Source organism: Oreochromis aureus, linkage group 19 (assembly GCF_013358895.1).
Source record: "Oreochromis aureus strain Israel breed Guangdong linkage group 19, ZZ_aureus, whole genome shotgun sequence".
Taxonomy (NCBI): Eukaryota; Metazoa; Chordata; class Actinopteri; order Cichliformes; family Cichlidae; genus Oreochromis; species Oreochromis aureus.
In genome coordinates this window covers 20136292-20414772 of record NC_052960.1, presented here as the reverse complement: position 1 = coordinate 20414772, position 278481 = coordinate 20136292, and the positions used below count along the sequence as shown (strand labels likewise).

The following is a 278481-nucleotide window of genomic DNA, read 5'->3' as shown; positions in this document are numbered from 1 at the left end:
AGGGTGGCTGTGGCTACAATGTAGCTTGCCATCACCAGTGTGTGAATAGATCTTTTATAAATAATGAATAATCAGAAACCTGAGTATTAAAGTACATTAACCTTTTAATACCTTGGTTCCTGATAGACAAAACGTAAGGAGGATGATCTTCATCATGCAGATCTTCTTTACATGTGACTGTCTCAATTCCACTATGGAAATCACTATGTTGTTCTCTCCCTGCATCCATTCTCAGTGTTCGGTCGAAATCTGCCATGTGCTGGTGGTTTGAGCAGGAACGTGACAGACTGCTACCCTATTTCAACACAGCCTGGCACTGCTGGCCTGTTCACTTCCAGTTAAGGTGTGAAAAAGAGAAGTGACTCAAAGGGAGACAAATTTTTCATACATCTAGATTTAACCATTGGTTTCCTAATAAGGAGGATATGAATATGCTGATCGCTCTAAAAAATGTTGAAACATGAACACAGGCTATGCTGAGTAACAATGCAGTGATTCATAATATATCATTTTGATTTGTTTATTATTATAAAAGATTTGCAAACAATTTTAATGGTGCAAAATCTGAACACATAACGAGCGCTGTGAAGTTTCAGTTTCATCAATGAAATATTTGTTTAGGATATATTTTTGAAAATTGCTTCTTTCCACCCATTTTTACCTCAGAGGAAAAGTTTGAGTAAAACCAATAACCAGATGAGGCAATGACTTATTATGAATATCCCAAAAACCATGACAGATAAAGACCTGAAAATACCAGTAGTAGTGGCTAATTAAAATAATACTCAAGGTCCCCCATATTTGAGCACACACTAATAAAAAACTTCATATTGCAAAATTGGTGATGCAAAACGCAAAATAAATCGTAGAATATTTTTCAAAAATATAGTAAATGTTAATATTATTCATTTTTCTTGTTGGATTAAGCAAATATTACAAGTTCTATATTAAAAACAAAATTATCTGTAGTTAGTGTAATTTGAGTTTCCGGGTGGCACTCTAATTATCAACAAGAACTTAATAATAATGAAATATGTGTACATTTTTGTTTTCGATACTATTCTGCTTACCATTTTGAGATTTACTGTCTTTTAGTAGTCTGATAACTCAAGTAAAAAAGATATTAAGAGGAACCAGCAGGTGATGGAGAAGGTCATGATGCTTTCCAGGAAGGCATAGTAAAAAGTCATCATGATGGGTGTGCTGACTCCAAAGAAGTTGAGTTTCCTAAGGAGGTATAGCCGTTGGTGGCACCTCCTGAGAATCTCCTCTGTGTTGGCAGAGAATTTCAGGAGGTTGTCAAAGGTATTTGTACTCCTCCACTACCTCCACTGGATATTAAGAGGCAACAATTACTGACATAAAAAATTTTTAAGAGTTAACCTCCTAAGACCCGAACTCTTCCACCGCATGCATTTTTAATTTCTCTTTGATATTTGGGCTGATTGGGTCTTGATGAATGTAAAAACAAAGAATTACCAGATTATTTTTTTTTACCTAATTTTTGTTTCTAAGAAAAATAAGAGCCACATATGAGGATATTTGTTTAAAATTGCGATAGAACAGTAGCAGTATAATGTCCTCATAAGTAGATATCAGGCCCTTGTAGAGCAAAATTGAGTATTTTGGTCTAAATAACCCACATATGTGGACACCAGGTCCTAGGAGGTTAAGAGCAGTGTTGGGTAAGTTACTTTAAATTAGTAACTTAGTTACATTACTAGTTACTTCTCTAAAAAAGTAACTCAGTTACTTCAAGTTACTCGTTACTTTCAGAGTAACTAGTTACTAGGGAAAGTAACTTTGGTTTTACTCAGAATTCTCTTGTTAATGTGTTGCTTCTGTAACTGGATACCCAGCCAGACTGCCAGTCTTCTAGCTTGCTTACTTGCCACAAGTGCACTGTGCCACCTACCAATAGAAAGGAAAAAATAATGTGCACATTTCCACGAGAGAAATCCCACGCCTGGACCGTCGTTGACCGCCGCCATGATTCTAGCCTGCTTTTTACATCCAACACAAAAACTGCAGTCGTGGTGCTTTTGATTGTACTCAGAACTTGGAAATTCTGCCTTCTGAATAGGAAGATGTAGGTAACACCAGACTGCAGATGAGCTGCATACAGGGCTGGACTGGGACAAAAAATCGTCGTCCGGGCATTTTGACTAGAGACCGGCCCACCATTATAGGAAAAATCATAAAGCCTTTGAATGAAAATAAACACTGTTGTGACAGTGATGTACACTGTTCTGATGGTATATATGTATCAATCTATCAATTGTTTGTTGTAAGACTCAGATAATTATTTTTTTAAAAGCTAGACATTTTAAATGAGAATAATAAAGAAAAGTATTTCCTTGTCACCCCCTTTCCCTGTTAATGCCCTACCTGGCCCCCTGGCAACACTTTGCTAGACCCGCCCCTGCACAGTTACCAGCTGTCAGCTACGTAGAAAAGGATCCTGGTGTTATTTGTCTCTCAGAAACAGTTCATAACTTCCCTTCAACTCATTCATGTCACCTAAAAGGTAAACCTGTTTCTCCATCACCTGTTCAACTCTGATGATTCAGTAAGGACATATCCTGGTTTCATCTGCATGTTTCCCTCTCACCAGATAACCAAACCGATATCATGACCAGCAGCTTTACAGCTGTGGCTCCAACAAACATCAGCTGATACTAGAAATTAATATTAAATAAATTCTAACAACAGCTGATCAAGCTTAAACGTGCTGCTGTTGTTTAACGCGACATCCGCTGGTTTCCTCTTTCTGGTGCAAAGTGGGCAATAAATAAACAAGAGAGAAAAGCCGATCAGCTGATCATTGATCAGTTTCATGATTGAAGTAGAAACAGGAGAGGAGAGAATGAGAGAAGAAGAGGCAGCTGTGCAGCTTCAGCTTTGTGTCTTTTTCATTGTAGCTGAAGTCCGGGACAAACTGTGTTCCTTTTCACCTCAGTACGAAACGCTTAATATTTTCTCTGAATACCAGACGATTCTGTTTTTTACGGGACGGTTGGCAACTCTAATAATTAACCGTATGAACAAAATAAAGTTCAACATCAGTAGCACCCACCCAGCTGTATAGAAACTCCGTCATGCTAGCTAGCACGCAGTACGAAAATGTCAGCATACCGAAAATAAACTCCACCTAAACTTGGTTTATATCTGACCCAGATAGACTGCAGGTCATAACTTCTTACCTGAAGTTCAGTTCACCTGACACGCGGACCGGCGGCCGCTTCGGGTCTCTCCTTTTGCCTCCCTTTTCCTTCATCCACCTGCTGGCCTCCACCACTTGCTAATGTTACTGAATCTGTGGAAGCGCCGCGATATCCACCACACGAAGTAACGAGTAACGAGCCTATCTAAATCCTAGTAACGAGTAACGCGTTCCTGGTTTTGGCATAATAACTAGTTACCGTGCTCGTTACCACAATAATAACGTAGTTACTGTAACGCGTTACTTAATAACGCGTTAGTCCCAACACTGGTTAAGAGCAGTGTTGGGACTAACGCGTTATTAAGTAACGCGTTAGTCCCAACTCCAGTTGATGCATCGCAGAGCAATTCGGGGTTAGTATGTTGCCCAAGGATATTTGGCATGCAGACTGGGGCAGTTAGGGATCAAACCACCAACCTTGTGATCAATAGATGACTTGCGGTACCTCCAGAGCTACAGCCAGTCAGCAGACTTGATTGCGTGGGTTGTGCCCAATAAAAACACCCGATTTGTCAATGCCAAACAACATATTTTGCTATTGACCCTTGCTTTAAGCTTTTGGTACCCCATGTGCTGACAATCAGATGCTTGATTGGTGCCTGATTAGAAGTACCTCTGAGCATAGACCCTACTACAGCAGTCAGTCGGTAACTTCTCCTAGCATGCCCGGCCTGACTGAGCTGATAGGGCCTGTGACCTATGGCAATTTTAGGTTGGTGTCCCACAAAAACAAGTTGTAGTTCCATATAACAAGAGACAGCTCGTGAAGTTTCTGTCCACATATTAGTTTTTTCACAGCCTAACAAACGTTAACATTAATCCTCTATCACATCACCAATATCACCATATTCAGGCTTTTTTTTTATCTTAACAAAGGCAACATCATAAATGCCACAAAAGTGCACCTCAAATTCCAAAAAGCAGAATTTCACAATGTTTCTTGCACTTCATTTGATTAAAAATCCAAATTGGTGCTTGTGGGTGTGTTCTAGTCAATATCACCATTCATTTACAATTTAACGTCTCGTGACGTCTTGTGCTGAACTGGCCATGGACCTACCTAGAGATGGAAAGCTTAGCTTCTTAACTACAAGAATATTCAAATGAGCGACTACTGGTGCTGAAAATTTGCCAAAAGCATCCGTGTGATGAGAGTTAATGACTGAAATGCAGACTTCATTCAAGGAAATGAAGAAGTTTAAATAAAGATTAGTTTGAACTTTCAAAGATTCACATATATTTTAGTGACAAGAGCATTTCATACATTGGTTCATACTTTTCAAATATTTTCTACAGCTAGAAATGAGCGCTGTCAGCATTAATCTCCTTAACAAGGTAACCTTAGCGCGGTTAGCTCGTTAACGCATTGACGCTGTCCAGCCCCACACACAGGGTATCCACTATACTCGTTAACGGAGATTTGCTGCGTTAATCAATGACTTTGCATCTGTATTTACCATCTTTTCCTTTGCACACAGGCTGCTAACAGAAACATGATATTAAAGCTGTAGATTTAATTGTTACCAGCTGTAAGTGTTTATTAACATGTTCATCAACAGACAATATGGTATAACATTGTGTTAATAATGTAAAACACTGTAAGTCTGTGTATAATATAAATGAACATTTTAGTGTAGCATTGCTGTAGATAAATACAGCGTACTCACAAGGAAAAAACAGCGGTTTACTTTCTAGTTTATTAAATGCTTACAGAGATTTGTGTGATAGCAACATGTGCTTATGTAGGATTGTGATGCATTATTTCATTCATTTTAGCTCAGTGATTTTGGTGCTTTTTCACAAATCCATTTCATTTGGGCATCACATTTAACGTCGTTCCAGCTCTTGTAGAAGTTTGCTTTGGGATACAACGCTGCACAGTCCTCATTGTTGTGATCATTCGGCTCTCCATCGTTCCAGTACCTGAAGCAAACGACAAGTTACACTGCATTTCCTTTCACACAGTCATTATCGTCATTATTCACCTTTTATCTTATTCATGTAATTTATCCTTCAGGAGTAACTGTTAAGTGACCATTTTCTACAAACACAACTGCTGATTTACACACGTTTCACAGTGTGCATTCGTTTAATCAGGATTCCTGCTGACATTTTTTGTTATTTATGTTTTAAATAACATGGTTCTCTTAAAATAAATTGTGTTTTAACTTTTGTACAGTCTTTGTGGCTTTAATGTCTTTGAAAAGGACTATATACATTTGTATGTATGTATTTACGTTACACACTACATTAAATGCACAGTGTTCAAAGAGAGAGAAGTTTTTGTATGACTGTATGTGGAGTATAGACTAAGCGAAAACATAAAAAACTTAAAATACAAATGTTTATGTATCAATCCAATGTATTCTATCTAACCAATTCAGGGTTGCAGGGAGGATTAGAGCCTATCTCAGCCACCGTAGAGGTTACACCCTGTTAGCTGTACTACTTGTTGTTTTGCTTTGTGCATTGCATAATGCATTACATATGTATGTGTATATAGAGATGTGTATGTCTATGTATGCATATCTGTGCATGTATGTCTATGCTGTACATATACATGATACTGAGCTGATAATTATTTAATCCAACCCCTTTTAATGCAATTTGATAAGTTTATAACTCATCCTACTGCTTTCTAGTACATAAATTAAGCAGATTATTGTTGTTGGAGACAACTCAATGTACAGTACCCTTTTATTGCTTATATTCTTATTTCTTCATATGAATGAAATGAAAGCAGTCATTTTAAATGACACTAAACTCTTACCCTTCAGCAAGCAATGTTCCATCCCACCATTTCCAAGTCCCTTCCTCATGGACGTCTGTCAGTCCAATCCAGAAGCGCATCACAGTATGAGCTTCATAATTTTTCAAGTAATTGACTGTTGCGTTCTAACAAAAAAAGAGAAACAAAACCAAAAATTAATTTTCAGAAAACTGCATGAACACCGCTCCACAGAAATACTAACAAACCTCTTCGTCTCGGCTGTCTATGATTATAAGATCTCCTCCCTGCAGCTGACAGAAATCTCTGGATTCCTTCCATGTTTTGACTTCATTTGATTTCAAGGGGAAGTAGTAACATACAGAGTTCATTAAAATCCATCCTGCAGGACAGTGTTTGCAGCCATCACCTGTTTCCAAAAGAAAATACCATCATTATAGAAAATTATGAAACAAATCATTATGCTTTTACAATTTTATCATATACAGAAATAATGAAACAGGGCTCACTAAGCATTGATAAGTATGATCTCACGGTTTCGATTTCCTTTGTGACTTTTTCCATCTGACTTTTATAGTCATTGCTTCTTTTTGTCTGGTGTTCAAGCTCCCAGTTGGTTTGTGTCTGACGGCTCATCTCACTGTCCAGCTCCTTCCTGGCATCCTTCATGGTTTCCACTGCAGTCTTGTAAGTATCCTGGAGGTCGACCAGCTCTTTGCTGATGTGTTCGGTATCATCGAGGGTGAGGTGAGAATCTGTGAGTTTGTAATCTGCAAGTGTTGAAGACTGTTACTTTTCTTATTCTTAAGTAACAATATTATAAAACAGTTGGTTTGACACATTGTGCATCATCAGTTTTATTTAGAAATGTTATTGTTTGTACAAATCATTTTATCAGCAGTACAATGAATCAATAAGCAGGCTGACAGTACATTACTCACCTCCGTACATTTAATTATTATGTCCATGTTGTAGCACATAGAAATGTTTAGTCAACATTTACAGACATGCTCATTTTCCCTGTAACTGTGGCTTCGCTCTAACTTTTGTTGAAAATGTGATTTATGTAATGCTGAGTATGTCATTTCTTTTTTTTTCTTTTTTTTTTTTTTGCCTGTCCTGTTTGGCTCTTTTGCCATCAGAATTATTGTCTAAAGGCGAAGAAAGATGCCCAACGGATTTACTTTACCAAATGGACCATCCCAGCCTTGCCGTATTGGTCTATTTGATTCGCCTTTTATTGTTTATTTTATTTTAACCTGCTAAATACGGGACAGACTTGACTGGGGAAAAGAAAGGGGAGAAAGAAAGAGGGAAAGAAAAACAGCGGGGAAGAGGAATTATGATAAAGGGCTAAAAAACAAAAACCAACAAAATAAGCACACAAAAAATACATATATCGATCACCTGGATCACCTGTTGAGAAAGAAAAAAGAGAAAACAAGCAGAAAAAAAAGAGCAATATAATAAACAACATCACGATGATCTATGGGAATATAACAGTAAATACTAAATATTAAATATTATTGTGCAGCACGTAAGATCGACAGTGCCCAGTGTGCTTTGAGGTAGGAGCCAAAAAGGGTGTAGTTTGTGTGTGTGATCACCTGTGTGTATACCTGTGAGCATGGACGCGCTTGTTTTTAAAAGGTTCCTTCATGTAATGATCTGCTAGAGTTTTTCATCAGAAGAAACACTTCTAATTGTACTTTGCTCCTCACTGTCTTTGAAAGGCAAGCGTAGACAAAACAAATCCAGTAGATGCAGTCTATCTGGAAGTTTGGGATAGTAATCTGTCTTTTTTGTTTTAATGTTTTATTCTGTGTTTTATTTATTTATTATATGGGGGAAAGTCCTGTCAGCCTTGTGCTGAGAGGGCTGCAGTCATCGATCTTTCTTATTCTAATAAACCCAAATTACAGGATCACTGATCTGTTCAGTTTTATTCATTGAGCACCGCTTAGCTGTCAACAACTCTGATCTCAAGTCACTTCATATTGTAAGGTAGAGATCCTACAGTGTTAATCTAGGATAAACTAGTCTCGGCTTCATTGATGAAGTAAATGCAATGATTCAACAGACAAGAATAGAAACCACAGCTTAACAATTTGGCTGATGCAAAGAAACACGAGGCAGTGATTCTAGCTTAAATGTACTCTGGATATTGTTAAATATTCTTACATTTTTTGTTAATGTTTGCCAGGTATCCTGTTTAAAGACAACACTTTGAAGTCACTTCCATGTCTTTACATGAGGACAAACTCATTTCAAGGAAAATAAAAATGCTCAAATTTTAAAGATTGTAAATTATTTTCTTCATCAATTGTTTAGTCATTTTATGACAAGATGGATGCTGGCATATTTTAGTATAGTTTTGGAATTGACGAGAATAAAAAGAAAAGAATAAAAACTAATTTTGTTGTGTACTAAAAAATACAAACAAACAAAAAAAAAACAGAAGGTGTTCTGGCAGAAAAATTATCAGGACTTTTTTCAGTTTTTCTTAAGTTTTTGGTTGTTGTTTTTTACAATTTAGAGATTTTTTGTTTGTTTGTTTGTTTTTGTATTTGGACTATTGGTAAAGTTTGATAACCATTTGCTAAATTGCAAAAAAGAAATGATTTAACAATGAAAACATTTCTGTGCACTCCTGTAACTCATAATGACTTACAGTGGATCCTCAGGCCAATATTCAGTATCAGAAGAACAGCAGCAAGAAGCGCCAGGCACACTGCAGCCAGTCTGTGGCGTCTCCCAGGACTCATAGTGAACATGGACACTAAACAGGCAGAAAATGATCAATTTTCAACTTAGAGGCAGGTAACACACATATAACTTGGTTGAAGCTTTAAAAGAATAAAATGTGATCATTTTATGACTTAATATTACTGTTTACTAGTAATTTATTTAACATCTGCTCTGTACTCTTTATTTATGATTAGAAAAATCCTGTTAGAGCATGTAAACCTTACACGTAGTTGTCTCAGATCATCAAGTCCTGTCATTATATCTTAACTCTGTAAAACCTACTTCAATCAAAAGAATCAGAAACCTGACTATGGGAGTGTAATGAATAAAAATTTGAATTATTATACCTTGTACCCTGTTAGACTGATGGTAAGGAGGATGCTCTTCCTCATGCAAATCGTCTTCATAGACAAGTGTCTGAAAACCACCATTTGTCTCCTCCATCCTCACTGTTCAGTCTAAATCAGTCATATGTCAGTGCATTTAAGCAACAATCTGTCACAGATCGTGACGCCTACTGCTGAGGTCATCAACAATCAGTTCCAGTGAAATCTGCTGTCTGTAAAAACAAAGAGGGAAGTCCATCCATCCATCTATTTTCTTCTGCTTATCAGGGGCCGGGTCATGGGGGCAGCAGCCCATGCAGAGAAGCCCAGACCTCCCTCTGCCCAGCTACCTCCTCCAGCTTGTCCGGGGGAACACCAAGGCGTTCCCAGGCCAGCCGAGAGATATAATCTCTCCAGCGTGTCCTGGGTCTGCCCCGAGGCCTCTTCCAGATGACACATGCCCGGAAAATCTCACCCAGGAGGCATCCTTGTCAGATGCCCGAACCACCTCAACTGGCTCCTTTCGATGTGGAGGAGCAGTGGCTCTACTCTGAGCCCCTCCCGAAAGGCTGAACTATTCTCACCCTAAAGAGCTGATCCAGTGTTCCACGACCAGGACGAAAACTGCATTGTTCCTCCTGCATCCGAGGTTCGACTAACGGACGGACTCTCCTCTCCAGCACACTGGCATAGACTTTCCCAGGGAGGCTGAGGAGGGTGATTCCCCTGTAGTTGGAACACACCCTCCGATGCCCTTTCTTGAAGATGGGGGCCACCACCCCGGTCTGCCAGTCCAGGGGTACTGCCCCTGATCTCCACGCAACATTGTAGAGGCGTGTCAACCAAGACAGCCCTACAACATCCAGAGCCTTCAGGAACTCGGGGCAGACCTCATTCACCCCAGGGGCCCTGCCACCAAGGAGTTGTTTAACTGCCTCAGTGACTTCACCCCCAGAGATTGGCGGATCATCCCCTTCACCCCCAGACTCTGCTTCCGCCACGGAAGACATGCCAGTGGGATTGAGGAGATCCTCGAAGTATTCCTCCGCCACCCAACAATTTTCCCAGTCGAAGTCAGCAGCACTCCACCCACACTATACACAGTGCAGGTAAAACACCACTTTCCCCTCCTGAGTCACCTGACGGTTTGCCAGAATCTCTTCGAGGCAGTCTGAAAGTCTTTTTACATGGCCTCTCTGAACTCCTCCCACACCGAGTTTTTGCTTCAGCCATTCCACTTGGCATGTCAGTACCTATCAGCTTCCTCCAGAGTCCCACAGGCTAACCAAGCCCGGTAGAACTCTTTGTCCAGCTTCCCTCTTCAAAGAGGGAAGTGATAGATGTTATTAATGTGTAGGCGCCACAATTACTTTCCAGATACATGGGAGCTGCACCTGCTGATCTCTTTGAGAGATTTCAAAGAATTTGTCCAAATCACAGCTGAACGAACCCTCGTCAGTGTTAGGTTCACTTTTATTTATATAATAAAATGTCACAACAACAGTTGCTTCAAGGCACTTTATATTGTAAGGTAAAGACCACCACGATAATAAGAGAAACTCCAACAATCATATGACCCCCCTAAGACAACAATGCTTTGCATAAACTACATGAATTAAATATACCGTTAGCATTAGAGAATGCTGAAAACTTGCTAAACATTATACACTTAGCATAAGAGAAACAAAAATGCAACCCTGGCTGATACCCACAAATCCTACCAGTGGCTGGACAAAGCTGGACTGAAAGACAGCACAGAGGCACTAATCATGGCAGCACAGGAACAAGCACTGAGCACAAGATCCATAGAGGCTGGGGTCTATCACACCAGGCAAGACCCCAGGTACAGGCTCTGTAAAGATGCCCCAGAGACAATCCAGCACATAACAGCAAGGTGCAAGATGCTAGCAGGCAAGGCATACATGGAACGCCATAACCAAGTGGCCGGCATAGTGTACAGGGACATCTGTGCCGAGTATAACCTGGAAGTCCCGAGGTCAAAATGGGAGATGCCCCCAAGGGTGATGGAGAATGACCGAGCTAAGATCCTGTGGGACTTCCAGAAACAGACGGACAAAATGGTGGTGGCTAACCAACCGGAGATAGTGGTGGTAGACAAACAGAAGAAGACGGCTGTAGTGATCGATGTAGCAGTTCCTAATTACAGCAACATCAGGAAGAAGGAACACGAAAAGCTCGAGAAATACCAAGGACTCAGAGAAGAGCTCGAGAAGATGTGGAGGGTGAAGGTGACGGTGGTCCCAGTGGTAATCGGAGCACTAGGTGCAGTGACTCCCAAGCTAGGCGAGTTCTCTCCAGCAGATCCCGGGAACAACATCGGAGATCTCTGTCCAGAAGAGCGCAGTCCTAGGAACAGCTAAGATACTGCGCAAGACCCTCAAGCTCCCAGGCCTCTGGTAGAGGACCCGAGCTTGAAGGATTGACAGCCCACAGAGGCGAGTGGGGATTTATACATAGATATATATATATATTTTATAGCGCATGAGTCTTTGGATGGGCTAGTGAAGCTCTGAGGTGTGTCAATAGAAACAAGTCATCTGACTGGCAGAGAGAATGTTGAGACCTCAGGAGGACAGTTCATCCTCAAAATTTAATCTTATTCAGCTCGTTTTAGAACTGAAAAAGCTTCTCGGATGAGAGGTGAAATGTCTTCATGAAATAAGTCCACTCGCTTTTTTTCCAAGCTCTTTGGAACAGACAGCTTATTGTAAGTAGCTTCCAAACAGCTTTGCACTGATAAATGTTTCTGTAGATTAATGTAGAAATACATTAAAGCATCATAGTCAAGGGAACAGAGGAAAGAGGCACATAAACTCTGACTGTCTTGCACTGCCCTCTGCTGGGAGTAAGGGAAAACACTTTTACTGATGGTTGGATCAACATCCTGAGTTTGGTGCCAAACGCATCATTAAAAAAGGGAACAAGATTATTGAGTGAGGGCACACTGACAACAACAACCTAGCATTACATTTTCAGCTTGCAATCGGTTGCACACCACAGCTGTCTTAATGATGCTAATATGTTAACGAAATTTTAACATTTTATTGAGCAGAATAAAGTATAGGGAGAAGAAAAGTCAGAGTGTAATATCTCCATATGAGGCTCTCAGTAAGCTAATATGCCTTGTAGACATATTCATATACATGAATGCATTTTAAGGATTTACATGAATAAAGAATAAACCATACAGTGAAACAGTGAGCCTCTTTAGAAATGTTTAATTTAAAACAGGACAGAACGATTATATTAAAAATTAAAAATAACAGCTGCTCTTGTGAAGCAGAGGCTCCTCTGGTGGGCTTTGGAGGTGACAAGGACATTCGACTTGTTCCTGACCAGGAGTGAGCATTCCACCCTTTCCTGCTGAGGACCACTCCGGGTTACACCTCAGACCCTCAAATATATGAATGTTATTAGATGGATTTTAATTGTGTTCTTATGTAACTGCCATAAATTTTCAACAATGGCTTTAAAAAGAGTTAAGGAGGATGGCACACACATCTTCTTGATAAAAGAGTGAATCAAATCCACCATTAAAATTACAACCAGTAGTCGATATCAGTCACATGCATATCTGGCAAGACACTTTGCTGTGTCGACACAACTCACTGCTGATTCATTCTTAATCACTGAATTCCAGTTCAAACTTTTATCAGTGACAGAAGTGAATCGAAAATAAAAGTAAAGTAATCTCTGGTGTAACCTTTAATTTGATGATACACAAGATCCTAATATGCTGACTTTCTATAAGAAATCAAGGAATGTGCCCAAGTCTAGTCAATTCTATAGTGCTGCATAATCAATGATCAGTCATTTAAAATAATTATCATACATGATTAGATTTAAAGGCTATTTGTGTGCCTTGAAACTTCTTCTGTAAACTCAGTGCTCTGCGCTTTTTAAGATTTAACAGTCAGCTGCACTTGAAAGATTTTAAGTGTGACATACAGAAAATGGGATCAATCTTCATGGAAACAGGAAGTTTATGGTGACATAGTGCAAGAGTTCTAGCCCGTGACCTTGACAAAGTTCCCTGAGTTAAAATAAGGCACTACTGCTGAGCTGAATGATAAATTCCTTTTAGTTAAATTTTAGTTCGAAATTTTTAAAAAGAAGAAGTGAAAATATCTTTGCATATACGACATGTACTTTCTACAGATAAGATGTAGTAAATATCCTCAGTTTTCCAAAAGAAATGAAGCCCAAGTTTAGCGCTGGTTAGTACATTATGTTCATGTAAAAATGAATTGTTGGCTCAGGTTACCCTGAATCCCCCTTTGGATACGCTGCAATAGGTCTAGGCTACTGGGGGATTCCGAGGATGCATTGAGCGTTCCTTCTTCAGTCACCCTTTTTACTCATTATGTGTTTACACACCACTCTGCATTTAATTATTTGTTATTATTAATCCGTGGCTTTATTCTACAGCATGTCTTTGTCCAGTTTTCATCCAATCACCCCCGATCAGATGGGGCAGATGGCCGCTCCTCCCTGAGCCTGGTTCTGCTGGAGGTTTCTTCCTTCTTCCTAAACGGGAGTTTTTCCTTCCAACTGTCGAAAAAGTGCTTGAAGTCATAGGTCTGTTGGGGTTGAAGGGTCTTTACCTCCACCTAAGTATAAAGCAACTTGAGGTAACTATTTTTGTGATTTGACAGTATATAAAGAAAATAAAATTGAATTGAATGACTCCATGACTGAAGCTAAGAGAACTGTAGAAATCCACTTGATTTGATTGTGAAAGCTAAAACTTACAGGCAAGTCACCTCACAGAATTTTACTTGAGTGAAAACACATTTATTTATTTTCTTATTCAGTGTACACATAAATCATTTCTGTTTTAGTTTGTTAAACTTTTCTGTTTTCACTTCTTAAGTTTGCTCAAAATGCAGTACGCAGAAGGTTTGATCAGTGACTGGGAGCAGGATAAACGAGTTAAGACTTAGAGCTGTTTTCATTTTGTTTGTTCACAGGCTGCATACAGCAGTATAGTCTCAAGTCATTTTAAACATGTGCTAGCTTGTAACATTAAAAAAATTAAAAACAAAGTAAAAGTAAAACTACGCCCCACTACTCTAGAACAATATCTTTTCCCCCCTCCCGAGTAGTTAGTGACTTGCTAATCTGTATAAAGCCACACATCCACATTAAGTAATATTTTCAGTCTTTGCTCTTTATCATCATGATTGCCTCTGTTTCCCCCTGAATGCAGATGCTGAAGTGCCCATGCGCATATATGTGCATAAGTGACAATAATTAAACCTCACAGGTGCACATGTCACACTGTTAAAAAAAAAAAATCCTAGAAAAACAGTAATATTCCGGCAGCTGAGGCGCCAAAATAATAACAGAAAATAACAGAAAATAACTTTATTATAAAAATACGGTTATTTTCAGTAATGACAATACAGTTTGTTGCCCTAATTTTACATGGGATTTTGCCTTTTTCAAGTGCTTTTAAACATTAAATTAGGAACATGTTAATGTGATTAAACAATGAAATTACCTATAAACAAGGTCAATGAATGTGGCAATATGAATAATAATATGTAAATGTACAGAAATATACAGTTAACAGTTGGTTTAAATAATAATGGATTGCATGTCCTGGGACAGAGGCGAGGCTGCCATATCGCACCATCGGCCATCACCAGTAGGTGGTAGGGTAGGTGAAGAGTCTTGACCAAGGACACAACGACCGAGAGTGTCCAAGCCAGGGATCGAACCGGCAACCTTCTGATTACAAGGCGAACTGCCAACTCTTGATGATGTAACACAGGACAGAAGCAGCTGAATGAATTATGTGACGTTCAGAGACATGCTGTCTGCTTAAATCCAGCTAAATGCAATCAAACTGATTGGGTGGAGTTTCATAATACAGATGGACAGTGACCAAAAATATCTAATCAAAGCAACTCAGGAGTTTATTAACGCAATGAAGTGAATATTCTTGAATGGTCAAGTCAGTCACCTGATCTGAACCCAACTGAGGGTGCGATTTCACTTGTTGAAGACTAAACTTCTGACAGAAAGGCCCACAAACAACCCACCGATTAACCCACTGAATTAAAGCTGAAAGTCTGCACTTCAACTGCATCTGAGTTGTGTCATTTAAAATTCATTGTGGTCGTGTACATTTTACGGAACCAAAATTAGAAAAAGTTGTCTCTGTACAACTATTTATGGATCAACGGTATGCACACTGGTGGACTGAAATTCTCTAACAGGCTGTTGGCAGCATTTGCACGCAGTTTGAAATATTGGAAGTTTTACAAGAAAGTGTGCTCAGTGGAGAAACGGCAGGGGCTCCCTGAGAAAAAGCAGTGACAACATCAGCACCCTTTTACAGTCTGTACCTTATGGTTTAAGAGACTTTCCAGAACTGGTACACACTACAGGTACTCTGCTAGGCAAGTAAACAATCAAAAAAGATCATATTGCAAAAGAAGTTGTGCATCAATTTTGCAAACAGCCTGAAGCACTGACAGACAAAATTGTGCAGAAACTACATGAAATGAAAAGAAATGGGCAAATTGCTAACGTTGAACAACCCACGGAACGGGTCCGCTCTATGGTGGCAGTCACTCTAGGAGGGAAAGTGAGGATTTATATTAAATAAAGTCATCAAAAGAGAGCATTACCCCATGCACAGTTCTGGAGAGGTTTGGGAGGTTGTACGTGCCATGCCAGGTGCTAAAATATTTTCAGTCCTGGGTACAAAATGAGGATTCCTGCATGTGGCAGCCGAGGTGGTGGAGAATGGATACGGAAAAGAGCAAAGAACCAATGATGTCACACGCACCAAAATGACAGCGTGGCAAATGGAAGCTTAAAGCTTTTACAATTTAATAGAAACATTACAACACCACCCTGGGAATTTTCACCCAAGCTATCAGCTGCCCACTTAGGCCCACACTTCCTGCAGTGCATCATACAATTAGCATTTACAGCAAAAAACAATAGAAGGATCGTAAAAAAAAAAAAAAAAAAAAAGGTCTTATTCATAAGACTTAACCTTCTGGGGTTTGTCACACATCTGTCCAAGTTTATTCCAAACCTCAGTGAGGAAGATATGTCCCTGCGACAATTACCGGTACTCAGAAGCAACATGAAGTTTGCTTCACAACCAGCTCATCAAAAAGCCTTTTACAAGCACTTGAGCACTTGAAGACATTTTCATAAAGTCACTGCTTGCAACCCCCATGTGCAAAAAAAGGATGTGTCTGCAGTGGTATGATCTAAGTGTCCAGTACAGAAGAGGAAAGGACTTGACACATGACACACTGTCGAGGCCTCAGCTCACATGCAACACCCCACAGTTACAAGGCTTGGACTGCGTGTCAGTGCTAGAGCATGTTGCAGTGAGTGAAGGAAAGTACAGTGGAAACCCGACTTACGAATACCCCGTTTCGCGAAAAATTTAAGTTACGAAGGCACTGAAACGGCAATATTTCTGCCCGTGTTACGGCAAAATGCCCGAGTAACGAAATCCGCTGGCTCTGATTGGCTGAGCCCACAATTCCCACAATACCTTCCGAATCATGTGACAACCCCTTGACTTTCGTACTTACGCTTCGCTGTTCCACTTGAACGACGTATTGTTGTTGCAGTTAGCAATTAGCCTATAGCCTATCGTTCACTCAAAAGGCGTGATGGGTGCTTCGACTTATGAAACTTTTCGCCTTACGAAACGAATTAATTTCGTAAGTTGGGTTCCACTGTATTTGTGCCACTCCAAAATATAATTTCTGTCCACTATGAGACAAAGGAGTGTAGTGTTTGTGTATAAATACAAACACATGTTTGGGAGTTTGTATTTGCTTCAGAGTTTATACGTGTTTTGGAGTTTGTACGTGCTTTGTCTCTAGGGGCCACCCTAAGTATACTTTGATTTATTCACTCCACATGAAATGTTATAACTAAATTATAAAATACAAAACCCCACTATTTACATGTCAACTTTGAACTATTTAAATTTTCAGCTTTTTCCTTTTAAACAAATTTAAAGTGAAACAACACAAAACACTGCAAGAGAGAGAGAGGGTGAGAGAAAGAAAAAAATAACCACGGCTCCCAGTCAGTGTTGCCAACTTAGCGACTTTGTCGCTATATTTAGCGAGTTTTCAGACCCCCTAGCGACTTTTTTTCTATAAAAAGTCGCTAAAAAAAGACGTGAAAGCGCGTATCGCTTTTACTCTCAACAAGCAGCGGGTGCTGTAACGCAGTCAGTTCTTCTTTTAATCTTTTACTCTTATGCTGTTTTGTGGATCACAAGGTTTAAAACTACTTATAAACACACACAAACACAAAGTAACTCCACCAGAGTGCCTATTTCGGGTCACTTTTGCCGGTCCAAGCCGGGTAAAGGAGCAGGGTTGGAATTGTGACATTAAAAAACAATAATTGCTAAAAGAAATTTAATTTGTAGTTCTAAATAAACTCTAAATGCATTTAGGACGTTTTTTACTCACTTTATGTCTCTTCCACGATGTTATTTCTCTCTCCAACAACATAGGTTACAATTATATTAGCGTGACCAATTATGCAAATTAGGTGATGACGTCATTTAGCGACTTCTAGCGACTTTTAGGACAGCCAATAGCGATTTTCCTTACTGAGGAGTTGGCAACACTGCTCCCAGTAAGGGGTTCGTGTCGTTCACTTCAAAGATCCGGCTCTGAGAGTCGTTTCGTTCGGGACCGACACATCACTAGTGACGTGACGGTCGACGTCACCATCTCTGCCACATGAGTTTATAAATAGGGGTGCTTTAACACAGTTTACCTTGGTGCGTCTTCAGAAACAGCCTTCTGTTTTTGCAAAGCGAAGCTGTCTTTGACAAAGCTAATACTTTTACATTTAAATAATTCACACAACGTTTTTCAACTTTTTAAAAAATGTCACAGGAAACATTCAATAATTCACCTTCTAACAGCGATACTCGAGAGGAAACACACAGACTGCTTGAGTCATTGAAGACTAAAATTCAGGCAGGGTTTAAAACGACGCAGATGGAGCTTCATGAGCTTGAGAAAAGGCAAGATCTTCTCCTTAAACCTTGTTGAGAAGAGGCAGGTAGTTTCTTACAAAACCCATTTTTTTCAAAGCTTCTCTGAGATCCCGGGACTTGTCTGGTGAGATGTTCCTGATGTAGATTGTTCGTGCTCCATTGTCAGTCACTTGCTGCTTCGAGAAAACCGGGTTAACATGAAAAAAAAAACACCCCAGAAACAGTATGACATTCCAAACATTCTTATACTACAGTTCCAAGTTCACACTTATATTCACACAGAAGGTACGAACACTGGCAGCTATCTTCATTATCCAAACAATTTATAATTGCAGCTCTTGCTGTTTTTGATAACACTGGTTGAAAAAATATTTAAACTAATATACACACATGTGCCGTGAAAAAAGCATGTGGTTCCTTCCCAATTTCGTAATTTTTTGCACAGGTTCCAAATCATTAAACAAATGTTTAAAAAAATACAAAATGCAGTTTTAAATGAGGATTTAATTTATTCCCCCAAAAAAACTTCTCCAAACCTTTCCTAGCCCTGTGTGAATATCTGAAAAAAAAGGGCATGTCTCCATTTTTCAAGGTGTTTTGACTTGGATGTGAGTGCTTCCAGTTATGACTTTAAACTCTGACCAATAAATCTAAAGGTATTCTAGTGTAGTCTTTGTTTCTGAGATATGTGCGTTACTTACATAGCATAGCCGTTTCATCAGAGACTTATAAAACTCAAGCTGAAAGAAAAAAAACAGTTAAAAATTATTACATCACTTTGGATTCGGTTTGATTTATTTCAGCTTAAAGATATTTTTTTTCTACTGAAAGAAATATTTTTTTAAATTTTTAATCACACTTTAAATAAACAAGCAGAAACAGATATTTTTAAATAATTTTAATAACGTCTGTCACAACAGTAGATTGCATTATCTGGTGGTATAACGTAGATTGTGTCGTCGTAATATTCAAGTCTGTGTAGAGTGAGCAGACCGGAGATGTCCTCCTCTGCGTAACAGCCATCGTGATACCCTGGCAGGTTGCTTATTAACAGCACCTTGTAATCAAGCGGAACAAGCTGTGCAAAAGAAAAGAATTTCAGGATCAGTTTACAATTGCAATTGTCACGGTTGTTATAGAGTGGACTCAGGCGCGGAGCTCAGAATAAAGACAGTGCGTTTATTTACAGTGCAGCAAGGTGACAACAGTTCGAATGTGCAAGAATGATTGTTAGTGTGTCCTTCCTCCCGTGCTAGCCCGTGTGTGGTAGTGAGTGCCCGTCTCTCCTTCAAGTGCTTCCTTGTGTCCGTGAATCCTCCGTCCCAATTCCTAGGTGAACACAAACGACAGCAAAGATGAATACGTTGAGCAAACAATACTTAAGAACGCTAGCGGCTCGTAACACTACCAGGCTTAGTGCAATACTCCAGCGCTGTGGGTTTTTTTTTACATAGTACAGCTCTACCTTGACTCACTGATAAAAAAAAGGCAGCAAGAGTCAGCTATGAAAGTACTTTTCATTTAAGTTGGATCCATAAAGAGTGATAACTGATTCACAAAAGGCAATGTGTAAACAGCACTATTGTGCATTTCAAACTTGGGAAGGAAAGCACTCGAAACCACCATGTCCTGGATGACTGTGCATATAATTTGAACATTTTAAACTAGCTTTTTAATAAAGGAGTTTTAGTATGTGTTAGTACATGATATAATTGTTTTATTAAAATACTAAATTGGTAACCAAGAATCGTGCAATTCTATTGGTGTCTATACTGACTACAAAATCTCTGGTATTGCGACATCCCTAGTGAATTTTTAACATTTTTCTACATTTACACCTACTTGAGTGTCACCTGACAATGAGATATAACCCAACTATAGGCTTTTAAAACAACAGGTATAATTTAAGTGTTTTTTTAATGTTACCTTTGAATTGGGAAGTTGGAAAAACAAAAAAATAATTATAAAATAGAAAATATCTTCACATTGAGAAATCTTTCATACAGACCTTTGGGGATTTCTTACGGATTCTTTCTGGATGCAATTGCTCTTGTATCCGCTCCCAAAATGTTGGGTGGGTAACAGCGACCGGCTGATCCTTTGAGATCTTCTCTGCAGTCACAGAGTCTTAGAATAAAGTTAATGTAGTTAAGTTAAATAGTGGTAGTTTAGATAGGATGCAAATTACCCAGCTGATCTAAATAAAAATCTGAAAACTGTTCTCGTCAAGAAGCACAGTCTTTAGCTTATGATTCCATCCAACATCCTGCTGTCAATGATACACCACACATGAAGGTGTTTTCTCTGTCCACCTACCTTTGTCCTTTGTGACCGTTTCTACACTTTCAACTGTCTGCTTTGCCTCCCCAGAAATCTCAGGTGATTTTCCTGCAGTCTGCTGTTGTTTCTTCTTGTACAGCAGAATCTGAACTCTGCTCGGTCTCTTCTGAAGCTTTGAGTGAATCTTCTGGACGTTTGATGAAAGTTTGTGGTATCTGAGGTGGATCAGTAGGTTTTGGTGGCGATATATTTGGCTTGGTCTCAGCTGCATTAGTTGGTAGTTGATTCTCACTAGATATAGCTGGTAACGCCTGATTATCTTTGCCTTCAGCAGAAGCTTCAACTTCCATAGGCTCTGTTTGGTCCTACCTTTCAGAAGCTGATGCTTTTCGTGCTTCACCTTTAGGCCCCATCACAGATTCCTGAATCTTTCTTTCAGGTTTCTTGTGTTTTGTCTCTACATCAGGCTTATTCTCTGACGTTGTTGATTTAGGTGGATCCACTTTTTCTTTTTTCACGGTTCCTGCTGTTTTAGATTTCTGCGTTGTTGAGGCCGTTTCTGCTTTGGAAGCCAAGACTTTTGCTGTAGTTTCCAGTTTGCTTTTTGTGGTTTTCTTGGATGCAATTTCCTGTAAACAAAGATTCATTTTGGATTAATCAGATTACTGATAATTTGGCCACAGAAAAGCAGCAATGTTAATATTTGTATTTCTCAAGGGAAAACAAAGTTACCTTTTCACTAACAACACTGACAGTTACTTCTTTTATGTCAAAGTTCTTTAAGCTCTTCAGTTTCTCAGCATCTTCCTGTTTCTCGAACCACACAATTGCCTGCATGTGCACACACACACACACACACATACATGTTTTCATGATATATCAGTACTTGTGACAAAAATGTGACAAATGGGTACATGCCTTTCCAAAGGTCCTACGGGCATGGGAATCACAAAAAGTTTAACCCATGCTTCCAGGAACACGCCCATCTGTTGAGATTTTGGCTAGGGCTACATTTTGGTCAAACCTGAATTTACTGCTACTTGTGAGGACACTGTCAGGTTTATGTGACTTATGAGTACCATAAGGTCACGCACTGATATTTCATGTTTAGGTGAATTGTGAAGCCCATGGATACACACACAATTTTCAAGTATGCATGACTTATAAGGACCAGGTAAGGCTAGCGTCTGCATTTCCAGCTTGGCTCTTGTTACAGGTTTTTGAAGTTACAATGTAATACGCATAGATGTACAATAGTAATGCTGACCAGTCGGGTAACTTCTGACAGAAATATCAGACATTCATGTGTTAATACAACACAGTAAATCTGAGCTGTATAGAGACTGAAAAAGAGACATAGCTCAAAAATGTGGTCAGTCTACTTTTTAAGTCTTAAAATTGTATTGCATTAACTAATTTTGCTGTGAATGTTTATGTGAATAAAAACATGGAACATTATCTGCCTTTCTTATTTTTTAATTGCAAAATGCACCCATAATAAACAACAGATTTATGGGTAAGAACAATGCAATGCAGAAAACTGTAATACTGACATAACTGTGGAAGTAACAAACTGTGTCTCTTGCTTGTTTAAACTAAAAACAGAGTATGAACCTATGATGGCAAAAACCAGGGGGAAGGACTGAGTAACTTCGTCATTACTAACCCAACAGACATAAAGACAAAAATTTAAAAAAAAATAAAATGAAAATAAAGTTAATTTTAACTGATACAGCATTCCTGAACCTGCATTTTATAGTTCTATCTATTCATCTTTCTTTTTAATGATCCTGTTGTGGATGCAGTACTTTACGGCAACCCAATCTCTGCCTTTCAGAGCTGCCAGCTCTCCTTGGATGCAGGAGTCACATTCCTTTTTACCTGGTACTTTGCAGCTTGTTATGAAATGAAACGTGCCGCTCAACAGCCTTCACTTCATCATGCCTGTGTATGTAATTTTTAATTTTTCCACTTTTGATTATTCAACCAGTACAGGCCATGTTTTTCGATAATACGTTGCCCTGTTATTTCCACTGTCAGTGCTCATTACCCTATTTGTTATTCTGGCATCTACAATACAGTGGCTTGCAACAGTATTCGGCCCCCTTGAACTTTTCCACATTTTGTCACCCCACTTTTCAGTTATTTATTTGTAAAAAATGTTTGGAATCATGTATGATTTTCGTTCCACTTCTCACGTGTACGCCACTTTGTATTGGTCTTTCACGTGGAATTCCAATAAAATTAATTCATGTTTGTGGCTGTAATGTGACAAAATGTGGAAAAGTTCAAGGGGGCCGAATACATTTGCAAGCCACTGTATATATTTTGCAAGACTTCAATATATCCAGATCTTTTAGTACCATATTAATGAATGGTGTCTACCATTCTAATTTATATACTGTTGTCCCTTAAGCCCATGTAACATGACTATCAGGAACCTATTAATCGTCTCCAGTCTCATAACAAAGATATTATCACACACTGGGCAAGTCAAGATACCTTTGTGTTGATGAGGGTCAGTGATGGTTTCTCCACTGGAATCATCATCACTTGTAACTACTTCATCTTGTTGGGGAAAAATAGTCAGGACCAAATATTTATATTAGAATCTGCTGAACATTCACAAATGTTATATTCAAATCTTTATAACTATGTTTCAAAGTAAAAAAAAATTCCCCAGCAGGATGGATCCTGATGTCATCCAGCCCTTTCCCCTGCAGGTCAGACAGTTTTCCTTTCTCCATTGCAATCAACAGTTTGCTGACTTTTGCGAGCTGCAGTGTACTCTCTGGAAGCCGGTAGAATTCTCGATGGACACGGATGTCGTGTCCGAGAAAGGTGGCAAGTTGATCCATTTCATTTTCTTTTAGATTTAGTACTGTGGACAAAGTGGCAACTTGTTTTCGCAATCTTGTTGAGGTAAGGGCCTCTGGGTACTTTGCACCACATTTATTTGCATACTGGACTTGCCTGCTTCTTCGCTGTGTGTTGTTGTTGTTTTGGTGACGCAACTTCCGTCGACCAGACGATTGGTCGTCTACAGTGGGTTTCAGCGCTCCTATTGGCCCGAGTCTACAGTGTCTACGCTCACCGTAGACTCCGGGCCAATGAAAAGACGTAACGGTCTACAGACAGCGTAGACGTTGCACTACCGTAGACTCGACTTCTGCGAACGCAGTCAGAGCCTCTGTAATGGGAAAGGACACCTGGGCGTGCAAACAAGTACACATTCTCTGTGTGGACTTGACACTCACTTCTGGTTTTTGCGAGGAGGTCCATTGCAGCGATCATGTCAGGTGTGAGAAGCACAGGTACCATTCTTGACCTTTTACCACGAATCTCAACTCTGTCAAAGTGCTTTGCAAGTTTCCTTTCAAACTCAGTTAGGCCGATCATAATGTCGGGATTCAACTCTGTGCGATTCCGGGATGTGAAAACCTGGAGCTCCATTTTTGAAACTTCTCCTTGCCTTTTTCTGTTAAATAGCACTACCTGCGTCAAAGTCACTTGAGCAAGATTTTCGAAGGTTGTGCTGTTGGGTTTTTCCTCAAGGTCCTTCATGTACACTGCAGACTTAGTAGCAAGAAACTTGTGCAGCAGTGACACATCCTGTGTAAATGGCAAAATCTGTGGTTTATTTCATTTGGCTTGTTGAAGTGTACCCAATGCAGCAGCTGAAATGGACTCTGACCACTTTTTCTCATACAGAGTGGCAAACTGCTTGGCTGACTCTGCAACATCATAGCGATTTGCAATGATGGCTTTACACTGCACAATTCTTGCAACTTTAGCCAAACTGTGTCCCAATTTCAAAGCCAAGGATGGGGTTTTATATGAGTTGCTCTCCAGCTCATAACCAGCAACAGCTCTGACTGTTTGTTTGAAATGGGGAAAGTTACTAGGCATAACAAGGTCTTCTGTGCTCTTCAAAGGTGTTATAGCTCTGGCGGTTATCAATAACCTTGCGATCTCTCTCATTTTTTGGCATATGTAATCATTCCTTCTCTCATTTGGTTTCCTGCCATTGTACAGTGACTCACCAAGGCTAAGAATGTCTCTTTCACTTGTTACTACCAAGGAAATGTCATCCTGATTAATTTCACAAGCAATCTTCCATACAGCTTCATGAACTTGATCAGGTTTCGGTAATTGCAGATGCATCCGTTTTTGCCCAGAGGGAGCTTCCTCATTAAACCTCTGAGGGCACCTTCTCACATGCCTTCAAAGGCAACTTCTTGCATATAGTCCTTGACAAAATTTGCAATGACGGTAGTCCTCAGATCCTTTTGCAGTAGTGGGTCTTCGACAAGCAGCCATTTCTCCAGCACCAGAGTTTGCCACAGTAGCATTATGGTTAAAATTTCCCCTCTTCTTAATAGAGCGCAACAAATCTCTTCTTTCGCGGGATCTTTTATCATAACTGAAGGCGCTTGCAACTTCAGGCACATTACCGTGGGCAGATTCAAGGTGTCTTGCCAATTTAGCAATGGCCTTTTTACAATATAGACAGTATTGCTTCTTGTTGTACTTGCTTTGTTTTTCCGTGTTTGGCAAAGGTGCGACTTTTATGGAGCTGTCTTTAGGTGATGTGACCCCTGATGAATCAAAACAGTGGCTTGTTACGGAAGTACTTTGACTGCTACTTCTCAGTGACGAACCAGATGTTGTAGGTTTCTCTGAACTGGTGACCTTCCCACTGTGTCCTGAAGCCGTCTCCAATGCCATGTCATTTAACATGTTTTGGGGAACCACAGATTCTGTGATTTTCATGTCCACACTATGGAGACTTGTGTTGGAGGAACTGCCACATGAATCTGGGACATAGTCTTTATCTTCATAATCCGTACAATCTGAGAATTCATCAGTAGAGATCTGAACGAAAATGGAGAAAAAAGCATCTTTGTATTTATAAATAGTTAGGATGTCATTCCCCCTCCAGTAGCAGAACACTGTGCATTCCATGACTTGATGAAAATTTGTTCATGTAGTAAATATGCTCAGTCACATAGCATAAACAATTTGAATGAAGAAGAAAAAGGCAGCTGGCTTACCTGCTCTGAGGTAGCTGTCTGGTGAAAGGTGAGAACTCGAGATTTTTGTCTGGCCTTAAATGAAACGTAACAGATTCAATGTTTGTAATTATAATTCATTTGAATACTGTAACTCAAAATTATTATGCAATTCAGTATACTGTAAATCAAAATAATAGTGGTTAAGAAATGAAAAGCACTGCATTGTAACATAATAGTGAGAATGATTTAACATACATATCACACACTTTGTGTCATGTCAGTTTGACATTTGACATTTGTGAACCCTGTCCATCATTAATTATATTTGCTGAGATGAAAGGCTGCATTGAGTTCATGTCACACATACTTTAGTGAACATTATTGACAGGAGGATCTGAGTTTCTTATACCAGACTCTATAGAAACTGTTAACACTGTACAGCTCTGCTACCCAACAATATGAGGACAATGTAACACACACTACAGTTGTTGGTCCTACCATATGAGGACGTATACTGAAACACACTCATCTCCTTCACACCTTAAAACAATATGAGGACATGACGACTGAACACATGTAGAGTTCACGTTCCTGACAAGTTGATGCTTTAAAGGTTTGGACTAAGTTTGGACTAACAAATGGTATAGCCAATGTCTTTCTCCCAATGCTAATGTTGATTTTGGGAAACTTTCACTCAAACTGATTGTTTTAATACTATCAAAGGGCATTTCATTTATGCACTAGGCCCAATTGACACTGAATCAGAAGCACCAAAACAACACAGCCTGTTTCCAATCCGGGATCGTGTCCCAGATCACAGCTGCTGAAGAGTAAGCGTCACAGTGAGTGTGCTGCAGCTGGTGTTGACCTGAAGAATCAAGCCTCGTGGGTAAATGTGTCTGCAGTTTGTAAGGTGGGGCTCCTGCTGCTCAGGTGTTGTCATTGAAGTCCATTTCACATGATGAGAGGTAACTGTGTTAGTGCAGGATTTGTGTGTTCTATTGAAGTGTGTGTTTTATTAGGTACACATGTCCAGTCTCAACGAGTTAAATACAACATGAAGAGACTGTCTGAATCTGAGGACAGCTCCTGTAATCACAAAGAGAACAGAATCATCACAAACTGAAATAAAGTTTATTTCTCAAATCTGAAATAAAGCCGATACTTCTCTGTCCTCACACACCCAGGATCTGAAATTCTTCTTTTACATTTTTTCAGTTTTGCAGTTTAATCCATAGTTACTGATGAGGAGTTACTGAAGTACATGCTTTTTGGTGTTACTGTCTTTACAGATGTGGCAATATACTGTTGTTTGAAGATATTTAATAATCAGCTCTGCACAGGAGCTGAAGTGGAGTGCAGCCTGTTGCTTTTACAGTATAATACTTGTAATCAAAGTACAGTAATGGTAATTAGTGACTGAGCAAGGCGTTTCTCTTGATTTCTTTAGTCAGGGTAAATTCATTCAAATGCACAAATTAGCTAAACAAAACAAGTTTCTCCGAAAGCCGAGTGCTCATCTTAGCTAGCTTAGGCCCCAGGACCTAGCTAAGGACAGTAGTTACGGATTAGCTTACGAACATGTTTAATTTACCGAAAAAGTGCAGCAGGACCTCAGGTCTTTCTGTCGGGTAGTCCAGTTTACTAAAGAACACCTCAGGCTGTCAGGTTAAAACACTCGGTCGTGTTTTCGTAACGTAAATGCTGGCCCTCCTCTCAGAGCCTACGCTCTATCTGCTATTCCCAAACAGAGATACGCAAGTTTCTCCGTGACTGCAGCTGTCAGTCAAAGCTGTTATGATGACGTTTCACCCCAATTTAACATCGCCGCGGTAGGAATTAGAATCAAACTTATGGGAAAGGAGACCCCTTGGACATAAATCAGCATAATGACAACTATTGATAACAAAAGAAAGAATCTTTAGAAAAAAATTATCTCAGAATAAATTTATTTTAGTCTGACCCCAGTCCCATCCGCTAACATGGAGGAGGTGGGGTTTATGACCTATACTGCAGCCAGACACCAGGGGGCGATAGAGACGTTTTGGCTTCATTTTTTGGGACCTGTCGCGTCGTCCATGTTTTCTACAGTCATTGGTCCACCCTTTATGTCATGAGCACAGTTGCTGTCTGGCTGTAGTTGCAGCTGTTATAACTGGTAATATAACTAGTCTTTACTGCGCCTAGTATTCCTATTATCAGATTCGACTCTGGTAGAAAGAAAACCAAGATGAAATTGCAACAGAAATATGGAGAAGGAGAGAAATAACTCATGATCCGAACCTGGTGGAGGCAATGTTATAACATGGGCATGTATGACAGTGTAACTGTGTCCCATCACTGACTGTGAAAGGAAACTTGGCTGCCTGTAATAACATGTAATAACCATAGAAGACGCATCCTTCTATGTGTTTTGTATTGGGATGCTGGCCTTTAACTCTCTGCAATTTCAATCAGTTACAAACCCTAGTAAACCATGTTTGTGTGACTTCTTTAGTCTCCTCCCAAAAGATAAACTCTTACAAACAGGGTCATGTGCAAACATACCCATATCCATGCTTTACAGTGGAACAAGTGACACATGACCTCTTTAAGTAACTGTTAAATGCCAAAAGAATGATTTTTATGATGGGCCTGAGAGGTCAAATGCATTGCAACTTAAAAAAAATAAACACCATAAGTGATTTTGGGAGACACTACAAAAGAGCTGCAGAAGTGACAGAAATGGAAACGCCAAAGATTGCACTGAGACATGCTTAAAAGGGTTCATCCGTGTTGTGAGTCTGTTACTTCTTGCTGCTGTTCTCCTGATACTTAATATTGGCCTGGGAGTTCACTGTAAGTTGGATTGAATATGTGTAGTGCACAAAATCATTTTCACTGTGAAATAATGAGTTCTTTTTGGAGTTTACCAGCCATTGTCTTCATGTGGAAGAAAAGTGAAGCTAAAGCTCTCCCTGTAAAAGCTGCTAGTCTAACTTTTCCATAATTCTCTTTTACTGCACTAATTAAGTCATTTAGAACTTACATATTGTGTTATGTTATTTCCTTAGAAAATCATGATTTACTAAGGTTTGCTGCATGGTTTTTAAAAACAAATGCCTAAATATTGCTTAAAAAGCATGCGTTCTTTGTGGTTGTGGGATTTATGTTGAGTGGAGTGTTTGTTCATGTGGGTGTGGTAGTTCTGGGTGCATGAATCAAAGCTCTGTTTCTGCTAGGACTACTCTTTATTTACCTACACCTACACCAATCCAGAGTCCAGTTGCTGACACTACAACACATATATGTATATGCTGGAAGCGTCCGTCAATCCGTCCAATCCGTCCAATCACAGCATATTTAATAAAGACAAAACCAATCATTAAAGCTGTCGTCGTCATTTAGGGGATAGATTTAGTAACAGCATAAACCCCTCTTCAAATCTGAAAAAATCTTTTTGCCATTTCCATGCTTTACCACAATTTTCCCCAAGGTACTGTAGGACCACATGAATGAACAGTTGTGACAGGAAAAGCATAAACTTGTGAAGAAACATGAATCATTTTATCAAGACAGTACCAGCAATTTGTACAAAGTCTCATTTTCCAAAGCCTCAGCCCCTTTGCTGTAACCCGGATGTGAACCAAGGTTGCTGTGGCCACAACACAGAGTACTAACCAGTATATGATCACGGCTGTTTAATGTAGACAGGACAAACGTAAAGCAAGGTGGAGGCGAGCATTAAGTGATGCTGAGGAAGACTGCATAATAATAATTGTAGGGTGAGGAGTGTGAACAGTTTCCAGGGTGTATCCAGGGAATACCCACTATAATTCACACTCAACAAACTAACATAAAGAGCCAGGTTACTCTGTCAGTTTTGCACTTCTGATCTCTTAAACTTGCGTTCATCTTTTCAATGAAAACTAAACCCACTCATATATGTCCACAGGTGTGTTTGTCACTGTAGTTGTTGCCTTGTTTATTGTGTTTCCCGTTCATTTGTTCATTACACCTGAGAATACATTCGTATATTCATATTTGTATAGCACTGAAGCCTGAGCTTGACCAGTGTCCTTAAGTTGTTTTTCTGACATGGATGACTGTCCTGTGGAGACCTGCAAAGGCATGTCCTGACCTAGTGAAACATCAGCTGTGTTGGTGTGTTGTTGCTCTCTTCTTGTCATAGTTGAACTTTTACTAGACTTATCCAGCAGCTGGTTGACCTTGGCAGTGTAGTATGCTTTTGGGACAAGAAGCTTTTTAGCTGTAGGCAACTTGTTCCAGGTGACAAAGCAACTGACTCTAGGTACAATAATCCAGCAATGCTAAATGTTTGTCTGCTGCTTTGTTCCACAGTTTCTTCACTGTCTGCACAGTCCGTTCAGCTTCTCCATTAGAGTGAGGAGTGTGGAAGGAACATCTCTCCTCTTCTCAGGCCATCCCTGATGTATTGTGCTCTGCAAAAACTTCCTTTTCTCTATATGCTTCCAGTTCACTATACTTTCCTTCACTCACTGCAACTAGTTCTAGCATTGACACGCAGTCCAAGCCTTCTAACTCTGGGGTGTTGCATGTGAGCTGAGGCCTCGACATTGTGTCATGTGTCATGTCCTTTCCTCTTCTGTACTGGACACTTAGATCATACCACTGCAGACACATCCTTTTGTTGCACATGGGGGTTACAGGCAGTGACTTTCTGAAAATGTTTTCAAGTGGTTTGTGGTCACTGAAAACTGCAACCTGTACAAATATGTAATGATGAAATATGTATGGACAATGAACAGCATTTCCTTTTTTGTTCAAGCATAGCGCATGTCGGCATCTGTCAGAGACCTAGAAGAAAATGCTACAGGGTGGCTGTGCCGCAGAAGCACGGCATCAAGTCCACTGCCACTAGCATCATCAGAACTTTAGGACTGGAAGGTGTGAACACAAGTCTTTAAGTAAAAGGTAAAAGGCTTTCTGATGAGCTGGTTGTGAAGCAAACTCCATGTTGCTTTTGAGTAATTGTCTAAGGGGCATATCTTCCTCACTGAGGTTTGGAATAAACTTGGACAGATGTGTGACAAACCCAGAAGGTGCAGTGACTAAGTGTCTAACATATGCCACTTGAGCCTTATGAATAAGACAAGTTGAGTTCTACGATCTCAGCCTTCTATTGTCTTTTGCTGTAAATGCTAATTTTGGTTTCTCATTCTTTCTTTGCTTTGTTTGCCAACAAATCTCGCAGTTTTTTTTCTTGGGGATCACTGTTATGACCGCTTCTTTCCATGAAGGGGGCATTTCACCATGTTCGAGTCTATAATTGAATGATTTTTCGAGTAGTGGTATAAGCTGTTCTTTAAAGGTTTTATACCACTCGGATGGTAAACCATCGCTGCCAAGAGATTTGTTTGATTTTAATTTATTTATTGCTTTATCTATCTCTGTTTCTGTGATAGGAGAGGTCAGATGGTCATTATGATTTTTCCCAATTCAGGGTAAATCCAGTTTCTCAAGAAAAGCTTTTATCTGGTTGATGTCGGCGGAGAGAGGTTGACTGTATAAGTTTCTATAGTAGTTCATAAACTGAGTTCCTATCTCTTTAGGGTCATAGATTATTTGATTCGTTTCTATGTCCCTTATCTTGTGAATTGTCCGATATGTTTGCTGTTTTTTCAGTTGTTTTGCCAATAATTTGTTTGCCCTTGGTCCCACTTCATAGTAGGATTGTTTTAAAAATCTATTCTTCTTTTCTATTTCTGTGGCTAATATTTTATCTATTTTATCCCTAATTTCTTTAAATTTTGGAAGCAATGAAGGGTAGTGTGTGGTCTTGTGTTGTTGTTCGGTTAAAAAAAGGTTCTCCTTCTCTTTTTTTGTATACCTCCTCTCTGTTTTTTTTTTTAATCGCGGCAGTGTTAGCAACCGATTTTCCCCTTATAACTGCTTTAAAAGCATCCCATAGAATGACTGGGGTAACCTCTCCATTATCGTTTTCATTTTGATAAGTTATAAAGTCCTTCTTTAGTTCCTCCACATTAGACTTATTATTTAATATTCTCACATTTAGCCCCCATAATTTTTCTCCTGTACTTTCAAATTAACTATAAGGTAGATTGCACAGTGGTCAGATACATCTGCTTGTTGAATTTCATACTCTTTTACCCTATTTAAATCATTATTATTCATGAAGAAGTAATCGACTCTAGCATAACTGTTGTGGGGGGGAGAATAGTGTGTATAGTCTTTTTCAGAGGGGTGAAACTCCCTCCATATATCAACTATCCCGTATTCTTTAAGTATTCTCTTGACCGTTCTCATTCCTGGTTGGTATGCTTATTCTTATTAGTTGTATCTAGGTTACTGTTCATCACAATATTAAAGTCACCCCCACATATTAGTATTCCATCCGTTTCTAAAATAATGGTATCGAATAATGTTTTAAAGAATTGTTTTGTACTGTTAGGTGGAGCGTACACATTAAGTAGTGGGACCATTTCGTTTTCCAGTTTTCCTCTCACAATAATAAATCTCCCTTCTTTATCACTAATTTTTTTAATACATTCAAATTTCACTGAAACAGGGATGAGTATAATCACACCTCTTCTACGTCCATGATGACATGAACTGTAAAATGAGTTAGCATATCCGGAACATTCTACTTTTAAATACTCTAAGAGTAAGTCTAAGAGCAAAGACATTAACTATTTCTGAACTCAAGTTCATTTGGGGAAAAAACTTAATAATGTTAAGACATACCACACAAAATAAAACCTACTCTTTCTGCTTGTTGTTTTCACACGGACCTCCTTGACTTAAAGACTAGGGTATAGCACCATCTGCAGGCGGATAAAGACATTGCAGAGATTGTGGGATTCAGTCTGTGGGTGTAACAGGTGGTGGAGAGGTGCTTCTCTCTCTTTTTCTTTTGGAGACAGAGGAGAAAAAGGAACAAAATTAAAAACAAAAATTGTCTCTGCCTGCTTGTCTGACAGGATCTTTGGATGCTCCTCAGTGAGAGGCAGCAACATCTTGGGATCGAAACAAAACAAATGGGTTTTCCGTTACACTTAAAACTGACATATGAATTTATACAGATTCAGTTATTCACTTATCATTTCAGCTTTTCACTGGCTATCCAGTTTTTCCACCTCTTCTGTTTTGAGTGGACAGGAGACTATCTGCCAATGATGACAAGATACACAGGGCCAGAATTTGAGGTGTGTTGCATCAAGAAAAGAGTAATACTGACAACGAGTAACACTCACACAAAAAATTTATCCTCTGTGGGGGGATAAAAGCTAAGAAGGGACAAACAAATAAAACATGAAGAGGTAAGCCAGCGGAGAAAAAGGCAGACGGTGAGGGGACAGCAGAGCAGACTGTTGTTAGCCGTTCTAATGTAGGTAACGCAAAATACCTGAGTAAAAATTTCCCTGTGACTGTACCCGAGATGAATTGTGAGTAATCCTTAGGCTGCCATCAGCTTAATGTCTATAGTGACACCATCTGAAATCATGTTTCAACAATAGTTTTGTTTGATTTGAGTTCACATTGACATAAATGTGTGGAAAGTGCTGAGCACAGGTATAACACTTTTTGATCACAACTGAGTAACGGTTTGTTATAGAACAAACATTCAAACACATTTTGAATGTAAATCCCCTTATTCCTATCTATTCAAATATCACCGTGCCTTACTGGCAGACACAAGACTGTATCTGGTAAACATCTGTGTCTTTCCTTTAGTGACCTTAACATTTCCATATGCAGATAACAGAAGGCAAACTCTGCACAGCAACACATGGGTGAATGCTTTTGGTGTGATTTCCAGATTTCCAGTTTTGGTTGGATGGATGTCCATAAAGTTGAGACTGTACTTCTTAAAGAAAACAACAACAAAACGCCCCATCGGTTTTTTGTACAAGCATGTTATTATGACCAAATTGTGAATGAGCTTAAAAAAAAAATAAAGTCCTGCTTTTTTTTTTTTTTTTTAAGAAATAAACACTTTTATTTAAAGTCAAATGAAACTAACTAGAAAGGCTGGGATACATCGCTTTGCAGATTTCTTAATCCCCAGTAAACTAGAGTCCTGGAATATCTTAAATCAGTGGAACATCTACTTAAACCATAGTTTACATTCTGGTTCTTGTATTATAAACTATTACTTATAAACTATTATAAACATCGTTTCACCTTCTTGACCACATTTCATATTTTGAGCAATAGCGTATTTTCATGTACATAAGTGCAATTTAAATAAAAATGCTTCAAGTTTATACTGAAGTACAGTACTTAAGTAAGTGTAGCCTTGAGTGCATTTAGGGCTTCTTGTAGCAGAAGAAGTTCCTTCTCAGCTGGCAGTTTCTCATGCTGAAGGATGCAGTACCGTTCTTCTCAAGGACGCCACAAAAGCTGTAAGATGGGCAGCTTGGAATATTTTTATATTCCATCTGCTCTCCACTCACCCACAACCACTCACCAGCCAGGTTACACAGGCCTGTCCACACCTGCCAACATTAAATAGAGAGGTCCACATACAAAAACTTGTAACAAATAAAGAGTTTCTCAATACAAATACAGTGTAGCAAACTGGCCAACCTCATCAGTGGTAGCCTCTTGTGCTCTCTCTCGTGCATAAGTATGGTCAAATGGAGAGATCAGCGTGACCAGGTCGTAGCGGTGGTTCCAGTATGAAAAGGTTGGATTATTTGTGTTGACTCTATCCAGAGACCTGCAGTGATCCAATGCCTCCTCCCACGTCTTATTCTCCTTCACCAGAACCAAAGGGTCAGTACAACATGTGAAATATCGCTCCTTATCACAATCGCTGGCTATCCATTTTCCATTATTCTTAAAAACACAGTTTCCCTGTGCATTTGGTTCTGCAAGAACAAGGAGAAGTAAAGTAGTGAGAATGCACTGAGAAGTTTTCAGAGAAGGCTTGAAGACCAAATTGCATCTGAGATGTAAATCTGACCATTGGCAAGCGCCACTGTGTGCGCTCAAATCTTCAGCTTTTATTGTTTGCATCAAAAAGGCCTCAGCATGTTTCATAAACGTACTGTAGATAATAGTATAGGCAAGACATCAATAAGATATAATAGATATAATAGATTTGAACTTTAAAACAAATAAATGTTAGCCTAACAGAAATACTGTAATACAGTTATACAAATATAACTCAGTTACATGTTCCTTACCATTAGTGTCCCACATGGTGAAGGTGGCTATCTCATCACCTTGGGACCATTTCCATGGACTTGCTGCATCTTCTCGGTATAATCCGATCCAGCCGTAGTCAATAAAATGTTCATTTTCTTGTTTGTTTCTGACAGTGGCCAGGTCAGTGTAGTTGTGCCTGCAGTATGCCTGTGCATCTCTGCATGTCATTATGACAGAAGGGGAGTCATATGCAACTTTCAATTGCCCACAAACAGGAGAAAGGAAGAGGAGCAGTTGAATGAAAATGCACATCTTGGTCATCGTGTTTTCCACAGGAGGATGACACTAGAACAAGAAAAGCATCCACAGACAGGAAAGAAATTGAAAGAAATCTGTAGTGAAGCTCTGCTTTATTCACTATGTAGTTTTACTCATATATACATATGATGAGAAAAGCTGATTATAAACCTGCATTCATGCAGTTTCTTAGTTCAGAAATTGTATTTTCATTTAAATAAAGCAGTAAAATATTTTTTTTAATTTGAGGAATTCTTTGATGTGATTCTTTCTATCTTTAATATGTATGATGTAAATCATTTAAACTCTATTCACTCTGAGTAAAAGAAAACAATGCCAGCAAATAACTAAACAGCCATTCTTGGGGAATGATACTGTCTCAGCAGGTTAAAATGTTCTTAATGTACTGTTTTAGCATTGTTAAATCCCCTCAGTGTTTCTGTTAAACAGCAACAATCTTAGTAAGTGAAGTGACCCTTTCCTGTCATTCATACGCTTTACTTAACTCTACCTAACTTACAGCAGCAGAACTTACCTTGCATGCGTTAGGAGGGAAGCTCTGAAACTTAGTCTGATGATGACATTTCTTTGTCAAGTCTGGGAATTACTGATTTTACTAAGACATTTTACTAGTAAATTGTCCCTGTTGAAAAGTCGAATTACTTTTCAACAGGATGCAAAGCAGGAACATTCAAATGCTTTATGATAAGTCAAAGGTGTTGTTTACTCCATTTCTTTTATTGCCTTCAGTTCCCACTTTCTGCAAGTTCTCACCACTTGCAAGCAGCAAACTATCAAAGTGGATGTATTATGTGTTTGATGTGGGAATGGAGAGGGGTTTTTGAAATTTATATTATTAACCTCCTAAGATGCGAACTCTTTGTCTTTGATTTTTTGTTTTTCTACATATGAGGACATTCGTTTTAAATTTCGATAGAACAGTGGCAGTATAATGTCCTCGTGAGTGGATATCAGGCCCTTGTAGAGCAAAATTTAGTATTTTTCTCTAGAATGAGGCATGCTGTTTAAAGCACTTTGAGTGCTCAGGTAGAGTAGAAAGCACTAGATAAGAACCAGTCCATTTACCATTATAAATACAGGCTTTTTTTGTTGTTATTTGTCTTGTAATATTCGAAACTACCAGACTGCTGCTGCACACAGCAGACAAGAAGAAACGGTTAACTGTTCCACACAGCTGAGACACCATTACGCACAACATTTTAACGCAGCAATACAAACAGGCCTAACTGGGCACAGCTAACTACAGTCTATTACATTTTGCATATTTCACCTGACTCAAAAGGCAGATTTGCAAAACATACAATTGCCCTTCTGCAGCAAGGGCAGTAGTGTAATTACTGCCTTATTCAATGGCAACCCTACAAGGACAATTCTAAGAGTTTCCAGGGGGATAAAACCTTTTAATGTGCTGGTTGTCTGTTGTGCTCCTTTTTTAAGCTGGTAGTTAAATAAATATTTAAATAGAAAATAATGTTTTCATATTACTGCCATGGCTTATGATAGGTAATAGGGGTTAGGTAACTTTGAAAAAACTGACTGGGTGCTGTGATGCCTTGCACTGCCTTGTACAATACTGCAGTAGAAAACGTGAAGGATGCTGTTAGACACAAAAAACTGGAAGTATTAACTTTTTGTTATCGTTTTTTGGCCATAAAAACTGAAAAAGTATTAAATATGTAGTCTTTAAAAACTGGTATTAGAAGAAATGTAAATGTGTTACACCATAATTTGGAGGGGTTTTGTATTCATATATCAAATAAACAATTTTTATTCTATGAATAAAACCTGTGTGAACTTCATCTCACATAAAATGATATTACTTAGTGGAGAATAATATTGTCTATAGTATCGGGTGTTATTTTGGGGTTTAATGAATATTATGAGTTCTATTTGTCTTTGTGGATCGTTTATGGTTGTTTGCTGATGTGATATGCCCCTGGTCCCTCGTCTTCCTGTGTACGCATTTGAGTGTGTGTGCTGTGGTGTGTTAGTTTTGCTGCCATACCAGGCCTGGAGAGTCTCCCGTCTTTGAGCCAGTCGCACCTGGGATTAATCTCTCACCTGTTGCCGATCTGAATAATCAAGGAGCCCTGCATAAGAGAGCAGTGGAGCGGTATTTGGCGTGGGATTGTTAAACTAGGACCACGGTTAGTGCTCATTCTTGTGTTACTGCGTTCTCAGTTATTCTCCTGTTTGAATGGTGAAGGCGTATTTGTTGGCCGGTGGATGGGAATGCACTCACTGTTGCGTCTCTTGTTTCCAGGAGGTTTGCGGAAACACGTGGAGGACACCGAGGAGGACAAACACTCACCACAGACTATAGAGGAGAATCACCGCACAGGCGCACAAAGAACACACACACTGTGGCACTGCTTTCTGCTCTCTTCACTGTAAATAAACGCACCATCTTCATTCAGAAGTCCTGCATTTGGGTTCTCTTTCAACCAACCCTGACAGATATTGTATTACACAGTTAAACCCAGTTCATCTACAGGACAAAGTGTTTGACATTAACATAATTTTTTACTGTGTTTTTTTATACCCCAGCTCCAGTAATATATTTTGACAAATACTTTGTATTACTAGCTGTAGAAGACATCTTGGAATGATTGATAATAAGCTGGACTTCACATTTTGTAACTCACAAAAATACAAAAGTGTAACAAAATGTCATAATGTTATTGGGATTATATGGACTTCATCTGGACTGGATTAATGGATCATTTATAAATGAGATATGATTGAGTTAATTAGTTGCACTGGTAAGTAGACTTTATTACCATCACAGAACACTATGGTGTCTATTTCCCTTATTTACTGTTAAAGCATCCTGAGCCACCAGGAAAATAGAAAGCTAAATAAAATGAGAGTTTGGTTCACAAGAAACATGCTCTTATTATCTGCCCAACTTTAATTTTAATGCAGTTAACATAATTATGTGTGTAAAGTGTAATCAGTGTGTTAGCAGTGTTGAGTGGACTATTTCTACTTTCTGTGCTGTGAGGCACTGCTGAAGCTCCACAGCCGAGAGTTACGTCTTTGTTTTAAGATTTAATTGGCTGTGGTTTGATCTTAATGCCCCTGGGCAAAGGTGAAGATGGGGATTTACAGAACAAGAGGAAAACATTTTTCATATTTCACTCAGTATTTCGAGCTGTAGAAAATATCTTGGAATGATTCATTATCCAGATGTTCCTCACATTTTGTAACTCACATATCCAAAGTACAAAACAGCATCTCACAGTTATACAGACTTCGACTGGACTGTGTTATATATGAGAGTGAGGATTTTTTATTTTTTAAATGGTTTATGGCTAATTTACAGTCAGTCTGTTCATTGTTTCACTCTATTGCTGCTAAAATGATCAGTGCCATGGGCATTCCTTGTGTCAGGGTATAATTAAGGGGTGAATAATGTTCTTTAAGAAAAAAATGAACAAAGAAAAGAGGACTAAAACTACACTCTACACACATAAACACACTGTTTTACCATATCGTCTGCTTGTACTCCAGCTCCAGTTATGCATCCTACATACATAATACAACATAACGCTTATATCTGCTTACAATTAAATCTCCAGTGTTTTAAACAGTTTGTCTATTGTTAAAATGATTTATGAGTGCTTTATAAAATCTGCACTTTGAAACAAATTGCTTTGTTTCTAAGTTTTATTATCTGAATGCTTAGCAGCGTCTGTCTAGAGGGAAATGAGAGGATTTACAGAGCAAGATAAAAAACCCAAGGACATTACAGCAAAGCCATTCATTATATGTTAGTCATTATTTCTAGCTGTAGAAAGTATGTAGGAATCATGTAGTATTTTGGATTGACTGATAACCAGATGTTCCTCCCAAATGTTCCTCACAGCATTATTGGGATTGTAAGAAACTGACTGGTTAATGAATCATTTATGAATGAGATAGAGCATGTTAATGCTGAGCATTAAGTGGATTTTGTTCAGTCACTGAAAGCTAGGCTGGGTGTTTCCTGTTTTCGTGATAAGCTAGGCTAACTAGCTGATGTCCATAAATGCGACATATAATATTATAAATGTGCTTCCTCAAAAGAACAAAAGAATATTAGCAAAATTTTAATTAATTGTATATTTAATAATCTAGGAAGATTTTGAACAAAAATGTAATTACCCAGCAGTCTGAAAACAAGTTTACATGTGCAGCATCAGCCACAGTATTATTACACAGTATGCTAATGTTTTTCAAATGTTAGAGCGATATTATCTCATTCTTGTAAAATCCACACACAAAGGTATTACATCAACATGCAGACCAGGGTTCAAACGCACACACACCTTATCGCTGGTACAACCAGGCGAGACAAACAGATCAATAAGCACTACCTGCACCAGTCAAGAACTCACAATTACCGTCAGTGCCCGAGGAGAAGATGCCATTTGAAAAGATTTCTCAAGATTTCAGCACAGATGGGCATTCAGTCTCTCACCGTCAAAGATTTCGACAAGGTACAGCTCACTTTACAATCAAGTTCAGAGCAGTTTCTTTTCTGCTTTTTTTATACCACCACTTTACTCCCTCCTTGTGAAATCTGACCTTGTGGAACTTTCACTCGTTTACTCATTTTGGTTTCAGATACATGTAAAACATTTGTAATAAGTGTATGTTACATTGTTTAAAACTAAACCACATAGCAGATTGCTCTGTCACCTATTAGGAAAGTCCCCATTATAAATATATTTTATTTATTTTATTTACTGAAGACAAAATATTTCATTAGGATTTTTAACTGAGAGGAACATTTTCAAGGTCTGTTTGCAGATGGAAGCAGACCTGCGTTTCCACACCACCGACTGGTTATACTGAGTCTGAGCCTGCTGAATGCTGTTCTGCTGATAGCTGCTGTTGTCATTGGGATCTACTGTAAGTATGAGAGTCAACAGGAAACTCCTTAATCTGAAGTATAATTTTTACTATCATGAAACAAGTATGTGTTGCTTTGCAGTTGCTTTAGATGGTTGCAGGTTTTGCTAGCAGTTTGCATGGAAAATGCTAACTTGTCTGCAAACTCTCACTAACTACTTACCGAGCAGTAGTAAACTGTGAAAATCAAAACTTCTGCCTGGAGAAATGTGTTAGTTGCCACACAACTTTTACTTTGAAAGCAAATGTCATCTGTTTCTGCATTTTGGCACACTGCACCTAGAAGAGTAAATGGTTACTGTTTGTGCGTACAATAGTGTCTTCAAAGCAACCTGCTGACAAGGTTTTTCACTCAGCAATAGTCAACAACCTGAGCTCAATTCCAGTCACTGGACCTTTCAGTGAATGTAGCTCTTTGTATAGTTATTCGTATATATTAGCTGGTATCTGTATCTGTGACATGCACTCATACTGTCCATAGATGCAATACGCTAACAAATCTACTTTAAAACAAACATGTGGAGCCAACATGGCATCTGGAAAACTGAAGACCACAAACCAATGGCTGACATCACTGTGATTAGAGCAATCTTTTATATTTACCCTCTTTTGCTTTCTCATTTCTTATCTTTCAGGTGTCAAAGCCAAAGACTTTCAGGTTTCAGATTCAGCTGTTTCACCCTTGTTGATTGAAATGAACCATCTCCGCAACCACAGTGGTATCATCAAAGAGAGGCTGGAGGCCCAGGCAAAACTGGTGAAAGAGCGCGCCAACCACGTGCAACTGAAGCTCCAGGTGAAGCAGATGAAGGTCGAAAATGATTTGCTTCAGCGACAAATTGAGACACTAAATGCAGCGAAATCAAATCTCCAGACAAATAAAACTCTGTTAGGTAAGTTCAACGTCCAACCTGTCTTTGTGAACATGCAGCATGCTGTGAATCTGCACAGCTTACTATAAGATAGTAAATGGTTGTTCGATCTCTCTTGGAACAGAGGAAACCTGCGGCAGATGCCCAACAGGATGGCTCCTTCTTAAAACATCCTGTTATTATTTTTCTCACCATGAAATAAACTCCAGAAAGAACTGGACGGAGAGCAGACAATACTGCATTAATCAGGGCGGTGACTTGCTTGTGATCAATAACTTGGAAGAGCAGGTTGGTCAAAAACAAAGTCTCTTCTTCTTAAATAGTTTATTTTGTAGGCCTCTGTGTCTGGTTTTAAAATGCCAAAAGATTTGAGCACACCGTGTGTAAGAGAGTTATCTTCTGTTAATGATTAAGATTCATTTAAATTTCATAATTTTGATGCATTAAAAAAGTAAAGACACAATAATACAAGCTTAAGTTTAGCAATTACTCATTAAGTTGTACTTTATTAAGAGCTTTACACTCAAAAACTTTACCACTGCTACATCTCTGCTCATGTGTGGGTCTGTGTGGGTGTGATTTAATTAGACTGAACTTACTTTAAACTGGCAAAGTAAGAAAAATAGTACTCCTCCAACGTCTTAGAGCACATATGTGACATCTTGATAAAGGCTAACCACGGGGAGAAAATGTTTAATATTAATGACGGATAGCATTGCTCAGCTACGCCTAAACGAAAGGGCTTTTAAATTCTGTTTGATCAAACCATACTTGTATTTCATAATTTAAATGTCAAATCGAATGTCTGCTTTCTCATAGCTCCTCATAACCGACAACTTTCAAAAAGTGAGCAGCTCTGGCATATGGTGGCAGAATGGATACTGGATCGGCCTCACTGATGTGGTGACAGAGGGAACGTGGGTCTGGGTTAACAATGTGACCGAGGTGGATTCAATGTAAGCGTCTCATGAAGTGCTATGATTGATTACTGACAAATGTACTGAAAACAAGTTCCTCTCTAAGTGACTGTGCTTTACTCAAGGTACTGGAGAAGTGGGCAGCCCGACAGCTCTGGTGAGGAGAAGAAGAACTGTGCTGCTTTTCTTTTCTTTACCGATAATGTGAAGACGTTTTACAATGTAGAATGTAGCAGCAAACAGCTGAACTGGATCTGCGAGATGGAGCCAAAGCAAACCACAAGGGGATCTCAATGATGATGTTATTACATAATAATAGCAATAATGTCATAAAATCTCTCAAATAAATTAGCTGTAACTTGACATGTGAAAAATCGTGTTATACACTACTGTGAGTGACATGTTTTCTGTTTTTTGTTTTTAAAGTATTTTGACAACACTCAGCATATTCAGTTGTATATGGGGAAAAATGTCTGCAGCATCTGGTCTGTCATGATTTTAAGATGCTTCATGCTTAACTTGATGAAATAAAAATTCATCCTTAAAGAATATTTCTGATCCTAGTCTTGTTTAGATGATCTGAAAACTCTGCTGTTCCTTTACCTCCTGTAAATGGTTAACAAGTGAACTTGATTTTCTGTTTGCATTGTTACACACACACATGCCCAAACACCCGCAGGGCAATGTCCTAACAAATACTCTCTCTTTCTCGGGTGATCTTGCTGCACTCTTCTCATCTCGTCAATTAAAATGGAGGACAACGGAAATAATGCTGGCTTTTTTGAGAGTACTTATAACAAACTGACTTATCCCGAGGACATTAGTGAAGATGACCACTCTTTCAACTTAAACCAAGAGAGGCAACAAGGTAAATGACAAGAAGATGAATGATGATTAAGGAAATATGTTTAATGTTTATTTTCTGCCAGATTATTAAATGTTTTTGGAAACACAAAGCACTTTTTATAACTTATGATTACACATCCACATTGCCGTGGACCGCGTGGGTGTTATTTTGATGTTGCTTTATTGTGCATGGCTCTGATATTTATCCACCACTTCTCTGTGTAGTGTCCCTGTCCACAATGTGGCCTGGATCCCGTTTAAATCGTTACAAAGTGCTTGCAGTGAGCCTGGCAGTGCTCGCTGCCTTTCTGCTGGCAGTTGATATTGGCCTGGGAGTCTACTGTAAGTGATTACTGCAAGTTGCAGTTTTTGTAATATTGAGAACATTTTTAAATCTTAAAAAAAAAGGTTCAGCAGGAGGGAAAACAATCATCTCTTGTGGGAAAATCGAGGTCAACAAAAAGGGATTTGATTTATTCTCACCTGACTCTTTTTATCCAGTTTGAACTCCCTGGTTTGGTTTTCCACCCTGTAGCTTCACTGCTTATTCACCTGTGTTTCTGTCCTCAATAGGCAGCTAATTTTACTGAAAAGTCTCCAGTAAATACTGTTTCACTACCTGCCTAGTAGCTAAAGTTAGCAGGTAAATATAGAAGAAACGTTAGCATCTATGAAACTGGATATTTTCCCCTCAAATTTATGGAAACCAAAATAATAAATCCCAGTCTTGTTTTCATAAACTGTACAAGGTTGTTCTGTGTCAGCTTTCTAAAACGTTTGTTTCTGCTGCCCTCAAGTGATTGAAAAAGAAAAAAACAGAAAATGCAGGTTTAATTACTAACATTACAAATGTACCTTAAATAACGGTCACTAAAGTAGCATCAGGGAAATTCAGAGTTTGTATTCCCTTAGAAAAACATATTAGTTGACGCATTTTTTCCACCTGGTTGCAAACACAGAAAACTTTCTATATATGATTTAAGCTACAAAATATGAGGTGAGCTTGATTATTTGATTAATAAATATGTTTATTTATAAAAATGGTGTATATGCTTTTTGCACCAATAACTATTATATCAGGTTTTGCCCACTTTATTGGCTAATATTAGATTATTACAGATCACTCATGCCAAATGCCAGATTAATTTGAGTTTTAATTTAATTACAGTATTTCTGTTACATAATTTATCCATATAAGAGGACCAACAAGCTGATAACTCAGTTGTAAATACCTGTTGCTTCTTTATTTAGAAAGGGTCACCAGAGCAGGTGGATCAGCAAATGTGGCATATTTAACCAGGATTTTTGTTGCCACTCTTGAACTGGGGATCTTTCAGTTGTTAGGCAAATGTATTAACAACTGTACTAAAGAGCTATTCACTATGTTCCTTAATTACAGGACAATTAAAAAAAGAGTAAAAAAAATGAGTAAACTCTCTTAGCTGTGACCTAAAAACTGCCTGGGTTCTAGATAATAAATAGATATTTTTAAGTGAGGTTTCACTGCTACTGCTCTTTTTGTTATTTCCAATAGAGTTCCTGCTTCAGCTTTACCAGCACCGTAAAAATTGTACTGTTTTTAAGGTCTTCCTTTTCTCTACTTACAGACCTCAGACTTTCTTATGGGAACCATTTAGTAACAGACATCAGCACTGAGATTGCCAAATTGCAGGCTACTTACAACACTGCACTCCAAAGCAAGACTGAAGCCAAACAGGAGGTGGCGAAAGAGATCAAGTCGCAGCAAATTACCAAGTGGGAGCTTGACCATCTGAACAGAAGGAAAAAAGATAACGAAAAACTAATAGACAGAACTGAAATGGAAATAGCGATGTTGGAATCCCACATGCCAATGCTCAGTGAGAGGCTTTTTCTTTATTTATCATGTTAATAAATGCACTATAACTGTCATGTCATTCCTTTTTTTTTGGTTTTTGTCAACAGAAGAGGGCTGCAGACAGTGTTTGCCAGGCTGGACTGTCATTAACTCCATGTGTTACTTCTTCGCTTTATCTGAGGAACTTTCACGGAGATCATGGATGGATGCCAGACATTTCTGCAAGAGGCAAGGAAGCGACTTATTGGTGATCAACAGCAGAGAGGAACACGTAAGACTCAACATTTAAACAACACAATGAAACTTACTGACAAAATCACGAGTTCCACTTCTCATGAACAGCACTAGCATACATAAATGTTTGTGTGTGTTTTCTTGTACATGGGTATTTCCTATATTGTCAGATGGCCCTTGCTGAAATGATAAAAATGTCTCGAGACCCCTCGAGATCGATGAGCCAGAGTGGATTCTGGATTGGACTGAGAGATGCAGATGTGGAAGGAAGTTGGACGTGGTTGGATGGGACAAGGGTGGAGGAGGGGTATAAATTCTCCTAAAAATCTTAATCCATAATGACAAAGTGAAAGAAGTTTCCTTGCTTTTTTTTTTTTTAAATCAACAATTGCATAAGTACTCACAGCCTTTGCCATGGCACTCAAAATTGAGCTCAGGTGCATCGTGTTTCCACTGATCACTTGTCAGTGGTTTCTATTAGTTTTTGATTGGAGTCCATTGTGGTAAGGATTGTATCAATGCACAGATCTGGGAAAGGGTACAGAAACATTTCTGCACCCCTGAAAGTCCCGATAATGGCTCCATCATCAGTAGATGTAAGAAGTTTGGAACCACCGGGAATCTTCCTGGAGCTGGCCGCCCAGCCAGTCTGAGCAATCAGGGTGTAAGGGCCTTAGTCAGCGAGGTGACCAAGAACTCGATGGTCACTCTAATAGAACTGCACTGTTGCTTTGTAGAGAGTATAATCTTCCAAAAGGACAAGTATTTCTGCAGTTCTGCGCTAATCAGACCTGCATGGTAAAGTGGCCAGATGGAAGCCACTTGTCAGTAAAAGGCACATGACCTGAACAACTCTCAATGAGAAACAAAATGCTCTGGTCTGATGAAACAAAGATTGAACTCTTTAGGCTGAATGCCAAGCGTCATGTCTGAAGGAAACAAGGCTCAGCACCTAGCTAATTCTATTACTACAGTGAAGCATGGTGGTAGCAGCATCATGCTGTGGGGATGTTTTTCAGCAGCAGGAACTACTCAAGACTACTCATGGTCGAGTTGATGATAACTTGCTCCAGAGCACTAATGACCTGGGACTGGGGTGAAGGTTCATTTTCCAACAGGACAGCAACCCTAAAGGTGGCAAAAAGTGCTTCAACAAAGTATTGAGTACTGAGCAGGGGCTCTGAATACTTATGCACATGTTGTATTTTTGTTTTTTGCTTTTAATGCGTTTGCAAGAATTTTGAGCAAATCTTTCTTTGTAATTATAGGCTATTGTGTAAAACTTTGAAGTGAAAAATGAATCAAATCCATTTTGGAATAAAGGCTGTAATGTGACAAAATGTGGAACAAGAGAAGCGCTATAAATTCTTTCTGAATGCACCGTAACCATTATCCATTTGTGATAACATAATTTAAGTATATGTCAGTTTATTGATTTAAGTATATGTGGTAATTTCCAATATATATCTCGTGTCAGAGCACACATAAAAAACTAAGTTACCCATCTTTGTGTTTCAGGTACTGGAATATTGGAGAGCCTAACAACCAAAACAATGAAGACTGTGCAGCTATGTATCCCAGAGACAACCCCTTTAATTCATGGAACGATGCTCCATGCAACTGGAACCTGAAATGGATTTGTGAGAGGACACCAAGACCTTTTAGCTCTAGCTTAAATGTTTAAACAGAGAGTCAAGTCTGGCTTTAAGGCATGGACGCGTCTTCTGAATTTTTTTTTTCTTTATTGTCATGTCTTTTGCAAGAGACTACAAAATGGCAAAGAAGATTAAAATATGAAAAATACACCTGAGTTATAAAGGCATCTACAAAATGTATGTAAATTCTGTAACTGTTACAAATAAAACCTTCACCTTTACTATGTACACAAATTTTACTACTGTACAGATTTGTACACTAACATGCCAGTGTTTCAGGAAAACCTTTACATGCCCTCTAACAGTCATATGTTAGTTATAGCCCAAACATTTACCATTTAATGGGCTATAACTGAAACACTTGACCTAGACATTTTAGATCTAGCATTTCATCATCTACAGCCTTTTGAAACTCTACTGAAATAGAGTTTTACAGAGAACAAAGAAACAACCAATGAGCTTATTCTGTACACAACAATAAGTCTACAACAGCTCAAGCTGGAATCAAATGAGGACAATCACATCACTTTTCAACACTGAAGTGTAGAATTACACTTAACAATTAACACTTCAAAGAGTTACCACTCACTCTGCTAAAGAGCTTCAATTGTAGATATACCTAATAAACTGGCAGTTAATAAATAAACACAAATCAAAACTAATCCCACTTTGTCCATTTCAAGACTAACCTACCAAATTATGACTTTTTTTAATGACTGGGTTAAAAAAAACCCCGGTCGCTTGCAGTGCTGTGGTCCCTCACAGCACTGCAAAGTGCTGTCGAAGTTGCTTGAGAAGCTGCTGAGTGTCGACGTGTTCTGGGAAAGCGTCCTCAGATTTTTGGGCTGCACTGTAGCTGCTCTGAAGGTCCCCAAGCTGGACACAGACAAGAAGATGTAAAGATCACACTTTGTCACTTTTAATCGCATTGCATGATTTGGTTAGACCCTGATAGCGATAAATTACCTTTTCAGAGAGAATGGAGAGATTGAAGTGTGGCTCGTACATATGAGGGGCCAGTGATGCAGCAGTCTGAAGGAAGGCTTTAGACTGGATTAAAGACAGGGAAACAATTAACACCTGACATGAAAATGTATATGGAAATGCAGTGTTTACAGATTTAAAGTTGTATTTTCTTTAATTGGAGCAATCCTTACATCACTTTGCCATCATCATTATCACTATGAAAAAAGCTGGAAAACCCTGAAAATTTAACCTTTTAATTCAAGTTGGCAGCAGAAGTGTTAAGCAGATGGATTGCTCATGCTCCTTTTGCTACTGGAAAAATAAAATCCCATATATCTCATGACGCTTTGTCTCATATCAAGCTATTACTGCTAAATTGCTTTATTGCCTAACTCTTTGTTGGAGTAACAGAGGCTTATTGCATATTGGATTTATATTACGTAAGTATAATTTGAGAGATATCTTTTGATAATATGAGCTAGATTACAGTTTATATGACACTAATAACTACATTTTAGTGATTTTCTTATAATGGGCTGTGTTACATCACATTAGAGGTCGGAAAGAACACCATTATGATTTCATAACTCATATTTTAGCAGCTTAACAAAGGCGATGATTCAAAACTATGTCTTTACCTGTTCAATGTGACCTTTTCGCAGCTCCAGCACAGCCAGGTTGTTATAGGCTTCAGCATGGTCATTATTAAATGCCAAAGTCAGTTTAAAGCACTGATAGGCCAGTGTCAAGTCCCCTATTCCCTGTAAACACAGAGCATACTCTAAATTATACGATGTAAGGTTGTCATTTCAATTAACTAAGTGTCAAATTATGTTAACTGCAAACCATATATGGAAGTGAAACATATTAAATCATTTTCTGTTAACTCACTACAGCCACGTGTCCTATGTTGTACCAGACATCAGCCTGCTCTTCATCATTGGCCACCAGGGCCAGAGCCCTCTCAAAGGAGGACAGAGTCATATCGTACTGCTGGGCATAGAAACAGCACAGGCCCAGGTTGTTGTACAGTTGGCAATTATACACTCCCATCTGGAGCAGCCGTCTAGCAAAGGGTGAAACATATTAAATCACAGATGGTATATAAAATCTCATCACATAAATTGCAACAACACATTACACAAATTGTACAGAAAGTTTGTCTGACCTATAGAACCGCAGGGCAATCTCAGGCTGATCTGTGTAGAAGTGATTGCTGCCTATGCAGGCTATGGCCTCCACGTGAGTGTTGTCCTGCTTCAGGACGTCTTTATAGTACTCTGTCGCTGATGAAATGTTGTTCATCTCCTGTCAAAATACCATTTAAGAGACAATTAATGAATGGACGGATGGATGGATATCTTTAATGATTCATGCAGCTGTTAAGGTTATACTCCATGCAGCTATGGTGGAAAGTTTACATTAGTCCAGTGGTTCCCAAATAGCTTGGAGGCAAGTCGTTAAGATTTTGTGTCAACCAAACACCATTACTGTAACTGAAAGCCCTTTTGTCTTTAACCTCAGCAATTTAAGTACTAAGGTTAATACTGCAAAGAAGCTGGGAGTGAAGCTGTTGTTAAAGCTGGCTTCCTTTAACTATGACTGCTTGCAAAGGCCATTTCGCCACTTCAGAGACTTTGAAAATCTTATTCATGCCTTAATTTAGTCCAGACTTGACTATTAACAGTCTGCTTTCAGGTGTCAGCCTGTCACTGCTTGGCCAACTGAAGCTGGCCGGCTCTTAACTGGCAAGTGTAACCAAGACCACACATCACTCATATTAGCTTCCTTTATTGGTTGTCAGTAAGTTGTTTTTTTTTTCTTTGATTTTAAGTGATTGCAGGGGTTGGCACCTCCTTAGCTCTCTCGTTGAGCAGCCAAGGTCCAGATTAAAACAAAGAGGAAATCAGAAACTTAAAGTACCTTCTCCTACATTGTAGAACAAACTGCCTATTTACATCAGGGGCATTAGACATTTTTGAAAACGGTCTTTGGTTCTTACACCAGACTAAGTTCTGATTACTTTGAATTGTGCTTTTACGGTTTTTGTTTTTTCATTTTTTTTTCTTTATTTAGGCAGTTTTATTGTCTTATTATTTTATGACATTTATTCTTTTAGCTGTTAAGCACTTTGGTATACATCATAAAAACATTCCACTGGACTTAACGGCACAAAAAACAACAAATTCAATTTAATTTTAATATACTAGAACACATCAGCTTCCCTGACTGAGGAGGATAAAACTTGTGATGATGTAAAACTGAACAATTTCTTCTGAAAGGAAAACCACACAAAACCATCTAAAAGGGAAAGAAATGTGAAGAAACTACATCTTTTGGATCCAGCTGAGATTGCCAAACAAGCTAAAGAGCCACTCTGAAACCCGAAAACACTTCTAAGAGACACTCTGCCTACTGGAAAAGAGCTTTGGATGTGAACATGAGGCAGCTAGAACTTGGCTGAATTGTGTTAAAGTGCCTGATAAGGAGTGGTTATAGTGGTTATGTGATATCCGACAATGCAATTAAATAGAAAAACTGACTATATTCGAGATGATGATGGCATACTGTACCTCATGGATACGAGCTATTCCTGTTAGAAGGGTAACCTCTCCAGGGAAGTGGTCCAGGCCTTGCTTGAAAAGACTGAGAGCCGTTATTGGCTGATCCATACGCTGATAAACCTAAAGGAAAATGAAAACAAGGATAGTGACTTCAAGAAAAACATTGCTTTACAGAGAGAACCTTAAAATGTACAAACCCTTGGCAATAATCACTACCTTTGCGAGATAGAGATACGTATCAACCATCTCTTGGTGGTTGAGAGCTGATCTAAACTGTTTTTCTGCTTCTCTATATAAACCAAGCCTAAGAGGAGAGAAACAGACATTACATAATTTCATATACATAAATGTTAATTTAATCAAACATTGCAGTTGAATAATATGAAGGATGGTGTGTTACTTGCCTGTAGTAACATTTTCCCAGCTGAACTTTCCACCACCAGTCTTTAAACTGTGCATGTTCAGTAGCTTGAGCAGCTAAATCCAAAGCCTGTACAAGGAATATAATATTTCTTTACATACAGTCCTGTCATCTAATGCTTGGCAGTTTTCTTTACACTGCAGATTTGTGTATCACTTACATTTTTCACATCATTTTCATGATGGAAGATGTACTCAAATAATGTCTGTGGAGAAAGAAGATTGCTTCACATGCAGGAGAAACACAATAGAAAACAACTGATAAATGTGTGGAAGTCACAGTTTGAGTCTTACCCTGGATAAATTGGGTTTTTGGGAATACTTAGCCAGATTTAGTCTAGACAAGTTTATAAACGGTCCTTCGGGATTTGTTAACATTGAAGCCTAGAAAAACAATAAAAAAAATAGGTCATGCTAAGAATTTCAGGCTTTCAGTGTAACACAATAAATAATAAATTGACTGTTGCTATCAGTCTTAATATATTGTCTGCTGCATAAATTAACTTGAGAAAATGCAATAGAAACAGGCATGTGTCAAACGTAGCCTATAGTTGGAAGACTCACTGTCCCCAGACGAATGAATCTACCAGAAGAAGCGGTGACAGGACGAGCTGTGCTTGCAGTACGTGGGGTTTTGATGGCCTGCTCCATTGTCCCAGGGCGCCCGGACTGTGTGCTCGGTCTCACAAATCCCGTTATAGGGCGTCCTGATTGTGTCATGGGCCTGGATTTCAGGAAATAAAATACATCTGATGAGAAATTAATTACAAAAGCTTCATCAGTTTGGTTTTTTGTTTTCGTTGTCTTGAAAAACCTACCTGACAGCTGGTGTGGGACCTCCACCATGACATGTTCCAGGAAGTCTTAGTGATGTTCCAGGCCCTTGCAGAGATCAAGTGTTATACAAAAAAAAAGACTAATTAAGAAAATGTTCAAATTATTAATTTAATGAATTGTGGAATTCGGAGCAAATGTTTAAACTTACGTGCAACTTGAGCAATAGAGCTTTCATCCAGCATCATCTCAGCAATCCCCTCCTGGTCAACCTCGATTTCATCTATGTAAACCATCTCTGTAAGAGCACGGGTTTTCAAGCTCCATGCAGCCTATGACACACACACACACACACACACACACACACACACACACACACACACAGGCAAGTTTAGTCATGTAAAATATTTCACATTTGTTTCACATCTATGTTGAAGAAGGCATAAAACAGTCAGGAGCTACAACACAAATTATCCATAAAAAAGATCAAACTGAGATGGAAAACAGAGACATGTGCAGTTATGGTTACCTCTGAGATTAGCAAAGATGAGTCCTTAAGATAGAGTGCAGACAGTTAGCGAGAGAGTAAAGAGATTTAAGAAAAATGTGAATAAATGGGAAGCAGAACGAACATAAGACAGGATTGAAAGGAGACTTGAAAAGCAAAGTAGCGTATAGCAACAGCTACTAAGCTTATAATAAACTGAATAAGTATGTTGAAATGCTACGTTAGTGAGATATTATAAACTACACAGGCTCGACTAATCGGGATTATGCAGCAGGTTGTCCAGCTGTCCATCGTTAGCAAGCTAGGCTAACCCTGCTAACTTCACCACAGTACCTGGTCGTATGGGTTGTCTTGTAATATTTTCGTACAAATATCAGAACATTGTTGGAGTTTCCGCCTCCTGAAATAGCTCCACGCCAGAAACAAGGGGTCCATCGTCACTTCCATTGCTTTTGCTAATCAGGGAGAAATAGCGTAGATCTAAAAGTCACTTAGCAAGCTGCTAAGAGAAGCTGAGATGAAGGCGAGACCGAGGCTTCCTCTGTCGCTCGGCAACAGCCTAGGAGGGCGGTCCTTCACTGCCGCAATTTCCTCTAAAGAGCTGAATAAAATAAAATAAAGTTAAATTAAATTAAATTCATGGGACATCACTGTTCTTTTTAAAATGCATTAATTCAAATTTGATTTACAAGAAATATAGATCAAATAAAATAAATCAAAATAAAAATATAAATCTGTGGAAGCAGTTAATTTAGGGGAGTAAAGAACTTTCCTACTCATAACTCTTTATATAAGTCATGAAACACGCCACACTTAAATAAACACTTTGAATACTTGAATGGACTAAGTAATACATAATTTTTAAACAATTAAAATTTCAATAACCTGTTTTGGGTATTTTTGTAATTATAGTGTTGAAAATAACACATTAAAAGCATAAATGCTGACATTAAATAAAAATATTCAGAAATAGGGTCTAGCACCCGGACTGCTTGCTTCTTGGTCGTGACGGAGTTGTCCTCTCCTGCTTTTTCCTCCTGAGTAAGTCATAGCATCTGATTGGATAACGGACTCCTCCGTCATCTTTGTAGGCGGTGCTTGTGGAATAACAGTACAGCTCCATCTTTGTAGGATTTGACAGGAGCTTTGACCCGACTCGAAGAGGACCGCGAGCCCGGGGCTGAAGTACAAGTAGACTAAATGAAAACACAAGCGTAGAAATCAGTTTCTTAAACAGAGGCAGAAGGCTTTCATTTTACCAGGCAGCGAGTCTTTAATTCACATGACCCGCAGAGATGCCCGATTTCAACGCTTGCTCTTAAATCCTGGTTGTTTCCAGTGGAACTAGCCTAATGGGACACGCGGGCTTAAAATAAATCCTTTTTGGTGAATGACACTATATCAGAAAGCCTACGTGATAGCGACAGAGAGACACACACGGAAGTGCGGACATGGCTGACAGGACTGCTCCCAACTGCCACCTGAGACTGGAGTGGGTGTACGGATACCGGGGACATCAGTGCCGCAACAACCTGTACTACACCGCCGCCAAGGAAATTGTCTATTTCGTCGCCGGTGTGGGAGTTGTGTATAACACCCGGGAACACAAGCAGAAATTTTACCTGGGGCACAACGATGACATAATCAGGTAGTAATGACATGTTTATATAAACATATAAATGCATTTCAGCACCGTGGACAGCACCAGACTTTAAGCAGAAATGTGCACTGATAGTGTAGAGTTGTCATTATTGGAGCTGGTGTCACCTTGTGAAGTGTAATGTGATATTTTTCAGCTCCACGGGGAGTGCACCCCTACTTAGCAGCATCCCTATAGTTTGCTGTGGGTTCAATATTTTGCTCAAGGGCACTCCAGCAAAGCAAGGGGTCCTTTGAAGACTGCTCTTGCGCCCATGTTGGAAGGAACCCCTACACTAACATTAATCACTAAACAGAAACTAATATTTTAAAAATCATGTTGTTGAGTTCATGCTTATGCTTTAAAATTATTTGTCACTGAACAATCTACTTTTAAACAATGTCATCCTGGGAAAAGCAGCAAGCCATTCGTCCAAAAAGGATGAATGGTGTGCTGCTTTATATAAAATGTGGTTTAATATAAAATATTTGACATTGATGCTCAACATTTGGTCGTTTTTTTTGTTTTGTTTTTGTTTTTGTTTTTAAAAAAAAGGTTGACAATGTAGTCGGTAAAGTGGGCATCTTTTCCTCGCTGCAGTCCAATACTCATGTGCAGTATCTGAAAAATGCACTTGAACAAAGCTGTCCTTGAAGGAATCCTTGAATTGGAAAATTGAGCTAATAAGGGATTTAATGGCTCACCTCTGCATCCCAGGAAAAACCTTGAAACCTCTTTTAAAAGGTTAAAAACACAGCAAAATAGCAATTATTATATCACTCTTCCTCAGCATGCTGCACAACAATGACCTGCGTCCAGTGGTTTAGCGCTTGTGTTGACATATGTGTGTGTGCGTCTGTGTGTGGGTTGGCCTGGAGATGACTAGCTTTATACTGTGTCGGTAGTCAGCTGGAGTCCTGCTCCATTATTAATCGGACAGTAGAGATACTAACCCTCCGCTGCCCTGTGAGTGAAGTGCCTGAGTTCAAATAGTGAGCAGGAGGAGTCACAGACTAAACAATAATCTGATATATGATCTGCAAAACTGTTGAAAATACAAAAGTGGTAAATTGGTGTAAAATCTGCAAATTTGATCAAAGTATTTCAGTGTGAAATGCAGAAACCTCTCATAGCGTGGCCATGTGCTTTTTGTGCAGCCAGGTAGTTTGAACTAGCACTATGTACTTACAGTGCAAGCTAAATAGGTCCCTTAAGCTGTCTTTTATTAAATGCCAAGTAATAGCCATTTTAAAGGCCTCGAAGGAGTGCTTATGAAGCTCTTTTAAATATTGCCTTTGAATATGACTTCTGCAGCACAACCAGGAGCAGTGCTCACCACATTCAGATCTGAATTATCACGTTGCACAAACTCATGTGGAAGAGAAGTGGCTTCTTTAGAGGGCCTTAAAATTCAAATACCCCTTCTCTTCGTTTTCTTGATGCACTGTTGCTGTAGATTCGTAAGCAATTTTTACATTAATTTTTACTTCACAGGGTAATTGCAGCACTCGTTTTGGGTAATCCTGTAAAAAGTCAATGAATGCCTCTCACCTGACCCACTCATCATCACCTGATTTTTTTGTACAATAACTTTAGTGTGTTTGACGGCGCTATGGGAAATTTTAATGGCATTATTATTATCAAAACTGGGCGTAATGCTCATATCAAGGTAAAAAAAATACATGAAGTTAAATAAAATCCTGTAGTAGCTTTGTATACATGTTGTATACATGTGCTCACCCACTCAGCTTCATCATGGTTTTAATTTCATGATTTTAAATAGAATCTCTAATTTAATATTTCTCAACTGTTTAAAAAAAATACTGTATTAGAATCATATTTTGGCACAGCAGGAATCAGACATTGAAAGATTATACAAGAAGTTTTATCCACAGAAAAATGTGGCTATATCATGGATTCATGAAGTTATGTTGTCTCAAAATGCTAAAATATAATAACTCGAATAAAAAAGTGCAAAATTTAAACCCATCCATATATACCTAGGATATTTATAAGTCTGAGTATCTTCACATGTTAAATTTTTCACAGCTCACTTTGAGGGGGTCACATGGGAACTGATTTTGTATGGAATTACCCATTTTTCCCACTTGGTTTTATTCACCCTGAAGCCTGTTTTAACAGGTCTCCGAGTAATGTGGAAGAGCTAATAGGCAGGTTTACACATGAGTGATAGACTGAGCGGACAGTGATGCAGTAGTCTTGCCTTCTTTTGGTTGGCCTTTTAGGCAGTTTAGTAATGCTTTGTTAGAAATGTAAATAAACATGTTACTGGGCGATAACAGAATAGACCTGGGAGACTGTTAACAACCTCCAGTTAGAGCAGAGTACTGTGAGGTGCATCATTAGAGTGGGTAGCCTTGTTAAAACTGTTTTTTGCTATTCTTTCCTCATATCTGCTGTTGTTCCAAACTGCTTTTATTCAAGTCAGAAACTCTGAGAGCCCGAGGCTCCTGCTAAACCTCAGCAGAGTTTTTCCTGCATATAAAACGTCTTGGCTTCCACCCAAGAAAAATCATTAGGACTGTGATTAAAAATACTCTTCACAAGTATTTTTATAACCTGGGTTAAAGTTACACATAATTTTTTTTTGGGGGGGGGTTATCAAATGCCCAGAAACATGAGGAAAATGAACAGAATTCTATCAGGAACCTTGATACAGGCTCTTTTGGCTTAACTGTATACAGACCAATCATGCTTATGTGTGTAGTAGGCATGATTGGTTGGATTGGTAAGCAAACCCTGAAGCCAGGAAACACCCTGGGAAAGTTAGCTATACTGCTGGCATGCACCACTTTAGAAACCCCTTATTTTTTTTCCTACCAATCATTAACATGTTTAACACATTCACCTTACATGTGAAAGATCCCTGGGAGATCACAAACCCTGCGTCAGGGTCGCAAGCTAATGCACTCCAAGTGTCGGTGCCAAGCCCTGATAAAAAGGAGAGTTGCATCAGGAAGAGCCAGTCGGCATAAAATCTGTGCCAAATCAAATATGCTGACCCATCCACCGTGGCGAACCTTAGGGAAATAAAGCAGCAGCTGAAAGCACCATTAACGAAAAAATAAAGGTCGTGGAAACTTTTTTTGACTTTAGTCTCATCTCATATTTTTCACCTGGTTGTCTGAGCCACAGTTTGAGACCCACTGGTCTATACTACAAAGCTTAATCCCCGACACTCAGAACACATACTGTCCACGCAAAGGCCGATTCACACGAATACATTCAAAGCAAAAGGAAAAAAACTAAACAACCAAAAAAATACAATGGCACTGAAACAGGCGAAATTTGTAGTTTTAAAGCACATCTACTGGTATTATCCTAGAATTTTTCCAATTGAGTTACCCATGTCCCAAACCTAACTGCACACTCAATGCAGGGATAAAGAGATTGTTAAGAAAGCACGTATTTGCCGGGTTTTTCCTGTACTTAAAAACCTCGGCCTCCACCAAAGAGGTTTTAGCCTCCTCTACAAAGGAAATTTACAAGGGTTTTAATAAAATAATTTTAAATCAAGTATTTTTAAGTGGGGTTGGCCAGAAATAAGAGAGATCTACGCAGACTCTTGCAGAGCAATCGTGCTTGCAAAGTCAACTCCAAAGGCCAATTTGAGGCAGAAAAACCCTTACATTTTATTTCATTTGTGGGTGTAAATTCACAAAAGCGTGGGAGGATAGAGGCATGGCGGCCTTCTCCGTGTAGTCATTATTTGATGGTCTAGCCTTGAGTTTCATCATCACTGTGACATGAACAGTAAACGCAATAAACAGAATAAAGAAGCTGCCTTAAATGCAAGCAATAAAATATGCCTGTAGCTTACACAAGCTCTGTATTCGTACTGAACATATGTACATGTGACCTCATGTTTAAAACTAAATGTAAATCGAGCAATGAGAGAAACCACAATTACTCTCTGGCTGGAAAATAACAGGCTGATAAGTTGTCTATTGTTTCTGCACTGTGATCTTTTCTGCATGTTTTTTTGTTTTGATAGTGAGAGTTAATGAGTTAACGAGAGGGTTTCATGAACACAGAAATAAAAGGCCATCTCCTGTTACTCAGAATATCATGTTACCTCTATGATGGATCACGGCCAGAATTATGGATTATAGATGCCAGAGTGAGGCTGGTCTTGTTTCGGTGAGCTTGGAGAGATGCTGTGAATACATTTCCATTAATACTGCTGCAGGGTTTGTACAATAACCATGCGCCTGGCTTGCAGAGAAGAGTCTGTCTGTCCATAAACTAATGATATGAACAAAAAAAAGCATTTTTAATAATAATAAATACAGTATTTTGACTACTATTGAACAAGTTAGAGCTGTGCATGTGAAACAAATCACTGTGATATACTAGCGCAGTGTGTGAGAATGTGCTTTCAGTTTTACTGCTGACAGCAGCTATGAGAGCTGATATGATTTACATATTCCATCTTTGCTTCCATCTTCCATTGTTTTAGTGTTGATTAATATGGATGGTTTGTGATGATCGACTTCCTAAGACGTTATCTTTAGCTTATTTTATATGCAGGCGCCAGCCTCAGTATAATATCATTCTCTATGGTAATCGTTCATTTTGCTTTTTCTAGATCGCATGCTGGAAATCAGCCACCATATCCACAAGGAAAAAACCTTATTGGAAGACTGTAGACTAATCTGTTACCAATAAGACAATAAGAAAGAAATGCCTGCTTCATATCTTTACATGCATTTTAATATTGCCAATGAGTGTACTTGCATGCTTAAGTATTATTATTCTTCCCAGGTTTTGGTTTAATTGTTAATTTATATTTTTCACTATCACAGCAAGCACCTTGTATTTACATAGCTATTATCATGGGGTGGTAATAATAACAAGGTTTTAAATACATGTGTCTTTTCAGTCCTTGTTTGAATTTTAATCCATTTTTCTTTTTGTGCTTGTATTTCCTGTGATTCCCAGTGTCTTTGTCTCCCTCACACATATATATAAAATCATATATCAGTTCATCCCATTGAGTCATAAAGCAGGTGAAAGTTTCTGCATTTAGTAATAAAAATATTTCTTTGGTTTCAGCGTATCAATAATTGTTGCCACAGGAAGCACTAATTCTATTGAAGTATTCCAGGTAGGATATCTAGGTTTCTTAAAACCAGGAAAAGACTTTATCCAAATGGGTGCATGTGCAACACATAGCCAGGATACTCTTAAAAAGTCCCAGCACAATCACAAATGCACTCACTGTTAGTAGCTGCCAGGCTACTCTGTAAAAGGAAGCTTGTTCTCTAAAGAGCACATCTGTCTTACCCAATTAAGATCCTCCAGAGTTTCGTACAGTTACTTAGCACAATGGTATGATTCAGCAGTGTTGTCACTGGGGTTAAAAATATATATAACTGACTGTTTTAAGTCTTATATTATACTTCACCCTTACCATAAACAGCCTAGATGTCAGTGATGCCTTTTTGACTATTATACTACTTTAAGTAGGTTTTAATTGATATATAATGTATATACTGCTTCTGTGAATCCTCACATTAAAAAAAAAAATCCTTTACAAATGATTAGTGGTTTCTTGACAATTAAACCAATTAATTTCTGTTCCGTTACTAATCATTTAAGGAAAAAATAAAATGACAATTTTGGTTCAATTTTTGTAACGTCAGTAAATTTCTGTAAGAGAATCTTTGCCCCAATCGTCATCCTTTTCTTCATCCTTTTCGCTGTTTTTTAGACTATCTAATCAAGAAGAGCACCACTCTACATACCTGCTGCTTACTTTATCTTTTCTATTTTTAGTTTTTGGAGCAAGCTGATGGATTAAAAACACTTTGCAGTATCCTGGGAAATATCCTCTACTATATAGACCTTCTGAAATGTCCTAATCCGCTGCTTCTTTTTAATCCAGTGTAGGGAAAATCAGACAAAGAAAACTACTGCTGCATGTGTCTCAGGAGCTTACGTTAAAACAAGGATCAGTTGTGGCCTCCTGTACTTTAATGGGCTCTGTTCATGGGGTTTCCTATCTTTCTTGTAAACCAAGCGTGTCGTTCCTGTGCTCTATTTTTGCATCTTCACCGTCAGAAATCAGCTATATCTATAAAAAAACAGGCAGTTAAATCGCTGCTCTGTTTGCCGTATAGCTCGTTTTGTAGTACAGCATTATGCAGATGGAGGACAGATGCATCAAACAGCCGTAGCCTATATCAAACAGGAGAACCGTGGAAATGCACTGCAGGCAAAGTCATTAGTGATGGCATTTAACAAGCTCTTCAGCTGACAGGAATGTAAGGGAAACAGTCTGGTTGTAGCTGGCTCGAAGACTGCATTTGATTTTCACGCTGTAAAGGGGACCTACCACATTTTAACTGCAGGATAGGAGTTATAAGTATCAGCACTTCCTTTTTTTGGTGACTCCAAAGATGTTGGAAGTTTTAATCTTCATTAATCATGTTTTATGTCATCACACCAGACAGATTTACCGCAAAGTACCTGGTCATGCCAAAGCAGTTTTCTCTGCTCTGTCTGCATCTCAGTATTTCTCTCTTCCTCTGAATGCTATTTTTAGCTGCTTTGCTCAGATTATATAATTCATAAAAAGTAAGATGAGAAATTGTGCCAAGTTGGAGAGAGGTTCAACAAAGACGGTGGCGTAGCCGGGGTAAAGGGAGAGAAAAAGCAGAGGGCTGAAGGATGACAAAGATCAGGCTTGTCACATCAGACCCACCTCAGCTTTCAAAGACGTTACACCACCAAGCTTTATCTGCTCTGTGATGACAGCGCATTACGGATGCAGATAAAGTGTCAGCAGTCAGACAGAAAGATCCGCACTGAAAACTTTGAAGGAGAAAGATGAGACAAAGTAGTTTAGAGAGTCAAAGTGAGCTATTTGTTGGGAGCCGCTTTCACTCAGCAGGTTGATGCTGCTCGGTTCGTGAAGCCTCTCTTGCCCTGCTGTCTGAATACACGCCAGGATTACAAATGCTGGAGAGCAGTTGGCAAAACAGGCAGTCTGATTATAATGGAGGGAGCTCCATCGCAGCGTGAACTATATAGGCCAGGACAAGGTGAGAGGAAGCCTTGCCCAGTAAATCACTCAGGCCTGCCTGGAACGTGACTGGGGTCTGGTGAAAGGATGGGTGGAACGGGAGAAGAGAGTGACAGCTTTATACAGCAGGCTGTTGCTCAGCTGTAGAGTGGGATAGCTTGTAGGTGGGGGAGGTACGAGTGGAGCAGAGGGGGTGGGGGTGGGGGGATTATGTAACAGTGTTACAAACATATGCCCAGTGATGCGAGGAAACCCCAGATGAATTAAAAAAGGTGAAAAGGGCAAAAAATAATTCAAGGGAGGTTATGAATAAAAGCTGAGAAAGATGAAATTCACAGATTTGCCAGTGTTGCTTTTTATCCTTTGAATGCACCACGCATGAAGCCAGGCTAAGTGTGTGTGTGTGTGTGTGTGCACTGAGCATGACTGAGTTAACTGAACCATGTCACTTCATCAAGCTGCCACTCTGTTTCCATTGGAGGCTTAATGTGTTCATTTGCTGGGAGGGTGAATCCCTTGTCTGCACACACAGCTACACTCTCACACACGTATATACAATCACGCAAAATAGCTATGCTAACCAGGTGTTTTCTCTGCCCGTTTTCTCTCTGCGCAGCTTAGCTCTCCATCCAGAGCGAGTGTTGGTGGCCACGGGACAGGTGGGCAAGGAGCCTTACATCTGTGTGTGGGACTCCTACACTGTGCAGACTGTGTCCATCCTCAAGGATGTGCACACACATGGCATTGCTTGCCTGGCCTTTGACCTCGAGGGACAGGTACTGTTCTTGCAGAATAATGCAAATTTTAAAAGACAGTGAGAATCTGTCACATTAAAAGATGAACAGCACTGCTGTAGTTTTAATCTTTGCAGTCTTTGTTCAGTGCCATAAAATCTGGGGATGTTTCTAGGGAGGCAAAGAGAGCTGGAAGTGTCACCAGATAGCAGATCTGCAGAACTGTGAGCATTTTGCAGCTGTGAATGCCATATTTCCGATTACTCCAACAGAGATTAGTGAGCTGCAGTCGTATTGCATCACAGAAATTGTCAGTTTGCAGTGTTAAAGTGAGATAAACTTGCCGTACGTAACAGGCTTGCATCCAGACAGTTTAGTTCTTATTCTCTGACACAACCAACTTTCCAGCAATCTCCTTTTTATCCTTTTTTTTGTCATCATTTCAATCTTTCTCAGACTTGTCACCAGTTAACTTTACACACTGCAACCTTCAGATATCATATTGATGTGAACTGTAAAAATCAATACAGAACAGGTCTTGTATTTACACGCCGCTTCATCCAATTAAAGCTTTACCATCCTATATTTTGCACGGAAGGAATATGACCCTGTGCTACTTTCTTGCTCGGGTCATGAGCTGGGGACTTAGATGAAAGGTGACAGTGTTTAAACCCAGAGAAAACTCCATCGCTTATTAGTTTAGCAGCTCTATTTACCCTCCATCGCTCCCCCTTCCTGGATCAGAGGAAGTGAGAGCTGAACTCAGAGCAATCTAGAATAAATCCCTGGTGCCATTACCCTGTCCATCTATTATAGCAATATAAAAAAAGTACACTGATATTTGACACTTCCTTCTCTCCAAGATATTACAGCATCAGCTGCAGCTGTAATTCTATTGTACAAAAAAATACTGACTCTTCTATTCTGTTTTAGACACTTTCTGCATGCCAGATTATGCTGTGATCAAGGATTTTTGCAAACAACTATTATGTGGTTTCATCTGTGATTTGAGTCCATTGTTAGGTGGTTGCTAGGTGATGTGATGATTTCATAATATATAACACATCATTTTGTGGATATATATATATATATATATATATATATATATATATATATATATATAGTCCGTGTCTCTTTATGCAATCTACGTGTGATCACAGCATTCTTGCAGCAACCATAAAGTTGTTTGACACAGCGCTGTATGCCTCCTTGCTACCAGTTTTACCTAGCAACAGCCAGCAATCTTTGTATGCTGACATCCTTCCAGTATTAATATGGGGAAATATAGCTGTTATAATGTTAACCATCTTAGCCGTCTTACTTTAGCATGCTAGCATGCTATAACATTTATGAACTTATGGATTCTTTAAAATATCCTCAATACCAGATATTTGGGCATAATCAAAGGATTTTGAACTGTGTCCCAAGAAAAAGGGATTGAGTTACGGTATTTAAAAAGAACTAATTTAATTACCGTCCGTGCATTCAAAAGTGCATCAATACCAATAAGAACTACTTTAAAATAATAAAATGTTTGCCTCAGTCCATGTTGTTAAGTCTCATTAACCCCAAACCAGCAAAATCTGTGTTAGGTTTGTGAAGGGATCCTTCCCAAAAAGGCTCCAATAGCACCAAAACTTTTGCTTTGCTTTGATGATAAAAAAAAAAAACCCAAATCATTCTAGGTTTTTATTGTTATGAATGAATATCTGTACAACTATTCACAGAGATTCATCTAATAACTGCTGAGTGAGACCCGTTGACAGAACATCCCTAGAGCTACGCCACTACCGCTGCTAAAACATTACTTGAGTTTGAATGCACATTTCAGCCGCCCTCATCTGCACGGTTCCACTGGGTTTCAACACTCGGGGCCTCTTTGCTCATCATTAAAACACTGGCTTTTCAAATTCAGTTAAAACTGTGCAAATGCCTCACCAGAGACTTCTGTCCATAGCCAAACACTGATTCAGCACTGCATCGAAGATGTAAACCAAGCGGCGGAGTAGTGAAGGATTTCCATGAGAGTTGCTCTCTTCTCTTCTGCTCCACTGCTGCCGCTGCCTACTCACTCAGTCGGCTATAGGTGGCTCCTCCAGCAAAAGCACTCAAATGTGCTCACTGGAAGCGCCAGAGGCTGGACAACTGTTCTCTTCTGCTCTGTAGCCATTATTAGCCCTTTCACTGTGACCTACCATGCTGCAGTTGAGCTAGCTAAGTTTGTTTTGCAGTGATTAGTGAGAGTCTGTGATGTCTCTGTTTTTCTTTGCTCTCTTTACAGTGTTTGGTGTCTGTGGGTTTGGACTCGAAAAACACAATCTGTGTGTGGGACTGGAGGAGAGGGAAGGTTCTGGCAGCCGCTCCCGGTCATACAGACAGGGTAAACACTTTCCTCCTCCCCTTGCTCCTCCGTCACAAGCTCTGTATTGACCGCCTCAATTAGCTATAAATGCAGGATGGAGCACCTGCCCAACAGGGACATAAACAAGTTAGGCCTGATTGATTGTAAGCCTTCCAGAGCCCATCGGAGAGGGTGTACGTCTAATGAAAAGGAATTTAAAAAAGATGAAATACAGGCAGCTGTTGTTTTCTAATTCAGCCCACACACGTTATAACACAGGCAGGGTAAACACACACAGACACACCACACACTTTTTTTTCCTTTTAATTTCCTCCTCCTGCAGCGAATGTGATTATTAAAAGTCCAGACTTGAAGGTGGATGTTGTGGTATTTAATGCATTGTATGTTTTCTCCCTGCAGATATTTGACATATCGTGGGATTTGTACCAGCCGAGCAAGCTCGTAAGCTGCGGTGTCAAACATATCAAGGTACAGCCATTTCCTGGTGGTTTTATGCGGTGTACTATAGATGGCTCAGGCTTGCACAATATATGAAAACAGATTATGATTTTTAGAAGTTTTCATGGCGCCTCGGTTCTTCCCGCTTTATCGTCATGGCCACATCAAAGCCTTAAAATAGATCTATGCAAATTTGTTTTATTTCATGGCTATAAGGCACTTAACATAAGTAAGACAGGCAAAGACTCTCTCTCTCTTCTCAAATTTGTAGTAATCTGCACTGCAGAGAGTAAAATGTTTCTTTTTCTTTTTTTTTGTTGAAGACCATGACTCTGCTACTCAGCTCCCCCTTTCAAAATCCCCATTCAACTCTATAAAAGCCCTCCGCTGTACAAACTGCAGCTGTGCTCACTTCTCTTTCCAGGCCTATCTCTATCACTCTTTTCAAGAGTGGCGCTCATAAATCTTCAATGCGTTGATGCAGGGTGTCTGTCTTCGCCAAGCCTTCCCTTGGGATGTGTAGTTGTAGTGTTCAGAGGAGGCTCATTTCCAAAACATTGGGAAAAGAATGAATCACGCTCAGATAGGAAATGTACCCTCTGGCTCTGCAAGGCTAAGTATTCGGGCACGCTTAAGTGGGCAATGCAGTCGAGAGGGGGTGTGAGGTCGGGGGTTAACCTACTGTACGTTTTTCTCGGTGTGTAACGTTCTCTCCTAGTAATTACCCCCTGAACTCTTCCTCAACTGCCTCGATGCGGAAACCTCCGCCTGCTGCTACACCCAACCCCGCCAGTCTTTGCAGAATTCTTTGGTCCTTCCCCATCCTCCTCATCTCCTTTCCCCCCTTCGGGTTGTCTGATGCCAAGGCAATCCAGCAATTGTCCCACATAATTCCCCAGCCCTTCACCCTGCAGACCATGTGACATCTGCTCCCCTGGCCTGTTTTCGCTCCGTGATTATAGCACTCAGAGCATACAGGAGATTTAGCCCCAGTAATCCACTCACTAGCAGAGAGGAGGAAAACACCACCTCTGTGGTGGGGACGCTTTCCTCCACATGCAGCTACTCATCACTTTGTGTTTTGAATTCACACACATATACCCCACTTATCCAGCTTTTTCGAAGACTGTTATACATTTATGTTTTGTGTGTTGTCACCCAGTTTCTCCCAGCTGTGTGAATTCTCACAACAAAGCATTAACTTCCTGTGACACCAAATGACTGGGTCATTTATGAGGAAAAACTCAGAAACAGTTACCTAATTTTTCCAGATCATTTCCAGCAAATCATATAACAAAAGCCCCTGATTGGGAATCAGAACCATAGGTTGGCCACTAACCTTAAATCCTGTGTACATGATAATTTCATTATTTCAAAGTTTTTATTTGTCTGGAGTCAACTACCAACTCACTTGTGTGGTTTAAACCCACATGGTGGTCTCACTCACATGGTGTTCATAGTATATAATAATCTCAACACGTTATCACACCACTCGGATATAAATAGACGCAGACTCACGTGCCTAGAACTGCGTAAAATATATCCACAACTCACGGTTAGTAAAATGTCAAGGGTACATGATGAAAGCAGCTAGTGAGAGAGGTGTTGTCTTTGTGTTTTGGTCATCTGAAAGCCACAAAGCCACAGAGGTCGGCTTGAGTTCAGCACAGTGAATGAATGTCACCAGCTTCGAGGAAATGTGCTCCATACAAAGCCTGAGGGAGGTCAGTTAGCTGTCCTTACAACAGGCTGCCAAATAGTTGACCTCTGTTAGCGCAGCAGCAACATTTAGGGTCACTGTAGTTGGGCAAGAGGGGAAATTGTGAGTGGGATGCAGGGCGTCCAGGGGCGTGCAGTGCAGTAGATAATGAATGACTGACCTTTCTATGTTAATTACACTTAAAAGCTTTCCCTTGGGGTGATGGTGGAGGTAACCGAGCTAATGACATACCACTAATTCTGTGCTAAGAGGAGGAGCTCGCTCAGAAGTGTCATTGCCAAGACTTGATTTTGACTCAGAGGAGTCTTATTTTCAGGGACCTTTCCTCTGTGTTGTCCCTGCCCCTGCGTGCCTTTCTCTGCTGCTCATGACCTCATCATAAACCTCTCCAGCATCCAGTTCTCTCTCAGTAATTCTGCAGCGAAGGGATTAGCCAGCGCCTGTGTCTCGCTGCCTTATCAGTTGCGGGCAGGGAGGGCTGTGCAGTCACGCCGCATCCATCCCCACTGCTTCGGCAACAGGCTGTGCGACAAAGCCCCCTCCCACGAACCCTTACCAAACCCAGCACTTGACACACTTTCACCTGTGTATCCCAGTATTCCTGACACATTTATGATTTCCACTGTTTAACCTTCAATGACAAGACAAAAGCTCCCTAACTTGCAAATGCTCTCTGAAATCTCAGTGAAGAGCTCAAGACTAGAAAAGTCCTGTTCTGGTAAGGTGTGTGCAAGCCTTAAATGACTGATGGCATCTGCGATGCTTGTCTCTGATAATCAGTCCCTCCTCTTAGAGCGCAACAGCTCTATCAGTCAGGGCAATGGGTGTTAGTGAGGGTGTGACAAGCTGTCACTTTCAAAGAGCTCATTTGTTTATCCTGTTAGTCCCTATCAAGCTGCTGTGCAATCATTCGTGCATTGTCCGAAACACAAATATCCATTTTGATTCAAGCTATAGGTTTGAATACGAAGAGGCTGTCAAACACATGATCAGGTGAAGCAGAAAATAGGCTGTCAGCGTGTCATTTTTCTGCCGGTGATAAGTGTCTCGGTTTCACGTGAGGATGGCTGTGTCTCAGCATTCGAGACGCCTTTCCTGAGCTTTGTCCCTGTGATCTCATCTCCATGCAGACAGAGCGTCTCATTTTCACTCTCTCCCCCTCCGTATGATGGATTTCGCCCTCAGACGAGGCCATGCCTGTGCATCCCAATGACCTTGTTCATAAATCATGAGCATGCGTGTATGTGTGTGTGTCTGTGGATGCTGATCAGGTGATTACAACACAGACATCCCACCCCCCCAGCGAGAGTACCCAGTATCGCATACAGAGACTTGGGGTGAGGTGTGGGATTAGGTATTTTGAGTTTGACTTACCTTTCAAGGTCTGTGTGTGCGTGTGTGTGTGTTTTTTAATGGTGGTTATACGTGTGTGCCAAAACATAACATGACTTTGGTCCCAAATACTGCGTAATTGTGCCTTTGCCGTTTCAGGACAGGATTACACAGAGGATTATTAGCCACCATACTCTTCCACTCTTTCTGTTTGTGTTTGCAGTTCTGGAGCTTATGCGGTAATGCTCTCACGCCCAAACGTGGTGTTTTTGGCAAAACGGGGGATCTCCAAACAATCCTCTGCCTTGCTTGCGCCAAGGACGAAGTCACGTATTCAGGTGCCTTGAACGGTGACATCTACGTGTGGAAAGGGATTAACCTGATGAGGACGGTGCAGGGTGCTCATGGGGTAAGTGTCTAATCAGGGTGCATTGTGGTCTTTCGCTCAGGCTGGTTTTGCTTGCACACCTGCAGGTACACACAGAGCAGAACTAAAGTAAAAGCATCTAGTAAACTTAACGGGGTTCATAGCTATGCTCGCTGGATTTATTAGATTCTGCTCTGTAGAAAAGGATCAGCCTTTTCCTCCACAGGATTAAATGATATCTACGGGATCAACAGCTGGGTGAGGGGGATAGGCGAATGGGGGAGGGGATAATAACTACAGTACATGTCCATTCCTGCTTTTTGGATGACCAAATATCTTACTAGGGGTTGGACAGGAGCCGACCAGAAAAACAAGGGCAGAGCTTTCCAGTTAAGCTATAATAAAAGCAAATATGACAACTTCCTTTTCTCAGTTTGGTTTTATCTCGAGGCCGCTGTAGCCAATTTGTAATTGCAAAAGCCTTGTTAAACAAATGCCTGGCTGAGGAGCAGCACTGTGGAGTTTGTAGCTGAGGCTGGTTCTGTCGTTGCTCATTTACTGTGCAGATCCTCACTGACAGCCTGTCATTTCCTCCAGTCAGGGATTTTCAGCATGAATGCCTGTGAAGAGGGCTTTGCCACCGGGGGCCGAGACGGTTGCGTCCGGCTGTGGGATCTCAACTTCAAACCAATTACTGTCATTGATCTCAGGGAAACAGACCAAGGATATAAAGGTGATGTCAAATTTGCTCTTTTTTCCCATTAATTTGGGTACAGAAATGTTGCAGGTTAAAATTTAAACCACTGTGTAAATGAACAAATACAGCTGGATTTTTTTTAAAGGCATTCTTTATATTATATTTTTTTAATTAATTTTCTAACATTTTCTTCTTGCTCTCTATTTTTCCCCATTTCCTTTACTTTTAATCTTGGACCTAACAGTAGCTAGAGGTGAAAATAGCCGAGGTGGGTAATGTCATTGAGGGCGGAGTTAACAACCATGTCAGTCTGTTTGTAGCAGTCTCCACATTGTTCTGCTGTTCCTCTTGTTGTTAGTAAGTTCAAGCACTGTTGCAATTTCTGCGCTGTATACAGACGTCTTCTACAGTTCTGTGCAAACGTTTTAAGCTCATACAGTAAATTGGTGATGCTACCAATAATAGCCTAGTGAGTGTTTTTATTCAGTTTAGTTTCCAAAGTGTCCAAAAACAACTGAATAACATTCAGAAGTCAGCATGTGGAGAGCTCAACACCCACACTCAACCTGCTGATTTTGCAGTTTATAAATATGTGTTTTACAAACTCAGACACCATGATCAATTAAACTTTCTCACTCAACTGAATTTATTTCAAAATTTAGGCTGAAATGCCCTTTAAAGGAATGTGTTATAATTTATAATTCATGTTTTTGTCCTGCTTAATGATACAGAAACACAATCACCAGCTAATAATGCAGCAGTACATCAGCTGTTCTGTCATAAAGAAAACAGAACTGAGAAGAAAGCACAAGATTTAATTAACGTGTTTAACAAAGCACAGAAAGTTTATTTGAAAAAAAGTAATTAATTCATGCAAAATGAAGCAAACAAATAAAAGACTAAATAGGATCAACCTTTATCTTAAAGTCATGTCAGGTGAGCTGTTCCGAGCATCGTGGAGAAGTCGTCACATTTTTTCCATTCATTCATGTCTCAGTGTCTTCTGTCTAGTTATGTAATCCCAGACTGACTTCAGTATGTTAAGGTCAGGGCTCTGTGTGGGCCTCACCTTTGTGTTGCTGAAGATAGTTCTTGAATATTCTGCCTGTTTGTTTGAGGCCATTGTGATGCTGCAAAATGACTCAAGGGCTGCCTCTCCAATGACTAAGAAACCAAACATCAAAAGTGCCTGAAACTTTTGTACAGTACTGTATGTAAAGAGCATTTGCATCCTCCATCCTATACTTGCTGTATTACCAAAAGTCAGTTGCAAATCGGCTTGAAAACATGTGCCATCCTTGTATTTCTTGTTAAAATCTCCGTCCTAGCCTGCAGATGGCTATTATCACCTCCTGTTGTGTCTTTAATAACGGCTGCCTTTTATAAGTGGCAAATGTCTGTCTGCTTTCATGTTTGCGTGTTAATTCGTTTCATTTTTGGTTATGTTTACCATTTGTGTATGTGTGTTTCTGACAGGGCTGTCAGTGCGTAGCGTATGCTGGCGAGGAGATCACATCCTAGTGGGCACACAGGACAGTGAGATCTTTGAGATTGTGGTCCATGATCGCAACAAGCCCTTCCTCATAATGCAGGGTCACTGTGAGGGAGAGCTTTGGGCGCTGGCTGTGCACCCGACTAAGCCTCTAGCTATGACTGGAAGTGATGACCGCTCAGTCAGGTAAAGCTTCAGCTTCCGTTCGTGCAGTATTAACTCGTGCATGCAACTTGTGTGTAAAAAGTTAGTCACCTCCAGTCTAATACAAGTTAGATTTGTAATGCTGTTGATCTTTTGGAGTAATTGGAACTGCCTGGGTCCGGTTGTAAAGCTGATGTATAACAGGAAAAAGGCCACAAATATAATTGACTCTTCAATTTGCTCTCTTTCATTCTTCTCCAGTTGTTTTTGCGCCTTCAATTTTCCTGCTGTTATGTCTGTACAGGATATGGAGCCTTATAGATCATGCGCTGATAGCTCGCTGTAACATGGAGGAGCCTATCCGCTGTGCGGCTGTAAGTACTGATGGTATTCACCTGGCACTGGGGATGAAGGATGGCTCATTCACTGTCCTAAGAGTCAGGTGGGTATACAATTCGAAAGTTGGATGGAAAATTTAGATCTAGCTATAAATCTCCCCTAAATGAAGAGGTTGCATTATTTGGTGTCCATTTAGCTGATACATTCCCCTGCTTCACTCCAGAGACATGACTGAGGTGGTGCACATCAAGGACAGGAAGGAGGCCATCCATGAGCTGAAGTACTCCCCCGATGGGGCCCACTTGGCTGTAGGCTCAAATGATAACTCGGTGGATATCTATGGCGTGGTGCAGAGGTACAAGAAAGTGGGTGAGTGCATCGGGTCCACCAGCTTCATCACCCATATGGACTGGTCCACAGATAGCAAGTATCTGCAGACAAATGATGGCAGCGGCAGGAGGCTCTTCTACAGGATGCCAAGTAAGTACAGGAATATAGACTCTAGAGTACACATTGTGGCTTAGGATTAGCTCATCTGCTTATTGGCAGGTTAGTCTCCAATGTGCATTTTGAAGCATCCTTGAACAAAATTTCAAATTGAGAGTGTGTGATCAGTAAAACACAAAGTGCATTAAATAAATTTCTATATGATGATATATGATCGGTCAAACAAAATATAGAAAAATCCTACAGAACTACCAGGTTATTTACTAAAGATGCTGCTTTGTGAGATAAAATGTTGCTCTCTTTTGTTGAGGTGGGAAGGAGGTCACCAATAGGGAAGAGCTGAAGTTGGTACAGTGGGCTACATGGACATGTGTTTTGGGCCCCGAAGTTAATGGAATATGGCCCAAATACTCGGACATCAACGACATCAACTCTGTGGACGCCAACTTTAACAACCAAGTCTTAGTAACTGCTGATGACTATGGATTAGTCAAACTTTTGCGATATCCATGTGTAAAAAAAGGTAAAGACGATCTCATTTTATTACAAAAATGCAGCCAAGTGATGACATTTAGGTAAAATTTTATACTCTTCGTCTGATGCATTGTCTCTTGATTTCAGGTGCAAAATTTAAAAAGTACTTAGGCCACTCGGCTCACATAACCAATGCTAGATGGTCACATGACTACCAGTGGGTAATAACTATCGGGGGTGCTGATCACTCAGTGTTCCAGTGGAAGTTTGTTCCCGAAAGAAAGTCTAAAGAAGCTCTGCATATAGCACCTCAAGGTACGGTATTGCCCTCACCCTGGCTTTATTTGCATAACTGTACTTACTGTAATGTGGTGATTTATGTCCTTCAGAATTGTAGGTTTTACTTCTGATCAATCCATTAAGGAATATTGCAGCGTTACATTTTAATGTAGGTGATGACTTGCATTACGGCTATTACTTATTTCATAAAATCAGTGGCTCCTGCCAACAAGACATCAAATTAGTCTGAGTGTGGAAGCCGGATGTCTACTCAATCTCCTCTTCAAACTAGAGGAATACTGTGTACAGCAAATTCTGTCTTATGTACTGTTCATTTTCATTTTACTGGGAGTTACACAAAAGCCCTCAGTGTCATGGCAGACATTTTTAAAAGTTATCGAAGGGAAAGCACAGATATATTATTGATGGCTGAATTCCACTTATGGGAGTTCCTACTCTTGTACATGCTGGTTTACAGTAATGGCTTACTAGGATACTTAATGGACCTGTGCCATCATTAATTCTGCCTGTGCTTTTCCTACTCCAAATGTCTGCTGTGATAACGGTCTGTGATACCACTTTCTTGTCTTTGTGGTATAAATAAAATAAATGGAGCCAGGAGGTTATTACTTTGCTTTCAAAAAAATGCTAGAAAAAGAGAGCTTATTTGGCTTGGCTCTGTCAAAAAATACTGCTGCAACACTCCTCCCACTGTCTTTCTGTGGTCCTAGCCTGTCTTGGAGGGCAACTGGTTAACTTCCCAAGGTGTTCAGCTAATGCAGCTCACCTGAGTGTTTCAGCCCATTACAACTGGCCAATGTATTAATTTGATTCCATTTGCGTTTATGCCTAACAACTCCATGACGCATGTCCTGATATTACTATCTTAAACTACATTTGTTTAATTTTGTGATATTCCATCTTATTTAAGTGAATGTATTGCATTAGACTACTTGTCATTTGCTTTTCGCCAGTTTGTGAAAAATTGGGGGCTTATCCAGGATCTTTTTTTGCTCACAAACAGCAAAAGGAACCAGCTTAGTTGGGGAGTTTTTTTTCTCACAATGTGGTCATGCTACGCTTAATTGTAACACAATTGCCTTCACTCTCTGGCTAGCCTCACTCACACTGGATGTAATAATCAGGGCTAAGCACACTTCGTTTTGACCTAGCATGTTCACTTCTCTCTCTCTCTTTCATGCACACAAGCTTTTGAAAAACACTCTTGACAAGCACCATGGTCCACGATTTTATGCATTTTGTGGCTTAATTGGGAAGTTTTTAAAAGCATTATTATTTTGTTCTCTCAAATGCCTTATAGAGCCATTAATTACTTGATTATAGGGATATTTAGGGATCCAGCTGTTGTTGACTGTGCTGATAGTGCGCAAGTCTAACTGAACCATGCTTGGGGCCATCTTTGTAAGCAGACTGGGCTTAACTCACTTAATCATGCTAGGATACAGTACCTTGTGCTCACACTAGTCAACTGAACTAGATTTTGGAGTTGTTGTGGACATTGTTGGGCACGTAGTTTGTCTAGTGCTTAGGCAAGAGCCAGGTTAACTTTCTTCGATCTTCCAGTCTTTATGTGGTCTTTATGTGAACTATTGACCCTCTTGGCTGTAGCTACATACGCACATACATGGAAGTGGTATCCATTTTCTCATCTGATTTTCCTAAATGCTTCTGAAAAAAGTGTGAAGCTATGACTGTTTGTCTGACTTAAACATTGACTTTGCTAAATTCAGACCATTAAAAAAGATTTATCACCATATATGTAATCCCTACCAATAATGGGTTTTATGAATGTAGTTTTCTGTCACACAATTAGCATACTCCTCACTCTAACCTCATGAACTTGATGTGCTAACCCACGAGAGACCAATGTACTAAATTTCTTCCTTCTTGAACTTTTTTTTTTTAGCAAACCGTCATTTCTATAAAGCTCTACAAAGGAACGGCCATCACATTAATTAAGACAAATCCAATAAAAGTGAATGAACCTTGGAAAGTATAATTGCATTGTCGTTCCCAAGTCATATTTTTTCCAGAGACAGACTGCCTTGTGCTCTCTGAAATTAAACCACATACTAACTGCCTTTCCTTTTAATTTTCCTAATGGATCTTGTGAGTAGCCGCCCTTAGCTGCCAGTTCTGCTCATTGCCTTGTCTTGGCACGGCTTTACTGTGCTGCATCAGCATTATTGTACATTTTTCTTCACTGTTGTCACTGTGAAGCAGGACAGTCTAATAAATAGGAGATGTCGTAGTGTTATTACATGACTGACCCTGACTCCCACTGAAACAGGATGAAGGTTTTTTTCTTAACTTTGTATGTAGTAGGATATTTTTCTGATTTAGAAGCGGGGGGAATTTTCTGGCAAGCTGTAATGTAACCTTGTTTCTACCTACAGAGATACTGGCAGACTCTAACAGCGAAGAGTCAGACTCTGATCAGTCAGATGTACCTGAGATGGACTCGGAAATTGAGCAGGAGACGCAGCTCACATATAGACGACAGGTTTGGGTTAAAATCAAAAGCATCTCCTGGGAAAATATTACAGTGAATCAAGCAGTATGTGAACACTTTTCCACATGCATTCAGGTTTATAAAGAAGATCTACCTCAACTCAAAGAGCAGTGCAAGGAGAAACATCGAGCAACAGCTATGAAGAAGAGAGAAAGAGCACCAGGGAGTGGAGTAAAGCTGCACTTCATTCATGGGTAGGCTCAGAAATTGCATAATCCCACACCATCCCAGCATTAGAAGAATTTCAGCTAGAGAAGTCTCTTCATGCATGGTGATTAAATAAAGCCCCCTCACCCCCCCTACCCCTTTTTTTGTTCGCAGCTACAGGGGGTATGATTGCAGGAGCAACCTGTTCTATACCCAGACTGGGGAAATAGTGTACCACGTCGCTGCTGTAGGGGTTGTGTACAACAGACAACAGAATACGCAGCGTTTCTACATGGGCCATGATGATGACATCCTCTGTCTGGCTCTGCACCCCCTAAAGGATTTTGTAGCTACAGGCCAGGTAGCCGTTAGACTCCTAACATAAAATATTCAATGTTTGGGGGGTTTATGGATCCTTTGAAAGCCTTTAAAAACCTTTCAGCTGAGCTATATCTGATCCAAAGGGGTTCACTTAGAAGATTTGTGATATTTGTATGTTTTTTGTTTACCCAGGTTGGCAGAGATTCCTCCATCCACATATGGGACACAGAAATGTTAAAACCCATGTCTGTTTTGAAGGGGTTCCACCAGCTCGGAGTGTGTGCTTTGGACTTTTCAGGTAACACACAGTCTTGCTTTTTCAAACTACACTTAGCTAACCTAGACAGCTTTTAATACTAACAAATGATTTTAGACATCCTGTTTTAACAGGGAAACGAAAAAGTTATTTCACACATAAAAGAAATAGGTAAATTCGCAAGTCACCAGTTTTTCAGGCAGCAGTGAAGAACCTTATTCTGCTGTCTTTTAGTCGCAGCAGTCTGACAGCATCAAGGGGGAACTGTGCATCTGACTATCCCTAATTGGCCGCAGATAGAGGCATGGTGGTGATCTGTATGTCATAGTCAGTGAATCACCTGCTGTAGATCAAACCCGCCATGGTGCTTTCATGTTGCTAATAAGAGCCAAACTTCACTCACAGACTGACTTTTCCATCCACAGCGGATGGCAAACGGCTGGCCTCTGTGGGCCTGGATGACAATCACACCATTGTGCTATGGGACTGGAGAAAAGGGGAGAAGCTCTCTGCCATGCGGTTAGTACAGTTTTATTACAGCATTTGCAGATCTGCAGGGTGGCCTTTCAGGAGAGCTTTGACAAACCTCCCTGTTAATTCTTCAGATTGTTTGAGCACTTTTGCTTTAAATATGGACATTTATAGATGAGCGCTAAATTGAAGCCACTTTGCTTTGCAAGGCTGACAATGTGATTGATAGAGCAGAGGAAAAAAGGGGAATTACCTTTTAGATTACATGGCTGCTCCTCTGTAGACGTAAAGCCTGCCTGACTCTGAATGGCTAGAGCATGAGTATGCCCCAGGGCCTTGGCTGTAGATCCATAATCAAAGAGAATTACTTTTAACTCGTATACCAGGAGCTGCGTAGATGAGATCCTGGTGAGTTTGAGCTGCTTGATATGTCAGACGCTATTTGCACAAGGAAACGTGTTTGGAAAATGAATTAGAAGGCAGTCTTTTGAGATGTACCCTGTTTCCCAAGGTGCAAAACGTACATAAAAGCAAATGGATTGCTGAAACAATCAAGCAATGAAAAGGAAAAGTGGTAACAAGCAAGTAGCGAAAACAATCATATGTCTTACGATGCCTGAAACAAACTGAACAATAAAGACTACAGTCGACAGACTGAAGTCTGCATTTTAAAAATGCATCAGATAACTGAAGACTTGAGTATCCAAGACATGCATGACACTCTGGTTTCCATCATTACCGTGGTACAAATAATCCCTATATATGATGTATATGAACAACACATAATTATACATTCACCAGGCTTGATACAAATGGATTAGATTACCAGACCTGAATTATGAATTTATTTAGAGCATTAAAGGTGTCACTTTCTCCAAAAAGATATGGCAAGATTTTCAGTTCTAAAAAGCCGAAGGCACCAGAAATAACTAACAGGAAAGCATCCGCATCCCGAAATATCTCTGCTTTTGTTTTGTTGCTCATCCTACTTGATGTTCGTATTTAGTATTTACTCCAGTGAAATACCCTGTGGCTACTTGGGAGCGGTGCATTGCGGGTTGCTCTCCTGCGTGCTGCTTGCCAGGCTCTCACTGGAGCTTAGGGACAGCTAGAGCAGCCTAATCTCCTTTATAGACACTGGTGGGAAATACAGTGAGGTGGACAAAGAGAAATGGGGCTTGACAGAGCCTGGCTTGTACAGCACCGCTGCCTCAGCCTCAGCTGGCAGAGGAGGAGTGGGTATGGGATGGAGAGCCTGAAGAGGGTGCTTTTATTAGTTTCAGTGTTGGATTTAGCTTTTCTTTATTACAGTGTAATTGTATGGGCGATGTTTGTCAGCAGCAAGATTTAAGAAGTTCAGAGCAGCACAATAATAAGATGCAACAATAGAAACAGTTGGCACACCCTTATGTAATCATCTCAGTCAAAAAACATGCATCACAGCTTCCTCAGGATGGCTGTTTGACTAAATTTGATCAAGACTATAATTAAATACATTTCCTGTGTGTTTTTGCTTTAGTGAGATTTGTAAGTACACAACACTTTTCAGTTAGTTTTTCTTTTTTCTAAATTATCTCTGTTAAACAATATTTTGTCACTCTTGGTTTTCATTTTTACTTTTAATTAAGGATAAAGAGAGCTTTGTTTCTTAGATCAGTAACATTATGGTGTCACATTTTGCTCATATTTTTAAAGTAGTTGATGTTTCCTCTTAAAAATCATAACATCTTTTTCAGAACATATTTTTTAATGGATCCAATAGAGGAACAATGCATCCATCTAATTTTTTAACCACTTATCCAAACTTAGGATCATAGGGGGGCTACAGCGTCCTTCAGCTGTCACAAGACAAAAGGTGGGATACACCTTGGATAGGTCCCCAGTCTCCTGCAGAGCCTCTTGAATTACACTAGACAAAACTACAGGGCCACACTTTTTAATCTTTGAATTCAAGTGAATAAAATAAACCACCTAGCCATGCAGTCTGCCTTTGCTTGTGAGAGAATGGATCGCTCTAAAGAAGTGAATCCATGCCTGACATTTTATTAGTCCTTTATTTATTCAGGTAAAATCTCATTGAGATTTAAAATCTCATTTCCAAGAGATACATCCATTGATGTATGTCACTGCGACGAGTCAGTTTGTGAATGTTTTTCGTTTCTTCCACTGTAAGTGGTATCATTGAGAAGTGGAAGCGTTTATGAGCCACAGCATCTCATCCACTAACTGGCAGACCTTGTAAAGTTACAGAGCGGGTTCACCGAGTGCTGAGGGGCATACTGCATAAAAGTAGCCGACGCTACTGCTGAGTCAGTAACTGCAAAGCTCCAAACCTCCTGTTGAATTAACATCAGCACAGAAACTGTGTGTTAGGAGCTTCATGGCATGTTTTCAATGACTGAGCAGCTCCTGTAAGTAGAATATGTATGCAGCCTAAAATGTTTGTCCACATAGTGCATAATGACATAACACACATTACATGTAACTACAAAAATTAAATGTTATTTATCTTGTGATCTAGATATAAGCATTTTAATTTTGCAGCACTGTAAAAAAACGTGCAAATTAAAAGTTTGTGTTGACATTTTAAAATGTTGTTTTTCAGGGGAAGCAAGGACAAGATATTTGTTGTCAAAATAAATCCCTACCTTCCTGACAAGCTCATCACAGCTGGTGTGAAACATATGAAGTTTTGGCATAAAGCTGGTAAGACCTGTATTTCACTGTTGACTAGCAGAACAGCCTCTAAAAAGCAGAACTCTGGCTCAGCCGTGACACATCTCATCGTGACTGTCTGGGTCTCTTTCAGGTGGTGGTCTAATTGGACGCAAGGGAAACATGGGGAAGACGGAGACTATGATGTGTGCTGTGTATGGCTGGTCAGAGGAGATGGTGTTTTCAGGCACATGCACAGGGGACATTTGTATCTGGAGGGACATGTTCCTGATGAAGACTGTCAAAGCCCACGACGGCCCCGTTTTCAGTATGCACGCTCTAGAAAAGGTATAACACAAATCCAGGAGGAAAGGCTCTTTCCCTTATCAGGCGAAGTTTTTTCTTTAACTTGCAGATCATTAGATATTGTTATTCTGTCATCATTTTAAAGGGATCCTGTTGTGCTTTTTCTTATTTTTCTGGTGAATGTCCATTTTAAACTTCAGCATTATGTGAAAGTAATCCCTCAGCTCAAACCTCAAGCTTCAGTCTGCTGATATTTGTTGAGATATACTCATCTCAGGCACACAGCTCTGGCTCTGAGCATGCGCTGTAGATTAGAAGAAAGTTGCCTTCAATGGTGAGGGAGGGTGTTAAAAGATGTGCTTTCATACAGTTGAATGGAATTAAGGCCTGGGCCAAGACACCAAGGTAAATAAGGAGTTACTCAGTGTCCAAGAATAAAATCGTGGAGTTGGAAGCAAGCACAATATGCCCTCTTTGAAATATGATATTAGATTTCCCAGTTACATCTGTTTACATCTTTTAAAAGCAGATATTATTTGTCATAAGACTTCTGACAGTGACATACTCAGCCAGCAGGAGATCACTGCAGCTTTACATGTTACAATATTTTGGCCCTGTAGGGATTTGTGACTGGTGGAAAGGATGGTATAGTAGCGCTGTGGGATGACACTTTCGAGAGATGCCTCAAAACCTATGCCATCAAGAGAGCAGTCCTAGCTCCAGGCTCCAAAGGTAAAAAAGGTCACCCTGTTCTCAGCTGTCTGCTGCTGCCCTTGGATCATGTTTGTCTAGCCATTATGTAATGCAAATCCATTTAAAACATTCAATGCGTTTAACTGAAATGAAGATTGCATCCTGTAGCCTGGTCCCTGCTAAGGTCTTTGTGACTTCATTCTTTATTTCACTGACTCTGCAGGGTTGCTCTTGGAGGACAATCCCTCCATACGTGCCATATCTCTTGGCCATGGCCACATCCTAGTGGGAACCAAGAACGGCGAGATCTTGGAGGTGGACAAGAGCGGTCCCATCACTCTGCTCGTCCAGGTAAGACAAAAAATCACATAGCGAATAACATACGCAGTCATCAGCTTCAACCTGCACCAGCCCAGTCAAGATATTCAGGAGGATGCTAGTTTCTCTGCAATATGATGAGCTGGAAGTCTTTGACTTGACACAAGTAGTGGAGCTGAACTTCTTCTGAGTCAGTAAAGATTTCAAAAGATGAATATGTGCTTTATTTCACAGGTAAAAAGCTGATGCATGATGAGGATTGTAATGTAATACATTTTCCTTATTGTTGAAGCGTCCCTAACAACATAATACTGGTGCCATAGATTACTCATCTGTGCAAGTTAATTTTCAGTATGGTGCCTAAATTGAATTACTGAACCAAAAATGAATGGTCTTTTAGGAAGGTGGTGGAAGGATTAGTCTAAGGTAATGTGTGTGAGAACTGATGGCATGTTTCACTCTATCTTAACAGCCATTAAGGTTAATGTGAAAGTGCCTCTTTATGGGTGCAAAAATCTAAATAAAGAACATCACAATATGTTACACTTTGTAAACTAGTCTGCAGTAATAGATGCATATTATAGTATGGGTAATTGTCTAAAACATGCAAACGTACCAATGCCGATTCACAGAGGAAATAGTTGTAAATGCTGATGAATTACTGGCACTCAGTGGGAGATTGTTAATTTGGTTAAGTGCTCCTGCAATTTCGCCTCATCTGCCTTGATTTTAGGCAGATGGAGCAAAATGCTATTGATTGCCCTTTAGATCGCACAAGAAGCGATCAATTGACGAGAACGAAAGGGGACGGTTTATTCTACAAGCTAATGAGGTTAACTGTGTTAGATGAGCAGAAACTCCATGAATACTGGTATGTATAGGCAGTAAAGAAAGAATACAACGATTTATGTGTGTGCAAATGGTATGCTTGTTTATTGCTGACATCAAATTAACACTGCTCAAAAAAATTAGGGGAACACTTCAAAAACACAACAGATCTCTGGAAAAAAATCATCCTGGATGTCTGTACTGATATGGACTGGATGTTGGGATTGAAAGGAAGGCACATCAATTTATTGCAATGACGATTTTAAACCTACAGAGGGCTGAATAGAAAGATACCCCGAAAATCCAAGTGAAAAAATGTTGCCGCAGGCTAGTCCATTTAACCAAAATTTAATTGCAGCAACTCAAAATAATCATTTGTTTGAATGGCCGCCGCATGCTTTAATGCATGCCTGACAATTTTGGGGCAGTTCATCACGGAGCCCCTGGACAGTCTGAGGTGCAGAGGAGAGATTTGTGCCTCCCCAGACCATTCCAGACTGACCCACCACCAAACCGGATGTGTTGAAAGATGTTACAGCAGCATAACATTCTCCATGGCTCCTCCAGGCTCTTTCACACCTGTCAAATGTGTTCAGGGTGAACCTGCTCTCTTCTGTGAAAAGCATACTGTATCAGTGGTGGACCTGCCTATTCTGGTATTGTATGGTAAATACCAGTCGGGCTCCATGGTGCTGGGCAGTGGACATAAGCCCCACTGTGGATAGCGGGCCCTTAGGCCACCCTGATGAAGTCTGTTTCTGATTATTCGGTCAGAGACATTCACACCCGTTGCCTGCTGGTGGTCAGCGGGGCTCTGGCAGTTTTCATCATGTACCTTCAAAGGAGCAGATACTGGTCCTGCTAATATGTCAAATACTTTCTACGGCCCTGCCCGGCTCTCCTAGAGTAACTGCCTGTCTCCTGAAGTCTACTCCATACACTTGAGACTCTGCTGGGAGACACAGCAAACCTTTGGGCAAGGGCACGAATTGATGTGCCATCCTGGAGGAGCTGGATTACTCGTGCGACCTCTGTAGGGTCCAGGTATCGTCTCATGCTACCAGTAGTGACACTGACCTTGGCCAAATGCAAAACTAGTAAGAAAAAAAACAGACAGAAAAGATGAGAAGGGGGAAAATATCCGTGGCCTCCACCTGTAAAACCATTCCTGTTTGGAGGGTTGTTAATTTCATTAACACCAAAGCAGCTGATGGTGAATAATAACCCACTCTGTTACTTAACTGACCAGATCAATATCCCAGCAGTTTAACTGACTCGATGCTCTAAATAAAAAGTGTCCCTTTTTTTTTTCTATGTTTAAGTGTCTCTTTTAACATCACAGGCTTTGATTTCTCACTTCTAATCACTGCATTGTAGTGTTTTGTAGTGAAGCATGGTGCAGGCTTAGGATATCAACATCCCACAGGGATATGATGAATTATAATAGAATATTTATCGGACATAATGGAAACTGTAAAGCCATTATAAAAAGGGTTTTTTGTATATAATATTTAGTCATAAATGACTAAAATAGTTCTGAGTTAATGAGGACCCCTTGTTTAATTTTATAGCCAGTGTAACCATAAGCAGACACAAAATGAGACAGAGTGGACCAATATTACGTGAAATTATATTTACTGATTCACAGAATATGATAAAGAAAAAGTGCTCCATTAAGAAAAATCAAGTTTGATCAAATCAGTGCTAAAGAGCTCAGAAGGAATACGCAGGAGGGAGGTAAGGCCAAAAAGATGTATGAGGTGAGCCTTCAGAATTAAGAAAGAGAGAAATAAATTCAAAGTCAACAGAGAAATAGGAAATAAAAAACACAAAATCAGACAAAAAATATGTATATATATTCATGTTGAATCATTTTTCAACTTTTTTTCCTCCATCACCTGTTGTAAAAGTGTGTTGATCACTTAAATCAAATATTTCTGCTTTTGTGTATCGGCAGGGTCACATGGAGGGTGAAGTGTGGGGCCTGGCTACTCATCCCCATCTCCCTCTCTGTGCTACCGTCAGTGATGACAAAACCCTGCGCATATGGGACCTGTCCCCGAGCCACTGCATGTTGGCTGTACGCAAACTCAGGAAAGGTGAGTCACTGTGAAACACTAACTGATAACAGGAAGTGGACCGGTCCCAGGCATTTAACAGACACCTTGTCCTCCGCAGGCGGCCGTTGCTGCTGCTTCTCCCCTGATGGCAAAGCTTTAGCGGTGGGCCTGAACGACGGCAGTTTCATTATTGTGAACGCAGACACCCTGGAGGACCTGGTGTCCTTCCACCACCGCAAGGACATCATCTCAGATATCAGATTCTCTCCAGGTCTGTCTGCTCACCTCCGCATTTCCTCACCGGTACAAAACTCTGAGAAGAAAATAGACCTCTAAAAGCCATGTGCCCTCCAAAGCATCTGAGTTTACAGTACGTAGGATGCTGTGCAGAATTTCAGCTGGTGTATATATTTTCCTCCCGCTGTGAGTCGGAGAGATATTGCTGCAGGCATGACCCAAATTAATGGCTTTCTGTAATAAGGCCAGACAGAGAAACAGCAAGAGAGGAATGAGAAACAGTGGGGGTGGACAAAGTGAGAGCAAGAAACTAAACTCTCTTTCTCTTGGACACTTAACCTTAATCTACAACGCAAGGGATCCTGTTTCTCTACCCAACACCCATTCTTTACTGAGAGTGCCTTCCTTAGATTAGAAGGCATTATACAAAGTTGTGTAGTAATAGTTTTTAGTCCTTAATTATGCTATTATTTTTTCAAGTATGGAGGCCTATCAGAGACTCCAAAATGCCAGTCTAAACAGCATACTGTCAGTGTAGGGGATGGAAATCAGCCAAGATGAATAATGAAACATCTGCTTACTTCTTGTTAAATTCAGTTTTGTAAATCCACAAAGAGCAGTAAACCTCACAGTAGCAGCTGCTGCAGCAGGTCAGCTGATTACAGCCTGTGCACAAAGAAAATCTGCTGGAGCTCTCAATAGAAATTATTGTGAGTGATTTTAATTCCCCACGCTGAGCCACTTCAACCAATCTTAGGGTTCCCCCACCTGCCGAATCTGACTTTAACCCCTGACTGTACTCAGAAAATTTTTAAAATTCTCATTCTTTATCTCAGCTTATGTTATGCATAACTGTGCATTTATTAGGATTTAGAAATGCACAAAAATAACTGGTAGAAATGTTCTCCAAAGAGCTACGTCTTACTTTCTTACTTCTATCACAGGGCCTGTGCTTTTTCACTTTTACTTGAGTTAAAGAAGTTGAATCACTACTTCTTTTAGATATTATTTTTTAACATAAGTATCTGTACTTCTGTTCAAGTAAAGAAGAATTATGGAAATCTAGACTTTGAGGTAATCCAATATTTTCTTTGTGGGACTAGAAGCGAAGACAAGGTAGGGAGACTAAGGGGCCATGTTAGTGTTTATTTATATGCCATATGTACATTATTCACCTGCTTGTGATGCTACATGAAAAGTCAGGTGATCACCTAAGTTAGAGCGATTTGATCACAAGGGGACAACTTTTGCGATAATTCAGTCTGGACTGAAACTAACTTGCACTTTTATCCTCCTTTCTTATTGGCTCAGGAGCTGGGAAGTACCTTGCAGTGGCATCAGGAGACAGCTTTGTGGATATTTACAATGTAATGAGCAGCAAAAGGGTAGGAGTGTGCAAAGGATGCCTCAACTACATTACCCATCTGGATTGGGACCGGAGAGGTAAGCAGGTTCTTAAAATGCTCACTAAATCTCTGCAAATGACTGTTTAGGAACCAGTTATGGATTCAAAATCTCGCTGTTAAAAAAATATTAACCACAATACCCACTGGGCTCTTTAATTAACAGGAAAACTACTTCAAGTCAACACGAGTGCTAAGGAGCAGTTTTTTTTCGAGGCTCCTCGAGGCAAAAGGCAGACCATCCCAGCTACAGAGGTAAGCAGTGAAGAAAAGGCACAGCTATGGTTATGGTGCTGTTGGCACACATTTTCCCCTCGGGATCACAGGAGGCTTGGGGAAGGGCAGTGAAGCATTAAGACGGCCCAGTTTTCACCAGTATCATTCTAATTTTGGCAGTGGAAGTGGGATAGTGTTTAGGGTCACTTTAAAACATTGTGACATTCACACTCCTTGTGAGGCACACAGAAAGAGGGAGCGTTAAGAAAATAAGGGTCAGAGATGAGAGATGTCACTAGGTCACGTCTCAGTGGAGCATTAGACGTCCTCTCTTCTCATTTTACCTCATTGTGACCCATTCGTCTGTCATTCCCTAACATTCCTAGTGTTAGTCCGCAGTAGTTATAGGATTGTAATTGAAATGTTAGGTCTGCTCTTGCCTCACTTGTGGGGTTTTTTTTTTGCCTATTTCTTTGTTTCTATTGATGAGATAGTTTGTGCTGTGGAGAGCCTCAAGGCTCTGTTCATGGTCCTATTTTATTTCCTGTTTATTCACTAAATATTTAAATTCGTCACTTTAATATAGCATGTCATCTTTATGCCAAAATCTGACGTTATGATCACATTAATTTGTGTAAAATCAGATCAGAGAAACTTAATTAATCCCACAGGGAAATACATACAACAGGCAACTATAACTATGAATATAAATATAAAAGAATACAAATATTAAATGTGTCTGGGATATTATAGGTAAATATACATCGTGGCTTATAATAAGTAATGGAGTGCAGTGAGGGGTGTTTAGTCCTGTTCAGTATGGGTAGGTGTGACCCAGTTAGAAGAATTAAAGAGTCTGATAGCAGCAGGAAGGAACAACCTCGTGTGTTGTTCCTTCACAAAGCGAGGTTGAAGGAATGTGTTGCTGAAACTGCTCTTTCGGATTGTCCAGTGTGTTATGAAGGGGGTGGGAGTCATTGTCCGTGATTGCCAGGAGTCTTGCCAGCATTCTGTCACCAACCACCTCCTCCATACTGGAGCCAGCAGAAGTTAGCATAGCTTAGCAAATATACTGGGAGCAGGTGTAAGCAGCTAACTAGTTGAGCCAGGTCTGTTAAACTGTTTTCCGCTTTTCCTGTTCTTCCTTTAAGGCAAGCTAACCATCTTACAGTTGTAGCTTGAGATTTAACAGACATCCAGTGTTATTTACATAGTGCCAGTTCACTACAGCAGTTATCTCAAGACACTATGTTGTAAGATGGAGCATAAAATATTAGGGAGTGAATTCCAACAATCATATGATACTCAATGATGATGGTAGGAAAACCCATCTTCTGATAGAACATTTAGCAAAAAAAGGAGAACGTCAACGTGAAGTTTAAAGGCAACACGATGATCCTTTGACGATCCTACAGTGATTGATGCTCATATTAAATAGGGTCTTAGTTTATTATAAAATACACACAGAGCTTCTCTGCTAGAGTCCTGGAATAAAAATATTCAGCTATAAATGACCATAATAGGTCCACTTTAAGCTGTGCACTAAAAGTCTGTCACATCTGACTCTTGATTTCTTTTTATATTAAGAAATTTGTGCAAAAGCTTTTCCAAGCAGCACATAATTATTCCTCCAAAAAATATATTCTATCCTTTAAATCATTTCCCGTGGCAGCTGGTGTATTATAAATTATTTTCCTCAAGCCACTGAAGATTACAGATGGTTCCAAGTGTTGAATCTTCTAATAAAGGCATGGTGTGGGGTTCTGTAGGGTTTAGAATTCAATATAATAGTTTAGTTTTACCTGTGAGGCTTCTTGGAGTAAAACCCTCAGACTGTATTTCTAACTTATGTTAATGTCCTTCAGGTTTGACATTTGTTTTCTTATTTCCTGGCTTTATTCAGGTGGAGAAGATCGATTGGAGTACATGGACGTGTGTCCTGGGAACATCTGTTGAGGGCATCTGGCCTGTGATAAGCGAGGTCGCTGAGGTGACCGCTGCCTGCCTTAGTAATGACAGGAAGGTGCTAGCAACAGGAGATGATCTAGGATACATCAAGCTCTTCAAATATCCTGTCAAGGTTCGACACAGTGCATAATTCTCCGTATTATCTTGTTTGAAGCTCGCGTGACTCGAGTTACAAGTTTAAGTTGTGCAAATTTTATGTTAATTATGTGTTAATATCACAAATGTTAAATAGCGTCCTTCTCCCCCAGGGGAAGTATGGAAAGTTCAAACGCTACGTGGCCCACAGCACACATGTTACTAATGTGCGATGGACCCACGATGACAGCCTCTTGGTGACAGTCGGTGGGGGTGACACGTGCCTCATGATTTGGGCCCACGAGCCCGAGGGCCACCGGGAAATCAGACAGTGTGACAGCGAGGAGTCGGATATTGAGAGCGAGGACGATGGAGGCAAGAAATTAAGTTCTTCTAAGATTTTTATTTGTCAGACATGATCCTCTTGTCGAATGAAAAATCTAGTTTCCTTTTGCCCACCAGGTTATGACAGCGATGTGACGAGGGAGAACGAGATCAACTACACCATCAAGGCCTTATCCACCAACATGCGACCAATGACGGGCGTGAAACCCCACTTGCAGCTGAAAGAGCCCTCTGTGGATGAAAGGTATTTCTCACTGAAGCAGTGACACGATAATAATAACGAGGCTTTTGTGTCAAGCTAAAGCCAAACCTGACTTCTTCACACAGCCCTGTCCTGTCCCTTTCCTTTTGAAATAACTCTGCCTTTTCTGCTCTTCTTTCCTTTAATGGCTGTCCATCTGTCACTATCCTGCTCCATTATTTTATTCCACTTGAAGACAAGGGGTAGTCAGGTAAGTTCTTGTAATTATATAGAGAGATTTTGCTATAGCAATAAGCATACACACATAGGCAAACTGTATGTAACAAGAATTTAAAAAAAGAAAGCGTGGCCTTGATCCCATTACATGTTTTCACACATTCACCATAATCCTTAGTTTTTGTAGACATTACCCATCTGAGATGACCAATATTAACTTTACTCATATAGCAGCTCTGAAATAAAGATTATAAACTCTTTGACAGACAAGCAAAAAGCAGAACACCACATTCAAACAGGAAGTTGATCTTTAAGGCCACAAAAGGATCAAATTAAAAGGTTAATATAAGGAAAAGGGGATGGCAAAATGCACAAATCAAATTTTCATTCCAAAAAGGAGCAACAGTTAAAACACAAGAAAAGATAGGATTACATAAAAGCTGTGCTACAAAAATATGCTTTAAGAAGTGATTCGAGGGAAATCTGCAAGCCTTATCTTTCAAGTCAGGTCATGCTATATCCAAGCAAAGCATTATCACCTTTAGAGTTAAGCTTTGAATCTAGAGTGGCTCCTCTTGCGAATCTGAGAATCTTAACATTTCTGCCGTGCAGCCTGGGGCACGACACAGACATGTGTTAAATGTTATCAATAAAAATGTTAAAAATGGAAAGAAGCCAGAGTTGGGGTAATGTCCTAAAACCAGTGAGACGTTTGACTTGATGCTGATTCTGAACTGGTTGTAGGCGGGAGAGTGAGGAGCGAGTCGCTATAGTGAAGCCTTAAGAAAATGTGAAAAAGTGCAAAATGAATAACTTTTCCCAAGTCAGAATTAATGTAAGAAAACAAATGGCTAAATCAGTAGGAAAGGATGTGATTGAGTGCGACGCTTTCATGTGAAAAAAGTGCAGATACACCTGGCAAATTCACAGCAAGCCATATTTGTCTTGTCTTCGACGTAATCTATATCTAAAATCGTAAAATGTTGAAGGTGATAAAAACAAGAAACAGGCTTCATATGGCAATATGCATAGGGATACAAGCAGGGATCAAAACGCAAACATCAGAAGCACAAAGAAACAAACATGACAAAGATGGATGAAGTAGGACTATATGCAGAGGTGATTGACAGACACAGGTAGGAAACAAGAAACAGGTAAAGACAATGAGGGTGTGGCACACAGTCATTAAAGAAAAAATTGGAAATAAAAGCAAAAATGATAAATGGACTTGGACTTATAAAGTTCTCTTTTACTTTAATTGAACACTTGAGAACTTTTAAGTACAAGCCACATTCACCCATTCATGCACACATTCATGCACACATTCATACAGCGCTTTCTTCTATGGACTTATGCACTCTAACACACACACACGCACTCATACAGATGAAGTGAGGCCAAGTTGGGTTGGTATCTTGCCCAAGTACACTGAAGCGGGACATCTGAGAAAACCAGCTATCAAAGACAACCATAAATAACCAAAAGACAAATAAGTATTGCTGAGACATGAGCATGTACGGAGCCCTGCAAGGGACATTGGAGAAAAAAACTGTAAAGCACTGAGTTAATGTCTTTGTTGTTGATGCCAAGCTCACAGTAAAAATCTCTGAATCTCTCTGGCAGGTGTGTGACTTCCATCTCTGTGGTTATTTCCCAGGTTTCAGTACTGATTTGAAAGTGCATGAACTTAAATGAAAAACTTTTGCGCGATCTTGCAAAAATATATCTTCAATTTTTCCTTCTCCTGTGTCCCTTGTAGGGCTCCTTAAACAGGAACACCAAACATGGTAAAAAAAAAAAAAAAATGATGAGAGAATACAGAAGAGTGCGAGAGAAGGAACATAAGCAAGACAGAGAAACACAAGAAAATTAGAAAGAATCACAATAAAAACAACACATCGACTGATGATCATGTTCATTTTCTTTCTTGTCTGGAGTTCATGTTTGAAAAAACCTGGACAAATTATATCCCTGTTTTGGGCGTTCTCACTACCAGGAAAACTGGGGCTCAAAGTTAAATAAGACATTGAATTATTTTGCTGCAGTGTCCTGTCCTCGTTCGTAGTCATCGCAACAGAATCTGAACAAGTAATACTAAATCTTTTTAACAGTCAGAGACTTGGGGAGAAATGGGAGGATTATAGTGATATCAAGCAATAAGAAATATTAACATTATACATCATCATCCCTTTAAAAGTCTTTTTAAAGATCGGTTTCTTATTGTTCCAGATCATGGATTATGAACTTTCCCACAATTATAAAACATCTCGAATGCATCACCGACTGTTGGTGCTTCAGATTTGTTCTTTCACAGATTGATTGATTTATTTATTTTTTTGACATCGATGCAACCAACCACGCAGCATCTTCTGGGCAGCGGTTGTCATAGAAATGGACTTTGGTTGTCATGGTTACACGGCGGCACTGACTCTTGTATTATATATCCTCAGTGGCTGAGGTGTTGCTTTGCACGTGTCCGCCTGGCAGCAGTGAGCGCTGTGGGAAACCTTTTTTTCTAACTCATGTTTTTTCTTTGTCATTGCTGCCATGAAGAGGATCGAGGTAAGCTCCTCATTGTGTTTTTCTACTCTTCATTTTCTCCTCGCTATCGCTTTTCTGGTCTTTTTCAGAAATTTTAAAAGAAAATAAATATTATCAGTCTTTTTCAAGTGCGTTCACAGCCCTCTTTTGCACAACTAATCTGACCTGTATTAACTACCGTTTGTTCATATAAAGTTACAGGAGTTGGCTTGTAGAAATCTGCTGTTTTTGGATTGTTGGCGGTCCTGCTCTGACCTCTTGCCTCTTACCCTTGACCTCAAACTTGCACAGAATTTCAAGCGAAGCCTAACTTTTAATACACAGCAGGAGTTTCAAATATTTCAATATTGGCTCACCAACAAGTCTAATTCAGCCTATTGGATGGCTCTGCAAAGTGTGGAAACTGCAGTAATGTCATTAATTACACCACTGCTCCCTGTGTGGGGATGCTAGCTTTACTTTTCCATAGTTTGAACCGTGAATAAATACTGCTATTGTTCAGTCACTAAATCTCAAAAAGTGCACTATACTAAGATATATTTTTAAAATTGCTTTTATTTTACTTGCCATATTTCAGACATTCATCTAGTTTATAAAGGGATTTTTAAAGTTTGCGAAAAAGAATAATACATTTTGTCTGAGTGGGGTAAATTGTGTCTTTCATTTGGGTTTGTGTTTCAGCTTTTTTAAACTCTTTGCTGTGATTCAGGTGAACATTATTAGAATTCTGTTACTTACTAAAAACAGAAAATTTGGTGTGATATTGTGATTGAGACTGAACTGAGTTTGACAGCCCTGATTTAAAGAAACACAAGAGCTGAATTTCCAGCGCTTCCAGCTCTACATGAGTAGTTTTCTATTGGAGTTTTGTTTAGTTGTTTTCATCACCCACAGGGTTGTGCAACATGAATTTGTCTGCCAGGGTGAGGCTATCGTTGCAGTGACATCCTGGGACATTTGAGGGGTGACCATTCAGTGGAAATGACCTGAACCGTGCTTTGGTCACGCCAACACAACTTTTCGCATCATCAGCCCCATTTCCCAGATTCCCAAGCAACTTTTGTGCTCACTGGAGGAGATCCAGCACACTTCGCATGGGAACAAAAGAGGGACAGAACAGGACCTCAGAGAGATCTAAAAATAGCAGCCAAGCTGAAAGCTGTCAAGAGAAGCCTGAAGAGATGATCCTGAAGGGGAAATCATCCAAATTTAAACCAGGAAACGATTTCTGTTTTGTCAAACCCTTGCATTAAAAAACGAGTCTGTCTGTCACCTAAGTGTGCTCGAGGCAAACGAGGCACGGTTTAACAAAGTCCTTAGGATAAGATTCTTCATTGTGCAAACTTTTGTATGCACAAAATAATGAAGAATGAACAGGTCTAACTGTTGGTTTAGTCCCACATTATGGAAGCATAGTGATGGCATTCCTATGACTATTAAAGTAACATCAGTAATATGATCAATGCACTGAATTGATGTCATGCCACTGTGTTCATATATATTCATGGTTTTTATGGCAGTAGTTACTACTGACCACACATGTTTATTACTCCTGAACTCCAGTGCTTTCATTTGGTGGTGTTCAAGACGTTCATTTGTCCTGGATACTAAACCTGTCGTGAGCCTCTTTAACTTAATTTATAGCATTCATTCTGTTCTTCACACACTACAATAACTTTTGAACTGTGATGGATCGTGAGCCAGTTGAGCTACCACGTCATTGATATTCCAGTTTATTTTGTGTTTCAGCTCTAAAACAGTAGAGAGGCAGCTTGCTTTTGATATTAACCACTAATTACTAAAATATACTATAAGAAGTGTAGTGAAGTTCTTAGGTGGAACCAGTTGCTGACACAAGTTAATAATTTTTAAAAAATGCTTGAGGAAGATGACTCGTCGATCTGAAGCTAGACTGAGTACGCACCAGGGAGAAGGCTAATAAGACAGCAGTAAATTAAATCAGACAATAATGAAGGCACGATTGGAAACATAAGCAGGAAACTTACCCTGAAAATTAAACAGGAAGTAAGTAAAAGTGATAAAGAAGAGCTCACACAGCCAAATACAGGAGACACAGAGTGCTGTGAAGAGTAAGCAGTGTTATATTCGTGTAACAACCATAGTGCAATGATCCTTATTATGTTCGTCATCATCATTATTACTGTCAGCATGAAAAGCAGCTCTACGGCAACTCTCTTATCGCAGCTGTCTGTTTCAGGCCTCCTGTCAGCAGAGCGCTGCCACAGCCAGAGAAGCTGCAGACCAACAATGTCGGCAAAAAGAAGAGACCCATCGAGGTAAGGACCTGATGTCAAGGGTGCTGGTTTCATTTGATCCCTGGCAGGGGTGTGGTGATCGTCACATGGAAGATTTTGAGTGTCAATCACTAATTTTCTCGCATTGCAGTTCTTTTCCTGCATGGATTCATTGTGAAAATGAATTTATTAAATAAAAAATTGGGCACCAGCTAACAGGCATTCCAGCCGTCTGGACTTTCATACAATTAATCTCATGTAATGTAACACACGTGTAGGTGTGATGCACTTTGTGTTTTATTTTTGCCTGGTTTCAGATTGGAGGGTAAAAGATTAATGAGTTTCCAGTTGTGCCAGATATTTTCCTTTTGCTTGGGGATATTGATAAGTACGTTTATTTTGATTTATTACCCCACTGAAATGTCACAGCCGTTATGTGTTTCTGTGAGATTTCGGCTCGTGCCCTCTGTTCTGGGATGTTTTTTAGGAAATGTGTGCACCTCAACTAGGATGCAGGCTGAAAACAAGGTCAGGGAACAATATGTTAAGATTTGCATCAAACTAGCAGCAACACTTTAAAGCTTGGAAAACGCTTTAAAACAAACAGTACAACTTAATTCAGATGTTGTTAACAGGCTGTGTGCCCACAGGTTCAGAGAGGTGCCACAACCCCTCTTAACTGTTTTATCAGAGGAGACAAATGCATCCATTCTAAATATTGAAGGACACATGTCCCCTGCATCCACTGAAATCTACACTCATGCCTCATATTCTCACCTGAACACATTAATACAGATACACAGATGATGTATTTATGTAGACCCAAGAAGGCTTGTCTGTCTTAGATTAGTAGATGATTGAGAATGCTGTTTTCTAATGTGATTATTTCAGCCAAAGACATTGCATGCTCATCCTCAGTCCGCATAGCCTCTCTGTGGATGAAGATGATGATGATGCTCTAATCGAATGATGGCGATCTTCAGCGAGCAAGCTGGCCCTGAAGATCTTGGTTGTCATGGCGTTAACCTTTCTGACTTTCAGATCGCCTTTTTTTTTTTCCCCGACTCTCCCACAGGAACTGGTGTTAGAGCTGGTGTTTGGTTACCGTGGCAACGACTGCCGCAACAACGTGCACTACCTGAATGAGGGGACTGACATAATCTACCACACGGCCTCCGTCGGTATTGTCCTCAACTTGACGACCTGTAAGTCGGCAGAAGATCGACTAAACCATCACAGCAAAAATTTCACGTATTTAATGTAATGTGTGTATGTGTGTATTCACACAGCCTGCCAAAGTTTCTATGTGGAACACAGTGACGACATTTTGTGCCTGACCATCAATCAACACCCCAAATTCCCCAACGTGGTGGCAACTGGCCAAGTAGGTATGTTTGTGAAAAGTCGCCCTCCTGTGTCAGCAGCTGCTTCTTTCTCTAGTCTCTGTCCTGTGTTGGATTACCATACATCCCCCTCTTATAAGCTCATCAGCACAATCAACCAAATCTCCAGATCACCATTTTTAAAACATGACTACAGATGAGGACAACATTATTAGCGCTACTATGAAATTTTACATTTTTGTTGAAGTTTTTCCAATGCCACTTGAAAAAGCATAATGCCAAAATATAAAAGAAATCAGTTTAGACTTGAGAAAACATGTCAAGAAGTGGAGTGAGAAGCGTCATCAAGAAATTCACAGGAAGCTACGTTGTACAGAACAAGCCTGGCAGAGTAAGGAAGAGACAGATTTCAAAGACTCGTGGGAGATGTGCCTAAAGACTCCAGAACAACTGCCAAGACTTGACTTAGCCGAGTCATTCTCCAGAAGACAATCACTAGAGCTCTGCAGAGGAATGGACTGCGAGGTTGGAGAGCAAGAAAACTCCAGTTCTGCAGAAGAGACACCTTCAAGTCAAACTGAAGTATCCTAAGGACAACCTGCAGAAAGATTATGGATACTGGAAGTGTGTCCTTTGATCATATGAGATGAAACTAGAGCTCTTTGGACCCAGAAGCTGCTTATGTTTGGAGAAAGAAGGGAGAGGCCTGCAACACAAAGAACGCCATCCCCACCGAAGCTGTGCGGATGCTTCAGTGTGTCAGGAACTGGGAATGGGGTCAAGGTGGAAGAAAATCATGACGGAAGATTTGGGAAGAAAACAGCAAAAGCAGCAAAAGTGTATCTGGGTCGTTGCATTGTCTTCCAATACGACAACAACCCAACACATACATCACTCCTGGTGATGAACTACCTCCGGGAGGACAAGGTGTTAATTACTGACCTGCACAAAGCCCTGACTTGAATCCCACTGAAAATCTGTGGGGTGAACCGGAAACTACTGTTCACGTCAGAAGATCATTAAAGCGAGATAAGCTGATTTCCAGAAGAAGAATGCGCTCCGATTTCAGGAGACGTGTGAGACTTGATGAAAACTACAGCAAACGACTGCAGGCAGCAAAATCCAGCAAAAATGATACACAAATAGCATCAGAGGGGTAATAATTCTGACCCTTGTAGTTGTTAGCTTTTGTAAAAGTTTGAAAAAGCTGTGTTAAAAAGCACTTAGGGAAGTACTTCAAAAAAATGACACTTTCAAAGTAAGGCTACTAATTCTGTCCTCATCTGTACCTGTAGGAATTTATTAAAAGTATATTTTTCTATCACATTTTCTCACATCGTAAAAGAGAAGTGACAAAGAGTTGTGACAGGATAACTGGTCTCATTTTAATTTGGAGATCACTTTTGTTAGCTAGTTTAAAGGCTAATGGTTTTGTTGAAGTTTTGGTTACCACTGCTGCTCAAAAGCCATGTTTTTGTCAATAAAAGTGTTTTTTTATTTTGGTTTACAGGTGATATCGGTGACATGTCAGGTAAGAGTTTAAACATTCAACAACTGTTAAGGATCTGACCGCTAAGTATGTGAAGTCACTGCCATCTAGTGGCAATATTTACCTTCACAAAGTTGCCAAATAAGAATATGAAATTTGTAGAGAGCAGTGTATAAAAAAAAGAACTTTCAGGAATAGAAAATCGTATCTAAAGGTGTAATTAAGAATTAAGAATAACTGCGATAAAGTGTCTGTTTGCTTTCCCTTAGCCACGTCTCCGTCTATCCATGTGTGGGATGCCATGACCAAGCAGACGCTGTCGGTGCTACGCTGTTTCCACGCCGGTGGGGTTTGTTCTGTTAGTTTCAGTGCCACAGGAAAACTTCTGCTGTCTGTGGGCCTGGATCCCGAACACACTGTCACCATCTGGAAGTGGCAAGAAGGTACGAAAACAAAAAAGCACTTCCCTGATTTTGCTCCTGGGATTTTCACTGACAGAACAAACACGCTTGCTTTCAGGTGCCAAAGTGGCCAGCCGGATAGGTCACACCCAGAGGATCTTTGTGGCCGAGTTTCGGCCGGACTCAGACACACACTTTGTGTCTGTGGGCATCAAGCACGTGCGTTTCTGGACGTTAGCTGGCCGAGCTTTGCTCAGCAAGAAAGGCGTGCTCAGTACCTTGGAGGACGCTCGGATGCAGACCATGCTTTCTGTAGCATTTGGAGCTGTAAGTTAATCCCGTGATGCCTGTTCTGCCTCCAATTTTAACACGCTGTTTGTTTTTACCGCGTGAATCAGGTCTAATACTATTCACAGCTCAACAGATGCCACACTGTATGCTTGAATGTGCTGTGAACTGTTTTTGTGCTGCTTGCTCTGCTCTCTTAGGCCACTAGATTAGTGCAGATTTGTTTTCTTTTCAGAATAACTTGACATTTACAGGTACCATAAGTGGGGATGTGTGTGTGTGGAAGGAACACATTCTAGTAAGAATAGTGGCCAAAGCTCATACGGGCCCCGTGTTCACTATGTACACCACACTGAGGGACGGCCTCATCGTCACCGGAGGCAAAGAAAGACCGTAAGTTCTTCTCTGTTACATTCATGTGTTTTATTCCATATTAGTAAGATGTCAGGGGTAGATGGTGTATCTGGTTTCAATTTGAGGAAACACCTAGCAGGAAATAATATTAAACCTAATGTTTAAAAATGCATATTAACTGGATTAAATACATGTAGGTATTTAAGATATGAATGAAAGAGATTCCCACGGTCATTTTCCACAGGTCAAAGGAGGGCGGTGCTCTGAAGCTCTGGGATCAGGAGCTGAAACGGTGCAGAGCCTTTCGGTTAGAAACTGGACAGATCATAGACTGTGTTCGCTCTGTATGCCGGGGAAAGGTAGGTCACAAATCGCACGGTGCTACTGATTCAGATGACTTTCTTTTTAAATCATCATCAAGACTCGGTTCACAGCTTTCAAGACCCAAAAAATAAAACCCTCCTTAATTATGCCTTCACTTTTCTCAAGACCAAACTTGTTTTGTAAATGCTGAAGTTACCACTGTTTCCGTGATAATAGTTATCTGATACATCATAACTAAAAAAAATATGACAACGGTTTTCAGATTTGAAGTCGGCAGGTGAAATTTCTTCAAGTGCAGGTGAAAGAATCCCAGTAGCAAAATGCTGACCAGTGTTATCTCTTTTGATGTGCCAGGGTAAAATCCTGGTGGGGACCAGGAATGCAGAGATCATTGAAGTAGGAGAGAAGAACGCAGCGTGCAACATCCTGGTGAACGGACACATGGACGGACCTATATGGGGTTTGGGCACGCATCCTTCTAGAGACGTGTTTCTGTCGGCCGCAGAGGATGGCACTGTTCGTCTGTGGGACATCCCAGAAAAGGTCAGGTCTTACGTTGAACAGAGCAGCCTCAGATTTACATCGGCTTGTCAAGAAGTTAACAGAAATTCTGTGCTGGTTTTTCATCGCTTTGTCGGGGGAACAGAAGATGCTGAATAAGGTGAACCTGGGCCACCCGGCGCACACCATCAGCTACAGTCCTGAGGGAGACATGGTGGCCATCGGCATGAAGAATGGAGAATTCATCATCCTGCTGGTCGCCTCACTCAAAATCTGGGGGAAGAAAAGGGACCGGCGTTCACCTATTCAGGATATTAGGTAATGACAGCACACGAAGCACAGTCAAACTTTCCTTCAGTAAAAACTTTTTAGTGTGTCTGAAAATCTTTTCTTATTTATAAAAGAACATTTTTGTAATCAGGAAGGACGTTAGTGAGGTGGACCGTCTTGCCAGTTTTGTCATTATTTATACCCTTCAGCAGCCACTGCCAAAAAATGATCAATTTTTAGTTTCAAGCTCCCGACAAAATGTTTGTGTGGATTTCAAAGGATTAGGGCTGAAGTCAGCGAGTGCCAGCTGGATATGGATTAAGAGTAAGACATTTGTCTGGGACACATTATGATTTACACTGTCCAGAGCAAGGTTAACTAAAACTAAACCAAAAACTAAAATTAGATGTGAAAAAAGACATTTTAGTCAACCAAAAACTGAAACTTTGTGAATTAGAAAACTAAAACTAAAATCAAATATAATCCTTAGTTTTAGTATCTGTCAAATATTTTATTACAACTTGCCTCATGAGTCACTGAAAGACACATTTATTGAGACTCTGGATGTCTACAATAGCATGCCACACTACTGATGTTATTTGTCACTGTGATATGTTGAATGAACCATCTAAACTGAAGTATACCCCAACTCTCCTTGGCGTACTGTTAAACAAATCTGAGGAGACTTTTGATTTCATCTCCTTCTTCGCAGGTTCAGTCCAAATTCTCGCTACCTGGCTGTGGGCTCCAACGAGTGCGCCGTTGACTTCTACGACCTGACGCTCGGCCCGCAGCTGAACCGCATCAACAGCTGCAGGGACATCCCCAGCTTTGTGATGCAGATGGACTTTTCTGCCGACAGCAACTACGTCCAGGTGTGGAGGGCTCATTAACTTGTTGCAGGCGAGAGTGAGACGCCGGCGTGCTGATACTTCTCTAACCTGCCATGTCTTTAAACAGATATCCACGGGTGCTTATAAACGGCTCGTGTACGAGGTGCCATCTGGGAAGCAGGTCACAGAACAGTCTTATATTGACAGGATCACCTGGGCCACCTGGACAAGGTGAGGGTCACACTAATAAGAGTAACAGAAGGCATCCTTACTTATTTGGAAGCTAAGGAAAATGTCACTGTGTGTGTACCCAGTGTCCTTGGGGACGAGGTCGTAGGTATCTGGTCCCGTAACACTGACAAAGCAGACGTCACCTGTGCCTGCGTGTCCCACTCGGGCCTTAACATCGTCACGGGCGATGATTTTGGGATGGTAAAGCTGTTTGACTTTCCCTGTCCAGAGAAATTTGTAAGTACGATTGCATAATTTTATGATTGCGATTGTGTTTGATGTATTAGGGCAGCACCTGTTTTCTACTCCCGACATTTTTCGGGCAGTTTTAGTAACCCTTTGGACATTTTTAGGTATTTTTTTGGCGATCTGTGCTGCTCATCTTAATTCCAGTCTGTGTCTCCGACGCCCCCTAGTGGCAATAACAAACAAAAAAATAGTAATACATGCAAACCTTATGTCTGAGGGGATCAGTGAGATAAATGGGCTGAAAGAAGTGCACTGGCTCTACTAATTCTTGTCAGAACTATCACATTTTTCAACAATAAAAACTTTTTATTTGATGCCACAAATCCATGTAAAAGTGACACTTTGCTAGTAGCCTTCAGAGCTGCCTCAGTTCCTTGTGGCAACAAGGTGTTGGAAACATCTGCAGAGATTTTGGTCCATTTTGATACGATTGCATCTCACATTTGCTTCAGATTTGTTGGATGCACCTCCATGATGCAAATCTCCTGCTCCACCACATCCCAAAGGTGCTCTGTTGAATATAGATCTGGTGACTGTAGAGGTCACTTGAGTACAGTGAGCTCATTGTAATGTTAAACAAACCAGTTTGAGATGATATGAGCTCTGTGGCATCGTGTGTTATCCTGCTGGAAGCAGCCGTCAGAAGATAATGACACTGTGGTCATAAAGGGATGGACGTGGTCAGCAGCAATACTGAGGCAGGCTGTGGAGTTTAAACGATGCCCATTTGGTACTAAGCAGTCCAAAACGTGCCAAGAAAATATCCCCCCACACCATTACAGCAGCAGCAGCCTGAACTGTTGATACAGGCAGGGTGGATCCATGCTTTCATGTTGTCTATACTAAATTCTGACCCTACCATCTGACTGTCGGAGCAGAAATCGGGACTCATCAGACCAGGCGACAGTTTTCCAATCTCCCATTGTCCTATTTTGATGATAGAAGCTACCACCAAGTTTGTTTTTCTGTTGATGTGCTGGTTCAGCATGAAGGTTCAGTGTGTCTTCAGAGATGCTTTTATGCACTTTAGTGAGTTACTGTTAGCTTTCTATCAGTTTGAAGCAGTCTGGCCATTCTCCTCTCACATCAACAAGACATTTCCACCCAGACAACTGGATATTTTTCTTCTTTTCTGACCATTCTGTAATCCCTAGAGATGGATCTGTGAAAACATCCCAGAGAACTAGACATATATATTCTCCTTTCAACATGTGATTTTATGACATATTTGTAATGTCAAGCAGCTGAACAGGTATACCTAATAAAGTGGCCATAGAATTTCTTTTTATAATCATGGGATGAGTTAACTGACAACTGACAAATTGATCACCTAGAAAAATTAACTTTATATAATTGTTATATATAATATAATTTACTCAAGCCTAATAGACAATTTTGTTTATCAAGTGAGCAGAAATAACAGAAAAATGCAGATTTCTGTTAAACACAATGACACACCCATTGCTCTGCTATAAGTTTACGCATGTGATCCACGTGTAGATAATATATAAATGTGTTTGTGCACTTTAAATACTATCAGTAACAGTTTATATAAATACTTTCTGTGTTCTGTTTCAGGCCAAACACAAACGATTCCTGGGCCATTCTGCTCATCTGACAAACGTACGCTTCACAAACGGAGATCGCTTCGTCGTCAGCGCCGGCGGAGACGACAGAAGGTATGACCGAGAATCCAAATTACACCATCGTTTACAAGTGTTTCAGTCTCAGTGTTGTGACGCAAGCCTTTTCTTTTATGTCCCTTCCAGCCTCTTTGTGTGGAGGTGTGTCCATGCCCCGCACTGAGGATCACACTGGGATCATCCAACATCAGAAAGTCAGGGGTCAGAAAAAAACAGAAAAGAAAACTAAAGGATACATTTGAACAACAAGGAGGAAGAGGAGGAGTAGGAGGGACCTGGCAGCTTGTAAATGAGATAAACCAGTGATTCGACTTACTGCCTCAAAACTAGGTGCATGCATATGTGCAAGGCTCATCTTCATCACAGTCCTTGATTGTGAAAACAGGCAGAGGGCATACAGCCCTGCTCTCCTAACATCACATCGTCATTGAGGAAGAGAAGAAAAAAACACCTAATATGTGCATATCATTTCAGTGATGCATTATTTCTTTTTTTGAAAAAACAAGCTTATCTGTGTACGTGTCCCAAATAGCAGTTTTGCCATGTGGCAGGCCTCTGAAATTGTGTTACTGACAATGCCATTTTTCAAAAAAGGAAACAAACATGTAGCAAACTGAATTAGCCTTAATCTGAGTGTTTATAAGGGTTTGGATTCTTTTTGTATTGTTTCATTTTATTTATTTATTATTTTTTTTAATTTTTTGGCTCATGCGGTCATCTGTTTATTCTGTTTTGAACTGGTAATTCCAAATCCTGTGGCCTTCCTCCTGAATGTAACATCCACTGTTATGTTCTGGATGTCAGCATGCCAAAGCATACTATGCACTGTACACCTGACCTGCTCACTGTGTCGCCCTGGTGGTTCATTTACGACGTGATAACGTGGTCGTGCTGTTGACTGGTTGACCTCAACCCCCACCCAACCTACCCCACCCGCCCTCCGCAGTGTTCCCCTCATGTCATATTAACGTACGTGTTTGAGGATTCGTTTGTGATTTATTAAAGGGTGTGTGCATGGCTTACGGGAAGACAATCTGTCTGAACCAAATTCCTCAGAAAACAAAAAGAACAGCTGTAAATTGAGATCTCGTTGCACTTGTTGCAGTTCCAGTGGTCACTTTTTAGTGTGCTGCTACGATATGTTGTTGTTGCATTTTCATGATTATGAGCGGTGTGATGTTTTTTCAACAGTGCGTTGATGTTTCGTGAAATAAGATATTGCTTAAATGGAATGTTTATCAGAGAATATTAAAAAAAAGTGCAAAAGATTTCCTCCTTGTATTAAGACTAACTACTAAAAAAAAAGTTGCTGCATATTTTGATTTACATTTCACCAGTGTATATACCATTTGTAGATATTCTTTTTGTATATTTTTGTGAGATGTTTCTTAAATTCCACTTTATTAAAAAAATAATTAAAATAAAACACAACCATGATCTTTAAAACTTGGACTCATCCGTGTTTATTGAGACCGATGATGCTTGAGAATTGCTCAAATATTCCCTAATGCAGTTATTTTTAGAAAAATTATATTGCTACAGTTGTTTTGCAGTTGGGTGAATTCTGACAAACCCATCCCTGGCTCAGGTTTTCCTTTCCAAGATGAAGTATCCTAGACCACCTCCAGAGTGAAGGTGCCAAACTAGATCCAGCTCTACGTGTTTCCATCAAAAAATTAGTGACAGCAGAAAATTTGAACCACAATGTTCATCGATTTAAGAAGGGCGACCACAAGAAACTCGGCTTGCAGATTCTGCCCCATGATCTTCTCCCCAGGTACACGTTTGCTCAGATTTATTCGGGACAACAGCTTTTGCCACATTATGACTTCTAAAGTTTAGTTTTGTTGCACAGTAGGTTGTTTTTTAAAAGTAACCAAAGCAAGAACGGGCTCCACACCAGCATCATGTAGGAACTTAAAATGTGCTTGGCACTTTGTGAGAACCAGGTTTGAGAATTAGTGCATCTTGTTGAACTTGCACTGTGAAACTCTATTGAACTTTCTTGGTCTCAAACCTGTCCACATGAAGGTTGGTTCCCAAAAGACAAATGGGAAAAACTGACTGCACTGACACCATGGCAGTAAAAAAAAAAAAGGTATATTAGAAGGAAGCTTAAAGATTCCTTTATTTGTGTTGTGATTGTACTATATACAAGGGTATCTCTCAGTTGTCCTTCATTCTACTGCCTGTGACCTGGAAATCAATTTAGCTTGCCATGTTAAATGAGATCTCAGTTCATAATATGGAACTGCAGAAGGGGAGACAGAAGGAGATTTTAAAGGAGGATAACCAGGTGAGTCCTAACTGGAATATACAAATTGACAAAAGAAGAAAGGGGGCCATCGTCTTTGTATTTAAGCTTACTTTGGTTGATACCTACGAGCGGCCCAACATAGCAGACTTCCTGGGATCACTGAGACACTTGAAACACCTCCGCTAAGCAAAGGAGGCAATTCATGGAGATGTTGTGTTTCACGAGATTGTGAAAGTACCACATTAAAAACAACAGAACACGTGAAAATCTTAAATGTGCTTAATTTATTACACATAAAACAAATATACTTTAGAACTTTATATATATTTATCGTCTATTTACATATTTTACAAATCTAAGAACTGAATACTCACATACTTCATGTCAACCTTTTTTAAAGTACTGCTAAATATTGACTGTCAATGAGCATCATCTCCTATCTTGTACACAATTTGAAATAGAATACTGTTTACATCTGTTGTTCATTCAGTTCAAGTCATTTTCACAGCAAAAAAGACAGCAAATTTTAATCTACCAGTTTTAGTGTCCAGCTGTTAAAAGTGAAATGAATTATGAGCGGGTCCCAGTTTATTAGGTACAGTTATATATATATTAGTTATCTTATGCGCTCAAATGAGAAATATCTCTTCATATTTTATCGTTTTGCACATGTGCACCCAATAAACTGTGAAATCAGAGTGCCGCATATTACTGCTGCAGGCGTTGGGGAATGAGTTATGCCGGATCATAGTTTGACAGAAAAGGAACTGCCACAGGAGCAGCCGTGATCAGCTTGTGGGTTCTTGAGCACTTGGAAGGTGGAGCGAATAAGCTCCTGACTGAAGTCCACCGTGGATCCTTTCACAAATTCCAGGCTCTCCTGGTCCACAATAACGCCAACTCCTCCTTTCTCAAACACTCTGAAAGCACAGCAGTGGCACAGCTGATAAAAAGGCCATAAGGAAACAACAACAAGGAACATGTATCACTAGATTATGCAATAAGGAAATCTTGATTCGGGGTTGTTTACCGGTCGTCCTCATTCTTCTTCCTGTCAACCGAAAACTTGTACTGAAACCCGGAGCAGCCTCCACCCTCCACATGTATTCTCAGGTACTCGCCCTTTTCCATGATCTCCCCTAATCTCTGCATTAAATAAGCACATTAGATATAACATATGAGGTACACATACTCATTTATCAAGACAGAGAGTGAATGATAACCAATTTTGGCCAGCTGGGGTCTTTCTGTGTGGAGCATTTTCGCACTAAACAATTTGGAAATGGAATATTTAGCAGAAAAATCAAAATGATAAAAACACTGATTTCTATTTCTGAATTAAAAGGCATCATAAGGAATGTGGTGAAAAAGATGTGGTTGTCTTTCCTGAGATGCTGCCACTGCTTTTTGTTCTGGGTATTTGTGTATTTTAAATTACATTTGCTGTTGCTGCATTTCTGATATGTTAGGTGTTTGTATGGCTGTTAGCTCATAAAAAGGATTAGATCTAAAAGCACATGGGACTTCCTGGTAGAATAAAAGTAAGTTCTAAGGAAGAAAAACATTTTTTGGGAATTAAGCCTCTCAACGTGTAAAAAGTGTCTGCAGTTTTCTGATGCTGGTGTTTGAAAGTTTGAGATCAACTGTATCTCGTTGTCCCTGGGCTGATTATTGTATACAGTATATTAGTGTGTAGCTCTGTGTTCAAACATATGTTCTCTGATTGGTACAGACCTGGAGTTTTTCAGGGTGGATCTACAACATTAGCACACTTTGAAAACTCAAGTTTAAATGCATTTTTATCTGAATAACTTTTCACCTTGATAAACTCTATTGGTAAACTTGATTTCTTGATGAATTCTCTCCCAAGATGGGAGACATTTTTTTTTTTTAAATTGTGTGTGTTTTAGTATTTACAAAAATTAAACACTAGAAAAACTTAAAGTGTCATGGCATCCCCAAATAACAGGGTTAAATAAGATCACTCTAATTGGTCTCTGATGAAGTCAAAAACTTAGCCTGAATTATGGTTTTAGCACTTTCTGACTTGGTGTTACAGCTTTTGAGGTTTTAGCAGAAAACAGCAGTTTAAGAGTGTGTCCTAACCTTCACGCATGACTCAGTGAGGTGTACTTTATCTTCAGATGAACCTGACACCCCTGGCTTCTCCTGGGTGGAGGCGCTGCTGTAGCACCGAAGCCCGGCTACATAAAGCGACTGGGAGTTGCGAGGAAGACGGTGTAATTGCTCAGTCACATTGAGGATGTTTGGGAGAGTGGATGCCCTGCAAAACAACAGCTCACATGACAGCACTGCAACGTTGCTAACAAGCCTTCTAGCTCGTTAGCATAACGTTACTTAATGGTAGCATTGAAGGCTAACCTGCTAACTAGCTAGCAGTAGCTACATTTTTCACATCATCAGGACTTTATTAGTTATTACTTTTTTCAGAGAGACGTTTAATATGTCCTGCAATTTGTGAGAAATTAACTTTACCTAGCGAGGGTCAATAATCTTGACTTCGACGCAGATATCATTGTTCCTCTCACGAATGACATCTTCCATAACAGATGTTGCTAAACCCCGCCCCTACATCGACGTATATTATCATGCCCATGTTAGCCATTTGATTCGTTGTACTAGCTGCCAATCATGAGTCATTGGGTATTCGATACCTTAGTCGTGGCTTGCAGGCATACCGCTTCTCAGCTCTTTGCCGTCTTCAACAGTTTACTTATAGGTGGAGCTTAGAGAGAAGTTGTGCGTTTCACATCTGATGTTTTGATCCTCCAATTACAAGGCAGAAGGCGGGTTATTAAGAACGGAATTGCGTTTCCTGACAGGCTCACCTTCGGGTGGAGAACACGCCAGAAACCTTTTAAATACGCGCCGCCTTTCGTAGCTGACAGTGCAGGAAAAAAGGTGGTAACCCTTACGACGTCGTCAGCTAAAGGTATAGTTTATAGAGTTATTGAGTTTATATCGCGATGTTCACCAAAAATTATATGTTTTATTTTGCAATTTTCCGTCAAGTTTAAGTAAATGTCGTTGTTATTAAACTTTGTACTCAGTGCTGTACTAGAGACGTCCGCGGGACGAACAAGCAAGTCATCTGACTCGAACACTGACTGCGGGGATCCAGTTTGTTTTCCTGTGGAGTAAAGATGTTTTTTGTTCCTTAGGATCACACACAGCAAAGGGGGAAACATGGACGCCCGGACCGGTTTCATTGTGTTGTGCTTGATTGGATTCAGCTGCGCGGAAACAGTGAAATATATAGATTGCGGTAAGTTACGAGTCACGCTGATGGTGATGATTCACTTCTCCCTTTAAATGCTAACTAAGACACTAATTTTAAACCGTGTGATCTGTCGAAACTGTTGAATGTGCGGTTAATACACTTGTTTGTTATTAAACTTATTAAATCTCATTAATCAGTTTCGTAGACTAGTTTTCTGTCACTTATAGTCTTGGATATTTTAATTATTGATTGTCGTCCTTCAGTTCAGATTCCAGGATGGGTCTGCATGATTCAGCTTAAGTCATGTGTTTTTGTAATATGAGTGGTATTTGTCAGGAACAAGACTCAAGAAATTCAAAACTGGTATTGGAGTGCGAGTAGATGACTCATAGATATCGATGTCTCAGTCTCTAACATGTACCAGTGCTTCCTCATGCTGCTTGTATCAAGAAAACAGGAAAGCTGACTGAGAGAATTGTGCACTTTGTTTTTTTAAGTGCACAATAAGCTTTCAGCTTATCTAACCTGTCCACCACCACGCTAAAAACAGAGGTAGCACCGTTCACGCCTGGATCTACATGCACACACATCCCTACATGTCCATAATATAGCTACTTTATTGCACTAAACATCCACACAAGCTCTTCTTATATATTGTGAACAATCCTTAAACATTTACCACTAAATAGTGAGGCTTTGTTGATGTAACCAAATGCCACTCTGAGCAGGACCTAGACTGAACAATTGCAGTTTTGTAATCTTAGTTTGTTTGTGGTTAATATAAACTTGAACTGTATTTGTCTTGCAAAAGCATGAATCTGGTGGTTTAGTTGCACTCTGCGATGAGTTCACTTCAATTTTAAGAAACTTTTTTTAGGTAGAACTGTAAGCATGCACACTGTGAAATCCCTCCCAATCGTGTTTTGTTTGTCCATGTCTCTCTTCAGGCTCTGTTTCTGGGAAAGTGGTGACGGTTGAAATCACCCCTTGTCCCAGTCAGCCCTGCAAGCTAAAAAGGGGAGACTCCTACACTGTCAATGTGACATTCTCCTCCAGTGAGTGAGCCCCATCTTTTAGAAATGCTTCTCCCAACGTCCAGAATATAAATGCATTTATTTTACAACTAAAGCTTTAATCGCATCGTTGTGTTTGCTTCAAGCTGTGCCGAGCCAGGAGAGCACTGCAGTGGTTCACGGTGTCATCGCTGGCGTTCCTATCCCCTTCGCTATTCCGATTGTAGACGGCTGCAAATCTGGAATTGAGTGTCCCATCCAGAATGGGCAGACTTATCACTATGTGGCTACGTTACCTGTAAAGGACGAGTATCCAGCTGTAAGTAGTTCATGCCACCCTGGCAACAGTCGTTTGCTCCTCTATACTGGTCATTATCAGTTTCTTTCCTGTCTGCAGGGTGTTGTAATGTGACAAATCTGCATTTAAAGGTCTTCATGGTTTTATTCTATGGAGATTTAAACAGTAATTGACTCCTTCAGGTCATGACAAACTGTGTTAGCTGGGAAAATGTGTGCAAGCATGACTATAGTCTCTAATATTCCATCATAATGATTTTGTTAATGTGTACGACTAGTTTTGCTTTAAGTTTTCAGCCTGTATCAGTAATTCTGGACTCTGCTCTTGTACCCTTCTTTATTTCTCTTTTCATTGACATCGAACATGCACTCTGTTCACTGGCCACTTTTTTCTTTCTTTTTTTTCCCTCCAGCTCAAGCTGGTTGTGGAGTGGGAGCTAAGAGATGACAACAGCAAGGATCTCTTCTGCATCAAGTTTCCAGTGGAGCTTGTGTAACAAACAAACAAACAAACAAGTAAATGCCTCTGAAAGGGAACTGGTTTTGTTAAAATGACAAGTGTTCTACTAACACTGAAAGATCTTGTTTTATATCGATCAAACTGATTTATAAGTGTTCACTAGTTTGCAAGACTTTATCGCACATCTAAAATTCTGCTGAAATTAGAGGCTTTGTTTTCTCCCCACGATCTTCCTAATAATCAAATTACGAGTTGTGGATGTGTGATTGACCCTGAACTACATTCCACTGCTGTGCAACTGTCTTGTCTTACTGGCTGCTGTGTAGTCAGAGAAGGTACATGCTGTGCTTTCTCTTTACTATGAATTTTGTAATATTTCTTGTTGACCATGTGCAGCAAGATTTAAGGAAGTGAATTGTTAAAGAAAATTCTAATGGAGCTCTAAATGTGTGCCCAAATGGCGTTTTTTGTTACATGAATGTGTGTTTTCAATAAAACTGTACCTTTGTCAAACACCTAAGGCTTGTATTTTGGTATTCAGGGTATCCTTCCATCATCTGGGTTCACTTACCCGAACACTGTCACAAAAGCCCAGGATTTACCATATAAATGACTGTAGAAAGCTTGGTTCATATGACAGGCTTGACACTGGCAGCATCTGACCAATAAGGACTAAAATGTCAACAGCACAACAGCTGATTTCTTTCTTCTTCTTCCCTTTTAAAAAAAAAAAAAAAAAAAAAAAAAGGAACATGAAACTTTACTATAGGGGAAATGTGAGGTTAAACATAAAAGCAAGAAAGCAGTAGTATGAGTGTGTAAGAGGAAGAGCTTTGTAGAGTGTTCTAGTTGGATGTTTGAGAATTGATTCATATTTCATTAAATTGTTTTAGGACTTTTTGGGGGGGGGTTTATGCTCTCTGTTGATTAAATAGACTGAGCCCACTTTTATATTTACTAAGTGCAAATAAGGCACCAGGTTTATAATAATTTATCGGGACTTTATAGAATAATTTGTTTTTGCAGCCAACAGAAGGGGGGGGGGGGAACCAACAGCAAGGAATGGTCACAGAAACGCTGACATGACACACCACTGAAAACCTTTCCGCCCTCATAATCTGCACGCGGGCCCAAGGAGCAATCTTCAAGGAATGGTGATGCTGTTTTCTGGTCTCATTAGGTGGTGATTTCATACCTGCTAATCTCTATTCTGAGAACCTACCCTGCTCTGCAGAATAAGTTACCATGGCAAAATAAGAAGTGAGCCAGACTTCTGGTTAACCCTAAAGTTACCTGGATAAAAGAAGAACCTGTTTTGTAGTTCAGGCATCTGGTGACCCGTCGGGGAACTTCCATAACAACTTGTATAATAAAGTTATATAGTCAGACTGATACGAGGAAATTGCTTTTATTTATTTCCTTTTATTTCTTTTGGCTCAACCTTTTTTGGTGTCATCAGGTGTAACCAGGCAGCTCGGAAAACACATTCTTCAAATGAGGAATGAAACTACACTGATTAAAAAAAAAAAAAAGGGGGAAAGCTCAATCATCACAGTTTAATGCAGTTAAACTTCCGAGATATCAGTCTGTGCAGTAAGGAAGTGTAAACTGTTGTGAATCCATTTCTCCTGCCTTGGTACAAATGAAAGTGACAAAAGGTGCACTGCTGAGGCAACAAGACCACCGTCAAGAAGGGAGCCAGCCAGTGGCAGCCACAGGTCATCGCTCTCTCCTGATTCCTCTTAACAAATTTTCTAGTTTTGCTTTTTCCCAGTGTCCTTGTCATTGCTGATAGCATTAGACCATATCTGCAGCCCTCGCACGTTACACGTCAAGTTAAGCTTCTCCTGGTTGGCACATTTGGAAGAGTGTGGAAGAGATACCAGGAGACATGCCATTAAATGAAGAGAGCTGGACAGGGCTATAGAAAGGTACTGACCCAACAGTCTGATTTTGACAGTGGTGAAAAACATGTTTGTAAGTAGCCTGTTCTGGGTCATTTTGTAGGGCTCTGGCAGAGCTTCTGTCCAACCTCACTCAAACGAGCAGATGCTGCTCCTGCTGCTGGGCTGATGCCCATCTAGGGTCCTGTCCAGCTCTCCTTGTGTCTCCTTGTATCTCCTCCCCATATTACCCTGTGCAACTCCATAATTAACCTTTGTGTGTGAAGAGAATTTCCTATTTACAAGAACCAATTGGAGCATGTTATATAGATAACACAGGCTCTGATAGCTGTAATAAAATGTTATGTTCAGCAGTATTGGACGCTGCACTGAGTTCTAGCAGGACAAGCACAGAGATCCACTGTCAGAGGCCATAAGAAGATCATTTGCAATCTTCACTAAAGCTGTTTCTGTACTGTGATGAACTCTGAAACCTTACTGAAACCATTCCTCTGCAGGCGATCGTGTAATTGTTTTATAGTTACTCTACAAGAATCTTTAGATAAAAGGAAGGTTGGAGATTGGCCTATATTAAGCTAAGAAAGCTGGGCCAAGTTTTAGGTTTCAATGCTGCCAGCTTGAAGGCCTGTGGTACGTAGCTGATTGATAGAGACAGGCTGATCATATTTAAGACTGAAGCGTCAATGAATGCACTTTGAGCAGTCTTGTAGAAATGTAGTCTAAAAGACACGCTGATGGTTTTAAGGAAGTAATTACCAAAGTTAACTCAGAAAAATCAATTTGAGAAAAACAGTATAAATAAATATCAGTGGTGCTGAAAGTAGCTCTGTATAATTTAACGTCTGTGAGATGGTTAGGAGTATTTTTTCTCAAATGATTAAAGTTTTATTTGTGAAGAAATTCATGAAGTCATTACAAACAGAGCTCAAAAGAGCTCTCCGTTTTTGTCCGCCTGGCTACAGCGCTGCAGAGAAACCTAGGGTTGTTCTTTTCTTGACTCAATGATGAATAGTAAGATGTTCTAGCTTCTAGGTTTTTTTAAATGTAAAGCAGCAAACAGTTTCTCCAGGCTAAATGATAATCTGCTTATTAGTGAGATGCCCTTTCCTCGCCACCTTAAGTTATTTGCTTTAAGGTGCGTGTTTCTGAACTTTACCAGGGAGTCAAATACTTCTGATTTGGGCCTTTTTCAGAGGAGCTACAGTATCCACAGTCGTACACAGTGAAGTTGTAACACTATTAACAAGATAATCAATGTCTATGGGGGTAGGGCTTCTTGTCTGTCCTTGTATGCTATGTGTACATGCTTAAGGCTCTACACCCCTGGGTTGCTTTGTCTTGTTTTACTGTTCTGTTTTTGAAACAGCAAATCAAACCATGTTTTTGAGTGGTTGGATTTTTTTAATTGGATCTAGAAACAAATGACTGCCCGGATAAAGGTTTTTATGCTGGCTTTAAAACTGAAAACCATGACAATGCAGAGATGTGCAAAGTTTCCCACTAGCTCCTTGGGAATTACCTTGTTGGTGCAAAAACCCTTACTCATGTCTGGCAAAGCAAATTAGTAACACTAACATAAGTAACAAAGTCCCTAAAGATACAATTTAAATTTGGTTCTTTGCCAGTGTCTGTTGGGGTAGTTAGTTGCCTTTTTATGGTTAAATGACTCATGGGTAAAAGAATAAATAATTTTTAAAAAATCCCTCTGAAAATGGTCAGTTAAACAGACCAGATTAAAAATGAGGGAAAAAGCAGCCAATGTAAAGAAAAACTTGCCTGGAGCCTTGAGAACTATTGCACAGACCACTTTAAAAAAAGGAAGACAGCCTGTCTCCTTGGAAGCACAGTATAAAGAAGAAAGGGGTGACTCAAGAGTTTTGCACAGTTCTATGGTAAAATAAATGTAAAAATAGAAAAGAAAATCTGTAAACTGCTGGTCATGAGACAAACTCAAAAACTGCATACTTCAGAAATTTTATTGGTCTGAACAAAGGTCAGAAGCAAGGAATGACAGTATGAATGCACAGTTTCTGTAGATTTGATAATACTGATGAAGTATAACCAGGTCACATGCAGAGAAAACCAGCGTTTTAAAGCAGCTCTTGAAATCCTCGCTGAGCATTAACACAGGCTGTGCAGTTTGATAAAAAGACCCAAAAGTTTGAAGAGAACATCGAAATATCTTCAAGCCTTTCACTTTTACAGCTAAGTCTGAAATGCAATGAATTGTGCAGTATGCAAGAAAAGAACCCAAAGCAGAATAATAAAACACAACTTGATGAGTTAGTAGATACTCAAATTACAATGTAGTTAGAGCTGTTAAAATAAGTGCTGTCCCTGACCTAGTTAGATATATATATATATGTATGGAAAATGAGATTAAGGCAGTATATGCTTGGAAAAAAAAAAACAGTTTCAGCACTTTCACAGCTGAATAAAAGCTAGTTGAGCATATCTGAGCATCAGGTCACAGGTTTAGTGCAAGCAGGGCACGGGGGGTAAACAGGACCAGTATTAACGTAGCTCGCTGCTTCTCTCTCTGGACATTTCAAAGGACCACAAACTTTGCAGAATTCTTAAACAATGTGTGGCGTTACAAATTTTTTGAAAACACACAAAAGCTGCACAGTCTTTCCACAGTAAAGTCAACAACACTATCGCCACAGAGCCCTATACAGCCAGCCCATACCAGTCACTAAACCTAAGGAAATAACATGAAGTAATTCAATGGTATGAAACTTAGGACAAAAGCAAAGTCGATAGGGTTGGGTATCCCTTATTGTATGGCAGCTAAGCAGTTGGATATCACATAACCGGATAAAGTATATGAACAAACTTAGTGTTGGCTCATACTCAAACATTGCCGTCATCATCAACCCCCGTGTCACGTGTACAACGTATGCAGCATCTTGGGCCTTTTCATTGTCCGTTTTGCTTCAGCCTCTCCAGCCGCTGGAGCAAAGCATTCCCAAAGGCTTCTCTGTAACCCGGACTGAGGGTGTCTAGGAGCGAGTAAACAGTCTCGTGATACTGAGTCATCAAATTCTCGTCCACTTGATCGAATGCGTAGCCCACCACCTGTTTGGGAAGAAATCAGTGATTTACTGTAAAACCTCTGCACGGTTTGGAGTCTTAAAAGTGAACGCAGGTGGGTAACGTGTCACTGTCACTGCATCGTCTCACCCTCAGCCCAGCCTCGGTGAGCTCCAGACAGTAACGGTTTCCCTCTCTTGTTTCCACATTTATGTAGGCCATGTCGGACGCGCTGTTGAGACTTTGTGACACGTGCATTTCAGACACAGCAAAGAGGACGTCGTTGACCACTGCTTCCGCCTCCAGTCTCATGTCCTTGACGTCACCGAGCTCGACAGACTCTTCATCAAAAGCAGAGACCATGGACTCCTCAGCCTGGCAGTCTACCTCCATCCCCTATAACACATTAAAACAACAGCATTTGTTGATTCAAGTCTGATGGACATAAAAATTGAAAAATGGTGGTTTTTAGAAGTTACATTCAAGATTTTTGAGAATATTAATTAGTTTCAGACTATGCTAACAAAAAGAAATAAAAAAAGACATTAAATAAAAATCAGAATCCTAGAATTAATCATTTTATATCATTGTGAATTGAATATCTTAAGGGCCTTTACTAACCTAAACTGCTAACCAAAGTGCTAATCGGACAAATAAGATAATAATTCAAGATTTTGACCCGTGAAGACCTCTTTTGCATTTCAAAATACCAGATTAGTTTAATTTAAAAAAAGAAAAAAACTAAACAATCATAATGAACAAAAAAAAGGCTTTAAAAAAGGAAACGGGATGCTAATTTACAAACAAAAATTCCAGTCATATAAATGGGAAGAAATATGCAGTGAAGCATAAACTCAAACTCATGGAGAGAAGTCAAAACGCCGGTATCTGAAATATCTTCTGAGGAAATGAGGTACACAAACTGGGACTCACTGGTCACGTCCAAAATTAGATACATAGTTCACCAAAAATGTTGTAAAAGGGACAAAGTTTGCATTGCTCAGGTGAATTCCAGCAGTTTTTGAAGGGTTAGCTAGTAAACGTCTGTTATGATTATTTTTGACAGCAGCAATTAAACAGATCTTGATTAGACAGTTAAAACTGGATCTGCCAACATACCATGTGTAGTCTGGTGAGGTGTGGGGAATCTATCTGATAAAAAAAAATAACCTTAAGACCCTAGAAAGATTTATTTATCATATTTCTATGATATTTAAACAATGAAGCCAGTATGTGTCAAATCTGTGTTTAGCTGTTAGCATGCAACCTGTATTTCACGTATCCGTCTCTGTGCTTTGGCCCCCAGTTTTTGTGTTTTTATGTGATTATTAAAAACAGTCTGTCATTGGTGTAATCTGTACAAGCTGTTTAGGTGTTAATAAAAATTAAGTTCTAAAGAAAAACAACCTTTTTATACAGGATATAACTAAACCAAACCCAAGCCTGATCATGAGCTGGTGGATGTTAAAAGGTTAAGAGATGCCTAGTCTTAAAATTCAGTTTGGTTGGTTTTAGACTAAGACTTTTTTAGGAAACAGAAAGCCATCCATCCACCCATTTTCTTCTACTTATCCAACTCAGGGTCACAATGGGACTGGAGCATGTCCCTGCATAGGGTGAGAGACAGGTTACACCCCGGACAGGTCACCAGGGCTAACAGACAAAAACACATCTGTGTGTGTCACATCTGATCTTCCTGTGACGATGTATCTCACCATGTCTAAAGCAGAAGTGAAACATGAGCATCTGATGTGTTTGTTTAAAAAAAATGCAAAGTAGACTATTTTGAATACTTAGCCTCCTGTAGGAGCTGACTGTGTGACTAAAGGTTAAACCTGTATTGTTTGGAGCAACCACTGGACAATTTTAAATGTTCGCTTCACTTCCAGAGCTAAATACAGCTCCACTGAGAAGGAAAACATTGCACCTGACACATATCTGAAGGGGATTTCTCAGTCTATTGTCAGCTGAGGGAACTTTAAAACACTCCCTCAACACAAGAACGGTTGTGTTGCTCCCGGCAACACAAAACAGCAAATTTTGATTGATGGTGGTGTCAGTGTTTCCCAGTGCTGAACTGGACAGATTTACAAACTTTTACAGGCTTATTTTTAATTTTCAAATTTGACTGAAAGCTGAAACCATACTATACGAATCAGTAAAAACTACTCAACGTATCACCTGTTCCATTTGCTCCGTGGCAACAGGTATTTGTTGCGCAAGTTCGGTTTTGTCACACCACGTTTACGTCAAGCTGCATAACATTAGGAGCTTTTTTTTCCTGCGTATCTTGCTGTCTCGTGGTTCCTATCTGGTTTTTCGTCATTCACACGGTTGGCTTGATGCCTGTATGGAAAGCAGCCTTGACCTAATCCATACCTTCGATGTTAAAAACACAGAGAATGATTTTTATGGGATGAGAAAGTAAAATAATGCACATTAAATACCATTCTTGAACCAGGAAGAGTACAGTTTTTTAGTTTTCTACTAACCAAAATGTTTTACGACTAGGTTTTTGGCAAAATATCTTATAAACCTTAGATTATAAGGTTCATCCACCAAACCACTGATGGTAGTAAAAATGCTAGTGATCAAAAATTATAGGAATAAATTCTAATTGTGTACAAACAAATTAAAGTGTATAGTCCTACTGGCTTATAAAAAAAATAGTGCACTGTGCAGATGTCTACAGTCACCCCTCATTTTTTTACAGTTCTCCAGAAAAATGGGAAGGTGGTGTGATTAATTGAAACATGTGCAAAGATACACGGAAATGCAGTATATAAGGTGAAAAAATCCTTCACTGATAGTCTTGTAATCATATGTTTTTCCATTCAGGTATGCTTTTGCTGCATTGGCAGTGTGTTTGGGATCACTGTCATACTAAAAAAATGAATCTGTTACCAAGCTAGTAGACCAAAATCTGTAAGTACTTTTCTGTGTTCATAATTTCATCTATTTTGACAAGATCCACAACACCACTGGCTGAAATGCACCCCCCCAAACCATGACAGAGCCTCCACAGTGTTTCACAGATGGCTGTAGATACTCACTGCTGTCCTTCTCTGATTTAATCTATCATACCTCAGCAGTTTTCCCTGTTTCCCTTCCTTAAGAATGGCCTCTTGACAGCCACACTTCCACTGAGACAATTTCTGATGACTACGTGTTTTCCTGACAGACTGCTAGCAGCAAAGAGCCTCAAGATACAATTTAAAATTGGTTCTTTGCCAAGTCATTTGTTACATGCAGTCTGTTATGTCTGCTCTTTAGTTAGTTCATACCTTGAGTTATGTGCATTTTTATGGTTGAATGATTCAAGAGTCAGTGTGAAATGGTTTAAGAAAGAAAGAAAGAAAGAACAGCCAAAAGAAAAATCTGCCTGCAGACTGAAGATTTTTTGTTCAAGACCACTTTAAAAAAGGAAGGTCTGTCTCCTTGGAATCAAAATATGAGAAAATGAGGGTGACTCACGACTTTTGCACACTACTGTAATATGATAAATATAAAAATAGCATAAAATAGAAATGATCAAATACAAGGAAGGAAATTTCAGTGGAATCCTGCCTTCTGTCCCACACTCATAAACTGCTGGTCATGAGACAAACTCGAAAACTGCTTACTTCAGAAACTGTATTGGTCGGAACAAAGGCCAGCAGCAAGGAATGACAGTATGCATCCACCACAAACACTTTCAGAAACCCTGGAAAACTGTTGCTCAAGAAAACTTTAGAGAAACACAGAAAACTCTGAATGAAAAGAATCTGAATGAAAATCTACATGTTGCCAACGGAGACATGCCAAACTGTGTTGCATTGTTATTGTAACAGTGACAATAAAGATCTATTCTATTCTTTTGCACAGCATTGTACATTAAAAGGAAGTCACTGTTTAAAGTGAAAGCACCAACATAAAAGCAAAAAATAAAACAAAACGTGCACCATCAGCATCTTGTCCTGTTATATAGCCATTATAAAGCGTTCTACTTTCCATTATATGATAATTACTGTTGCACCACAGTGTGTGGTATTTGATTGTAGTAATAAAAGCAATGTAACAGCGACATCTCGAGGACTGTGAGTAACCATACCTTATTGCTAGCTGTGCTCTGTCCACAAACAAGCATCATAGTCAGTGGTAATTAATAAGTGTGCGAATTTAAAGCAGCTATTATAAATAAAGTCCGATCAGCTGTGGCTAATTTAAACAGCTAACATTTGCTACATTTTGGGGGAAACTCGTAACTGAACCACTGCCTGCCATACCATACTTCTGCCACTTTCTTTAAAATTATACAGCGAGTTCTAGCTTAGACCATAACTGATGGGTTTACTCAGATCACGAAAAAAAATCATTTCTAACTAAAGTGCGTTTATTTTTCTCACCTCCTCGCAAGCGGTGTTCTTCCGGCTTGTGGAAGCTTCCAGCTCTCCGTGGGCAGGATAGTCCAATCAGCGCCACCTCACGTTAAGCTGCTATCTTTTGTTAGTCTAATTTATTCACGACCGGATAAAAGCACATTGACCGACGCTATCTTTCTTTTTTCAGCGTATTATATTTATGTTAAAGTAAATTAAACCTTGGCCCACTAAGTGCCCCGTGGACTACACAGCTCCGCCATGTTATGACATCACTGGCTAATCCCACCCCGGAGCGTGTAGTTGGTACGGAGTCATGAAAGTGTTTGTAAACAACTCAGTCAGAAGGTAACTTAACAGCTCTACTAATATCCTCAATTTGTTTTTATTAACCCACGCGTGACTGCTTATAGAATCAGTGTGTATTTAAGCAGCGCTTTGGTCAGTTTGCATCTGACGTGTGAGGGTAGATATCTTCAGTTAGTGTTGGGTTTTAGGTTAGCACCCATGCTAAATGCCAAGCTTGACGTTAGCCGGCAATGCTAATGCTGCCTCACTCTTCCCACAGAGGTGGTAAGCTAGCTAACGTCACATTTGCTAGCCGGCTAGTTAGCTCAATGACTTGCCTTTGTCTTGCCGACAATAAAAGCGCAGTTCCTGGCGTTGCGTGACAGCTTTGTGTAGGTTAACATAGCCAAGGGTAAATGTGTGCCATCAAGTTTGTGACATGCTGACAGGTATTTCCAAGGCCTGCACCGGCTTTAAACGGGGTCAGCGTACGCTTAAACAAAAAAATCGACAGTCTAGATTGCACTACATTACCACGCTGAATCTTCTAGCAAGCAATTTAAAACTACCTTAAACTAAAGCATTAATTTAGCTTGCTGTTTTCGAGTATTTTATGTTAAGTCACTTGTTGTGTCAAGTGTCAAATTACAGAGGGGGGGGCACCATTTGCATGTTTTTCCTGCAGGCGTAGCAAACTGGAGTCGGACCAATCCCCACACACATCCCCGAGTGTCATCACATCCTCCCAAGTGTACCAGATTGGGGGTGATGAAGGATGTTTGAGGTCACGCTTTCTCGACGGGTCAACGGGATGACACAGCTGTAACGTCACTGACTAATTTGTAGCCGTTGAAGCAGCTGTAGAATTGCACGTGCAGAGCATCAGGACGCCTTCCACTACCTGTGTGTTGTTCACCTGCTGAAGTTAAGATGCCTTGGCCTTTTTCTGAGTCCATTAAAAAGCGGGCCTGCAGGTACCTCCTGCATCGGTACCTGGGCAACTTTCTGCAGGAGAAGCTTAGTCTGGATCAACTCAGTCTAGACCTTTATCAAGGCACTGGGTCTCTTGCACAGGTTCCACTGGATACGTGGGTATGTGTAGTGCATGTGTGTAGCTGAAAATACACCAGATTAAATTATCAGTTAAATAAACCAAGAGGTCCTCTAATGTTTTTTCTTTTTGTTTTATTTTGTTCCTCAGTCACTCAATGAGCTACTGGAGACTGCAGATGCTCCTTTTGAGGTAATCACAGGGTTCATCCAGACTATTTCTCTGACAGTCCCTTGGGCAGCACTGCTGCAGGAGAACTGTGCCCTAGAAATCAAGGGTTTGGAGATGGTTCTCAGACCAAGACCAAGAGTGGGTAAGGATATATATATGTATATATATATATATTTGTCCCTCTACAACACCTGAGCAAAAGCTTAAAATTAGTAAAAGTAAACAGTTTTATTTTATACATATGAGTAGACAAATAAGATGATCACTGCTGGTTCTACTTCCAGCATCTGGCGTTGAACCCATGTACTGGTCCAGTTTCATGACGAGCAGCATGCAGCTTGCTAAAGAATGCCTGAGCCAGAAACTAACCGATGATATGGGAGAGAGCTTCCAGCCGTTTGAAGGACTGGAGAAGTTTGCAGAGACGATAGAAACAGGTAAATTGCTTCTGTGTTTTTTGGCATTCAGCAGGTTTACCTCAAAAATACTGTGTAAAGTAATGACTTTTAAATTTCTTCTCTCGCAGTTTTGAGAAGAGTCAAAGTGACATTTTTGGACAGTGTTTTTAGAGTTGAACACATTCCAGAAAATTCTAAAACTGGAATCGCTATTGAGATTCGAGTCAACAAGTAAGTTTTTGACAGTCAGTGGCGCCTCAGCTTCCACATTAAGATAATCTACTTCAAATTGATATATATGGTCAAATTTTTGAACACATTAAGCATGGGGAGGTACTGGTGCAGATGTTTAGTGAGAAGTTTGTATTTTAATACTTGATCTCCCCCTGACAAATACCGTCTCTCTTCAGGATTGTGTACTGCGATGAAACAGGTGAGGAGAGTTCAAGTGTCAATGTGCATCAGCCAACCACGTTTGCACATAAAAACGTGCAGATGGAGGGAATCACTGTATTCTGGGACGAGTTCTCTGATGCGTCTCGCGCTGCTTGTAAATCGTCACCTACTCCATCGGTTAGTGTAGCAAATTTCACATTTTAAGAGTTGTATATATGCATGTGGCCTTTTTAATCAAGTCTTTCTATTTTCCAGGAAACTGAGCCAAAACTCTCACCTAGCTGGAATCCAAAAATAATATGCGAGCCGCATCCCCAGTTCACAGAGCCTGTATCCTCTTCAGCGCCTTTCGAACCTGTGCAGGTTGGCAGCCTCTGTGGCAAAATTGAGTTGTCCCTCACTCTCAAAAATAACCTAGCGATGCCTGGTGCAAAGGTAAATTATCTATTTTTGAATCACAAAGATTTATGAGGAAAACATTTTCCCACATAGTTTATCCAGTATGAGACTTTTAAGGTAATATTCACAAAATTTTGCCTACTTTTCTTTTCAGCTGGATGTTGTTGGACAGATTGATACACTGGTTATTCTGCTGTCCCCACGGCAAGTTCACCTTCTTTTGGACTTATTTGGAGCTTTCTCTGGTGGAGGTGAGAACCACTCTCTTTTGAGATGATGGAGAACTTTGGGACCAGATGGGTTCTTACAGGGTTATTTAGAAATTGTGAATGTAAGTGTATTTCTAACTCTTCATTTAAGGTGCACAGGAATGGACCAAGGATAGGAAAAATCGCCCAATACAGCAGGAGGATGAGTATCGCCTCCATATGGAACTGAACCGGTGCCTAAAGAAGGATGGTGCCGTCCCAGGAGCAGATCCTGACCTCTTTGAAAGCCAAACAACCAGAACCGTGTCGAGTCGAGGTTGAGTTAAAACACCATCCTGTAATGTCTACATTTTCTTTGATTTTGGTGATTGATTAGCTCTTCTGATGAAAATTTTTCTGTTTTTTATCTTTTTTGTTTTGCTAATGTAGACGACGTGTTTTTCTCCATGGCTGACATGGACATGTCTCATAGCTTGTCATCCCTGCCTCCTCTGGGTGAACCACCCACTGTTGATTTGGACTTGTCACTCACCAGTAACTACTCTGCCTCACCAGGAGAATCTCCCTCTGGAAATGCAACAGTAAGCCTTCATTTGTGTGATCATGCTTACAGAAACGTTCAATATGGTTTAAATCAGGTGAGATTAAGGAGTCTCAATGGTCTTGAAACTCAGTAGTTAGTGATCTTCATACAGGAAAAATGAGTTATACAAATAAATTTTTTGAATAATAGTGTTTCATTTTCATCTGCGTTTTGTAGGCTCTGTGGGACGAATATATGGACGTACCACGACAAAGAGAGAAGCAGACTTGTGAAACTCCCCTCCAGTCACGGGATTCGCACCTGCCTCAGAAACTGTTGAGGCAAACTTGTAAGCACTACAGTAAATTAATAGATACATAAACATATATTATGCACTCATACACCCTCAGTTTATCCAGTGTGTGAAACAAACCGTTTCAGCAGTTGTCTAAAACTGAGTTTTTAACTCATAGGGATTGTTTTGTACATATCACTTGAATTTTTTAAAACAGTTTTGGGTTTTTGATTGAACAGGTTATGTTCAATCAAAAGACTTATGTTGTTTCCAAGATCAGTTCCCCCTTTGTGTTGTAGCTGGACATTATTCGCTGTTTGTGTTTCAGCCCATTCGTCCAAAACCCACAGTGATGAATCAAGGCCAGAGTTGGTGCTGAGGTTGACACTGGGCAGTTTGGCTGTCTCAGTCCTCCACATTGACCCGCTGCCGCCACCACATGCTGCTCCTAGTCCTCTTGGCCCCATGGCTGCACACTTCTTCAGCATGGTGGGCCCAGGACAGCTTGAGCCAGCCGCTTTCCTTCAGTCTCGGACGGTGTTTAATCAGGCTTGTCCTCATGACCACCTCAGGTGCACTTCTAATTTTAACTAATTCCTGTATTCTGAAGGAATGAGTATGTGAATGAATCAGATCACCTGGGCTTATGTTTGCAGGTTTGTAGGCCAGGGTCTGAAGTTAAACTATGATCACTGGCAGGGATCCAACTTAAGGACTTTTAGCACTGACATTACCCTGAACCAGATGGAGTTTCTAGAGTGTCTGTTCACCTCTGAGGCTGTTATTGGTGGCTCGCAAAAAGGAATTCAATATACTGAGGTGAGACCTACAAGCCTGAGCTTCGTACATCTCTCACTGCACAACGCTTTGGATGTTTGAACACTGCGTATATGTATTTATACAGAACACTTGAAAGGTGCAGCTGGCTTGACATTATTGTTTCACTTTAGTTTTTCTCTCACACCTCAGCTGCTGACATTTGACACCAAAGCCAGTGCTGATGCGCCGCTTACCACCTGCCTTCACCTGCTTTACAAACAGGCTGAGCGCAGGGGTCCTCAGGTAACTGCATCCGTTAGTCCAATATGAAACCACAACACTTTAACACTCAAATGCCGTTCCTCCACGATGAGTGTCTGGCCTCTACTTTTAACCCTTTGCCTCGCTGTGCAGGGCGGCCAGGTGCGTCTCAGCACCATTCCCAGGAAAGCTGAGATCCAGGTGGAGCTGGGTCCTGTGCACTCTGAGCTGGACATCAGTATCGTAGACCGCCTAAACTCACTACTGCAGCCTCAGAAACTAGCAACCACAGAGGCGATGGCCTCCCACATGTATACATCTTACAATAAACATGTCAGCTTGGTAAGTGTGGCCCATCATGTAAGCCTTTGCTTTTTGTGTATATGTTCTGACCTTGAGGTTTTAGTGTAGGCACAAACTGCTTTTCTCCTACAAAAAACAAACAAACAGTAAGTCAGTACATAGAAAATTCACATTTCTTTGTACTTGGCATATATGAAAGTCATCTAATCTACATCTTTGTCTTTCTTCATAAATTTCACAGCACAAGGCTTTTACAGAGGTTTTCCTTGATGACAGCCATACTCCTGCCAACTGTCATGTGTCGCTGACAATTAATGCACCAGTGCTGGGCATTGCTGTGCACTTCCCCATCCCTGATCTGCGTTCAGATCAAGAGAGGGGCCCTTGGTTCAAGAAGTCCCTACAGAAAGAAACACTGCACTTGGAGTTGGAAGAGCTGGAATTGAAAACCGAATTCATGGGTGGCAATTCACCTGACCAAACCAAAATGGAGCTCACTTTTAAGGAACTCACTGGTGTGTCAAGATTTCAAACCGGTCCTCTGAAGATTTAATTGTCTGTTGACTTGGAGTTTAATTGTTTTTACTTTTACCCGTTTGCACAGGGAGGTTCCAGGAAGAGGACGATCAAACAGCTGCCCGGTTCCTCAGAGTGTCACACACGATGGATGGAGACATGACCACATCTGAAAGTGTAAAATTTGATTGGCCAAGGTAAGATCACATAACCAACCAATATACGGTAAATGGACTGGTTCTTATACAGCGCTTTTCTACTCTGTCCGAGCACTCAAAGCGCTTTACACAACTAATTCATTCACCCAATCACACCCATTCACACAAGCACTTCTAAGGTTAAGTGCTAAGTAACTATCTAACATTCATACACATTCACACTCCGATGGACGCATTGGAGAGCAATGTGGGGTTAGTATCTTGCCCAAGGATATTTGGCATGCAGACTGGAGCAGCCTGGGATCGAACCACCGACCTTCTGGTTAGTGGCTGACCTGCTCTGCCACCTGAGCTACAGCCACATACATATCTCTTTGTTTAGCAGTGTCAGTAATATTACATTTTTCTGGGCAGGGTTGTGCTGAAGATGAACCCAACAGCAGTCCACTCCATCCTTGAGCGTGTGACGGCTGAAGATGAGGGGGCTGAGGACCATTCTCTTGAAGAAGAGGAGGAGGAAGGGGCTGCTCATTCACTGAAGGATGTATGTGACTTTGGGAAGCCAGAGCCATCACCCTTTTCTTCACGTAGGGTTATGTATGAGAATGAAGAGGTAGGTTATGGGTCAACAATGTTCAGTTAACCTATTCTTGACACGACTGTCTCTGTGATTCTAACCGTTCATACTGTAGCATCTCAAATCTGCATTGTAGCCCCTGCACCTGAAAACTACAGTGAATAATTACCAGACAACCTCACACTAAACAGCTGCTTTCTGACGCTTCTGCAGAAAGCTGAACTTTTCTCAGCTCACATCTGTCTTTAAAATTTATATCTCCAGATATTTGTTTGACACACATGTTATCTGCAGGACATTCCTAATCTGATTTAGTTTAATGTAATGTGGAAACTGAAAGCTTGTGACACACGTATATGCCGGAAAGACTCTCAATTATATCAGACGAGCTGTAACCATAATAGGAAAACCTATTATGTATTCATAGATTGTGGAACATCGCATCAGACTTTCCACAGTCATTAGCCACAGATATATATACACTTGTGTGACGCATCCAGGCATTTGAGATTAATGTGTCACCATCGCTGCTCAGGTCTGACTGTGGTTTAAGTCAGAACCTAATGCCAAATTTTTGTGCTGCTTTTTGATGTTTCCTTGAAAGAATTGCCAGACTTGAGCAACAGGGAATAACATTCAACAAGTGCAAGGTTGTTTTGGAATAATTCACTAATATGTTTAATTTGAACTATCACTATAAGTACTTGATTGATTGATTGTACTTTATTCATCCCGAGGGAAATTGGGTTAAGGCTGCCAGCCGTGCCAGCGCCGTCTTACCCATCCGACCATACATACATTACAAACATCACATGGGGAAGACAGGTCAGAGGGGTATAACATGGAAAAGCACAACATGAGGAAAGATAAGGAGAAAAAAAATAACTCCCCCAGACTGAGCTCTAACAGGGAGATCAGTTTGAGAACAGAAAAAAACCCACCTCTGCACATAGCACATGAAAAAGACTCTTAATACACCAAAGAAACACATGACAAGCAACAGGGGTGGGTAAAGGGTGAGAGACAGCCAATGTAGACAGTACATCCGGGCCTGCAGCCTATGCGCTGGTCTCCATGATCCACCGTCAGCATCGGAAGGGAATAAGCGTCGAAGGCGTTTGAAGGGGGGATGAGTGTATATCTGCATGTGTATATATGTCTGTGTGCGTGCGTGTGTGTGTGTGTGTGTGTGTGTGTGTGTATATGTCCAGAGTTCAGCTGAGACAGTGTCCTTTGCCCTGCCAGGCTAAGTAAACAGTCTTCCAGCCAACCCAGGTGGCCTTGCATAGAATGGGAAGAACAGTCTCAACACAGTTGTTATCAGGGTGTTGTTGTTCAGCTCCAGCCTTGAGACCGCAGCTGGAGCCAAAGGGGTATCGGCATGAAGTGATGATGGTTTTTACTTTAGTGCGAACAACTCATATGAATTTCAAAGCTGTTCTAACAGTCCAGCACTGGTCTCTCAATCTCCCGTTGGAGAGCCGTGAGCTTCTCCATGATGTTATCAAACTTACGTTCCGTGATGTTGTCATTCTTGTGGTCAAAGAGCAGGTTCTGAGAACTCACGACCGCAGTGCGCTTCCCAAGATGTGATCCAATTTGCGCTCAGAGGTGTTATTCCGAGCGAGCCCCTCCAGATGTAATCAGTTTGCACTCAGAGGTCTTGTTCTGAGTATTCACGGCAGCCGTGCGGTTCTCCAAGATCTTATCCGTGCTGCACTCAATGAGCCCATTTTGAGAAACTCACGCCTCGTCCCATCGTTTCAATCCCAGCGGGCAGCCTTGTGGGGGCTTGAACAGCCGATTCCGCTTTCTTAATTCTTCGATAAGTCAGGGCCAAGCCAGCTCTGATCAGCAAGAACCCTGTTATCATGGTTCCGAATAGGTAGATATCTTCAGCAGTCAGGCTCACCCAAGCCCAGACTTCTTGTTGAGAAGGGGTGTCAATTGCATTCAGGGACCAGTTGATCAAATCCATAATTCCTCTTTTAGGTTTTAGAGAACAGACTGTGAGAGAGTGTTCCAGGGAAAAGTAATACAAAAAACACGAGACTAGACAAGGACACAAGAGGCTAAGCAGGGAAGCTAAGGGAGAGGAGAGGAGGAGGAAAAAAAAGTGCGACCGCCTTCGTCAAGAGCAAGAGAAGAAAGTAATCCTCCTTTTAAGATGACTTGATGTTAAGTAATTGGCCTGACAATGAGTTGGCTTGCCTCAGACAAGGGGGAAAAAAGATGAAAATTTTAATTAGTCAGTTGTAAGAAAGATGCTAAAAGTGATGTTTTGCTCCTGTGCATGTTATTGCAGTCCTAAATTATGAGTTTTAGATTTGTTGCTTTAAATCTATTCTTATGACACAGCTACAGTAAACTTGTATATCTTGCCTAACTTTCTCTCCAAGTGATCATCTTACATGTAATATGAAATCACAGCACCACCACTGCTTCCCCCACTGCTAAAGTTTTGAATGTTCACTGTTGAAGCTCCAGTAGCGTACTTTCTGCCCTTATCTTTTACATGCAAATCTTTTGCTGTTTTTCTCCATTCTGTCTCACTGAGTCACTCTCATCACCTTCACCAGTCAGGCACGTATTTCATTACATTTACTAATAGTCCACAAAGTTGCTTCTCCAAAGGCAGTAAGTGACGTGGGCATTAATACACTGAAAATACTATTGAAAGATAAATTTGATGTCCAGAGTCCTTCATGTTGGTTTTTGTTTGTTTGTTTGTTTGTTTGTTTGTTTTAAATACTTTTCCAATTTTCTTTGTCAATTGAAAGGTGTTGCTATTTTGTTAGTGGCATTGGTCCAAAGCTGGAGCAAAATGTACAGGTTGATTTATTTGCATTGGGAAGCGAGGATATTTGGTAATATATTTACATGTGTGGCAGGTGCATCTTTATGCAAAGGTGTACAATAGCTCTGCTTTGCGTACCTAACCTGCTGACAAAACAGGTGGTGACGGAGTTGTGTTTACATTCACTATTATAATCTTGTAATTCCAGATGGTCATTCCTGGTGATGTCGGTGAGATGACGGTGTTCCAGGAAAAAACGATGAATAACTCCCGGTTCATCCTTGAGTTGTGTTTCCCTAATGTGCAGCTAACACTCCCCAGCAAGGCATTTTATGAAAAACTACACAACAGGTAGGTCACTTGGCATTCACCTAGAGCAACTTCATTGCCCCTTATTTATTTATTTATTTATTTATTTATTTTTAATTTAACTAATTATCTACAACACACATCTTTAACAGCCAGTTAACATTGCTTATTACTGGACCTGAGGTTCACCATCTCAGTCATATCAGCTGTATATTCTTCTCTATGCATTTAATAATTCTTATCCATATTCTAAATATTTTAGGATAAACAATGACCTTCTGCTGTGGGAGCCCACTGCTCCATCCCCAGTGGAGACTGTAGAGAACATGCCATATGGAGTTGGGCTCTCTGTTGCCAGTCAATTGATCAACACTTACTCCAAGGACAGCTTTAGCCAGTTCCGCTCTACTGGTCCTGAGGGTGTGACAGAACAGAGTTTTCACCTAATTCTTTAGTCACCTATGATGTCATGTTTAAACTACAACTTATCTGCTCATAAACGGGTGTTTTGTTGTCTTCACAGAGGAGACCAGTGGGTCAGAGGAGGAGAACATGCATTATTACTCGCCTGCCGCTGACCTGGGCTTCAGATCTCGAAAGAAGAAGAAGCCCAAAGCCCACAGCAAGAACTCCCAGAGCCTTTTCTCTGTCATTCTTAGTGTCAATCATGGCCTTATGTGTCTTCATACTAATGCCAAGGTAACCTTCAGTATTTTCCACACACAGGCTTTACTTTGGCTTGCTGCCCAAATTTATTTGACATCAGAGTTTTATTTTATCAACAACATCCATCACTGATTTAAAAGTGGACAGTCCCCGCACTCCAGCTTTAAAAGTTCAGTTGCTGCTAACCAGCCAGCCATCGTGTCTTTCACTAAAGACAGCATGGACAGGTTCCTGCTGTGGTGGTCCTCGATATCTGCAGCGACTTGACCAGACTTAAACTCCCCTCTGTTGCACTTGTAGTGGTCACCCTTGTTCTTCCTGACAGTCACTGCGATTTTAAGGTCCACTCGTAAATGCATACAGAACTGGTTCATGCGCTGCTGCACTGAGCTCACAAAGGCTACAAGGCAGAGCAAGGACTACTACCACCACCAGCGCTCCTGTAGCCCAATACTGTGGAGTTGACAAACTCGGTGATACAAATGACTGATGATTATTGTGTATCTGCTCCAAAGTACATGATAATAAAATATTTACAGAGAATCATCTTAGAAACAATATTGTTTCATATGTCTCTTTTTTCTTTTTTTTAAATGTGCACCCAAAAAATGAAATTCCGATAGCTTGTTATGTGGACAGTGGAGTTGAGTTTGTTGTTTTTACAGAAGGAGGATAAAACCACACTGAAAAACAAACATGGCGAGTTCTGGCTGGAGGTAAAAAATGCCGTTTTGTTCAGCGTCACTCAGTATGAAGGCTTTAAAGATCAGCACTACATCTGCTTTCATACCAGCAGCATCTGCATGTATCACCAAGGTAAGCTGCCTCCTGTTTGTGTGTAATATCACTATTGTGTTAGTCTTATGATGTTATGAGTGATATGTGGTGATAATGGGACCTAAAATTATATAAAAGTATAGGTAACGGTCTAGGACTGTACTGTATTAATGGCACGACTGTATGCGACTGATGATTCAATCTGATAATATCTCTAGGACTCATAGATGGAGGCACTTCTGTCTCAGACATCAAATTGCCATGCAGGACACATCCCCATTGGCTAGAGCCAACCATCTACCAGTCAGAAACATCTTCAGAAAAATTGTCAACGCCTTCGGAGGGTATCGGTCTAGAAGCTCGCAGCATGGTTTCTGTCGCTGTCAAAATCTCATCACAGAATGCAGAACGCAACATCAAGGTCAGATACTCAAAACAGTTAGAGGACTGTGTGTATTTCACAGCTTTGTTGCAAACCACATCAGCAAGTCCACTACAGACTCAAGTCTCACATTCTGTACATAAAGTACTTATGTTTGAGTTATTTTTAAATCCTGGCAGGCTTTATTCTGCACTCATATTGTTCATGAGTTTTGGATCTACTTCCCAGTCAAAATTCAGAAATCGCCATGTTTCATTATTGGTGGTTATTGAATTTTTAAACCCTTACTGTGGAAGAGAAATAATGTGGTTTTGTTGTGTGTTGCTTATTTAATAAGTCCACTTATGTGGCTGTGTGTATATGTTTGTATGCAAATTTAAAAAATTCCACGTAATTTAAGAAGTAATGTGCTCGCTGTGATGTGTTTTTGTTTTGTTTTTAATTTATTTTCCCTCATGCAGGAGTTTCTGGTTGCTGTTGGAGTGAGAGGTGCTACACTCCAGCACAGAGTGGTCCCTCCCAGCTTGGGCTGGTATGACCAGGTAAAACAAACTGCCTTAGGCTGCTGTCATATAAGCTTTATTTGACCTTCATATGATGTGTTTACACAGCACAGAAGAAATGTGCAATAAAATCAGGTATTCATAATCTTACTGATGATTTGTCTACAACAGATTGTTGACTTTCTGAATGTTTCTGATGAACCCGTGTTGGGTTACGCTCCTCCTACGTCTGTCACCACATTACATTTGCACCTATGGAGCTGCTCTCTGGACTACAGGTGAAGTAGAACAAAACACTAAATGGTGGCTGATTTTATTATCTGAGTGTATTCTTACTGGATGCTCGATTTTGTTTTGTTTTTTGCAGACCCCTGTACTTGCCACTCAGATCATTGCTGGTTGTGGAAACATTCAGCATCTCCAGTAGTGTCTCTTTAGACAATTCCTCATCAACACTTAGGTGTGAAAAAGCAACTGGTTTTCTTCTTAAATACAAAAATGTGTGGAGGTTACATTATTTAGTAAAATATGTTGTTTCCAGGATCATTTTGGACGAAGCTGCTCTGTTCCTCTCAGACAAAAGTAATGCTGTCTCTGTAAATCTAGCTCGTGGTAAGTTGACTTCAGAAACGGTGTTGAATGTGACTCTACATGAAGCTTTGACCAATTTTGACTTTTTCTTTTTGGCACAGATTATGTCCAAGTGGTAGACATGGGAACCTTAGAGCTGAGGATAACAGCAGTCAAACCTGGAGTAGATGGAAAATTGGTAAGTGTTAATTATTTCTATTCCTATTATAGAACAAACAAACAGGCTTGTACACACACTTATTTTCGCTGTCTCTTGGGTGATAGTCGGAGCCCAGATTCGAGCTGCGCTGCTCCAGTGATGTGATCCATATCAGAACCTGTTCGGACTCCTGTGCTGCCCTCATGAACCTCATACAGTATGTAGCCAGCTATGGAGACTTGCTGCCCCCAGCTGAACCAGAGACCAAGCACAGCAGCACTACACAAAAAAGCAAGGTCAGCAGTGTCACTCAGTTATAGCATAATTTTCAAACTTTACCATATTGCACAAGTTTATTCTGAGTGTATTTTTACACAGATGGAGGCTCCTAGCCGACCACCATCTCAGACTTCACTCCTCGCTGAGACTGAGCAGCAGATGTTACAGGATCTCATGAGTGAAGCTATGGAAGAGACTGATGGGCAGCCTGCACCAGGGCCGCAGCAGAATGGTACATACTTCGCTCAGTGAGGTAAAAAAGTGTTTCACTCATGAGTCTTTACTTTATGAATTTCACACCACTGCAGGGACACCTGAGGAGCAGATTCAAGACCACGACCCACCTCGCTCAGACCTGTTCCTGTTCCCAGATGAAAGTGGGAATTGCCAAGATTCAAGCCCCCCGTACCCCATGCTTCCTTCTCCTCTCATCACGCCAGCCCCTAATCTGGCCCAAGAGACTGACGACTTTTGTATATTGGAAACTCCGAGCTCCAGAGGAGAGGTTGGGACGTACTCCTTCTTCAAGTTAAGGCTACATAGCATAGTGATCGACTGTTTTTGCAAAACCTGTTTATGCTTGACTGTAAGAAAAATGTGTGTTCAGGATCGAGATCAGGAGCCAGTGGTGAAGCAGCTATCCTCGGAGCCAGTAGAAATCAAAGACGATCACTTCAGTCAGCCTCTGGATGGAAGTGATTCCAGCCGTGGAGCCAACTTTCCCATCCCAGAGGTTCGCTACCTCATTAGGGAGATCTCTGTCATCTGGCATCTTTATGGTGGAAAAGACTTCGGGAGTGTGACCTCCATAGTTTCTCCTGCTAGAAGCCGGGGGTGAGTCACAAACTGGGTTCTGTTTAAATTTGTTAAACGGAAAACATATTTACTTAACTCTGGTCTTTACTCTGTCTTGCAGATCTACACCTCATAGCTCTCCATCTCAAACTCCAGTGAGACAAGCGAAGGCTTCAGGGCGGGTTGGTGGTGGAAAGGGAAGGAACCCTGATGTCCTGATGGAGATTCAACTCAGCAAGGTAAAGTTACGCTGTGCAGGAATAAATGTTCATTATGTTGTGAAATGCCGTTTGGGATTTCTTCAGCTTTTCTTTTATTGCTTCCTCAGGTGAGATTCCAGCATGAGGTGTACCCCCAGATCTCAGCGGTGTCTCGTCCAGCAGTGGACCAGCCAGTGTCCCGGCAGGTGTTCTCTGTGCAGGACTTGGAGATTCGAGACAGACTAGCTACCTCCCAGATGAACAAGTTCCTCTACTTGTACTCTAGCAAGGAAATGCCCCGAAAAGCCCATTCTAACATGGTGAGGAAGGCACCCTACTCAAAGCAATCGTGATAAGTTTTGTCCTGTCGTAACCTTGTGTGTGCACTTTTTTTTTTTTTTTTTTTTTTTTTTTTTTTTTTCAATGAAGTTGACAGTCAAGGCGATGCACATGTGTCCTGAGTCGGGGCAGGCTCCCCCAGAGTGCTGTTTACGGGTCACTCTAATGCCTCTTCGCCTCAATATTGATCAGGTAAGAGTCAGGTACACATTATTTCTCTAACCCTGGCAAACAATGAGCATTATCTTTTAAGTGATAGCTTCTTCTTTATTTGAAGGATGCACTGTTCTTCTTGAGAGACTTCTTTACAAGTCTTGCTGCTGAAGTTGAGTTTTTCTCACCACCTATTCAAGAAGGTAAGATTGACACAAAACTGTATAATTATTATGAATCCTACTTTTATCTCATGCTTCTTTAATGTTTTTTGTGTTTCAGCAGTTTGTGTCACCACAAAGAAAGTGGCTGCCCCAGAGATCTCTTGCAGCTTCTCCAAGCACGCCGGTGGGAGCCAGGATCCAGCCCCAATCATCTCGGTGCCTGCACAGAGACGATTGAGCCAAAACGGTTTCTCTACATCTGGCAGGGAAGACGCAAATGACAGTGAAGCCTCTGCTTCTCCCTTCACAGACCAACCCATCTTCTTTAGGTTAGAGGTTATTTTTATTGACCACTAAGTTGTTAAACTTTCCAAACTACTTGTTTGTGTTCAGCAACCCTTGTCATCTTAACAGGGAGTTTCGATTTACTTCTGAGGTTCCCATTCGCCTGGACTACCATGGGAAACACGTGTCTATGGACCAGGTAGCTGTCTAAGAGAGGACTTGATTAACTCCACGTTATGTTATGAGTGCTTCATGAATGATTTTTATGAATACCTCGTTCCAGGGAACATTTGCAGGGATCATTTTCGGGCTGACACAGCTGAATTGTTCAGAGCTCAAACTGAGGCAGTTGTGCTACAGGCAGGGGTAAGTATATCTCAAAATGTATCTCATGAGACAATAAATTAGCAAAAACATAATTCGCACACAGTGATCCATATTGTATGTTTTATGTTAAAGTAATACTTCTCTGTATTTCAGATTATTAGGTGTGGATAAGCTCTTTTCCTATGCAATAAATGAGTGGTTAAATGACATAAAGACAAACCAGCTTCAAGGACTGCTGAGTGGTGTGGCACCTATTCATACTCTGGTAAAACTGGGTAAGTGTAACAGTTCAAGGGATCATCTCAGACGGTTTACTGTATTTGTTAAGAACAAGGCTGTTGCTGTACCTTGTTCTTGTTGGCCAGTTGGGATGTGCTCCATGATTAAACGTTGCTTCTCTTGTTAATCAAGACATGAAATACTAGTTATTTAATCCAATTATTCAAATGTTTGTTAATGTACAGTGCACATCAACTGTCAATTATACCTCAGCAACATCACACACTCTCTTTCCTGTGAGTGGATATAAACAAGCACAGTGAAAAGTAACACAAGTGACAGCTCTGTGAACAAGTGTGGATTTGCAGTGTTCTTATCTAGACAATAAACAGTTATGAGCAGGCCTTGTAAGCTCACACTGATGAATAAGCTGAGCAGTGTGTAACCATAATCTGCTCAGGTCTGTAAACATTAACATGTAAGCTAAGCAGTGCTCATGTTAGCTACTTGCAGCAGAATAAACTGATGTGTATGAGTTGAGTTGCACATGCCAGCAATAAATGAAATTTAAGAATGCACCAGTCCAACTTTTTGTAGTTCTGATCTGACACCTTGGATATCGATAATGGTTCAAACTGCTGGAAATGCACAAACGAAAGCTGCTGCTGTAGCTAAAGAGAAACGTCTCCAAACTGCTGAAGCTCGGATGTTAACTTCCTACATATTGCCTCACTCTCCCATTAGCAATCGAAGCATTGCTCCTGTTGCGCAATTATTAACACAATGTAGAACTGAACTGAATGGATTAGCTGTGGGCTGGAGCACTGACACCTATAACCTTGGTGCATCTTTATTACACTTTATTATTGTACTTTGTCTTAATATTAAAGAATACGATTAAAAAATTACAATTTTTCCCAAATAGATGACAGTATTTGTACAGACATTGTTTAACTTGTCAGTGAACTGACTGTTTTCTTACTTTCAGACTTCTTAACTAGTCTGATTTTCATTGTTCTCCCATTTTAATTGACTTGTAAAGGAGTTGCCTGGTGCTTGGCCCAACAACTTTCTAATTTCTGAACAGTTCCTTGAGTCAACATTTCATTGTTTGACAAAACTTTCCTTGTTGCGCACAGTGCAGAATCAGCCTTAATCACTTTCTTTTTTTTCTCTTTTTAAAAAAATGTGGAACAGAAACTGCTGTGAAAGTCATTTCCAATATGAGAGCTGAGTTCCAGCTGAGACTTTCAGATGCTTTACTCCTCTGTCAATGTTGTTTTCAGTTCACGGACTCAGGGATTTGGTCTGGCTCCCGATTGAACAGTACAGAAAGGATGGCCGGATAGTCCGTGGATTTCAGCGTGGCACGGCTTCCTTTGGAACCTCTACAGCTATGGCTGCCCTGGAGCTCACAAACAGGATGGTGCGGACTATTCAGGTAAACTGGTCCACTGCTGCTAATAAAATATTTGCATGCATTTCCTCCTGTAAAGCACGTAGAAAAATTGTTGTCTGATATATATATTTTTTCTGTTTTTAGGCAGCTGCTGAGACGGCGTATGACATGGTGTCTCCAGTGCCTGATGAGAGGGACACAAAGAGGGTAAAACGGATCTCCCATTATGGACTAGCTCATCAGCCTGTTGACCTCAGAGAAGGTGTAGCCAAAGCCTACACTGTGGTGAAAGAGGTAAAAAAAACAAAATCAAATAGGAAAACCTTCACTTCAGTTCTGTGAAAGAAAAGACGTTTTAAGGACTGCAAAATGTTTCCACAGGGGATCACAGACACTGCACTAACCATCTACGACACAGCCACCCGGGAGCACGAGCAGCGAGGTATGACTGGGGCAGTCGGTGGAGTTCTCCGCCAGCTTCCACCTGCAGTAGTCAAGCCACTCATTATGGCCACTGAGGCGACTTCAAATGTCTTGGGTGGGATGAGAAACCAGATTCACCCCGATGCACGTCAGGAGGAGTCGCAGAAATGGAGGCAGGGCGACGAGTAAGTGTCATTGCCTTATGGAAAACTGAAACGATGACTGTGCAGCAGCTACAGCTTAATAGATGTGCTTTTGAAGAAGGCAAACGGTGGACAGCGAGTGCCGGTGTAAATAAAATGGTGTTCATCCTGTGGCAATTTGAGCTACTGTGATTTTTAGCTTGTGTCAGCTTATCACATGCCTCACAGTGCCTTCATGGTCATCAGCATTGTCCAACTGTATGTGTGTAATCAAATGGATGAAGAAGGGTGAGTTTGAGCAGCACTTATAATGTTGTTGTGTATGATGCTATGTTGTAGGGTAGACCATACAAATTTAAAATGTAAAGGCTTAAGAATGAAGGAATAGGTCCTTTCATCTGCTTCATTTCAAACAGCTGTTTACAGATTGTGTGGTTGCGTTCTCTTATCCTACCTTGTGTCAGCAAACACTAATATTCTAGGTGTAATGACCCTTAATTTATATAAGATGTACTGTATGTGGGCCTTGTTATTTACTGTAAATATTCCTAATGAGCAGCATTTCGTGGAAATATGAGAGAACAAATGTAGAAACTGAATGTGTTGCATCTTTGTAAAGCTCTGTAATCAGCACTTTTAACTGAGTTGAAGCATAACAAGTGAGAGATGGGACGATTATCCAGACTTGTTCTAAGGTTTCACAATTTTAGTGTTGCATAATTTTCACAAAAGCTGCTGCTCTTAAAAAAAAAAAAAAGAAGCTGCTCTTTAAATTTAAAAACTGCTTTATTCTTACAGTCTCATGCTCACATTTTTGAACTGTTGACAAAGTGAATCTACTCAAGATCCATAAGTGAAGTCTTAATGTACTGATAATCTCATTTGTTTAGTTTTTTTTAATTATTATTAAGCTATATGTTTATATATTGATGTCTGATGTGATCAATTGTGTTGCAAAGTCTTGATTTTTTTTCTTTTTTCTTTTTTTGGTTATGTGGTAAGAGTATTATTTCTTGTAAATATATGTACAGGTGACTCATGAATTTGTATTAAAAGCATGATGGAGAAATAAAAACGGTGAAATTAACACTGGAGTGTGCTTGGTTGTTGTTTATTTACCTAGACTCTAGACATTTTTGTAAGCCTTAAGAGTTGTGTTAGCATCATGTTTCAACGTTTGCTTTATATATTTTATTCTGAAAAGTATACAGCTGTTTGTCAAGTGATTTTTATTTTGAAAGCCTAACCTTGCTAAGTTAATGTTGGCATGGCAACAGAACTAGACAAATGACTTCTGTTCCCAAATCTCCATTGAAAAGTGTTAAGAGTAGACTTGGAGTATTTCAAAGGTTTTAATATTTTAACTGTGTGCTGTAAAGGGCGTTGGTGATGGTGGACATAGCCGCCGACCTGAGCACTCTGTGTTTTGAGAGCGGGCTCGCTGACGACGAAAAGAAGTTACTTTACCTCCGTGCGCGCTCGGCTGGACTGACATTTTGCGGGTGTGCGCACGCAGCTTTCGTGTGTGAACTCATCGACTCGCTAAGGTGAACTCTTCCCGCACGTATAGTCTTGCAGTCATTTGAGTATTTTTTTAATCTAAGCCGCTTCATTAATTTGTATTATAGATGTGCCATCAAAAGGCGCACAGCTAAAATCAGAAAGCCAGTGGCACCAGGAGAGGACGACGACCTCCGCGTGGGCATACTTGGGATGGGCCATCTGGGAAAACGGCTGTGCCTAGCACTTCTTGAAAAGACAAAAATAAAACCCTCAAATATTAAGATCTCCACTAGGAGACCAGAGTTAGCAGGTACACACACACACAAAAAGCCCAAATCGGAGAAAAATGCTTGTGATGCAGTGGATTTCTTGTGACAGAGGCTTTAAGATTATGTATCTCATGACATTTAAAGTGGACCTATTTCCTTTTTATTATGTTGTGTGTTTATATAGCGTTACAATGGTGGATGCTCATATTTGACATGGTCAAAGCTTCAAATAATGAACTTGTCTTTCGTTTAAGTAATCTATGTGAGGTGAAAGATCGCTGTGCATGTGGCTATAAATGCTGGGTTTCCTACTGTTGGCTCCTCATGATATCACTCAGAGTGGATACCACTAATATGGTCAACCCTTCTGTTTGCAAGGAGCAGCCAATCAGAAGAAAGCTGGCTTAAGGGATGAGAAGCTAAAACTCCTTGTTTCAGATAGTGGGTAATCTGAGGGGTTTCCATGCACTTTCTTAATGACTCTCTTCACTCTTAAATTTTTAAGCTAACCAGATGCATTTTTGAGCAGATTTAAGCTAGGTTGTTGTTGTTGTTGTTTTGTTTTTTCAGTTACGCCCATTTAAGACAATGAATAGTTTATGGTTGCTCGTTGTGACTCTATGGTATTCTTGAGTTAATCATTAAGCATGTGTTGGTTTAACTAAATTGCACTTGGACCAAACTTCCGTGTGTACTGATAAAAAAAAAGTGTTTGCTAAGATCCTTGTATGTTCTGTGTTTCAGTGGAATTTGTCCATACAGAAGTTGAATGTTTCTTTGACAATCGCAGACTGGCAGCATGGGCGGATGTTCTTTTCCTTTGCTGTCTTCCCTCTCAAATCCCGAAAGTCTGCATTGATCTCTGCTCTCATCTGGCAAAACACTGCCTTGTGTACAGTTTCACCTCTGCCATTCCCGTCACCAAGTACAGCCACATTCACACACACATAGGACTGGTATGTTTTTCGATGAATCACCAATGAATCGCTTTCTTTTGAATTGTTGTCTCAGATTAGCTAAGCTTCTTGGACACGACTACATCCTGAAGCCGAAGTATGACGTTGTCTCTTGTGACACTGTGGATGTTTGGCTGTCCTGCAGTCCCGTGGCCACAGCTTTATCAGATCCTTTGCTGATAGAAGCATCGTGTCCTCTCACAATGAAAGGTATGTCACTTCAGCATCTTTTCATTTTGTTTCATATGTGACAGAAAGTATTTTGCATGAGCTTCAGTTAAACAAGTTCTTTACAAGTTCTGTTCTTAGTTTGTACTTTTTGATTCCACATGTAGGAGGTATTTCTCTGGGTCTGAACTGGGTGTGTGCGGTGCTGTATATCCTGTTGAATATCTGCACCTCTGCCAGTCTGGGATCCAATGAGGCTCTCCTCTTAATTAAATCAATATTTAAAGAGAAATGTGGAGACACTGTGCAATTAAATGCACACAGTTTCATCAATTCATCCTATGCATCTTCTCTTCTCTCAGATGAGTGAGTAGATCAGTGTTTGTTTGTTTTTTAAATTGTCATATATGTAATTTAACTAATGATTATATATTTCAACTTTATTCCAAAAAGGCCTTTTCCCTGGATTTCACTTACGGATGCCCAGATCAGGGAGACCCCGCTGCTGTGCTTTCTATCAAGCAGTAAATCTGTGCAACAGCGCCTCTCTGCAGCTTATAAATCCCAGATGGAGACACCAGCAAAGTGACACACTGATCAGCCACAGCATTAAAATCACTAATAGGTGAACTCAGTCTCTGTGATGAAAAAATCTGCTGGGAAACCGCACAGAAGCCCCGTGGCACCCTGTCACATTCAAAGACTGCTCAAATTGAGTGGGGAATAAGTAGCTTAATAGATGGCAACCCAAACCTGCAAAGGGTACATTCATGGTGTTAGGTGGGTGTATTTATTGTTGTTGCTGATCAGCGTAAAACTATTGTGTTACACAAGCAGTTTCACTTATCCTTATGCAGTATTAAAGACGCAGTAAAGTTACAGTTGGTTAAAAACACTTGTGTCACATTTTGAAAGCATACATAACAATATGAAAAATTAAAAATGAAATAAAAGTCAGTTTTGCTTCTTTTTATGACCCGAGTTAAATAATGAAGCTGGTCAGTGTGCTTCCAATTCAAAATTTGTATTACTGTGTTACATTTTCAATTTTGAAAATCATTTTATAACATGAAGGACTCACTAAAGTTTGTGAAATGTAGATATAGGTTTACTTCAAATACTTTTATGCAGTAGAGTTACAGTGCTGTGCAAAAGTCTGAAGCTTAATATATTTTTTTATTTTCTCTATTAAGCTACTGAACACTGACCCATCACTGACCCACTCATGGATGAACAAGTGTTGTCTTTATACATCACAGGCAACTTGGGAAAGAACCAATTTTAAATTGTATCTGTAGCTGCTTTGGTGTTGGCAGCCTCTTGCAAAAAACCTGGACCTTCATCTACTGTTCACTGTAGCCTCGTCAGTAAAGATCTCAATGGAAAGACTTCTGTCAAGAAGCCAATCTTAAATAAGGAAAATGGGGAGAAACAGCTGAAGTATACCAAATTACACACCAAATGAACTGAAGACAGGTGCGATGGAGTAATGAATCCAGATGTGACATACAGAGGAGATCAGGGGTGAGGTACAACAGTGAGTGTCTACAGCCATCTGCAAGACATGGTGGAGGCACTGTCATGGTTTGGGTTTGCATTTAAGCCAGTGGTGTTGGTGATCTTGTTGAAATTAATGGAACAACATTAGGTTTGATTGCCAAAAGCTTCATTTTTCAGCATGACGATGATCCCACACGCACTGCCAATGCATTAAGAGCATACTACGCACATGGGAACACTGTCAGTCATGGATCGCCTCCCCAGATCCTGGACCTCGACAATATTGAAACAGTGTGGGATCATCTCGACAGGGAATGGAACAAAAATACAGCCAACATCTAGAGAAGAGCTTTCAAGACTGCTTAAAGAAATAACAAGAAAGCTTGCCTAAGAGAGTTGTAGTTGGACAAACTCTGCTTTTGTCTTACGTGTTGTCTTTCCATGTATACACATGTTTTAATACATTTTTTATTGCTTTCCTAGATTTTCCCAGTAAAATAAGAAAAAAGGGGGTGCCTCAAGACCTTTGCAGAGTACTGTATCATGAGAAAAAACACTTAAAACTGAAAAAAAGATAGTTGTTAGATTTTGTTAAATAATCTGTGTTTGTGATTTGGCTTTGGGACATATACTTTTAAACTGGTTTAAATATTAAGCAGCGGCATATGTCCTCAGAGGAGCTGCAGTAGGATCCTGGTAAGGATGCAGATTCGCCGATTTTCCGAGAAAAGACGGAAGTGTCAAAAAATCCGGGTCTGTTTTTTCCTGTTGAGCAGCAGAAGCAGCAGCGGCAGCACTGTGGAGAGGTCCGTCACATGACTGCAGGGATATGGAGGCGGTTTTCCTCATGCCCTGAGTTTGATTAGTCTAAAATCACATCATATTTTCGGCGCTACGTTGTGGTGAGATAAGTTTTTGGGTGTTGTGTCCGCAGCTTCGGCTGTCCTTTTAACTGCTCGCTGGTTAGCTAGCGTGAGCTATAAGCTAACAGCTAGCCTGGTTAATGAAGCTAGAGTTCCACGCACATGTAAACACAGCTCGTCTCTACTGCTTTAACTGTTAAATCAGAAGGCAATACTGCGGTTGACAGGATTTATTATGTGAAACAGCAGCTTGTTTAGTTTAAACAGCCTGCTTTAGGAGGCTAGCTTCATCCGTCTCCCTCCCCTGTGGTTGGGAGGGGCGGGGTTTCATCTTTTTGCAGCCACGCAGACTGAGGTGTTTGCCTTCTCAGGACAGCCATGGAGAGATTAGAGGCTACATCACAGCTCCAGTCACGGCTTTCATCACTGTCTTTCTCATCTTTCCCCGGAGTAACAGCCAAACAGTGCGACAACACGCCACCGGACAGGTAACCTGTTGCTGCAGAATGTGGCTTTTAAATGCAGCAGCTGTGCAGATGGGTGGTCTGAATGTTATCTAGGTTTAAAATTTCTATTCTTTCTTTACTTAAGGCTGCAGAATACAAATCTTTCAGAGAGCTTTACTCAGTCCAAAGACAGTATGGATGACACCAAGGAGGATTCAGGACGTCTTTCTGAGGTAGGTAATACCGTGTGCTTAGGTGAGCTGTAAACAAGTTGCAGTAAATAGGGAGGCGTAGTCAAACAATGTAAGGCTATGTCTTTACAATAAGTCATAGCCTTGCACCAATTTAACCCTGATGTGTGTGCATATTGAGGGTAATGAAGAGGCCCCTGCTGAGCTGGCCCTTGGGGAAGGAGGCGAGGAGAACAGCAGTGCAGGGAGCTGTCAGCTCTCCGCCGAGATGAAAGGTGAGGACCTGCAGTGTGCCATCGTGACAGCTGCTTTGTTTAGCAGTGATTCTGACTCTGCAGGTTCATAAACATGACGCTAATTGCAGTGTGTGTGCACAGTATGTGTTTGAGATTTTGCCATCTTAAAATGAGTTGGATAAAATGTCGCAGTTGCTGTCACATCTTGTTAAAGTCACTGCCGCGTGTCCCTTCTGATGGCAGCCCAGATGCCGCCCCTGAACCCCCCGACAACTTGGACATCTGCTGCTGTGAAGGAGTTAAAGGCGAAGCTCCGAACAGAGAAGGACAGTGTGGTGACGGTGTACCGAGGCGACATCATGACGGTCCACGTGCCCACCGTGCCCGAAGCCAATAAAGTGTGCTGGGAGTTTGCCACAGACGGCTACGACATTGGCTTCGGCATCTATTTTGACTGGACTCCCGTGACGAGCCGGTCCATCACGGTGCACATCAGCGAGTCGAGCGATGACGAGGACGAAGAGGAGGAGCTCGAAGGTCAGATGCCGACGCCCCTCTTTGCGATCGCAGTTGTACTTTTATATGTTTTCCCCCCACTGGGGTTACGATTCGGTGTGTTGACTTTGTGGATGATGTGATTTCTGCAGGGCCTGTCGGCAACGGGGACATCGAGAAGGGCTCCAAAACTCACACCAACTCTAACTTGTCTGAAATCCTCCCCGTGTACCGCCAGGACAGCCACCTGTCTGTGCAGGGGGGGAGCCACGAATTTCCAGGTGAAGGCACTTATCTCCTGAAGTTTGACAACTCCTACTCCCTTTGGCGAAATAAAACACTTTTCTACAGGGTTTATTACAGTGCCTGAGATGCCAATTTATCGCTTATGAATGTACAATTTACTGAAGAACAATGAACTATTTTTGATTCCACACTTGTCGGGGGAGGGATGGGGGGGAGACATAATTGAAATTCTAAAGTAAAATAGAAAAAATATATATATATATGTATAGGGATATCTATTTTTTATCACCGTCCGCTTCTGTTGTCTCTTGTTGAATTTAAGTTTCTAATCCCACAGATTTCAAACGCTTCAGTGTCTTGCTAACATGTGTTTGAAGAAGCCTTGCATATGTGCCATTTTTCCCATGTGTGCACCGTGCTATTTGGTCAAGTGCCCATCATAAAATATCTATTGTCTTCACCTATAACAGATCTATGGTAGCAGTGATCAGGGAAGGCCTGCACGGGTATAACTGTGTTAAATCAGCTATGATCTAAAGAAAGAAGTTTTGTTTTGTGTGCGTGTGTGTGAGCGAGCTTGTGCACCTTTTTTTTTCGTATTATTCTTATTGCTTTGTCTTTGTTACCAACCTAACTTATTTTTTTCTTGTCTGTATTGATCCTAATCATGTGAGATTTCAGATTATGTAAATTCAGAGTATGGTGATGTCTGCTGTCACAGTGGTGTGTTGGTTAAAAAAAAAATATATATATATATAAAAATATATAAGTCGAATGTACTGAAGCAAGTGGTAATCAGACTGTGCTTTTTATGACACAATTAAAAGCCATCCCTTATCACATGAAGCTCTCGTTATGTAATAAAAAAATCAATATTTACATTTGACTTGCACACTTTCATTATGTTTGGAGGTAGATTATTTTTTGTGCACAAGTCTATCTAAGAAATAAGTTACTGTTTTGTTTTTAGTCTTTTTGAAAAAAAAAAATCTTTCTTTCCTCATTTCAATCACTCTTTGTGCATCTTCCAAAGATTTCACAGATCTGGCTGCTGACGTTGTATACAGCATACTGTAAAGCAACTGATACTGTACTGTACTAAACCGTCACTGTAAGTTCTGCTGATGGCATCAAATCCTGAAATTTCTAATTCCACAATAAACAGACCATTGTCTCATTTCCTTTGTGGTTAATTGAGACGATTAGATAAAACCAGCATGAATCATGGTCGATTGCTGGACAGCTTGAGGAGAAAAATAAATAAAAAAATGGCCAGCCAAAGCTGCGCATTTCACCCGAGACCCCGTCATTTCATAACAGTCTCGCTGCACATCCAGGATTAGAAAGCACTTCAGGGTGGCCCCTTGTGTTTCCATTAAATTGTGACATTAGGGGATTGATGTAATAGTTGCACAGAGGTGCTGATGAAACCAGGTTTTATTTTCAGTTCTCCCTTAAGGCCCCTCACAATCTTAAAACGCAGCTAGTCTTACTTGGGCTTTACTGGATTTTTTTTTTTTTTTTTTTTTTTTTAAAGAAAAAGCAAATTATCAGAATTTATGGAAAGCTCAATATCATCAAATTCATTATTTATTCAATTAACTTCACGGAAATATAAAGATTTACTAGATTCTAACATAATAAACATTATCTACAAGCATATGATGGTCGAATCCTAGTTGGCATCCAAAAGCTGTTTAAAAAACAGGGATAATAAATACAAATGAAGATGAAATTATATTATTTTGAGAAACCCAAGGTTAGCACAAATGTGAAGAGTCATTGAGTTTCTGTTTCGAGGGGTGACCTTTGGAACTGTACTGACTAAATAAAAATTTGCAGCACACTCAAACTGCTTAAAAAATTGGACTAACATAATTATTCAGTACTGTGATAAATGCTCCTTTTCTTTCTTTTTCATGGTTTGTCTTGGTTCTGTATGTAAATCAGAGGTTCGGGATCTAATTTTCCTTATGCGGTCATTTTTTGGTCTGGTGTCAGGAGCAGGTGTTATATAAGCTGTAGCATCAACCTACACCCGTTTAGTTTGTCATTTGATTTCTTCTTTGTTTTTATCATTTAATTTCTTGTGATATAAACAATCAGAATAAAGATGAAGATAAATATATCGATTTACTCTTGTTATTACAAACACTACATCAGCTTGGGTCTCATAAAGTAAGAATCAGAGTGCATGATTTCAGACTGCAAGGGGAGATGAACTATAATAAAAGCTGTTTTTAGCATTGTCGCCTCTTGTATGAAATGTTGCTCCTGTGGGTGGACAGAATAATAACAAAGTAATATGACACAACCACACTACATTAAAACCACAGAGCCCTGACAAGATTTTTTGGCACATTTTGGGCCCCCTTAGTACCAAGTGCACGTCATTTAAACACCACAGCCTACCTGAATATTTTTCCTGACCATGTCCATCCCTTTAAGATCACAGTGCACGATTAGTCTTTTTAATAAAAGTTCATTCGTTGTTTGAAAATTTCAGATACCAGCCATTTTCTAGATGGCTGAAACACAAGTCTAATACACTCAGAAGTTTCTTTGTACCATATATAATTTTCTTTCTCCAAAACTATAAGCGCTAACATGTAGTGTAGTAGTAGAGATGGTAGCCACAAGCCACATTTCCTGGATGGACCTCGTACCTAAGTGGCCCCACACTCACCTACTTTAGAGAGAAGCTAAAACTCTCATCTGATATTGCTATTAGTGCACCAACAATACGTGAAGCAAATATGACTGACGAAATTTGATCATGCCAATCAATTGTGTCTATAAAACATTGAAATGACTTTGAAAGTCTATTCAGTCAGCCTGTACAGATCCATAATAAATACTGATTGCAGATATTTGGTGTTTAGAGTTTAAATTGTAACTATTTTATTTTTATTTTTGTTACGAGACAAAGATCTTGAATTTACTAAGCGCATGGATAGTTGTCCAGTCATACACTTGACTTCCCTTTATCCAAAGACATATAGAAAGGCAGTGAGTCATCTGGAGTCCAACCAGCTGATCCACCACAAGGCCTATTCCTTAATTACTTTGACCTCTCACCTGTGCGTGTTCACCACGGCCTCGAGCTCCTCTCGGCCAATCAGAGGTTAGCACTGGAGATCTAAGTACCGCCGATGTTTGCTGCTCTCAAAACGTATTGGATCCGTAAAACAATATGGGGAGACTCAATTTTTATGTCCTTTGGTCTTTGCGTGACGCCCCCCGCCAGTTTATTAGGTAAGTCGTTTGATAAGTAAATAATAATAAAAAAAACAAACATGTTGAACGATTATTAAGAACGCGAAGAATCATTACTTGGACTCACTCTTCACAGCAAATCTAACCGGAGGTGCTTTCAAGTCCATCTCCCGCTGCCTCTTCCTAAGCAGCTGGTCATCTTCGGTCTGGGACAGTGGGAATGCAGTGAGGCCACAATTTCAGTCGAGGTTCTGGTCAGTGCAGAAGTACCAGCTCAGAAAATTGGGATTCTGTCCTCTCAATTTAGGTACGTGAAGTAGCCGCAAGGTTGTGAATTTGTAAACTAGAGTTTGCTGAGATCTCTTTGTGCTCAGGTGTCTGACTTGGGAAGGTGACTGGAGCCCTGAGATGGTCAAAGTGGCTGCAGAGAGGGGCAGGAGGGGAGTTTATGGCAAGATTTTACTCACAGTCTCTGGAGAGGTACAAAACACAAGTATTTAGCGCGACCAGATCCGAAAAAACTCACGTAGAGCTCATGTTTGTGTGGGGAAAGTGTGGGTTATTTTACTAATGGTTAAATGCAGTGGGGAATTTACATATAGCCTCACTTTAAAACACACAAACTGTTCAAGCTACAGGTTATAGCATGCAAAGGACAAATATAGCTTATCTGAATGCAATCAATCCAACTCCCGTGCTGAGTAGATACAATAAGCCTAAAAGGAAGGTGAAGTTTAACGTAATATCTTACGCTGATTCCTTTTTTTTCTACTTTTGTGTGAAAATATAAATAACTCTTGAAAAACAGAATTGCTTTCCACCATTTTCACCCAGCTATAAATAGCTTCATGGCCTATATCTTCATTTAATATTAATTTCTTTGTGCTAGTTCCATTACACTCCCTGCTTTCTTTACATCATTGTGTTAGGCATCATGCCTATATGTGGGATTTAAAACAAAAAAAGCAGTTTGTAGCTGATATTGCATAGTGGCATTTCACTTGTTTATTTCTTGCAAAGACTTGTGACCAGCCACAGGACAACTCCAGCGTCTTCAGCAGTACCCCTTTGGTTCAAAGGAAATGCTTGTTCCCCGAAGGGCACGGTGTGACCGATCATTCCACCACATTACACACCCAAGAAGCTGAAAGTGAAACGGTGAGATAAACGGGGTCGTAATAGTTCAGTGGGAATGCATGCTTTGGTTTTCGAGCGTCATGATTGTTCAGTTAATACAAATCCTTACAGGTGACTTCTGAGACCTCACACCTGAGCGACAGGAGCGACAGCGTGTGCTTTGCTGAGATCCAAGTCAATAAAGTCGACACCAGTGACTCCGCTGTGGGGAATAAACCTCCAGTGTGGCCTACAGTGAGTGTTATCCTTAGGTGTATGTTAGTGTCTGCATGTGAGGGCAGTAACTGATGCGGGTCTGCTGTGTGCTCTGTGTGGCTGGAAGGAAAAGACACCCAGACGTACAGTCATTAGTAGGAGAGGCCAGCTGAGGTGGAGCTCTGAGGACGTGGACAGTCTCTCAGAGGATGTAGACCAAGCTTCGACCCCTAAGAAGATGAGGTCATCCAGGATAAACAGTCAAGAAGAAATGACTGTGCTCATAAAGAGCGAGAACAGAGGAGGTCAGAGGCAAAAAGGAAAAAAATATTGGGATTACACAGGATTGCACAGAAGTGGCTTTTACAAAGATTTCTAATTAGTTTCAGCATGTCCGTCAAAGCGTTGGTGCCACACCATGTGTCTGAGTGACCCTGATACTGCCATCCTCATCGGAGGGGAGACTTCAGAACAAAACTACTGCAAGGACTCCCTGTGGAAGCTCGAGTTGGGTCAGTGGACTTTGCTGAATATACATCTGGCCATATATGTATATTAGCTCCCTGTATCTATAAAGCATCTCACTGCTGTGTGGCACCGGTGGAGGAAGCATTTGTACTTAATCGTTACCTGACCTCTTTTCAGACGGTGACTTCTGGTTCCCGCTGAACTCCTCTGCTTCTGGACCTGAACCACCATGTGCCCGAGGACACACTGCAACCTATGACCCAGACTCTAAAGCAGTCTTTGTTTACGGTGGCCTGAGGGAGGGTCGGCGCTACACGGAGCTGTACATCCTTAATACTCTGACCTGGAAGTGGAAGCTTGTCAATGTGGGTTTGTTGTTAACATGCTGCGTTTTCACATTCTTTAAAAGCATGTACGTGTATGTGAAATAGGCTATTTGTTTTTTGTTTTTTTTCATTGCTGTATTTGGGGATATTTCCCATCCTTAAGGCAAAAGGCAGCGTTCCAAATTTAGCGTATCACTCTGCAGCCTTTTACAAAAAAGAGCTTTTTGTCTTTGGAGGAGTTCAGTCAAGCCTTTCCTCAGGGGATAAATCCTGCAGTAATGCTCTATACATCTTCAATCCAGAGTTTGGACTCTGGTACCAGCCCATTGTGGAAGGGGACAGACCTCTGCCTCGGTTTGGGTCAGTCTTCAGTAAATTTATTGTACCCTAAGTGCTTTCTTAATTCTCAGGAATGCTAATTTCACGCTTTTTAACAGGCACACGGCTACGCTTCTGTCTCAGAAGTTGATCATATTCGGTGGACGCAAGACCGCTGCTTACTTTAACGACCTCCACGTGTTAGATCTGGGTAAGATAAAGATTCACTGACCGCCTTAGATGGAAACTGAGTGTCCAGGATTGCACTGATGCTTACGTTTTCCCTACTGAGTGAAGGATTCATGGAGTACACAGCTGTGAAGAGTGGGAACATGCCACCGCTGCCTCGAGGGTGAGTAAACTAATCAACCTTGATAAATGTCATCCATGTAGCCATCTGGTTGTAGTATCCTTGGGCATCCCAGAAAGAGGGAAGTGCAATTTTAATGTTGTTTAACACAAAATTCATCCTAGTGAGATTATTCTTTTCTTTTAGCTGAACATAATTCATATTTAAGAATGGCCATAATAATGATACAGATAAAACCTCTTTATATATAAATTGACAGGTTTCATGCAGCACTCCCAGTTTCAGACAACAGGATTTTAGTCAGTGGAGGGTGCAGTGCAATCGGAGCCCTGCAGGATGTTCACATCTTTAATACAGGTGAGTGTTTTGTTTTTTCAGTGTTATTGGATTTAAAAAAATATGGTGTTTGTGTTCAGGTTCAGTCCAGTGTTGTTATTTTGCACTAAGCATCAATATTGATGAAATCAACTGCTTTTTAATCAAGCTTCATTTCTTTTCTCCCCCAGATATGAATATGTGGACTTCACTGGCGTCTCCCCTGCTTTGCTCCAGGCCTCGTGCTGGACACAGCATGATGCTTTTGGGCAGCGCCATCCTAAGAGACACTGGGACACATGGACAGGGTGAAAATGTTAAACTCCAGTGTGCATTGCTGGTGTTTGGTGGGTCGGACTGCTCTGGTTCCTTTTACGATGACACAATCAAATGCACCGTGGAGATTCCTTTTGACAAATGAGTCCAAATTGGACAGTTTTTAGCCACCATGGCCCGTGATGTGATCTGACATGAGAAGAGCGTTTTGTCTGGAAGACTAATTCTTCTGCTTTGTGTTTTGTTGCATTGATTATGTATTTATGTGTCTTCTGTGTGATTCTTTTACTTTATTGTGTGAATCTTCGAAAATCACCATCAGGCAATGTGTTGCAAACTGAGACGAGAGGTTTTCCACTTTGCATAGCAAATCTGAGCGTTTTGTTTTACACATTATTGTCCCATACCTCTTCTCCACGTATCCGTATGATTTTGAAGGCAAATTAAAGTCATAGTTCAATTTCATGCTAAAATACTAATAAATATTTTTTTTTACTTGAAACTTTCTTGTTATTTAAAGTAACTGCGCTGGAACAGAGTCGCTTTTCAGTCATTTTATTTAACACAAACCACTTCTCAGTGGCTTCGTACTAAGCACGCAGATCATCAGGTGTATCTGGTTGGCGTGATGGGTGGCTCACTTGGAAAGCTTCAATCTCAAGTAAAGCTTCATTTAACCGTTTGATGGTTGGATACTTCCCCATATCCACTTTGAACCTGTAGACATTAAAAGCATAGTGGTGATGCTTCCCTGTACAGGCTGTTTTGAGGTTATATCATGTTTTGTATTATTTGGTGCTATTGAGTGGTACAAAACTAGTTTCATCTGGTTCCATTATATTTAAAAGAAGGCAGATGTTTTTATAGCCACTATCTTAAATGCTGGTCAGCTCGCACAAAACACACTAGACAGAGAAACAGCACTGCACGCCAGAGGGAAAATATGTAAATTGGATTTTGTGGAAAGCCCGTCTCTATTAAAGTAGCACTTCTATTGCAGTTTTTATGAAATGTCTCATAGCATACCTCTCTGCGTTGTAGACCTGTGGGACCAGACAGATGTCTGCCATGGAAATCTAAAAGAGAAGCAGAAAGTAAGAAATAATCTTTGTGCTGGAAGTTGCCCAGATGTTATCCTGTGATATATTCATGTTCTTACCTCATCACCTACACAGTATTTCCCTGCTGTTTGCTTCAGAATTGGCTCGAGAGCTGGGGGATAATAACGCATGCATGTAAACCACATTGGCATTTTTTTTATCACATTATGTTCAGGTGTCGGGCAGAACTAGATTATCACTTTGGAAAGTTTGGAAATGTAAATATTAGAAGAAAAGAAATGTTAGCAGTTTGTACTTCTGTGTTAAGTTTGCAGGAATGGATCACTGTTGATTTAATTATCATCATCAGTTTTAAAAGCCTCCGGCTTGCGACATTACAGCAAAGCAGGATGGTTAAGCTGATGAGTCACGCTTTGTAATGACAGCAAAAATGTGCACTTATAGAGGCAACTCAGAGTGTTCATCATCTGCTGTGTAAAACAGAGCAAGTGTTTTCAGAGTGCAGTTCTCCGCATTTAAAATTAAAACAAAGTATAGAGGTCTAGATGACAGGCTTCCGCTTACCTTGAAAACCACGATTGATGAAGTGCTGAGACCACTGCATCTTCTCCGCTCCCATTTTCTGGATTACATACAAATTCTGAGAAACCCAGGAATTTAAAAAAGATAAAGTTACTGGTCTTGCAGGTTGACTGTGGCATTGCAAGCATGGATTTTTGTGAATCAGAGTAGAGATTTGAACTGATGGCGTTATGGACTGTGTTCTGCTTACCTGCAGGGGCTGTATACCCGAGGCAATGAGGTCACTTATCATCCTAACCTGGGCACGCGCCTTTGGGTCTGCTGGAAGAAGATGGGGTCCTGGTCTGGTCTCATCGATGTACTGGATCACTGCCAGCTACATAAACAAAAGAATTTTGGTAACGCTTTTTAATACAGTCTGTGACTAAAGGTATTTTATTTGAAATTACAAAGTAACTACCTGCAAATGCTTAAAGGTTAGAAAAAGGGGGTACCAAGTCAGGTTTTTACTAGAACTGTTACCAGTATTACCAAAATATTCAGTAAATGTAATAAGATAATGTGACGGTGTTATGAAAGCAGACTCACCGACTGAGAGAGAGTGATGCCATCAATTTCCACTGCAGGCACTTGTTGCATGGGGTTTAGTGCTTTGTACTCCTCTGTAAGCTTTGGCACAGAGAGAACCATTGTCAGACTAACACATGACTTAAAAAAAGAAATGCATGGTTTTATTGTTCGTTTAAGACAGCACCATGTTCAGAAATTTCATAATGTTTCAGCATGATTTATTCAAGCAATCATGTAGAAACTGTGATGTTTGTCTGCACACTGTACCTGCTGCCCTCCATCTTTGATCAGATTGACTGGAAGCTGGTCATATTCAACACCTTTTAGAGCAAAAGCTGGTGCACAAACAAGTTCATTATCTTAGTGATTAAAAAAAAGTTACACCAAAGCTTAGCTGAACAATCCCAGGGGATGACTTACCAATGCGAACCCTCCAGGAGCAGGAGCTTCTGAAGTATCCGTGAAGTATGGGCTGAACAGAAAACAGAAAATGTTAAGTCAGTTTGGAAACAAAGTTTTGCTTTGTGGTTTTATGCAGTGGGTTCACCTTAGTCTGAGTTGCCATACTTCTGTAGATTTCCCTCGACTAAACTGGATCAGTTACTGCAAGTACGTTTTCTACAAAAAAATCTCATCCACTTTGGGCAGCCAATAGGATGTGTCCCCTAAACTCCCTCCTACCTACTCTTTGGTCCATGACTAAGCACCATTTGGGCTTCATATGGTTCAAATTAAGCAGCTGATGCACACATAACACCCAGCGAACAGTAACAGTGGTCTGACAGTACCTTAGCGAGGCAAGCTAACGACAAGCGCATGGTCGCTGGCTGCGATAACACTTTAATCTTTAGGATAAGGGCATCTGATCGATTAAAGATCACACACTTTATAGCAAAGTCCCACTTTGTTCAAAACTGCGTGTGGATACAGCTCAGCTGGTACACACTTCCTGACAGGAGAACTGACTGGTTTAATTAGCCAATAGTTGATGGAATTCAGTAGCTAGGGCGGGTTTAATCCAAGAGCTGGAGTCGTGATTGGACAGAAGGCAATCTCGAGAGCCCAATCACGCTGCGTTATTAGTGAGAGGGCGAATTTGGAGCCTATAGGAAGCCTCAGATTTCCCCGCAGCCCGCCCACAGGTGATTCACATCTGTGAGGTAGAAAGCTGAATGCTGTCTTCTGCTGGCCACCGTGCTACCTGCCTGCACAGTGGGTCAAATCAGTTCGGCCTAGCACATGATATCCCAGAATGGCGTCAACAGCTCTGAGATCAGCGTTCAGGACCAAGGTAAAGTGCAAGTGGCAGCGTGTGGTCAGCTCTGATTGTTGACACTGTCCTGCAGAAGTTATGTGCGAGGGTTCCTTTACAGAGGAGGAATAACGTTTTTCCTCAGTTCAGAAATCTTAAGAGGATTTAAAAGTAATAATAATAATTTTATGCCTTGAAGAGCTGATTTATAACATGAAGAAAGTTTTTCTACTCGTGTTAAGCTGCAGGTGTATTTAAGCGCAAAGAAGTCTAACCGTGCACCTGCAGCCCGGACCGCAATCCTTCTTTCAGTCCGCTTCACTCAGCTTGACTTTGTCCCCATTTTCACAACTCCACACTCAGTAGTTGCACATTAATCTAATCGGCCAACAGGCTGCAGCTGGTTGACAAAATGTGCAAATCAAACAGCACATTGTACTTCTTGGATGGTTAAATACTGCAGTATTTGCTACATTTAGCGACTTGACTCCCTGCTGTGCCGCTTTCACAGGTTCCATTTAGAGTCAGCCGACTGTGCTACTCCTCCTCCTCTGTGGTGAGTTTATGTGTAACTATTAATCTGGTAATATATTTCAGAGATAATCAACCCTGCGAGTAAATGCTGATATCTTTCCTCACAGCCCACCACCAAACTGTTTATTGATGGGAAGTTTGTTGAATCCAAGTCCTCGGAATGGCTGGATATTCACAATCCTGTAAGTATTTCTTGGCAACATCCATTATTAGTTGAGGTGAATGTATACTGATGCCTCACCATACTGTGCTTGTACAGTATGGAGTTGCTTAACCTGGACATACTGGTCCAGACTGGTTTGTGTAGATGGGCATCCCACGTCATCATTTAGATTCAGATTTGGCATTATTGAATGAGCAGAGTCACAGTATAAATTAGCAATTATTTTTAGTGTTTAAAAAAAAAATCCAGCTTAGTAATGATCATTACTTTTTTCCACTTTCACAGGCTACCAACGAGGTGATCACCCGCGTGCCCAAAGCCACCCAAGAGGAGATGCTGGCTGCTGTAGACTCATGCTCCAGAGCCTTTCGCTCCTGGTCTGAGACCTCCATCTTGGCTCGACAGCAGGTTTTTCTGCGCTATCAGCAGCTTATCAAGGACAATATTGTAAGTCACTGTAAGGTGCTCTGAAAGTAAAAACACGTGCAGCCTTGTTTAATTAATGAATCAAACAAGAGAGTGGACTCACTGTTGCCTCACAGAGAGAGGTTCTTGCGTCTCCCTGTTCTCTCTGGGTACTCTGGCTTCCTCCCAAAGTTCAAACACATGCGCGTTAGGTTAACTGGAGATTTTGGACTGGCTATGTCTCTGTGTTAGCCCTGCAATAGGCTAATGACTTGTTCAGAGTGCACCCCACCTCTCACCATATGACAGCTCGTATCCAGGCCCACTCCAACGGATGAATGAACAGATGGACAGACAGCATGTTAGTCCTTCTACAGTAGTTCAGAGCTGTTGTTTGCATTTCTTAGTGAAACTTGACTTTAGGCTATGTAGCTGATACAGAGAATTCATACAAGCGTCCTCTTGCGTTTCAGAAAGAACTTGCCAAGGCCATCACAGTGGAGCAGGGGAAGACCCTTGCAGATGCAGAGGGAGATGTGTTCAGAGGATTGCGTAAGTGTGTCTGACACACACACATGTGCACATGTCCTTTTTGTCATTGAGCAACAAGTGGTTAAATATTTGCATTTTGTGTAGGCTCTTAACTCTTTTACAGGAATCTGTTGATCTGTTTTATCTTGTATACAGAGGGTGGTTTATTTCATGACTGATTCTTTGGAAGGTTCAATTTAGATATTTTTAGGCCCTTTATGATAGTAAATAACATGCAACAATTGGCCTGGGACAGTAAGGACATGAGTTTTTAGTAATATGTGAACTAACAAAGTTGCTCCGGAAAAAATTATTTGTTCAAATTCAGTGATTTGATGTGGTTTGTTATGTCTGTTATTTCTTTCATGGAGATGATGTCTTAGATCATCTTTATATGCCCGGTTCATTTAAAAAAAATTGTAAAAAATGTATATATCTCTATTGATGTAGTTGTATAAATTGGCTTGGAATAAAAATAATGTATCTGTGACAGCTGGAGTTGTCATTATAATGAAAATATTTCATCTTTACTTCATACTTGAATCATCATTTTAAAAATGCAGATCACAATATCTACCTTTGCTAACTTTATCCTGGTGTAGCAGCTGACACACATGCAGTTTGTTTAAATGTCGTGCCCGTGCACATCTTTAAATAACCAATTACTACCAGGGATGTTGAACAAAATCTCGTGAAATGAAATAAAAAGATGCCAGTCATCCTTTAATTGCAAAACTTGACCATACTACGGTTCATACTTCTTTCTATGCAGAGGTGGTAGAACACGCCTGCAGCATCACCTCCCTGATGCTCGGGGAAACCCTGCCCTCCATCACCAAAGACATGGACACTTACACCTATCGCCTTCCCCTTGGGGTGTGTGCTGGCATTGCCCCCTTCAACTTCCCGGCCATGATCCCCCTGTGGATGTTCCCTATGGGCGTGGTATGTGGCAACACGTACCTGCTGAAGCCCTCGGAGCGTGTGCCCACATGCGCCATGCTGCTGGCTAAGATGCTGCAGGATGCCGGCGCTCCAGATGGAACGCTCAACATCATCCACGGCCAACACGACGGTAAGAGCTGGTGGCTGTGCAATGTTATAGTAAGATGTAAAGATGTTTGACAAATAAGATTAGAGCCTCAAATTACCGCCAATAAATCCTTTTTTTTTCTTTTTTTTTTAAATCCATCATTCAGATAGAAAATTTAGTTATCTTGGCAGAAAAACGATGCGTGTAACAATGAGCATATCTACATTTGTTCTAAATCCTAAACCGTAATCACGTGTCATTACTTAAGTCATCTCTGTAACTGTCTTCCTCTTACAGCTGTGAACTTCATCTGTGACCATCCGGCCATCAAGGCAATCAGTTTTGTTGGCTCAAATCAAGCAGGGGAGTATATTTATGAGAGGGGCTCTAAAAATGGCAAAAGGGTGCAGTCCAACATGGTGAGCAACAGTTTTAATGCCTGACATGTGCTTTAAACATCCAGAAGGTGGCAGCATTGGCCAACAGTTTCATGTGTTTGTGTTGTTCAATGGTACTGAGGAGTGCATGTGCATGGTGCAGCTGTGCATCACATTTAAAAAGGCCTAGATTGCGAACTGGAAATGTTCCATCACCTCACGTGGACTGAAATGTGGACCAAGTTTGCAATGTGAAATTTGTAGGTCGTTTGTTTCTAATCTAATTCCCTGATTTTTATGTCCCTGCTTGTGACTAACCGGTTGCTGTAATGTGGAGATCAAACGGCAAAGGGCTAACCACTTCTTGTGTACTGCAGGGAGCCAAGAACCATGGTGTGGTGATGCCCGATGCCAACAAGGAGAACACTCTGAACCAGCTTGTGGGCGCAGCGTTCGGGGCAGCGGGACAACGCTGCATGGCTCTGTCCACAGCCATACTGGTGGGCGAGGCGCGTAGCTGGCTGCCGGAGCTGGTGGAACGTGCCAAAGCTCTGCGCGTGAATGCAGGTACCACGCCCCATCGCCCCCGCCCTTCACCTCGGCCTCTCCTGTTCTCCTGAGCCTGTTTTCCCCCAAGGTCCGTTTTGGTTTTATTCATCTCGGGGCCACCCACGCCGCCCTAACCTCACCTCTCGCCTTATGGCCTGTTGTAACTTCACATTGGGAGTCAGCTGGGCTTGTTGAGTCAGCCATGCTGCAAATTTGTGGCCAGATCTGCGGCTCGGGCCTAAATGGCGGTCTAGAGGATCAAATCCTTTGAGAAAAGAAGTTGATGTGAAGTAAAATGTAGAATGAGTCTGTGTGTTTACAGCGATATGAAGTTTAATTTGTACAATACACAGGAAACCCGCAAGAATCCATTTTAGAGGGAGTGCCTCAAAGTGCCCCTTGTCCTGGCTTTTGTGAGTTTGTGGCCAGCGAAATGTCAGTGCCCTTAGTTTGTTCACATCCGTCAAGTGACAGAACGTGTAACCTTATAGCTGTTTGTTTTTTGGGGCCCTGCTAGGAGACCAGCCTGGTGCAGATCTGGGGCCTCTAATCTCTCCCCAAGCCAGGAACAGAGTCTGCAGTCTGATCCAGAGCGGCGTGGACGAGGGAGCAAAGCTGCTACTGGATGGCCGAAAAATTAAGGTCAAAGGTTACGAGAATGGCAACTTTGTGGGACCTACCATCCTCAGCAACGTCACAGTATGAGGCTTCATGTGTTAAAAGTATTTGCATGTGAGTATTATTACAAAGATGTCTGCAATCGGTGAAAGTGCTCCGTTGTGCGCTCTTCCAGCCTCAGATGAAGTGCTACACCGAGGAGATCTTTGGGCCCGTGCTGGTCGTTCTGGAGGCAGACTCCCTGGAGGACGCCATCAGTTTAGTTAACAAGAACCCCTATGGCAACGGTACAGCCATCTTCACCACAAACGGTGCCACCGCACGCAAATATACTCATGAGGTGGATGTGGGCCAGGTGAGTGGCCGCTGCTTCCAAATGCGCAGCTCGTTCAGGGAGAAAGGAGACATTCACGTCGCTCTGTCGTTTCTATGCACCATCTCAAGCGGAGAGAACATCATATTTGTTTGAAAGCCTTCACACATTAAACAAAAAAACAATTATTTTCCATGTCGAGCATACCCATATTTGCTCCCTACCCAAAATGCACACCTTGAGCAACCCCTTTTTCCCCTCCACATCCACACCCAAGAAAGTCCCAAATAGCAACAGCAAATATGCTTCTGTTAAATAAAAATAGGGATGCATCGAAACTTTTCCAGGTAGTATTCAGGGGAAGAGGGGCGTTGGTGGCGAGGATTGTTAAAATTAAATCTCAAAAGGGATTTCTAGGTTCGTGTTTAACAGTTAAGTAAAAACATGGCCATCCTGTTTGTTTGCCTGTGGAGCCTAGTTATGCCCTGTGTTTGCTGTTCACATGTCGGGGAATGTTGTGCAGGCCATGTGCCGTACTCGTCTCCAAACCTCCATGCAACAAACATCTACTTTTGTTTTTTTGTTGGTTTTTTTTTTTTTCTTTTCTCCCATGCACCTTTGCCAAAAGGCCCAAGTATGCAAACCTATTCCCGTTGTTTAAATCACTCTAAACCAACCATGCCATGCCTCTTGGTGTTTTCGCAACAAAACTTTATTTTTATGTTTTTTGTTTTCCTCCCTTTTTCGTAAGAGCACGCTTTGTTTTCACACATCAAATAAAAGCCACAGGTTTATCTCTGTTTGGTGCGATCGTGTAAGCTTGCTTTGTAAACAGCACGCACGTACCGCATCTCTCATCAGCTGCGTCTCGCTCGTCCCTAGCAATTTAGGACCTGAGGGAATTGTTTTACAAACCTTACACTTATGGAAATGAAAGGGACAATGCTTGTTTTCTGCAGGTGGGAGTGAATGTTCCAATCCCGGTGCCGCTGCCAATGTTCTCCTTCACCGGATCGAGGGGATCCTTCAGAGGGGACATGAACTTCTACGGAAAGCAAGTGAGTGACAAACGGATCCTGTCGTGGGCCTGTGAGGGTAAAAACACAGCTGCAGCCGTCTTAATTTGATGTAAATGCTTTTATTTTTGCTCTTCAGGGCATCCAGTTCTACACGCAGATCAAAACCGTCACCGCACAATGGAAAGCTGAAGATGCCACGTTAAAAAGTCCTGCCGTTACCATGCCCACCATGGGACGCTAAATGCTCCATTCAGTCGCTGCTGATTACTCTTGTAAACCAGGAGACGTCAAACGCTCCACTTGCAAAAACAGATTCATATGTCACCTGTGAATAGCTCATAAATACAAGTTATAAATAAATAATCCCCAGATTAAAAGACTTTATATTAGATATGTATATGTGGCTATTGTGCGAGGGGACAGCACTAAGGCAATCCAAAAGTTCTGTATCATTATTGGGTCGATGTCATTTCCTGAAATACAGCACCTGCTGAAACTCTTATACACTTGCTGTGTTTGTGTGTCCACAGAAATGAAAGCTGCTTAGAGCCACACCGGTTGCTTTTGATTATGCTATCTTAAACCTCTCTCCTCCCGTGACCTGGAAAACTTTTCCACTCTGCCACAATGAGGCATCTTCCTGTAAACGTGCCTCATGTTTATCCATTCATCAAGTGCCTTAATGTGCAAATGCTGCACCTCCACTGTGCTGATTCTTATCAAGCTTACGTTCTAGTGCTGTGTATATGACTCATCAGATAATATAGGCTAATATGTCAGTAACATGAGGAGAGTCAATGTGCTGACACGTTATATCAAATCTATCGATACACAGACACCACTACAGCTCACCGGATTGAGCAACTGACCGATAAGCTGTAAATTTTACAGGCCTGGGTTTGAAACAGCCCTGAGCATCTTCCCCTGCTCTCTCCCAGCTTTCCAATCTACTGTCACCTTTTCTATCATAATAAAGGATAAAACCCCTCAAAAATGATCAATCCCCCTATCCATCCATTCTTTTTAACCACTTACCACATGGGTGGGTGTGGATGGGGGGGTTCTGTGAACCAACTGTGCCCACAACTGTAAAATCAGGCTCCACCATTGGCTACTGGCCTGTCCAGGGTGCACCTTGAGCGTTGAATTCTAACTTAACATTAACAGCGGCTATACAAAATGTATTCATTTGTACAGGTGACCCAGCTGTTCAGCTCATCATAAGATGCTACTTCTGTTCTAACTGCTTGTCACATCCTTGCTGGAAGGTGCAAATATGCAAAAAAAAAAAGGATGTAAGTGGAGGTAATGAGGAGGCGTGTGAGTAAAGTGAAATCCTCATGTCATCTGTTACATTTGTTCTTATCAGCACTCTGTAGTCACAAATAGATTTTTTTTTTTTTTTTTTAACTGAGTTACAACAGACAGAACGTGCAAAAGCACTCGCATGCCACACCGCACATGCGTGCATGGTAAGATATTTTGAACAAGCACAAACAAACATCCTATATTCTAGTTGAGTTGACACTCTTGAAGAAACACGCAAGCACAGTTTAATGTGAGACACAGAGGCCACTCGGAGGTCACGTGATGTGTGTATCTGGCTGGGCGGCTGGCCGCGAGGGCAGCGTGGACTCTGATGGCGCCGGGGTGCTGATGGTCGCCGGGGACAGCTCCTCTCTAATTCTGGAAGAAAGTCATCATCATGCCACTGTGTTGATAAATCACATGTAGGCACTCATGTTCTCACAGCAGCTGCTTTTTTGGCTAAACATGGAATGTGGGGACCAATAAATCTTAAAGGGCTTCTTAATTGCAAGGATGAGGTACAGTTTTTATTCTTGTGCATTCCTTCAGCGTCTTACCCGGCTACATCGCTCTCCGTGAAGCTCCTCTTCTCAGTGGAGGCCGGCAGAGCCACCTGTCGGCTGACTTGGCTGTCAGGAAAATGCGGAGTTGCGGTTAAATACAGAACCTCACAGTGAAAAGTCATGTTTTAGCACAGTGGTGTCTTTTCACTGAGGCCTCCAGGCTGTCTAGCGAAGGGGTTACTCCGGGTCAGTACAACGCACATGGATTTGCATGCTGCAAACTTCAGCTGCCAAATGTTCTGTGTTATTCTGCTGGTGTAGCTGCCAGACCGAGGTTAACCTGAATATACTTCTCCTCATGCCTGCCTTGCCCCTATACATCCAGCTCTCCTGCACACTCCTTCCTGAAAATCATGTTACCAGCTGCTCTCTGACCACAAGTGTTCAAAGAACAAAATAAGCTGCGAGTGCACGTGAAGAGAGGCCAATAGGCTGAAAGCAAATCGACGTGACCAGATGTTTGTTTCCAAGCACACGACTCTGCGGCCTGGGCCTATTTTTACTATTGTGCCCAGACTCTTTCTTCATTCTTTTTAAGCAGCTGCATGGAAAAGAAAATTGCTTGAAGCCTAACTGATGTTTTATGGTATCCTCTTCTGCTGAGAAAATGGCTGTTTAAAACATTAAAAAGAGGGAGGAGTCATCAGAAGCTGTGACTGAACCACTGCACAGTGTCACTGCACTTTGTTCTTCGGAGTTAATTGCTGCAATAGTGTCAGTTCATTCTGGGGGATTACAAAAGGATTCGAATGTATTAAAATTGGGATGAAGTCAATGAGCGAACAAAGCAGCCAGCATGACTTTTGCTAAGTCAAACATAAACAAATAATTGCAGTGTTTTATTACCTTTCCCTGCATCCATTCATTTTAGCAAAGAGAAGCTGAAGCACTTGTTCCTTTTGCTCCCAAGTGAGATCAGAGATTTCAACTTCGTTCCCTGGTCGATCCGTCCTTCAAGACAAGCAGATGAAATCACATTTCAGTGTCACTTTTGTTGTGTAAATTCCTTTACTTAATGAATATGAACCACAAAGATGTTTCCTGACCACTGAACAAGCTGGGAATCAGCACTAGTAAACATAAGGAATTAAAAATATCAGGAAGATACACACGGCGTATGGAAAGGATGAGAAGGGCAGGAGACCTACCATGTCGCAGCCGCCTCCATGTCTGAATAGACAGAGTTGGTACTGTGGGCAGTTTTATGGAAGGTGCGGATGGGTGGGAACTTTATCTTTCCTGCTGTGGCTTCTCTAAACCTCCTACGATAACTCTGCAGTGCCTCCTTTTTGTATTGGAGCCTGCTGTCCTTGATCTCCTTCCTCACGCGACCCAGTGCTTCATGGAAGAACTCCTCCAGCTCTTGGCGCTTTGCTACAATGGTGCTCGCCAGTTGCTTCACATGCTTCAGTTCCTTTTCTCGCATCGCGAGCACTTTCTGCAACTTGTCCAGCTCCACCTGGCTGGCCTGGATGGTGACCAGGTTCGCCTTCTCCTTCTTCTCCTGCTGCTCAATCTCCACGGCTTTGAGCTGTAGGGCCTCCTCCAGGGAAGCCACCTCGGCCCTCAGCTCAGATAGCTTCTGTTTTTGAGTCCCCAACTGTGCTGCGTTGTCCTTTACCGTCAACTCCAACATGCTCTGGGTGAGCAGGAAACGGACAACACAGAGTTAATTTTAGAAAATCCTCTCACTTTTATTCTAGTGTAGAACAAGGAACAGATATTGACTTGTGTTCCAGCCTGTTCTGCTCAGTGAGTGGTCAAAGTTTCAGTAAGCCAGGTTTACTCTACTGATTAGCTGTCATCATCAGAGGTAAGATTAATGTGCCCAGTATTTATTTATGTTTAAGAATCACAGCCAGAAAACGGCCAAGGATAAGCTACTTTATTTGAACCCAGACACCAGTGGAAACTCACCACAACCACTGACCGCTGAGAGGCTGGATAGTAGTCAGAAGATGAGGGGGGTGGGAGTGGGACCACAAGCAAAATACACAGGATCAGCACAAGTAAACAACACAAGGGAAAAACCACCTGAAATATATTCTGCACAGATCTGACAAGTGTTTCATAACTGAAAGCGATTTAAAATGTCTTTATGGAGATGAACGGCCTCTGTCCAGGGGCCGCTGGTGCCTAATAGCTACTCTGGTGTTTGCTGTCCTTTGGTTTAAACATACCTTGTCCAATGCCAGTGAGGTGTTTTCCTCAGTCAGTAACTTTGCTAACTTCTGCAGATCCTCTGCCTCCTTTATGTGATATTTCAGCTTGTCCCTGAGGCAATCGCGCTCCTTGATCACAGAGTGCAAAGCATCTTTCAATCGCCTAAACAGTATACAGTGTAAAAGAGACACTGAAAAATTAATCAGCAGTTATGAACACGCACCAGTCTTGATCTTGTGCTCAGCAGTATTTGCAGTCAATTCCTAGCCTACTCCAAGAAATATTCATTTATTTATTTGTGAAATACAGTCCAAAAAAATGTAAATAAAAGTATAAACTCTGTCAGTTCTAAGGTTTTGTGCATCAGGACACAATAAAAAGTGTTTAGTCTTTATGAGCACTTAAAATAAGATAAATACAACCTCAGATGATCTATAAAACATGGCATATTATACTGAGTCAATACTGTTTTAAGATCAACGTGGCTGATGAAGCAGTGTATGGGGAAAACTAAGTACTAGTTACACAGGGATTATGAGAACAACTATAAGTCAGATGCTGCTACTCAAATGATCTGAAATGTGACCATGTTCACAGAAGCAAAGGTTTTGGCAGTTTGTGTGTCTGGTGCATTCAGATGTGTGTAGACACAATTCCAATTGGGAAAGATATCAGCAATGATCTTAGAGAATCTGGGAATGGTTACAAGGTCATTTTCAAACAATCTGAAGTCCTTCTACAGTGAAGGATTGTTCACAAGTGGAAAACACTCAAGGCAGTTGCTAATCTTTGCAAAAGTGGATGTTCCAGCTAAGATAAATCAAAAAAAGAGTACTAAGGCCCCAGTTAGAATGTAACTACAGTACAAGAAAAAAACAAAACAAACAAGTATTGCATCTTTGCCTCGTCTTTCTAAAAAATGACATGTCAGTATGACTTTGGTTTGCAAAGATGCATCTTAGCAAACCACAAAACCTCAAGAACAATATCCTTTGGAGAAACAAGACCAAAATGGAGTTGTTGCCCATAATTTATAGTGCCATATTTCATGACAAGCAAACACAGGATATCAGCACAAATACCTCAAACCGACTGCCAAGCACGGTGGTGGAGGAGTGATGGTTTGGGCTTGTTTTACAGCCACAGAACCTGGGCACCTTGCAGTCATTGAGTCGACCAGGAACTCCTCTGTACACCAAAGTATTCTGGAGTCAAAATGAGAGGCCATCTGTCCAACAGCTAAAGCTTGACTGAAACTCGGTCATGCCAATGGTCAGAACAATGATCCCAAGCACAGCATCAAATCTACAACAGAAAGGCCAAAAAAAGAAAAAGCCTAAACAGACCTGATGGAAGCGCAACCTTCAACCCAAGTGAAATGCTGTGGTGGGATCTTAAGAGAGCTGTGCATGAATAATTGCTGCAAACCTCAATAAACTGAAGCAAAACTGTAAAGAAGAGGGGGTCAAAATTCCTCCACAATGATATAAGAGGCACACGGTCACACAGTAACGTTATTTCTGCTAAATGACGATGGCAATTTTATTCATACAGCACATTTCATTATACTTCAACTCAGTGTGCTTTAAACAGACAATAAAGGTGGTGGGGATGTACTTTTCACACACTGTTTCTTTATTCTGGCTTAGTTTTTGTTAATTAAAGGATGTCCTTGACGAATATGTCATCTGTTGATGTCCTGATACATAAAACTTGAATGTAATTGAAAGAGAATATTATTTTTACCATGACTGCATATTTCAAAGTTATTAAGTAGTGCATATTAGAATAATATAATAAGGACATAGGGCACACATTTTCTTTTGTAAGTCTTGTAAAGTGAATTAACTGAATGACTGCACTTGACTTTTTAAGATCACCCACATGTGTCCAAAATTAAATCAATTACCGACACTAAGATCAAACCGACAGGACCACACCAGTATCAATGTAAATGTTTTATGAGCTGTAAAAAATAACTAAACACAGCAGAGGCAGTGCACATCTTATGGCCTCAAAAGTAATAAACTATGGTCTTCCACACACACACTTTACTTTTTCCTCCCTGCAGCATGACTGAGGATGTGTTCCTTGGAACATGATGAAAAATAACATCAGTTCTAGCTGAATCTATTTTTATACATAATCACTCATATGAGTAAATTATTTTCTCTTTGCACTTTGCATGACAGTGCAATTTAAAGAGCAAAATTAGACTGTAAAGTGACAGCAAAACAAACAAACAAACAAAAAAAGCACTCACACAATGGCTTCACGGTGGTCCTCCGCCATCTTGGCCATTGTTTGACTGCATGCCTTTGTTTCTTTCTCCAAGCGTTCCTGAAGGGAAATTTACAAAGCTTTTTCACTCTTTCACCTTTCAATATTAAAGCTTCTTTTTCACCAACATCTTTTGAAAAACAGCAAATCACATGACAGCCACGCAACGCATTTAGACATTTGTACCTGGTCAAACCGAGCATCAGATGGGGAAAAAGGTCATTTAAGTGACTTTGACCATTTGGTACCAAATGGTTCTGAGTGTTTCAGAAACTGCTGCTCTGCTCAGGATTTTTCACTCATGACCATCTCTAGAGTTTACAGACAGCAGCCAAAAAACGAAAGAATATGCAGTGAGCAGCAGTTCTGTGGGAGAAAATGTCTTGTTGATACCAGACATCAGAGAAGAATGGCCAGACTGCTTTAAGCTGATAGGAAGAGCACTTTTGGGACAAGGTGGAACGGAAGATTCACATCACGGATCTGCAGAAACTGTGTTGCTGTCATGTTAATATGGACAGAAATCTCTGAGGAATGTTTCCAGCACCTCGTTAAATCTATGCCGTGAAGAATGAAGACATTTCTAAAGCCAAAAGGGGGTCCAAGCTGGTAGTAGCAAGACATAGCTAACAAAGTTGACCAGTGAGTGTAGTTCCAAACCCGGGGGAGAATTTTTGGATTATATTTCTGACTTCCTACCATTTCTTTTAAGAACTGATCCTCCTTCTCTCTTAGGTGTTGCATTAGCTTCTTGTAAGCATCATCGCTGCTTTGTTTCATCTGGAATATGAAAAGCCATGGTTAGTGGTCGCATTTTAACATCCTTACATGTAATAACAATTTTTTGTGTGTCCTCACGTGAACGATATCCTGCTCCCTTTGGACTTCTATCTCTTTCATTTTCTTCATTTCTTCCTGGATCATGTTAAGCTCACTGACCTTTTGAATTAGACAAACACACACACAGACACAAAAACAGAATCCTGGGTATTAAATGCCATGTCGCAACTGTACACATAAATCCACTTAGACTGGATCTGGTGCAAAAGTCCCACAAGTGCAGCTTGTAATACTTAGGAAGATTTCATCGTGGAGTTTAAATGGCCAATGCTCTTTTGCAAACCAACTTCAGCACAGATCACTCATGCTAAATACCTCAAGATGCTACTGTGGAGAAGTCAGTCTGAGCAAAATGTGACAAAATGACCAAAGTCATGAGAAACTAGAAAAACACGCACCCACAAACATGTACATGACGAGTAAATGAGAGGCTATCAACCATCTGATTACAACGTTAGGCCTAATCGTTATTCTGCAGATAACTCCGTACGCATTTGTCGACTTCAGAGAGCCAGTCGACAGTATTTACACAAGCTGGTTTGCGTCATCTGCAATTTTCACTGTGTGTGATCTATCAAGTGGTCAAGCCTTCCAAAAATACCTTCCAGTTTAAAGTTCACAGTGATTAGTATAGCCTACATCTGTCTTTTCCTGATGCTGCAAATTGAACATATGCAGGACAGTTATAAAAATAGCTTTTTTAAAACACAGCTGCAAAGTGCTTCACTATTGGAATAGTTTGGATAGTCATCAAAACATACATTACACAGAGATAAGCAGTCATACTGACATAAAAGCTATGGAGTGAATGTTTATGGAAACAATAACCAACAGAAATTAGCTTTTAGCACAAACTACTGAATCAGCTGACCTGATGGAAGGGGGAAGGCTGTGGTTGCTAAAACATCAAAAACGTGGTCGCCTCTTGGTTTTAAAAACAGTTAAAAAACACTGATAACATAATTAAAGAGGCTGCAGCCCTGTAGTATAAGCCAGACCATGTAGAGTCCACGAAAAAAACATTTTAAAATGAATTCTACATTTCACTGAAAGCCAAGAGAGGGTGGCAAAAATAGGCCCGATATGCCAACGCTGCATCCTAGGCCAACTCAATGTCTTCCAGGAAGGACTAAGCATTAAGCTCATGTGACCTTACAGTAAGAAAAGGGCTGTAAACAGCAAGTTTTGGGTCACATCTCTGGAGTTAGCCACAGAATTTTCCACTGACTGGTCGTATGTGAGAGGTCCATACATTTATGTAACAGGCTTGTTTTAAGTTTGTCCAAACCAGGCTTCTTTTTTCATCCATCATGTAAAAAGAGCTGGAGGATGGAAAACAGCTGCTAGCAAAAGGCTTTTCCGTACATTTTTTTTGTCTCCACTTGTATTTGTCAAGCAAGCGATGCAAAATTTCTTTATTTTAATTATAAGAAGATGAGTGCAGGGATGGAGGAGTCAAAAGTTCCTTTAGGGCATGTTATGTAACTTGAAATTGCATTTTAGTGTAAAGACATGTGTGATATGTGAGGTATGGTTAACACATCAAGACCAGCAACGAGACTGCTTTTCTCCAACCAAGCACTTTTTTCCCCCTGTAGCCACTGACGTGGATTTAAATAACATTAGACCATGTAACTTGGAATGTGTGGGGTTTGTTTTTTGCTTTATGGTCACTTTGTTTGGTTGTTTTCTTACATAATAAATATCCACATAATTGCACACAAGACAGCTGTTGAGACACAGCGCAGCACATTTTTGTGATGCTACAGGTTTAACACGAGTACAGTAAATCACAAGCTCTACTGGAGTTTTCTGCCATGTACATACTAGGCATGTGGAGCATGTTTCGTGGACCAAATTAGATCTGAAGGTGCCCGTCTTTCTTTTAGTGTGGCTGAGTTTTATATGAACTCACCAATTTGTCCTTCTCTTCTCGGGCAAGCGCCTGCTGAGTTTGTAAGGCATTCTCCAGCACACAAATCTGTAAAGTGACAGTTTAAATCATCCAAGAAAACACCACATTGATCACTTACACGAGGGCTGTCAACCTAATTTTACATATTCATGGGCCACACACTGCACATTACGACGGAGGGCCACATTAAGAAAAAAAATATTGTTGATCATATTAAAAAATAAAGTCAAAAATCTATTTTGAGAAAAAAGTAGAAATGTGGAAATTACTGATGTTTTTCATATGTGAATATGTGTGATATCAAAAAATCACAACAACAACAACAATATAATTAGTAATAACATTAGTAATAACACCACTCCCACCATCACTACTTCTGCTACGATTTCTATTACTTCTTGATAGTAATAAGAATGCTGAAAAGGAGAGGTAATTAATGAAAATAGAAATAGAAATAATGATAAAACGGGGGTGCTAAGGTGCTAAGATGGGAACTAGGAATTAGGACACTAGGCACTGGCGATTGTACAGGGTGATCCTCGTTAGGACTACCAAGGTTTTTGGGAGAGAGGTTGGTGTCATTATAGGCCAGGTCAGCAGTATTCTTGTTCTTTATTCAATAAATTATTTTTTGTTTTTTATGGTGTTGCATATAGAATGTAGAAATTATCCTAATCTATGCCAACTTTGATCTTAAATGGGCCAGACCAGTAAATCTCCCCTTTCTGTTGGTGGAAAGAAGTTTAAGTACACATTTAATCCTTGAGATATCTTCATAAAAGAAAAGAAGTGCAATTTCAGCAGTAGGTCTCACTTTTCTACATATGAAGAAATGCTACAGTAGTAAATGACAGAAATCTGTCAGCACAACTGATAATTTAAATGTTGGTTCAAATTATAAGAAATTAATGTGTAAAATTACACAAAACGTTCTGGTAGCACATTGCCTAAACTGTCTGTAATTATAAAACAAAAGGTTTTTCTTAATTCACTGTAAATTTCTTATTCATTTTTTTTCCACTGTGGATATAAAGCATACATTTTTGTAGTAAATAGTGAAAAAACAGAAACTTTTCTATCATTTGATTGTTTATCTATGACTTGATTAATTTTGGCTTCATCTTTGGTCTGAAGTCTATATCAGTAGAGAAATCCTACATTTATGCCCTCCTTTCCAAAGTCATAGAGGGCCAGATTGGAGTCTTTGTTGGGCCGATTCTGGTCCCCCAGCCTTACGTTTGACACCCCTGATTTACACCTAACATATAAAAGTTTGACATTTTGGTTTTAGCTTTTATTGTACTTTCGGTTGGCACTGCTTTAAAATGTTCAGTTTGAGTTAATCTCTGACCTTTTCCTCTTTAGCTGCCAGCTGTCTCTCCCAGTGGCCTGCTATATGGATCGCGTCTTTCTCCGCGTGGTACAGCTGATTGGTGAGATGCTCGTTTGCGCGTGCCACCCTCTGACAAGACTCGGTGTAGTCCCTCAGGGACTGCTCGGTGGCCTTTAACCTCAGCTCCCACAGGACGGCGTTGGCCTTGGCCTTCTCCACGTCCGACTCTTTGTCCGTTTTCGAGTCCCGTTTGCCTTCCTTCTTTTCTTTCCTGAAACAAAACCCAAAGAGGAGTTCAAGTTTCCGTTTGTACTTCAGCTCGGCTAACAACAACAAAACGCACACTTACCCGCCTTTGGCCTTTTTAGATTTGGAGGCTTTATTCGTCGGCATCGCTGCTACAATTACTGCTACAACAACCGAGTGCTAGAATAAAGAGGAAAAGGTGAGAGCAAATAATAACATTGAAAGATGAGTAGCTCCAGTAACCTGCTGGGAATGTTTGGGTCAAAGGTTGTTGCCAAGGACACGAGGTAGACTTTTTTGTATAAACTTTATTGATATGCAACAAATAGCTCGTTAACATGGTTTTGCTAGCCGTCTCCAGCAATTCCGTTGTTTTTTATTCAATAGTAATAGGTATTTGTTTTTTTTCTTTAAAGAGAACCGAGTCCACAGATCTGAAGCCCACAGAGAAAGCGTTCCTGAGTCTGGGGTGGGGGTGGCACAGTTAAAAAAGCTCTGTGTCCTTAGTTTTCAGCCTTTTATGATGAACAACCAGCAGACACTAGTCACATAACTTCAGGGACCTACTTGGGACATGTGCATGTAAAAGGTCTCCAATGTATGATGGTGCTTGTCTATCCACAGCTCTAAAAGTCAAAGGCAAAATCTTAAGATGGACCGTGAACATAATGGGGAGCCAGTGCACCTGGGTCAGCAACACTCTTACTTACTCGGAAGACTAAGTCAGAAATCCTGCAGCTGGGTTCTAAACAACCTTCGGTCGTTCCAAGGAGGTTTTGCTTAGACAAAATAAAATGAATGCATGAATAACAGTTTCCAGTTCACAGCCTGATACAGTGACACTTAACTTAGCAATATTTCTTAAGTAATAAAAACCAGAGCAAACCAGAGATTTGATTGTCCAATGTGAAATCGGAGTCACAAGTTATTCCAAGGTTCCTGATATTATTTAACAAATGTGGCAAGGGGTGCTAGAGTTTCCATTACCTTAGACACAAATCTGTCAGGGCTACAAACCAGGACGTTGGGAGCCTTCCAACTTTTAATGGAGTCTAAGCACCTATGTGAGAGCTGTTGCTTAGAAAGATTTGGGGGCTTAAAACAAAACCTTGTGGCAAGAGAAGTGGAAGAGGATGTGTATTTAGAAGCAGCTACAGAAAGGGATAGTTCATGTTCAGTATCTTTCCAGTATCTTTAAGTGCTATTCCAAAGAGATTGTTGGCTTGTTAGTGATTTTTCTTTATCTTGCACTACACACTTACCTGCAATTTTATTAAGTATTCCTTGTTAGAAATAGGTGAAAAAATATTATCCTGCTGGAAGCAGTCATCAGAAGATGGTTACACTGTGATCATAAAGGCATGGACATGGGCAGCCAAGGAAATATCCCCCACACCATTACACTGCCAGCAGCTGCTGGAGGAGAAAAGAAAGGAGAAGACAGAAAGAAAAAGAAAATATAGATAATATAGACAAATTAAATGACAAGTTTTGTGCCATTTTATGATAGTAAGGTGCAGATAAGACGAACATTGGCTCAAATGGCTTAAGCCGTGATGGTGAGCCAACCTGTACAAGAGATGACCATGAAAACAAAGTACTTAGATGCCCCAGCAATAACTTATTTATTTGTAATTAATATTCTTACATTACTCAAACCTGTGCCTGTATGAACTGCATGCTGGTCTGGTTTCACCCCTATAGAAAAATTTTATGTAGTTTACATGTAGTACTGTCCCTTTTCCTTTGGCTGCAAACATTAAACAAGTTATTTATTGGCTGAATATTTAAAAAAAATAGTTTTTGCAATGAAGTGTCATAAAGGTGCTGTGTTTTGCTGTCGTTTGATAAATTAAAGCCAAAAGTAACTCATTCTTTTTCGTTTTTGTGATTGCAGTTTTGTATTTTGTATCTCCAACTGCAGAAGAGCACTTCCGACCTTGTTCTTTACAGGTAAAGTGTTCAGTTAGCTACTCGATGACTCAATCAATCACTGTCAGAGATGATGTGCAAATGTCTGTTCTGCTGAACAACGTGCAAGGCTGACATAGGACTGTCTGTATTTGTCACTTGTCTTGTAATTATAGTCGTCTCAAGCTGGGCTCTATCAAACAGGATCTGTTTTCACATGATCTCCTCCCACATGATGACATGAGACACATTTGGCTCCTGTCAGCAGTATTGTCCATGTTGTCCTGAAAAGAACTGTGTGTTTTTTCTTTGCTATCCCCACAGTTGTTTTTTGCCGAGGTTATGGGAAAACCACTATGATCAACATAAATGCAGTTGGCTTACATCTTCGAAGAGACTCATCCAATAGAAACAATGTAAAGTTAGTGCAGGTCATAATTCAAGCTCAAAACCACTAAATTCTCTCATATCATCTTGTTCAGCTTTCTGCAGGCAGGAGCCTGAGTGTCCAGTGCAAATCATTCATCAAATTGGAAAAAAAAGAAGAAAAAAAGAGAAGAAAAGTAGATATCGCAATACGAGTTGTGTGTGGCTATACTGTAAGTTGAACCATATAGGGGCGTTCAGTGCTCTGGCATCGTGAACAGAGCTTGAAGACTAAATTTAAAGGTAATTACTATGACAGTGAAGAGAGCAAACTGAAATAACCCTGAACTTTTCAAAGCTGTCATTATCATTGGAATTGTAATGACAAGGTTTGGGTCTCTTCAATGGACTTGTTGGGGTAGGACACCCACAAACATGGCATTCCTGAGGGTAACATTGCAGCATATTAATGATATATTGCACAGTGTAGATTACAAAGCTGGGGTCCCTTCTCATGCTTTACGGTTTCAGTTAACTTGAACAAAATACCAAACGCCGAATTGAAACTACCTCTTGTTTAACACAGCGTGTTTGTGCTGTGTCATGCCATACAAGCACTGCACAGCAGGCTTACAGCAGCAGTTCACTCTTGAACTCAGAATATAGCAAAATATTATTTTTAATTATTTATTTTTTAAACTTTATTCTGCAATAATATAATAATTTGTTTCTTAAATACCTGTTTTACATATTCGGTTAACGTGACATTTTACACGGAGAAAAATTCCAGTTGCACAACTTTAGTGGCAACATAAATATAGGTGTGTGTTGAAAACTAAATTGTCCTGTGATTCATGGCAGAAGCACTAAATGTCCTAAGGTGGAGTTGTCCAAACATTGCACATTATACATATCAATTGCAACAGTAGCCCCAGGATGTGTCTGAACATAAGCACCAATGATTTAAGAATAAACTCACTCAGCAAATCAAAAAAAAATAAATTACTTCTTTATTATTTCTAATAGAAAGGTTTTACTCAGGATTTGTTGACGTCATCTCATACAATTGCAACTTGCAGCCATGTTACAAGTGCGATATCAATGTGACATCTATGAGCACATAGATGTAGTGAGAGGTCCTGCACATGTACGCTTTGATAGGGGCGAACGACCATTCTGGTGAGCCACAGGATTGAAAAAAGTAGCCACAGTATTTAGAAAAAAGGAAGGAGGAAAGAAAGTCCATTATTTTTAGTCCAAATTACAGTGTTGGAACAGTGCTTTGCACAGTTGAGTGTCCTGGGAGGGGAATGGCATGATGGGTGCACTCTGGTGCCAAGCCCCACCCTCCCCACATTGTCCTTTCCGTGGACATCCTGCACTTTCTTGTGCCCACTGATGGGACCTCTGCCCCCCCCCCGTACCCTCCTGGCTGGTCAGGCCCATAGCTCGGTTACTGCCTCGGTTGTTGCGTGAGTCGAAACGGGGGTTGAGATGGGGTTACTTCTCCAGGGATGCCTTAGTTGCTAGACTACCAGCGCCTTCTTTTTTTTCACATCTCTGTCCTCTTTCTGTTGATTCAAAGTGGGTGAAAAATATCACAGCTCGGTTCAAATCTCAGTTCACGTAAGGTCTCCCAGTTGCCTCTGCACTCCACTGATGTGGGATATCCTCTGCATCCTCAACATTAACCAGGAAACACGTAACGCGAGAAAACTTTAGATGATTCTCTACAGCATGGCTTATGATGGCATGCCAGCCGCCCACCTAAATTGGAGAAACAGCTACTCATGCATTCTCTCATGAAACGTGCTTTGCAGCCCAAATATTTTTTCCCTTGGAAAGCCTGTGGTTAACACAGAGATGAGTGGGAGTGAGATGATTGCTAACATTCTTTCAACTTTTATTACAGCTGGATTGCAGGTCACATTTGCATTTTTTAAGGCTGGTGAAACAGCTGCAGCGGATTTCATATGGTGATCATAGTAGGATTGTGAAGAGACGGTCGAGGAGAGAAAATCTTTTAAATTTTGTATATAAATACATATATAACTGCACAATTACTCTGACAGCTAAACATACTATTGTAGATATTGTACATAATAATAATACAATATAGCTATAATTATGTCCAGCTGTCAATCTGAAATAAAATGTTGCTTTCAAAGTAATTTACTTTTCTTCCTAACAAAAATCCGGAATACTTACTTGGTAGAGGTTAATCCCCAAATCAGTGCAAACACGATCCTATAACAAAGACATTCAAAATGTTACAAACTACAGTAACTGGTGTGACACTCTGCAGATGTGCCAAATATAAACTTGCATCACTCCTAATTTAAGCAGCAGCAGCAACATTTGAGCTCCTGTGAAGTAGTGAAAGTCCAGAGTTGTAGGATGGAGACATTTCTGAGGCAAAGTTACTATACAAGTCCTAAATGCACTCATAAAAGTATTTTGGGACCATTTCTTTGGAATTTTTTCCAGTGTGAGCCATTCATTTGACTTCTTTATAAACCCCTTTCTCCTTTCCTGAGGGATTTTTTTTCCAGGGCTTTGGAATAACCAGTAAAGATGAGGAGGGGAAAAACATGGCCAAAAATAATCCTCATCATATACATATAAAAAAAAAGAAAAAAAAGAAAAAAGGAAATGCTGTTGGTAGGCAGGTAGTCAGTCAGCTTAGCTCAGCTCACGGGAGGAGGGTGGTGGTGGGGAGGGGGGGAGACTCCTGATGGAGTTGGGATGGACCGCCACAGGATTGGTGGATGACTGCTCTGGATATGGCCCCGTGCCAAGCCCTTATGTCTTTATATACTGTAAACAGATGACCGGACAGTCCTGAGTGTGCATCGCATCCACTCTGCCTCTCCTCATCTCCACTTCTCTCTCTTTCCAGGGCCCCTGCAAGCCTTCCTTTGCCTCAGCATCCACAGGGCTTCTCTTCTTTAATCCAGCTGACTTTTCACTCTGGCTGTGAAAACAATGGCCACGCCGAGCCTGCTCCTCTCTCTATACGTGTGGCTTCTGGCCGGGAACCTCTTAGCGGAGGCGACCTACTACCGCCACCATCGCTACATCCCCCACTTCTACCGCTACCGGGAGCACTCCGCCAACACGGAGAACCTCCTCCCCGAGGTATCCAACCCGGTGTCTGAAGTCTCGCAACCCCGTGTGCCGACCTACCGGGAGGTCCCCGAGGTCTTCCACCCGGCACCTGAAGTCACCCACACCATACCAGAAGCTTTCCACCCGGTGCCCGAAGTCGTGCATCCTGCACCTGAGCGGTACCACGCGCATCCTGCGCGTGATCACGCGCCTGAGCGGTCCTCTCATTTCAACACGAGTCGCGTTTTCTATGGGATCATGTTTGACGCTGGGAGCACAGGCACCAGGATCCATATCTACAAGTTCATTCAGAAAGACCCCGGTAAGTGCACGGTTCGCTCTCCTTCCCGCCCTCCCTCTCTCTCTCGCTCTGTCTCTGAACCAGTAGTAGGGATTTTGCACATGCCGCTGACTCCCACTCTGTTTGCTGTTAGGTCATTCGCTGTGTGGTGTAAGGACAGACATGCACCGACAGAGTGCACAGCCAATGCAGCTTCTAAAAGTAGATGAGACTTTTAATTTACCCGTCTGACTCAACTGTGTAGGAAGCAGACTTTTAAAATTCAAGCTTTATGTAGGTCAAAGCTCCAGCCTAAATATCCACAGTAATTAAAAGTAAAAAGAAAAAATAAATAAATAAACAAATAAAGCTTTTCAGTCACCCTTCTTTTTATTTTATTTTATTACAATATGTCACATTTTACTGTCTGTCTGTTTTATGATCTGTTCACTGACTTTTTTCTTTTCTCTCTCTCTCTTTTGTAGTTGAGCTTCCAGTTCTGGACAATGAAATGTACCACGCAGTCAAACCTGGACTGTCTTCTTACAAGGACGACCCTGAAGAGGTATGGATGCCTATTTACACCAAAGCTCTTTATTAATTATCAGGTACAATGGGGAGGCACCCCCAACACAAACACATACCTTTAAGTCATGAATCCACAAAACCGCTGGGATTTTCTTTGGGTTGGGTTCATGTGATGTAAACACTGTGTAATTATAAAAATATCTGCTGATTTTACCTCACCTTTGAGCTGCTTTTAAACACCAACCTCTAAAGAAATGTCCACAAAGTTTGAACGTAAAATTTTTTAATATATATTTTAAAAATATTTTTCGATATATTCCTTGTTCTCTCTTCCATAGGGTGGCAACACCATCCGCCAGTTACTGAGGATTGCCAAGAAGACAGTGCCAGAGGAGGACTGGAGAAGAACCCCGGTGGTCCTAAAGGCCACGGCAGGTCTGCGCTTGCTGCCTGAAGACAAGGCCAGGGCTCTTCTGAAGGAGGTGAGGCACGTTTTCTCTCTGCCCTCAGACAGTTTGGCACAAACACCAGCCGTCCCGCCAAGGAACGGGATGAGAAACCACTAAGTGCTTACAAGTGTCACAGAAAAAAAGGCAGCATGTCTGCCCGTTTGGTGGCTATCGTGTTGCAAAGAACAGCTGTTGTGGGGTTGTGTGGAGTAACCATATTTGTCATTTTAAGTATTATCCAGACTACTGTTCCAGCCGTGCATGTGGTTTAGTTATCTGTCACTCTAAAGCAAGAGCCCACATTTTGTCTTCTGGGGGTTGAGAAGACTTTTATGACAAAGAGTGACACGCTTGATCATGTAGTCTACTATGATTGTACAGCTGAAGATATATTAAGTAGACTAAATCTTTTCCACAGGTACAAGAAGTGTTTGAAGAATCCCCTTTCTATGTGCCAAGCAACAGTGTTACCATCATGAATGGCAAAAATGAAGGTGGGTCATTTTTTTTTCATTGCATCATTACCATTTGGACTGTTTATAGTATGCAAAACATTTTTATTTTCTTAAAAATTACGATTTTTGAATTGAGGTATTGTTTGACCAGGTGCTTTAACAGCCCCATTTACTGAGGACAAACAATGCTGCTCTTGTAATTCTTTTTATGAGAGTTCTGTTACTACCTCATTTAAGACAAATAAATATGGCAGTGTGAGCGCAAGCTGCCCCACGCCCTTTAATTTAGCGTGAGCCTCCACATCACTCATTAAGACACCCTCACTATGTTATGTTTCATCACAGAGTATGCGCTATTTGTTATCCTCACTTTATGAGTGCAATAACTTTTACATCTGAGACAACTGTAATTACCTGGATTGCTCAGCAGTCGTGCAAGTTAGACCGAAAGCTGCTATTTATGTATCAGCCTAATGAAGAAGAACCAAACTAAAAGTCATTCGCAGGTTATTCTGCGGGTTTAAAGTTGTTTAAATGGGCACATTTATCATAACTCAGCTGTAATCACTTCTCAGGGATTGACTCATGCTGACATTTTCACCCATGTGCTGTTTTAGGAGTCCTCGCCTGGGTCACAGTGAACTTCCTTACAGGTAAGACATTGCTTGTGTTTTGCTATGGTGGTGTTAGTGGTCAGCAGGCTCATATCTGAGGCTCCAGTGTACACAGAAGCCCTTCAGTGAAAGACTCTTGTCTCCTCTCTGAGGTTATGAGCTTGAATCATTGGTCCAAAACAGACTGCAAAAACAAGCAATATTTCCTCACGTTTTTCACACCGCTGTGATACCATCAAATGTATTTCACACGAACACACAGGAAATTCTAACTACAACTTAGGAAATTAGTAGATTTAAAACAATATGCACTTTTTATTACACCGACGATGGACTTAATTGTTCTTATCCTGTGCCCTGTGTTCAACTTGTTGCTTATTTGCCATTAGGTCACCTTTACTCCAACACAAGGAGGACGGTTGGGATTCTGGATTTGGGCGGAGGATCTACACAGATCACGTTCCTCCCGAAGTCAAAGGTGAATAAACATTTTTACATGTTAAATATATATATATATACATATATTTTTTTTTAACCAAAAGTCCACCAGGAAACTAAACATGTGCTGTTAATCCAACAGAAAACAGTTCAGTCTGCTCCAACTAATTACATTGCCAACTTTGACCTCTTCAATCAAACATATCAGCTCTACACACACAGGTAAATCCATATTTTTAGTATTATGCAAAGCAGGACATGCATATATGTCTTTAAATTGACCCTAACTGTATGTCATCATTATACAGCTACCTTGGAAATGGACTATTTGCAGCTCGCTTTGCAACTCTTGGAGCACTGGGAGCTGATGGTAGGGTGTCTTAATAACTTTAATCATTTTTCTTGTCATTCCTTCATAAATGTATTGATTTAAAGACAAAAAAACTTTTTTTAATGTTTGTTTTCCCAGGTCTGGATTGGAAAGTCTTCTCTAGCTCATGCCTCCCGAAAAAGTTCAGGGAAAATGTGACTTTTTCAGGAACCACCTATAAAGTTAGCGGGATTCCAGACGGTAAGATAAAAGCACTCTGAGGTTTCGATTGCATTCCCACTGTCTTGGTTCCAACAATCCATGCATTCCTTTCCAAACTCTGGAACACAATAGCGTACAGTATAATACAGTCTCACATGAGAACATTTTAAAGTTTAACCTTGGCGCCGAATGCATGTTTTGTCATCCTCTCTCCCTCTCCGTCTTCCCTCTTGAACAATTATACTGCAGTCAACCTTGTATTTAAACGAAAAGAAAACTGTCAGTTAAGTTCACAAATAAGGCAGTCACTCCCATACCACAGTCGAGTAGCCAAAAGATGCTGGGCTTGTCCCTGAATTGTTATTTTTTTGTGTAACGAGCAGCTTGATCTGGCTTGCTCACAATTATGTGGTAAAAATAGACAGCACAACAGGGCTGTGCAAGCTGCCGCTCTTGTCAGCACATGGTTTTGCCGGCACAAGTGAGCCAACCATACCCATGGGGCTGTGTGAAACTTGCCCTTCTGGGGCTTCCCTTGTATATTATCTGGTAAGCCCCTAGCTTCAACCGCTGGCTGGCCTCAGAGTGAGGCTCCCAGTGTTCTGAACTGCATTCCTTTCATTGCTTCCTCTATGCAACATTAAGTCACAAATCTTCTTCCACCTCCTGCTCTTTTCTTTCCTCAGGATACGCCGGCTATAAGTTGTGCTACTACGAGGTCATGAAGGTGATCAAAGGAATAATTCACCAGCCATACGAAGTGAGAGGCAGCAGCATCTTCTATGCTTTCTCCTACTACTTCGACAGAGCTGTGGAGTCTGGTCTCATCGGTGTGTAGGCACAGGCCAGCGACTCACCTAGCCTTTCCATTATCTTTCATGCCAATTACCATGTTTTGCACAAAGTAGGTATTCAAATTGCACATTTGTTTTTGTATTTGTTCCACAGATGGCAGTCGAGGTGGTACGGTTGAAGTCAGGGATTTCAAGAAGAGAGCCAAAGAAGGTATGAGTTACACACGCTATCTTCTCTGGGGTTGGATAAACTTGTGAGTGAAACCAACAATCTTACAAGTTATATATATATATTCTAACCGCTGAAACTTCATGCTGTAGAGTCAAGCAAAGGCTTGTTTGTGCCCAGAAGCTTGGCACGCCAAACTGGCACAACTTATCCTGTCAAAAAAGAATGTGTTACAACAGTAAAATGTAACAGATTATTTTCCTAAGCGCATTATGGAGACAAATTACAGGTCAAATGTAGTTTATTACAGAGTAAATATATGTTAACATTCCATTAAAATGCACAAGTATATTCAATTGACACATGCCATTCCTATCATTTTCAGTAAGTGACAGCTGTAACGTCCATGCTGAACCACATTTATAGCGAGCAGGAATGAGCTGGTGTGTTATGTAAGGCTGTTTGTATTGTGAGAACGCTGTCACGTGGTCTGGAGGAACAAGTCTAGCTCAAGCTGGGCTGGCAGCTGAGCTGAGGATGTCTGTCTGGCCCTGGCAGGAGGGCACCTGACAGCCACACACCACCTGGGGGCTGACACATACTGAAACACACACACACGCACTGTGCTCGGCTGTTTAACACCACCACCCACCCACAGCCTTGTGCTGACCTTGAGCTGTATTACTCGCACCTCCATGATTATTCAGCCAACCAAAACAGAAAGGCTATCTTTTAATCACGCTGCACACAAGTTACAAAAGGTGGTATTTTTATGCTGTTGCATAAAATGTGACTCTTCTGTTCATGCCATATATGAAAACTGTGTTTTGATATTTTCTTTTTATGTGTGTGTGTTTGCAGTGTGCAACAAGATGACCAAATACCGGGCAATTAATCCCTTCCTGTGCATGGATATGACATACATCACCTGCCTGTTAAAAGAGGGCTTTGGCTTTAAAGACAGCACGGTGCTTCATGTGAGTGAAATTAATTACAGACAGGTTTTTTACTGTAGCTATTAAAAAAAAGGCTGGATTACAAAAACCTTCACATCCTGTCACTTCAACTCTGTATTTTTAAAATCATCGTAAAACTAAATGGTTTTGATGGAGAGCCTCCTCTCTTTTGCTTCGACAGCTTGCCAAAAAGGTGAACAATGTGGAGACAAGCTGGGCCCTGGGGGCGACCTTTGACTACTTCAGAAACTTTAACATCCACTAAGGCGGGTCGCTGTTGCTGCAGCTGGCACTGAGAGGGACCGTCACTGTGGGGCTTCCCTTCCTCCATCAGCCCATCACCACACACACACCCACTCCCACCATGCTTCCTCGCTCACCATGCCCCTCATCTCCTCAACCTCAGCACACTTCAAGAACTGTTGAAAAAGAAATCACTATTTTTTTACAAGGCCAGCTATTTCTACTGTATGTTGAGCTCATAACTGGCGGGCTGACTTTTATTTTTGTAAAACGTTTACCTTTTTGATTCCCTCCGAGTGTCTAATCTGAAACCGCTTCTCCACCTACCTATAAAGTGCCTGACAGGCCATTTAGAAGCAATACAAGAGGTGGTGGTACTTTGGTGCTCACTGTGGCCCCAGCGTACACTGTATAGTACAGTGGAACATTTAGAGACGAGTTGCTGGAGCAGCAACCATTGTAGTCTTTGTAGATGCTTGGAAATCCATTTTTTTTTCATGCTAGAAGCAAATCATCTTCTAGGACCCCAGTTAATTTTCTCTAGCCTTAGACAAACTCAAAACAGAGCAGCTGACCATCATATAGCTTCCATTTACTTTGCAAGTAACACTTTAACTGCAGATAATGTAGCCAAGGTCACTCACCTTGATGTATTCTACAGCTGTACATATTCATAATTAATGGTGGATTCACCATGACCCTGGGGCAAAGAGAGATGTGGAGAGATGCCTCTGACAGAGTGAATTATAGATGCTGCTACTTAAATGAGGTTAAATTCCATATTCTTTTAGCATGCAGTCATTACTGTAAGATTAAAATATCTTATGAAGCAGGGCTCAATTACCTGGGGCCTTTGTGATGAACTGTACAACCAAAGGAAAAGAAAACCTCATCCAGGGTAGACCGTGCATGCAGATTCATAATCCACAGCCAAACAAATACAGCAAAATGTTTTTGTAATAACATCTTTGAAAACTCCTTCTTGTTGTTGGTTGCTCAGAGTCATTTGTATTTCTTGTGAACTGTACAAATATTTAAATAACTGAAAGTTTATGTAAGAGTATTTTAATTATCCTCATCCAATATTAATGTTTAAACTCTTTGTGTAACCGTTTCATAAGCCATGCCTCTACTGTCCTTTTAGTATTCAACATACTCCAATAACTACTGCTGTATATACATAATGTAAACTTAGTGAAACTTATTTGGTAAGAAGTGCTTTTACATTGCAAAAACTTTATGCCGCACAACTGCTGCCAAATGCCTCTGTACTCAGACTCATCAGTATCAGAGTACACTGATGCGTGACAATATGTACATTTGAAGTAAATCCAGTGAGATCATGTATGTGTCAATAAAACATGAAAAAAAAGCTTTGTGTATGTTTCAATGTATTAAAAAGAAAAAAGATTTAAATAATTTAATGTTAGACAGGCAAAGAGAAAAATAAAATTTTTATTATTTTATTGTATTTTTACATTACAACATTTAGAGCTGAAAGTCGCTGGAGATCCACAAACGGCCGCTGCATGAGAGACGCATCATTTGCTCGCAAATGCCATGATTTGCTCCTGCGAAGTGAAAACAGACGTGAACTTAAAAACTCTCCAACCCTCTGTCTCGTGCTCAGAAAAAGCCTGTTATAAGCGAGCGGCACTGCAAAATCTCTACACAAGACCTGTAAATCAGTGAACTCACAGCATTTAATGTGGAAAAAAAATGAAAGTGACTTTTAACTTTATGCCTCAGCAGCGAGATGCCTTTACAACCCGTTACAGTTGTGTTGGTTTGAATCACTTAGTAGGGAATAAAGCCATTTCACATGAGTGGTCGGTAATAAAAGGGGTGTGAAAACACAAGCCACTGTCCGCTGCCTCAGGACCAGCCGTGCACCCCACCCACACACTTTTGGTAACACTAAATTTGAGGCTAAACTTAGATGCCATAGTAGTAGGTTGAGAACCAGTAAAATTATAGACGCTGCTAAAGTAAAGCTCCGTGTAATCAGAAAAGTGGGCGGAAGGTGGGGTCAAGGTGGAGGCGGGGTTTGTGCTTGACAGGTGGTTGATGTTATCTGAGCGATGTCCAGGTTCGCTAAAATCTAAAACTAAAACAGACGGAGAGGCTTACTTTCAGCGTTGGTAGCATGTTGGTGGCCTGCAGACCGAAGGTGCGTAGGAGAACCACAGGCGCGGCGTTGGTGGAGTACAGCCGCTTCATGAGGTCGATGACAGCCATCATAGGCAGATTGTGCCGCTGACGTTCGGTTTCATATTCTAGCAGGTGCTGAATTGCTCCTGCACAAACACACGTGAACAGGGAGGTTAAAAAATTGAGAATAAAGTCTACGCCGAATAAGTCCGTCATGTGTTTTCTACATTAGCTCAAAGCACTGGCGCTACGTTAACTTTAGAACATCACATACCAGCATTTTTGTGTTTTTTTATGAAAAGCGACTACATAGAGCTCCGGGACAGAATGGGCAAAAAATAAAACATCAAATGAATGTTGCCGGAAAAGCTGATGCTTTTTATAGTTCACATTGACGGCGTGCGTTTGAGCTGGGGCAATGGAAAAGAGCTTAGTGAAAACCGCTGTGCTATGTCTGTTTAGAGCTCTCACTGACCCAGGTCTTTCCCGTTAAAGGCCGCCTGACTTAAAATCTGCGTGAGGCAGGCCACATCACCAAATCCCAGGTTAACTCCCTGACCAGCCAGAGGATGGACACGATGGGCCGCATCCCTGAAATAGAAACAAAAGACGAGTTAAGTAGTTCTAGACACAGTACAAGTTCAAATCACCATCCCTTTATTAGCTAACTAAGCAAACAGTTAAGAGCTTTAAAGCGTACTTTAAGAGCATTTTTTTCAGGACCTTGTAATACCTATTCTCCTCTATAAAGGCATTAACATGTTTGAGCTGTTTCTTTTAGCTTTTATTATCTTACCCAATGAGTGCAACTCTGTGTCTGATGTACTCAGATGCGTGGCCCATTCCGAGCGGGAACATGACCCGTGACTTTGGGCCGATCCCCGCCACACTCGGGGGAAGCTGTCGAGGTGAACCTGCGGACGGCATGATGGCTGACAGAGCGCCTCGAAACAGCGAGCCAGCCGTCTCAATTAGGTCCGACTGGTTCTCATTACTCCACTGCCAGCGAGCAGACAGACAGGAAAGAAGACGAGAATGAAAAGCAGCAGAAAAGAGAGAAAACAGACACCGTCCCCTTTGAGTGGACAAAGAAATTAGCTGACACAGGAGCAAAGCTGAACTCCAGGCCAGTGAAAGGGCTTTCTTTTTTTTTTCCCCCTCCCTAACTAACTGGTTTGGCAAGGCTTCGCGAGCTGGGCTAATTAAAAGAAGATGACGGTCAGGCTATGGAGTTGAATTAGCTCTGTTTGAAAAACATTCCATGCAGTAATGGTCGACACTGGGAGACCACAGGTTTAATTAGCAAACCAGGCCTAAAACCAAACGTGACTCAACCGTGGTGACCCCGTCCATAAGCAGGCCCAGTAAAAATAGCCAGCTTGGGAAAAAGGAGTTTCTCCAAACACAAAAAATAGAAAGGTGTATCGTTCCTGCAGTGAAATATTAGTATTGTGTATACTTTGGGCTAAACAATGACTGTATTGTTTGCGTGAGCCACTTAAAACAGCTAATCATGGAAGTGTATGGAGAACCACGTGCCACATATGGCACACTGCATACAAATACAGACACTTTGCAAAATCTTACTGACAGACAGGGAACCTGAGTGTAAATATGACATTGGCAGTTTACGCATGAAGCGAGACTTACAAAGGCAGAGTTGATGGCGTCAACAAAGCGCTCCTCATCCAGCGCGAGGAGCTCCTCTGCGAGCGAATGGCTGGTTGACCACACGAGAGAGCTGTGCATGTCGGACAGCTGCATAGGAACAAAAGGCGACAGCTGAAGTTTCATTAAATGCTTCTGTGACAGAATGAAAATACTGCAGCAGTAAAAAAAACCCTCCAGATATTACCGGTAACATCGCAATGGGTCCTGTTGGGAGGAACCTCTGCCATGCAACATTGTTCTCCGTGGGCTGTCCGACACATAAATTAAAACGTATTAAACAGTTGCATTGTTTTCTACAGCTATATTTGAATATCATAAACTGTGCATAAAAACAATATCATAAAGGTCGGGTGTATTGTTCTCCGACTGCTGACAGATGTGATGTTAAAATTACTATTATAACAAAATCATTGAGTAAATCCACCAAGGAATTTACAATAAGGTTTGCTTAAATATTTAGGAGACTTATGCTCATTTCCAGCTCAATATTTTTATTTTTGGACTATAGTAGGGTAGCTTTGCATGATTCACACTTCAGAGTACTTGGCCTTCACACAACCCCTCAGTTCATCCTCTGCCTGAAACAAGCTGTTCAGCTTGAGTGTTTAGGGCAGCTGCAAAGTTTAATATGAGCATCTGTTACTCTAACAGTATATATGTACATATACACCAACCAGCCTCTTTGTTAGACACCTGTTAGACTGCTCATTAGCACAAATATCTAATCAGCCAATCACAGGGCAGCAGCTCAGTGTCTTTAGGCACGTGGACATGATCGAGATGACCTGGTGAAGTTCAAAGTGAGCATCAGAATAGGATGAAAGGTGATTTAAGTAACTTTGCTTTGAATGTGGTATGTTTGTTGGTGCCAGACTGGCTGGTCTGAGTATTTCAGAAACTGCTGATCTGCTGGGATTTTCCCACACAACCATCTTTAGGGTTTACAGAGATCAGGCTGAAAAAGAGAAAATATTCACTGAGTGCCAGTTCTCTGTGTCAAAATGCCTGGTTGATGTCAGAGGAGAATGGTCAGACAGCTTTAAACTAATAGGAATGCAGCTGTGCCTCAAATTTGTATTATTTAATTATCCTTTATTTATCCGGGTAAAAGTCTCGTTGAGATTAAAATCTCTTTTTCAAGAGAGACGTGGCTAAGAGAACAGAAGAAGAAAAACACGTTCATTACAACCAAATTATGCAGAAGACCATCTCTGAAAAGGTAACACATCGAATATTGAAGCTATTGAGGCCAGACTCTGCAGAGGCTCACGAAAAGAGGCCCAACCTGGTACTAGCAAGGTGTACCTAATAAAATGTCCCTTGAGTGTACATATGAGACATAAAATAAGAAAAAAGCATAAGAACCTTCAAATGATGAGGATTTACATTGTGTAAATACTAACGCTCACCTCTGATAGGTGCAGTACAGCAACCACAGCAGACTGGTCATAATTCCACTTGACTGTGGGTATTCCTAATTCCCGCCTCACCATTGAGTTCGGTCCATCTGCACCAATCTGCAAAACAGATGAGTGGGAGGAAATTAATGGAATAAAAATGACACAACAACAACCACAGATTGCGTGATAAAATTAAACTGACCAGCAGCTTAGTCTGAAGAGTCTCTCCGTTAGCCAACGTGACGCGCACCCATGGGATGTAGTCTGCTTCCTGGGAAGGCATGGGCCATGTGTATTTCACCACCTTGGACCTGTACTTCACTTGTACATTTTCTATAAAGCACCAAAGAAACACACACAAAAATGGTGACTACTGTTCAAAGAAAAGAAAAGAAAAGAAAAGAAAAGAAAAAAGAAAAACTGTGTTTCTCAAAATAAATGAGCAACTGGTGTGACTTTCTCACAAGAAAGGGATCAATCTTGGTCCTGTGAATATATCATCATCAGCCACTTTTTCCTTTAAGGAAAGAAAGGATGGTTTTTGCCTGCAGCCAAAGCAGTGGAAGATCTATAAACCACCTCATAAAACACCACTGGTTTTCCTCGGTGGCATATAGTAGCTGCCAAAGTTCACATTTGACAGTCCTCTTAATGGTCTTGGCACGCCGCATGGCACTGACTAATAGTGTTTATCTACAAGCACACCAATCCACACTTCAGACACGCTGCCAGCTTGTTAGATTTTGCACTAACACTGCTCCTCATCCTAAAATATCCACACCTGGACATCCCAAAACATGTAAGGATCCAGATCGTACTCTGGCTCATGCTGACTTGGAGCGGGACCCATCCACAGACCGGTTTCTGTCAAAAATTGGGGTTTTTTCATTGCCTGGAGAGCAGGGCTTACATTGAAAACAGCTGGCGAGGAGTAAATTTTTCGAGTACATGTGCATCTCGAGCATAACAATCCCAAATGCTAAAAATGAGACAGCTGGTGGCACATGAGGCACAAACGTGATGTAACCGCACGCCCCTTTTGTTTGGCGCACAACGCCGAAAAGTGTTTATAAATATGCCACTTTAACTGTGGAGGACATAGCAGAGCTCAGTTTTATTTGTGAACCTCACAAAAGTTGGGCTGCTGTCAAAGGCAATGCGGCGCTATACCCCGTCAGCGATTTAGCGTCTTGAGAGGTGGCAAAGCCCAGGAGCACATGGCGGCTTTAAATAGGTCACTGGACCATTTCACGTGTCCTCGCAGGGTGCTGGGGCACTGGCAGTGAGGTTTAGATTGAAATTGCAGGAAAAACAAGGATGGCTCCAAGAGCTTGTCTTTAAAAACAGTCACAGGGACAGAGAGAGGGAGAGTACAAATAAACAAAACCTGGGGACGGGATGGAATAAAAGTGGTGGCTTTAGCTGCCTGAGTATGGCAGCAGGGAGATGGAATAGAAATCAAACTACTGTGTGTGTGTGTGTGTGTGTGTGTGTGTGTGTGTGTGTTCTGGGTGGGGGGTGCTTCATGTTTTAATCATAATCTTACCAGACAGACTGTCCAGCTGTCTAGTGAGCGCGGCCACGACCAGGTCGTTCTCCACGATGTACGCCATCTCGTCCTCCACGTTCTCCTTATCGAATGTGATCAGGGCATCTGAGCAGGCATCCCAAACCTAAATGAGAGACTCATTACGCCTGCGGTCTACAAGTCTATCCTTAAACGCATCTCCGTTTCCTATATATAGTAAGCAGAGAAGTGGCGCTTCGCTTGGGCTGAACACATCAAAGTTGTTAACTGCTGCCGAAGGACGGCACAGCCTACATGCATCAAACGCAGAGCAGCGAGGGTCACCGGCAGCGCTCTGTGTGGACAGCTGACTTCAGCTTTAATGGAGCTCTGTGAGGCGGAGGACCAAATAATATTTTTGTGATGTGGATTTTTTTTTTCTCTCTCGCTCTCAAACACTTTCTGGGAAACACAAATAACAAATGTCATGTTTGAGAACATTACAGAGTGAGAGTCAATATTTATCCGCGACCAAAAGTGGCAGAGTGAGATATAGTTTTAGGCTACTGTAATTCTAACTCTGAAAGCACCGCCTGAGCTAAACGTGATGGGGGGGGTTGAAAAGCGTTTGTACAAGGTTAATCCTTTCCTGGGTGACAGAACCCGTCATTCTGCAGTAATATGCTGCTGCGCTACTTTTTTCCAACTTGCCATAAAGTAGGGAGATATACCCATGAGAAAACCGCTAATGGCAGTGAGTTTGCAACTTGTGATAAGTGGTTGGGAAGAAAGATTTACTGAGACCAGCCCAAAAATTGTTTTGGTTTTGTTTAATGCAGGGTGAAATGATGCAGCTCTGGGGCAGAGTGAGTTCCTACTTCTTTTGCAAGACTCAAACAAGATGCGTGAATAAAACTTTATAGAGAAAATCTGGGGGGGTCGGGGTGGGGGGTAACGCCTCGTTAGCAAAAAAAGAAAGAAAGAAAGAAAAAGAAACAAACGGTTCGCCTTGTGTTTCAAATCTAAACCCTCGACGCTTACTTTAGTGCAGGGAAAGCCTGCTTTCTAGAGTTGACCTGCAGAACATACTTTCCAGTGCTATGACTGGGATGTATATGACTGAAATTCAATGGGCAAACAAGCCAAAACAGTGGTAGCAGAGTGAAGGTATAATGGGTGAGGTACACTACCATAATCACTGTGAGGCACTGCATGATGACATCTTAGGCCCAGAGAGAAACCCTGCGGTCGAGTGTTTGGTACACACCGACCACATCTTACAAGAGGCACCGAGGCTGCACCCACAGCTGTAAAGCGGGCTCGACTTTGCAGCAAACAACCACTCTCCTAATCTTTCATCTTCTTCCCGTTGTTCACATGAATCTTCATAATTAGAGGATTTTTTTGGGGGGGATACTAATTTGAAAATGTCAAAATAATGTATTCTTCATAGGAAACAGTTTTAATAAATAAAACTAGCATGGTCAGAGAGCCATCCTGTACTTTTAAATATGCCTTGTGTTCTTTAGCGTTTTGGGGTGCCATAGATTGCGCGGTGATACCGAAGGAGCATAAACTGCACAAAGGAATGAATGAAATGCATGTCACGCGAAACCACCGCTTGCCATTTTAATGAGAACAATTATATGCCGTACTCATGATCATATGATAGAGTATTGTGTTGCTTGTTCATTAGGAATGACTGAGCGGAGGCTGAGTGTCACAGATTTTTCTATCCACAAATTGCACAGTGTCGAGATTGATGGATGACAGAAATACATCCAGTATGCCAGTAAATTACAAAGTCTGGAGGACGTGAGAAGGAAAAGCCGAGTGGTGCAACAGGACAACTCGGGGAGATGCGCTGTGTTAAACAAGGCTCTAGGTATAATCACAGTTAACAATGTTAACTTTAAGATTGACCTACCTGCATCTTTTTATAGGGCTTGAACCTCATCTTTGTGATGTGCTCCCATGCTCCGATACCTGACAAAAGAAAGAGGTCAGATTGGACAAATGTGGTTTGTGAAGTCATTCAGAGATCCACAGATGACTCACACAGACTGATTCAGGGCAGTTTGGATTTTTCTGCGCCTCTGTGTTTTTCTCTGCACGTTTCAGAACAATTAACAGTAATGGGAAAAAAAAGTATGCCAGTGTGGATAAATAATCATAGTCACACTTTGGAAGTAAATATAACAAAAATGAATGCACATGTTTGCATAATGTGCAGAATGTTGTGACTAGGGTTAAGGACCGACACTTTTGGCAGCTCCAGGATCAACAATCAGGTGCAGATGTTGGATTGTGGGTGCATTTTTCCTTTGTTCAGGAGTATTAATTAAAGCAGAGGCATCAAACCTAACATTATAAAGTGCTTAAAGGATGACACAGATCATTCATTGATCTCTCATCAGTCACTGTTTGTTTTTAGTAACCTTTTAATCTTTTGTGCAGGTGTCAGTCATGGGCAATGACGTCAAAGCCAAACTTGACGTCTCACATTTACCCTTTCAAATTGCACCGCCGCATTCAACATTTTTTATTGAGACTACAGTCAAAATAAAAGTCTGAGATTTGAGAGGAAAAGTTTATTAATGGGTCACTGTGACTGAAAACACAAATAAGATATGTGAAGGGCTTTATTTGAGATGCTAAGATAAACTTTAGGGTTTGTCTCTGGCACCTGCAAAAATAATGTTTATCACACATGCTCATGCACTGGACTGCATAGTCTACCAGGCAGACAGGTAGGAGGTTGGCATGTGTAGACCTGAACCGGGATAAATATGATTTAACTTACAGACATGTCACATATTGAAGGAAAAACTAACAAACTACCTTAATAAGCTGTTGGACCACATTAAATCTAGAACATCTTAAATGCAGCTTTCAACTGATTCTAAAAAAAAAAAAAGTCACTGGAAATTTACTGCAGGGGTGAAACACCATACTTTCAAAACATATACCCTCATTCGGTGTTTTGATGACGGTGGCTGAGCATGCTGCCTAACACGCCAGTCTAAAATCTTCCATAGGTGTGTAATTAAGCTGAGATCTTGTGGCCGCAAAGCCCACAGCATATTATATATGTCAATGCCATCTTCACTAAGCAATTCAGTGACCCTTCCTGCCCTATGGGTGGCGGCATTGTCATTCTGGAAGAAACAACTCCACTGGGAATAAAAATGCTTAGTTATAATACAAAGGTGATCACTCAGAACAACTTTGCATTGATTTGCAGGGACTCTTCCCTGGAGGTGTGATTTGTGACATCCTAACACATATTATCCCCCAACCACCAGTCGATCGCAGCAGATGGCTGTCCCACCTCGAGCCTGGTTCTGCCAGAGGTTTCTTCCTGTTAAAAGGGTGTTTCTTGTTCCCGCCATTGCCAAGTTCTTGCTCATAGTAGGTCGCTTGATTGTTGGGGGATTGTTTCTCCAGAAGCTTTACAAGATGGTAGTGAAACCTGCTATGATGTATGATTTGGAAATGGTGGTGAAAAAATAGGAAGCTGAACTAAAGGTGATAGCGCTGAAGATGTTAAAATTTCTATTGGTAGTGATCTGGATGGAAAGGATCAGAATTGACTATGTCAGAGAGACAGCTCAGGTTGAGCGGTCTGGAGACAAAGTTAGACAGGCAAGGATGTTTTGGATAGGTGAAAATCATTAATAGAGGAACTCCCAGGCAGAAGGAAAAGAGAAAGATCACAAAAATGATTCATGGATGTGGTGTAGTATGACATGCAGAGGGTTGTTGTGACAAAAACGGATGTTAGGAAAAGGGTGGGGTGCTGTTGCGACCCCGAAAGGGACCAGCCGAAAGAAGAAGAAAAAGTTCTGATGACCACCTTCAGCTATTTTTAATGGATTCAAGACCTGAAGTTGTAATTTAGGACAAAGACTATGTTTAAAAAACAAGCCCATCAAGCCCAACTGAAATTACAGTGTCAAATCCCTGACTCTCCTTTTCCTTGGCTTTTGACTTCTTTAAGCTCAGGAGACATATTTAAACTGCAGTTTGGGCTGGACCAAACCTCACATTCTTAGCTGTACTACGGGAAAAAAAAAAAAAAAAAAAAAAAACACTGCTAGGAAAAACCTCAGGTGATCCATTACAAAAGGAACAACTGAGGTTAAATACAATCCCTGCTAAAATTGGGTGACCAGCCAGCGTCTGATCCCTGGCTTACCTTGTGGGAGCCATTTAGTAGTCAAGGACAACAAACTTGTCACAGAAAGGAAATTACTCAGGATTATATTTTGCTGCATTTTTCAAGCAGATTCTGTTCAGATTTGGTTGTATACTGTACCACTGAGAAGGGTGGCAGAGCCTGGACTGATGGAGCTAACTCTGGTGCTATAGGTGTCCGGGACTTTGTCCATTACTTTCTTGTTGCCGGCTTCAAGCAGCAGAATCTTCTTACCCTCCAAGTTTGGATCCAAACCTGTGGATGGAAAGTAAATGCATACAATATATAATATAGTTTAAATATGAGAGCACATGTGTAAGATTAAACATGTGTAATGAACCTGCAATTGGATTCGTTGTCCTGTGATGTGGATGCAATCATTTGATTTAGAGCTCTGACTACATGTTTTAATACTCCAGCACATTTTAGAGATATCTTTTCCAGTATAGTAGTGAGTGACATTCCCTCTCTGTGAGAGAAAGAGTGCACTGCTACTCTGCACACCAACTTTAATCTGGATTTGGACAAGTTAACAGCAAAGTCTTGCAACACTAGTCGAGCACTCACCCAAGGAACATGCCATTGCAGATCCAACCATCCCTCCCCCGGATATAATTATATCATAAACATCATTCCCGTGATCTGCACACACTAATCCTCGCCTGGTGATTTTTATAGCAGATAAATGCTTTTCTGTTACAAAACACCGGCTGAGTCCGTTTAAGGCCAGCGACGCCCTCGTGAGCTTGTGCATGTTTCAGTCTGTCTTCGCATGAGAGAGAAGCCTCTGGATAAACAAAGGAAAACAGTCCAGGGTCGGGCTTTGAAGAGTGTCATACAACAATTAAAGAGACAGACGTTTCCCCTTGAATGTGTCCTACTAAGAGCAGCCGCGACTCTTCTGTGACACAGCCATGTTGTGTTGACAAGCGCTGCAAGGAAGTACTTCCGGTTTTACGACCAATCACAGAAGGCAATTTCCGCGGGTGGCGTTTCTGCCTCTGACCACAAACAGCGCTAAAGCTACCAGCACTGACAACTGGCTAAAAACTCTAAAACCTCTCTTCTGGTGGGATACAAAGAACTGTATCAACTTCGGGAGTCATTAGCTCAACAAACAAACTGTACTGCAACTACTGAGCGTTTGGAGGAATCTTCGACGCCGTGAAATACTTGTTAAAACTCGTCTGCTCCCAGGTTGGCAGCTCATTAGTACTCTCAGGTTGATTTTTCTGTGATTATATTGGTATTTAACGGGAACTTAAGTAGCAGAAGATGAAAAGGAAGTTTGTTTTTATAGAAAAAAAGTATAAATCGTATTGAAACAAGGGCTATTAATGGTAAACACATACAACCATGTTGATGTTCCGCTGAGAGCGTGGTTGCCATAGTGACCAATTTACACAGCTCATACACTGAGAGTAGAGCGCATGTGCAATGTAGTCCGTGGATGCAGGAGTCCTCAAAATTTTTATTTGCATTGATTAGAGTTATTTGATTGTATTTTCCCCTTCTTAGTTTATAGTTAGAGCAAATCCTAATTTTCTTATTGCTTATTTCATGAATTTTGTCTGATTAATAAAAAGAAAGACCTTAGAGAAACGTGTTCAACAGAGTTTTTTAGCAGCAAGAAAAACAGTTTTTAATTGCAATGAAGAAATGCACATTGCTGTCATACACATTATTCACATACATATTGTTTACTATTTATTATTATGTATTAATTTGTCTATGTGTAATGTGTAGCTGTCCCAGTACTTTTGTCCTTATAGTGTATCGCATTATCTCAGTAAAGTATTTCACTCTTTCCAACTAACCATCTTCCAGTTTGGGCTCAGGAGACAGACACACTTGGTACTAAGTCCTGTAGTTTTTGTTTTTTTTTGTCTTGTTTGTGGTCTCTCTAGGTTCTATTCCCTTCTCTTCCTCCTCATCCATTAACCAGTCTTTGCAAATGTTGGCCCCTTCCTGTGTTTGGTTCTGCTGGATATCTTTTCCTGTTAAAAGAGAGTTTCTCCTCCCACCAGTGACCAAGTACTTGCTCACAGGGACTGATTTTATTGTTGGGGTTTTCTCTCTAATATTGAAAGGTCTTCACCTTATATAAAACACCTTGAAACAAATATTGTTTTAAAGTGTGGCTATACAAATAAAGTTGAATTGAATTTCCTGACAGTTGACATCTACTATGAGTCAATTATCAAAATAATTGTCATAGTTTTTATCAATAGACAAATAAAATATTAAATTAAGCATATCAGCCCCTAGTCAACATAGATATTCACAAGATTAAAAAAAAACCCCTCTTTTTATCTCTTTTTTTCTTTTCAATATCACAGGTATGAACGATAAGTTAAAGCTGGATACTTTGCTGGAGGATGGACTGCAATCAGAGTTAAGGCTCCAGCTGCATCTTAAGGCTCTTAGAGAGACCCTGAAACAGCAGCTGCAGGAGACAGAAAGGATACAGACGGAGGAGCTGGAAAAGAGGATTCAGCAGAACGCTCACCTGTCAGCTGATTCAAGTAAAAATACTTCTGGAAATAAAAAAAACCCGACAGAGTATGTTACCTCATATTATTATTATTTTTTGCTTTCGTCCACTTAAAATTGACCTACTTCAAAGAGCTGTACTGTTTTACAGGATGACAAGATCTTCTTCAGAAATCCTAAACACTTCCCACAAACCCCTACAATCAGAGAGGCCCGACACCTCATCCTCTCCAGCCTGGTTATCTTTAACAGATGGGAAGCGTTGTTCTGTCAGGACTCAAGCGTGTGAGCGGTTTCCTTTAGCTAAAACTTCACAGCTGATCAAAGAGGAGGAAGCTGAGGCTGAGTGTCAGAAGAAGTTCTCTGCTCTTCCTGCCCCCAGCCACATCATTCAGCCCATCTACCAGGACATGATGGAGCACAGAGAAAAGGAGAGGAAGGAGGCCCACGAACAGAGGAAGCAGTTCTTGCTTTCCATTCAGAAGCCTTTCAACTTCCTGCAGAGAGAAAAGGAGAAAAGGGAGAAACTGATTGCGAGGTTAAACCAAGTCGAGCAAGATATGAAAAACAGTGTTCGAGTTAGAAAACCATCTCAGAAAGAAATAAAAGACTCCCCAGACTCTGAGACAAAAGGTCGGTTTTCCTTTTCTGACTAATGATTCGGTTTTATGAAGAGATGGATTAGAAAGGGCACTTAGTATTCATGTAACTGGGTTGTGGTCTTTGGAACCAGGTAAAGCATACCTGTGACTTCTTGTCTTAGGCTGCATATATAAGTAAGTTTTAAACAGCCAGAGTAATTACTATAAAAGCTTGAACTGGCAAAATTTTGAGGTCAAACCAAAATTGTGAAGAAATAGTAATGAAGCCCACAAATCTGAAAGACGCCATGCTACACTTTAATAAACATAAACATTAGACATTGTGAATTTTTTAAGGAATCAAATTGAATTAAAATCCCCAAATTTAGTGTAAAAACCCTTTAACACAGTGATGTCTAATGTTTTCTTTTTCTTTTGACATTCATCTAAAACTTTAAACAAAAAAAGCTAGTTGATTCAGATCAGTTTGTTAGCAGCATTTGATAGAACACCACAAAAGTAGCAGTGCTTATGTGTGAAGCTGTTTGAAAGTGAAGATTTTCTTTGTCCTCAGTGGAAGCAAACTGGGTGATTGATCTGTGTTTCTTCAAACTTTAATTAAGAGTTTTTAAGTGGAAGATTTCAACTGTTATTGTATCATATTTGTGCATGCATACAGTACACTCTAGGCAGTGAATTGGCTACAGTGTATACCCTGTCTAACTTTATTTAGACCAGGAGGAAGCCTGCAGAAAAGTCCACTCTCAGGCGACTGCGAGGGAGGAGAATCCTACTCGGAATGGCCCGAAACTTCGCACAGCAGAGCGCACCAGGAAAGAAAAGCTGAGATTTTTGGATGAGAAGCCTAGTTTCCGTCCAAAAATCATCCACGAGGTCCCTGATTTCAGCATGTTGCACAAGGCCTTGCAGACAGAGACGCTGAAGAAAATGCAGGTTAAAGATGTGACAAAGTGTCAGCCGTTTGTCCTGAGAACTTCATCTCGCCCACCAAGGCAAAGCAGGACGAGTCCGGTACACTCGCAGGTAAAACATGTTCATTGCTTCTTATTGGTATTTATTTCTTTAGCTGCTTTTGGACTTCAGTTGTGATATTATGTGCTCGTTTTAGTTTATGTTCTCTGAACATTTATGTACTAGAGTTTAAATCAGATTTTTAGAAATATTTTTATTAGCCAGGAAAGAAATCACATTAAACTCAGTTTTAATGGATAATCTCTGTATTGAACCAGATGCACATTTCAGAAGTTTTTTGAAGTCTCTCACTCCTTCTCTGCTTCATGGATAGTTTGAGACATATCCACCCACCTTTTTTTATCAAATCAGCACCCTTCTCTTTTTCTTAAGGAGATTTACTCTGAGCCACTTACCTTCTTTAAAGCCTCTACTGTTCAGGATGTTATCCTGTTCCATTTAAATCCGTTCTTATTTGACTCCGCAGTTTTTGGCAGCTCTGCAATATAACATATTCCCGTGGTCCCACAGCACAGTGTTTATTTCACAAAATGTAACAAGGGAATATGACCAGGTCACATTTTTGTTTCTGTGACTTTGAAAACAGCGTGTTTCATGAAATGAGATTTATTGTATGGTTTGAGGCCTTGTGTGTTATTTTTTTCGTGGCTTTGCAAACAAGTCTCCTCAGTTGTGGAATCGTATTGCTATTTTAAAATACCTTCAGCAATCCATCTTCAAAGAGGAATTATTCTTCTCATGTTTCAAAGTTTTTCCGACTCATGATTTGTAACCTTTAATTCAAGTCGTGCTTTTACAGAGCCGGATCTTCAGCCATATAATATTTGCTCTCTTTCCATCCCTCAGCTAAAGCAGCATTTTTTTTAATGAGACATACTTCACGAGAAGATGTGTATATACACTGCCAGTCAAAAGTTTGGACACACCTTCTCATTTAATGGTTTTCTTTATTTTAATGGCTATTTACATTGTAGATTCTCACTGACGGCATCAAAACTATGAATGAAAACATATGTAATTATGTAATAAACAAAAAGTGTGAAATAACTCAAAGCATGTTTACATTTTAGATTCTTCAAAGTAGCCACCCTTTGTTTTGATTACTGCTTTGCTCACTCTTGGAATTCTCTTGATGAGGATCATGAGTTCGTCACCTGAAATGGTTTTCCAACAGTCTTAAAGGAGTTCCCAGAGATGCTGAGCACTTGTTGGCCCTTTTGCCTTCACTTTGCCGTCCCTCTCATTCGAAACCATCTCTACTGGGTTTAGGTCAGGTGACTGTGGAGGCCAGGCCATCTGGCGCAGCGCTCAATCTATCCTTCTTGGTCAAATAGCCCTTACACAGCCTGGAGGTGTATTCGGGGTCATTGTTCTGTTGAAAAGTAAATGATGGTCCAACTAAACACAAACTGGATGGGATGGCATGTCACTGCAGGATGCTGTGGTAGCCGTGTTAGTTCAGTGCCTTCAATTTTGAATAAATCCCCAACACTGTCACCAGCAAACCACCCTCACACCAACACACCACCTCCTCCATGCTTCACAATGGGAACCATGCATGCACCAAAGATCTCAAATTTGGACTCATCAGACCAAAACACAGATTTCCACTGCTAATGTCCATTCCTTGTGTTTCTTCCCCCAACCAAATATCTTCCGCTTCTGTTGCTTTTCCTTAGTAGTGCTTTCTTAGCAGCTATTTGACCATAAAGAGCTGATTCGTGCAGTCTCCTCTGAACAGTTGATGTAGAGATGAGTCTGCTACTGGAACTCTGTGTGGCATTTATCTGGGCTCTAATCTAAGGTGCTGTTAACCGGCGATTTCTGAGGGTGGTGACTCGGATGAAATTATCCTCAGCAGCAGCGGTGACTCCTGGTCTTCCTTTCCTGAGGCCGTCCTCATCTGAGCCAGTTTGATGGTGCTTGATGGTTTTGCGACCACACTTGGGGACACATTCAGAATCTTTTGCAATCCGGACTGACTGACCTTTAGTTCTTAAAGTAATGATGGACTGTCGTTTCTCTTTACTTAGCTGATTGGTTCGTGCCATAATATGAATTCTAACAGTTGTCAAATAGGGCTGTCAGCTGTGTACCAACCTGACTGCTGCACAACACAACTGATGGTCCCAGCCTCATTAGAAGGCAACAAAGTCCACAAATGAACCCTGACAAGGCACATCTGTGAAGTGAAAACCATTTCAGGTGACTCCATCATGAAGCTCATTGAGAGAAGGCAGCACTGTCAACAAAGCATGTTTAGAGTTATTTATCAGTTTTTCATTTGCTACATAGTTCCATATATCTTGCTTCATATATCTGATGTCTTCAGTGAGACTCTACAACGTAGAGAGTAGAAAAATGAAGAAAAACATTACATGAGAAGGTGTGTCCAAACTTTTGACTGGTAGTGTATGTTCACTGAAATTTGTCTGGGCGGATGATTCACATGAGAGCATTAAAGGCTAAAAATAATTATACCAGTAATTAGGTAAGAATAACAGTAATTTTCTCTAATCCAAACTTTGTGATCAGTGAAAGTTTCGTCACGTCTTCCTTTCATGTGTCTTGTGGCTTTTGTAATTATCCAATTACCACAGTTATGTTTTATGACGCTTGTCAGAAAGTTTAAGGCAGATTTTTAAATATTTTACTGACGTTACAAATATCTACTGTACATTTAGCTTAACTGTTACCATATGTCTAGAATAATCACATGTAATTGTACTAAATTACCTTTTACTGTGTGATATTTCCGGAAGATCCTTTAGGATTTTTGTAAGTGATATGAAATTATTCCTGAAGCTGTTATTGCCATTAATCTTTTTATTTTTATTTTTCTGTAACTGTTTAGTAAGAGGTTCTGGAAGCAGTTGTGCTCACAGTAATTGTAGTTACACATAAAAACGAAACTACTAGTTTACACTTGTTGAAGGCAAATGATGGTCTTCCTTAGTTCATTTAATCTTGCATTAAAATGTCAGTCATTGTTTTAGTTAGGCTTTCCATATAGGAATATATGGAAATATACACTCATTGCCCACTTTGTTAGGCACACATATTAGGCTGCCTGTCAGTGCCATCACATGGCAGTAACTCAATGCATTTAAACATGTAGACATTGTCAAGATAGCCTATTGAAGTTCAAATCATCTGAATAGAGGAGAAAGGTGATTTAAATGACTTTGAACGTGGCATGGTTGTTTTTGCCAAACAGGCTGGTCTGAATATTTCATATTTACTAGGATATTCCTGCAGAACTATCTACAGGGTTTACAGAGAGTGGCCTGAACAAAAGAAGATATCCAGTGAGCCACAGTTCTCTGTGTGGAAATGACTTGTTGATGCCAGAGGTCAGAGGAGAATGGCCAGACTGCTTTGAGCTGATAGGAAGGTTTGAAGAGCATCTCTGAATGCACAACACATTAAACCTTGAAGGAGATGATACTGAGGCCAAGAATATAGCCTAGAGAACATGAAAGCATGAATCCATCTTGCCTTGTGTCAACAGTTTAGCCTGCTGATGGTGTAACAGTGTGGGGAATATTTTCTGGTAAAACTCTGGGCAACCTTAGTAACAAATGAGCATCATTGTTTAAACTCCACAGCCTGCCTGAGTGTTGTTGCTGACCATGTCCATCCCGTTATGACCACAGTGTTCTGATGGCTGCTTCCAGCAGGATGTCACACCATGTCACAAAGCTCTAATCATCTCAAACTGGTTTCTTTACATGACAATGAGTTCACTGTACTCAAGTGACCTCCAATCACCACAGCTAAGTCCAATAGAACACCTTTGTTTTGCAGTGGAACGGGAGGTTTGCATCATGGATGTGCATAAATCTGAAGCAGCTGTGTGATGCTATCATGTCTCATGTCAATATGGACCAACATTTTTGAGAAATGTTTCCAGCACCTTGTTGAATCTCTGCCATGATTAATTGAGTCAGTTCTGAGGGTAAAAAAGGAGTTCCAACCCAGTGCTAATAATGTGTCTGCTGTGTGCACAGTGATACATTTTCAAAAAAAAAAAGAACTAATTAAGCTAGTCATGCTATGTTTGATGGAGAAAAGCCATTACATTTGCTCTAACACTGCAATTCTTGCACTATCTTTATGCTACTATTTTCTTCATGTTATTCAAATTCTTGAAAAAAAAAAAGCAACATGATGGCCAAGAGTTTGGTTTTGATTTCAGCTAACAAAATTATGTTATGAGTGTTTTTGTCTCTTCATCCACAGGCACCAAAAATGAGTAATCTCAATAGAAGCAAGTCACTCGGGGCTTTAACGTTAATATCCACTGACACACTGCCCACATACATCACGGACGCTGTGAGGAAGCGCTCTATGGCCATCAGGTGAGTTGGAATATTTTTGGATGACAGCAGATCTTGTCTCAGTGTATCCTAAAAGGAAAAAAAAAGACTTCATTATTGACGTATTCGTGTACAATAAATTTGTTTTTTCAGTAATGATAAATTAGATTAATGAGGCTAATCTGTCCTTCAGTTAGTAATGCTTGTGTTCACTCCGGTGCTATTAAACGTTTAAGTCAGATAAAGATTCCACGTATCACAATATAATGTCAGACATTTTGAAATAACCAAATGGAAAGTGGTTTGAGCTACATAATAACTGTGTAACCAGTGTACACCACATTAATATATGAAGTTGATAAAAACACTATTTAAGTCTCAGGCTGTGTGTATGAAAAAATAGCCTATTTTAATATAATCTGTTGTCTACCAGATTAATGGAGGATTTTTGGAGCTGTTCAGTGAAAAGCCCTTTACTTACTTTCACTAATGTCATGGTAAGCTGTGTGGCAGGCTAGGTTAGGACCCAAACGCAGGACTCGGAGACCAAAAGCTTAACTAAAGGCGGCATCTTTATTGCTGGAAAATACAAATTGAAACTAAGTACATGAACGCTGAAAGAAAGAAACAAAAGATGAACTAGACATGACAACTAACAACTAGACGCGACTTGAGAACCTGGAGCTTACGCAAGAACACACAGCAAATGTGGAGAATGTGACAGCTAACAGAAGGTGACTGAGGACTTAAAAACACAGGCAGGATAACGGGAGGATTTGCAACACGAGGGAGACACAGCTGGACCTAATCTGACATGACGAGACAAAGGAAAGCAAAACTCACGGGACAAGGATTATCAAAATAAAACAGGAAGCGTGACAAATACGAGACACGCGAGCGTCACACTGTGACTGGGGGGAATGAAAACAGAGACAAGTCTAAGAAAACACAGGATGAGACTAGACACTGAGGGAGACAGAATATAATCCCAAAGAACTGAAGGAAAACAAAAACACACCCCAAACATGTTGAAAGAATAACTAAGAACCCAAGAGCTACAACCTAACAGAAACAAAATGATCAAAAGAGAACACTAAAGTACAAGAAAACCAAACATAGATCACTCAAAGAGAATAACTCAACTATTGCAACCAAACCAGAACACTCCAAAACATAAACCCTGGGTCACTGACAGCTAAGACCTGATTTAGACATCTCTATGTAAGTGCCCGACGTCGTTGCTGGCACTTATGCTGGGACTTTTATGGGCCCCCACTCTTAGCTGTGGTCAGTTTGTTTGGGGGGGACAAACGTATATGTCCCTCTAGCTTTTCCACTTCTTTGTACATTCCCTCACATCCATTCCGATTTCTGCAGTCTTCCTTTCAGGAATTTTCTGACATTTGTGAGTCCTTGTATTGATGATTCAATTATTGTTCCTCATAGTGGGACAGTGATCGTTATTCTCTCACGGATAAATTGAAAAACTTTGGCGGAAAAGTAGCTGGAAGTGCACCAGAGGACTCGAGGGTGCTGAACAGGACAATCACAGTCGACCTGATGTGTACTTATGTTCACCTTCTGGGGCGGTGAACGTCGGGTTGCTTTTAGGGTTTTAGAGGGATTTGTGATTACAACATAGCTGCGGTGACTCAGTATATCAGCATGGCCCACTGGGGAAAAAAATTAACTTGGCTCCATATTGTTTCAACACCTAAACCATGAAATGATCTGAAATGCAGACAATTTTTACCTGAACAGAACATCAATGGAGATGAGGGATAGTAAGAATCAAGAGAGTGTGGACTGGTTGAGGAACTACCAAATGAGATGCCAAGCAATGAAGAAGACAGTAACCCTCCATGCAAAGTTACTGGACCCACGCAGCAGCTTGAAAGACGTGTATGACGAGAAACTACAGAACCATCGGTGAGTTCTGGATAAGTGAGGCTATTTATTCTGCAGTTTTACATTTCATGTCACAAGAACTACACATGCCTGCTACAACAGTTAAAACTATAATCTCCTCTTATGTGAAGGGAGGCTGATCAACAAAGAATGAGGGATTACATGAGAGAATTACGGGAAATGAAGGCCAGAGTTAGTGAACGCCCTTATCTGTTTGAACAGGTGAAACAGGTAAGGAATGCCTGAACATTACTACATGCATTAGGTGACATACGTTCAGGAATCTAAGTCTGAGTTTTCACTGGCAGAGAAATGCGAAAGCTCACGCAGAGCAGACATACAGAAGCAAACTGAAGAAAGCCGGGCTAAAGGAGCAGTTCGTTGAAGAAAATGGAGAAGCGCTCATATCCGAGGATGACCGCAGCGCTGAAGACGACATTCGAAGCAGGTATGCAGCGTGAGAAATTGTAGCAAGTTTTGTTCATCCTGTGAGTAATACCACTGTGTCCGGTAAAAATATGAATAGCACTGCTGCTGGGAGAGCCAAGGACTTCATGTGGTTTGGTCATGTTGCATTACATAATTTTCTGAGCTTGCTCTACAGTCTTTAGAGAAAAAAAAGACCATTTCCGTAGCCAAGTAAAAGTTCGATGTAATTACAATATAGTCATTTTCTAACCCAACATGTCTGATTTAGGGAAGAAAATGGAGGAGACGGGGAGAAAATTGAAGATGTGGGAGAGAAGAGCGTGAAGTCCAAAGGGGAAGAAATGCCATGATCAAAAAGGTTCAGGCGGCACAGAGTTTTGTGGCCTCTCCACTAGAAAACAACAGTCCTCAAAAATGATTCATGTCACTGCTGACTGTCCGCACCAAATGTTTGATAGTTTAAGATAAGCGGCTATAAATCACGAAATCGCAAAACATCTGGAATTTGCAATCACAAATGGAAGGAGATAAAACTTTATAAAAATGTACATAAGTGATTGCTGTTGGTTTTACAACACTTTCCCCAAGGAATATGTAAGCTGTAGTTTTGAAGATGATGAGCATGTTGTTGCCAGAATAAATGGTTCAAAAATACACTGAGAACACCAGTTGAGCCCAGTTTGTCTGTTGTCTGTTAACCAGTCAGTCTCTGTGTTAAAAAGAAAATACTTAAATTTGCTTAAATTTTAATGCTTGTATTCTAATGCTAACCGTTGCATTTTACTTACTCAAAAAACAAAACAAAACATGTTTTACAAGTTTTTACATGTTTTTAATTGAACAGGTCCCGTAAGAACTCCAGGCATCTGACATTGGCTTTTCTTAGATTGTCGGGTTCAAGTTCCCAGTTATTTCTACAGCCACAGTGCCACCTAAATAAACAGTCCTTACCATGCATCTGCATTCACACAAACCATCTCAGCGGTCTGCCTGCACATCCACATCAAATACTCTTACACACTGGCCTCCGCTGTACTCTTGTGCTTTGACAGCTGACTGCCAGGAATTCGAGATGTCATTTTTACTTACAAACCACATGGGAGTGTTTGAATATTTTTACAAGCATAATCAATGGAGATCAGTGCACGCCCGTATGGTTTTGTAGGCTGTTGTGCCGTGCTTTGGAGTCAGTGTAGTAAATTCACACTAGAAAATATTAAAAATCACTAAGTGGTATCGTCGTCATTGAATGCATGGTGTAAAACGTAACACTTAGATAGGAGTTACATAGTCTATGCAGCTAGCTAGCTGTCTTCAGATTTAAATATATTTGCATAACTGCAGTAAAGATATACCATGGCAACGGGGCTCGTGACCTCTAAAATACTACACAGTGCTTTTATCTTAGCAACGTTGCCTCCACATTAGTCATGGAATCGTGATAAGTTTTCAAGATTTGCATCTGATTAATTTGCTTTCTAACCTCTATCTAATTCAGACCCAGGAACTGCCAAACAAGTCCAGGCCCTTTTGGACTCCTTATATGGTCAAGTTCCAGGGCCAGTGTGAAAGAAGGGGAGTTTTGTCTGATGTTTGAAGGATGCATTGATTTAACACAATTAAAGAACAGGCAAATTTTCTAAATATATCTTTATTTATTTTCCCACTGCTAACTTATTCACATTTCTTTAAATGCTAGATTGAGCACTTGTATAAATGAATGTAACAGTTAATTAGTCTTTAATTGTTATTTCCTTAAGTGGGAGGAGCTACTGCCTATATAGGCGCAAGAGCCCTGTGCAAAATTGTTTCTCAGCGGTTTGATTTAGTTTTGGATCATCATCTTTAAGGTGGGGCTATTTTTCATTTTGTTTTCTATTAAATGTCTTTATCTTCAGTTTGGCTGACCAGTCTGCACTATAAATATGGCGCAAAAATCCACTGCTGTGAAGAAAAAATGGGGAATAAAAAGAGACCAGACTGTGGAGCTGTCGGCAAGCCCGTTGTTTGTGCCTCTGCCGCTCAGCCCTCCCTCACAAATACAGAGAAGGAGAAAAATCCAAAATGTTGTCACATAATATGTATTAAATAACAATCAGACAGTCGCTTCTTTGAAATCTCAAATATCACAGGATCAAGCTTCAAGGGCTACATCCTGTCAGGTTGTCATGGGAACCATGTATCCCTCCTCACTCTGCCACTGTAGTCCATTTAGGAAAAAGCTGCGCACCTCTGATTCCCCGATGCAAAGCTCAAAGCAAAACAAATTGCTTTCAACCTGTTAGATAATATCTGAGCGGGAACCTGCATCGGTGAAACGCGATGGAGCAGACGGCTGTGACATCTATTTAAACAAACTGCAGCCTCGGATATGTGTGGAGGCTGAGAAGGAAACAAACACATCCCATTTAAATTAATGAGAGGCTGCACGCTTGGCCGCTGAATGTTATGATCGCGCTGTTTAAGGAGTGGCTCTGCTCAGCAGATGAACAATATAATTTCACCGAGGTGGTGCGTGCAGGTCTCTTATTACTCTAGCCGCTGTGCAGTATTAAAATTCCCACACATTTCATTTTCAAATGCATGTGCTGCAAATTTAGGCAGATGGGGACACATCCCAAAATGGATAATGTGGGCCTTAAATGGATTTTACCTGCTTTACCCAGCAATTGCACTGTGCAGCATTTTTGCTGTTGCTGTTTTCTTGCTTATTTTCACTTGATTACAACTTAAAAATCCAGTGGCTAATTTTTTTGGGTTAAACGCAGTGCATGTTATGTGTGCAAGCAGCATCTCTGCATGGCTCAGTCCTCGGTTCACCTGCAGGAGGAGCTGTGTCTCGCTGCAGCTTATCTGGAGCAGCAGAGAGATATCCCTCTTTTTCTCCTTCAGCGGCATGAATAATATCCCCAGAGCTGGAGAGAGAGCATATCAAGAGGCAAACAGGAAGGGGAGAGAGAGAGATAGAAGCCTGTGTGACAGATAAGATTGTGGCACAACTTGTCTTCCTGACTGCACCGTGAGCTGGGGAAAGAGAGGAACAAGTGCACCAGAGTGTCAGGCAAGGCTGCTGCCTGCACACATAAACACTCACAGACACACACACACACACAGAAAAAGACAGACCCCACAGCACAGAAGCACCAGAAGGAGTTCAGAGAGAAGACTGACCTCAAAAAGGTACAGTATGACTGTGTGCCTCGAGCTGAGCTGAGCGTTTCTCCTGCACCAGTATCCCCACCCTTACACTATATTAGCAAATCGCTCACCTGATGCTCAACTTTGTTTTGCAGGTGGATTGGCAGAAGTTTTGTCTGTGCATTCCCTCGGATGCTATGGCTGTCCTCCAACTGATCGTCTAGAGGAGTTGAAGAACTTGTCTTGTGATTGCAGCCTGAGGTAGCATGGAGGAGCTGTCGACGAAAGACAAGGAGCTGATACGAGGCAGCTGGGAGAGCCTGGGCAAGAACAAAGTTCCTCATGGTGTCGTCATGTTCTCCAGGTAATCTTCTACCATGATCAGCACGACACAAAAGGAGGCTGTTGTTTATTTTTTTGTGCTGGAAAAAAAGACATACAAATATAAAAGCACTCAAAGCATAAGTGATAGGACTGTGTATTGTTGTTGCCTAATAGCAGCAGTGTAAATAAATGTAGCACAGGTGTATATCCTTTCCTGCACACTTTCCACATGCACCACGGACCGGAGGCTTGACTTGTTGCTTGGCGACAGACTGCAATAATCCTGCAATTTACTCTGAGACAGCTGCTGCTAAATCAGACAGGGGAGATGTGTGGATGTTTGCTTTGTAGATTGATTTTTATCCCTCTGTGAATATTTGAGGCTACGCCATGTGTGTACACCTATAGAATAGCGTTGTATTTGTCTGTGGTAGACTGTTTGAGCTGGACCCTGCGCTCCTCAATCTTTTCCACTACGGTACAAACTGCGATTCCACACAGGACCGCCTCGCCAGCCCCGAGTTTCTGGAACATGTCACCAAGGTGAGCTCTGTTCACCGCATTAACCAGCACAAGCACACAGACACGTTAAAGTTTAGTTTGTGCACAGTTGCGATGGCTCTCTGTTTCTCTTGTGGCCGTGGCCTCAGGTGATGCTTGTGATCGACGCGGCCGTCAGCCACCTGGATGACCTTCACTCCTTGGAGGACTTTCTGCTCAACCTCGGGAAGAAGCATCAGGCAGTGGGAGTCAGAACGCAGTCATTTGCCGTAGGACCAGCATCTTATCGCACAACTCTGCCAAAGCAATTTCACGCGAGAATGAGCCGTGAACACGTTCTCTTTTCTTTTTTTTTTCCCTGTGTGTTTTGCAGGCGGTGGGTGAGTCCCTTCTCTACATGCTGCAGTGCAGTCTGGGCCCGGCCTACACGGCACCGCTGCGTCAAGCCTGGCTCAACATGTACAGCATTGTGGTAGCAGTGATGAGCCGAGGGTATGCCGAGAATGGCGAAGACAAGGCCGACTGAGGCGCCAGTAGTTGTCAAATCATCAAGTTGGTTGCCATGGAATAAGGTTGTGTAACTTGCAGCATTGTGGCTTTAGCTGCTGTACATTTGCTCTGTGAGTGGGGTCGCATAGCGTAGCGAACGTGTGATATAGTTACACATTTTTCAGTCGGACCAGCGAGTCACAGAGCGTGTTTTCTTTGCTGTGGATGTTTAGCTACCAGGCAGTGCTGTTTGTACAGTTTCAGAGTGTGAGTGGACTGTAATCTGAATGCCTCACACTGAGAAGAAACACTTGGGAAACTGTGGAAGGGTTTTTTGTATATAATGGCTTTGATATATTTACTCAAATGATAACAGTGACTGTAGTGGTGTTTGTGGTGTATCTTAAAAGAGTTGCACACTTGTGAAACACGAGCTGTTATTATGATTAGACATCACACACTGCTCAAACTGTGATGGTTACTGTGGCCAGCAAGGGCAGCTCTTTATCTAACTGGAACACAGTGATACTTAACAGAACGTGTGGGACAATGCAATGTGATTTTACAGAAGAATATCAAAACTGTGTGTTTTTTTAAATCGATATTACATTTCATGTATTTTGAGTGACTTTGTCGTTTAACTTTTAAGCTGCTAGGATGAAGAAAAAACAGTTTTTTAACATTTTATTCAATAGATTCCTGACAGGAACTGTTTTACTCTCTCTGATAGCTTTCTTTAGTTATCCACGACTGTTAAGGCGTCCAAGTGCACCTTCCTCGACGCGGCGTGCGATGCGCTCCTCAGTCGAGGGTGTGAGTATTTCAGTAAGCTTCTGATGACTGTTAAACTAAACTTTAACTAAAAGACTGTTATATGACTTTAGGAGACTGAAAGTAAAATGGCATCTTGGAGGACTTGTAACATCTTTGTTCCTTGGCTATCAGTTTCCAGTTAATCTTAGTGTAAAGTAGTAATGGTGTATTGTAGTTGCTTAACTTATTAATGCTTATTAACTGCGACGATGTGGGTACAAATGTACTATTACCTCAGCTTTACAGGTGACGGGGATCAGTGGCCTGTGTTTCTCCAACTTAAGAGGTTCTGTGAGGACGTGAAGGAAATAAATATTTGTTTTGACTTCAGAAACCAAACAAACTTAAGTGATGGCAATTTTACATTTAAATTATTGACACAAAACAGATGATACAGAGAAACTGTGCTTGACTGTATGTATGTGTGTAGTATTTATGCTGCCATAACGCTGTATGTATCATCAGTTATTTACATCTATAGCCAAGTAACTTAGCAACAGTGTGCCAAGTATAAGATAATAACACCACACAACTGTAAATCCAAGCTGCTGATATGTGTTTTTCCTCGCTTCAGTTTATATTTACAAAGTTTATTTTTATATTCTGAATTGTATGTGCAGTGAAAGAGCATTGATTTTTTTCCTTGTCATATACAATATGACCTTCAGATACATTGTACTGTGTAGATTTCGGATAATGAACCCAATACAAGAAAACAATGTGGCAAATCTGTTACTTTTAATCAGGTTTCAGTTCAAAGAATAGCAGATATATAACAGCTATATTAAAAAAGATGTGTAGTTATTATAGAAGAGTATAAGAACAGGGCTTTTTTATTAATATTATGTGTTTAGTCTGTACTTTCCAGGCTGCAGGTGTAATGTTTGTACCCTGGTTATGTAGGTGCTGTGTTTATTGTCTTTCTTTTCTTAGTCTCAGTACGCAGCCCTATGCAGGTTGTTGTTCTTCGTGTTTTTAATTACCCGACAGTAAGTATTTTCAGCTGGCACAGCTGGCGTCTTTTTAACATCCAGATGTGTATATATTAGCTGTCTCACTGTCTACCTCATCATTATCAGCTGCTACTCAACAGCGATGACTTCACCTAGTTATCCTTCAACCAAAAATGATTATTACAGTTAATACAAGCACACACTCTTTGTAAACTGGATTCCATCTTAAACTTTAAATATGTCATGTGCTTACTTGAGGCTAAATAAAGTGATCTGTGGGTATTTTACTGCTTATTGAAGTCAGTGTGTTTTCCTCCTTGTCTTAAATGTGTTGTCACGGACTGATTACGATCGCAGCACAGCGGTCAGGTTTTGAAATCAGTCACACAATGCCTGATTTGCTTCCCACTGACAGCCCATCTCTCAGTGTTACATAAGATCCGAGCGTCGAATGGCTCATCGCCCCCCTGGCTTCCGAGACGAGGGTGACTTCAGCCCACTTACTCATGCAACTGCACAATGTCACCTCAAGTATGTTTTCAGAATTTCACAGTTTCCATTGTGTTCTTCACAATTTGGATCAGTTTATCTTTATTTTCCTTTATGCTTTCCTTCAAAAACTGGTAAAACTGCAGATTTTGGATGCGTTTCTGCTTGAATATCAGCTAAAGCCAGAGTGATCAGAGGAGTGGGGGCAGGCAGGAGGGTTATGATGATTTACACACATATCAGCTCATTTCTCTTTTTTCTGTTGTGTCACTGTGAAAGTCGCTGTCTGCTCGGCTGATGGTGGAGCAGCTGACTTGGAACTTACCCGTCTGTCTGCACTGCCAACAATATCCTTACCCTCTCTGCAAGAGTCTGCTGGATTTGTGTCGGCCTCTTGCTCTTGCAATATAAAAACCAAAACTGAACTTCATGCTCTCTCTCATCCCCTGGTAATGCATTGCAACAAATTTCAATAAACTCACATTGACTATATGTTTATTTCCTTTATGGTTTAATCCGGTTCTCTGCTGCTTCAGACTAACCTTGTAGCTTTTTGCTCTGAAGGCTGTCGTCTGGGTAAAAAAAGTCTGCGAGAAAAGACAACATACATATTTTTAGAAAGTCTGCAATGTGTTTTGGAACAAAAAAGGGGGGGGGGGTATTCATCGTTGTCATGGCAACTGTAAGGTGATGGTTGTATATATGTGCGTTTGAGCGAGCGCATGTGTTTGTTTTTGATGAAGGAGGAAAGCGTTGCATTGCTCAATCACTCACTCATCGCAAATCCTACAGTGGAGAGGAGTTGACAGTGACTGTGCATGTGAGCTCGGGCTAATAAGATTTGCTCCGATGGCTCTCTGGGAGACTGCAGCACAAGTCTGCCAAGCAGCCATCACAAGCATGAGAATGAGCTTTCTGTCAGCAGCTGCTGAACAGCTACTCCTACTAAGAAGTAGTCTTTGAATTCCCTTTTCTGCCTGTCTATGGATCAGGCTCAGTCCTATGGAAGCTGTAGAGAGATAATCTAAACAGTCAAACCTATAGTGTGACTAGAAAACAGATGGGTACTGTAGTTTCTCAAACAGGATAGTGGATTTATATGGGACTGTTTGTAGCTGTTGAACAGTACAACTTGGGTGTACTACATCTTATTTATACAGGATTAATGAACATCAGCAATGGAATTTCCGATGTCTTCTACAATTGGTAGTCCAGAAATATGACAGAGTATATTTTGAAATGGCAACCTTCATGGCTGAAAAATTAAACCAACTGTCACTAATGGTCTTTTGAGTTGCCTCCAAATTCAGTCCCCGCAGATCCACATATTTAATGTTATAGACTGTATATAAAAGATGGACTTGGCCATCAACCATTTGTTTCTAATGGTGAAGTCTCATTTTGAGTCCTCACTGTTAGCATTTTGGCTGGTGCCATGTTGGCTCTTTTTATCCAGAAAAGGCCACATCGGGAAAAAGGGTGGAGTGCTGAGTCGGCAACTGTTGCTGGGAAGTTTGGTTAGCACAATCATCTCTAGGGTTTACAGAGAATGGTCTGACAAAGAAAAATATCCAGTGAGCGGCCGTTCCCTGAGCCTTGTTGATGTCAGAGGTCAGACGAGAATGGTCTTACTCCTTTTAGATGATAAGAACCGCTGAACCACTTGTCACAACCAAGATGAATGCACATTTGCAAACCTTGAAGCAGATGGGCAACAGCAGCAGAAGATCACAGTGGGTGCTACTCCTGTTAGCTAAGAACGGCGAACTGAGGCTACAATTCACACCAGCTCACCAAAATTGGATAACCGAAGACTGGAAAAGCATTTTCTGGTCTGATGAGTCTTTCTGCTGTAACACTTGGTTGCTAGGGTCATAAACACGAAAGCATGGATCCATCTTGCCTTGTATCTTCTATATATATCTCTATATTTTCTTGGCATATTTTGGGCCACGTATGTCAACTGAGCATGATTTCCCCGTTAACACCTAGTGTATCATATTTAAGACAAACTGTTGAGTTGAGTTTTTGAGACTTCTGCATTATCAGTGTGATTTTATCCCCCCTTGTAATAGATAAATAAAGAAATAGCTGGTGTAGTAAATATGACACAAATTAAAAGTCTTACAGAAATTCAAATTTAATTAATTTTTTAAAACAAATTTGTCAGATAGTTCAATAAACTCTTCATTTTCAAAACAATTGAATTTTCAGGCCATCATTTAATATTTCGGGCTTTAAAGAGTTAAACCTATCCAAGTATTTTTTCTGACCATGTCCATCCGTTTATGACCACAGTGTGCCCATCTTCAGATGGCTGCTTTCAGCAGGTTAATGCGCCATGTCACAAAGCTCAGATCATCTCAAACTGGTTTCATGAAGATGGCCTTGGCATTTACCCGGATCTCAATCCACCTTTGGGGTGTAGTGGAACGGGAGCTTCACATCATGGCTGTGAAAATTTTGTGTGATGTTATTACGTGAAAGGATATATTACCCATTCAGACTATATGAAAGTGTAACCCCATTAGTTTACAAGTGTTTTTGTGAGTTTCTTCTTCTTCTTCTACATCATCAATGTAGAGCACACCTTAAGTCCTAAATAAATTGCACAACATTTTTAAATGGAGCAAATATGATACAAATTTAAACATATATATGCAAATTAATATTAATTATTTCTTTAATTTGTCACAACATTTTTTGAAAATTTGAATTCTCTGGCAAATTATTTATTATGTAGGGGGTGACCTCTTTTTGTGACATCAAGTCACTTGACATTAATGCTGTAAGATACTTCAAATTTGGTATCAATCCAATACCAAGTAAATACAGGGCCAGTATTGCAGATTCCAATACTGATACTGTTAACCAACAGAGGCAGGGGAGGGCAGTGTGTCATGATTTATGAAATGAATCATCATCAATTTGCAAATTCTGAACACATTCTGAACAAATCACTGTGATTTTTACTTTTTACCACACTTAGTTAACACCTTTCAGCTATTCATGTATTTTGAAACAGGTTTTTTTTTTTTAGATCTGGAATTTAAATGTGCCTGTTTCCAAAGCACTTTGGTTCGGCTTCTGTTGTTTAAATGCGCTATAAATAAAACACAGTTTGCTGTCAACACAAAAACATTCAGACATTTTTCTTAGTGCATATTCAACACAGTTCAGTGGGATACATACTGAACTTAAAGGATAGAAAAAAGTATTGATCCTGTCGTGCTAGTATTGATGACCAATACCGATGTTGGTATCGATCCCATCAATATTTGGATCGATCCGCCCACCTCTACTTCACATTTGTTTGGCTTCCTCAGCTTAGATGTCTGGGTCTGTGAACTGGGCTCCCTTACTGTGTTGGTGTTGTTGCATTATAATGCCAAATCCAAAATGCATGCTCCTGCAAAACCAGGTTTGCCAGCAGCAATTTCCGGGCTCCGACACAATCTGTGTATGCCCTGAAACCCTGAGTGATTTGCATCCTTGATGCCAACAAATGTTATGTAAAAGAAATGTATTGTAGACCTCTCCAGCCGTATAAGACTTTCCCTGTTTGAAACATTGCCTCAGTTGGAAAAACAGTCAGCAAAGGGTTTAGTCTGAAAGTAGAGAAAGACACTGATGTGACTGAATGTTGAGCAGCTGCTAACAGGTCCTTGTGGGGAGTTGTGCTCTCAGTTATTCCAGGGTCAAAGAGTGAAAAAGGTTCACCCTTAAACCAACATGGAAAACAAAAGGTCTCTACGGTGCTATTAAATTTGAAACTTAATACTGGACAAAAACCATGTTTAGAAGAAGATTGTGAGAAGAGCTGGAAAGTACAGCCACTAAATCGACATTGTGGTAATTGTGTTTTGCCAAGGGGAACAATGAACGCTCTTATATAAGTCAGTTGGATACTATAATATACTCTAGGGGACTTAAAATACTGACTTTTTGAGCTGCGTTTGTATGTTGACTCAAAGCCATATGGGAGTGACAATATGGTTGCAGCAGGAGGCAGAGACATTTTCTATTCTAAGCATCTGGACAGGGGAAAGCAGATGGCAGACCACAGGCCCAGAGGAATTCACCTTTCACTGAGAATCATGCCATCAGCAGTTGCCACAGGTGACGACGGAAATGTCATCCGTGGCATTTCCTCTCTCTGTCTTCTTTTGTGACTGTGCAATGAAGGAGTATCGTGCACGGTGGAAGTCTGGTATTTTTCCACTCTGCAAACTGTTTCGTACAGAGAAATTCAACCAATCCAGTCAGTGCAAGATGGTTCATACATTTTCATTATTTTGATGGAAAAACATCTTTAAACAGCACAAAAATTTCCACTGTGGTTCGATTATGAAATTTACTCCCATATCCACACTCTGATGTGGTTTCAGGGCAAGTGAGCTCTCTAGTATGTACAGGTAACTGTCCAAAAAGTCATTTGTGTGAAGACGTTCAGTAAGGGTAATAAGCCTGGAAATGAGAAGAGACACTGTTATCAGCTGGTAGATTTTAAATGAGTAGCTTAACTTTTTACACAGTTTCCTCCCAAGAATTAGATGGGATACTGGATGGGTCCATTAAAGCTGCCCTTACCTTAGTTTAACAGAATAAGAGCAGATGATATCCACATTATTTTCTAACATAAATAAAAATATTTCCTAAATATCAAATGAACATTTGAAACTAGTGTGCAAAACATGTCTTTGCACATTTCCTAAAGGAATCGTATTCTTACACCAGCGCACTCACAGCGGCTCTTCCATTTTCCACATGAAGTCTGACTCACTGTGTCTGAAAAAGCTTCCATCACAGACCACAGCAGAGAGTAACAAGAAGTTCATGGCACAAGATGAGTGGATTGAGCTGAATTAATTTTAATCTCAGATCACAGCACTTCACTTATAACAGATGAAAACTCATTAGCCTGACAGAGATCAATCTTAAACACAGTCTGCCCCTAAACCTCAGACTTCTTGGAGATAATAACAGCCCACTTTTACAGCAGAATAAAATCTGAAATAATGTACTTATGATACACATATTTTATAAACGAAGAGCAAAAAGCATCGGGCACGTCTGGAAACCCAATAGACCTCGGTTGGCCAAGCTGACTGCATATGAACAGACATGTCCGGATGCAATAAAACTAGTAAAGCATGGGAACGGACAATCCCTCCTTGCATGGCCATTAGAGCTAAGAATACCCTATTAGTTTTTACTTTGTATTTTTCAAAGGAAAGCGCATTTAATGATCTGTGAAACAAGCTTCTGGAAGAGAAAGCCATGGGACATGTTTGCAGTTTGGAGACAGAAATTTTGAGATGCTCTTTGATGTTGTGTTTTTTTAAACTTCATGATCCTCTGCAGTGGCCACTTCATCTGCGCTCTGCTGCTAGCTTTCATCTACTTTATACAGCATAAGCTACTACAATTAGATTCCCTGTAAAATGAGCAAAATACATTTCATTTTATGAAAAAACGTGCCATTAATGTTATATAAAGCATGACTATAAGTATATCATGATACATTCTCTCAGACAGAACAGAAAACCGATTATAACTTACTCTACTTAACAACAAGGAGCTACCTAACCCATAGCAGTCACTGTTAATCAAAGACAAATAAACATTTAGAGAACCCCGTCATACATACTGTATGATCCAAAAATAAAGTAACCGAGGAATAAAAAGGTCTTGATTGAAATCAGTGACAAGGCACAAACAAGTACACAATACAAAATATTGATACAACTACAAGCCACACGCTCATTCTTAACCTCGCAATCAACCATTTTTATGACATTCACTTGCTTTCTTATTCTACAGCTTTTGATCCCATCACTTGGTCTTCAAGAACAGATGAGGTTTGTGCAGTGGTCAGTGATCTGTTCGTCTTTAGGACTTCCTGTCCTACGAGTACGCAGGATGATGTAAGCTTTGAATGAATGGATGACAGCTGAGCCAGTTAATATGTGATATATTCAAAAGCTCTAGATAAAGATAAAGGTAGAGGACCTCGTGTGCAGATTGACTGTTAATATCTTAGTATAATAAGCTCACATTGTATGTTTGTTTTATTCTGAATGAAGGACGCATTGGCTGTTAAAAAAATTGAGTTTTGGGTTTGTTACGATTTTTATCTCTTGGTTGTTTAGTCCATGCAGCATATTTCAGGCCATGCTGGATTGTCACACAATAAGGGCGTTTTTTTTTTTTTTCCCCCAAGGCACAGCAAAAGACATGAGTAAGAAATTAACATTCAGTCACATGAGAAAATCTTTTACCTGCTGTAAAGAGGATTTAAAAGAAAAACAAAAATAAAAAAACCAACAGATTGACACAAAAACATGAAGTTTAGCACATATGAAATGCATACCTCATTTAGACGATATATAATTAACATGCAGTGACGTGTTACATAGCATATGTCAACTGAAAACAGCATGATAGTGCTTTATTTTACTGTTTGTCTTTGCAACATAACAAAACCTAATTTTAGCAATGAACTATTTGACCAACACCCCCCCCAAAAAAACTGGAAAATTTTATAAAAGCTTTTGATTTTTTTTGGTAACAATACTTTTTTTCTGCTCATTTTGTTTTTAATTTTCACAACTAAATAAATGCAAATATAATGGCTTTAGTTGTAACACAGAGTGTAGTTATATCTCAAACAATTAGCAAAACCGAATAACTTCTTCTGGAGATTTCCATGTTGCTCTCCTGCAGTGACAGAAAATAGACTCCATGGCATATTTGGAAAATGATGTAATTTTAGGATGTGCTTCTATTATACTCCATGTCTTCACAACTTAAAGGAACAGCTTCACATTTTACAAAACACTTTCTTGCCTGCACTTTGATGTATATATTAGTACCATAGCAAGTTAGCTTAACTTAGCAGCAACACACCACAAAGCAAAGTCTCTGGTTTAAAACCAATTTTGTTATGGGCTAAACTAACAGACTGCTAGCTATGCACAATGTTATACGGTCATGGTAAAAATGAGGTAAATACAACCTTAGATGATCTACAACACATGTCATATTACACTCAATCGTTACTGATTAACAACAGCAAAGCCAAAATGCAGAAGCAGTGTAAGAAAGTACACACTTACTGTTTCCTTAGGAATTAAAAGAGAAAGTAGCAGCCAGGTCTTGCTAATCAAATGCACTTGATTGACTGATTGTCAGTAAGTCTGACCAACTCGGTAAAAGCAGAAATTTTGACAGTTTGCTGGTCTGGAGCATTCAGATGTGTGCTAATGCAATGCCAAGGAGGAAAGACATTAGCAATGACTTTAGAGAAAGAACTATTGCTGCCTGTCAATCTTGGAAACGTTAGAAGTTCATTTCCAAGCAATTTAAAGTCCATTATTCTACAGTGAGAAGTGGAAAACATTTAAGACAGTTGCCAATCTTCCCAGAAATGGACATCACAGCAAATTCAACCCAAGGTCAATCAGAGACACTGTAAAAAACGCAAGAGCTACATCTCAGAGTGACCAAGTAGAGCTTCTTTGGAAGTGTTGCCAGGAGAAAGTCTCTTGTTTCTAACAAGAACATGGCAGCACAGCTTAGATTTGCCACATTGCTTCTGAACAAACTGCGAGACCCCTGGAACGATGTCCTTTGAACAGATGAGACTAAAGTGGAGATGTCTGGCCTCAATCCACAGTGAAAACCAACCACCTCAACTAATCGTAATGGAGGGATGAGGATTAGGGTTTGCTTTGCAGCTAAAGGGATCTGGGTATGTTAGAGTCACATATGAGGCCATCTGGTCGACAGCTAAAGCGCAACCAAAAATGGTTTGCGCAATAGGCCAATGATCCAATACAAAGCAACAAATCTACAACAGAATGGCTGAAAAAGAAAGGAATCAGTGTTGGCCCAGTCAAAGACCAGACCTCAACCTGAATGAAATGCTGTGCATAAATTAATACCTCAATAAACTGAAACAACTCTGTAAAGAAGAGTGAGCTATTATTTCTCCAGAATAATATGAGAGACTGATGCCATCGCATGGAAAAGGATGACTTCAAGATATTGCTGCTAAATGTGCTTACCTTAGTTTCATGACATGGATTTAGTTTTCCAGAGGACTGCTTCTGCATTTTGGCTTAGATTTTGTTAAATAAATAATGACTTGTTGTAATATGTCTTGTGTTGTTCATCCTAGGTTGTATTTATCCAATTTTGTTACCTTGTAAAGACATAACTTTTTTATTATGTCCTGATAAATAAAACCTCAGAACTGAAAGACATTTAGTTTGTTTTTGCCATGACTCTGTACCCAACCAGTGTATACAAATGTCTCCTTGGGGCCAAGAGATCTAAATTTAATCATCAGAAGGTAAACTATAGGTTTTGTAAGGAAAACCAAGTACCTGCCAATTTTCTGTGTAGACTAATCCAGACGCTACTCTACAGTGCACCTACTGCACATGCATTCTTTAGGTGGACTTGAAAAAAAGTATTATAGAAATAACTACTTACCAGGGTGCCTGTGTGTGTCTACAAGTGAAGACAAGATTCTTGGCATCAACACCCCACAAAGTTACTGGTTCTGCCTGTAGGCTAGCCCTTTCTCCATGTTTCAAGTCCCCAAGTTTCAGTAATGTTACACAAAGACTTAACAATGCTAACAATAAAGTGAGTTTGATGTTTAAAAGTACTTTCCAGTCTATACCCTATATAATGCCCTCAGAGTATCTCGATATGCCTAACAGAAAATTAGTGCACAATCAGTGGTCATTAGCTCCAACCTGTGCTAAGCTAAGCTAACAGGCTACATGCTTTATTTTCTTACCAAGCCGTGGGCAAGAAAAGAGATAAGCAGATTTCCAAAAAGCTCAAGCTATTCCACTTTGACCATATGTACAGTCGAAACATAATTAGGTAAGGTTTTGATTAAGATGAGACATCTCTGCAAATCATTGTACATCCTCCCGCCCCCAACCCAAAGCACAATATCAATGACACCAAAAATACTGTAGCAAAAATATCAACCTTATATTGATAATAGTTACAACAAGCTTCAGGTTGAGTCAAGCTGCTTGCGCCTCCGTTTAGAGCGTACATATATTACAGTACATCTCTGAGTTACATTTGGCCCTCCGTCCGTCTGTCTGCTCTCTCACTGCAGATGGCTTCACAACTAGCTGCCCTCACCCTCAGCCTTGCCGAGCTCCGCTACAGAGGAACCAGATATCACCTATGCCCAAACCCCTCTGTCAGTCTGTCGGGGCAAGCCTGCTCACACCACCCACTCTGATGGGAGCTTTCGCCTCCACTCATTTCCAAGCGGCACAGCATGAATAGAGTGTCACTGACTGAAACCCTAATGCATTTCTATTCCAGTCTGCATTACTTGTAACCTTTTTAATTTGCAAATAAGCCATAGAAGAAGACAGAGTCCGTATCAGCATCTGATCATTTAGCTAAAAGAATCTGTACATTTAGCTTGATGTTATGTTCTGTTGAGCTGTGTCTGATGGGTTTGGCAGATTGTTTAGGCAAATGGCTTTCTTCTGCAACGGTGATGTTTATGAGCATTTAGCTCCTGTATTCTCAGGCTCCGTTACTCTTCAGGCTCTTCAGCCTTTCTAGCAAGCACAGTCTAGTCTCAGAGTCCGAGGCAGCAGCGTAGTTGGAGTCTGAGGTCAGTGGTGAAAACGCAGCATTGCGGCATTTAGTAATCTGTGTTCTTCAGCTGAAGGACACGTAGAAGTCAGTTTTGGGCGGAGATTTGGTGTTACTGGTAGCCCATGGAGCTGTCCATGAGCGTGGTGGAGCAATAGAGGTCTGGTGGGTCTTGGAGCTCAGTCTCACGGGTCTGGGTGTGTTCCCCCTCTCCTTCTTCTTCCTCCGCTGGCCCACGGTTTGAACTCTGAGAACTGGCCAGGGCGCCATAGCTGTGGTGGGCTGGGGAGGGCATCGGAGTCAAAGCCAGCTCTGGCTCCAGCAACACAGATGCCACAAAAAGCTGAGGGAAGCAGATCAATGCACATTTTGGAATTGTGTCACCCAGTAAATCACTTTATTCACAGGCAGTGTGTGCCTGGTTTGAAATGGAGATAAACAAGAGACCTTTCACATGCTATAACTTTATTTAACCACTAATCTACCCCACATGGAGATGGTTCATCAAAAAGCTCTTTCAACTTCTTTCTCCTGTGAACTAACAGTTCAAACATCCAGAGCTTGTTACTATTTGCATGTCATGGATATTATATTGGTTGAGTTTTTGTTATGTCCCAATTAAGAGAAAAAGAGAAAAACTGTGTTGGACATAAACAAGATTTTGTCTTTCATTGTGACACTTGCAGTGGATATATATAAATATATATATATATGTAGTTATAAAGCCAAGAGGGAACTTTATAGTGATATTTTTGATTTTATATGGAATAACCCCAGTGCTTGTCTTCTGAGGTTGATTCTTTCACAATCTTAAGAGCATATGGCTCTCAGATCTCATGGAAAACTAAACATTAAATCTCATTCAGTGGAAATCTCATTCAGCACACAATCCACTGATATATTAACTTAAATAACATAAGCCTTCTCTGTCACATTTAGGTCTCTCTCCAATAATATGCTTTGGTTGTGTATTCGCCAACAGAGAAAAAAATGGTACCGTACACTGGAGGCGGTGGTGGATGTTACGGTACTCCTGTCTGCATCAGTGAGCGTCCCGTCTGGCTGATCAGACATCTGAAACAAAAGCGACAATACATGGGAAAAATATTAGTTCAAATTCAGTATAAGTCATCTTCAGCTGATTTTGTCTCTGTGACACTTGGTGGCTCTGACCTGGTAGCTTGTTGACTTGTCTGGTTGCTTCCTAAGGCACAAGCGGAAGAGGTAACAGACAATGCAGAAGATGTGGGACACTAAAGTGAAGAGGGTGATCGGATGCATTGGACCTGTGACAGTGAAGGGGAAAAACCTAAATTACAATATCACAGCATCCTGACAATCCACTGATCTTTATGAATTTTTATGGCAGGGATATTTACCTAATCGGAGCACGGAGAAGAAGAGCAACCAGAACATGCAGAGAATGGGAGCTACGATGACCTGGCTAATGGCTGCTCTGTGGATTCGCTGGTTGAGTTTGGTGGGAACATAAGCATAGTAGATGTTGTAGCGATCGACCATGTGCTTCAGGATCGCATAGAGCAGACCTGGAAGGAAAAAGTTAAACAAAAATGCACTGATGATGAGTGTCTGCAACATGAAAGAGAGACAAATTTATCTGATCAACGTCAACATCACACACAGGGTTTGATAACTATGGTGACGTACAAAAAGCAGAGAGGGTGTTTGTTTCCTGAGTCCAAAATGGGACTTGATGGGATTTAATAGCTGAAGGCTCTGGTTCCCATTCTACTCTAAGAACCACAAATAAACCTGCAGTAAGTGATTTGTTGTATTTTATGATACTAAAAGCTCTGACAGATGTAATGGGATGTGAGCACTCAAGACTTTGTATGTCAGGAGTATGATTTTAAATTAAATTATGGATTTAAGAGAGGAAATTAAAAGATACTAATACGGGATAAATATGACCTCAAACTCATTTACGTCATAAAAGTTTGAACTTAGACCAGACCAGTGACAGATATTTAACTAAACATCTAATCCCTGGGATATCCTTTAATAGAAGAAAAGAAATGCAATTTCAACAGTGTGTCTTGGTTTTTTCTACATGTTAAATGTACACATTTACAGGAAAACAAATTTTTGTTAATTTACAGAAAATTATTCTTATTTATTTTATAGTTTTAAAGTTAGAAGGTCAAAATTTATGCATTCATTCAAATTTTTCCAAAGCATTTTGGTGAGTCTTTGCCAAACAGATTCTTGCCTTATTTTTTACACCCTGTTCTAGTCCCTGTTTTTGATTAATTGGAAGCTAATTTTACATTTTTTGCCTTTAAAAAAAAAAAAAAAAAATCTGTTGTCTTGGTCTTCTTTATCAAATGAAAACTGAAATCTAGAAAAAAAAGCAGGTGAAATGCAAGCAGACAGAGTTTGGTGCATGAAAGGCTGCCTGTTTCGGACTGACGATTAGATTGCAGAAGTAAATAGAAGCTCGGTGAGCGCCGGGCAGAGACAGGAGCAGAGTGGGCGTCTGGCTCACAGCTCGCTGTGTCTGGGTGTCTGGGACTACAGCAGCAAATTCACACAGTCTGCATCGGACTGGCAGGCAGCAGAGGAGAGTGAGGTTACAGTACGAGGAGACACAGCCTTACACAAACACGACTGAGACGGGACGTGTTGGGATGCAGATGGCTGAGAAGAGAGGGTGAGAAGAAGAGGTAGATGCTTTTACAAGAGTGTAGTTGTATGCTGCTCACCAAAGGGTGTAATGATGGGACACGTGATGCTGTAGGTCATACTGACAGCAAAGATACACATGGTCCAGGCGTACTCAAGGCCAAACTGGAACTCATAAGCTTGACTCTGCGGAGACAAAATAAACACAGCTGGCTTCTTAAAGTTTAAACCAAACAGCGTGTTAAGATGCCAAGATAAGCACCAAGGCTCTGCTTACCCGTTTGACATGAATCCGCTCAGCTTGGGATTTTGCAAAGCAGAGGCGCAGTGTGTACACCGTCAGTGCAGGGATACGTAGCAGTTCCATAGCCGTGCCAATCAAACTGGATGTAATTACGTAGTTTACAAAAAATGCGCCGTTGTCGGGAAGAAACACACACCTGCATTAAGACACAGACAAGAGGTGGGCTGCCGGAGATTAAAAATATATCAGGTTTCACTTTGGCAGATTGCCTCAAAGTCATCTTCTTGTGCATCTGTGGGGTGCTTTCCAGTTTTTAGCTCGCTCCCAAGTGAAGGGACACTGATGAACCTGAAAGTCCCATTATCAACACTAATGTCCTACAGTTGGACCAAGGACCGCAAACTATTACTGCAGCAAATATCAACTTATCAACTTTTTTACCTGCAACCCCAGTAAAAACCAGAAAGCAATGATTTACAAATCTCCTAAACTCATAATTTATTCACAATAGAAAAAAAACATATTGAAATGTTTAAACTGGGAAAACGTCCCATTTTGAAAAAAATATTAGCTCATTTTTGAATTTGATGCCAGCAACACATCTCAAAACTACTAAAAAGAAACAGCTGGAAAAAATGCTTTGCAACTAATTAAGTCAAATGGCAACAAGTCAGTAAAAGAAGTAGGTGTAAGAAAATTTTTTGACATATGTTGCTGCCATCAAATTCAAATGAATTAATATTTTTCTTAAAATGGTATATTTTCTCAGGTTAAACATTTTTTTATGTTCTATTGTGAGTAAAATGTGGGTTTGTGAAATTTGTAAATCATTTCATTCTGTTATTATTTATTTTATTTACTTCCATTGAGTGATCTAAAAAATGCACCTGAGCAGATAGCAGTGTGTAGCTGCACAAGAAGATAATCGTGGAGTGGAAACAATGTGTTTGATTGCACTTCTTATTACATTTCAACAGCGAGCTTCATCTTACTGAAATTTTAAATCCTTCTCTTCCAGGAAGTTGACATCAAAGAGCCAGGTGAACAAGAGGTCAAGGCTAGAGCAGAAATAAAATAGAAAAAGTGCATAAACATTACAAAAACTCCCCCAAACCCAGGAATAATTCAAAAGAAGTAGATCAAAATGCCTTTAAGGGAAATCACTGTAGATGTACCTGGACAGACCAAGTGAAGGCAGGATGATGACCATGAAGACCAGCAAGAAAAAACACTTGTGCATCGTCACTTGATTCTCACCAGATCTGAGACATGAAATGAACCAATACCATGAGAACATGCGCTACATATTTTTTTGCAACATATCATTAAAAAAAGCACACACAAAAAAAAAAAAACACAAAAAGAAAAAAACAACATAATAAATTCATGAATTAAAAGCCAAAAATGGAAAAAACAGTTGACTCTTTGTACCCATTAGCACAAACTACATTTTTCACTACAGTAAACAGTTGATTTGCATTCGGTCCTTCACACATCACGCCTGCACAACACGTTTGTGGGGGTGGTTAGGTAAAGAAAGGGTGCTTATAGGTTGTTCTTATGCACACTTGTTCCTCCTCCTGCTAGTCACCGCGCATAGAGGAAACGGCGCACGGTGACTACTGTTCATATCATTATCCTCGCACAGAGATCTCTATGACAACCTGCCCAGAATAACAGTGCAGGGAGAGTGACAGAGAGAAGGAGGGAGAGAGAGGGGAGAGAGTAAAAAGAGCAAGAGGGTGAAAAAGAAATAAATTAGATGGAAAAAACGAGGAACGCTGATAGTTGAGAGGAAGAAAAACCGCTGCAAGTAAACGAAGCAAAATATCTACATTTCTATTTCAGATGGGTGAGGAGAGCGGTAGTTGATGACTACCCAGTACCTGGTCCAGTGAGACTCAAAGAAGGCGGAGTAGTAGACGATAAAGGGCAGGAGCACTGAAAACGCCCACAGCAGAAGGGTCGGGAAGAACTCGGTAACGACTGGGCTCTGCATTGGAGAGCAAAATGGCGATTGATGAAAGTGAGGAGGTTCACAATGGAGCACAGACGTCAGTAAGTTTAAACTGCTCTGAAACTCTAACCCTCAGACTCTCCATGGGGCTTGTGACGTTGAACTTGTCCATGGTGTTGACGATGATGGCAGGAGTGGTGAAGAAGAAGAGCAGCAGGAAGAGGAGGATGTTGAGGAGGACGCAGCGGAGCCACCACCGAGATCCACACACTGACAGGTTTTCCCTATCGATGGGAAAAATGACGAGACTCAGTTACCAATCATCCAGCAAGATGAACAGTTAACATATTACCCTTCTCTGATGTATATGTACTGTATGTTTTGACATATGCCTGAAATAGCCGGATGAGTGGTCTCTTCTAAGAGCAGTCCAGTGTACTGGGTTGAAGAGCAAGTTTAAACCAGTTCACTTCAGCTCCCAGTCCCTGCTCGACCTCTCAGCCTGCGACTGCCACAGAAAATACAAGTTCATGCATAGACACAAACACACTGCAGTCAGTCAGATGTGAAGCTCAGTGAGCCTCCTTTGGTTAATCCCCATACATATGCAGCACTCACTTGTTACATAATCTCTGCATTTGCTTTCCGAGATAAGAAACATGCACCGCAGCTAATCCAATCGTGGATGCTGATTAAGCTTTAGACGGTGTTTGAGATCTGCTACTTACAGCAAACAACATACCGATAATCTTAAATGTCTTTGAAGTTGAAATTTATGAAAAAGAAGCAGGAATAGCAATGCTAATGCAGGCACCGATCGCTGAAACATCCACATTTTGTGTTATATATATAGTGCCTTTCAAGAGATAGTGAATAACCATGAAAGACTAAAAAGCAAACACAACAGGGGAATTTAAACACTGACAGTCAGATAAAACCAGGAGGATTAAAAAATAGAAGAAATAAAACAAATGAACAAAAGCGAATTTAAACTAGTGATTCTTTCAGAGTCCAGTCGAGTCCGGTGGGAGCCAGGACAAATGTGTAGGGGCCACAGCCAAAGAAGCATCGAGTCTTTTGCCTTGAGCCTTGTGTGGAAACAGCTATCAAGGCCTGATCCAAGGCCCTCAGATTCCCACTGGTATTATCTGGCTGCAACAGGTCTTTAATATGAGTGAGTGCCTGTCCATGCAAGGCTCAAAACATCATCACAAGAACCAAATTTTGAGTCCGATCAGAAGAAATCAGCATCAGCTGTCCAGTGGTCCACACACATAAGCTCAACATGTAACACACAATGAGATATAACCCAGCGAGAAACCTTATTTACTGGGAAAAAAAAAGTCTGGTGAGTCTGCTGGAGTACACGTTATGTTGCTGTCTGATTGCAGTTATAACACCAACAAGGAAAATGTTGTACAGACTTAATTTTAGCCATGTTTCATAGCTGGTAGTAAAAGGAGTGACTCAAAGCTTCACTAAATACTACACAGGGTACAGATTCAGAACCAAAGTTTAACATAATACCATAAAGAGCCAAGCCTTTCATCACCTGTGGGATGGATATAACCTCTGTCACTATTCAGCTGTAGAAAATTATTCAGCACAACAGAAACTTTTGGAACATTCAGAAACTTAAACAAACACATCATACATATGACACTGACAGTAGACTTTAAAAGTGACTTTATATTTGGTTGATAGACACAAAGTACAATTAGCATGGGGCCCGCAACAGAAACTTGGTGAACACCACAAGACAGAAATACAGCTATACAGAGTTATTACAACCACTAAGCAACAAAGGTCTGCCTGAGAGTTATGAGAAGAACCACATCAAAGCTGTTCCACCAACTGCCCGAGCCTCTAAAACCAAAATTACGGTGATCACAAGTATCAAAAGCAACACTGGGATCAAATAGTCCCAATAAGCAACATTTGCATGATGCATACCTCAGCTCTAAATAGGACCCTTTAGGTCCAACTTCACAAGCTAAAGCTGCACAGACAAGCATGACTAAAACCCACAGAATGTTCATCTGAAGTCTAGTCTTGATCCAGAGGTTTCCAGAGATACCAAATATGTCAGGCATAATTACAGGGAAATGTGTCTAAATGATGCACAAGTCATGTAAAATTGGATATTGTGCTCAAAATGTGTTTCTGTGTGGATTTCCTTTGGCTGCTCCAGCTTCCTACCACAGTCAGTAGACATGCAGGTTAGGTTAATACATTTCTCGTGGTGTAGGTGTGAATCGGTGTCTGCCCAGGGTGTACCCAACGTGTGTGCGGGGATAGGTCACCATGGCGATATGAAGAGATCAGAATGAATTGCTCATTTTCAGATGGAAAAAGTACACAGCTGTCAATTTGGAAAATTGAGACTTCAAAGACAATCAGGAGAAAATCCAAGAGTAGCTTGAGCTTTTAAAAGACATTAGGGCACAAACAAACGTGACAGTTCTCACCATATAATATCACTCGGAGCAGGTGCGTAGCTGACGTCCCATTTGTGCGACTGCACCACGGTGCTGATGCTGGACTGCTGGGGCCTGCGACGACAGTTCACGCGACCGTAGTCCTTCACAATGCTGGAAACCAAAACAAGGTGTTCAAAAGGCATTGCATCACTACTGAGCAACGCCACCATGAATTATGTGGTCACTCTCTGCCGTGACTGCACCTGTATGATGAGAGAACCTATCAAACACAGACCTCAGTGTCACGCTCTTGTTTACTCACACAGCAGTCATCCGCTCATCACGAAAGGTCACAAAGGCGATGCCCAACCTCTTCATGGAGATGCGGTTCTTCTCAGCATTAAATTCATCTGTCCGCTTCTCTTCTAATTCACTGTAGTATTGCTCTGCATCCACCTGCAGAAAAAAAAAAAGAGTTAAAGGATATGTTGCTCACTTCATCTTTCACTCTCACTCTCAGATTTACACTTGCAAAAATATCACAACATCTCATGTTGCTTGCGTTTACCTATTTTTGCATCGCAGTGCCATCCAGTGGTGATTCTCTTCCCATGCACTGCAATTAAGTTGCAACTGTACACAGAAGGCCATGTGCAAATCTTACCTTTTCAAAGCCGCATATGTCACAGCAGAAGATCTGAGCACACGGATGAGTCTTGATCATGATTTTTCCCTCCTTCTGGGCCTTGGTGGCAAAATACAGCCTGCCTTTCATTGCCTTGCGCCTGAAAAACGACAGCGTCCTCAGACAAGAGCCATATGATCAAAAACTGTGATGCTCCAGTCTGTAAAAGCCGCCGTACCTCTCCAAGTCCAGCCTCATTAGCTTGTGGACGTCAAAGCAGAACCGGATGTCGGTGACAGTGCAGCTTGGGTAGGCCTCACTGGTGAAAACAGGAAAAGATGTTCATTATAAGGAATTTTCTAAGTGTGGATGCGCGTGAATAAAATGATAGACAGCTCTCCAAACAAACACAGGAAGATTATTTAATAGAGAAGAAAACGTGTACTGGAAATGTTTGGTGATGAGTCCTGGGTCAGAGATCTCCTTGGGTATGGAGGTAATCATCAGTGTCCGAGCCACCTGTAATAAATAACACAATATAAATAAATCCATTATACGTTCTTTTAATTGCTCTAGGGAAGCCAATGCCAGGTTGTTGCCTATATAGTGGCAAACTTCTCTGATCCACAGAGAACATCTGCAGTTTCATTGTTAAGGTTTACATGTTAAGGAAGGAAAAATTTCATTAACTTTTAGATGGACAGCTATAGGAATTTGACTTAAAACTTCTCAGGATGATCCATAAATCGATTTCTTTTAAGACAAGAGTACTTATTCCTCTTTCCATTTCTTTAGTTTCTGATGAAATGTTAATAGTAAAGACAAACCCATCAGTCCTAACTGCACTAACCAGAGAACGCAGGCATGCTAACATGCCAAACTAAGTGGGTGAATAGTTGGCAGTTTGCAGAATCATTTTAAGGATCTTTGTAGTCTTATTTTCTGAAGACAAATGAATAATAAAAACAATGATGTCATTATTGATCACCACTGGAATGCCCTATTCTCTGCATTTAACCCATTTTAAATATAAGGAGGAATGCAGCACCAAGGGATGGGAGAAGCCAGAAATCCAGAGCGCGTCGGCCTTTACATTTAATTTTGTTTTAAAATATTTTTGTTGTGTTATTTTTTCTTGTATTTGATTTTTGAAACAATAAAAAAGACCTTTTGGTTAGAATCTCAATAATTTGACTTTATCTTTTGCTGGATGGACCTTGATGGTATAAAGTATGATTTGATGGTAACAGACCTTCTCATCTTCTCTGTATTCCAGCTGTAGCGAATGGTGAGCCATACACAGCAACGTGATAATGAAGTAAACCAGAGCCAAGACGCTGTGCAGCCACAGAAAGCTGTCCCTTCAAGGAACATAAACAAACAGAGCAATTACAGATTTGCCCAGGTTTGCTCGCAGCTCTGGGATGCTTCATGAGATCTGATGTCATGCCTGCATTGCTGGACTTACACTGCACTAACATTCGCCAGGGTTGTTCTTCCAAAGTTTTCAGGACTGTCTCCTGTAGAGATAATAAAACGTGACACAAAGCGAGACGTTTGAACTTCTGTAATGACTTAAAAGGAAACCCCTCCCCTCTTTTGTCTGGGAGAGGCCAAGAAATGAAGCAATGCTAAAATGTTTTCCATCCAGTCAAATGAAATATCAGCCATCTCAATGAAGTTCAAGTTCAAACATGCCTAACCGTGTTTTAACTTGGGAACCCTTTGTTTGTCGTCACCATGGCAGCCTGCCTATGGGTGTTGGCCATTTTATTTAATGATGGTGACACACTGGTCCATATGATGACAACCAGCAGTAATAAAAACATTACTGTGGACAGCCCCACTCCTCATAGACTTCATCCTGTTGTGGAAAGGCTTTCTCAACACTTCCTACAAAATAAGCACACAACTGCCAAAAAGGCATTTCTGTTGCTATTTAGCAGCCTGTTTAGTGTGTCGTCCCACCCCTGGCACCTACATGTGTATGTTAAGAGGAAATTAAGCACTTTCTATTTCTATAATCTGACTTGGGCAAGTGCTTGATGACTTGCCACTGGTGTGCCAGTGACTCCCTTTGGATGAAGTGCAGCCTTTGTGCATGTAATCAGTGTTTATTTTGGTTTCATTGACCTTTTGACTTCCAAGTTTTGCAAGAGATCAGGTTGTTTTTAACTCAGCTGTACCATGAATTGTTAAGAGATAAAGTTTATGTGCATTTAACCAAACTTCTCTTTTTATGAGGAGTCCGGTGTGTTGTTATCGGAGGTTAAGGATATCCCTTGACTTCTCAGTGAGCTAGCTAGACCATCACTTCAAGACCAAAATACCCAGGAGGTTCCCGGAAATGTTGACCGGCAGGATTACAGCCAAGGACAGCAGGGTAACCACTGTCATGAGCAGGATGATGTGGCGCTGGAAGGACAAATAAGTCACGGCATCAGTGCCACATTTACTTCGGATCTCCTCATCCCTGCAACAGAACAAAGAAGATGCATTCTCAGAATCCGCAAATGCCGAGTTTTTCCACGCAGCGTGATAAACATGCGCATTTTTCTTGATGTGGCAGTGGTTCCATACAGGCCGAACCTGGATAAAAATGGGCCTCAGCTTCTACCTCATCCTGAGTAAAAAACTGTGGCACCACTACTTTGGTGTCAGAATCTGTGGTTACCAGATCAGGGAGGTTCAGGAAACCCAGTGTCATAAAATAAAAAAAAAGGCATGAAAAAAAGAAGAAGAAAAGAAGTGCACGTTGGTCTCATGGTAGCCCACACATCGAGAACTCACAGGGTGGGTTTGCACTTCGCCTGGGATCCCAGGGTGAACACTGGCAAAGGAGAGCTAAAAACAGAAGCACCCAAACTCCACCATAATACTATGGAAACCATGGATACCACGGGAATTGCTTTTTTACAGCTCTAAATCTGTTGTGTGGAGTTGAGACTCGAGCAAGTGCAAATATTCAACAGGAAACCGTGGCACCAGCGGTCGCATGAGCCTAGACTCTTTTGTTTTTTCAAACATTTTCTTTGCTAAGTGAGATATAAGACCAGACTTTTACATTCGATGGTGACATCAGCTTTGAAGACAACAGGCCGGCGAAGGGTTGGAAGCCAAGATGAGAGAAGGATGAAACGATTATAGGAGCAGCTGCTTTAGGTTTACTTACTTCATACGGTAAAGAGATGACAGCCATGAGCAGAAGCCCTGAAAAAAAGAATCATAAAACAGCCAATGAACTGGTTATTGAAGATATATTACACGTTTCGGCAGTTATATATGGTGACTTGTACTCAACCTCCATTTGAATAGTAACACGGTCTGGAAAGTGACACAGAGATGGAGATTTAATAGGTCTGGAGCTGTAATCAGTTTACTGCAGTCTCAGCTGTGTGCAGGCACAGCACGATGACTCCAGTCTGACTCTTTGACTTACACTGCTATAAACATGCAGGGAATGACCTCAGTCTATCACTCAGGTGCCATGGAGTCAGAGACAGACCCGCTGAGTAATGATCCAAACTTTCCTCTTACAACTGTTGACTTGGTGCCATCTTAGATGACTTGACGACTTATTATAGAAGCTCAGGATGGAGCTTTTTTAGACATCAATATATCACTGGGAAATTAACTGTGACACCTTGGTATAATTAGTGTAAATACACAAGAACATAATCAGGAAGACTGGCAGACTGTCTAACATCAGTGTTATTGGTAATGATAGTGTTTCTTTAAAATGAGGCCCTCTCCTTCATAATTTGCAGTGTAACGATGACTGGAATCTGCCCTTCTCCTCCTCAAACACTGTGCCTCTTTGCCCTAATTACACTATTATAGTGAATAAAAATATGCTGTGGTATTTTTAACCACTAGTGGCACTGTAGAGCCCTTCGGTGAGCAGACTGATGTTTTTGTTTGGATGTGTTTTGCCGCCAAATGCATGAGAACACACATGCACGCCACAAACATAAAGCTGGACATGGGTCACTGACCAAGAGGGAGAGATGTGGAAAGGGCCAAGTGTAAACTTGTCTTCTGCAGCTTTTCAGTGCAGTTGTGAACTGGAACTAAGTGCATTTAGTCAAGCAGCTTTCTGTGTTTAAGTATAAATTTTAGCTTCTTTTGATTCTTCTCCACTAAATGTCACTTCAATGACTTTTTTCCTGCTACAGCTATCTGACTCTTTCAGTTACTAGATACTTTGCAAATCATGATTTTTGCACACAAACACATAAAAAGCTTAAAATGTTAATGTTTTGTTATGAATTCAGCTGCCCAACAATTTATACAAGCACATCTGAACTCATTCATCTGTTAGCCAGTAAGTCAAGTGAATCAATTAACAATTCATTTGCAATAATTGTTTAGCGCGCTTAATGACATCTCGCAAAAATAAAATAATTGGCAGATTAATCCACAGTGAGAACATTCATTCGCTGCAGCTGGATACGAAACATTCGAAATGAGCACCAGTTGATTTGCTGCAAATAATAAACGCCTACTTATACATTAATGCATGAGTGATAATATTCAGATGATATAGTATCTAATTCTACGAGAGTCACACAGCACATTTATTCATGTTAAGCATCCAGATCTTTGTTGATAATACTTACATGCTTTTTGCATTAGTGGGATTTCTAATGCAGAGTACTCTGATACTGTTGTATTGATTATCCCATTATGAAATCTAAAATATTTATTTTGGGGTTTTATGATAAATACCCTTCCTGGTTTCCATTGGTTTGTAGAAAAAAAAAAAAGCATCTTCATCAGACTTCATCAGTATTTCACATCGTTCTGTATGGATTTTTGCCCTCTTTTTTCCTTACAATGTTGCTTCAGTTTATTGAAGTTTGTGGGCATTCTTTTATTTGCAGCTCTCTGAAGATCCCACCACAGGATTTCAATCGGGTTGAGGTCTCGAGTTCGAGTGGACGACTTTCACTCTTTTCTTTTTCACTCATTCTTTTGGGGATTTGCTGCTGTGCTTGGGATCATTGTCTTGTCACGTGTCTTGTCACAATTTGGGCCAAGCTATAGCTGTCAAACAGACGTCCTGACATTTGACTCTAGTACTTTGGTATATGAGAAGTTCATGGTTGAGTCAATAACAGCGAGGTGCCCAAGTCATGAGGTTGCAAAACAAACCCAAATCATCACCCCTCCACCACCATGTTTGACAGCTGGTAAGAAGCATTTGTATTTTTCTCTAAATGTGGCACTGTGCATTGTGGCCAAACATCTCCATTTTGGTCTCATTTGTTCAAAAGACATTGTTCCAGAAGTCTTGCGGTTTCATCGGATGCAATTTTGCAAACCAGGCCAGGCTGTTTACGTTCTTTTTACAGAAGAGAGGCTTTCTCCTGGCAAACCGTCCAAACGAGACAGACTTGTTCAGCTTTGCGTCTAATTGTACTGTCATGTACTCTGCTGTACTCGGACCTTGGGGTTAATTTGTTGGGATGTCCACTCACATCTTCCTTTTTCCCACCACATGACTGCATGTATTTTGACCTAGATTGTCCAGAGAAAAAATTCCATGGCAAAGCTTCTTCGTGGTCAGAACAGAAGATTAAGGGGAGCTTGTATCAACAAAGATGAGGCACTGCTCTTTTCTGGGCCGGTAATCCAGTTTACTAGCTCAGAGTCAGCAAAAACAGCTTATTTAGAAGCATGAAATAACCAAAGAACTGACCAACGTTTGGCAAGTGTGTTTTACACATCCACCAGCTTTAATTTATCACATGTGACTGCTGACTGCTAACTCTCCAAACCCCTAATAAGCACATAAAATATTTTACTGCTAGTTTTTCCACTATGTTCAACAGCTCATCTCTTATTTGGTACATGAGTATGTGGTGTGTTCGTCATAACTTTCTGCCAGAAACTGAAAACAACTGTCTGCTGTGGCTTTAAACTAGTCTGATGATGTGAAATAAAAACACACCTGAAGTGCAGAAGCAGAAGAAGAAGAACAACAACAAGAATGCTGCAACATGGGAAACAAATTATGAGGTATCCTTTGAAAAATGTAAGATAAGATTTGAGCATACCATGTCCTTGGTCTCAGAGTCAGAGGGACTGGATTCTGAAGGCGACTTCTCTTTCTCACTTGGTTCTCCATAAAACAGGGATGTGAGACTGCATAAGGAAGAATACACACAAAGAAACAGAATCCTGGTGATCATAGCTGGACGTGGCTTTATTAATACACCAAGATGTACCGTAATTGCTGCAGTCCCTGTACCCATCTGGGATCAATCTGTGCATACACAGAAGACATTAAAATAATATAACATGTGGTCCAGTTCACATGGTGAAACAAGTGCAGCCGTTGAATTTGTGGATTGTCTCTGTGGGCTATAACACTGACAGTTCAACAGGATGTCAAATTAAGCAGGGTAATTGAATTACAATGAGAGACGACCGCTTGGCAAAGAGAACAGATGCTGCTTGCCCTCAAGTGCTACGAGGGCACCGTCGGTCAGGCAGGACTAATCGAGCCCACATTCCCCTGAAGAGCGAGCACAAAGAAAACTGGTGCAGAGTCATGCAGAGTGTTGCGTGAACCTGGATGGAAAACATTAACAGTGTTAAGTGAGTTGGTTATTCTAAATTGACCATAGGTGCGGATATAAGATAGATAACATGCTTAAATGTCCAATTCAGTGTTTCCATTCAATAGAGAATTAAGCGAAGAATAAATTCTGACCATCCCGTGATGTCTACTGCTTGGAATTTTACTTTCACTGTTAATATAAAGCAAATACGAGTAAAGTATTATCAGTGTTTCAAGTATAACCAGGCAGTTTGCCCACGGTAATTTTCCATTACCACTTACATGCAGCAGAGGGAGCTAGAGCATCAAGTCTCTCTCCACTGAGGCTTCTTACTGCATGTTAAAAGTTGCCATGGCTATCAGAGTGTATCAGATACTGTTGAGTGAGAGATTTACCTGTCATTCTCCATCAGCAGAGCCAGGCGGCCGTAGTCCCAAGCAGCTTTCCTCAGACATGAGAAGATGAGCAGTAAAAACTACAACACAGAAAAACAATTTCACACAGTCTCTGTCCTCATTATCTCCTTGATTAGAAATATAAGCTTCTGTCTAAAATCACTCAAAAAAGCAGTCTAAAAGCAACAGATTCAAAATGCCACAGCATTAATGAAGCTTTTTTTTGTCTGTATGCTATGTGGTCCAGAAATAGATCAGCGAGCACGCGCGGACATATGCTGTTCAGTGAGGAAAAAAACAGAGCGTGGTCAATCTGAATACCTCCCATTTTCCACAAATGGAGAGCAAACTGAGCACAACAATGAGGTCCAAAATAAAACCCTATTCAATCCTGTACAATAGTGGATTTGTGCTGAGCTTCCCTGATGAAATATCATTGAGCATAACTGGACCGTGATGGATGAAGGTTGACAAATGCAGTAAAAGTGGTGATGACTGTTTGATTTTAATTGCAGCAATTAAATTATTACCTCATTTGAGCTGAAAAGACATTAGGTTTAGTGGATAAGGGGTGACAGCTGTGCTAATAGGAAGAAAGCGCCCATGAATGTCGAATGATTCACTCTAAAGCCATGCAATGACAATCAAGAGGACTTGACTGGGGCTTGTACATGAATAAACAGCCTGTGTTTACATTAGCAGTCAGGGCACAAAACCCCTTTTTTTGAATAAGAATCTCTCCATTATCTCCTTTTGGCCCAGCTCTTCCCTGTTGTTTCGGTTTATTCTGTCTTTATGCGTGGGCACGCTCTCCTCAAGTCCCACTGATGATTTATTCTGTATGATGATGGAATTGATGCAGAGGCGTGCTCCCGTCACCTGGGGGGAAGCACGCTTTGACTCATGCTCGTCATTAAGAGACAGCGCTCAACCCTCGCTGTTGGCTTGACAACCAGGCATTGATAAAAATGAGCCAATTAAAACATGGAGGTGGCAGATGGAGAAGTCCTATCAGCGCAGAGATCAAGCCTGACAAGGCCTGACAGTGGAACTGAGTTAGCTGACAGCTGAAAATGGAAGCCTATTATTATCTGGAACACGGGAGGAAAAGAAATGCATCTGTGTTTGTAAACAGTGCGCACGCTGTATTATTCTTTGCGAAAAAGGACGTTAAAATGTGCAGATTTAACTTGACGTCTATGACATGTACATAATGTGTTTGTATTTCTCTCCGTTCTTGTACATAATTATGCAAAACCCAGACAATGAGGAGACAAACAGAAAGCATCGCAGCTTTTTTTTTTTTGCAAGGCGCTGGCTTAAAGTTTGGGTTTATTTTTCCAGCCTTTTCCTGAAGAAAACTACAAATTAAAAACGCTTTAAGCCATTATCACTGGCATTCACGCCTACACCACATTTTGACTGTCCTAATAACTAACCTGAGTGGTGATTCTGCATTTATATATGCATGGAATATATTTGATATGGAAGAAACCCATGCATCTAAGAACACAGGAACCCCTCACAGAAAGTCTCGGTACTTGGGCGTCAATTACTGCTGTTCTGTAAGATGCTGCTGGTGTCGCAGATACGCGCACAGGATGACCTTTTGGTTCAGGCCCCTGACGCACACACTGTAGCAATATTAGACACACAGAAATGGTTTTCCTTTTTTTTTTAAAGTTCTATTTTTGGCATTTAGCCTTTAGTTGATAGGACCGCGCAGTTTGCCCCAGCCTTTGGTTTATTTCAGCCAAGTGGGCTGTAGTGCAAATTCAATTTTTAAAGAGTAACAAAGTCTACAGAAGGAGGCTGCAGTGGCGGTGACAAAACAAGTCACAACTCTTTGACGTTAGATGCAGTTGTAAGAGTTTTGGTTCGAAATTTGCAAAATCGATGGGATGTCATGCAATTAGTAAAAAACATGAAGCTTTCTGTGTGTTTCTAGCTTTTCTAGTACACATGAATCAGTGTTTGATATCCTGATGCTTCGTGTTTGTTGAATGATCATGCGGAACAAGTGGGAGTCAAGCTTTGGATCACAAGTTTGTCACCAGAGAGACTGTGGTTCATGTTCTGTTTAAGAGCTCTGGTACTCTTATGGTGTTGGGTCCCTGAGTTGTGACCCAGGATTTTGAATTTTGGTAGTTTCCTAGTGATTTTTATTATTTGTATTCTGTTATCTGTTATTCTGTTATTGTTTTGGTTCCCTATTTGTGTCTCTAGGCTAGTTATAGATGGTTCATTGGTTCCCTTCCTGTTCCCTTAGTTTCTTCTCTGGGTTTTGTCCTGTTGTGTCTCCTTTGTGAAGTCAGTCATGTCTCAGTGTTTGTTTACCTTTATGTCCGTGTCAGTTTTGTGTTGAGAGACTCTGTCTCAGTGTTAGTAAGATTTCCTGTTTTATTGTGAAAGTCTCTCCTCTCATGTGTGTTATAGGTTGAGTGTAACTTCCCTTGTTTTGTTATTACTTATTTGCTTTTGAAATTCCACCTGTTTTTTCTGCCCTCATTATTGGCTGTGTAAATATTGTCTCCCTTTGTCCTTTGTCAAGTTTTCCTCGTGGCCGTGTCTTTCCTAGTATTATGTTCTCCTTGAAGATGATCTGTTTTTGGATTTTTTAGTCCTGTCCTGCATTTTTTTGTATCTTTGTGGGAGTTCAGCATTAAAGCTGCCTTTGAGTTAACCTTTTATCTTTGGAGTCCTGTGTTTGGGTCAACCTCCTGCCTTCCGTACACGGTGGATAGGTTTGAAAAACCATGTTAGGTTAAGTAAAGGTAGTGGTGTTATCCTGGTCCTGCAGCGATTGAAGGTTTTTATTTTTTCTGTGCTTTTACTTCCATTTGGATTATAGATTGTGCCTGCACAGATCACAATAATTATGCAAAAGACTCCAAATGCAAAGTGTTATACAGGATATAGTAATTCCCACAACTTGTTACTGACTTTGTCAGAGTTGTAGGTAGTTTAGTGCAGATGTTACAGATTTTGGCTCCAAATATACAAAGTCAGGGGAAGGCACAAATATTATAAACTGGAAGATGTTTATGTGCTTTTAACCAAAGCTGAAGGATTTATAATTTGGGAAAGAATAACTTTAAAGAATCTCATTTTTATTTTCATACAAAACTCCACTGTTTCAGTTTCTCGAATATAAAGATATTCTGTTTTTTTCACGCTCAGTGAAAAAGTCTCTGAACAATATTAGCTGTGAGACAAATCAATGTCTACTTTCTGCTGGACAAAAAGGGAATAGTGAGTAGATTAATCAATATAGTCTTAGATAATATCAACATAGGACTTGAAATAAGTTTATCTCTCAATTTGCCATGACTCTACAGAGTTACAGTATTGTGCATAAACCTTGGGATTTCCTAATGTCTTTATACTTTGCATGAAAATTGGAAATAGGTGTATTTATAGAAACTTGCGCAAACATATGTGGAAATAAAGTATTTTTTTGTTTTATTCTCTGTCAAAATGATCTCACACTGTTCAGTAATGTTGATGCCCAGGCTCTGGGGAGGCTAATCCATGACTGACAGTTTTCCATTGTGTGTTCTTGTATCCAAGTATGGCCCCTGGCAGTGTGTTTGGGATCAGTGTCATGCTGAAAAATGAAGGTGTTGCCGTATTGTCTGACAATACTTTTCTATGTTCATAGATCCGTCCCCATCCCCACCGGCTAAAATGGCCCCTCAATCCATGACCGAGCCTCCTCTACATTTTACAGGTGGCTGTAGACATTTACTGTCGTAACTCTCTCCTGAACTCCGCCTTAACTATTCACAGTGATTTGAACCAAATTGGGATTCATCAATCCAGGCCTGTTATCACTGATTTTTTTAGTCTAGTTCTTGTATAATTTGGCATATCTCAGCCTTTTCTTCCCATTTCCCCTCCATAAGAATGGCTTCTTGACAGCCACCCTTCCACTGAGACTATTTAGCAAACAGTAGATGGATCAAATCAAGGGCCAGATGCATCTCTCAGGTCCTGTGTCAGTGAACGCTATTCATCTGCTACCTGTTCTTTTGTCCTCCACTTGCCCAGTTTTATCAGATTTTATAAGGACACACTGCACAACACGCCGATTCATGTCAAGTTTTCCAGCTAATAACTGTTTAGGAATAACCTTGTTGATGCAAAAATAAGATTTAATGCCTGTCAAACTGTATTATCTTTGGCATTTTTTCATAAATTCAGATAAAGAAATGGGAACAAATTCTGTTGTTGCCTAAAGATACTATTTAAAATTGCTCCTTGCTAAGCTATCTGTAATATCTAGACACAACACTGGCTCATCTATTGAGTTAGGTGCCTTCTCTATGCTTTGGATGACTCATAGGTTAGTGTTAAGTGGTTTAACAAACAAAAAACATGAGTCTGAAAATGATTGGGTACAAAATGGGACTGAAAATGAGTGAAAAATCAGCCAAAAAAAAAGCCCAGAGACCTTCACAAAGCTCAGGTAACTATTACTCAAGACCAACGTAATAAAAATGACAAGAAAGTCTGGCTCCTTGGAAACAAAATGCACTGAAATGAAGGGTGGCTCAAGACTTTTGCATGCTACTGTGACTTTGTTGTATTATTGTGTAGTTGTGTGTTAGTTAGTTTGGTTGAGTCTTTACCATCCAGATTACGACATTGATGGCGAGGACCGTGGGAACCCCACCAAATGGCAGACCCTGGAGGACGCTGCTGTGGGAGTGCGAGCGGTAGCATCTCTCAGCTGTGCTGTTTTCATCCCCAAAACGTTGAAGGAACCCCAGAACATCCAGCTCCACGGGCCTCGCCTCCACAGGGGAAGCTCTCGTCACGAACAGCTCAGACTGAGCCATCAGCACTGGACCATATCTAATGGGAAATACAGATGAGCATCACTTACAATGTGTCAGCCATAGTCAACTGATGTCTCTTTGGTTTGGTTTTTCAAGCTCTGAGTAATGATGCTTTTCGGTGCCACAAATGCCTTGGGCACAATTGCTGATTTGTAACTGAGTCACAATTGCTTTACTGCTCATCAGTTCTATTTTGATACCAGCACCTTTAAACTAATGCTAATTTAGCATTATCTTAACATGTTAATATTTAGCATTTAGCTAAAAACTCCATTTTAAAAGCACATTTTATTACATGTAAACTTAATCTGCTTAACAAATAAGTTTCCTCATTTTTTGAAGATGAAAGCCTTTAAAAGAGTCACAGGTGATATATAAACTACACTTACACAGCAATGTTATATACCTAAAGTGCGCTAACATTAGCTAACAAGAACTACCTTCATACTTCAAGTTAGGCGGTAGCACCCAATCCACCTAAATGAGGAGTTTTACTTCACAGTTTATGAGCCAACCTTTTCATTTTGTGTTTTAAATAATGTGGTAATTCATCTCTCAAAGCACACACGGGTCACTCTAAACAGCTTTAGTCTTTGTTGTTATTGCACCCATCTTTTGAATACCCAGCCTCTGCCTGTAAAGAATCAGAATGACACTGTTAGTTAGCAATAATCTGTGAAACTGGAAGTTCATTTACTGCTGTGACTCACTTTCATCAGACAAGTGCCACACACACTCTAAGTGCAGTTATGATTGCATTTGCAAGGATCAGTTTAATGAGCATCACGGTCCATTAGCTACAATTGATCCGTTTGCTCCTTTTCTTTATCAGACAAATGGAAGTAGAGATGCTACATGAAAGTGACAAACTGGATAACAGATTTACCGGATGCTCTTTAGAAAAAATACAAACAAGCCCATTTGAGCACATAGAAACATCATTCCACTGTGAGAGAGAAGAGATTCAGTTTAACAAGAGTTAACAACAAACCCAACTGCAAGCTCGAACAGATTGTGAATCGTGCACAGGATATGATCACAGAACGAAGGCCTGAACCATCTGTCCTCCAGCACACACCATCCTCACTTTCAATCAATACAGTCCCCACTCCCAGCTGCTCGACTTGTGTACACTCCTTACTAAATAAACATTCGGAGGAAATGGAGCCGAAACGCAGTGCTGACAAAGTGCCGCGTCAGTGCTGCAGATTCACATAAACGACCAGATTTCATGGTGAAAATAATATTCCACGAGATGTTGTTGCTGTCACAGAACGGCATGCTCTGTAGTAAATACGCCGCGTGAGTCGCAGTTGGAAACGGCAGCCAAGAAATTAAAAGGTACCAGAGTGAGAAAAAAGGAAAGGAGGCTAAAAGCCATCAAATTGGCAACCATTACTGAACCAAATCTAGGGATGATTTATCGCTGCACCAATGATGTCACTTCTTGAGAAGCTCCAACACAGCTTTCTGAAGCATTTACCGAACACCTCATGTTGTGCACAGCAAGATTTCTCGTGTAGGAGGCGAGCAGATCAATGGTAGTGCTGCCCGAGTGTTGTACGTCACACTCGGAAAAGGTCTGAGGAGCAGAAAGTTAAAAATATAACCCAGGAAGGGCTTGTGAAACTGTATAGCTTACAGTCAATATTCAGATACAGCAGCATCCTCCCTGTGGAGATGACTTGGAAGGAGATTCCCTGAGGACTGGTCACAAATTGAATCCACAACATACACACTCTGTTAGTCAGCACAGCTGCGTTTCATAGATCACCTTTTCTCCCTTTGCCAGTGATGAATTTGAGCCATTAGTATAAACAAAGGGATTGTTTTAGCGCTAAAAATGGACGAGTAAACAAATACGTTTATGGCACAAAGAGAGAACGCTGTGCTCAGATTACAAAAAAACACAGAGACTCCTACTGCCATTACGTAGTTTGTCACATAAATTTTAAGAAATGAGTGTAGTTTATACCTGCAGCTACTGGATGATGAATTTTTGGTGATTATTTTTGTCCAAGCTGTCTGATTAACAGAGCTACAAAACAGCAAACATCACCTCAGACTAAATCTAAGTGGTTTATTTGTACAACTCTATCCCTTTTTTAATATTCCTAACAGAAATGATGACCACAACATATGTATAAACTGAAAACATGCTACGTTTTACTGTATTTGACTTGCAGAAACTTATACACACCTCTACTGACCCACTGAGCTCTTCCCCCTTCCTTTATCAGACAAGCCACTTACTTCTGTTGCTGCCGGCTGCTGATGCAAACAGTGAAACTCTTCTTCTGCACCTCAAGGACCGGGCAGGATGCTGAAGGATACAGGCTGACTGTGGTGTGGTTTTGCACAACATTTGGACAAACGTCACAGCATGACTCAGCAGTTTAATGGTGCGACTCCATGGTTATTCTCTTTCTGTCCCATCCCTCGTGCTTAAACGCTCAGACACGCTAATACTGATCCCAAGGTATCCATTTCTCCTCCAGCTTATTTGACTCTGCAAATCCGGAGTCTTTTTAAGCCTCTCCCTCTGCTCCCACATCTCTCCTCCTCCGAATCAGGCTTCCAAGCCAACGCAGCAGATTACAAACTGATGTTTGGCTTGTGAAGCAGTGTTGTGCTTCCCGCTGGCAGAATGAGTGGTATCTTTCCTCTGTGCTCAGTGAGACTATTATCATCACAGATGCTGAAGTCAGTACAGGAGCCGTGAGCTTCTGACGAGCTACGCCTAAGTTTGAGTCGGGCAAGCAGAAAAAACGGCAAGCTGTAAAGAAGAAAAACCTAGCTCAGGTCATCTAATCTGCTCAGTGCACCAGAAAAACAGCTGATGGATGTATGTGATTGTCTGTGCTAACCCTAACCATAATCCTACCCCACACTTTGGGAGAGCACCACCAACCATTCCTAGCAAATGGTGCTTTTCAATATCAAACTAAGGCAAACACCTGAATCCCAAATATCTACTGAGATGATCTAAAGCATAAAACTAAATGTGATTCGGAACATTTTTGCTTTTGTAACTGTTATTTTACATCGTTTAAGAGCAACACTATCACATTATTAAATATCTAAAACGCTTCTCTAGTGTTGTTTACAGTAAGATGTGTCCACAACATGGGAAACATAGGCATGGTTATTTTGCTGGCTTCAGTCTGTTTTCGTGAGGTAGAACTGCATCAAACTGTCAATAAAATTCACATAACTGCACTGTTAAGATTAAAAATTGCAATATAGTTTGAAGTCTGCACTTTCCACACAAGTTGAGACAGAGACTCAGCGAGCCTGCGTCTTGTTGCTAGGCCATCTTAAACTGGTCATGTGATTTGGACACACCAGCGGGTTTGTTGACTCCAGAGGGTTAGAGAGAAAAAAACAAAGACTGACCAGTTCAGCAACACCAAAAGGCCTGAAATTCACAGAAGACAACTAAAGTGGATGATGGCAGAATTGTTTCCATAGTTAAGAAAAACAACTTCACAACATCAACCCAAGTCATTAACACTTGAGAGACAGAGTGTGTCGGTCTACAATCAATTAATGCCTTCATAAATATAAATATAGAGGTGCAAACCACCCGTTACACTCAAGAACAGAAACGCTGGATTAGACTTTGCCAAAAAAAACTTCTACAGAAGTCTGAAAAGTCATATCAGAATTCAGAAGTATAGAGAAGGAGAGAAACAGCCAATGATCTGAAGAATATCACATCATCTGTCAAACATCGTAGAGATAATGTTCTGGCATGAGCATGCATGGGGAAACTATGTCACTGGTGTTTATTGTTGATGTGACTGCTGTTAGAAGCAGCCAGATGAATTGTGTCCGTGGCTGTATTCTCTGATCAGATTCAGCCAAATACAAAACTGATCAAATAGGGCTTCACAGTACAAATGGACAATGACCCAAAGCATAGTGCAAAAGCAACCCAAGAGTTTCAGGAGGCAAAGAAATGGGATATTCTTCTGATCTTAACCCAACAGAGCATGCTGTTCAGTTACTAAGTACAAAACTGAAGCCAGAAATATAAAAAACAAGCACCGACTGAAGGTCTGGCAGAGCATCTCGAGGGAGAAAACACTGCATTTGGTTTTGTCTGTTGATTCTACACTTGAAGTACTCGATGTACTTGACTGGAAAGGATTTTAATCCAAGCATTTTTTAAAAATCCTTATATCTAAAATTAAGCTAGTTTATCCAATTAATTTTGAACATTGAAAAATGAGGCATTGTCTGTAAAATATAATTCATAAACAGTGCAATTTATTTTTTAAATCTCCTTGAATTAAAGGTAAAAACTCTGCATTTCAAACACATGTTTGCTGTCTGATTTAACATCTGCTGTGGTGATGTTCGTGATAAAAACTACATAAGCTCAGTCCAACAAATTATGCACCGAACTGTATTTTTCACTGTGATATTTTTTGTGTTTTAGAAGTAGTGAAGGTTAAAGGAGGCTCCTAAGAATGAATATAACTCAGTGTGATGTTTTCTCAAGTCATGAATGCACAAGTGTGTGTGTGTGTGTGTGTGTGTGTGTGTGTGTGTGTGTGTGTGTGTGTGTGTGTGTGTGTGTGTGTGTGTGTGTGTGTGTGTGTGTGTGTGTGTGTGTGTGTGTGTGTGTGTGTCAGACAAAACAATTTCACTGTTCATCAATAAATCAATCACCAGCTTCTGGATTTTTTCAAAAGACTATTTTTGTCGTGTCACTACCTACAAATTATTTGTTAAAACACAAAGAAAAAGAACCTCATATTGAAACTCTGGAAACACTGATGGTAGTATTTTAAGCAAAAAGCTAATGTTTACATGGCAACAAGCTCAATGATGGTGACAATGAAAAAATGTGCTAATTAGCACTAACCCTTTCACTGGCACTTTATTAGGTACACCTGTTCGACTGCTTTCTAATGCAAATATCTAATCACCCTATCAAGACGACCTCTTGAAGTTCACACCGAGTATCAGAATATGGAAGAATAATGATTTGAATAACCTTGAATGTGACGTGTTTTGTGCACCAGACATGCACCAATAACAATGAGTATTTCAGACTGCTGATCTTCTCAGGATTTTCACACACAACCATTTCTAGGGTTTACAGATCACGGTCAGAAACAGAAAAAGCCAGTGAGCTGCAGTTTTCTGGTTGAAAATACCTCGTTAAAGTGAGTGATCAGAGGAGAATAGCCACTTTGCGCTACTAGGAAGGTAACAGTAACTCAAACATCCACAACGAATGTCCGCAGAAGAGCATCTCTGAACGCACAACACAAACCTTAAGGGACTTGGGCTACAGGAACAGAAGAGCACACTGTGGTCCATTCCTGTCAAATAATAACAGGAAACTGACGCTACAATTCGCACAACATCAGAAAAATAGGCCAGTGGAAGACTTAGCCTACCTGAGTATTGCTGCTGACCCTGTCCATCCCTTATGACCACAGTGTACCATCTTCTGATGACTGCTCCCTGCACTATAACACACCATGTTGCAAAGGTCAAATCATCCTAAACTGGTTTCTTGAAGATATGTCAATGAGTTCACTGTACTCAAAAGGCCTCCCCAGTCACCAGATCTCAATTCAGTTTGGCACCTTTCTGATGTGGTGCAACGGCAGATCTGCATCCGACAAATCTGCAGCAACTGTGTGATGCTATCAAATCAATATGGGCCAAAATCTCTGAGCAGTGTTCCCAGCACCTTGTTGAATCTTTGCCATGAAGAATCAAAGCAGTCCTGAAGGCAAAACCTGTCCAACCAATTGAGGGTTGATGGGAATCCCACTAGCTTGAAGACACTTGATTATACTCTTGTTGATCTCTCGATGGCACTAGACGAGAAGTCAGTGGGTTCACCTAAGTGAGTGGAATCCATGTTGACAGGGACATGAATGTGTGAAGCAAATTTGGCATCAATAACTATTAAACAATCACACCAAAAACAAAAATAACAGGTGGTGCTAAGAAAAACAACAGGGAGGCTTCCAAAGTCATTAGGATCCATTTTCTGTGCCATGGATATCTATATAAACACATAATGCATTTTTATAAGGATAAATCAGACTGGACCAAAGAGGTGGACCAAACAAACTCGCATTGTCTTCCACCATATAGCGTCAAATCAAAGACACTGGATATGCTGGGCTGTGAAAGCAAGATAAAGAAATAAATGTTCAAGCCAAGTTTTGGCATCCACTATTAGCTTTTACTATCCTTTAAATAACTGTACCATATCTCTTCACAGATAATTTGTCATGCTGAAATAAGAAGCTGCTATCATATAAAATCCATGTCAGGGAAAACTGTAATCTCTACGTATAAATTTGCTTCAGAGAGGCTGGATTCTAATTCCCAGCTGCACCACGGGCTAATAAATACCATAAAGCATTTGGTGGACAGTCTCTGTAAAACTTCCCATTCCTTCGTAAAACATTCAGCTGGATCAAGATATATCACCTGCCTGAGAGAACGAGAGAGCGATGGGCCCGTTTTTCCTGAGAAATGAACTATATATAAAATGTTAACTTCTGGTGACTTCCAAACCTCTGCACCCAATCAACTCACTGTCACAATAACTATGATATAACCCCGAGTACAATTTGCAATCGCCATAAATAAACCATTCACGACTTCAGAGACGCTCTTCTCCTCTTGACTGCACTGACTGCAGCCTTGTTAAACATTTTCCCCCTGCCGCTGTTCTGTTTGTGTTTGCAAAGTATGCCCTCTCTGCGCGAGACGGCCGCACCTCCACGGACAGGAAAGATTTGACATTTCCCTTATCGTTTGCTTTTGTGACGGCTCGGAGCTGGTAGAATATGTATGAACTTTTCTTTTTGTCAGATGTGCCCTGCAGGGTTTTCTGAAGGTGAGACCCTAATTAGCAAAATCCTAGTTTTTAAAAAGTGTTTTGCATAAAGAATCTCTCTTTGTTTGACTTTTAAAAAGCCAATGAAACTGCATGAGAGAACACATAGTGGGAGATCTCCTTCTACCTTTCATGCTGAGATGTATGGGATAAAGTCAGTGAAGGTAGACAAAAAAATTAAACAGATAACTACCACTTGACTCTGATGAAAACCTTAAAGCTACAATGGATAAAATTCGTAGCTTAATAATAGTATAACCTAAAAGACTGTCAAAAAAATTGCCGCTATGAAGTTAAACGAGGGTTATGTAGAGAGAACTATTTAGGTTACCATGATAACCAGACCCTTTCCTTTTGTAATACCAGATACTTTGTACTTCAAGATGAGATGGGGAGTCAGTGCAACCTCCAGTCTGCCCTCATCCAACTTCAAAGGAGGATCATATTTTTCTTTTATATAATCTATGCGTTTGCTCTCCTGTCAATCATGTTGAAGGGCAGACAGTGAAACAAACATCAGTGGCTGAAGCACTTATCAAGAATCCATTCAAGCTGAGAAGCTTTGGCTTCTGTTTCTCTGTACACTGCTTACAGTGTCCCTTTCCCTTGGCCATTGGTATCAGATACAGATGACTCGAATCCTGCTTCCTGCAGCAGTCCAATTCCATGCAGCTTCTCTAATATCTTATTATTATTATTAGCTTCTCTAGACGATTTATATGCTGTTGCGGTATCCAGTAAGGCTGCACTTATTTGAAATGTAGTGAAGACTACATTTTGCTAATTTTGCTAATTAACATACAGTCAAAGACCAGAAGCTTTGGAATAATGTTCACTGGACAGATACAGCAAAACAGTAACAGTATTCATATTTGGTGCCGAGCAAGGACAGCTGTTCAATAGAAGAACACGATGCCAAGTTTGAAGTGTGATGATGGGAAACTTATGGTTTAGGGTTATCCAGCTGCCTTGAAGACTGAGCACCTTGCAGTCATTAACTGAACTACAATTTCTGCATCATATCAATGCCTGCTTTAGCTGTTGGCTGAAAATGAACAAGAAATAAAAATTTCAACAGTGCAACAATTAACAAAAAGCAAAAACGAATGGAGCATGGCAGTAACTATGTTTATAATTTCAGGTTTTAGCCTGTACAGTTATATTTCCGTCTATTACCTGCATGATTCCCAGTAACGTACATGCATTTTTTTCCACCTCACACCGGCATTTGATGGTCATGGCAGCATTTGTAATTGTGTGACTTTACACCTTGAGTCAGTTTATATTATTCTGTCTAACCCCCTGTAGTAGACAGGGGTTAAAACAGAATGCCCCCTGTAGTTTTCCACCAACACACTCAAAAGCAGCTGTGGTAGAGTTCCTGCAGGACATGGTTAAGCCCTCAAATAATCCAACAGAAGCTCAATAATAGCTTAATAATTTCTTATCAAAGCAAAGCCCAGGGATGAAAGTGCATTTACAAAATCAGGAGCATAGTAATGTGAGCTCTTCGGCTTATCGGTTACATTTATACATGGCAAGTTCTGCCTGAACAATCGAAAATTAAACACATTCTGATTGTCCACCATCTCAGTGCAAGACATGCAAGACATTCTTGATTAACTTCACACTGAGCTAGTGAGTTGGGGACATTTCCATTATTATGTGGTGCATCTGATTGGTAGACTGTTGCTGTTGTGATGGGGATGTCATGTGTGAATGCATCTTATTCCTAACTCTGCAGGAGCTACATCCTCTGCTGTTAAGGGTTTTGGGCGGAGGGTGGATGTGTGGATGGGCAACCCTTGTCAGACTCAGCCTGAGGCTGAGGAGGATTGGGGCGGAGGTTTTAATGCAATCTGCTCACCACCTGCTCAGTGGAGGGAAAGGGAGGGGGCTTTACTCTTTTCATAACTTACTCTGTATCACATCAGACACACAAGCACAGATCACTGAGGTGTGTCTGCTCAGAGCTCACGGTTAACGCGCTGTCCCTCCCCACCCAGCCTCTTTCCGAAGGCTGAATGAGCCTTTGCATGACTGGAGCGATGACTGCACACGCAGGCTATCCTCAACAAACCTAACACCTGCTTCCTGTCTGGCTGCACATGCTCAGAAGGCCCCGAGAGATTGTGGTTGTGTGTCTGCTTTGCTGTTGCTGTGTGGACTGGACCAATCCTTATTAGGACCAATGTAGCATCTGTGATTCTTGGCTCTAAGATATGAATGCTTGATTACACTGTACCTGACCTATTCAGTAACCACAGAACCTCTCTGAGCTGCATTTTCTCTGCACACCACGCAGGATCTGGAAGATTCCACCCACAGCTTCTTACACCGCAAATTCTCCTGTAGATGAACCTAAAACTGGGCCTGTGAGAAAACCTGAGCCCCAGTCAATATAAACCTCACTTCCACATCAACCATAAAATCCTGTCTGTTGGAAAAGATTATTCTGGAGAAACTTCTACTCTCTGTCACTATCTAAACCATATTTACATAAAAAGTAGCAATTAATTACTTTGCACACAAAAAAAAGTCAGGGTACTGGCAAACAATCAGCAATGGTTTAATCAAAAAGAGACTTAAGGAAACAGATACAATTATCAGCCTTACACACTATATAAACTATATATGTACATTCTATTTATTTTATGCACCACAGCTGCTTGAAAATAAAGTTGAGTGCAATATATGCACATATTACTGTGGAAAACATTAATAAAGAACTTTAATGGACTTTAATTTGTTGCAGATAGCCAGATTATTTTAATAGACATACCTGCGGAGAATAAAGTTTGCCAAAAAGCCACTGGGAATCCTGGAAATCAGTGGAATGCCCTATAAGTCCACAGAAACAGCACATTGTACTGTATGACCAGCAGTTCATAACAAAAAAGGAAAACATTCACATTTTAAAAACACTGCAATGAATATATAGCATAGTTGCTTCGAAATATTTGATTAATACAGATTCATCTGGAACCTGGAATTTTTTTAAAAAAGTGTCAAATATTGTTTGTAAATTACGGCATCTGATGCTGTTTCTTGCTGCTGTGACCTCTCTGAATGCCTAAGGAGGTTTATCTGATATGAATGCTAGCCCACAAAAGGCACTGTCAGTATGACGTATCAAAAGACAGTCTGACATTTATGCATGACTGTGAATATCTGATACTCCTCATTGTATGGTAAGTTTATGGTGGGGTGCTTCTTTGTGAAAGTCTGTGCACAATACATCAGTGACAGCGCTGCATGCATCAGCATCACTGTGATAGACCTCGGTGGAACAGCAGTAAAAATTCACAGCTTGAATCTCAAATAGCAGGGCGCCTACTTTCTACTAAAGACTTCAAAAGAACAAAGCCCGAGCCAACAAATGCTGTGGTTAGATGACAGGTGGAATACAAATGGAGGTTTCGCAGCTAACTGTGGTGTCATCAGCCTTTGCTTTGTTCTGATATTCTGTTTGTGTTCAACGGTCTGTCAAGAGGACAGCAAAAGGTTTTCTGACATTCTTATTTCCGTCTGGCAGTCTGGGATGTGGGGCTGAGGAGATGACTTGTAGAAAAACATCAAATATGTGGTGCAGTCATGAATGTCTGGTGCATACAAGACATACCTGCACTGCATTTCTCACTGTGAGAACCTGTATGACTACCACCATCATCAGCATTACTACCAGAACGGAAAGAGGGATGGTCCACTGGATGACCCGTGTTCTGTGCTACAGAGAAATGTGTGAAATCTGTCAGCAACGTGAGCTATTTCTCTCCAAACCCTGACTCAAATACGCATGTAACTCCCATTCATTACTGTATTAGTAACACAGTCACATTAGTCAACACAGTCATCTCTTTTTATTATGACCTGACATACATAGGATCTACTTTTTTGTTGCTGTTGTTGTTTGTTTCTTTTTTAACCATGGCTTTATATTGACTGCTTAAATAATAGATAGTCAATTCAATTCAACGTTATTTATAAAGTACCAAATCATAAAATTAAAAAGTGCCTCAAGGCGCTTTACATTGTAAGGTAAAGACCCTACAATAACATCACAATAATGTGATAGGATACAGTTAATCCTGTAGGGGCCATGAGATGTGAAATACATTAGCCAGGTCTTTGAAAACACAGTGTTTGGTTTTGGTGTAGCACAACAAGAGTTATCAGATAATTTGTCTTCTATTTACTCCACCTGATTTTGGTACCTTTAACATTTGCAATATTTAAAACCTGTGGAAATTATTGCATGCATGGTATTAATCTTCACAGATTATGTTATGGTTTTCACTTCTGTCTAAACTCAAAACTGCAAAGAATCTGATCTCATCTACTTGCTCAGCTGGAGCTGTCCTCCTGCTCGTGGTGCTGAAACAAACACAAGGAAACAACCAAACACGTAAAGTATTTGGAGAAAATGAACACGAGGCTTAATGTGGTTTAAGACTTGCTCTAACATACCTCTCAATATTGTCCATCCCTTTTGCACCTGCTCAGTGCTACACAAGTGCACCATATCCATATCACTACTAAAAGCCCTTGTTCAATCTCAGCTTAGAGCCTTTTGAAATATTAATGTCTGTGTGACACTTACTGTGCACTCGTATGGATCAAATTTTAAAGGAACAGGATCAAACCCTGCAACTAATTTACAGCACTTTGGTAAGAAACTATGAAATATATACATGTTTTATACTGAAGCAGTTGATCAACTGCAAATTTAGTCAATGTTCTTGTCATCTAGGTATGAATTAGATCACACAAACACCCGCTATATGTTTGTCTAAAACATTGAGGTAAAAACATATAGTTTCTCCCCTTCATTTAAAGCATCTGCAGTGATTCTGAAGTCTTTGATTTTCAGACACGACCTTTTCACACCCACAAGGCTTTGTTTACTCCAACCTGTGACACTAATTCCGACCCTTCTTGAGATTTCTGAGATCTCTCTGAAAGCGCAATACCTCTATTTATAGAACACGCATAATTGGGAGCCTGGAAACAGGATAGGACTCCTCTCTAATTAACGAATAAACAACACTAATTGCCATCATTACTATCATTTATCTGGTGTTATCAAACGTGATGAGATGTGCATATATTGAGTCCTGTAAGATTACGCTATACATCTTGGCTAAAATCTGAATATCACCATCCTAAATTTATTTTCCTCCCAGGCTCTCATTATGGTTCGACGTATTGTATTCCACTAAAATGTCAAAAGTCCATAGCAAATCTGGCATTTTTAAGGCCACGTCCTTTCAGCACAGTCGGGTGGAAATGTTACCAGATGTCAGTTTAGTACTCTGCCCAATTTCCGAAAACAGAAAAAACACAGTCAGAAAAGGCACCGAAAAGGCTAGCTTTACTTACTGTAAAACCTCGGTGTACCTCAAGAATCACATTTATTTTACAGGGTAACCCTTGTGTTAAAACCCACATCATATGCAGCCGGATAAGCATCGAATCAACAAGTCACAAGAAGTTGACCGGTATCATTTTTTTCTGTGCGATTCCAACAGAGTCCAGACTGAACAACATCAGGCTACACAGACAGAGGGTGGCAGCATGAATGGAAGCCTCAGAGGCTTCTTATTTTATTAAAAACGGGCTCCCCAAGTTACACATAACGATGCTCACACAAGGTTTGCCACGCAGCTGAGTCCACGAGGAACAATCGGGAACAATAGGTGTGACAGAGAGGAGAAATGATGCACCTGGTATGGGTGTAGTAGTCTGACACGTTGCCAGAGACAGGCTCGTCCTCACCAGCCACAACAACACCACCACTACCACCACCACCACCACCACCACACTGTACCGTGAACTTTAAGATCTTTATAAATAAAGGAAAAGGTATTGCTCTCCGTAATCAGACATTTTTATCGACTCTCAGTTCCCCCGCTTACTGCAGCACTACAGCAGCCTGCACACCCACCTTCCCTCAGCTCCGTAACTTGATGAAAACGATTGCGCCACTAATAGCGCAGTAAAGCCTTCCGGTTTGCATTTCTATCACTACAGGCACGCACGGCTTTAATATTTACCTCACTCACCTTGTAAAACTCCCTTATCGCTGAGGTCTGTCGGTGATAGAGATGCTGCTGATTTTTCTTTAACGCCAAGAAACAAGAGAAACTCCCACCTTCGCAGGGGCCGTCTAACAATTAAACACCTGCTTTGGAGGCGTTAAGGGACCATCAAGCAATGGTGACGCCAACAAAATTTTATTCGTTTTATTCGAAGTAACATAAAGATATATTTGACCAGACATCCACCTTAAAGTTAGCTAGGTCGATTTAGGTGGTTAAATTAACTATATATATTTTTAATGTTAACTTTGAATACCAAATGCACAGCAATCTGAAATTGAATTTTACATACTCCAGTTTACATCCCACAAATACAACGGTTTATTCCATTTAAGACAGAAAAATATGTATATTTTACTTAAAAAAATACATGTTTTTAAATATATTAAGGAAAAATATTTGAAAACAATTAAGCATTATTAAATTAAAGCTACTTTGTTTTTTTTAAATATACATTTATCATTATTTCTATATTTTGTATTCTTTATAAAAAATCTACAAAAACTTTAGAATATATCACAAGTGTAGATACAAAACAACAACTTTTACATACAGCATTGTTTTACAACTACTCAGTCACTATTCATCTGTCAGATGGTCGTTGCCCCACCACACACCATTTAGTAGACTGTTTAAATTGTTTTATATTTCTTTGTGATGATATTTTTGAAGATATTTTATTTTTTATGTTTTAATATATATTATATTATATCATATTATATGTTGCATGTTGCGTATTATGTTTAGTTTAATTTCTGATTATTTTTAACCTACTAAGATAATTGCTTTAATATACTGCATTTCACGTTATCGAAGGTATATGTCGTTCTACTTATTTCATTTTTATTTACTGTAACAAAGGAAATTCCCAACTTTTTGTTAAATAAAGTCCCATATCTGATACTGTTTATACGCATGTTTCCTCCTCCACCCTGAAACGGTTTCATATTTCCATCCTCCTTCGCATTTAGAAGAGATCAACAGTGTGGCTGAACTTTAAAAGTTGTCCAATTACCTTTGGTCCCTTCTTATATTTTAATGCACTACCTACAGTGTGTGGTCACAGGCGATTTCACTGTTGGCTTTGCCTCTTGTTCACAATGAGATTGGAAAAATTATTTGTAAATACTTTGCTTCCTATGAAGGAATGAGGTACAAAAGATTTTAAAGCTACAATATAATATTTCACAGGAAAATTTTAAAAAGGTTATATTTATTTACCTGTGCTCCCTATTGCACATGCTTTTATTACTTTATGAACACATATAATATCTCCTGTTTATATTGTAGTATATGTTTTTACAGACAGGTGTCTTTTGAAAAAGAAATCTCAATATCAATGAAACAGGATTTAATATTAACAATAATCCTATGTTACCTTAAAGGAGAGGTCTCTAGACTAAAGTAATGAAGTGAAAGTTCTTTAGAGACATTACTCTAAGGATACTGAGGATCTATCTCAAAACTTAACCTGGTAACAGATATGATGCAAAATGTATTAGTGCTCAAGTTAATTGTACTTTAAATAAAGAAAAATAATAAAAAGAATATTTGTTTTTAACAGGGGGAGGCCAATACCTGACTGATGGTGGTCCACTGGGTGATGGGTAAACATGCAGACTTACCAATGGAGTTATAATTTCCTGTTATATTGTTAGATGTTGAAAATTGATACCTTTATGACTCCTGCACAACAAGATGTGTTTTAGTATGGAGTGTTTGTGAGAGTAAGTCATGTTAACAAAAGAAAGAAAATGCACTGAGCATGTTACATCCTGTGAGTGAAGCTTGTTTTATTGTAACTGCTAAAATTAGCTTATGTACCTCTGCGCTAACAGCATGGGAGGTCAGATAACTGAGGATACATTGCCACCTACTGAATTCTTTCTTTCCTGCATTGACCCTAAACACTGCAGACTGTTCACATGCTATAATAATAATAGCTGTTCACATGGAAAGGAAGTGAAGGACAAATAATCTTGTAAAATGTAATATTATATAAATATATACTTATTGAATAGATGAATGTGGAAGTAAATATGATGAAATAACTATGTGAAAATAATAATACTTGTTTTGCTTTGTTTAAATTTCTTTTTTGTTTTGTTAGCAGGGAAAAGTGAAGAAAAAGAGGAACACGGACGCATCCGGACCAGCAGGCGGCGGTAGACAAAGGAGTTAATGTGGTGATGTAAAAACGACGTCAGTGCCTCTCAAAGACACCTTCTTGTGTGCGTTTGAAGAAGCTCCTGAGCTCCGAGGCGCCGTAGTGCTGAAAGGACAGCTCCTCCGCTCTCTGACATCTGCAGGTAGGCAGATGCGTCGCGCCATGGAGATGAAATTATGGGGAAATAACATTACTGGCGCAATCATTATCATGCTGGAAACGATATAATGTAATTCTGAAAGAAAACAGAACACGAAGGAGACTACCTTACAGTTATATTATAAATGCTTTCTGTTTTCTGTAGCATCCACAGTGTCGATGCCCTCTAATGAGGGACGTAAAGACCAACTTTTAAATTTGGTCTGCGAGACCGCCCTCTTTCCTTTTCGTCGTTTGCTATCTTGTGATTTGCACATCCTTCAGAGCTGCAGGTTATGCGATGACAGAGGAGGGATAAGACATTACTGCTATTCTCAGTGGCCCCTGGGAGTCCCCCACCCCCACTTTGCACAGAAATTAGTTTTTAACTCTAAGCAGCAGGCTTACATTCTCTCTTCTATTCACATTTCTGCACTATGCTCTTTTTAAATGGTTTAAATTCAGTGTTATTTATTTCAGGGTTTCATATTGTCAGGTAAAGAGCCTTCAACAGTAGACATAGAACTAAACAATTATCCCCTGTGAGCAAGCACTTGTACACAATGGAAAGGAAGAACTACCTGATCTCTCCTCAGACCAAACTGTGTCCTTGGAAGGGTCATTCCCTCCAATTTGCTACTATTTAATTCAAGTATCTTAATGTAATAATCTCCCTACAAGTAAATGACTTTACTGCTGGATTAAGACTATTGATGCCCCTTAAATTGCAAACAGCACTGCCAATTCTTTAGGTACTTAGCAATCCTCATAAGCTGAGAATTTGTTTTGTCTATTTCCTAAAACTGTACCATAGTATCTTCTGTTTGGGGGAATATTTGGGCTGCACGTTTGTGTTTGCATCTAACATAAAATCGGTAAAAAATGTGTTGAGAGTGATTCATCATGAATATCTGTGTTTGTATACAGAGACCTATTTTCAGCAAATGTGTGTTTGATGGCACCTTGTGTTTCCTAATGCAAGTTTGTTATATTAAAAGCCTGATTAGTCATTAGAAAAACCATTTTCCAATTATGTCAGCACAACTGAAAATAGTGTGCTGATTGGAGAAGCATTAAGTGCGGCTAAATAAGTGCCTGGATTGGCTGTCTCAGTCTGATTATAGTCTCTAAATTTAAAAAAAAGGACTGGAAAATCATCATGTTGTACTTGCTTTAAGGAATAAAGTTAATTCAAGCAGTAAATAAAAAAAGAAATAAAAATAGAGAGAGAGAGCGAGAACAGATTTTATAAAACAGGAAGTACTCCTCCCTCTACAAAACTGTGCAAACATCAGGACCTTTACCTTAAAAAGCAGATGTCAGACTAATCCTGAGCCAGCATCTTCATTAAATCGCACCCATACGAGCCAGCGTGGGGAGGTTTGTAAAGGGAGTATGATGCCCATGATGAGTGAACTACAACTGTGTATATGCACCTATAGAATACAAAAAACCACCTACAGAAATACTCTGATGATTCTTCAGTGGTTGGATGTATCAGTGATGGAGGTGGTCTTGGAAGACTCATCTGCTTTCAAATGTGAGTAAGACCCGAGAAATGGTGATCGGCCTCAGAGGACGGCTGCACCACTTGTGTCTATCCTGATGATGAGCATGGTATACTTCTCTGTGGTTTGCTGGGGGAACTGGGGACACCATCAGATGAATAAACTGAGTAGGAAGGTTGGCTTTGTGACTACCGGCAAACTGAACACGTCAAACGTGTTGCTTCTTAAATCAGCATGATTTTTAACATGCCATTTTGGGTCATTGTTCTTGTTATATTAGATAAAAACAAAACGTGTTTTGCTTTCAGAAATAAGAACATTTCAAACTGACCAGAAACTTCTGTGCAGTTACTTTCACAGTTACTTGCACTTCTTCTGCTAACTGTGTTCTTTGCTCCCACACAGATATGTTCACCCGGATGTTAAAACTGAGACTTCTCAACGCTGTAGCACCTGCGTACTTTTTCACCGCTACAGCAGTCACCTTCATTTTGCACTTTGGCTTCTTCATACCAACAATTTTCCCAAGTCAGGGTACATCACTGGAGGGGTCCAAAGTTTTACATACAGTTATTTTCCTTTTCTTGATGTTCAATGCGTTAGGGAATTACATAATGACTATTAAATACCCAGCTGAGAGTGCCAACGAGACTGTGATTCCAGTGTGCTCACCACACTGCTCGGATAAAGTGGACGCGCACTACCTCCTGAACGGCCGTCACTTTTGCAAACTTTGCAAGAAGGTTATCCTTAAGAGGGACCACCACTGTTTCTTCACTGGAAACTGCATCGGCAACAAAAACATGCGCTACTTCATCATGTTCTGCATCTACACATCCTGCACATGTTTATACTCTTTGGTTCTTGGCGTGGCCTTTCTAACAGTGGAGTACTCGATCTCTTTTGAGAACCCCCTGACCTTTTTGACTCTTCTCCCGTTCTCCACTGGTTACTTCTTCATGGGTGAGTTTTCCATTCAAGCTGATATCTCAGAGGGGGCACCAATTACAAATTCAATATTTTTATTGATGGAGTCTGCTAGAGTTTGTAAGATTCACAGCTTAAAATAATCTGTATTTATATCAAACTGGATCTTTGTGCAGCCTCTCAGTTCATTCACGTTCGGCTAACTTTCTCCTGATTGGATGCCATTTGCAAACAGAAGGTTAAAACAGCACGGCGGCAGGGCTTTTGCAAAGCTGTGTGGCTGGAGTGGCCACACTAATGATATTCGCTTTCACTGAGATCAAAATGGTCTTAAACTAAGCATTTAGGTCAGTCTGCCTGAGCTTCAGGCTAACAGGTATTACTTATATATACACTGACCTCATTTAATACTCTTTTCTTCACCACAACCATCCACCATTCTAACAATAATATACAGTATGTGACAGATAGTAATTTCTCCTCCTCAATATCTCCTCACAGGAACAATCTCAGGCCTGCAGTTGTTCCTGGTGCTGATGCTGTACGTGTGGCTGGGCATCGGTTTGGTGTGTGCAGGTTTCTGTTGTCAGCAGGTGCTGCTGGTGGCCCGGGGGCAGACATGGTGTCAGATGCAGAGAGGGCAACTTGCAGAGAATCGCAACCCCTGGAGAGCTAACCTCAAGGACGTCTTTGGCACCCGCTGGATCCTTGGCCTTATACTGCCTGTGCAGACAGTGGAGACGTGCTCTGAAGACGCAGATGTCCATAAACAGGACTAAGGAAAAACCGCATATCGTAACAATAGCTCCCCACAGGTCAAAAAAGCGACACGTTGTAGAAAATGCTGTCTAAAGACCCATGTGGTGAACGATTTTGAACACAGAGAGGATGCTTTTTGACATTTAAAATAGTCTGTGAAATAGCTGTTAGCACACATTCCTTTAAGGACAGGAGCCATACAAGCAGTGTGAAATAAGCGCGTAGTCTAAGTGTATCCTTTAGGTAGCTTTTTTAAAAGGCAATATTAAGACAAATAAGTTGGTCATTTTTGGAAATCCAGCAGTTTTACTTACACTACTATAAACGCTTGCATGAAAATATAAAGATGGCTTTGCATGCCTTCACAGCTTTGCAGTTTTGTATTATTTGACAGCCTGTGCCATGCGCTGCTCTGAGATTATCAAAGTGCAATGTTCTTCCACACATCCTATTAAGATGCTTCAAAGCAACGTTCAGGAAACTCTGGGTAGTTTTCATGACAATGACTCACGTTTGTCGTTAAGGGCTATCAGACAAGGAAGCCGTTTGTCTGCAGCATAAACTGCCGGGCTTGACAATACTGTTGTGACAATTACATGTTTAGCCTGATGTACTCTACTCAAAGTAATGTGACTCAGGCAGTGTGAAGAGGGAACGCTCCTTCGGAAAAATGGGTGGGAAAGATGATTAATATACGATTATCCAGGGTTATTATTCACAATGTGCCATAAAGTCATTTCTTATTTGCTTATAGATGACCCCAAAGATGAGGTATTCACTACACTGCTAATAATAAGGCGCTCTGCATAATAATATTATTAAGGACTTTTCACTGTTATTCTGCGACTCCAGCTACGAATACACTGCTCATGTCGAACAGGTTTTGGGTTTCAATAAGTATACTTTCTAGAGATATTTTGTCTATTCCTGTTATACCAATAAAAGTATTCAAATCACAGCAAGTGATTAATTATTGTCTTTAATAATGACACACTGGTCTTCAACAGTTTTACACAAAGCACACTTGACAATATCAGAAAAAAAGTATCCAAACTGTAATAATTTGCCACCCTCCTTTTGCCCTTTTAAAACCAAGACTGCTTTTGATTCATTTTTAATATTCAGGTTAATTACTAATGATCGGGGTATGCAAATCGTGGTCCTGAAAACAAATCAAAGTGAACCTAGACTTACTATTTAACTTGTGTTTATGATTTTTATACAGTAACACTGAATGCATTATCTAACCACACTGTGGGTTGTTATACAACTTCAAAGAAGAATAATAAATCTTTGGAAACCCTTAAGTATATTAAACTTTCTCCCAAATTAAGCTCAAAAAGAAATAAAGAAATCTTAGCTGCTCAAGCATTGACATAACATACAACATTAACTTAAAAAAAAAAAAGAGGTGCAGGGCTTCTGATAAACATATATATTCACATTATCTTATGCTTATGTTTAGAGGCAACTCAGAAATCTGAGAAATGAAACAAAACAACCCCACTTCATTGTCTTAAAGTTTAAATTAATACGAAATAATAAGCAAAAACTATAGCAGGAATGAACATGACAGCAACAAATCCAAAGGCAACACAGTTATATGGCTACAGCACTTCACCTGCTACAAGCTGTAGGTATGAAGTTTCTATCTTATAATAATAATAAAAAAAAGAAGCTTACTTTACCAGAACTGGCAAAATCCGTGCAATAATCTCTGTTTACAGTATTCACACAGCTTTAGTCTTGGTCAGAAACATCATTACAAATAAATAATACTGACACCAAATAAACTTCCATTAAACGAAAAACAAACTGTTACGATTTAGCAAGCCATCTGAACTCTGTGTGAATCAGACACTGTTTGAGAAGACACTTCTTACAAAAGATGCATCGGCTCTATCAGTTTGATTTACCAGTTTAGAAATAAAGGATAAAGAAAAACAAAGACCACAGTAACCTGCTGAACAAAGATGAAAGATGGATTTGATCTAAGAAGTAAATAACCCTCGTACTTTCTCCACACTAACAACATTCATGCCACGTATAAGGAGTAAACCCCATGTGTCTTCGTATGTGCTGTAAGGCATGCAATAATGCAATCAAGTAGGGATGCACCGACATATTGACCGAACATCATTACGAACTGAAATCAATCATATGGACGAACACTGGCTTCTCAGCACGTAAGACAACACTTATCAAAGTGAGAGGCCAGTGTTTATCTACAGTGTGCCATCAATTTTGAGCTGGTTTAATGAGAAAAGGTAGCGTGAAAAAGTATGAAAGAATTTTAAACTTTTTTTTGTTTCAGAAACGATAATTAAATAACAACAAAAACAAAACAAAGAGAAAAATAAAAACGTATCAGCCTGGGCTATCGGCTAAACACTGGTGTCAGTACTTTACAATCAGTGCATCCCTACACTTAGGAGTTTGACACAGAAGCCATAGCCCTATTGCAAGTGATACTTGCTATTTTGAAACAGAAGAGGCAAGAAAATTCATTATAGGCAAGGGTTTGAAATACAAGCATGCTTCTTAACTCCCATCTCATAAGAACGGCTGCTTCGACCTCAGCATGATCTGATGTCAGCGTTTTAGTGTCTGTGGACCGATCACATTGTTTTGTCACGACTGTGCAACTAAGAGAAAAAGAGCAAATGAGTCTGCCCTTTTCTAACATGCAGTTAAAACTGCAACTGCAACCCCCCTTTTCCCCATAAAAGTAGCTATGTAACTTAAACCAGCAGTGCAAATTTTTGCCTGTTAACCATGCCTATGATATCTTCTGCTCTACTAGACCAATCACTGTTGACACTGCTAAGGGTAAGAAGTATAGGAAATGTCACCACAAGCAGCAAATATAATTACTGCTATCCTGTGAAGATGTTTGGCAGGGCAGATCAGCACTATATGACTGAATATAACCTATTCATCTACCCTGATATGTCATCTATACAGACTTTCTTGCTCTTTATGCCACATTTTCTGAATTCCCATTCTCCAACTCTGTAATGATATTTAGGCTGGAGACAGAAATCCCCGTTAGGGTTGCATCAGGAAGGGCATCTGGAATAATAACTCTGCCAGATCAAACATGTGGAACAACCCACTGTGGGGACCCCTTGTGACAAGGGAGCAGCTGAAAATAGCTTCTGACTTCCCATATCACTTCTGCTGGTTTTTCACAGTCCTTTATCACCAAGTTGCAGAGCTACTCCATCCCAACAATGTGACTGGTCATTTGAAGTGACGGTCCTGGAGTAATATCAATTGTGATGTTGTCAGAATAACAACATGCAATATGAGACAGACCTTTAGTTTTATATCCAACCAGCTGCTCCAAAACTGTCTAATTTCTTGACTTTGCTGTAGAAAATGATTAATACCTACAACCTACTGATAAAGGTCTGAAAGCTTAAAGTTTAGTTCAAGAGTATATTTAACACAATTTGTCCACATTTATTAAATCATCCTGTGGCCTCCTGATTAATCCTCGTCTCCAGATTCAGGACTACTGATTATGTCCGTACATATTTTAAGCTAGGATGCTCTGCGGTTTCACCCCCCACTGTTCCTTTTCTGTGTCCTGGAGAGAAAGCTGGAGTTTAGTCCAGAGTTGTGGGTTTCCACTGCTGAGAGCCTCCAGCAGCAGAGTCGTCTGCTCCTGAAGCTGCTGCAGCTGGCCTTGGGTGCGCTTATTCTCTTTGATCAGCTGCTTTGTGCGCATGGTGATCCCCAGCAAGCCGGACTTGTTGAGAATGTTGTAGGTATTGCTGAAGCGTTTCTGCTTATTAGTGCGCATCGAGTCCTCATCCTCGAATTCGTCATCAAGCATCCTGTTGTCTCCTGCTAGAATCCTAAATTCATCTGTGTAGGAGGGCACGGAGCTGGTTCCTACCTGTGAGGAGAAAGACTTGATAAGCTGCTCCTGACTCTCAGCTGCCTGTGCTTGGTTTGTTGGTGCTTCAAAGTTGGATGTGGTTTGGGCTGTCATCTGCAGTGCTGACAGGGGGCTGGGGGCGCTGTACACCCTGTGGCCATGATGATGCCTCCTCTGTCGCTGGTTATATCCCGCTGCTGTACTCCCCCTCACCCTTGAGGATCCTACCCTCTTAGTGGGTGTGTCCATGGGATGCGGGGCAATTTTGGGATATGATTTGAGGATGGGCATGTAGCTTTTTGACTGACGCGTGTTTTCAGAGCCAGTCTTAGGAGAGCTGTTGTTGTCATTTGATAGCATGGGTTGAAGAAGAACCACTTGCGACTGAGGCATTATTTCCAACGGTGAAGGAAAGTTCCACTGTTTTTCTGCTGGAGCCGTGGATGATTGCTAGAAAATAAGAAAAAAAACAAACAGACCTTTAATGTTATAAAACATTTCTTATACTATCTATAATACGGTAGCTGTAAAACGGAAAGTGCATGACAGAGTTACAGGGTTATAGTCGATGATCTCAGGGATTGTCAAGCTTGTTCTTCCATTTATATTACATTTAATGTCTCTGGTTAGTTCTGCTGTTGGCATCTCTGCATTATAATAAGATACTTGAGACACAGATGTGTCTCAAGAGGCCTTTTTGCCACTTTGAAATGGATGAATGACTAAAGTGTGTGTGTGTCTGTGTGTGAGGGGGAGGACCTGCTACACTGAACCATCATCATAATATCAAAATGAGACAAAACAGAGGGTGTTTATTTAAACAAGAGCTCCATGTGAGTGCTTGCCGGGTTCGCTGTTTATCTCCCGCTTTCAACTTTTGTGGGTGTATGTGTGTGTTTGTCGGTGAAAGAGGCCACTGTGTGTGGTGAGAGCTTGGTGTAGAGTGGAGGAAAAACAGGTGAGAGATTTTACACAGGTAAACACAGACTGAACGACTTAGGAGAATTGTAGCCCCCCCCCAAATTTTTTTATAAAAGGAGAGGCAGCTATAGGTAATGATGTAATAATGTTTTCAATGTTCCGCTAATAACTGTGCTATTATAGACTCTAATTATGGAAGGCTGAATCATCATCAAACAGTAGCATGATTGTTTTTAGTGTGTTTGGGGAACACGGTATGCCTTACTGGGAGTGGATAATATTACCTCAGTGAGTGCACATTAACCCACCACCAATTCAGCAGCATTGATATCACTTTTGCTGATCTCAGAGGATAGGACAATTGAATTATAACAAAACCAGCCCAGCCCCAGATCATACACAGTCTAAGGAAAGTGTTAAAACACAGCATTACCCACAACATGCAAAGACAGAAATGAATGCTCAATTTGAGTTAATAAACTCCATTCAAAATTAAGCTGTTAACTAATTTCTCTAAAAGTTCAGGGTACAAAACACTCTTTAAGAGACTATGAGCCAAACAATGCTCCATTGAGCACTACAGCTCAAAGACAATATAGCAATAAAACACTCTAAGAGTAATGAAATACACAGTAGTCTGTTAAGACAAATATTGCAATATTTTACCTGCTTTAACACAAAGTTGTTCATGATGATCATTGGAGACAGTCCAGTATATGAACCTCCCATCACAGCCACCTGTGGACCAGTTGGCTCCTGGCTGACTATTGACCCGTTTCTTGCTGCATCTTCAGAGTCAGTCACTTCGACTGTGCTGAGGTACTCCGAGCTAGCATCTGAGAGGACAACACGACAGGTATATGAGGCTCATCATGTTTAAAAGAAAGACTTCTGCTCTGTGTGGAAGAACATTAGCTGTATGAAAACAGTGGCAGATGTAGATAAATATCTGTAGCGTGTCTGAAAAAGGATACTATCACCTTAATGTGAAGAGCTAAATCAAATTCAGGTCAACCCCCATACTGTAAATAAAGGTCCTCAATAGAACATAACCTACATAGAAAATGTGACCTAGATCTCCACATTTGATTAGGGTCGACCTTGTTCATGAACTGATAGTCATTATTTGTACTTATGTAAAGGCTAATTATATCCCAGGTCAAGACACGTGTTCTTTCAGACAAAATCAAGAATATTTTGGACAATCACAAGACTTAAAAGGTATGCTATTTTCTTTTTACAATGTAAGCAAATCAAACCTGAGAAGCCTGAATCTCTTTCCAGGTCTTGTTTGCATGTTCCAAGGTGCGATGTCCGGGTGAACGGCAGAGTCCTGTGACTGCCTGGTCGATTAAACCGGTTCATGATGGTCTATACAGGAAAAAAAAAACGGACAGATGAAGTTAAATAACTGCGACTTAATTTCTCCAGGACAGTCTTATGCAAGTTTGTGATACAGTTTGATGACATTTTTTCTTTATTTTTAAATCCATTCAGGGTCTTGGGAAGGAGAGAAACAGCTAATTAAATATCTACGAGTAGCATGTCCATTTTAAAACAGTAATATTCCATTTCTTTGGATTTTTTTCATGACAGGTGACACATTATCCTATTTGGCTATGGAAGACATTTCGAGACTTTTTAAAGATCTTTGGCTACAGACAGATGGGTCACAATGATTTTTTTTTTTTTTTTGCTAATAATTTACACATTTTAAAAACCTTTATAAACTAAAATATTTAGGCCTTAGCAAACCTACCTGTTTTACATATCATATCTTACGTGATAATCTAGTTATAAACAAATATAAATTAGGAACAAATAAATAAACAGCAGCCAATTATAAATGTAAACAATCACAAGATAAAGGTGATCACTCAGACACAGCAGGGTCAAGGCTTCAGGTTGTTCCCTTAATTTGTCCTTGCCTATAATTTTTTCCTAGTAACTCATTACTATATACGATTTAAAATGTATAATGACTAAAAGCACAACAGTCACAGTATAAACACTCGCCTGTAGTTAATACGTAATCTGTCTTTTTAAAGCTTCTACTTTGAATTGTTTACAAGACTGATCATCACTTCACGTTTAAGGCCTGCACTTTGTATTTATACTGTACATGACTGTATTTATTTTTGCCAACATACTGAAAAGAGCAGGCGCACACCCACAAACGGGATTACGTAATGTTTTAAGCTGCATAATAAACACATTAAAACATAATAAAAGCGTATTATTATCTGCCTTACGTCTCCCATTTTACAAACTCGAGCTGAACGATTGGATGAAGGGCCTGTGACCCTCCCACACCCACTCACTGCGATGGCAGTCATGGCAAGACACACTTTAAAAAAACAAAACAAAACAATGTCCTACTTACCCAGCAAAAACAACAAATAAAGAAGTTAGTGCAGACAATCATTGGTATAAAGCTGGGATCCTGAACAGTCCAGCGTTTATAACTTCTTAACTAGCTACAGCTAGCATTGTTTTGCAGTACACGCAACTTTGTCAACATTGGCCATTAACGTCAACTAACTTACGCGACACAAACACACACACAGCTTTAGGGTTGCAGAAATGTGCTTCTGCATTAACAAAATATGGAAAGCAACATTAGCTGCTGTCTGTATCATCGACAGTACGTTTTATCTATTTACTATGCATTTAGCTGGGTAACGCTAGCTGCTAGCTACCGTAGCTTTAGCTCAGAACTCTTGTTATCACGAGATCGATAAGCAATATGAGTAACAGCATAATTTCTACAAACCTTACAAAGACGTCGTTTGCTTCAAAGCGAAAATCCGACTTTAGTAGCTTGAAAATATGTGGCTAGTTAAAGCCACCCAACTCCCGTGTTGCTAACGCCAGCTGTACTTCTGTTCTCTACAAAATAAACACCCTCCACGCGGTCTTACAGGTAAACACAATTACGTGCGCGCATTCACGCAGATATAGTTTTAAACAAATCGGTGACATAAAATGATTTGTATTTAAGTATTAATGCTTTGAATTAGTTTATTATGGAATACATTTCTGAAAGTATTAAATAATAATAATATTTTTATCTAAGGACAAAAAAGCGTAAAACACATTTGCAACTTTATTGTCTGTTACGGCAGCCTCCTGGATAAGTTTCTAAAAGTAAGTAAGGGTTTTCAGATGATGGAGGTTATAAGTCCAGTTTTTAGTGGTTGTAATTTAAGTGGTTTTAAGAAGTGTACTTTAAGAGCTGTGACGGGAACAACAACTCCCTGTGAGACACCATTAAGGGCTTTAATAACCTGACACACAGAGGTTGCTACGGAAACGGGTGAAGTACATGTTTTATTCTTGGGGTTGGCGAAAGAGGAGCTTGTTTTGAGACATATACTCTGATGGGGTTACGCTGTGGTGTGCGTAACCCCATCAGACTTGTTGTTTAGGCCGAAAAACGTCTTTTAAAAAAATCTACCGTGTTTGATATTTTATTGTAAGCCTACAAATGTAAAGGGCCTATCATATAGTTTGCTATTATTTGTGATAATGTGAACCAGATTAAGACTGCCAGCAGTTAGTACATCTATTAGGATACAACTGGTATATAATTATTGAATACAACTGGAATTACTAAACAATTACACAAGACAATCTGACAATCATAACAGTTTTATTACAAAATAAATATTTAAATGAAATAAAACACTAAGTCAGTCAAAATGCTATTTTTACATTTTCATAGATTTTCTTTATGTGGTACATGAAAAAAACAAACGCCATTTAACATATCTACGTCACTTCATCCCTTCCATGTTGCAGTGTTTCTAGAAACAGACAGAGGATGACACCTGTGGTGTGGGATTATTGGACTGTTGAGTCACCAGTCGGACACAAGGTTGTGCTGTTCAGCTACACACAGCATATGGGATGAACATTTGAGACTGTAACTAATGCTTTTACATGTGTGAGCTCAAGCTTGGAATCTAATAAAAAAACCATTTTGAGGGCTTACATGATGTTTTAACAGCTATAGAAAGCAAAAATAATTTGTATTCAAGCTTTCCCCTGTTGCTGCAGCACTCCATACAGTGCAATTACTTTTAACCTGTCATGGCACTTATTTTAAATTCCAACTTTAAGAATTTGTATTCCGTAGACACACCGGCGAGCTGTCTGGAGTGTACCCTCTTTCTTGCCCAAGGTCAGCGACAGGCAGGCTCGAGCCTCCTCCACAACCATGACTTTGACAAGTAGATAAGACAGTGGATGACTGGATATATCCCACTGGAATACTTAAATCTGAATTCACATTTCACTTATTTGTTTACGCCACAGTAAGAAACATACCGCACCAAATATTCCAGGGCATTCAAAGGAAGCCTTGTGGCTATTAGTTGTATGGTCCTCCAGACGTTTCAAGTACAGGCACAGGCAGAGTGAAGTAGTGTATCATTGGACCTGCACTGTATGTCATTATGTCCTTGTGACTGACACTCGAGAAAAAATTAGTGGTTTGCCAAAAATTGGGTCCAACCCTGTGATGTGCACTGCCCCTCTGTACAGTATTTAATTCAATCTGCATACCTCAAATACCCTCCTGAAGGCTCATGTATTGTCATAGAGCTGCAACCTGTCTACTGTGAGCGACTAAACAAGCAACGCATGGGTATTTGGTCCTGAGTTGAAAATGCATGATGGGCGAGCTGAAATATCCGAGAATGTTGTGATCAAAATTTTAAAAGAAAAAATTGAAATGAGCGATTTTTACTCTTGTAAAAACAATATGTGTGCTACTCGAACTTGTGTATTAATTATTTTAACACGAATGCGCCAGCTGCCGTTGATCTCGCCACACCCACTGTGCATCCATATGGTCATTTCAGATAAGTGGGCCAGATAATCAAGATTAGCCTCTTGTTAGGAGAATATCTGTATGCTGGATTCCATAAATATGGAAAGTTTGAAGTTTTGTGAAAATCTTCGATTTATAAACATTTCTGCTAAATGTTTTCCCATTCAGGTCACATGATGCTGTAAAAGAGTTTGATTTATACAGACCAAGCAATTACGCAACAATGGCTTTTGGAACAGATCTCAGATATGATGATGATCTGATTCAAAATACTTTAATATAGAGGTTTAAAAACACTTTCCATAAACACTAGAGGGAGACATTTCCTTATCGCATGTACAAAGAAGTTGCACATCAAGTCCACAAGGTGTTCTCTGGTCCAACTATATTAATAAATATAGATTTTTCTTCTTTTTTACATGTGTAACCTTCTTTTAAATACCAAAGGATTTGACAAATAATAACTGATACAGTAATACCTAGCATAAAAAGAAGACATCAGTCTGTTTGGTTCTACATTGCACTGGCTCCCAGGGATGTCCATTGTTTCAGGCTTGTAACAGCAGTGTTTCCACCAGTCAAAACGCACTTCCTGTTGAACCTTGTCGTTACAAAAACACCCTGCCCATCAGCGTAAGGGCATGTAGGCAAATCAACCCAGCTGTTTGAGTCTCTGGCTGCAGATACAGTATTGATAGATGAGTGAAGGAGACTCTTGATGCTCCCACTGGGTTGGAAACAAATAGTGAGCCACACTGCAACAGGGGGTTGGGTCGCCACTGCAGTTACCTGCGAGGAATCTGGCACCTGTAGAACACAAGCGATAACGTAGCCTCTGTTAAAAGCTGTTATAAGATAAAATGGTGGCTATGTGAACGTTTTCTCCCCCCCGTGTGCCCCTCACCTGTCACATTCCTTCTTTTTTTGTCTCTCCTTCCTCTTCCTTCCTCTTCCTCTTCGCCTTTTCCTGAACCAAGAACCAAATTATAAAAAAAAAGCTTGCGGTTTTTGACAAATAGCAAAATTGATATTGTAAGAATATTCCCTTACTTTGGAACCTTCACAACAGGTTTTCTGATTCTGAGGGCAAAGGTTTCGATAAATTAACATGAACGTCCAGGTACAACATTTAAAAGTCTGTGAGAGTAACCCAGTCTTCTAGAAGTTACGTTTATGCTGCCTGCTATTAATGACCAAACGCGATTAGCAGATATTGCGTCGACAGTGCAGGAATCTTTAGGAAAACAACTTGATTTTCAGTGAGGTATTCAGTTTAAGCATGGGGTTGTTTTTGGAGATGAATCTATGAGAAACATAAACATGGCTTCCAGGAGACGGGGTTTATATTTTGCATACTTATCAATAAGTTATGTCACAACACCCTTCTTTTTTTTCTTACCTACATTCACATGTTTGATGCTCCACAAACGTCATCTCAACATATTCTTGACCTTGTTCTGATGGCCTGATTTTCAACAGCTGGGGATGGAGGAGGGGTGGAGGTGAAACGGAGATTTGTCAAAACGATCTAATGAAGCGCTCACAGCTACGAGTTATAACTCACAGTTATGTTGCACAACACTTAGGTCTTACCTGCATGGTAACGTTTGTGGTTTGAGTGGGATGACACTCCAGGTTCTCATCTCCGCAACAGCCAGCGCACCTCACCAGGGGAACGCAGGAGGGGCTGTAGATGTGCTCCACCTCCGATGGGTATTCCTGCACCACCTCCACCAGCTTCTCAATGGTGCGGCAAAAGCTGCGACCCCAAACTTTTTCAAACACAAGCACTGTGAATAAGAGTAGGCAAAGTATAAAGCAGTGCCATCTTTTTTCTGGGACTTCTCTGCATTTTTATTTGGTTAGCGATCAGTTTTTCATATTACTGTGACGATATCGACTGTATTTGACAGCCAAAAAAAGCTAAACTTAAAGATGATATAGTTCTACACAAACAGTACTGGTAATTAGCTCAGTAATGATATGCTTTCATGCCCTGTACACAGAAACCTATACACCAGTATGTATCCTGTTTTCATTTTCAGGGGAAAAAAAAAATGTTTGTTTAATGTACAGTATGCTTTCCTGTGGGAGTACATGTGTGAAAGTGTCCTAGTTGCTTTGGGGAGACTGTGGAGGAAGAACAGGGACAACTATGGCCAAACACACAAGTAAGAGAAAACAAACACTGGGAACATGGCCATGAACAGAACCCTGCTGGATCTGGAACTGGAGTTGCCCCGCAGGCACCTCTGGGACTGTGGTGACCCTCAGAGGTCACCAAATGGAGCCTTACACTACAACAGCTGTTTATAAAAGCAGACAGGCTGGGAGGAGACGGCTGGGGAAGCACCCATGGTAAGGAGATGAGGCCACGAACTGTAATGTAGTACAGCGCAAAGGGATAGTTCAATGGCCAGTTAGTGCTTCTTGAGTGGACTGCATGCCTTCTGCTCCTCTGGCCTTCTGTCTTACACGTCCACGCAATCATTTCTGCCTGCAAGTTCTACCAGGCTGATAGTGCATTCCTCTTTAATTAGCATTAATATATAGCAATGTAAGGGAGCAAAAGGATATGAAGAGAGGTCAGCAGTTGAGTAATCGCTGCTAGCCTAGACATGCTCTGCTGTGCTCTATATTCAGATGAAATTCGATGACTAACTAGCATGCAAGATTAAAGAACTAAGTCGTTTGTATTTTTCAGCATTGCGTGACGAGCACAACACGAGGGAATACATTTTTGTTAAACTCTAGTCTCCCCCTTTTATTTTCTCTAAGCCACAAACACTGTAGAAAATACAGCGTAACAAAAGAGTTAGAGCTACTCTTTCGAAGAAAGTTTTATAACTCTTATTATCCAGGACATGCAGACTTAAAAGAATTCCTTACCTTCCATTGTACTGTTTATGCTTGCCAAGGGAAGACTCTGAAAAACACAAAACGTGGGGATCCAGAATTATTATTTGTGGTCTGACAGGATGTGACAGCGAGCCTCAAGACTGACAATGAAAGTGAAACAGGTAGTGGTAATAAGCCAGAAACATTAAACCCATACCTGAACATGAATAACATTATATAAAACTAATCCAAACTGTTAACCCACCCACTCAAATATAAACCCTATTGCCTACAACCTTTATACACATAGAGAGGTCAGCCTGCCTTTACACTAACGTCTGACAGAACCAGTGTTTTTATCCTCTGGCGGCGATAGCTGGAACAACAGTACACCAAAGTGGACGGTCATTTCCACTCTGTTGGGGATGAGTCTTTTGGACAGGCAGCAGATAGAGGTCTTCATATATATCTACAGTGTGCCCAACTGTTTAGGTTCAAAACCTGTTTCCTGTGGTGTAACATTCAGCTCTCTATTTATTTTCCCATTGATGGTTTCCTCCTCCGTCTTGATTTTTTCCCATAATCTCATGATAAACAGAGTGAATTTCTCATTCGCCTGGGAAAACACAAAACCTCTGGTTGACTCCATCTCAGGAAGGGAAATCTATGTTTGATAAAATACCCTCCGGCAGAAGTGCAGGACAGGCGGCAGACAACCTGCTTCCGCAGATTCTCCTCGTCACTGGTGTTGGACTTGAGTTTTTCTATGACACACGCCGGATCACATTCATAGTGTAACAATGTTTTTGTAGACAATAGCAGTGGGACAAATGATACTGGAGCAAAAAGTCTTTATGCAACAGCAACCAGCCTGACAAGGACTTCCTCGAGTGATGGCAATAAAGACTGTTGCATTTTACACCATCTGTGCTTTGTTGAAATCCATCCTTTTCCTGTTATGAACCAAAATTAGTTTCAGGATGACGATAGTATCTGTCAGCATACTGCTGTATTCATCCTCCCGCCCCCCCTCCTCCAAAAAGTGTGATTTAAGAGGAATGTCCCGATTTAATGATGATGATGATGATGATGATGATGATGCATTTACACTTGCAAACATTTCAGCAGTTCCCGTAAAACTGTCACTAACATGAGTGTCAGAAACTGATCTGTCATCTGAGCTGCACAGCGTACTGTACACTACAAATATCACTCAAGAGTCCTTTCTGGGCAAAGGGAGCTGTTGAGGCATCTTCCCCGTTTTTCAACATGGTTGTTCTTGTTCTTCTGGCTAAAATGTACGGCTGTTGCTATGATTGCCAAGTTGTTCTATAGTGTAGCATCCATCGGGCTGTGTCAGCCTCACAGAAACACAGCAGGATATAAGCTCTACTTGCAGAATATTCTTTAAGCACAGCATGGGAAAGTCACAGTTCAGTTCCAGTTATTGTCAAAAGTTGCTTTCATTTCAGGCCCATTGAGTGTATTTTATATTCAATGGCAGGCTGATAAAATGAATCTCGTGTCCAACGTTAACTGGCATAAGATCAGCTTCCCCTTTTCCACCCTTTTGCGTGTCGCGGCTGCTCCACATCACAAGGGCTTTTTGGCTCTGGCCTCATTTGCCTCGCTGAATGTTTTGAGGTTTTGGAGGATTTTCTAACCTTGGTCATGGGTTAAGCCTCGACATGGTGAGGAAACATCTTTGGTACCCTTTGTGGTGGAGAGCAGAGGAATGAGCTGCCCAAAAGAATCCACCAGATTCTTAAAAAGGCTTCATGAGGATCCTCACGTAGCAGTTCCCTCCGTCTTATGTGTTAACTGTATGATTCATGGTGACAGGAGGTGATTAGGCTCTTGTGGAAAGGGGGACTGTTTCACATTAATAAATGTGTTCAATGTGTCATTAATCCTAAAAACACGCTCGCTTTCTGTGCAGTCCTAAATGTTTCTTACATTTTGTTCCCTGATGACCTTTTTCAGGGAGTTTACTTGTCCTCAACGAGAGTGTAACGTTACCATGTGTCATTATCATTTATTGGTTTCATAATGTGGGTGTTAGGACCTTTGAGAGTAAGTGTGATTAAAGGCTATAGAAATAAACTAGACATGACTAGACTAAATTCATCTGTTCTTAGTTTATAACCCAATACTTCTCCTCTGTGTCCATTGTATTGGAATTTTCACTTGTATGTACAACATCTGGGTTTTTGCAATTGACAGAAAATGCTGAAATATTCAAGAAGGAATTAAGAGCAGAAAATCCCTCCTTTTTTTACCATTACACACAAGCAGAAACATCCATTCTGTCATTCCAGTAAATGAGTTTTACAGACTTTTTGTGTCTAACACAAAAAATGGATGCCTTATAAAACGGATTAAATATTCTGGGCTGTAGTCTGGCACAAAGATTAAAATTATAGTCTTTTATTTTATAGACTCAAGACTTAAAATTTGGCAATACATAAAAGCTAGCAACAAAAACAGCTTTGGAGGGTCAATTCATATACATATGTGAATGTATCAAACACGTAAAGAAAAGTCCATGGCTTACATTTGATTTGATTAAAAACGGACCATCGCGTCCTTACTTTTAATCCTAATCTTAATCCACCATATATAGATAGATAAAAATGCAAATGTGTACTTTATGTTAATAGAGGAATCAAAGATCAGGACCTAACAATTACCATTATTATCAACAAATGATTAGTTTATTTTAAAACTTTCAGAAAAAAGACCGATATAAAATGATATATGTTATAAAAATTGTACTAATTGGATTGGAGACAACATGGCAGTGCAGTGGCTTGGACTCTACAGGTGTGGTGACTTTACATGGTCTACATATGCATGTGTTATTTTCCTCCATGGTCCAAAGATAATGCATGCGAAGATAATTTGTGATCCTACATTAGCTGTAGGTGAATGGTTGCTTCTCTCAGTGTTAGCCCTCTGTAAAGCTGGTGTACTCCATCTCCCAACTAATGTTTGATGGGACACGCTTAAGCAACTCTTTGATGCTAGCAAGATAAAAAAACTATTGGGATGCCACATCTCCTTTAAACTTTATGTAACTGGTAATTGACATTTCATTTAAACATAACTTGCACCTTTCAATGATTAAGTGCCTAAACTTTCCAACTATTCCTGTGCCAGAGAAACCTTTCTTACTGCATCTACAAGGTTTCCTAAGTAATCCACCCTTGTCTGGTTACTGTAGTTGTACAAAATGCTTTCAGGTCTTGACATTTGGTGCTTTATGGTAGCACAGTGTACTTCAGTATTTCAGTAATCATCTGGAGAAAGTGAGTATGGATTGAGTTGTCTGTAGTAGTTGCAGCTGAAATAAAACATTGTTTATAAGGTTCTGTTTGCTTTGGTTGTAAAGCCACTCTAAATAGCCCCTACTACTGCTGGTTAAGAGTTTGTGCTGTACTCTAGGTCAAATCAGAGGACATGTTGTGTCCCTGGGCTCCTGCCATTGGGCCGCAGAGGCCCCAAGCCTCATTACTCTGCAGTCCCACACAGCTGAAATGCGTCATCTTTAACCTCCTTGCTTATTCCATCTGTCAGAGGAAGGGCAGCGTGCACAGGGAGCAAACGTAAAACATGATGGGGACCCAGCATAATTGTCAGAAGATGTTTCAGCTTTGAGGGTCAAGTGGGGGAGGAGGTAAACAGCAGGTACCCGTGGCCCTCTGCCAGAAAAATCTGGAGTCCAGCCAGCTTATTCCACAATGTATCTTTCATAAGGAAAGAAGAGGATGGCAGATCAAATACAAAGGTTCCCAAACCAATTTGGGGAACCTTTTTCCCAAATTTCCCAAACCTATTCTGAGGGCTAGGAGAAACTGATGCAGACTGGAGGTTAGGTTTGTCTTCTCCAGTGGATTGCATAAGAGTAAGGGTGGGGCATGCTTTTGTTTTCCAGCAGACTGAAATGGAAGTTTTCTAAAGGCGGCTATAAATCACAATTAAATGCTTTCATGTCATTCCAGTCCAAGGTATAAAACAGTAATAATTAATCATTATCAGTAATCAAAGTCTCATAAATACATTGTTCAGATTTCACAAAGTAACAGAGGGCTATCTTAAAGCCAGCAGTAAGATTTTCTTTTCACATGCTGGTAGGGCGTTTTAGGTTATATCTCTTGTGGTTGACAATACAATAGGATTTAATTCATACTATTCAGGATGGAGCAAAGACACTGAAAGGAATGAGTGTTTCGCAACATGCTTGTATTTCCACCGTTAAAAAGCCCACCACATTCTACAGTTTTCGGCTGAAAAACAACTTTTAATGTGTTATTCTGCACAAAATGTTGCCATATAACACGCAGTTTTAATGCTGATTCATTGCTTCTGTTGACTAAAGATTAGGTCATCTGATTAGCACACATGTATCGTTGGATCTCCTGCTTTGATGGTATTCAGGCTGTAGTAGTAAACTGTAGTCCTCTAGGCAGCCCCCTTAATCTTTGACCATCTGACAAACTGTAATTGCTTTTACATTAATTAGTTCAGTCAAGCTGTATAACTTGGCTGACTGGGTTTGCTAAATGAGGTAAAGAATGACAGTAAACTAAATGAAATGAGTAAATATAAGTAGTCTGGCAGTTGGGTAATTCTGAAGACGCATAACAAGGGAATTTTTAAGTGGACCTATCTTGTGTTTCTTTATTTTCTCTCACATATTTTGGTACAGTGGTGGAAGCTTGCATAAATCATAAAAGTTTTAAATGATGGAGGTCAAGAATACGTACAAGTAATCACTGTAAGCCAAAGTCTCAGACTGCTTTTAATGCTCATTTTTTTGACAAATTTTATCTACTCTTGTATCTGTATTATGTCACAGAGAAAGGGGAGCCCTAATATGGTTTTCTCAGGGAGGCAGCCGATCAAAAGGGGGGACAGTGGACAACTCAATAAGTTAGAGATGATGCTTTACTGATCTTCCTCATGTGGCCTTTATTGCTAACCAGATTCCACGTCATCAGCGCCATGGCCACAACATTAACTCATGGCCTTCTCGTGGAGCATGAAGTCACTCTCTCCACCACTACAAAAGAAAGACCGGTTCTCTTTTGTACACGCATGGCGGGTCAGCTTTTGACAGCGGTGCTATTACAGGACTGAGAAGTACCCAGTCTCTAGGTGGTCACTGGTGAAAGCCAAAAGACCAAAAAACATCATCAGAGCATGCGGTAAACATGGCACATCAATGCCTCGAGGCATCAGAGAGAACGGAGACTTTGAAATCAGGAGTTATTCCACACGTAAGTAAACAAACACACATAGAGCACACAGATTCAAACAAAAAAGTAGCATAAATAGGCATGTATAACTGCCAGATTTCAGAATAAATGCATTTTAATTGATATTATGTATACAGCTTAGCATGCACATAGGTGTTCTTGCTGGGAGATAGATGAGACTCACTGACATCGTCATGTCTGTCCTTTACATTAAATATGGTGGAGCCATGTGCAGACAGACCCCTTCTCAATTTGGAGCCACATGCACTGGATCCTGCTGCTGAGATACGGCAGAAGAAGAGATTTGTTGTGTGAGAGCTGACAAAAAGAATAGGTATCGTTTGTGCAACAACCAAAACAGTTTTTTCAAGCCTAAGTGCTGAAGTTTGAAAACAATCCTGCTTTTTTTGGCATTGCCGTCTAGTCAAAAAACAACAAGAAGTAAAATAGGATCAAGTGATGAGGGAGAGGTAAGGGTCGGCATAAATTTTAATTTAGATAACCACGATTTCCCCAGTATAAGTCCATTAATGCATGCATAAATGTCTCCCCAAGGACGCACATAAAAACACACAACCACTGTGTAAACTGTGCACCCTGTCCGCAAACATACACACACGACAAGTCTTGAGATAAGCTGACCGGTGGTAATTGTGGTCTCCATTACAGTAAACGCTGTTCTGTAAACCACAGTAAATTACATCCAGATGGGAGATTAAAGCTCGCTGAGTAGACAGCTGCCCCGAGCACCACCACTCCTCCTCCTCTGTTGGAGGAAGGAGAAATCCATATTTCCTGATTGCGATTGCGAATCTCCCCTGGGCTAGGACATTACAACCAGGGAGAAGTACCACAACAACACAGAGGGGCAGTCAGCGGGTCACCACCACTGCAGGGACTCCCGTGCAGACATCTGATCTACACAGGAAGATGTGCTAAGCGTAAGACAGAGTAAGACACGGAGGGAAGGGAGCAGTCGACTTAATGTTTGCTTATAAATTTGCTCTTTGCTCTGACATGAACACAAACACATGTGAGCGGTACAGATGGCCAGTCTCAAGTATTGTTTTGGTGCGGTGGGTGATTTAAAGGAAACACCTGTGTGGCGTCACGTCCTCATGAATACAAAAGCAGAAGCTGAGGCTCACTGCCTTTAGAGACATGGAAACACGGTGTACCGATGAAGTGATGATCTTCATCAGAACTCTGGCAATAACACATGGTTTAGGCATAATTTCTGTTATATCATTTAAAAAGTCACTCAAAGACTTTCATAATTGCATTTCAGTGAGGCGTATAATCCTCAACCTTTGCTATTTCTTTTTCCACAGCTTCATCATAACATAATCACAAAAATATTTTTTCAGAGGTTGACCAAAATTGTGAGCTGTGCAGATGTCCAAATCTTCAGGACATGAATTATTTCACCCTGGAAATGCTGCCAAATGCCACTCAGGTTTGGTTCTGTTTATGCAAGCATGAAATACAATCACTACGATCACTAAGAGATCGGCTTTGTACGGAGAGCATTCCAGTGGGTTTGATCTAACTCTGGGATAGCTGTCAAATGAGCAGGAGGCAACAGGTATTTAAAAAGCAAAGTACAGGCAGGTTTCACAGTAGTCCTGCTACTGCCACTTCAGGTCAAAACACACACTGTACTGTACATGCAGGTCTGCCAATAATACAGTAAATAGATGACGGCTTTGTCCCAAGAAATACACTGTACAAAATAACAAGAGATATACAGTACTTGTAAATTGATCCCGTGAAGTAATATTAGGTTTACTGAACTCTGTTTGTAGTTCATGTGTAAAATACCTGGTGGATGGCATGGAGCTTGTACTGTATTTCATAAAAGGGTGACCAAGCGGCCACTATTGTTGAGAAGGGAAACCCAGGTGCTTCCACCCTCAGTGACAAGCCACAAAGCTTGGAAGTTTGACCTGCTCATTTCAATGGGAATCAACATCAGCAGACTACACCTACTGTTACAGTGCTGATTTATGATTAAAAAATACTATTTATATATACATATTTTTATACTGTTTCCATTTCCTCCGATGACACCATGTCACCATGCTTCTAACATAACACAGCAGCGTTACTGATAAAAGTTATCACACCACTGTTTCGCAGCATGGGATTACTACAAGGAATAGCGAGAGGTGGAGAGATGGGTGTAGCTAGGCCTCCGCTGCGAATCACAGCCATCTCTCTTTAGTCATCTTATCCCTTTTTATGGGACATAGTGAGATAGCAGAACACAGACTTTAGTCCAACCAATCTTTTCCTCTTCACTGGTTCTTTATATCTCTTCTGTCTTATAACAATTACCCAATAACACTGGGGAAAACACTCCTTGTTTTAACTTGCAGTGAACTACTGATATATACAGTAATGATAGACTCGCCCTCTGTCTGTGACACACATACACACACAGACTACACTATAAATCTCATGTAGGACGGTATTAAACAGTTGAAGTCAACTCCAGCTTCTCTGCTGTCCACAGCTTTAATTGACCACATGATTCACAGCTGTGACAGTTATGAAAGCTAATCATTATTAAATTATTGGTCTGCGATTCCCAGACACATGTCTAGTGTTTGTATTTCCAGTCATAACTTGGTGTGTGAACTTGTGAAAAGAGCTGCTGGTTTGAGTTTTTGTTTGTCAGGGACTGTTTATGTATATATTGTATTGAAGCAGGAAAACAAAGAAAACATTTAAATTTACAAGTAATCAGTAAATGCAAAGATGTTTTCAGCAACTGCAGGGATCCCGAGGCCAAATCTCATCTGTCAGGTTAGATGTTTGATCTGTTACACTGGCCATCAGTCTTTGGGTGCAGCAGAGGGCATCTAACCTGTTACACACTGAGGCCCCTGGATTTTGTCACTCCTGTTTTGACTAACCGGGCCATGAGCTGATTATAAGGATTAGAGGAAATGTGGTGAACTCATGCCTCTCCCACTCACTCTCAACTTAAGCAACAGCTGCAAAGACTCTGGGTTTGGGAATCTGGTGGGACATGGAGTTTTTTCCAACCCTGAGAGCCTGGCTGAGTCAGCGAGTAGTACCTCTATGTGAGCCCTGCAGCTTTGCAAAGGGGAAGGGGGTGTTACTTGATTCAACAGGAAAGCAGCAGAGTATGAAGTGTGACACTGGCAGTGAATGGACAAGGGAATTGCCTGGTTTTGTATTAAACATGAAAGCCATCAGAGACAGCTGAAAGTCCCCAGCCACCTTGGAAGGAAATCAGAGACTGAATAGGTTCAAGGGCTGAAGCATAAGGTGGCACAAGTCCGAATGATCAATGACACATCCTCTTACAGGTATTTCTGGCACAACACAGGCCTTTGAATAACTCCTCACTCCAATTTCAACGTTTCCCCTGTTCTGGCAGACTTTCATTAAGAGAATAAAAGGCGACGCCAGACAACAGAGAACAGACCGGCTTTGTAGGCCGATTTAACTCCTGACACTGATACGGCTTCCCTGAAATTATGCTTTTAATTGAATTCCACATGCTCACACTGGTTCATCTTCATTATTGTTATTCTTGGTATAAAGCAGTTAAAGAATGCAAATATGCTGCCTTCTCTTCATGTCCTAAGAAAGCACAAGAAGGGAAAGCTGCAGGTGCCTGCAAGATTAACATGATCCAGTTTTACTAAATACACTTTCAGACTAAGCAGCTCCAGGATCTGCTACATCTACTACCTGGAAAGAAACACAGCAATTTCCCATTTACAGAACATATCACCAACATGGCAATCAGAGTGCTCCCTTGATGGAAATTTAAACCGAAAAAAAGATCCCACCATAGCCTACAAGAGTGGGAATATAATATAATCCATGTCTGTGAACCTAGCCTTTAAAGTATGATGCGGCTGTAATTATGAGCTTAGCAAGCTTTGCCAAGTATAACAGTGAGTCACCTTGCATCATTTGCTCCACAGAGAGAGTGATGCAGTTTGTCACGTTTCATCTTATGAATGAGGGGTGCCTGATGGCGCTCATTCAAAGCAGCATGAGAAAGAACAATAGATCATTATCACTTGACTGGCTTCTGATGACTCGACCGTTTCATATGTAGGTTACACTTTGAACTTAAACGAGGCTATTAGCAGACCTAACAATAGGCGCTTTATTTATCATTCTATAACGAGGTGCATTATTTACTACTTTGCTGGGTTACTGGCGGACAAAGCAGACACAAAATAAACCGAGCAGCGTGTGAAAATCTCAACCCAAAGTCTACTTTTGCACTGAAACCACAGAGGAGAGGAGGGGGAAGAGTGGGGGAAACAAGCAATCCCCTCATTTTGCTTCTGAGTGTAAAGTTTCACCCAAGCGTGCAACGTCCTACCTGTGCAGGTGAGAACTGCAGATAAAGCGCCACCACAGTCCCGATGACAAAACCCAGTAACATTTCGTGACGTTTGTGCGTGGAGAGTGGCGATGGCTCCCGATGGAGATAGTGGCGGAAAAAAAATCCCACACACAGCCAAACACACAGGAAAAAAAGATCCAACAAAAGTCCCAAAATACTCAGAAACAGAAACAAACAGAAAAAAACTCGCTGCCAGGGAATTTCCAAGTCATCTGCTCCCGGTTGAGTAGCGCGGAGAATGAGTGGAGTCACGTAGCTCCGCGCGTGTAACCTGATGAAGTAGATTGTGCTCACTAATGAATAAGGCCCCTCAGGAGAAAGTGGAGGTGACGAGGAGGCAACACAATAATACTTTATCAAAAAAAAGGATAAACTGATAAATATTCACATTTACACACTTTTTTTTGTGTCTCGTTTTGCTTTAATTTGATCTTAAAAACGGATTCTGTGGAAATAAAAGCGTGAACGCCAGATGGGACGAAGCATATTCAGTGCGCAGCCGGTTCAGTCCAAGATCTCCAAGTGCGGAATCCGCTTCAAAAAATCACGCATGAAGTTGTGCCAACAACTTTCAGTTTCCAGTCCTCCTCTGAGCTGCAGTCAGCAGAAAGACAGAGACAAGCACTTGCGTCTAATTGCTCCGCGCCACCTTTTCACAAGACCGTTTAATCTCCTCCCCCTTTGTCTTGGTCTCTGCCCTGCTACATCTGTCTACATACAACTTACTGATGACATTTTACAGCTTCCCCCTTTTAGCTGCAACATAAAAAGGTAGTTTATTTGTGATGCTGTAACACCGTTCTAGACTATACACCGCAGGTGATTTAAACTATGGAGCGTACACAGAAACATCCTCCGAGTGGCTGCGGCATTCTGTGAGTGCAATTCAGGCTGGGTAAACATTTGGAGATCTTTTTAACTGCTGACATGGATGGTAGACTCATTGCTCGTCCGGGGCTCCAGGGTGCACGGAGATTCTATTTATTCAAGTTTGCAGAGACAGAAAAGGGAGATTCCTATTCTGTTGACACACAGGCTTACTCTTCAGTGTGGGACTTCTGTGTTTGCAGAAACACTGGAACGAGAGGATTCCTTGTGGGCTTCCACACATTCCTTCAGCAGTGCTCAATGGCTCTGCCTCTGCTATTGAACAGACCGCACTCAGGAGTGTGGTGTCTCTAAACATCTTAGACACTTAGACATCCACCCACCCACCAGCTACCGGCTTTTCCACAGAATCAGTAAGAGCAAACTATCAAAGCTGATGAAAGACATTTCACGCTCGTCTTTTCCTGAACTGTATCTCCAGATGGCAATGATGGATGTCTCTTGAAATTCAGGGACATGACAAGAAAAGCAAACATATTCTTCAGGGAACTTGACTCTGCAATTACTTTGTTCTGTGCTGCTTTTAAATGTGCAGTCATTGTCTTGATAGTCAGCATTTTTTTAAAACAATATCGTTTTCAGACTGTCTAATTATCCACCATATTCTGCAATATTCCAAATGCAGATAGTTCAGACGCTGTTTCTCCCTCTTAAGTTGAGAAACAGATACCTCCAATTTAGAAAAAGTTCTATGTAAGGCTATAATAATAGAGTACAAGAGATGTTCATGCCTTTTTTTTTTAATGTTTTAGAGAAAAGCTAAGGGTCATAGCATCTCCTCCCTGTAGCGCAGGGACAGCCTGCGTTTTAACAGAGGTCAGACCGACTCTCACCATCTCGCCATCTACTCAGTGATCTATCTGTGTTTTGAAAGGTGCACCAGCTGATAGAGCCTAATAAGCTCACTCAAACGGTTTGGACTATAAATACATGCTGATAAGACGAGCAAACAAGGTTTTACTGATAATGTACTCCAGTCCAGTCCAGTGGAGATGGATCTGTCTGCTGTCTGAAAGTGAAACAACTTTGAGGCCCCTGTTGCTTTTGCTGAAGCCACAAAGCTTGATAGCGGTAACCACATGTCTCCTCAATTCTGAGATAAACGATGTGATTGGTGAAGTTTTAATATTCATTCATTTAAAGATTTATTTGGAAGGGTGGGTGTTTTAAATTATTAATTTGATGAAATTAAGTTTTTAAAGTAATTGAGATGCTGTTTTCTTCTTTCTTTGTAGTTAGATAGACTCATGATGATCAAGGAATATAGAAGCTAAAATGTGAGCTAAACTTCCTCTCTAACTGTGATCTAGCTGCTTGGTTGAAAGAAGGTAGGCTGGTCGAACAAATAAGCCCAAATGTCTTTTGAAATTGTGAGGACCAAATGGGTGGCTCTCAGGAACTGGAGTGCAAAAGCGAATAAGAGTTCCCTGTTGCTGTTGACCTCTCATTTTCCAAGATTGCTGAGTAAAAGTTAAACAGATGAACAACATTAATGATGTCCATTCATCATTGTTGGGGCGACTTTGGTTTCCTCCACAGTGAGGCCTTTAAGGGGAACGCTGAGAGGCAGAGAGCCCCTTACTTTGAAGGATCTCATTAGAGGCCTACAGGGAGACCAATGTTTCTGCTAAAGACAGAAGTTGGTCGCACTGTCACAGTGAATCTTGTGAATGAATTCATCACTCGGTGATCATCTTTGATTTAAATTATGTAACTTAATGTTGCTGTACATGTTGCTGAGTTCATTTCCTGAAAAAGGACGAAGAAGAAAAGAAAAAAGCAGATGCATGAGAGCGGAGAGGACAGCTCCAACAAGAGGATTCTGTGAGATGATGTAACAGGATTTTACTCACGATGGACCACCTGGACGGCAGACCCAAACAGGATATGGTAATATTTGACACTTAAGCTCCCTCTTCCTGTCATTAAATTAGCTGTGACGAACTGCGGCTATTTTTTGCCTGCAACAACTGTAGTATTGTAAAGTATATTTGAACGAAGTGGAAAATAGGAAGTGCTTCAGCTATGAGTAAAAAGCTGCTTACCTTCCCCTAAGGTGATTACTGTTATATCACAACACGCTCTTTCATTTCAAACATGTCAAATCCTGTTTACACATCTACGCTACACTGACATATTTGTGTCTCAGGCACAGTCCAAGTTTGTCAGGTGCTATCCTGTTTTCTTCTCCTGTCTGTTCATGTGTGAGCATTGTTTGATTTTTAGGAAGTCAGTCAACATGTTAACAGACAAATGGGAATTATTTTGGTCTGTATGTCTCATGAACCAGTCAGTGCAAAAATCTCCGCTAGACGCTGTTGAACTTTATACAGCTGTGTCTTGGACATCACAATGTCAGTTGGCTGTGGCAACCGCAGGCTAAATGAGGATTTAATTTTTGATGTCAGAAGGAAATGTGACTCCATTTGTTCTCACTGATTTATTTTAGGGGCCATTATAGTCAAACATCCAGCATTCAATCAATCACGAACACAAGCTTTCATTGGCTGCAATGATCGTACCAAAAGAGTCGAATAAATTTAAATGTTTGGAACCGTGCTTATTTCTTATAGCTTTCTTTTTTAAATATAAATTTAAATAACACTGCTGATGACACTCTTAGGTCTGTGAGTTGAGTAGACGCTTCAAGTCAATGTGAAGCTAGGAACTGAATAGCCCAAGTAGCAAAAAATCTTCTGTGGGAAGTTAAAAGGGAACGAATAAGTGACAATTAGTGGTTTTGCAGGAAGTCCCGTGCTGGATAAACATGGTGGATGGGTAAACATGTTGGTTTACAACTTGGGACAGCTCTTAACTTCCTACAGGAGCGCCCTGCTCAAAAATGAGCATAGCCTTTGTTCAGGCAGGCCACAAAGCCATGCTC

At 40.6% G+C, this 278481-nt stretch overlaps 24 protein-coding genes across 40 annotated transcripts; 13 read left to right on the top strand and 11 right to left on the bottom strand.

Moving 5' to 3' along the window:
• Window positions 1–4518: 4518 nt before the first annotated feature.
• On the bottom strand, window positions 4519–9180 carry LOC116335874 (CD209 antigen-like protein E). Its single transcript, XM_039603584.1, has 6 exons — window positions 9047–9180; window positions 8623–8730; window positions 6461–6721; window positions 6200–6360; window positions 5994–6118; window positions 4519–5146 (listed from the first exon to the last, which is right to left on the bottom strand). Exons 1-6 carry the CDS (start codon window positions 9141–9143, stop codon window positions 4996–4998), a joined length of 903 nt encoding a protein of 300 aa, XP_039459518.1. The 5' UTR covers window positions 9144–9180; the 3' UTR covers window positions 4519–4995.
• A 24052-nt stretch (window positions 9181–33232) lies between these two features.
• Window positions 33233–34818, bottom strand: LOC120434688 (secretory phospholipase A2 receptor-like). Its single transcript, XM_039602943.1, has 3 exons — window positions 34522–34818; window positions 33920–34203; window positions 33233–33828 (listed from the first exon to the last, which is right to left on the bottom strand). The coding sequence occupies exons 1-3, from the start codon at window positions 34802–34804 to the stop codon at window positions 33640–33642; spliced, it is 756 nt and encodes a 251-aa protein (XP_039458877.1). The 5' UTR covers window positions 34805–34818; the 3' UTR covers window positions 33233–33639.
• A 4311-nt stretch (window positions 34819–39129) lies between these two features.
• Window positions 39130–42037, top strand: LOC116335844 (CD209 antigen-like protein E). The gene is made up of 6 exons (XM_031759624.2): window positions 39130–39282; window positions 39584–39697; window positions 40333–40590; window positions 40694–40857; window positions 41389–41525; window positions 41612–42037. Exons 1-6 carry the CDS (start codon window positions 39207–39209, stop codon window positions 41781–41783), a joined length of 921 nt encoding a protein of 306 aa, XP_031615484.1. The 5' UTR covers window positions 39130–39206; the 3' UTR covers window positions 41784–42037.
• An 87-nt stretch (window positions 42038–42124) lies between these two features.
• Window positions 42125–46279, top strand: LOC116335842 (CD209 antigen-like protein C). Of its 2 annotated transcripts, XM_031759619.2 has the most exons (6): window positions 42125–42354; window positions 42558–42674; window positions 43940–44191; window positions 44277–44440; window positions 44574–44710; window positions 45922–46279. In XM_031759619.2, the coding sequence occupies exons 1-6, from the start codon at window positions 42237–42239 to the stop codon at window positions 46085–46087; spliced, it is 954 nt and encodes a 317-aa protein (XP_031615479.2). In that variant the 5' UTR covers window positions 42125–42236; the 3' UTR covers window positions 46088–46279. The 2 variants fall into 2 exon arrangements, with proteins under 2 accessions (XP_031615479.2, XP_031615481.2); XM_031759621.2 differs by lacking the exon at window positions 42558–42674.
• A 156-nt stretch (window positions 46280–46435) lies between these two features.
• Window positions 46436–51847, bottom strand: ttc8 (tetratricopeptide repeat domain 8). Its single transcript, XM_031759618.2, has 14 exons — window positions 51624–51847; window positions 50994–51114; window positions 50827–50890; window positions 50573–50732; window positions 50303–50392; window positions 50170–50214; window positions 49993–50078; window positions 49805–49892; window positions 49598–49708; window positions 48193–48332; window positions 47916–48090; window positions 47663–47785; window positions 47025–47108; window positions 46436–46934 (listed from the first exon to the last, which is right to left on the bottom strand). The coding sequence occupies exons 1-14, from the start codon at window positions 51735–51737 to the stop codon at window positions 46818–46820; spliced, it is 1518 nt and encodes a 505-aa protein (XP_031615478.1). The 5' UTR covers window positions 51738–51847; the 3' UTR covers window positions 46436–46817.
• Window positions 51848–52421: 574 nt separating this feature from the next.
• Window positions 52422–100195, top strand: eml5 (EMAP like 5). Of its 2 annotated transcripts, XM_039603289.1 has the most exons (43): window positions 52422–52938; window positions 60594–60753; window positions 62993–63091; window positions 63473–63541; window positions 66787–66972; window positions 67528–67663; window positions 69104–69305; window positions 69568–69705; window positions 69826–70082; window positions 70360–70572; window positions 70671–70838; window positions 73220–73326; window positions 73411–73529; window positions 73657–73843; window positions 73996–74101; window positions 74485–74578; window positions 77136–77236; window positions 77340–77533; window positions 78112–78223; window positions 78408–78535; window positions 81288–81429; window positions 81509–81661; window positions 82939–83070; window positions 83197–83285; window positions 85150–85326; window positions 85463–85664; window positions 85752–85878; window positions 86072–86086; window positions 90812–90890; window positions 91924–92053; window positions 92138–92236; window positions 93702–93722; window positions 93950–94123; window positions 94200–94408; window positions 94605–94762; window positions 94968–95082; window positions 95402–95590; window positions 95694–95866; window positions 96531–96693; window positions 96779–96882; window positions 96966–97119; window positions 98710–98810; window positions 98901–100195. In XM_039603289.1, the coding sequence occupies exons 1-43, from the start codon at window positions 52742–52744 to the stop codon at window positions 98935–98937; spliced, it is 5916 nt and encodes a 1971-aa protein (XP_039459223.1). In that variant the 5' UTR covers window positions 52422–52741; the 3' UTR covers window positions 98938–100195. The 2 variants fall into 2 exon arrangements, with proteins under 2 accessions (XP_039459223.1, XP_039459224.1); XM_039603290.1 differs by lacking the exon at window positions 86072–86086.
• A 1100-nt stretch (window positions 100196–101295) lies between these two features.
• On the bottom strand, window positions 101296–103718 carry isca2 (iron-sulfur cluster assembly 2). Its single transcript, XM_031759616.2, has 4 exons — window positions 103528–103718; window positions 103138–103315; window positions 102062–102177; window positions 101296–101951 (listed from the first exon to the last, which is right to left on the bottom strand). Exons 1-4 carry the CDS (start codon window positions 103587–103589, stop codon window positions 101777–101779), a joined length of 531 nt encoding a protein of 176 aa, XP_031615476.1. The 5' UTR covers window positions 103590–103718; the 3' UTR covers window positions 101296–101776.
• A 130-nt stretch (window positions 103719–103848) lies between these two features.
• LOC116335840 (NPC intracellular cholesterol transporter 2) lies at window positions 103849–106557 on the top strand. The gene is made up of 5 exons (XM_031759617.2): window positions 103849–103984; window positions 104214–104317; window positions 105220–105327; window positions 105432–105604; window positions 105996–106557. The coding sequence occupies exons 2-5, from the start codon at window positions 104239–104241 to the stop codon at window positions 106077–106079; spliced, it is 444 nt and encodes a 147-aa protein (XP_031615477.1). The 5' UTR covers window positions 103849–103984; window positions 104214–104238; the 3' UTR covers window positions 106080–106557.
• A 3347-nt stretch (window positions 106558–109904) lies between these two features.
• Window positions 109905–115602, bottom strand: LOC116335835 (gsk3b interacting protein). 2 transcript variants are annotated; one of them, XM_031759613.2, is made up of 3 exons: window positions 115365–115602; window positions 111130–111375; window positions 110866–111024 (listed from the first exon to the last, which is right to left on the bottom strand). In XM_031759613.2, the coding sequence occupies exons 2-3, from the start codon at window positions 111370–111372 to the stop codon at window positions 110866–110868; spliced, it is 402 nt and encodes a 133-aa protein (XP_031615473.2). In that variant the 5' UTR covers window positions 111373–111375; window positions 115365–115602. The 2 variants fall into 2 exon arrangements, with proteins under 2 accessions (XP_039458898.1, XP_031615473.2); XM_039602964.1 differs by lacking the exon at window positions 115365–115602 and having other exon boundaries at window positions 109905–111024; window positions 111130–111372.
• On the top strand, window positions 115552–133618 carry LOC116335836 (autophagy-related protein 2 homolog B). 3 transcript variants are annotated; one of them, XM_039602960.1, is made up of 43 exons: window positions 115552–115685; window positions 116311–116717; window positions 116827–116989; window positions 117132–117284; window positions 117374–117476; window positions 117656–117818; window positions 117897–118076; window positions 118195–118291; window positions 118401–118565; window positions 118679–118830; window positions 119010–119121; window positions 119396–119639; window positions 119724–119886; window positions 120037–120129; window positions 120241–120429; window positions 120632–120905; window positions 120995–121103; window positions 121479–121677; window positions 124647–124789; window positions 125010–125167; window positions 125271–125446; window positions 126079–126229; window positions 126409–126611; window positions 127034–127114; window positions 127247–127353; window positions 127443–127535; window positions 127617–127687; window positions 127768–127844; window positions 127931–128101; window positions 128184–128316; window positions 128393–128589; window positions 128692–128918; window positions 129001–129118; window positions 129208–129399; window positions 129509–129610; window positions 129696–129774; window positions 129854–130064; window positions 130150–130219; window positions 130304–130386; window positions 130501–130622; window positions 131853–132007; window positions 132110–132259; window positions 132347–133618. In XM_039602960.1, the coding sequence occupies exons 2-43, from the start codon at window positions 116556–116558 to the stop codon at window positions 132575–132577; spliced, it is 6222 nt and encodes a 2073-aa protein (XP_039458894.1). In that variant the 5' UTR covers window positions 115552–115685; window positions 116311–116555; the 3' UTR covers window positions 132578–133618. The 3 variants fall into 3 exon arrangements, with proteins under 3 accessions (XP_039458894.1, XP_039458895.1, XP_039458897.1); XM_039602961.1 differs by lacking the exon at window positions 115552–115685 and adding an exon at window positions 116029–116074; XM_039602963.1 differs by lacking the exon at window positions 115552–115685 and having other exon boundaries at window positions 116301–116717; window positions 129857–130064.
• Window positions 133619–133809: 191 nt separating this feature from the next.
• Window positions 133810–137606, top strand: noxred1 (NADP-dependent oxidoreductase domain containing 1). 2 transcript variants are annotated; one of them, XR_005609444.1, is made up of 7 exons: window positions 133810–134078; window positions 134160–134344; window positions 135048–135228; window positions 135315–135469; window positions 135595–135793; window positions 135881–136207; window positions 136621–137606. XR_005609444.1 is itself a non-coding variant. In XM_031759652.2 (6 exons), exons 1-6 carry the CDS (start codon window positions 133921–133923, stop codon window positions 136014–136016), a joined length of 1014 nt encoding a protein of 337 aa, XP_031615512.2. In that variant the 5' UTR covers window positions 133810–133920; the 3' UTR covers window positions 136017–136457. The 2 variants fall into 2 exon arrangements, 1 of the variants encoding a protein (XP_031615512.2); XM_031759652.2 differs by lacking the exon at window positions 136621–137606 and having other exon boundaries at window positions 135881–136457.
• A 56-nt stretch (window positions 137607–137662) lies between these two features.
• On the top strand, window positions 137663–140581 carry tmed8 (transmembrane p24 trafficking protein 8). 4 transcript variants are annotated; one of them, XM_031759633.2, is made up of 6 exons: window positions 137663–137733; window positions 138162–138278; window positions 138382–138469; window positions 138609–138702; window positions 138907–139200; window positions 139311–140581. In XM_031759633.2, the coding sequence occupies exons 2-6, from the start codon at window positions 138169–138171 to the stop codon at window positions 139526–139528; spliced, it is 804 nt and encodes a 267-aa protein (XP_031615493.1). In that variant the 5' UTR covers window positions 137663–137733; window positions 138162–138168; the 3' UTR covers window positions 139529–140581. The 4 variants fall into 4 exon arrangements, with proteins under 4 accessions (XP_031615493.1, XP_031615490.1, XP_031615491.1 ...); XM_031759630.2 differs by having other exon boundaries at window positions 137688–137829; XM_031759631.2 differs by having other exon boundaries at window positions 137694–137829; window positions 138132–138278.
• Window positions 140582–142481: 1900 nt separating this feature from the next.
• On the top strand, window positions 142482–146400 carry zgc:163014 (uncharacterized protein LOC100038766 homolog). The gene is made up of 13 exons (XM_031759635.2): window positions 142482–142659; window positions 142757–142927; window positions 142995–143100; window positions 143641–143778; window positions 143869–143991; window positions 144080–144257; window positions 144336–144464; window positions 144598–144785; window positions 144910–145106; window positions 145184–145275; window positions 145362–145416; window positions 145634–145731; window positions 145881–146400. The coding sequence occupies exons 1-13, from the start codon at window positions 142598–142600 to the stop codon at window positions 146108–146110; spliced, it is 1767 nt and encodes a 588-aa protein (XP_031615495.2). The 5' UTR covers window positions 142482–142597; the 3' UTR covers window positions 146111–146400.
• Window positions 146401–146504: 104 nt separating this feature from the next.
• On the bottom strand, window positions 146505–149079 carry gstz1 (glutathione S-transferase zeta 1). Of its 2 annotated transcripts, none has more exons than XM_031759622.2 (9): window positions 148907–149079; window positions 148539–148590; window positions 148386–148453; window positions 148137–148217; window positions 147799–147924; window positions 147591–147666; window positions 147125–147177; window positions 146992–147041; window positions 146505–146682 (listed from the first exon to the last, which is right to left on the bottom strand). In XM_031759622.2, the coding sequence occupies exons 1-9, from the start codon at window positions 148934–148936 to the stop codon at window positions 146556–146558; spliced, it is 663 nt and encodes a 220-aa protein (XP_031615482.1). In that variant the 5' UTR covers window positions 148937–149079; the 3' UTR covers window positions 146505–146555. The 2 variants fall into 2 exon arrangements, with proteins under 2 accessions (XP_031615482.1, XP_031615483.1); XM_031759623.2 differs by lacking the exon at window positions 148907–149079 and adding an exon at window positions 148666–148872.
• Window positions 149080–149245: 166 nt separating this feature from the next.
• Window positions 149246–155414, top strand: aldh6a1 (aldehyde dehydrogenase 6 family, member A1). Its single transcript, XM_031759634.2, has 12 exons — window positions 149246–149409; window positions 149882–149926; window positions 150012–150086; window positions 150353–150514; window positions 150946–151024; window positions 151776–152078; window positions 152334–152455; window positions 152791–152980; window positions 153480–153661; window positions 153756–153935; window positions 154853–154951; window positions 155049–155414. The coding sequence occupies exons 1-12, from the start codon at window positions 149371–149373 to the stop codon at window positions 155151–155153; spliced, it is 1581 nt and encodes a 526-aa protein (XP_031615494.2). The 5' UTR covers window positions 149246–149370; the 3' UTR covers window positions 155154–155414.
• A 143-nt stretch (window positions 155415–155557) lies between these two features.
• Window positions 155558–165800, bottom strand: si:ch211-163l21.10 (basal body-orientation factor 1). Of its 2 annotated transcripts, XM_031759644.2 has the most exons (11): window positions 165664–165800; window positions 165333–165585; window positions 163982–164047; window positions 162085–162165; window positions 161926–162006; window positions 161210–161286; window positions 158964–159108; window positions 157932–158422; window positions 157630–157734; window positions 156778–156849; window positions 155558–156598 (listed from the first exon to the last, which is right to left on the bottom strand). In XM_031759644.2, exons 1-11 carry the CDS (start codon window positions 165705–165707, stop codon window positions 156496–156498), a joined length of 1518 nt encoding a protein of 505 aa, XP_031615504.2. In that variant the 5' UTR covers window positions 165708–165800; the 3' UTR covers window positions 155558–156495. The 2 variants fall into 2 exon arrangements, with proteins under 2 accessions (XP_031615504.2, XP_039459190.1); XM_039603256.1 differs by lacking the exon at window positions 163982–164047.
• entpd5a (ectonucleoside triphosphate diphosphohydrolase 5a) lies at window positions 165649–177763 on the top strand. Of its 2 annotated transcripts, XM_039603257.1 has the most exons (15): window positions 165650–165759; window positions 167458–167513; window positions 170737–171267; window positions 171711–171790; window positions 172092–172235; window positions 172621–172696; window positions 173275–173310; window positions 173661–173749; window positions 173852–173931; window positions 174018–174079; window positions 174179–174280; window positions 174928–175071; window positions 175190–175246; window positions 176066–176181; window positions 176342–177763. In XM_039603257.1, the coding sequence occupies exons 3-15, from the start codon at window positions 170823–170825 to the stop codon at window positions 176423–176425; spliced, it is 1515 nt and encodes a 504-aa protein (XP_039459191.1). In that variant the 5' UTR covers window positions 165650–165759; window positions 167458–167513; window positions 170737–170822; the 3' UTR covers window positions 176426–177763. The 2 variants fall into 2 exon arrangements, with proteins under 2 accessions (XP_039459192.1, XP_039459191.1); XM_039603258.1 differs by lacking the exon at window positions 167458–167513 and having other exon boundaries at window positions 165649–165759.
• A 76-nt stretch (window positions 177764–177839) lies between these two features.
• coq6 (coenzyme Q6 monooxygenase) lies at window positions 177840–188725 on the bottom strand. Of its 2 annotated transcripts, none has more exons than XM_031759637.2 (12): window positions 187898–188258; window positions 187451–187585; window positions 185060–185118; window positions 183172–183298; window positions 181828–181958; window positions 181635–181742; window positions 180410–180472; window positions 180205–180312; window positions 179351–179553; window positions 179030–179145; window positions 178534–178700; window positions 177840–177974 (listed from the first exon to the last, which is right to left on the bottom strand). In XM_031759637.2, the coding sequence occupies exons 1-12, from the start codon at window positions 188082–188084 to the stop codon at window positions 177945–177947; spliced, it is 1434 nt and encodes a 477-aa protein (XP_031615497.2). In that variant the 5' UTR covers window positions 188085–188258; the 3' UTR covers window positions 177840–177944. The 2 variants fall into 2 exon arrangements, with proteins under 2 accessions (XP_031615497.2, XP_039459698.1); XM_039603764.1 differs by lacking the exon at window positions 187898–188258 and adding an exon at window positions 188683–188725 and having other exon boundaries at window positions 177851–177974.
• fam161b (FAM161 centrosomal protein B) lies at window positions 188340–198711 on the top strand. The gene is made up of 9 exons (XM_031759646.2): window positions 188340–188527; window positions 189670–189892; window positions 189975–190456; window positions 191138–191448; window positions 195640–195758; window positions 197478–197645; window positions 197756–197855; window positions 197933–198072; window positions 198322–198711. Exons 2-9 carry the CDS (start codon window positions 189672–189674, stop codon window positions 198401–198403), a joined length of 1623 nt encoding a protein of 540 aa, XP_031615506.2. The 5' UTR covers window positions 188340–188527; window positions 189670–189671; the 3' UTR covers window positions 198404–198711.
• Window positions 198712–200958: 2247 nt separating this feature from the next.
• Window positions 200959–204541, top strand: ngb (neuroglobin). Of its 2 annotated transcripts, XM_031759651.2 has the most exons (5): window positions 200959–201233; window positions 201347–201555; window positions 201950–202058; window positions 202166–202285; window positions 202390–204541. In XM_031759651.2, exons 2-5 carry the CDS (start codon window positions 201458–201460, stop codon window positions 202540–202542), a joined length of 480 nt encoding a protein of 159 aa, XP_031615511.1. In that variant the 5' UTR covers window positions 200959–201233; window positions 201347–201457; the 3' UTR covers window positions 202543–204541. The 2 variants fall into 2 exon arrangements, with proteins under 2 accessions (XP_031615511.1, XP_039459050.1); XM_039603116.1 differs by having other exon boundaries at window positions 202166–202522.
• Window positions 204542–209615: 5074 nt separating this feature from the next.
• tmem63c (transmembrane protein 63C) lies at window positions 209616–247115 on the bottom strand. Of its 2 annotated transcripts, none has more exons than XM_031759636.2 (23): window positions 247039–247115; window positions 233887–234112; window positions 229256–229335; window positions 228354–228441; window positions 225467–225504; window positions 224625–224767; window positions 223763–223814; window positions 223547–223655; window positions 222740–222813; window positions 222533–222613; window positions 222334–222454; window positions 221992–222125; window positions 221718–221840; window positions 219380–219533; window positions 219179–219285; window positions 218468–218554; window positions 218285–218350; window positions 217326–217488; window positions 217129–217234; window positions 215785–215952; window positions 215579–215691; window positions 215408–215479; window positions 209616–214748 (listed from the first exon to the last, which is right to left on the bottom strand). In XM_031759636.2, exons 2-23 carry the CDS (start codon window positions 234094–234096, stop codon window positions 214518–214520), a joined length of 2520 nt encoding a protein of 839 aa, XP_031615496.2. In that variant the 5' UTR covers window positions 234097–234112; window positions 247039–247115; the 3' UTR covers window positions 209616–214517. The 2 variants fall into 2 exon arrangements, with proteins under 2 accessions (XP_031615496.2, XP_039458901.1); XM_039602967.1 differs by lacking the exon at window positions 247039–247115 and adding an exon at window positions 236350–236387.
• A 2177-nt stretch (window positions 247116–249292) lies between these two features.
• On the top strand, window positions 249293–254351 carry zdhhc22 (zinc finger DHHC-type palmitoyltransferase 22). The gene is made up of 3 exons (XM_031759608.2): window positions 249293–249383; window positions 251293–251850; window positions 252316–254351. The coding sequence occupies exons 2-3, from the start codon at window positions 251295–251297 to the stop codon at window positions 252591–252593; spliced, it is 834 nt and encodes a 277-aa protein (XP_031615468.1). The 5' UTR covers window positions 249293–249383; window positions 251293–251294; the 3' UTR covers window positions 252594–254351.
• On the bottom strand, window positions 253537–260297 carry cipca (CLOCK-interacting pacemaker a). The gene is made up of 4 exons (XM_031759650.2): window positions 260154–260297; window positions 258640–258751; window positions 258047–258216; window positions 253537–256909 (listed from the first exon to the last, which is right to left on the bottom strand). The coding sequence occupies exons 2-4, from the start codon at window positions 258743–258745 to the stop codon at window positions 256115–256117; spliced, it is 1071 nt and encodes a 356-aa protein (XP_031615510.1). The 5' UTR covers window positions 258746–258751; window positions 260154–260297; the 3' UTR covers window positions 253537–256114.
• Window positions 260298–262438: 2141 nt separating this feature from the next.
• pgfb (placental growth factor b) lies at window positions 262439–275363 on the bottom strand. 2 transcript variants are annotated; one of them, XM_031759647.2, is made up of 7 exons: window positions 274686–275363; window positions 265104–265140; window positions 263808–264004; window positions 263614–263693; window positions 263265–263294; window positions 263119–263181; window positions 262439–263021 (listed from the first exon to the last, which is right to left on the bottom strand). In XM_031759647.2, exons 1-7 carry the CDS (start codon window positions 274746–274748, stop codon window positions 263000–263002), a joined length of 492 nt encoding a protein of 163 aa, XP_031615507.2. In that variant the 5' UTR covers window positions 274749–275363; the 3' UTR covers window positions 262439–262999. The 2 variants fall into 2 exon arrangements, with proteins under 2 accessions (XP_031615507.2, XP_039459650.1); XM_039603716.1 differs by lacking the exon at window positions 263265–263294.
• Window positions 275364–278481: the final 3118 nt, after the last annotated feature.

Coding starts and splice junctions, on each gene's coding strand:
- LOC116335836 (XM_039602960.1), top strand. CDS start 116,556: ATGCCTTGGCCTTTTTCTGAGTCCATTAAAAAGCGGGCCTGCAGGTAC. Junction 120,430..120,631: donor ACAATAAACATGTCAGCTTG/GTAAGTGTGGCC, acceptor TAAATTTCACAG/CACAAGGCTTTTACAGAGGT. Junction 124,790..125,009: donor TATGAAAAACTACACAACAG/GTAGGTCACTTG, acceptor TAAATATTTTAG/GATAAACAATGACCTTCTGC.
- si:ch211-163l21.10 (XM_031759644.2), bottom strand. CDS start 165,707: ATGCCGACGAATAAAGCCTCCAAATCTAAAAAGGCCAAAGGCGG. Junction 162,166..163,981: donor GAGAAGAGAAGGACAAATTG/GTGAGTTCATAT, acceptor CTAATTCAAAAG/GTCAGTGAGCTTAACATGAT. Junction 159,109..161,209: donor GACCACCGTGAAGCCATTGT/GTGAGTGCTTTT, acceptor TATACTGTTTAG/GCGATTGAAAGATGCTTTGC.
- LOC116335874 (XM_039603584.1), bottom strand. CDS start 9,143: ATGGAGGAGACAAATGGTGGTTTTCAGACACTTGTCTATGAAGACGAT. Junction 6,361..6,460: donor ATCATACTTATCAATGCTTA/GTGAGCCCTGTT, acceptor TTTTGGAAACAG/GTGATGGCTGCAAACACTGT. Junction 6,119..6,199: donor TAGACAGCCGAGACGAAGAG/GTTTGTTAGTAT, acceptor TTTTTTTGTTAG/AACGCAACAGTCAATTACTT.
- eml5 (XM_039603289.1), top strand. CDS start 52,742: ATGGCTGACAGGACTGCTCCCAACTGCCACCTGAGACTGGAGTGGGTG. Junction 52,939..60,593: donor CACAACGATGACATAATCAG/GTAGTAATGACA, acceptor CTCTCTGCGCAG/CTTAGCTCTCCATCCAGAGC. Junction 74,102..74,484: donor GTGTGCTTTGGACTTTTCAG/GTAACACACAGT, acceptor TTCCATCCACAG/CGGATGGCAAACGGCTGGCC.
- entpd5a (XM_039603258.1), top strand. CDS start 170,823: ATGGCCACGCCGAGCCTGCTCCTCTCTCTATACGTGTGGCTTCTGGCC. Junction 172,697..173,274: donor CATGAATGGCAAAAATGAAG/GTGGGTCATTTT, acceptor GTGCTGTTTTAG/GAGTCCTCGCCTGGGTCACA. Junction 174,080..174,178: donor TGGAGCACTGGGAGCTGATG/GTAGGGTGTCTT, acceptor TTGTTTTCCCAG/GTCTGGATTGGAAAGTCTTC.
- tmed8 (XM_031759633.2), top strand. CDS start 138,169: ATGGAGAGATTAGAGGCTACATCACAGCTCCAGTCACGGCTTTCATCA. Junction 138,279..138,381: donor GACAACACGCCACCGGACAG/GTAACCTGTTGC, acceptor TCTTTACTTAAG/GCTGCAGAATACAAATCTTT. Junction 138,703..138,906: donor GCTCTCCGCCGAGATGAAAG/GTGAGGACCTGC, acceptor TTCTGATGGCAG/CCCAGATGCCGCCCCTGAAC.
- pgfb (XM_031759647.2), bottom strand. CDS start 274,748: ATGTTACTGGGTTTTGTCATCGGGACTGTGGTGGCGCTTTATCTGCAG. Junction 263,295..263,613: donor CATCAAACATGTGAATGTAG/GTAAGAAAAAAA, acceptor CTTTGCCCTCAG/AATCAGAAAACCTGTTGTGA. Junction 263,022..263,118: donor AAAAAGAAGGAATGTGACAG/GTGAGGGGCACA, acceptor TGTGTTCTACAG/GTGCCAGATTCCTCGCAGGT.
- LOC116335840 (XM_031759617.2), top strand. CDS start 104,239: ATGGACGCCCGGACCGGTTTCATTGTGTTGTGCTTGATTGGATTCAGC. Junction 105,328..105,431: donor CAATGTGACATTCTCCTCCA/GTGAGTGAGCCC, acceptor GTTTGCTTCAAG/CTGTGCCGAGCCAGGAGAGC. Junction 105,605..105,995: donor TAAAGGACGAGTATCCAGCT/GTAAGTAGTTCA, acceptor TTTTCCCTCCAG/CTCAAGCTGGTTGTGGAGTG.
- isca2 (XM_031759616.2), bottom strand. CDS start 103,589: ATGTCATTCGTGAGAGGAACAATGATATCTGCGTCGAAGTCAAGATTA. Junction 103,316..103,527: donor AGATTATTGACCCTCGCTAG/GTAAAGTTAATT, acceptor GTTGTTTTGCAG/GGCATCCACTCTCCCAAACA. Junction 102,178..103,137: donor TCACTGAGTCATGCGTGAAG/GTTAGGACACAC, acceptor TATTTAATGCAG/AGATTAGGGGAGATCATGGA.
- cipca (XM_031759650.2), bottom strand. CDS start 258,745: ATGAACCGGTTTAATCGACCAGGCAGTCACAGGACTCTGCCGTTCACC. Junction 258,217..258,639: donor AAGAGATTCAGGCTTCTCAG/GTTTGATTTGCT, acceptor TTGTCCTCTCAG/ATGCTAGCTCGGAGTACCTC. Junction 256,910..258,046: donor ACAACTTTGTGTTAAAGCAG/GTAAAATATTGC, acceptor CTTATTTTCTAG/CAATCATCCACGGCTCCAGC.
- LOC116335844 (XM_031759624.2), top strand. CDS start 39,207: ATGCCATTTGAAAAGATTTCTCAAGATTTCAGCACAGATGGGCATTCA. Junction 39,698..40,332: donor TGTTGTCATTGGGATCTACT/GTAAGTATGAGA, acceptor CTTATCTTTCAG/GTGTCAAAGCCAAAGACTTT. Junction 40,858..41,388: donor TCAATAACTTGGAAGAGCAG/GTTGGTCAAAAA, acceptor GCTTTCTCATAG/CTCCTCATAACCGACAACTT.
- ngb (XM_039603116.1), top strand. CDS start 201,458: ATGGAGGAGCTGTCGACGAAAGACAAGGAGCTGATACGAGGCAGCTGG. Junction 201,556..201,949: donor GGTGTCGTCATGTTCTCCAG/GTAATCTTCTAC, acceptor TGTCTGTGGTAG/ACTGTTTGAGCTGGACCCTG. Junction 202,059..202,165: donor TTCTGGAACATGTCACCAAG/GTGAGCTCTGTT, acceptor CCGTGGCCTCAG/GTGATGCTTGTGATCGACGC.
- noxred1 (XM_031759652.2), top strand. CDS start 133,921: ATGGTGGACATAGCCGCCGACCTGAGCACTCTGTGTTTTGAGAGCGGG. Junction 134,079..134,159: donor GAACTCATCGACTCGCTAAG/GTGAACTCTTCC, acceptor TTTGTATTATAG/ATGTGCCATCAAAAGGCGCA. Junction 135,470..135,594: donor GTGTCCTCTCACAATGAAAG/GTATGTCACTTC, acceptor TTCCACATGTAG/GAGGTATTTCTCTGGGTCTG.
- ttc8 (XM_031759618.2), bottom strand. CDS start 51,737: ATGGAAGTGACGATGGACCCCTTGTTTCTGGCGTGGAGCTATTTCAGG. Junction 50,215..50,302: donor AAAAACCCAATTTATCCAGG/GTAAGACTCAAA, acceptor CTTTCTCCACAG/ACATTATTTGAGTACATCTT. Junction 47,786..47,915: donor ACATAGGACACGTGGCTGTA/GTGAGTTAACAG, acceptor CTGTGTTTACAG/GGAATAGGGGACTTGACACT.
- LOC120434688 (XM_039602943.1), bottom strand. CDS start 34,804: ATGACCAAGATGTGCATTTTCATTCAACTGCTCCTCTTCCTTTCTCCT. Junction 34,204..34,521: donor CACCATGTGGGACACTAATG/GTAAGGAACATG, acceptor TTGTTCTTGCAG/AACCAAATGCACAGGGAAAC. Junction 33,829..33,919: donor AAGAGGCTACCACTGATGAG/GTTGGCCAGTTT, acceptor TAATGTTGGCAG/GTGTGGACAGGCCTGTGTAA.
- aldh6a1 (XM_031759634.2), top strand. CDS start 149,371: ATGGCGTCAACAGCTCTGAGATCAGCGTTCAGGACCAAG. Junction 149,927..150,011: donor GCTACTCCTCCTCCTCTGTG/GTGAGTTTATGT, acceptor CTTTCCTCACAG/CCCACCACCAAACTGTTTAT. Junction 150,515..150,945: donor AGCTTATCAAGGACAATATT/GTAAGTCACTGT, acceptor CTTGCGTTTCAG/AAAGAACTTGCCAAGGCCAT.
- LOC116335835 (XM_031759613.2), bottom strand. CDS start 111,372: ATGGAGGTAGACTGCCAGGCTGAGGAGTCCATGGTCTCTGCTTTTGAT. Junction 111,025..111,129: donor TCACCGAGGCTGGGCTGAGG/GTGAGACGATGC, acceptor CTTCCCAAACAG/GTGGTGGGCTACGCATTCGA.
- fam161b (XM_031759646.2), top strand. CDS start 189,672: ATGAACGATAAGTTAAAGCTGGATACTTTGCTGGAGGATGGACTGCAA. Junction 197,646..197,755: donor GAGAAACTACAGAACCATCG/GTGAGTTCTGGA, acceptor TCTTATGTGAAG/GGAGGCTGATCAACAAAGAA. Junction 197,856..197,932: donor TGTTTGAACAGGTGAAACAG/GTAAGGAATGCC, acceptor TTTCACTGGCAG/AGAAATGCGAAAGCTCACGC.
- zgc:163014 (XM_031759635.2), top strand. CDS start 142,598: ATGGGGAGACTCAATTTTTATGTCCTTTGGTCTTTGCGTGACGCCCCC. Junction 143,101..143,640: donor TACTCACAGTCTCTGGAGAG/GTACAAAACACA, acceptor TTTCTTGCAAAG/ACTTGTGACCAGCCACAGGA. Junction 143,779..143,868: donor AAGAAGCTGAAAGTGAAACG/GTGAGATAAACG, acceptor AAATCCTTACAG/GTGACTTCTGAGACCTCACA.
- tmem63c (XM_031759636.2), bottom strand. CDS start 234,096: ATGGCTCAGTCTGAGCTGTTCGTGACGAGAGCTTCCCCTGTGGAGGCG. Junction 222,126..222,333: donor ACATATGCGGCTTTGAAAAG/GTAAGATTTGCA, acceptor TTTTTTCTGCAG/GTGGATGCAGAGCAATACTA. Junction 219,534..221,717: donor GCTCCGAGTGATATTATATG/GTGAGAACTGTC, acceptor TCCCATCGATAG/GGAAAACCTGTCAGTGTGTG.
- gstz1 (XM_031759622.2), bottom strand. CDS start 148,936: ATGCGCTTGTCGTTAGCTTGCCTCGCTAAG. Junction 147,667..147,798: donor CGGGTATACAGCCCCTGCAG/GTAAGCAGAACA, acceptor TGGGTTTCTCAG/AATTTGTATGTAATCCAGAA. Junction 147,042..147,124: donor AATACTGTGTAGGTGATGAG/GTAAGAACATGA, acceptor CTTCTCTTTTAG/ATTTCCATGGCAGACATCTG.
- coq6 (XM_031759637.2), bottom strand. CDS start 188,084: ATGCACAAGCTCACGAGGGCGTCGCTGGCCTTAAACGGACTCAGCCGG. Junction 183,299..185,059: donor AGCCCTATAAAAAGATGCAG/GTAGGTCAATCT, acceptor TCTCTCATTTAG/GTTTGGGATGCCTGCTCAGA. Junction 179,146..179,350: donor CACAGAGTTGCACTCATTGG/GTAAGATAATAA, acceptor TTTCTATTTCAG/GGATGCGGCCCATCGTGTCC.
- zdhhc22 (XM_031759608.2), top strand. CDS start 251,295: ATGTTCACCCGGATGTTAAAACTGAGACTTCTCAACGCTGTAGCACCT. Junction 251,851..252,315: donor CACTGGTTACTTCTTCATGG/GTGAGTTTTCCA, acceptor ATCTCCTCACAG/GAACAATCTCAGGCCTGCAG.
- LOC116335842 (XM_031759619.2), top strand. CDS start 42,237: ATGGAGGACAACGGAAATAATGCTGGCTTTTTTGAGAGTACTTATAAC. Junction 42,355..42,557: donor AAACCAAGAGAGGCAACAAG/GTAAATGACAAG, acceptor TTCTCTGTGTAG/TGTCCCTGTCCACAATGTGG. Junction 44,711..45,921: donor GGGACAAGGGTGGAGGAGGG/GTATAAATTCTC, acceptor TTTGTGTTTCAG/GTACTGGAATATTGGAGAGC.